The 245,314-nt window shown below is 44.7% G+C and overlaps 27 protein-coding genes and 3 long non-coding RNA genes across 44 annotated transcripts; 20 read left to right on the forward strand and 10 right to left on the reverse strand.

The window, feature by feature from the left end:
* Positions 1 to 6,014: 6,014 nt before the first annotated feature.
* On the reverse strand, positions 6,015 to 6,587 carry LOC119132604. Its single transcript, XR_005099916.1, has 2 exons — positions 6,496 to 6,587; positions 6,015 to 6,261 (listed from the first exon to the last, which is right to left on the reverse strand). It is a non-coding gene; the product is annotated as an uncharacterized LOC119132604 (long non-coding RNA).
* On the forward strand, positions 6,256 to 7,722 carry LOC119132603 (alpha-(1,3)-fucosyltransferase 4-like). Its single transcript, XM_037268015.1, has 2 exons — positions 6,256 to 7,540; positions 7,572 to 7,722. Exon 1 carries the CDS (start codon positions 6,357 to 6,359, stop codon positions 7,446 to 7,448), a length of 1,092 nt encoding a protein of 363 aa, XP_037123910.1. The 5' UTR covers positions 6,256 to 6,356; the 3' UTR covers positions 7,449 to 7,540; positions 7,572 to 7,722.
* Positions 7,723 to 10,632: 2,910 nt separating this feature from the next.
* On the reverse strand, positions 10,633 to 22,399 carry LOC119132602 (collagen alpha-1(XXVI) chain-like). The gene is made up of 14 exons (XM_037268014.1): positions 22,009 to 22,399; positions 21,483 to 21,605; positions 21,295 to 21,398; positions 15,663 to 15,724; positions 15,482 to 15,584; positions 15,136 to 15,228; positions 14,932 to 15,066; positions 12,547 to 12,615; positions 12,429 to 12,481; positions 12,295 to 12,357; positions 11,926 to 11,961; positions 11,804 to 11,848; positions 11,650 to 11,734; positions 10,633 to 10,989 (listed from the first exon to the last, which is right to left on the reverse strand). The coding sequence occupies exons 1-14, from the start codon at positions 22,188 to 22,190 to the stop codon at positions 10,847 to 10,849; spliced, it is 1,296 nt and encodes a 431-aa protein (XP_037123909.1). The 5' UTR covers positions 22,191 to 22,399; the 3' UTR covers positions 10,633 to 10,846.
* A 776-nt stretch (positions 22,400 to 23,175) lies between these two features.
* On the forward strand, positions 23,176 to 24,749 carry srprb (SRP receptor subunit beta). The gene is made up of 7 exons (XM_037268078.1): positions 23,176 to 23,403; positions 23,542 to 23,636; positions 23,739 to 23,816; positions 23,918 to 24,000; positions 24,189 to 24,325; positions 24,396 to 24,450; positions 24,523 to 24,749. The coding sequence occupies exons 1-7, from the start codon at positions 23,247 to 23,249 to the stop codon at positions 24,731 to 24,733; spliced, it is 816 nt and encodes a 271-aa protein (XP_037123973.1). The 5' UTR covers positions 23,176 to 23,246; the 3' UTR covers positions 24,734 to 24,749.
* Positions 24,750 to 25,005: 256 nt separating this feature from the next.
* Positions 25,006 to 27,014, reverse strand: wdr53 (WD repeat domain 53). Its single transcript, XM_037268077.1, has 3 exons — positions 26,822 to 27,014; positions 26,042 to 26,531; positions 25,006 to 25,922 (listed from the first exon to the last, which is right to left on the reverse strand). The coding sequence occupies exons 2-3, from the start codon at positions 26,528 to 26,530 to the stop codon at positions 25,326 to 25,328; spliced, it is 1,086 nt and encodes a 361-aa protein (XP_037123972.1). The 5' UTR covers position 26,531; positions 26,822 to 27,014; the 3' UTR covers positions 25,006 to 25,325.
* Positions 27,015 to 27,518: 504 nt separating this feature from the next.
* neu4 (sialidase 4) lies at positions 27,519 to 29,745 on the forward strand. Its single transcript, XM_037267895.1, has 4 exons — positions 27,519 to 27,797; positions 27,909 to 28,123; positions 28,188 to 28,443; positions 28,823 to 29,745. Exons 1-4 carry the CDS (start codon positions 27,770 to 27,772, stop codon positions 29,698 to 29,700), a joined length of 1,377 nt encoding a protein of 458 aa, XP_037123790.1. The 5' UTR covers positions 27,519 to 27,769; the 3' UTR covers positions 29,701 to 29,745.
* Positions 29,746 to 30,270: 525 nt separating this feature from the next.
* Positions 30,271 to 33,784, forward strand: lxn (latexin). Of its 2 annotated transcripts, none has more exons than XM_037267896.1 (7): positions 30,271 to 30,444; positions 32,506 to 32,685; positions 32,754 to 32,816; positions 32,985 to 33,162; positions 33,251 to 33,387; positions 33,468 to 33,530; positions 33,603 to 33,770. In XM_037267896.1, the coding sequence occupies exons 1-7, from the start codon at positions 30,340 to 30,342 to the stop codon at positions 33,714 to 33,716; spliced, it is 840 nt and encodes a 279-aa protein (XP_037123791.1). In that variant the 5' UTR covers positions 30,271 to 30,339; the 3' UTR covers positions 33,717 to 33,770. The 2 variants fall into 2 exon arrangements, with proteins under 2 accessions (XP_037123791.1, XP_037123792.1); XM_037267897.1 differs by having other exon boundaries at positions 30,272 to 30,439; positions 32,504 to 32,685; positions 33,603 to 33,784.
* Positions 30,816 to 37,484, reverse strand: gfm1 (G elongation factor, mitochondrial 1). The gene is made up of 18 exons (XM_037267894.1): positions 37,311 to 37,484; positions 37,070 to 37,222; positions 36,855 to 36,987; positions 35,831 to 36,035; positions 35,651 to 35,767; positions 35,406 to 35,556; positions 35,141 to 35,295; positions 34,976 to 35,060; positions 34,759 to 34,896; positions 34,389 to 34,490; positions 34,262 to 34,318; positions 34,050 to 34,187; positions 33,833 to 33,915; positions 31,990 to 32,152; positions 31,783 to 31,927; positions 31,549 to 31,709; positions 31,411 to 31,464; positions 30,816 to 31,102 (listed from the first exon to the last, which is right to left on the reverse strand). Exons 1-18 carry the CDS (start codon positions 37,383 to 37,385, stop codon positions 30,974 to 30,976), a joined length of 2,244 nt encoding a protein of 747 aa, XP_037123789.1. The 5' UTR covers positions 37,386 to 37,484; the 3' UTR covers positions 30,816 to 30,973.
* Positions 37,485 to 37,842: 358 nt separating this feature from the next.
* itpkcb (inositol-trisphosphate 3-kinase Cb) lies at positions 37,843 to 49,443 on the forward strand. Its single transcript, XM_037267113.1, has 9 exons — positions 37,843 to 38,170; positions 41,848 to 41,920; positions 42,030 to 43,142; positions 47,529 to 47,628; positions 47,705 to 47,918; positions 48,131 to 48,335; positions 48,418 to 48,519; positions 48,716 to 48,787; positions 48,923 to 49,443. The coding sequence occupies exons 3-9, from the start codon at positions 42,075 to 42,077 to the stop codon at positions 49,130 to 49,132; spliced, it is 1,971 nt and encodes a 656-aa protein (XP_037123008.1). The 5' UTR covers positions 37,843 to 38,170; positions 41,848 to 41,920; positions 42,030 to 42,074; the 3' UTR covers positions 49,133 to 49,443.
* Positions 49,444 to 49,715: 272 nt separating this feature from the next.
* c13h19orf54 (chromosome 13 C19orf54 homolog) lies at positions 49,716 to 52,318 on the reverse strand. 2 transcript variants are annotated; one of them, XM_037267115.1, is made up of 7 exons: positions 52,236 to 52,318; positions 51,688 to 51,873; positions 51,481 to 51,516; positions 51,156 to 51,274; positions 50,840 to 50,969; positions 50,612 to 50,682; positions 49,716 to 50,551 (listed from the first exon to the last, which is right to left on the reverse strand). In XM_037267115.1, the coding sequence occupies exons 2-7, from the start codon at positions 51,858 to 51,860 to the stop codon at positions 50,199 to 50,201; spliced, it is 882 nt and encodes a 293-aa protein (XP_037123010.1). In that variant the 5' UTR covers positions 51,861 to 51,873; positions 52,236 to 52,318; the 3' UTR covers positions 49,716 to 50,198. The 2 variants fall into 2 exon arrangements, with proteins under 2 accessions (XP_037123010.1, XP_037123009.1); XM_037267114.1 differs by having other exon boundaries at positions 51,448 to 51,516.
* A 296-nt stretch (positions 52,319 to 52,614) lies between these two features.
* On the forward strand, positions 52,615 to 54,430 carry snrpa (small nuclear ribonucleoprotein polypeptide A). Its single transcript, XM_037267117.1, has 7 exons — positions 52,615 to 52,668; positions 52,938 to 53,012; positions 53,188 to 53,360; positions 53,451 to 53,603; positions 53,683 to 53,835; positions 53,923 to 54,011; positions 54,085 to 54,430. The coding sequence occupies exons 2-7, from the start codon at positions 52,940 to 52,942 to the stop codon at positions 54,242 to 54,244; spliced, it is 801 nt and encodes a 266-aa protein (XP_037123012.1). The 5' UTR covers positions 52,615 to 52,668; positions 52,938 to 52,939; the 3' UTR covers positions 54,245 to 54,430.
* A 506-nt stretch (positions 54,431 to 54,936) lies between these two features.
* LOC119132134 lies at positions 54,937 to 57,460 on the forward strand. The gene is made up of 3 exons (XR_005099793.1): positions 54,937 to 55,387; positions 56,544 to 56,798; positions 57,045 to 57,460. It is a non-coding gene; the product is annotated as an uncharacterized LOC119132134 (long non-coding RNA).
* A 36-nt stretch (positions 57,461 to 57,496) lies between these two features.
* On the forward strand, positions 57,497 to 77,072 carry LOC119132130 (protein jagged-1b). Its single transcript, XM_037267112.1, has 14 exons — positions 57,497 to 58,403; positions 61,892 to 62,203; positions 67,993 to 68,050; positions 69,432 to 69,680; positions 70,222 to 70,282; positions 70,581 to 70,711; positions 71,262 to 71,381; positions 71,838 to 71,951; positions 73,061 to 73,174; positions 74,866 to 74,979; positions 75,091 to 75,137; positions 75,208 to 75,384; positions 75,533 to 75,683; positions 75,755 to 77,072. Exons 1-14 carry the CDS (start codon positions 58,284 to 58,286, stop codon positions 76,210 to 76,212), a joined length of 2,226 nt encoding a protein of 741 aa, XP_037123007.1. The 5' UTR covers positions 57,497 to 58,283; the 3' UTR covers positions 76,213 to 77,072.
* Positions 77,073 to 78,005: 933 nt separating this feature from the next.
* Positions 78,006 to 85,735, forward strand: LOC119132527 (CLK4-associating serine/arginine rich protein). 3 transcript variants are annotated; one of them, XM_037267883.1, is made up of 21 exons: positions 78,006 to 78,103; positions 78,709 to 78,848; positions 79,028 to 79,125; positions 79,264 to 79,365; positions 79,523 to 79,602; positions 79,750 to 79,834; positions 79,915 to 80,051; positions 80,182 to 80,278; positions 80,825 to 80,903; positions 80,980 to 81,053; positions 81,296 to 81,337; positions 81,418 to 81,615; positions 82,212 to 82,481; positions 82,539 to 82,718; positions 83,201 to 83,240; positions 84,136 to 84,196; positions 84,268 to 84,326; positions 84,409 to 84,455; positions 84,548 to 84,636; positions 84,830 to 84,854; positions 85,245 to 85,735. In XM_037267883.1, the coding sequence occupies exons 2-21, from the start codon at positions 78,750 to 78,752 to the stop codon at positions 85,309 to 85,311; spliced, it is 1,929 nt and encodes a 642-aa protein (XP_037123778.1). In that variant the 5' UTR covers positions 78,006 to 78,103; positions 78,709 to 78,749; the 3' UTR covers positions 85,312 to 85,735. The 3 variants fall into 3 exon arrangements, 2 of the variants coding, with proteins under 2 accessions (XP_037123778.1, XP_037123779.1); XM_037267884.1 differs by lacking the exons at positions 84,830 to 84,854; positions 85,245 to 85,735 and adding an exon at positions 84,732 to 84,783 and having other exon boundaries at positions 84,548 to 84,691; XR_005099894.1 differs by lacking the exons at positions 84,830 to 84,854; positions 85,245 to 85,735 and having other exon boundaries at positions 83,201 to 83,244; positions 84,548 to 84,565.
* A 569-nt stretch (positions 85,736 to 86,304) lies between these two features.
* On the forward strand, positions 86,305 to 95,480 carry znf296 (zinc finger protein 296). Of its 2 annotated transcripts, XM_037267120.1 has the most exons (4): positions 86,305 to 86,576; positions 89,147 to 89,533; positions 92,554 to 93,254; positions 93,330 to 95,480. In XM_037267120.1, exons 1-4 carry the CDS (start codon positions 86,525 to 86,527, stop codon positions 94,134 to 94,136), a joined length of 1,947 nt encoding a protein of 648 aa, XP_037123015.1. In that variant the 5' UTR covers positions 86,305 to 86,524; the 3' UTR covers positions 94,137 to 95,480. The 2 variants fall into 2 exon arrangements, with proteins under 2 accessions (XP_037123015.1, XP_037123014.1); XM_037267119.1 differs by having other exon boundaries at positions 92,554 to 95,480.
* Positions 95,481 to 101,327: 5,847 nt separating this feature from the next.
* On the forward strand, positions 101,328 to 108,620 carry capn12 (calpain 12). Its single transcript, XM_037267118.1, has 22 exons — positions 101,328 to 101,654; positions 101,939 to 102,008; positions 102,349 to 102,467; positions 103,422 to 103,555; positions 103,628 to 103,799; positions 103,886 to 103,969; positions 104,087 to 104,172; positions 104,321 to 104,398; positions 104,481 to 104,668; positions 104,763 to 105,007; positions 105,081 to 105,092; positions 105,172 to 105,251; positions 105,348 to 105,470; positions 105,635 to 105,671; positions 105,734 to 105,805; positions 105,899 to 105,944; positions 106,175 to 106,236; positions 106,798 to 106,866; positions 107,045 to 107,123; positions 107,200 to 107,316; positions 107,513 to 107,565; positions 107,648 to 108,620. The coding sequence occupies exons 1-22, from the start codon at positions 101,457 to 101,459 to the stop codon at positions 107,672 to 107,674; spliced, it is 2,151 nt and encodes a 716-aa protein (XP_037123013.1). The 5' UTR covers positions 101,328 to 101,456; the 3' UTR covers positions 107,675 to 108,620.
* Positions 108,621 to 114,675: 6,055 nt separating this feature from the next.
* Positions 114,676 to 121,401, forward strand: fosb (FBJ murine osteosarcoma viral oncogene homolog B). 3 transcript variants are annotated; one of them, XM_037267882.1, is made up of 6 exons: positions 114,681 to 115,261; positions 115,419 to 115,576; positions 116,366 to 116,749; positions 116,926 to 117,033; positions 117,113 to 117,448; positions 117,606 to 121,401. In XM_037267882.1, exons 1-6 carry the CDS (start codon positions 115,198 to 115,200, stop codon positions 117,669 to 117,671), a joined length of 1,116 nt encoding a protein of 371 aa, XP_037123777.1. In that variant the 5' UTR covers positions 114,681 to 115,197; the 3' UTR covers positions 117,672 to 121,401. The 3 variants fall into 3 exon arrangements, with proteins under 3 accessions (XP_037123776.1, XP_037123775.1, XP_037123777.1); XM_037267881.1 differs by having other exon boundaries at positions 114,676 to 115,261; positions 116,366 to 116,719; positions 117,113 to 121,401; XM_037267880.1 differs by having other exon boundaries at positions 114,678 to 115,261; positions 117,113 to 121,401.
* Positions 121,402 to 121,618: 217 nt separating this feature from the next.
* Positions 121,619 to 125,461, forward strand: c13h19orf47 (chromosome 13 C19orf47 homolog). Of its 3 annotated transcripts, none has more exons than XM_037268110.1 (8): positions 121,619 to 121,677; positions 122,368 to 122,455; positions 122,578 to 122,692; positions 122,886 to 122,967; positions 123,067 to 123,192; positions 123,266 to 123,415; positions 123,743 to 123,816; positions 123,955 to 125,461. In XM_037268110.1, the coding sequence occupies exons 1-8, from the start codon at positions 121,659 to 121,661 to the stop codon at positions 124,498 to 124,500; spliced, it is 1,200 nt and encodes a 399-aa protein (XP_037124005.1). In that variant the 5' UTR covers positions 121,619 to 121,658; the 3' UTR covers positions 124,501 to 125,461. The 3 variants fall into 3 exon arrangements, with proteins under 3 accessions (XP_037124005.1, XP_037124007.1, XP_037124006.1); XM_037268112.1 differs by having other exon boundaries at positions 123,266 to 123,340; XM_037268111.1 differs by having other exon boundaries at positions 123,070 to 123,192.
* Positions 125,462 to 126,380: 919 nt separating this feature from the next.
* On the forward strand, positions 126,381 to 137,422 carry ttc9b (tetratricopeptide repeat domain 9B). The gene is made up of 3 exons (XM_037267463.1): positions 126,381 to 127,104; positions 135,012 to 135,194; positions 135,264 to 137,422. The coding sequence occupies exons 1-3, from the start codon at positions 126,630 to 126,632 to the stop codon at positions 135,356 to 135,358; spliced, it is 753 nt and encodes a 250-aa protein (XP_037123358.1). The 5' UTR covers positions 126,381 to 126,629; the 3' UTR covers positions 135,359 to 137,422.
* Positions 137,423 to 138,045: 623 nt separating this feature from the next.
* Positions 138,046 to 148,115, forward strand: LOC119132313. Its single transcript, XR_005099841.1, has 2 exons — positions 138,046 to 138,779; positions 146,642 to 148,115. It is a non-coding gene; the product is annotated as an uncharacterized LOC119132313 (long non-coding RNA).
* On the reverse strand, positions 140,539 to 154,814 carry map3k10 (mitogen-activated protein kinase kinase kinase 10). Its single transcript, XM_037267462.1, has 11 exons — positions 152,503 to 154,814; positions 144,387 to 144,567; positions 144,171 to 144,319; positions 143,446 to 143,621; positions 143,133 to 143,379; positions 142,926 to 143,048; positions 142,684 to 142,822; positions 142,483 to 142,595; positions 142,106 to 142,413; positions 141,193 to 141,721; positions 140,539 to 141,122 (listed from the first exon to the last, which is right to left on the reverse strand). The coding sequence occupies exons 1-11, from the start codon at positions 153,365 to 153,367 to the stop codon at positions 140,740 to 140,742; spliced, it is 3,213 nt and encodes a 1,070-aa protein (XP_037123357.1). The 5' UTR covers positions 153,368 to 154,814; the 3' UTR covers positions 140,539 to 140,739.
* A 935-nt stretch (positions 154,815 to 155,749) lies between these two features.
* Positions 155,750 to 187,469, forward strand: sipa1l3 (signal-induced proliferation-associated 1 like 3). Of its 2 annotated transcripts, none has more exons than XM_037266955.1 (23): positions 155,750 to 155,888; positions 174,023 to 174,677; positions 174,840 to 175,797; positions 177,274 to 177,404; positions 178,697 to 178,885; positions 178,948 to 179,122; positions 179,211 to 179,314; positions 180,430 to 180,587; positions 180,659 to 181,241; positions 181,723 to 181,821; positions 181,909 to 182,084; positions 183,663 to 183,920; positions 184,035 to 184,218; positions 184,389 to 184,515; positions 184,705 to 184,832; positions 184,902 to 185,338; positions 185,408 to 185,638; positions 185,793 to 185,955; positions 186,083 to 186,257; positions 186,328 to 186,477; positions 186,539 to 186,680; positions 186,756 to 186,837; positions 186,969 to 187,469. In XM_037266955.1, the coding sequence occupies exons 2-23, from the start codon at positions 174,213 to 174,215 to the stop codon at positions 187,155 to 187,157; spliced, it is 5,304 nt and encodes a 1,767-aa protein (XP_037122850.1). In that variant the 5' UTR covers positions 155,750 to 155,888; positions 174,023 to 174,212; the 3' UTR covers positions 187,158 to 187,469. The 2 variants fall into 2 exon arrangements, with proteins under 2 accessions (XP_037122850.1, XP_037122851.1); XM_037266956.1 differs by having other exon boundaries at positions 155,751 to 155,888; positions 186,554 to 186,680.
* Positions 187,470 to 189,279: 1,810 nt separating this feature from the next.
* rrm1 (ribonucleotide reductase M1 polypeptide) lies at positions 189,280 to 192,933 on the reverse strand. Its single transcript, XM_037266957.1, has 4 exons — positions 192,828 to 192,933; positions 189,951 to 191,932; positions 189,676 to 189,864; positions 189,280 to 189,600 (listed from the first exon to the last, which is right to left on the reverse strand). Exons 1-4 carry the CDS (start codon positions 192,844 to 192,846, stop codon positions 189,391 to 189,393), a joined length of 2,400 nt encoding a protein of 799 aa, XP_037122852.1. The 5' UTR covers positions 192,847 to 192,933; the 3' UTR covers positions 189,280 to 189,390.
* Positions 192,934 to 193,596: 663 nt separating this feature from the next.
* On the forward strand, positions 193,597 to 198,099 carry qpctla (glutaminyl-peptide cyclotransferase-like a). Its single transcript, XM_037268566.1, has 7 exons — positions 193,597 to 194,110; positions 194,682 to 194,828; positions 194,945 to 195,238; positions 195,510 to 195,671; positions 196,104 to 196,203; positions 196,285 to 196,401; positions 196,584 to 198,099. Exons 1-7 carry the CDS (start codon positions 193,937 to 193,939, stop codon positions 196,727 to 196,729), a joined length of 1,140 nt encoding a protein of 379 aa, XP_037124461.1. The 5' UTR covers positions 193,597 to 193,936; the 3' UTR covers positions 196,730 to 198,099.
* Positions 198,100 to 198,174: 75 nt separating this feature from the next.
* six5 (SIX homeobox 5) lies at positions 198,175 to 204,763 on the reverse strand. Its single transcript, XM_037268560.1, has 3 exons — positions 204,018 to 204,763; positions 201,597 to 203,023; positions 198,175 to 201,434 (listed from the first exon to the last, which is right to left on the reverse strand). Exons 1-3 carry the CDS (start codon positions 204,695 to 204,697, stop codon positions 200,755 to 200,757), a joined length of 2,787 nt encoding a protein of 928 aa, XP_037124455.1. The 5' UTR covers positions 204,698 to 204,763; the 3' UTR covers positions 198,175 to 200,754.
* Positions 204,764 to 205,405: 642 nt separating this feature from the next.
* Positions 205,406 to 207,874, forward strand: tbcb (tubulin folding cofactor B). 2 transcript variants are annotated; one of them, XM_037268567.1, is made up of 7 exons: positions 205,406 to 205,579; positions 205,971 to 206,107; positions 206,212 to 206,355; positions 206,451 to 206,547; positions 206,655 to 206,846; positions 206,947 to 207,019; positions 207,101 to 207,874. In XM_037268567.1, the coding sequence occupies exons 2-7, from the start codon at positions 205,988 to 205,990 to the stop codon at positions 207,213 to 207,215; spliced, it is 741 nt and encodes a 246-aa protein (XP_037124462.1). In that variant the 5' UTR covers positions 205,406 to 205,579; positions 205,971 to 205,987; the 3' UTR covers positions 207,216 to 207,874. The 2 variants fall into 2 exon arrangements, with proteins under 2 accessions (XP_037124462.1, XP_037124463.1); XM_037268568.1 differs by having other exon boundaries at positions 205,406 to 205,568.
* A 47-nt stretch (positions 207,875 to 207,921) lies between these two features.
* On the forward strand, positions 207,922 to 214,465 carry clptm1 (CLPTM1 regulator of GABA type A receptor forward trafficking). The gene is made up of 14 exons (XM_037268562.1): positions 207,922 to 208,047; positions 209,992 to 210,143; positions 210,242 to 210,365; positions 210,479 to 210,637; positions 210,734 to 210,851; positions 210,928 to 211,013; positions 211,281 to 211,401; positions 211,482 to 211,726; positions 212,143 to 212,236; positions 212,318 to 212,508; positions 212,595 to 212,690; positions 212,767 to 212,902; positions 213,007 to 213,174; positions 213,305 to 214,465. The coding sequence occupies exons 1-14, from the start codon at positions 207,997 to 207,999 to the stop codon at positions 213,481 to 213,483; spliced, it is 1,920 nt and encodes a 639-aa protein (XP_037124457.1). The 5' UTR covers positions 207,922 to 207,996; the 3' UTR covers positions 213,484 to 214,465.
* Positions 214,466 to 214,655: 190 nt separating this feature from the next.
* On the forward strand, positions 214,656 to 226,858 carry relb (v-rel avian reticuloendotheliosis viral oncogene homolog B). Of its 3 annotated transcripts, none has more exons than XM_037268564.1 (11): positions 214,656 to 215,105; positions 215,293 to 215,313; positions 215,680 to 215,849; positions 223,685 to 224,014; positions 224,171 to 224,337; positions 224,434 to 224,525; positions 224,606 to 224,737; positions 224,861 to 224,965; positions 225,029 to 225,244; positions 225,381 to 225,442; positions 225,659 to 226,858. In XM_037268564.1, exons 1-11 carry the CDS (start codon positions 215,081 to 215,083, stop codon positions 226,064 to 226,066), a joined length of 1,728 nt encoding a protein of 575 aa, XP_037124459.1. In that variant the 5' UTR covers positions 214,656 to 215,080; the 3' UTR covers positions 226,067 to 226,858. The 3 variants fall into 3 exon arrangements, with proteins under 3 accessions (XP_037124459.1, XP_037124458.1, XP_037124460.1); XM_037268563.1 differs by having other exon boundaries at positions 214,661 to 215,105; positions 225,381 to 225,452; positions 225,660 to 226,858; XM_037268565.1 differs by lacking the exons at positions 214,656 to 215,105; positions 215,293 to 215,313; positions 215,680 to 215,849 and adding an exon at positions 222,671 to 223,467 and having other exon boundaries at positions 225,381 to 225,452; positions 225,660 to 226,858.
* Positions 226,859 to 230,726: 3,868 nt separating this feature from the next.
* Positions 230,727 to 232,440, reverse strand: mrpl28 (mitochondrial ribosomal protein L28). 2 transcript variants are annotated; one of them, XM_037268274.1, is made up of 6 exons: positions 232,322 to 232,440; positions 231,659 to 231,950; positions 231,434 to 231,586; positions 231,210 to 231,344; positions 231,048 to 231,134; positions 230,727 to 230,968 (listed from the first exon to the last, which is right to left on the reverse strand). In XM_037268274.1, exons 2-6 carry the CDS (start codon positions 231,941 to 231,943, stop codon positions 230,873 to 230,875), a joined length of 756 nt encoding a protein of 251 aa, XP_037124169.1. In that variant the 5' UTR covers positions 231,944 to 231,950; positions 232,322 to 232,440; the 3' UTR covers positions 230,727 to 230,872. The 2 variants fall into 2 exon arrangements, with proteins under 2 accessions (XP_037124169.1, XP_037124168.1); XM_037268273.1 differs by having other exon boundaries at positions 231,048 to 231,137.
* A 2,800-nt stretch (positions 232,441 to 235,240) lies between these two features.
* Positions 235,241 to 240,715, reverse strand: LOC119132768 (gastrula zinc finger protein XlCGF57.1-like). The gene is made up of 2 exons (XM_037268248.1): positions 240,650 to 240,715; positions 235,241 to 235,976 (listed from the first exon to the last, which is right to left on the reverse strand). Exon 2 carries the CDS (start codon positions 235,949 to 235,951, stop codon positions 235,241 to 235,243), a length of 711 nt encoding a protein of 236 aa, XP_037124143.1. The 5' UTR covers positions 235,952 to 235,976; positions 240,650 to 240,715.
* Positions 240,716 to 245,314: the final 4,599 nt, after the last annotated feature.

Genomic DNA, 245,314 nt, shown 5'->3' on the forward strand with positions numbered 1-245,314 from the left:
TAGGTGGATTGATATACAAATATATGAAATGATGTGGAATGATAATGGTGAGCAATGTGGTATTTCCAGAAGGTTGAAAATTGTTCCCACAGTAAATTGAATGAGCTGAACATTTTTCAGTGGGAATGATAAGAATTTGTTTTGTTGAATTGTTTTTTTATTTTTTGTTTCAAATTAAAAAAAAAAAGGTGCAATTGTGCTAGAATTTTGGAATGGGAGAACCAATAGACTGCACAACGTGAATCTTTGTAATATATTAAAGTTTGATGTGGGAGTAGAAGCACAATAAAAAAATGAGGAAAATAAAATATAATAATGTTAATCGGTTCACAATAACATGTGTGAATGCTCCCAGCGTTTTCACAATAAATCAAAAATAGCTACTTGAAAGCCAATGAGCTGTTTGGAAAAGTGCCAGTACGTATTTTCTGCTTTTGTTTTGTTCTGCTTTTAGGATAGAAGGACAAAGAGATAGACACAAACTGTTTATTGCCACTCTCGACTGAAGGTTACTGTCAAGCATAACATAAAACAAAGACAATTACACATGTATTTATATAAGTGACCGCATACCTGAATGTTAACATATAATGGCAAACTATAGGCACGCAGGCTAACAATTAGCATCTAAGAACAGATCTCTGAACACTAATGGTGCAGCAACACATGTAGATAGAGTACAAGTGTGTTTCTTCAGAGGTGGCCAAAACGCACAAAACAGTATTATTTTATTTATATTCATTTCAACATGGAAAGAAGATTTTAGACTCTCAGGTTTCTCGTGTGGTCCAGAAATGAAGTTAATTCATATCTCAAGCTATCGTTGCATTTGTAGTCGGGCCTCCCAAATCATAAAACAAAAAACATAGACAGATATGTAGATAAGTGTGAAGCGTATAATTGACAGTGCTATAAAAATGATACAGTGATATACAACCAATACATACAGACTGGAAAACCGCTGATATGCATTTTATCAAGCCAAATCCCCTCCGGCCCTCTATATTTTCCTTCATCTCATTTTCTGGATAATACTTGCTAGAGGGGTTGAAAAAGTCCTTAAATTATAGCCTAAATGTCACAAAGTTGGCCTCTACGGATTCTGTTTCTCGCTTAGCAACTTCCCATTCCATTCCTATCCTAGCAAGATGACCCGTGACTAAATACTTGGAGGAAAGAATTTTAAAAATGCCAAGAAATGGTGCTTGGATGCAACCTTTAACCTACCTTTAACACAGGAAACTCCTGGGCAAGGAGATATATGTTGCCCGTAATTCTTTACGACAGCGACAGGCCACCGTCCAACTTTAAAACAACATTCGCGACGTGCGTACACAAACCTTAGATCATTTTTCAAATTCATTCAACCTTAATAAAAACTGCTCAAATGACATTTGCAAAGCAAATATTGCCCGGTGACATTACAAGTCCCATCTGCAGGGAGGGCGTGTGTGTTTTTACGTCGCTGCTGTCAAACTGACCTTGCGCTCTGCAGTTGACCCCCGGCTGCTTCCGAGGGAGGCATCGCTCCTGCCGACCGCGCCTTTGCCGTGTGGTAGAATTTTTAATTACGGGCTATGTATGCACACTCGCGTGCAAAGGGGCCTCATTGTACCTTGAAAACAATTTTTTTCCTTGGGGGGGCTAATTTTATTTTTTTTGAGGCCTGCAAATACTCTGGCAGTCCATTTCTGGTCCACGCACCGTAGGTTGCACATATAGCGAGCCTATAGCTGCTTATCATTGCAACATCTCTACTATTCTTTTTTTTGTGTTTTTCCTGGTGTGTCAAGGGTGCCGTGAGGTCTGTTTGGGTGATTTTTTTTTTTTTTTTTTGTAAGCCACACACTGCTCACAGTCTTGCTATCGGCTCCATCTGCAACAAAAATATACTGCTTGAGATTTATTTTTGTTTCCCTAACAGCGATTGTGCTTCACTCGCCCCCCCGTTAAAAATAACAGACGGAATGTGGCATAGATAATGCCCCTCTTTCACAGCACCTTTTTGGGGTTTATGCCCTCTTCCGTATGAATGGCGCTCATTGCTCCTATACTCTGAAGCAGCCCAAAATAACATTGGGTTATTTTATACATCATTTGAAAATGTCATTTAGCTTCATTTTCTTCCCTCCTTGACCTATCATTAGGTTAGCTATTAACAGCATGTAAAAAGAGCAACCCTTTAAAAAGAGCCACCAAAATTAGAATTAAAGGTACAAGCAGTGATGAAGGAGCTCTCGCACCCGATTTCTTTCATGGCAAATTCTCAAAATGACCACTTTGACATCATGCTGTATAATTTGACAATTTTTATAAGCTTCTTTTCAAGGTGTTCACTCCCAAAATGGTTTCTTCAAACCAAAATGGCAGACTTCTTGTTTATTTTTAAGCATGGATCCTTGAGACCTTTTCCGTGCGTCCTCATCCACCCAATTCTGTGCTGAATGGTGAAACGAGTGCCCCCCTAATTTTCCAGGGATTTTGTTTTTCATGGAATTTGCCTTCAAAATGGCTGCTTGAAACCAAAATGGCAGACTTCCTGTTCTATTTTTAGAACGTTTGAGTCTTTTCCGTGTGTCCTGTTACATGTAAACCCAATTTGGAGTTGATTAGTTGGCTATTATTTTCCCAAACTTTCCAGGGCTTCATTAGTTGAGTTTTTGTGTTGTCTTGTGAGAAGCTTTCAGGCATGTTGAGCCCACCAAAAAAAATATTGACAATAATTACTAGCAAGTAGCATGGATACCGTATCTTTGTAGTTATTTGACATAAGTGAGCTTCGCACTATTGGCAAGCAGAGTCGTTGAAGTCCTCAATGTTTTGTGCAAACTGATGAACATCCACATGGTTGCACGGACCTGCATGACTTATGATGCGGCCTATCATTAAGTCAAACCTGAAATACAGGTCAGGCTTAATCCACACAAGTGTATTGCCTATCTTCGATGTGAATGTGTGCTTTTGTCATTTTGTTCCAGTTGGTTTTTATCCTAAATAAATATTTTAAAAAAAAGAGCCTTGGACTAAAAACATCAAGTTAATTCATAAAACAGAATCTATGATCATCGGTAAGCTCGAATAGAACTTGAAGGACGAGTTGCCACAAGGTGTAGCCATTTTAGATGATCATCATGGTCACTGCGGCCTCCACCCACATTCCAAAAACATCTCGCTGACACCACAAAGAAAGAGCAGAGCTGAAAATTCAAGCCTTAACTTTGGATTTGTGAGGCAGATGTGCAAGTCACTCCAGCGCCGTGCGGAGTATGGCGACTACCATTTTGATCTCACTGCACTCGTTTGCTTTGATGCGAGGGGGGGGGGGGGGCGTGCTCTCGTGTCGGAACACGTCTGGCTCCGAGTTATCAATCCAACTACAAATTATTTTGAAGCCACAACAAACACGTCTGGCACTGACACCAGCCAAGGAAGGCAAAGCCAGCAAGAACGTTTTGATGGCAAACATTTCACTCCATTTTGATGTGCTTCCTGTTTGTTTTGCTTTACTGGTTACCTGTGACACGTTTTTGACTTCAAATGCCCACAGCTAAAGGTAAAAGATTGATTTAATTTCACACTATTTGTTCACAAGCCTTGCTTGAATTGTTCAAGCAAGTAAAAAGTCCATTTTACAAAAATTTAATGTTGGAATATCAGCCATAATGTTGCTGCCACTGTCTGTCTTGCTAGCTTTGACGCTTTTCTCTTCTTCTTCCCTTTTGCTGGTGCCTGCGAGGTGCTTTTAGCGAGGCCGCGTTAGAGACGGATGTGTGGCCCTCAGGGGCCCGCGGGCTGAGCGCAACACTGATCACGCCAGACAGGCCGGCACGGCTGCGTAAGATCATCAGCGCCCGGCGGTGCAGTGAATCGCCGCGGTGGCACTTTCACACAACCCCTGACCTCCGGTGTGACCTGCGGGGTCATGGCTAAGGTCGTGGGTCAGCGAGGGGCCCGTGCGACCCCCCCCCCCCCCTCCCTGGCTCTACCGTTACTCGCTCATCTTCAACTCTTTCTCTGTCGCTCACACTCCCACACCAGGCGGGACCAATTGAGACATCCTGTCCCCCGAGAACACGAAAAGAGAAAATCAATAGGGAAGATGAGTGATGACCTGGGGGTCCCGTCGTAAAAGACTACCGCGCTCTCCGTGGACTACAATTCACTTTTACACTGCTGGTAAAAGCCATCACCTTACCTTGCCTTTTTTTTGGTCTCACCATAGTACTGGTACATAACCATCGGCCTGTGGCCTGGTACCAGTCTGCAGGCCATGTAGTAAATACTTCCAAATTGGATGCCTCGATTCCTCCATTGGACAATTTTCCTCACCGATTGGGAAAAGAGAATAGTAATTGGGCAACTGACACTCACTTCTCGAGCCCCCGCTGTGTTGAAAGCGGCTGTTAGGTGGTCTCAGTTTATCGTGTTATGATATAGTTCACAAAACAGGAAGTGGCCGTGGACACTGCGAGCGAGCTTTCAAACGTCGAGAACATACACGAGCGTGTTGCCGGCCCGAACTTGACTCACTGCGCGTTTCCTGCAACAAAGGCAGACTGGGGGGAAAAAAAACCGCACAACGCCATCGCACGTCACTCCCAAACCACGCCAACCTCGCCTGGTTCTGCGGCGAGACGTACATGTGTTAATAATACTGGGAGCAGACTGTTGTTGTTTCTCGCCAGGCCCCAAATAAACCCCCTCTAGGCAGAACATCAGATGAAGAATCAGCTGAAAATAGAACGGTTCCGCTGGAAAGGAGGGGGGGGGGGTGATAAATAATGCAAAAAGAATACAAAACCTCTTACGGGGTTCGCTGATCTCACACACAGCAGACATGCAGAGACACGCACAGTTGCGTTTTTTTTTTTTTTTTTTACCCCACAGTGAGGAATAGTGAATGGATGTCACAGGAAGGAGGAGGACCCAGTGGAGTAACACATGCTCTTCGCTTCATCTCCTCCCACTGCTCCATGTTTTACGTTTCCATCCGGGATTCATGACAAACTCTTAAAGGGGAGGGAACAGAGGGACTTGAGGAGGGGGTGATGTCCAAAGACACACACAGCGTGCTTTTTCCTGCCAGATTGGAGCCTACCAAACACAGATGTTTTGGTATTTTCACACCATCAGCACAACAACCTCACCCAGGCAACATGTGGAACTACTTTTTCCTTTTAATTCCCAACCAAGGCTTTTTGTTTGGATTTGATTTTCCACGCTGAATAAAAGATCCAACATTTCAAAGTGTGGTGGCAAAACAGGCCTAATTCAAAGCGCTGAATATTTATTTATTGGCAAAATGAATAATGCATGCACCCCCTGCAATAACAGCCGACAGTGTCACTTCACTGAAAAGCCGTACCAGGTTCCTCATTGGGGTCAACACATAGAAATCCAACCTCAGCTTTGTGTATGGAGACACCTAGTGGTATATTTACTGTACTGCTCAAGAACAAGCCATTCGTGAGAAGATTATTATTGTTATAAGGTTATTTATCATTGCTTTATGTAAAAAGTTTAAAACTATATACACTTTTCTTGATCATTTCAAATGGTATATTTTAATAATAACTCAAAAATATAATCCATAACATCACCAACATACGTGAATTAAAAATGACAAACATTTATCACAATAAATGAATCGAAATTCTCTACCTGATTTTCCTCAACTATTGGCAACGTGATAAAAAATGGACCACCTGACCCGTTTTGGGAATCATTGCTTTTAAAGAACAAATTAATATTTAAACAAGATGTTCCATTATGTGTTAAACCGTCAAATCCACAAACTGAAGTCAAACAAAGCCGCCGTAAGATTATAAAATGTGGTACATATAACTATATATATATATATAACTATATATATATATATATATATAAATAAAACAATATAACTATATATATATATATATATATATATATATAGTTATATATATATATATATATATATATATATATATATATATAGTTATATATATATATATATATATATATATATATATATAGTTATATATATATAAAAGAAGCAGTCATGTAAAAGTAATTTGTCTTAACCTTATTGCATAATCTCAACGGTACAATGAAAGTGCACCTTATAACGGTGTCATAAAAATGACTCATTTCCTAAGGTACCGGAGACGGGTCACTTTTGAATTGCCTGGGAGGCCGTGTGGACGTCACAGAAGCTCCATTGACAGGCAACGGGAACCCGCCAGCACTCTGCCACGTCAAAGTTTCGGCGTTCCGATTGGACCACTGGGAGCAGGATTAACACTTTTTAAGGCTTAAGGCTGCCTGAAGACAATTACAGGGTGAAGTGCGCTTGTGTCGAGGGTGAAGGGAGGTTACTTATGGGACTTTGGGCTCGACGGACCCGCGCATGCTCCAAGAGGCGTCCCGGTTCGTCCAAATGTGACAGCCAGTTCTTTCATGCGGGCCTAGTGGCTGCCACATTCCTCATCCTCCTGGGACTTTCTTTGCTCTACTTACCAGAGCCGCTCGCGCTTGAGCCGGCCACGGCTGCTCTCGAGGTGACGCTCTTGATTTGGACTCATCCATTCGGGCGGAAGCGTCCACTTCCGGATTGTTTGGCGCGTTACGGCGTCGACGGCTGCGTGTTGACGGACGACCCTCGCGAGTACGCGCGCGCTGACGGCGTGCTCGTGCACCATCGCGACATCGTCGGAGGAAACGCGGAGCTGCCACCGGAAGTGGGCCGGCCGTCGGGGCAGAAGTGGATATGGCTCAACTACGAGTCTCCCTCACACACTCCAGCCCTGCGGCGCCTGGAGGGGCGCTTCAACCTCACCATGAGCTACCGCACTGACTCTGACATTTTCCTCCCGTACGGCTACCTGGTCCTCAAGCACGGCAGCGGGCAGCTCCTCTCGGAACCTTCCAGAACTTCTCGTCCTGGTTTTGTAGCATGGGTGGTGAGCAACTGGGTGGATTCGCAGGCCCGCGTGGCCTTCTACTACCAGCTCAGCCAGTACATCCAGGTGGACGTATTCGGCCGAGCTGGACGCAGCATTCCGGAAGGGTCCGGAAGCGTGGTGCAGCTTGTAAAGCACTATCATTTTTACTTAGCCCTGGAGAACTCGCAACACACGGACTACATCACAGAGAAACTGTGGAACGCCGTGCTGGCCGGGGCCGTGCCGGTGGTCCTGGGTCCCGCCCGGAAGAACTACGAGCGTTTCCTGCCACCGGAGGCCTTCATCCACGTGGACGACTTCCCCTCGGTTAAAGCGCTGGCCCGGTACTTAGTGGAGCTTAGGCGAGACCCGGCACGGCTGCAAGGGCACCTGCGTTGGAGGACAGGCTACGGACTGCGCCAGCCCACCTTCTGGGGAGAACACTACTGCACCGCCTGCAGTGTGCTAAGGAAGAACTTAGGTCACACTCAGGTGGTCCATGACTTGACTGGATGGTTCGAGTCCTGAAGCGAAAGAAAAACGACAAGCAACTTTAGCCAAATGTGGCGAGAACATAACACAACTTCATAAACCTCATCAGATGCAACATGCATACAAGCGTAATTATTTTTATTGTCATCATATACTGTAGTCTGGCCTCTCTCACAATCCTTTCATCTGTGCTTTTTGCCCATACGTCTCGCGACCCCCCCACCCGGCCCTCCCCCACAACCACCAATCAGCCCCCCCTCCCCCTTCTTCTTGTTTTTCCTGTCTACTGAACAGAGACATGTTGATATGAGGCCCCGCCTGGTCGCCCGGCCACAAGGGAGCAAGTCTCTGGTGCCTTTTGATCAGCTGCAAGATCAGACATGTCACCCTCACTCACCCCCTCCCCCCCCCCGCCGCCATGTATACTCCAGTGACTGATCATGCAGTATAATGGGCAGCCGCGGACGACCCCCGAAAGATGCACGCCCACGCTCGTTCTCTACGTAAAGCCGATTGAAGCGGGCTGTTGTTTATACCTCCGCTGGCACACTGCCGTGGCTTGTTTGCTGGACGCCAGAGACGGCGAGCGCGTGTGACTGTGTGCCATTTCCCCTTTCTTGCCCTTTTTTGTTGCCTTTGACAGTAAGATGGATGATCGCAATCACACAGGAGCTATCAGCGAGACAGAGTGGAAGGTCCACAGGCCGGCGAGACACAGTCATGGGAAACCAGCCGTCAGATTACTGGCCGGCCGGCCGGCGTGCCGTTGTTCGTATGCATTGGCCTTGCTTGCTTTTTCTTCTGCGTATGTGGACATGGAACATTTCGGATACGGTTGCAACATTCGTATCGCAGATTATCTTTCCCCATTGAAATGAATAGAAAGGCCATGAATGCGTTCCAACCTTCCCCTACTCTACATTTCTTCAAACGCAATTAAATAGAATGTAAAGAAATAAACAGGTTGTGCATTATCATTAATCATGATTTAAAATATCGATTATTTAAAGGGTTATAATACCGCAACTTTCCATGCTATTTGTTAGCCTGTCTATGGTGTTTTGCATACCGTGTTAGCATGAAGCTGGCAGAGGGCAAACTTAATAAATACTGTTGACGATGGATTGACGTATAATTCTCATAAATTGATGTTTCGTTTGACAGTTAACGACACGTGTGTGCGAGGCGAAGGCTAGACTCATTTATGTGGGAGTTCTCCGTAAGCGTAGCGCTAGTCAATATGTCTAGCGATGTGACGCAAAGTTCTTTCATCCACCGGGCCCACTTTTCACTTCCCAGCCAGCCGGCGGATGTTTTTAGGAGAAACATCTGTTGCTGTACAAATGAGATTAGTGGGTCTCCAGCCTGGGGGGGCGGGGGGGGGGGGCATATGAACAGCAGTTAGTCAAAAGGGGGTGAGAATAAAAAAAAAGGGGGGGGTGAAAGGAAGCATGGTTTTAAATCTACTGAAATAGCTTGAGAATCTAAGTATTCATCACAGCACACCATCACCCTCTTTAACAGTCCCCCCCCCATCCCTTGAAATCTCATATTGATAAATGCAATTTTTCACCTTGTTGCTAGGCAACGACTCACCTCAGCCCCCGGAAAGTTGTCAGCCGCTGACACGAGGTAATATTTAATCCTCCAAGAGAAGGAGAAGAGAAATTGAAATGGACTGTAGTTTAGCAACAGAGGTGATGTGTGTGCGTGCTGTTTATGCTTTTGTTTGCATACACACACACACACACACACACACATACACACACACACACACACACACACACACACACACACACACACACACACACACACACACACAGTCCTACCTGCTGGGGTCTGTGCACCAATGTGAAGAAAGCCACAAAAGCAAAGCTTCTGAATCAAAGATGCTGAGATGAATCTTGTCTGGGTCACTTTATAGCAAAATGGAAGGGATACTGAACGTCCAGGGTTTGTTGATATGTGCATGGCGTTGTTCATTTTACGTTCATTGCGCAGCTAAAGTCAGCGAGTGATTGCGTAACTCCGTAAATAATAACTACTCAGGTGAATGAATTAAAAAAAAATATGTACGTCCCTCGGTTTCAGACTATGTTGGGCTTGGTGGAGGTGCAGGCCTGCAAGCTGTTGCGGGTCCACAAATGCAGAGAGACAGCCAGTCATACCTGATCCACTCTCTGCCTCTCTGTATTGAACCGCTTTGAACTGCTCCATCTGGTTCTGCTCAAGGGTACCGTCGACAGCGGGCTTCCTTTGCGCCTTACGACTCGCTTTTTTCTGATGGCGTCTATTTGAGGGAGGAGGGCGTTTATTTATTTTTTTGTGATCATTACAGATAAACATATTCTGAGAGTAAAATTAAACATGAAAGAAAATGTAACGATGGAGCCGGACAGTTAGATTTTTTTTTTTTTACTTTGTGTAAAGATTTAAAAAGGAAAATGACAGTCGATTTTGGGTACAGGATACATGATATATATAAAAAAGGACATTTTATTTAGTTAAATTCATTCACTGAGATTTAATGTGTATTATTGTGCAGCAATGTTGTGAGTGTACCTAAACTTTTGGTAAGGTCAATTAGCTCAGCCAGATGTGCATTTTTTTTTTTTTCAACCATTTTATGCACTGTAATTCTACATCCACTAAATATTCTTTTTGTCTTTGGAATGGTGTATGTAGTATATATTCACAAGACTGAGTATGGATTGAGAAAGATTGCAAATTATTTCGGACATTTTTGTCACAATGTAAAAAAAAAAATTGAATTTCACTTTCCAGTCTTTTGCTACTTTCATGTATTGTACGAGGGACTTAATGTAGTGATACGGCCAGTCTCTGAGGCGTTTACAAAGATGTAATCCTGTCACGTTGTGGGAGAGGAAAAGGGAAAAAAACCAAAAAACTTTCCAGATGTGCACGCTCCAGATGTACGCTCTAAAAAGCAAAGTATCATTTTAAGCAGACGCTGCTGGCAGCCTGTCACGTCTTAACAAGGCAGAGAGGAGCGTTAAAATATATATATATATATATGTTTGACAGGCCGGTACGGGATGAATGGCAAGGATGCTGCGAGTGAATGTTCGACACTAAACTCCGTTTTTTTTGGGCTCCGGCTCTCAGGAAAGCGTCGCTATCGCAGCCTGGGGAGCTTTGCCAGCCAAACTGATGTGTTTACTAGGCCGTCTTTTATCTGTGGAAAGAAAGAAGCCAAGACCCTCATAAGACTTTATGGGCTTATATTTCACTGTCTGATACCATGTAAGCGCTGCTACTACACATTTGCAGACTGAAATCCTGCTGCAGCCGCGCCAAAAAAGGAACTATGAAGTATCATATCGAACTCACTCAGATGCTTACGGCGATAAAAAGGCAATAAAAGTGCAAGAGAAAAAAAATAAAATGAAACGTCCAGCTAAAAATATACACTCTTAAACGGGAGATGGTTGTTGTATCCCCGCCGGTGTAGGTTTGGGTTTGGGTTTGGGTTTGGGAGCATGGCGGCGTTTGGTTTTTCTCAGTGTCAAGGACAGTGGGTCCATAACGACGTCATAGCCGGATCCCTCGGGGATTCCTACGTGGGGACAAGGACGTGTCAGTCACATTGGAATGCACAAAGGCGTTAATATTATGACAAACACATTCAAAACAAAAAATTTAAATCCCCACAGTTAAAAGTTTCAATAAGAAATACATAGTAAAATAATTACAAAATAATTAATAAAAAAAAGCAATTAAATAATGAAAATATTAAATTAATAACGTACAATTTGACAGTTTCGTCATATATAAACTCCCTGGTGGTGTGTCACGGAATTAAATGTTTGAGAACCAAAAATACGAGCCCATACCGAAATAAATCTGCGGGGCGACCTGAAGGGGGCGCTGTGTACAGGAGCTGCCCAAACACATTGCAACATCAACACTGTGTCATGTTGATTAACTCCGACCTAAAGCGTCTGAATGCGTCATTACATTAAGTTTAAGGGTGTGTACAATGATGCAATTACCATACATAAATGAATTTTTATGTATCTCCAACCCCACACAGATTTGCTTCAAAATACAACAACTATTTTCAAATCATTAAATCATTTGGGGATTTTGTTTTCATGTATTTTAATAGCCGCGTGTTTATTATTTAATACAGCAACCACCAGATCTTTTTTGTTTTTTGTTTGCTAAACGAAGGCAAATAAAACGCAAGTTGTCGAGTTCTTAGCTTCTATCTCACCATGAATGCCGATCATGTGCTCCAGGATCAGGACCCTCTCGGCCAGGATCTTCAAAGCCTCCCTGAGTTGCGGTATCGCGTCCGGCTTGAATTCAAAATGTCACCATTAAAAGGGAAGCGGGTTAAGTGTCAAACAAGTGTACCGACTCCTCACATCTTTGAAGCTTTCACCCGGCTCGCCTTTGAGCCCCGGTTGTCCCTGAGAAAGAAAAAGGCAATCATCGTGTCAAGTCTTTATTACTTCTGCTTCGTAGAACGCAACATGTGTATACTCACAGCTAGGCCCGGATCGCCTGATTCACCTGGAGGCCCCTGAAGGAGGAATAAAGAAAACCAGAGCACATATTTTAGCACCCTTGTTCCCATGAACTCGTCCTGGTCTTCAGCGGACCTCCGGTCTTAAATCATTGCACTGGGATCAGCTTTAAAGGCGGAGGCCCGCTGGAGAGGGGCGCGTAGTGGCCTTGGACAAAGAGAGCCGGGCGGATTAGTCACGGACTGGAGCGAGGCTTTGAAGAAAAGCCGCTTCACCTTTCGGATCATATGACATCACGGGACACGTACGGGGAAATAGGATCCAATCAATTTGTTCAGCTGCACAAATCATCCGAAAACAAATATTTTGTATGAATGGATCAGTCTCACCCTTTGGCCCGGATCGCCTCTCGGTCCAGGAATTCCAGGCTGGCCCGGGTCGCCGTCCTTGCCCTGGTGTAAAACACAAGGACGCACATTAATGATGATTTCCTGATTCATTGATTGAAGTGAAAGGTGCTCACGTTCTGTCCCGGTAAGCCCGGAATCCCCGAACCGCCCCTCGGTCCTAAAGGACCTGCACACAATCATTGGTGTGGACGTATGAATACAAAAGGTATAGGAATGGATGAACGTTTATACCTTGAGATCCAGGTGGGCCGGGTGGACCAGGTGGACCCGGGGGGCCATTTAGACGGATGTACTCTCCGTCTGGACAATTGCAAAAAAATCAGAAAAGTTGGTCAAAGCGCAAACTGGCCACCTTCAAAACAAATTGGCCGACTTTCTACAGATGAATCTGTTTGTGTGTTTCCTTGTCGTTTTAGGACTTGCATGGCAGGTCTACTTGCCAGGTGTCTCACGTTGCGTCCCGTGAGAAGCGAATAATCCCGTCGTCTCGACTATACAATTATGTCGTGCAACCAACTGCGCGGATGAGTGACAAAAAAAAGAACATTCTCAACACGCCAATAGTTTCCTTTCCCACCCCGCCCAAGCGTAGGCTGTTTTATTAACATTTATTTTTGCACATGACTAATTATTGAAAAACAAATCTGTCAGGAGGAAAAGGAAAACAAGACTTTTGACAGATGCCAGCCAAAGTTTGGTCAAGTGTTTATTATTTTATATTATGATCATTTGTGGGTTGTATGTTTTTAGCTTTTTCCAATGAGGCTTTTTTTTTTCTTTGGACAACTACACAGCATCAAAAGCTCTCTGTGGGGTTGTGGAGGGCCCACGGGCAGCAGGGTCTCCACCCCAGTGTTGGAAGCCAAAACTTGAATTAAGATAACAGAAGATTGGAGATCATAAGCGTCACGATTGAGGTTAGATTATTCCCACTGTGTCCATGACCGACAGCAACAGCAGGACCATCCGAGCCAGGGCTCATTAAACGCCATATTAGGCACTCGCTGTGTTTTCATAGAAAACACGCGAGATTTGGAAGCGGCGCCTTGTTCTCAACATGCAAGAAATCTGAAAGAAAAACTTAAAACACACTTCCTCTTCACTTAAGCATATGTTCAGCTTGCCCCGAGTCGAGGCTGTGTTGTTACATGTCTCGAGTCCACGGAGGGGGAAAAAAAAAAGAAGCAGATTTTCCTCTGGAAGTCATTTTCTTATGTTCCACTCGGCTCCAACCTGGTAGCCTCGCCAAGAAAGTTAACATGAGTGGCAGACCATCTCCTCCCTCGCTGGCCGTTGGCCACGGCGTGTTCCCCCGAAACGCACACAGTTGTGCTGACAGCTAACAAATTAGGGCCGATTTACAGCCGCTTGATTCCCCCCCCGAAGCTAACATGGTCCAGCAGACCCAAATCTGCATTGTTCCAGACCCGCAGACCGACACTTGTGGGGCCTTGAGAGGCAGACACAGCTTAATCAGAGCAAGCTGAGCACACATGGATGTCTGCTGCCTCCTAGCGGTGAGAATCGCAATCCAACTCTTTTGGATGACCAATTTTCAATGCTTGTAAATCTTTTGACAGTAAGTACCACCTAAATAAAAAATGAGTCTTGCAAGTACAACATTAACAGTGGCGTAGTAGGTCAAAGTGTTCGGCAAATGTTTTATTCTGAAACAAATTCGATTGGCGCGTTGTCTTTTTTTGTGTGCGTACAATAATAAAGAGTAATTGCACACCCACTACAGTAGGTGGCAGTGGCGCTCATTAAATTTTTGTCAGGCAAATTGATGCTTCTAAAATATTTTCTGAAAGACTTAAAACAAGTTATTTTTTGTTGTAAGTTGATCTATATAACCTTTTTGTTTGTTTGTTAGTAAGGATATAATGTAATAGGTGTACTTATGACAATTTTATAGACAAATCTTATTATGTATAGTTGCAGCTGAGAGTTGGGGAAGGGCGCAAAATGTTTTCTTCTTTCTAGGACTGTGTGACCGAAAAAAAATATTGAAAAGCACAGCTCTAAAGTCATACAACAGCACATTTTGTAATCCCCCCCCGCTGGCTCTTAAGTGGAAAACCCCCAAAGAAAGGGGGACCTGTGATATCTATCAGGGTAAATGTGATGATAACCATCTGAGAATTGGAAATGAAATTTACAGCGACGCAGTAATGCCGTAGACAGTCTGTCCTTGCTGCTCAGTATAAAATGGCCGTCAGAATAATTAACAGAAAAACATGTCAAATCGCCATCGCACTATTAAGGAGGAAAAAAAAAAATATCTCAATATTATTTCTCTTTCTTGTGATTTTATACTTGGCCTTCAGCCTCCATTGTTTTTGGTGGTCTGTTGTAAAGTGTGGCACAGCTACGTCAGCAAAGCACACGGGAACAATTAAACTCAATGAGCACCAGCGCTCGTCTAGTAAAACCGTGCTTCGCGAAATGCGTAAGACACATTGCTCGTTTAAGTCCTTAAAGAAACTGCTGCTCGAGTCGTTTTCCACCTGTAAACTCTTTTCCATTCATACGCTCTTTCCCCCCCCCCCCCCCCCCCCCCTCAGAGTATGAATGAAGAGCAGGAAAGGTTGAGCATTGTAAGTGTGACCTCCTCACCTTGATCATCCACTTGGAACACATCCCCCCTCACGTGCACGAGAGAAGTCCTGGAAGGAGGAGCTGGAGGGCCAGGTGGGCCAGGTGGGCCGGGGAGACCCCCTTCACCAGGATCACCTTTGCCCCCTTTTAGGCCTGACCACAAACACTTAATAAGTTAAACAGATGATCCTCCTTCCGCCAAACAATGTAAAAATGTCTTACCGATGACTCCGGGAAGGCCTGTTCTTCCTGGTGAACCCCGAGGTCCGGCCGGGCCCGGTGGTCCGGCGGGCCCCGGCTCGCAATCACATTTAGCTGTTTAACGGATATATCGGTTTATAGTATGTCGGGTTGCCATAATATCTGCAGTATCTATAAAATATCACTAGGTGGCAGTAGTGCTGTCAAAAGTTTGATATTATTTCCTATGAAAATAATTTTCTTTTCTTTTTCTTTTTTTTTTACGGATTGCATTTGCTTCATAATTTATCAGCGAAATTCTTCAACTGTCCAGACCTAGTTAATGTATATTTTTTTAAAGTAATATTTAAAGGCAGTATTTACACACCTGGAGGAGTCGGTAACGGTGCATCCACCTCGTTGTCAGCCGATCCCTGTGTTGGCCTGACGACAGCCGGTGATGGCAATCGGATTCCTTCTAAGATCTTGAGCTATCACGAAATAAGCAGCAGAAGAAGAGAAGATAAATTTCGCTCACAAACTCCATGAGCATTTAGCCGGCCCCTTACCTGTGACTCGATGCTGTTGATTCTGACGCTCATGTCTGTGAATGTGGTGCAGTTCATGCACTCTGCAGACAGGAAAAAGAAGGAATTGGTGGATTGAACAATTTGACATTTATTCACATTTCATACTCCGGCAGCAGCAGCAGCAGCATTGGGAAGACCGGCCAAGACATACAAGAACACCGCTCGTCGTCATCGGCTCATACTCGAGAGCTTGTTAGGAATCCCTCCAAAAAAAAAAAATCACGTCGCTCACTCGCAGGATAAATATTATTTCACGACATTTTTCTTTAACACAATAAATGAAGCCCAGCGTGCACACCTGCTTGTCTCCCAATTTGGCGTATTTTCAGTCTGCCCGAAAAAAAACTGTGGAGCGGAATACAAACCCACACACTCACAGATATTTTTGCATGGCAAACAAAAACATATTTAAAGGCACAGTTCAAACAAATGAGGTGGTCTTTCCTGGCAGAGGCCTCAGGAATAAGTGTGGTGATGTTTCATCTCATTTCAACATAAATGGGTGTTAGTGGGTTTGAGTCATCATGAATACATATAATAAATACAATAAGGGAAGAGCTTCGGATATACAGTGCTTGACATTAACGACGTTAAAATAGAACAATTAAGACACATTAAAGTATTAGTGTTACTTATTTTAAGTTAGGATTTTAAATGTTTACCAGCCTATTAGCAAACTAGAATAAATTGTAAGCCCACAGAAGATGTGACCAAGCACATATTCCCCCCAAAAAATTAAGAAGGAAAAAACAATTTCCAAAATATATATATATATATATATATATATATTTTTTTTTTCAATTAAATAGGAGCTTTTCTCTGTTTTTTGCGGAAAATGTGGTCAGACTTATTTCCCCCCAAAAGATAAAAATAAAAAAACGCATATAGGAGCTATTTCCCAAAAAATATATATATATACTACACTATATTTTTTCAATAGGAGCTTTTTTCTGGTCTTTGCCTCAAGTGTGGAATGTCAGCTGTCAGTCCCGAAGAGGTTGACCCACCCGCGTTGTGGTCATAGCAGAACAAGCCAGAACGGGAAACAACTGGCGCTCATAAATAACGCGACAACAAAAATGACCCCAGCGGCTGTGCTCTGGCGAAATCGGCATCTCCGACCGCAGGGTGCAGGATGCTAACAGCGGCTGCTGAGGTTTCTGCGTCGCTGAAATAGGACGCCGTGTACCCCAGCGTCTATGCACGTTAATCCGGTCCTGTGGTGTGCTAGATGTTCATGGGTGTGGTTTCTCAAAGCTTCATTTGGACATCTTGAATCTCCCCTTTGGAACACGGCCACCAGCGGAAGTGACAATCAACCGCTCGCATTCCAAAGGATGCGTCAATCTAAACACTGAAAATTGGTTTGTTGTGACTGGCCGCGGAGAGGCGAGACTCAGAAAGTCGGCGAGGTCTTGGCGGGCACATTGAGATGCTAAAACCGATCAAAATGTGATCATTCTTCAAGAATATATTCTGACTACATGTGCTGCACCACCGTTTGTGTTCAAATAGCTACATGTTGCTTAAATTGAATATATGCAACTGGTGGAAGGTTTTTCTTTTGTTTAGCTTGAGACAGTAAACATCTTTCGTCTCAAGTATTTTATATGCATCTCGTTATTCGGCTGCCTTAGTGTGAAAATACGCTCTGATGAAGCAATAATAGAGTTCTGGCTAAAAGGCACAGGTGGATAAACTATATATGTATAAAAAATAAAAAAGGCTGCTGGCTGTTCTATGTCAAATTCAGCCGAGTTATCTATCAAAAGAGAAACAAGCGTCGCAGTACAGTATGATTGATTTCCGCTCTCCGGGCCTCTTAAGAGCCTTTCTTCAACGCTAATGGGCTAACTTGTCTTGTTCAGAGTCGAGAATCAGCCGGCCGTATGTTATTACACCAGAAAAACATACACAGCAGCAAACCATGAAAAAAAAAAAAACGGTTTTCCAATGGGATTTCCATTTCTGAGGTTGGAATTCAACTATGTCGGGTTAGAAAACCAAAGTTCCCTTGTGTTCACGCTGATGTTTACAATGAGACGGCAGCTATAGGGGTCTCGCTTGGATCCATAATTACACGGAAGACAGCGCTATTTTTCTTGGGCTGTACTCAAAGTCATGGGATATGAATTCCAATTGGGTCGTGTTGAGTGAGAAGCCAAATAAACAAAAACAAACAAAAAATATGGAGGGAAACATTGGTCTCGACATAGAATCATAAGTCAGATCAATGGAAGACTGATTTACTGTCGTAAATATTTCACAAAGTATACCACAGCTCAAATGTTGAGGCTTCAATATTTTCTCCATCAGTCCTGAATATAGATCCGAGGAACCCGCAGACAACTTCCAAGAAAAAAAAGCCACATTGGTCTCAACCGCCGAGTGGTCAACTTTTGCTTGGCATCAAAAACAGCTGGCATAAACACACACACACACATGGAAGCAAAAAAAAAAAACAACACACCTACACACATCCTGACAGACAGACAGACCAACACAAATCACGCTTTTTGGTCCCACACCCATTTTGGCCACAGAGTTGAAAGCGCCATGATACCACTTGACAGCTCACAACTTCACAAACATTTTTACGCTAGACGTGATGCAATGAGCAATTAACCGCGATGCCAATCGTCTCATCACCCGGGCACCGAGCCTTGGACCGCGGGCGGGATGGGCCCCGACGATACAACTCGTCATCTTTGAATGACACAATCTTGCGTTGGTTCCGCAGGGGAGCAACAGCCATGACACAACGGAATGAAAGATGATTGCGGTTCGATTGATGTTTTTTTTACGGCCGGGGACATAAGAGTGAAGAATGGCACAATTTGATGTCGTAAAGGAACATTATGAGCAAAAGCAAACATTGTCTGGTTTCAACGGCACAACAACCAGCTGGGTTTGGGCCGCTCTGTTTTTTTTTGGGTCAATCCCGTACAGCGAGAAACCGCAAAAACCACAGTTAAGGTTTCCGAAACTTTCAACAGCACCCACCCCCCTCTTTTTGTTTTGAGGGACACGTAAATTATGCTGGCTCCCACGGTCACAACTGACAATTCAGGTTTCTAGTTCCTGTGGAAAGCTCCGGCAGTAAAATGCATCTCTAGTCCGTGTGGGTTTCATTGATGTTAAGTTTAAAAAAATAAATAAAAAAAAATCTCCAAAGGGGGTTGTAACCAGCAAACAATTCCCTCACATATAAACAGGCGAAGTTCCCAGCCTGTTTTGACTACAAAAAAAAAATACATTTTACGGACACATATGGCTCTTATCAAACTCTCAACCGTTTCCAAGAACTTAACCAGCTTAACTCGAGTGGACGCAGACGGAAGGAGGAAGAAAAAGGAAAGGCGTCATTAGGACCCGATGAGAAGTTGTTGAAAGGAATGGAAAACACACAAGGAGCAGGGAGAGGAACATCATCCATCAGGCACATGAGAGCGTGAACAGCTGAGCGTTAGCAGGTCAAAGGTCAACGTCTGACCCATTTGCGAGCAAACATCGCTCGTCTTATCGAAGTTGCGGGCTACGGAAGCATGCGTCTGTTTTATCGCTTTATGCACGGAATACGTTGAAGGGAACATCTAAGACACATCCCCTCCTATCTCGGGGTTCATCATGAAACATTGGGGTTCAATGACAAGAAAGAGGGGTCAAGTATTGTTGAAGAGTCTTAAAATTGGAACGAAAAGAAGGGTTGGAGGTGAAGATGAGTGCAATGTCAAAATGAATTATTCGCTTCTTCAACATTGCTTTTCTTTTATCTGTTTTGTTTGAACAGCACAGACATTGGAATTGGAGGGGGGGGGGTAAAAGTCAACCCACAAATATGAAGCCTTTGGAGATAATAGCAGTAAAAGGCAGGACCATTAAGTCGAATTTATAAAAGGGCAGTCAATGTTGCTAACTTACCAAATTAATCGCTCTATTTTTTTTTTTTAGACTCAGGAAAAAAGACCCTTGGGAATTTTCAGATATTTTCCATATGACTGTATTTTGCCTACGTCGCTTTGCCTCACCTGTACAAATTCTACATTAGAAAAGAAAAAAAATACTCCCAAGGTGAGCCATGCGGTTTGAATTGTTCAACCATTTCCAGGAGGGCTCTCTGAAGTGGAGCCAAAATCCCATCAAAGCAGAACCAGAGACGATGAGGTCATCTTCATCGGCCGAGACTATCGCTCCGATTAAACCGGGAACTCAATGCGGCCATTTTTTCTACTTCCAGAATCAATCTCCTGATATACCATAGTGACCCTTTGAAATAAAATGTCTGTGACATTTTATTAGCTGATTAGGAAGCACTGTTCTGCTTTCTGGCCTCACTCCCGTCTGCATCACAAAAACCTTGCGTGGATTTTTTTTATTTTTATAGCCACCGTATGTTCCACATGCCTGTTGTCACGCTTAATTATTCCAAGCGAGGCCTTATTTCCATTTTGTAGCAGCTGGGGCCACTGCGCCATACCTTCATGTGTATGTCCGCTCTACTGTCAATGACATCAGCCTTTTTTTTTTTTTTTAGAGGTGTAATTAACAAAATCCAGCGTAGTGTGCCAGCCGTCCAGATGGCGATGATTTGCCCTGCACTCGACGGCAATTACAAGTACGTAAATCAGTTTAGTCCAGCCTTAAACAAACAGACATAATACTTCTTCACACTTTGAGAGCCGCTTTGGTCTCCAGTGAACCATAATCGCTGGCATTAGAAAAAGCGTCAGTATAACCATGTGTTAATCGTTGGGTGAAATAATATCCAGCCCAACTTAAATAATCCTTTCCAACGGCTTTTGTAGTAAAGTCTCGCTAGATTCCATTAGCTAATGTGCGCTTTCTGTTGGTTAGCCAAAAACGTACTTTCCAAGTGCAATAATGCTAATTATGTTAAATTTGAGTTTGCGAGGTCAAGATAACAACTCGGGGCAGGCCGTGCCAGCGCTTTGAGAGCACAATTATGCAACGAGGCTAAAATGGGCCACTCAAGCGGTGCAACGGCGAAGCCCTACGTCATGTCAAGAATTCTTTTGAGACATTTGGGGTGTATCTTAATCGCAAACATTGAGCATGAATTTGCTCGAACTTTGCGGGTATTTGATTTCAAGTGGAATCGTGCCTGTATATACGCACGCACTTCTGCGGAAACCACCAAGACTGTTCCAGACTTTCTTTACGCCAAAGTGGGTGCACCGTTTGTGGTCTGTGGTATCTGAGAGCAGCAGTGGGCGTCATTAAAGTGTCCTACCGCAACTCTTTTTACACATCTGCTGGTTATTCCACTGTTTTTCATTTATTCGTTCAATTGACTCCAACAATACCAGTGTTTAACGGAGCGGTATATTGTATGTATATGGAGTAAGGGTCGAATTTTTTTTTTGGTATATTTATGTTCCTAAATGTAACAGACTTGATTAAAGCCAGCAGTCATATGAAGGGACCAGTAGCACAATTAGCCAGGTACTCGCTAGGAAGCATTAATTGAAGCACAGGAAACTGCCTAGTGCTAAAAAAGCCTCGAGACACTTTTAAACACAATGTGTTCTTCCTGCAATGTATTTTTTATTTTTTTTTTAAGATGGAGGAACAAAAATAAGACTCGTCTCACCTTCCAGACAATCCTTGCCAAAATACCCGGGGCAGCACCTCCACTCTAATGCAGTCACCTGCTTGTAGGAAACCATGAAAGATGGTCTGAGGATAGTCCTGTAACTGATGAAAAAAAACAACTTAGTTACAAAGACATGCCTAAAATGTGTCCAAGAAAAAAGAAGAGGAAACATTTTATTGTATTACCTGAGAACTTTGGAACAAGTTGTAGGCCAGCGGCAGGTTTGAAGCACCCTCTGCACGGTGGGTTGGGTCCCATTGTGCACCTGACAGGACACCGTCTTGGAAACAGTATACTGACACCAGTTCCTAAGACATAGAGGATTTGGGGAAATATTCTATTTAGTATGCAGTTTGAAATAGGGGAGTATGTGAACTGGCGTGGCCATGTGACAGAAGTGACATGATCAAAAATACAATTTGCAAAACAGAATTATCAATCGCCCCATTCACTGCCTGCAATTAGCAGTTCACCTCACCTAGCTTTTTTAAAAAAAAGTATCCGCACTGGCCCTGTGGCACACCAAATATTGCAGTATGGCATCACGACCACCCATCGCAGTGCATTCTGGGAATTGTAGTCATTATATGGTATTTGCGCTTTACTTAGAGGACAATGTTTCAAAAATAATAATAAAATGCAGCAGAATTATAACGAGGGTAAACAAGATGACTAAAATAAGAGCATGACGAGATGTGCAGGTATGCTCACCTGGGTTGGGATCCGCTACCAGGCGGTTCAATAGGGGCACTCAGCCCTTTTATCTGTACGACGCGCGGCCGCTGCACGGTGATGCCCGGGAGCCGATAAACAAAACCCGTTCCCAGCGATACCCCGAATAAACACGTCCATGTGCAAAAAGTATACAAAAGCACCGAAGTCATTTTGGTCATTTTCGAAAGTGTATCCCTGACGTGAATGCTGCGGATGACGAGACGTCCTCGCGAATTAAAAAGTCATCTTCAGCGCGGTGGTCGTGCAGTTAGTTCCCCGGCTTGAAACAAAAGTGCTGCTGTCACACAGGCTCTTCCTATATACTGTGGTACAATGCGGCTTTCTGACGTGTGACACATTGTGCGGAGTCAAATATCCACCGCGCGTAAAAGGCGCATTGGATGCGAGTCAAGGGCTGAACCCATAGTGCGTAAAAGCCATTACTAATCTATAATCTGTCTATAATTACAGGAACCTCATTAGGAATAAACGTGGGAAACAAAACCACTGGTTGTCATTTCCGAGACTTATGTGACACAAAGGGGCACCCATTTCTTCCCTATAAACATAAAGTTGGATTAATTCATTTGAAAAAACGCCCATTAGACGTCTAATTACGGGAACGTCGATAGAAATGAACGAGGGAACCAAAACCACTTCATGTCATTTTAGGGAATGATGCGACACAAAATTCCTCGAATAAAGATGCATTGATTAATTCTTTATAAACCACCCAGTGCGTAAAAGCCACTACTAAGTAACCGCCTAATTACAGGAACTTCATTCAAATGAACGTAACCTAAACCACTTCTTGTCATTCGGTAACTAATGTGACACAAAAACACCACTTTTGCCTTTATTCATTTATAAACCTAAATTAATTTGGGTCCGTAAATCCTTTACAAAGTCATGGTCTAATTACAGGAAGCCATTAGGAAGGAAGGTGGGAAGCAAAGGCGCTTGACATTCCCGTGACACAAACGGCACCCATTTCACGCCTGCAACCCTCAAAATATGCACCAATCACTTAATTTGAGTAAACTACACCACGTTACATAAAGAGTTACCAATTATCATAGAGTAACATCCCATTTTAGCGCAATAGAATCTCCTAAGGATGTGAGTGTTGGGACGCAGCGACACCATCAGGTTGCATGGCGTCAGTACAAGCCTTTCCCCCAAGAAGTAGACGTGTCCCACGTTGTGAGTTGCACATTTAACTAGCACATTGATCGATGGAGGCGGACATTACCGGCAACATGGACGAAAACACGGACTTGGGGATCTCGCTGGACCCTTACATTGAGTCCGTGCGTCAGCAACTGGAAGACCTGGACCCACTTTTCCTCATCGGGGTTCTCGTCGCTTTGGCGGTTGTGATCATCACTTGTGGTGCGTTAGCATCAGTGCTGTTAGCATGCTAACGTTAGGAAGCTAACGGCTAAACGTTCTCACTCGCTTAAATCTGCTCTTCGAGTGTTCTCGTCAACTTGACAAACACGTTAACTACTTTGTTGTTTGCTCTTGCAGTTTTCCTGAAATACTTTTTGACCAGTAAAACCGTCCAGAGTGCGGTGCTGCTCGTCGGGCTGTGCGACGCGGGCAAGACGCTTCTCTTTAGTCGAGTGAGTGCAGCTTGTCATCATTATCATCACCCGTTCAATACTTCAAGCTGGCGCACAATCCGGCTTTTATAACATTATTTTTTTTAAATGTTTTGTTTTCAGCTGCTCTCCGGGAAGTTCAAACGGACTCAGACTTCCATAACAGACAACAGTGCTCCTTATAAAGTGAAAAACGACAGGGTAGGTTTTTGCGATGCACGATGTTGGAAAACGTGCAAATGTTGAATATTGCAACGTCAAAATTATTGCGAAATATACATGTTACCCCTCCCTTAATTCAGAAGACCATCTGGACTCTGATAGACCTGCCAGGTCATGAAAGTCTGCGTCCACAATACTTGGAGAAGTTCAAGTCGGCAGCCAGGTAATGTATTATCCATTAATTCACAATTTGAAATAGTTCTTAGGGGTGTCACATCATAATTACATTTTCTGTCAAATGTACAGAAGATCAAGAATTACAACACCTAATATTTAGAAGAATATTCCTAAAGCAGACTGAATAGTGAAAGCTCAATTTAACCATCTCCACATGTTCCCTCATCTCTCCAGAGCTATTGTGTTCGTGGTGGACAGCGCCATCTTCCAGAAGGAAGTGAGAGATGTAGCAGAGTTCCTGTACGTGCTTTTGACGGACCCCGTGCTCTGCTGCACCGCCCCCGCACTGCTGGTGGTGTGCAACAAGCAAGGTGCAAACCACACTCATCCGATTCGCAACATCTCCACCTGCCAACTGTAATGCAACATTTTCCTTTCCAGATATCACCATGGCAAAATCAGCTAAACTGATTCAGCAGCAACTGGAAAAGGAATTGTGAGTAGTTAATGAGTAAAGACCCAATTATTTGCAGAGAAGATGTTTTCCAAAGTATTTGTCGTGTCGTAGGACCACACTGCGGGTGACTCGCTCGGCGGCCCTCAGCGCCCAGGACGGCTCGGCGGGCGGAAGCGTGTACCTGGGAAAGAAAGGCAAGGACTTTGACTTTAACCAGGTACCCATGAAGGTGGAATTCCTGGAGTGCAGCGCTCGTGGTGCCAAAGGAGAAGACTGTGATGCTGACATCCAGGCCTTGGAGGGCAGCCTCGCTAAGCTGTAACAAAAATAAATAAAAAGACCTCGCTGGCAGCCACACGAAAGGCAACAATTTCACAACACTTGAAAGGGTGATCACTCACTCTAATTAGCAAGAATTATCGAATGACAGTTTACTTGTTTTAAAGGGCAAATGTAATAGGGAACATCATGGTTTAACACAAACCCCAAATATTGGCTCGTTTATTTCAAACACAGTTTTTGGACAGTGTAAAGAAATTTTGGTTGAATGTGCTGTCATTTATTTCGTCATGGACAGGAAGCTTTGTGCCTTTTTTTTAAAATTCTGTCAAATGTTTCTGCTTTCGAGCCTTTTGATTGAATGTGTGGTGTTGTTGTGAAGATTGCATTTGTAATGACAGATCATAATTTATTCCTGCAAAAACAAAAATACAATTTGCTTGTTGTACAAAATGGCAATAGTCTTCTTGGCTTCATTTGATTCCCACTTTGTGAGTCACTTAGACACGCTACCGCCGAACGAGTCATACACATTGGTTCCATAATTTAGAAAAATGTGACATTTCAGTCTGGTGGTGATGTAGTAAATTTGTTTTAGTGGAGGGTTGGGACACACTAATAGAAATTGGCGTAATCTAGGCCTCAGCCAGAGGATAGACAGTCAAACTGGAGCTCTGATCTGCCACAAGCAGACTGGCCGTTCCTTTGAGCAAAGCAGGACACAACCAGTTCACTTTATCCCCATGATCGACGTTCACTTTCGGTCCAGACGTCTCCGCCTCATCTTTCTCACGGGCCTCCTCTCCTTTCCTCTTCACCTTGCTTTTGCCTTTCCTTTGCCTTTCCTTGACTTTAGCTTTCCCCTCCGGAGTCACCACGGGGTGTTTGCTGACATCCCACAGAGACACACGACCATCATTGCCGCCCGTGGCAAGCCAGTACGGGTGGGAGAGGAACGGGATGAAATGAGCTTGGGAGGCGCCCTGGCAGTGGGCCTTGAGCGCCCCCTGCTGCTCCAATTTGGAGCCGCCACCCACACGCATCAAGTGCACCCGCCCGTCCTCTGCGGCGCAAGCGACGATGTTTCCGCAGCTGGACACGGAGACGCAGTGGGCTAGCGGAGGGTTAAAAAGCTGACCGGGACGCTGCTGGTGGTCGTCTTCCTCCTCCGCAACATCCTGGAGGTTGAGGGTCCAAATGGGCCGTGTCTTCTGTAGACCCCACAGCATCACCTAAACGGCAAAGATTCAGCATCTTTTATGAACGATATGGACGATTAGATTTTACCATCACAATAAATACATTTTTGAAATCCTTCTGGCAGTGTAACGGCAAAAATCCCGTAACTGACCTGCATGTCCAGTCCAGCAGACAGCAGGTTGTTGGGCCTGTGAGGCCTGAACGCCACCGAGGAGCAGATGTTGGTGTGTCTGCGAAGCGTCCGACACACTTTCCCCCCGGGAAGCTCCAGTATCCGCACCGCCCCCGAGTCATCAGCAAGCGCCAAAGTCGAACCGCTCTCGTTCAACGCTAACGCGTTTATCTCCTCTTCCCCGACTCCGACAAACTCCTCCACGGGGCCATTCGGGTTCCTCGGATCGAGCGTGCTCACCGTGTCACCGTGTGAAATGTAAAGCAGGCTTGGTGCTGCGGGAGAAAATGCCAAACTGGTGCAGTCCTCCTTGCCCGGGAGGTTGAGGCAACCAACGATACGTCCTTCTTGGCTCCAAACGGCGACCTCCCCGCTTTCTGAACCTGAGGCGACAAGTCCCTCGGGGCCCGGCGACGCGCACACGCACAAAATGGCCGTGGAGTGGCCCTCACGCCACAGCTTGGCCATACTGAAAAAAGGAAGAAAAAAAGAATTGTTATAGGTATGGACAAACTCCAGTAAAGTTTGCTATTCGTAAAAACTGAGTGAGTAATTAATGCCCAACTACATTTACGTATTTACAACAAACACTTTAATATCATTTCCACCACATCTTACAGTACCACTTTAAAACAAATGGCTCATTTGTACATAAGCAACGAGTTGTTTTTTTCGTAGTGTAAAACGTTATATACTAACCCCCCCCCCCCCCCCCCCCCCACACACACACACACAGACATTTAGCCATCTTGTACTTACGTATAAAACAACAGCTTAAAAGATGCTCTCACAAGGATTCAAAGACATCCAGCCAAAATTATTACATCGCACCTCAAAGCATTTGTTTTAAGTGGCAGTAAGTCTTAAATTAATGAAGAATAAAAGGATAAAACAACGTGGACTTCCAACTGTCTAACTAGCAAATAGGGCTATGCACCGTCGCATGTTGATGACGTCATAGTCACGTTTGTTGTCAAGCGACTAAAGAAAAGTCCGATTTTTACATGAAGTTTTTGGAGCAAATCTGGAATTAAAAATACATGCAATTAGTAAAAATTATTACTTTGATAATTACTTTATACGTTTTTCACTTTGCACCAAACAATCAGACAGAAAAGCTAAAACAGCTCTGCCAAAATAAAATAAAAATAAAAAGTTAATATTAATGTAGGTATGTGGCGGACCTCATACGTAAATCCAGCAACGTTCCTCCAAATATTGTTTTGATGTATGGGTAATCTAAAAATGAAATAGCAACAGCTGGGTATATGAAATAAAAACCACATATTACATAGAACATTTGACAAAGTAGTGCAATTTTCTTTCTATAACAAATACAGCAGAAAAAACCCTCAAAATGAAAATACCTGAACCATTTTATATTTGTAAAATAATGTTTGTATTCAGTCTGATTGTTTGCAAAGATCATTTTTGACACAGGTCTATTGCTTTCATAAGATTGTGCAAGTAATGTAGTATACCCCCCCCCCCCCCATTTTTAACCAGCATTCCCTCAAAACAACCACATGAGCTTTCATCTCCACAATGGCCACTCTTTGCTGATCCATCCAAAGCTGCAGACCTGATGAGTGTGGTCCATTTCTAGGTCAGTGAAAAGCCTACTAAGCTGGTGAGTTGAATAGGCCATAGTTAGGGGAGGGCTCCCTGTTACCCCAAAAAATACCCTAAACAACATCACAGCCGCAGATGCCTCACGACAAAACAGCAGCTCACAGTAGGTATTTGTTTTAATCATGGAAGCAGTTGTAGGACCTAAACTAATGACATCAAAATAAGATCTGTGTCCAAATCTCAGTCATGAAGGAACATCTCTTTTAAATTTCAGCTAGCTCAAGCACGATGAGGGTGCCTCATTTCCCAGCAAGGTCAGTCCTTTTCCGCAAGGAGCCCAACGACTTGACCTACCGAGTGCCGGCGTTGCTCTACCTGCCCCGGTGCAGCTCCTTCCTGGCCTTCTGCGAGGAGAGGCTCAGCCCGTCTGACAGCCAGGCTCACCTGCTGGTCATGAGGAGAGGGACTTTCTACAGGAACTATGTTGAGGTGAGAGCTGTTCATCAAAAACACAAGACGAGGTTAAATCGGAAATCCTCCTCTTGCTTTCCAGTGGGAAGACATGAATGTTCTGGGAACGGCGTACTTGCCGGGCCACCGCTCCATGAACCCGTGCCCGGTGTACGACGACTTCACAGGCACTCTCTTCCTGTTTTTTATCGCCATTCTGGGCCACACCACCGAATCCTTCCAGCTAACCACTGGGATGAATTTGACTCGCCTCTGCTACGTCTCCAGTACGGACAATGGCGTCACGTGGAGTCCGGTCACTGACCTCACGCAGCAGGTCATAGGGGACACCCTCAAAGGTCTGGCACCTATTGTTTTTGTCTTTCGGTTTCTTACATTCTGATTTTTTCGAACTCAAAATAGATGTTCAATGGACACTTCAATAAGACCACTATTCATTTTTAATTTAGTCCTTGTAAAGGGCATTTATATAATAGTTTGGCCCTTATAATGTTGCGACTTTGTAATCCTCTCTTAAGTGCTTTGCTGCCATCTTGTGGCACCTATATGCAATTACAACCCCCTTTGGACATGAAGGAGGGATTATTATTCGCAGCAGGTTTAATGAATGAAAAACACTCCGAAAAAAATTCATGAATAACAACAAAACTCAGAAGGCTTTTAAGACGTATATTTTTTGTTTCTAGAACGATAATTGCAGTAAAAATGTTCTTCTAGAATGGGCCACCTTTGCGCTCGGCCCAGGCCACGGCATCCAGCTCAAGTCCGGCCGTCTCCTCATCCCCGCCTACGCCTACCACATCGAGTGCAGGCAGTGCTTCGGAAAGCTGTGCCAGACGTCCCCGCGCTCTTTCTGCTTCCACAGTGACACCCACGGGCGAACGTGGCGTTTCGGGGAGACCATTCCGGGCCCGGAGAGCGTGGAGTGCCAGGTGGTGTCGGTGGACAAGGAAGACGGGAGCAACTTCTTGTACTGCAACGCGCGCAGCCGGCTGGGCTTCAGGGTGCAGGCCGTCAGTCTGGACGACGGGGCCACTTTTCAGGAGGGCCAGTTGGTGCAGCGTTTGGTGGAACCTCGGAACGGTTGTCACGGTAGCGTGGTGGGCTTTCCGGCTCCACTGCATGATCTCTGCTCTTTTGGGGTCACCCAGTCCTATCCGACCGTCCCAAACCAGGACAGAACATCCTCTCCAGATTTCCTCACCCCGACATGGGTGGTGTACTCTCACCCAACATGGACCAGCGCCCGCAAGGACCTTGGCGTCTTCTTGAGTCTTTACCCACGAGACCCGGACAACTGGCGCGGGCCCTGGGTGATCTACAAGGGTCTGTGCGCCTACTCCGACCTGGCGTACGTGGAGCTGCCGTCCTCCCCCGGCTCCCCACCCGCCATTGCCTTCGCCTGCTTGTGGGAGTGCGGCGCCGAGACGGCTTACGACGAGATATGCTTTTGCATCTTCACCCTCCACGAGCTCATCGATAACCTCACGCCGGGCGATGATGAACAACAAAGTCATGAAGTCAACATAAGTGGATGTGACGCTCTACAAGTAAAGAAGAGAAGGAAGCTTTGGGATTTTTGTGTGCTGTCTTAAATTGATTTTATGTACCTTGTCCAGTATTTAAATTGTTATGATGGTGACAAACAAATAAAACATTTTCTTTCCACCATTTTCCATCCAGAATTTTGTTGATCCATATAAAAAGCAAGAGGAAACACCAAAAGAGAATTCCTGGGAACTTAATAATCAAAACAAAAAAATTAAGTAGAAACTATCCTTCCTGGAATTGTGCACACTCAAGCCTATCAACAGACATTCCATTTGAGTGCACTTCCCCGTTGGCTGACCTCTAAATGTCTAAATATTGCAAAGTCAGCTTATTATTCAAATAGAGTTCAAGTGTGTGTGCATCCTCCTTGTTTATATCAAGCCCGTGTTAGCTCGAGATGTTTTTTCCTGCGCCCTCGTCAACTTGAACTTTGTGTACTCGCCATCGTGTAGTGACGGCGTTAAATTCACAGTGAAGGACAAAACCTGATAAACTAGAGACATGTTGGGTTTGGAGAAAGTACAACAACAAGCAGATTGTGCAAGTGTAGGAATCTGGATATCCCCCTCCCTCCCCCTGCGTGACACTTGCCCTTCCCACCTCCTCGGTTACAAAACAGCGCTCTCGACAGGAGGTGCCGTTTGCCGACATTCTTAGTTCTCGTCCAGCATCTGCAGCACGACATGATTTTGTGGGTCCTCTTAGTTGCAGTCGGACTCAGCGGGGGCATAGGCGGAAGCCCCGCTGTGACCGTCCCCATTGATGTCGCATCAGAGAATTCAAAGAAGGTGAGAGGAATGCCGCCATGCTTAATTATCATAAGGATCAATGTAGTATTTAATGAAAATAACAACAAAAAACAACATGTTCAGTGTTTACATAATTTGTTGCAGTCATGACATTAAAGTCATTCTGTACATAGTACAAAAACAAAGTCAAGACATTAAAAATATTCAGCTTTTTTTTTTTTCTCTTCTTAACCCTTCATTTAAATATTTAATATCATACAGTTGTCTAAGTTTATATACCCTGGCAGGATTTATGAACTATTGCCATTTTGGGGAAATGTATTTTACCTTTGATTTCTTTCAAGAATGACCCCTACATATTCTCACAGGGTATGTAAACACATGAGCACAACTATATACGTAACATAATATCGTAGCTCTCCTACAAATGTGATTCCTAAAAGGAAAAAAGTTTTGTGGGTGGTCGCCTCTTAAGGTTTTTCCGCAATGCAGGGAGAGTGATGTAAAACATAACTAAAAGGTTGGAGTCCACATAATTGAATTTAAAAAACTCTACCGTGATGAGAAATCAGCTCTTCCACTTCTTCTTAGTAGGTAACTGGCCCGTAGCCTCCAAGTACTTGTGGATGAGTTCTTCTTGCGTGCTTGGGAGACACGGCTGATATCTGCTGTAGTCCATGGTGTACTCGCCCTTTCCCTGATAGCGACAACAGAGACATTGTGTTAACAAAAATCTGGATCCTTTTAAAGGTCAGGGATTCCTTAATGCTTGTAAATTTGGTTTGCCTGAAAAAAAAAACCTAACCCTAACCCTCCATGTCACCTAGCTGCTCTGTTGACTGGCCACCAGGGGGCAGCATAGTACAGACAAACGTTTCCTGACACAACTCGTCAGTGCGTCTCTTAAGTCTGCATCACTCAATTCAAATAATAGAATTGATTTATTATCGTAATTGTGAAAATGTACCAGACAAAGAGTAATTTAGACAAGACAAATTTTCTTACTTCGGTGCAAGAGCGTAGCTCTGTAGCGTAGCCAAACATGTCGTTAAGTGGAATCTGCCAAAAGGGAAACGCAAACAGTTCAATCCAATAACACGAGAATGAGAAGCGTTCCCGTGCTATGCCACAAGCTCGACTCACATCGGCGTACAGCGTGAAGTATCCATCGGATCCATCCTGGCCCGTAATGATGCCGTGGCGACGGTTCACGCCGGCGATAACCACGCCCTGAAACTCCTGAGGCGCCACGATTTCCGCCGACATGATGGGCTCCAAGATGGTGGTGTTGGCCTTCTCCATAGCTGTGGAGAACCACATGGGTGCGACAAACGTGATGCTGGCTACCGTTGGGATGGAATTGAAATTGAACTTCACCTTGCTTGAGAGCGCCCTCTCCTGCGCGGATGAAGGAGATTTCGTTGGAGTCCACCATGTGATGTGCTCCGTCCTCCAAGACGAATTGCACACCGGAGATCTTGTGGCCACTCAGGGGTCCCTTCTCGCAGGCCTCCCTGAACCCCTGCAAAATGACGTTGGGGGTAAGACGACAAGACTGGCGAAGCGAGAGAAGCTAGCACAAACCTTTTCGACAGCCGGCACCAGCTGCTTTGGAACGTTGGTTCCTACAGTTTGGTCTTCAAACTCCAGCTTGGTGTAATGTTCCGGCTCAAGAGGTTCAAGGACGCCGATGACTTTTCCGTACTGACCAGAACCTCCCGTCTGCTTCTTGTGAGTGAAGTCGAACCTACAGAGAGAGTCAATAGGATTGACTTTTTATATTCAAGCAAAACAAGAGCTCTGTCTCTTTAAAAGAGGGCGGTTTTCTAGCCAAACGGGAAGTAAGAGGCAAGTCTTCCACTTTCATGACAACCGCACGAGACTGAACAAGAACAGAAGACTCAGGCGAGAAGCGTATTTAAAATAACGACTTTTTACTTTGTTCGAGATTCTTACTGGCTAATTTGCTTGTGTTGAAGTTCACGGCCTCCATTTTTTTTTTTTAGCAGATCCACCTTATCTAAACAAACTAGCCCTGCCCCGGTTACACCTGCAGTACACAAAGTCCAAGTTCGTTTCTCCTCTACTTTCTCGGTACAGCCAATTGTGGTGGTTGATGTCGAGGAGGAAATCGAGGTGGTGATGGAGACCGGAGAGCTAAATCCGAGTCACTATCCTGCTCAGAGGGCAGCCAAGGTGGTCCAGCATTATCTGAATACCCAACACGGCTCACCATACAAAGTCTTTGGACAAGGGAAGGTCTTCAAGGCTTTTGCGGAGGTAAGTTAAATCGATAGTCACATGTATGTGTGTGTCTTTCGCCTAAAGTGATGTATTTTTCCATTTAGGATGTGCCTGGCTCTGGGAGAAAGTACCAGCTGGAGCTCTCCGTGGAGGAAATAGTTCATAAAGTAAGCCATGTTCACATTTAACACTTGAAACAACATGTGGTGCCTGAGAATGTTATTACCCGATAACATTAGGGGGCGCTGTTTCGCAGATGTATTGTGTAATGGTTGTGTTTTCTAATGTAAAAAAAAAAAAAGAGAAATCTACTTTTTGACTTCTCCGTTCTGCAGCAAATCAAAATAAAAACCTCGGCAGAGGTGATCTTCCCTCGAGAGCAGAGCCACCCTCCACTGCAAGTGCGCGTTTCATCAAACGATGACTTCTTGAAAATCAACACCAGCGTTCAAGAGGAGGCCTTTTACCAGCAACACAAAACGAATCAAAGCCTATTTGCGCAAAACCTACCTGGTATGTGAAGCCACTAAAACCCATGGCAGGAAAAAAATAAAAACATTTGTTTGTAATATATTAAACTTATTTTTCATCATTTTCTCAGACAGTTATGGTCACATTGAGCCGGAGCACGTGCCTATCTGGCACCTCGGCATTGTAGTGTCCAGCTTCGTCATGCTCAACCAATCCACTGAAGACACTTTGTACAACATGGCTCAAGTAGCCAACGTCACGCAGATGGTGAGCCGTTCTCTTTCGGACAAAAGAGGTGTCTAAAAATGCGCTGCTTTGCCTGACTAATCTTATTCGTTCGATTGCAGGCAAGTGACGAAGACCTGCTGGAGTTTGAATATGACGTACTGTTGCATGAAATGGTGTCACAGGTAAGGATAGCACGCTGTTTTGGTTAGCAACAGAGTCCGAATGGAATATTTCACGTTTTGCTGTTATGACAGGAGATCATTGCGTGGAAGGTGCTGGCCACGTGGTCTCCACCAGAGGGAGTTAAAATACTGAAGATGGAGAAGAGAGACTACGTTGTAAACAACCTAAAAACGACACTGTTGTAAATGGAACATGAGGCTGCTAAGCCACATGAACAAAACAGTATATTAAAAAAAAAAGTCATTTACACAGACTTTGTTGACTCCTTATTTGGGTGTGAGTGTTGGGGCTCAGCACTTACGGTACGGCGCTCGTGATGGTCTCTCTGAAGGCCACTTTGGGTTTCCCCATCACACAGGGGCAGTTGTACTCTCTCTCCATCCTCTGGAAGGAGAATTCAAGACTTCAAATACTTTCCTCCTCCCACACATGCCCTTGCACACCCTTTTGTCAGCCTCGGAATAAAGTAGTGCTTTGGCACCATCTTGTCTTATGTCCAGGTAAATACTGAACTGTACCTGGGAGTAAATCTCTAAGTGCAGCTCGCCCATCCCCGAAATGATGGTTTCTTTGCTCTCCGTGTCGAAATGAACCCGGAAGGTGGGATCTTCCCGGGTGAAGCGGTTGATGCCTTTGGAGAATTTATCCAGGTCGTTCTGCTCCGAAAAAGACAAAGGTGAGGTAAGAGACGATTCCTCACAGGGTGGTGACTCGAATGTGTTCAACTGACCTTGTTGGTTGGCTTGATGGACATGGAAATGACAGCATCTGGGACGTGAATAGATTCCTGTAGACGAGAAGGTGACGAGGTGGGTCTGGAACGTTCCCCTGGGGTTCTCCGGATCGACAACACTCACCATAGAGAAGTTATCGCTAGTTCTGGATGTGAACGTGTCTCCGCTCGCGCAGTCGATGCCAAACAGGGCACAGATATCGCCCGCGTAGACCTCGTCTACATCCTGGAGAAGAATAAAAAAAATATTTGTTGCATTAGCTATGCTACAATGAGCATATACTCGGTAAATATTCAATAATATTTTCAGTTTCTGATTCATTTGGACACTTGTTTGAGCTCGACATTTGTTATTCCATGTTCTCTCCAAGTTCGTTTTGTTAGCCTGTCTATGGCGTTTTGCATGGAGTGTTAGCATTAAGCTAGCAGACTTTCATAACGTGTGTCATTGTTTTTGTTTGTAGCGACGCACGCTAATAACGAACGGCTCTCACCTCCATCTGGTCGGCGTGCAAGCGCACCAGCCTCTGTACGCGCACCCTCTTGCTGGTGCGCGTGTTGTAGATGTACTCGCCCTTCTTCAGGCAACCCTGGTACACCCGCATGTACGTCAGCTGCCCAAAGCGACCTGCCTGCTCGCGGACAGAAAAGCAATATTGTCAAGAGAGACAATACACGGTGAGCGTAGGGAAGCTGAAGTTAAGCGCTCACCTCCAGTTTGAACGCCAGACTGACAAAAGGATGTGACGAGTCTCTTGTCGGGTCCATTTGGATCTTTGACGTCTCGCTTGACTCTCTGCAATGTCAAAAATACAAAAGTAGAGTGAGAAAATATGCATCAATGGCTGCCTGCCTCACAGATGCGTCCTCGCTTACTCATCGTTGGAGATGGCGTAGTTTTGGACCTCGGTGGGGTTGGGCAGATAATCGAGTACGGCGTCCAGCAGGGGCTGAACGCCTTTGTTCTTCAACGCCGTGCCCACTAAAACTGGCGTGAAGAGACGCTGCACTGTGGCCCTGCGTAGGGCAGCCTGGAATGTTTACCATGCTAGCATTAGCAGGGGTTAGGCTAACCCTAAAACTATTTCACAATGACTACTTTTGAATGGATTTCACATTTTACGTAGCAGACATTACCAACCTTCAGGTCGTCATTCGTCGGAACCTTTTCCTCCAGGAACATCTCTCCTAAGACTTCATCGGCGTCGGCGACGCATTCCACCAGCTCCTGCCTGCGGTCCGCAGCCTCGGCGCGGTACTCTGCTGGGATGTCATCGTAACGCGTGACTTGACTGCAATTACGGAGAACATAAAAATCATTTTGATCTCATCATCTTGTTCGATGGCAGACATTCCATTTCTTGCAGATAATGAAGCATCTTTTACCCGAAGGGTCCTTCAAAATAAATGCTTCTCTCCTCGACGAGGTCAATGATGCCTTTGACGTTGCCCTCCAGGCCCATGGGGATGTTCACAAAGGCGGCATTGTGGTTCAGTTTGCTCCTAGAGATGATTCCAAAATGTTACAAGTTCCATTCCAAGTCTGAGTGTTGTGACATAAGTCACCTTAGCTGCTGCAGGGCTCTGCCAGGGTTGGCGCCCATGCGGTCCAGCTTGTTGATGAAAGTGAGGAAGGGCACGCCGTAACGCTTCATCTGCCGGTTCACCGTCATGGTCTGACACTGGACTCCGCCCACGGCGCACAAGACTAACACAGCACCGTCGAGCACACGCAAAGCTCGTTCCACTTCGATGGTGAAGTCCACGTGACCTGGATGACAAATTATTGACTTGTAAGGGACATTTGGAGATAATTGTGTTTTTTGTGAATTGTTAACATATAGTTTGTGTCGTATGAGGTATAGGCTGCACAATATATCGAAATCACGATATTGGTCCGTGCAATACGAATATCACATGGACATGCAATAAGTTTCTTATGGAATTGTACGCTTTTATCTGAACATTATTTAGGTTAATTCCTAGGGGTGTAACGATTCATCGATACACATCGATTCATCGATATAATGCTCTACGATTTGTTGGCATCGATGCTAAACGTAAACATCGATCTATATCGCCCGTTTTTGACCTCGGATATTAGACGCGACTTTATTTTGAAATCCAGTTCATTGTTGCTTGCTTCCTCTTTCCGGGAGCAGTGCGCGGCGTGTTGTGTTGTGAGCAGAGCAGGCACGTGAAAGGGGAGCCGACAACTACGCGGCTCCTGGGCTGGTGCTATGGCTAGTGTCTGTCCAAGAAGACGAGGAAATTCGCTCCCCTTTGGGCTTCAAGTCATTCGTTTGGAAGCACTTTGTAATTTCCTAAATAAAGAGTTTGCAGTACCTTGTTGATTTTGCGTATGAATTGTTATAAATCAGGATATTGTTCTATATCGATCGTAGAACACTGATGTATCGTGAATGAATCACAGCAGGCTTTAAGATATCGGCAAATATCGTATCGTGTGTCTTTGTATCGATATGATATCGTATCGTGACAAAACCCGCGATTTACACCCCTATTAATAACAACTAACCAGCTAATTGCTATTTGCTAATAGCTTGCTTATTTTGCCGAGCTTGTGTACCTGGTGTGTCAATAATGTTAATGTTGTGGTTCTTCCACATAGTATAGGTTGCTGCTGACTGGATGGTGATGCCCCTCTGCCTCTCAAGTTCCATGGAGTCCATGGTGGCCCCAACGCCATCTTTCCCCTTCACCTAACGCAGAGCAAAGACACGGAGAATACCTTCATCGTAACTTAACTCAAATTGCAATGAGTTTAACGTATGTGTTGCAAACCTCGTGGATCTCCGCTATTCTCCCCGTGTAGTACAGCACGCGTTCGGTAAGGGTGGTCTTCCCCGAGTCGATGTGCGCGGAGATGCCAATGTTACGGATTCTCTCGTTGGGGACGACGCCGGACGAGCATGACCGACAGCTGTTGATGAGTACCTGGGGCAATGACACAGGGGACATCAAACCCTTCCATGATGGAATTTGTCCACTTGGCTAGCGCCAAGTCGTTCCGCTAATGTGTTACCTTCTTGAGAGTTACGCCTCCCGGAGCGAGTGCGTGCCTTTTTGTCAAACACACGGCCGTTTGAAGAAGTCTCATCGTGGCAAGATGATCGTTTTCTTGCCTTTGCTCAACTCCTCGAGCCAAGCAAGCAACCCGGTGAATGTCACGCCGGTTGTGAAACGAGACTTCCGTGTTCTACGGAAAGCGAGATGTACCAAAGGTACAAAAAGGCAAATGAAAAATCGTCGTTTACGTTATATTTTAACATAGTTATACCGGTAATAATAAAATGTTATGATTATGAACTAAAATAAATATATATTGTGTCAATAAGTTGCTCCTTGTCTGTGAAGTATAATACAATTGTATCATTTAAAAAAAAAAAAAAGCTAAATTGTACTATATTCAACTCAGTCGTGAGTAATAACTTACATTTAGTGTTGAAAAGTATTTTTATTACACGTTTTTAACGTAGCTTGCACATTTTAATGTACAAACAACACGTGAGCGTTCATAAAGCAACGCACTTTAAATCACGTGACCAGAAATGTAACCCTTTTGCTTGTTTTGACATTTAGTTGCCGCGTTTAACTTTCAAAGTATCTCAAAACGTCCCGTAATTTCGTAGTTTACACGTTAAGGTTATTTTTTTGTATGTTTTACTTTTTGTATTAGACCAAGCAAACTTGAACTTAGGCAATTTTAACCACAAAAAGTGAATTAGTGTGTTAACATAGAACAGGCGTTTCCTCTTTGGCATAAACCGCATCCTGACAATCGAGGACAAAAGACGTGCGCGCTGCAACTTCTTACACATGTTTCAGAAAAGCCATCGTGCGACTTTTTAAAGCTGCATCTCGCACGCGAGAAAAACATCTCAGGTAAGTGTCGTCTTTTAATTTTCTCATCCACGCGTTGTTCTTTGGGTTGCTTGTTGTGCGTCAAAGTATTTTGGATTGTCATGAAAGTTGGATACTGTGTGATTTAAAACATCAAAATTGTTCAAATATTTACATACAGGTGCACCTTCATATATTGCAATATTGTTGAGAAATGCATTTCTTTCTGTAGTTTGATTCCAAAAGTGAAACATTCAGCACGACGGAAAATACTTTACTGAAGGGCAAGTCCAACCCTAATTGCTTGAATACTTTCAATTCTTTATGTACAGTACTGAGAATGACTTGTCGACCTTATTTTTCGACATGAATTACAAATTGACAAGAATTAAGTCCTAATATAATGAACAAGTTGCAAAATTGTAAATAAGTGCAGTTGGATAATTTGACCTAAATAGCACTTCTCCAAGAGATGACGCACACTGTGCTTCACATAGTGAGTCATAAACATTTTACAGTTTATACAAGACGACAAATCAAAACCATCAAGTTCAACTGGAATCCCTACCTAAACAAATGTGTTTTCAACTTCTATGAGCTGAAATAGAAGTGGATTCCACAATTGGGGAACGCCTCCATCACCTTTCCAATGTTGTTTGAGGGACTCTCAGTAATATGCAAATTAATAAATAACACTGCAACATTTTAAAAAAAGTGTTTTACACCAAAATGTCACAGTTAGTAGATGAGAGAAAGAAACTTACGAGTTTGAAGTGAGTGAACATGACATCACTGACATTCGCTATCCAGTAAATATATATTGGCTATATTATATATCAAATATTTATTTCTTCAAGTGCCAACATAATGACCAACATTAATATGCGCTAGCATAGTTGGCCTAAGTGTTCATGAAAAACAAGACAGGGATTTTATTCCTAGAAAGTGTCTTTAATATTATTGTACTTCACTGTAATATTATGCACGGTTTGAACTTAAGTATAGGAAAATAAAAATGTAGTCATGATCTTAATAGATAAATGCAACTGAACTGAACTGTACTTGGGCATTGTTTTTTTTCCCCCAGACTGTGATAGCATCTTTCTCTAGATGATGATAAGGCCTCACATTTTTCCCTCCCCAAAACTGTCCAGGCATGAACCGTCACACTCTATTTATATATCTAAAAAATATATCCTTCAAAACTCCAATTTCCTCTAAAGTTTGCGTAACTTGACTGAGTGACTGTGCACCATTTAGGACCCATCCCTCTCCATTAGCCAACTCATCATGAGTCGTTTTTGCGGAGTATATTCGATCTCGATGTCCTAAGAATGAGCACAGTCGGCTATATATGTTTCATTCTCAGTGAGCTGTTGTTTCCATTGTTATCGTTCCTGTCTTGCTTCCGCTGTGAGAACATTCCTTCCTGAGTGCAGAGCGATTGCTGCATCATAGTGAACAACAGAGAAGCGAGCCCATGAATCCTAGAAGTCTTCCGGAATGGCTTTCAAAATGACCCAGTGCAGCTTCCATACATTCAAGATTCAAGAGTTTTTATTCGCCATGTTTGAGCGTGCCAAACAAGGAATTTGACTTCGGTAAAACACACCCTCTGTTCAACATATAGGTGACTAACAACACTCAGGACATGTGAATAATGGCAAAAACAGTGTAGACAAATTCAAAAGGTGTGAAGAGCAGGATGTTATTGCACAGTAATGCCTCTGAGACTCTATGAGTGGTGTGAGTTCATCAGAGCAACAGCCTGGGGGAAGAAGCTGTCTCGGTGTCTGCTGGTTTTGGCGTACCGAGCTCTATAACGCCGTCCGGAGGGGAGTAGTTCAAACAGACTGCAACCTGGGTGAGAAGGGTCTGTAGAGATGTTCCTTGCACGTTTCCTGGTCCTGGACAGGTACAAGTCTTGGATAGATGGGAGGTTAATTCCAATGATCTTTTCTGCAGTCCTGATTGTCCATTGCAGTCTGTGCTTGTCTTGTTTGGAGGCTGATCCAAACCAGACAGTGATGGAGGTGCAGAGGACAGACTGGATGATGGCAGTGTAGAAGGTCTTCAGAAGCTCTCGCGGCAGGTTGAACTTCTTGAGCTGTCTCAGGAAGTACAGCCTCTGCTGGGCCTTCTTCCGGACAGAGTCTATGTGGCCGGTCCATTTCAGGTCCCGAGAGATTGTGGTTCCCAGGAACTTGAAGGTGTCTGTGGAGAGAATAGTATTACTGCGGATAGTGAGGGGCAAAAGTGGTGAAGGGTCTCGCCTGAAATCCACTGTCATCTCCACGGTCTTGAGCGGGTTCAGCTCCAGATGGTTTTGGTTGCACCAGTGGACCAGCCGCTCCACCTCCTGTCTGTACGCAGTCTCATCACCTTCCTGGATCAGTCCGATGAGAGTGGTGTCGTCTGCATACTTCAGGAGCTTCACAGGAGAGTCATCTGAGGAGAAATCATTGGTGTAGAGAGAGAAGAGCAGTGGGGAGAGGACGCACCCCTGAGGGGCTCCAGTATTGGTGGTCCGGGTGTCAGATGTGATGCCCCCCAGCCTCACACGCTGTCTCCTGTATGCGGACACGTAAACGTGTTGAGTTCAAGCTGTGCTGTATCGCTTCCTATTTTTATTCCGTCGTCATAAGGAATAGTAGTAGGAAAAGGCTTTCATTTTTTTTCCTCATTCTTGTATGGCCTTAAGACTTTGTGATACTTTTACACCCTGTAGGTGTGTCAGTTCATTTTCAATTCTTGCCCTAATTAACTTGACTATCGGTGCCATTGAATTTAGTAACTGTCATTGTATTCTCTCATCAAACTGACAAACAGTTGTTTATCCAGTTCCCTTTGAAGGAGGAATGTGTTTGCTCACCAATTATTGCTGCTCCAGAAGTCCTTTGTGACTTGCAGACATGCATATCAAGCGTGATTCACGTATTTTCTTTCATCTGGCGTCATGTAAACCAAAAGTACTGTAATTAGTTTGTGATTTCTATTTTTCTAAATATTCCTTAGCGAGTTGTAGTGGTTGGATTTGAAAATGCAATCTGGCGTTAACTGCAGAGCGGGGGTACATCGTGGACTGGTCCATAACAAGACACATAAAGACATGCATTAGCCTTTAATGAACGAGAATAACTATAGGGAATGAGTTGAAAATCTTGACATGCTGTGCCACTCCAGTCCCGTAGGGGGCAGTAATGGTCATTATAAAAATCACTCAAAACAGCAACCGCACTTCTTATTTGCCTTAATATTTTTTTGTGACTTTAGAGCTGTATTTTGGGTTATTCAATTGTGCTACCTTTCAGTACAGCCCCAAAGTGCACAAAGTTGTTTTATATTTATTTTTTATCATTTTTCAAAGGCTCTCTGTAGTGTTGTGTGAAAGATCACTGCCCATCTACAGTACTGCACTTTAGTTTGTAAACCATTTTAGTTTAACATTTACGTTTTTCTATATTTAAGTGCATTATTTAGTTTGTAAACCATGTTCGTTTAACACTTACGTTTTCCTATATTTAAGTGCATTATTAATGTTCAAATACAATAATAGTAAATGTATTTTTAAGGAATCTGATACTGGGTGTGCCTGAATTTTGATAAACACATGAGACCATCTTATTCAAACTTAGTCGTGAATGATGATGCTTGGAAAAGTTACATGTTTTTTAAGGTGGTATTCAGTTTTCTTTTTTTTTTTATGCTCGTCATTGCAGTGAACAAGAGTCTCCGTGCGCAGATGCAAACTGTCTACTTAAGCAAGACGACTGAAGCAAAGGAAGGAACAATGTAAGATTTTCCAGCACCGGACAGTATGACTAATGATTCGGTGTGTATGCTTTTAAGAGTCACGCTGAATTAGTTTTTTTTTTTTTTTAAACATAATCATACTTAACAGCCAAAGGGCGTGTCTCTGGAGTTGTTCACTTGTACGGCGAATGAGATGGGCCAAACTCGCTCCGTTCCCTCACATTCAACCGCCGCCACCACGACCACCCCAGACAGCGCAGCATGGAAAGCAAGCGAGGCGGCCCGACGTCCCGACACTCGTAGACCAAATATCAGGAAAAAGCGTCATACTCTCCGGATAAACGGGAATCCGATGAAAAGACAAGCGTTGTCGTGCTTGGGAAGGCGAAAGCGAGACTCCAGCCCGACGCAACCGGAGCCAAGCTGCGGAAACAAAGCGGTGGAGCCAGCCGCCCGTCAAGAACGTCGAGAGGGAAAGTTAGCCAGGGACGAGGCCGTATCGGCGGTCGAGGAGCAGCGAATCCCCGCCGCTGGCTTGTTGGAGGCGCCGACGCCTACCCGAGATGTGAGCGCGGAGACGGCGCTTGTTTCAACCGAGAAGCCACTCGCGAGGAGGCGGAGCGCTGAAGTCAGTGCTTCGGACTGCGTCGAGACGAGCGCCGCGCAGGAGGACAATGCCTCGGACCCCCCTGCGGGGGCCATGGAGTATCAGCCACGGGGGGAAAATAGCCATGATCGTGTAATGGCACCATTGGGAGAGTTGTGCCCCGATGAGTCGGACTCTAAGCGGACTTTAACAAGCTCACAGTCTGGCGATTGTGATAATCAAGTGGCCGATTCGACTACAGTGACCAAAAGTGATTTAATTATCATCCCCTGTCCGCTCGATGACACAGATTGTGACTCTGAAAAGCCCCCCCGGACTCTTTCTTATCGCGGCCCCATACCGAAACTCATCATCACCCGGGACCCCAGTCCGACTCGATCCGAGGAGTCGTCAACTCGGCTGAGCCTCCGCACCGAGCTCAGCGCCGGGTGGGGCTCGGAGCTACACCCAGACGACGAGTCTCCGTGCTCGGACAGCGGCTGCGGGGGGTCCCCGGCACTGATGCGCTCTCCCAGGAAGCTGTCCAACTCATCTTCTCTCGGCCTGTCGTCCGCTTCGTCTTTTGAGGAATCCGAGGACGACTACACGGGCAGCGACATCGAGGCCAGTTTGTCCCCGACTATGACCCTCAGCAGCCCGGAGGATGGCCCGTCGGTGAGTGCCGTCTCAGCTTTTACAATGTTGGTTTCTGCTAGTGTAAAGTCGATTATTTTCTTTCTGATATATTTGTATTGCACGTTTTCCTTTCATTGAAATTATGGTGTAGCACGGTGGGGTAGTGGTTTGTATATCTGACTCACAACTCTGAGGATTTGGGTTTAAATGTCTGCTCAAGTTTTATCTTTAAAGAGACAAAATAGTCAAGAAGTGTGGATTTTATAGACTGAATGAACAAGCAATAGCTCAAGTTTGAAGCCTGCACTCTGCAGTACAGTGTTCTGATTCAAACTGAATCAATAGGCCTGCTTAATTCAATTTGAACTGAAGATGAAGAAGGACTCTTATCGTCCAGATCTTCCCATGACCAAGATGGCATAACTACTTCCATACACGTTTAACTCGTTTTGTCACTCACTTTGTCAAATCAGCTCTGTTGTTGTGTTTCACTTTTGTTTTTCAAAGCGACCACAAAGTGCTGTTCACCTACGCAAAAGCATCAGTTGCTCGTTCAAAAGAAGGAAGATACCGACCCTTCTTGTGTATTTTTCTCCTGAGTTTGGATTAAGTAGAAATTCTTGCAATGACATTTCACTGTAAAAAAAAAAAAAAAAGGGCACAGAAACTAGATTCCTCGATAAGAGGCGGCTGTCCAATGAATCCACCTTGTTTGAAGGACTTAACTCTTGTCCGCCCTTCCTGCAATTAAGAAGCTATTCATAATCATGCCATTTACCATTAATAATCAACATTACTTCGGAACTGTCCACCCTTGTGTGGAATTTTACTTTCCTCTTTTGCAGACAGAAAGCGAAACAAGTATGAGTGTCAGTACGAGGTTCAAATGAGCCTCATTCACCGTCAGGCAGCGGGGTCAGCCAAAACAGTTTTAATCACTTGCAAAACTTTTAATCGCACCTAAACGCGGGTTTCTTTAAGAGCTTGCAGATTTACTGTCTCGGCTTTCCTTCGAGGAATGGTTACTTTGCCAGGTCGTTGCGTGTTTACGTACTTGCGGGTTGGTTTGCTTTTCATAGTCGACCATAAAGATTCAAGATTCAAGATTCAAGAGTATTTATTCGCCATGTTTGAGCGTGCCAAACAAGGAATTTGACTTCGGTAAAGCGACGACCGACGAGCCCATGCATCGATGATGTCATCGACGTCTTTATTAAGCCAACATTTTCAACAACTAATAATGATTTGACAATGAATCAAAATGACATGGGAAAAAAATCGATTTCAGTTTTAAATAACGTCTCCACTCGGTATATATTTGTCCACGTTCTTATGCATTTGGTTTAGCAACACTCGGTGGCTGCAGCCAAAGAGTGGACGCTGTCATTTACTGGCGATTTCATCCATACACAGGAAATGAGCAACCTGAGCACACTTGAGCTGTTGTAACAAACAGGATGACGTGTTCTCGTAAGTTTCTGATAAGAGCCTGGGCTCTCATAGGCACATTGTGTCCATCAATTTAAAAAAAATAAAAAATAAAGTGTCAAACTAGTTGGTAAGATTGAGAGAACTTTCTCACACAAGCAGACCGTCGACGTGATGCTGCGTCGTGCTCTGAGTTGAGCGCGTGTGTCATGGAAAATTGAATTGAAGGCAAAGCCGGTTGCTAGGCAACGTACTTGCCATATATGGTACTTTTTTTTTTCTCCCCTTGACACAAGAATGTTGCGTGTCGGCGCTAAATGTAAGCTGAGATAAGATGACAAAACACTGAAACGTAAAATGTGTACATTTGCAACGCTTCCCTTTTTTTTTTATACTTTACAGTCACACTTGGTTTCTGTGGTTATGCAAACTCAGCATTCCCACTATTGAAGTAAATAAATAAAGAGCGAGAGGGAACAAAGCTGACATCTACTTTGTGTCAGTGACAGGAAACACCCCTGTCTGGAGCGGTAAACATACTCCATCACTATGACATGTTCCAATCGTGGCCGTAACTCCAAATCTCGTGGTTTTGAAGATGATGAAATGTTCCTAATGTAATCTGATTCAAATCCTCCCACGAGTTAAACTCCGAGTACTGAGTAAACTTCTCTAAAACGCCGGCGGCAGGAACGAGTGGAAACTCGGGTGTCAGGCAAGTGTTATTTTCTATCCAATTAAATTGATTATACTCGAAAGTTTTTTTTTTTTTTTTTGCCTGCAACACGCTCTGTGTCGCGGTCAGGGTTTTATTTGTAATTTTTTGGGGGTAAATTGTTCGTGATTATTTTATTCAATAGTTTAATATTGTTATATTCTAAAAAATGACTCGGCCGATTGTTTTAAAAACAGACTCACGCCGCAAAACTGCCATAAACACGTGTGAAGCGTCGTAAAACACCTCGGACAATGTGGGGCAACGGGATGTGGTTTGGATTTAAAACACTTTGCGTGCTGTGCAAACGGTTACCAAGCGCGCACAGCGTGCCGCCGCTTTCTCCGGTGACAGTCGTCTGACAGGTTCCGCGTACGAGCACATCTTTCCATCACCGGAGGGTGCGTTACATTCACGTCTGTCAACCTCCGCTCACCGGAGACTCAGCCTTTGCACGCTTTACACACCGCTGTGGAATTTGCCACAGTGGGAGGGAATGGTGGTTCGCTTTTCATCATGTGACTGCGTGGGGGGGCTCAGCATGGGAAGGGGAATTATGGGACAAAAGAAGACAGGCGAGGTCGAGTTGTAAAATGAAACAAAGCGGGCTTGGTCCACATCAGGTAAAAGGACAATGATAGGATGTCAAAACGGCACCGGGAGCGTTTGGAATTCCTCGCGGAGAACCCGCGGGAGGCTCCGTGTGACGATTTGTCAGGAGGATTATGAAGCAAGCAACGCAAGTCCGCACAAGTTGACTGGGAGAACAAAAAAAAAAAAAGATTCCAAGACGAGAACAAGCCACACTGACGGTGAAGGCAAGCTAGCTGCCTTTTTGTTTTTGTTTTGATCGTGCTTACTTCCAACACATCTCTCCATCTACTATAATTGAGGCAATTGTACTTTTCTGTCCAAATACTGGAAGCTACTTTTCAAAACATGCCTCACAGTCAAATGGTTATGGCTTGGAGTCTCAGCTTGCATGTTCTCCCTGTGCTTTTGTGCTTCTGGTTCATCCCATATTCTAAAAACATGCAACTTGGCTTAATTGTCAATTCCAATGACGCCTGTGTCGTAGAACAAAACAAAGAGCAACTATCGACATAGCCACATCATGTGATGTTTTTTTTCCACCCCATCTCGAGTAGAGGGCCTCAATTGTTCTGTAGATCAAGTGTGTGTGTGTTGGAAATATCAGTCACTCTGACACAGCATTCTCACATGAACCACATTGTGTGTGAGGACACTTGTCATGAGGACATTTCCTTTTCTTGTCTTTCTCACTATCGAGAGAGAAATGCAATCAATTTGACCTGACTGAAAATCCCAATTAGAAACAAGGGCGACTTAAGCCTTTTCACTCGCCGCTCGGTCAGAGTCAAAAGTTCAAGAGGAAATCAGCCTTTTCAGCAAAACATTCCGCAAGACGTTTGACGCGCGCATGTCTCATCATCGCCCGTGACGTACTTTGTCGAGGTTAATACGAGGAGGCGTGTCCGCGGGTGACTCCCGAGTCACTCGTCACCGGCGGCCCGATCTTCCTCCACAATCGAACAGCTGGTTGTTTTGGACATTTCACGACCCACGATGGCTCGGCTCTGTCAATATCTGCTATAAAAAGTCTGCACACCCCTTGTTCAAATTCAATTTGTAATGTAAAAAAAATTTTTTTTTCCAATGACGTCACTGGAGATTCAATGGCGTTTCCAAAAGCCTTCGTTAGTGTGAGCTTTCAATTATTCCAACTTTTGAGTGACACAAGCGCTTGGAGTCAAATCCAGCCTGTTTTTCAGGTGAGCAAAGGGCCGCTGTTTCCGCTCGCTGACGATATTCGCTTTTATGATGACCGAATTTCCACACAGCAGCTGTGGAAAGAATACGTGCGAGGAGAGCGCAGATATTGCCGGCATGTAAACACAACGGTCATAGGAGGAGCCGAGTGTCACGGCTGGAATTTGAAAAGATTTCAAACGTTTTAAGCTCATGCACGCTATTTGATTTATTTATCACAGGCACGCAGACACACACACACACGCGTGTGTAATCTATTGCTTGCGTCACAGCCCCGAGCGAACACTGTCCTTGCTACGCAGATAAAACAAACAGTTCCAGACAGTCGGACTCTGTTTTTACGACACTTTAGTCAATGTTTCATGAACGGGCTTTGTCAGAACACCTTAAAGGGGGAGGATCCGACCAATGTCTACAAAGGCGTGTTCACGTTTATTTTTGTCCACCGAGGGTTTCCTCTCGACAATGACACCCTTCTTTTTGTATTCCAGAATAAGTCGTGGCATAAGTTGAAGACAATGGTGCACTGGTCTCCCTTCGTGGTGTCCTACAAGAAGCGCTACCCGTGGGTGCAGCTCGCCGGCCACGCGGGTACGTAGCGATCGGACGGCGAGCTCCATCGGCCTCCCGACACCACGCTCTTCAACCCCTCTTTGTTTCCGTTTAGGTAACTTCCGGCCGGGCGAGAACGGTCGTCTGCTAAAGCGCTACTGCGAGTGCGAGCAGCAGTGTCTCCAGAAGCTGATGAAGGACACTCTGCAGCCGTACGTGCCCGGTTATTACGGCGTGGTGCAGCGCGACGAGCAGGACTACAACCTGATGGACGATCTGGTGGCTGATTTTGAATCGCCGTCCATCATGGACTGTAAAATGGGCAGCAGGTGAGAAGAAAACACTTCACTTACGCAGACTTTGAAAGGTTAGTGGATTTGTTATCAGCGTCGCTATGGACAAAGGCACCGTCGAACCTCAACGTTCTTGCCATAGTTAAAATTCGAAAAGAAATGGAGATTAAACCGTACAGGGAAAGTTTCACTTGAAACGGAACAAAAGCTTTCATTCATGTGAAACTATTTTTCCCGTTATTATTAAGGACCTATTTGGAGGAGGAGCTAATGAAAGCCAGAGAGCGACCCCGCTTACGCAAGGATATGTACGAGAAGATGGTGGCCGTGGACCCCGGGGCCCCCACCGAAGAGGAGAGGGCCCAGCAGGGCGTGCTCAAGCCCAGATACATGCAGTGGAGGGAGACGCTCAGCTCCACCGCCACGCTCGGCTTCCGCATCGAGGGTATCAAGGTCAGTCGGCACAACTCTCAACTGATTTGTAAATACGGGGGGCGTTTTGAGCTGGAAAAAAAATCAATCTGCTCTTCTGCAGAAATCTGACGGCACCTGCAACTCCAATTTTAAGACCACCAAACTCAAAGAGGAAGTGATGCGGGCCCTGGAGGACTTTGTTGACGGAAACACTCAGACCTTGGTGGGTTTCCACTCACTGTTGCCTTCAAAGAGAGAGACTATAAATTATTTTCATAATCGATTAAACTTCAATTAATTGAATTTCAAAAAAAAAAATTTTATTTTCATCCTGTATTCAAAAACGCTCCGATAATAATAATAAAAAATATACACGTATATTATTAATATTATAATATTTGATCTTTGCTTTCATTTAGAAGCTCTACCTGCAATGCTTGGAGGAGCTGCGGTCAGTCTTGGAGCAGTCGCATTTCTTCAAGACCCATGAGGTAAAAAACTCACACTCACTAAAATCCAAAACAGACCTCTCAGCTGAGTTTTGGTGATATTTCACCCCAAGTTTTTTTTTTTTTTTGGGTGAAAGTACAATTAAATGAATAATTTGTCCATCTGTGATTTTGCAGGTGGTGGGCAGCTCTCTACTGTTTGTACACGACGCCTCGGGGAAGGCCCGCGTGTGGATGATCGATTTTGGCAAGACGGTACCGCTGCCCGCACACAGAACCTTGGACCACCGGACCCCCTGGGTGGAAGGCAACCAGGAGGACGGCTACATGTGGGGGCTGGACAACCTCATAGATATCTTCACCTCCATGCTGCCGCAGGGATCCTGAGCCGCTCAAGACTTGTCCATAACAAAACTGGAACAAGTGGACAATGCGGACTCGTTCCACCGTAAGCAAGATAGGACTTGTTCTTCGTCGTCGGAACATCGCAGCCTTCCTGGGAGGTTATTTTGCCTCCTTTTGGGGTTTGCAAACAAACACTCAGCAACACTAAAACGCTGGTTATTCAACCACGTCAACGCCAAGTGTAAATATAAATGTATTTAAATTTTTTTTTTCTTTTTTCTGGGCTTTATGTAACCCGCTTACCTTTTGTACAAATTCTGTGCCTAGCTTTTTAAAAGAAGACATTCTTGCTATTTTTCTTCGACAAACACGAGTCGCCCCCTCCCTTCATGGATCTACAAGCGGCGACCATTTTTGTTTTGGAACTCGCTGCACTATGCATCCTCGAGAAAGCCATCGATCAAAACGAACCGTGCCTCTTTTTAAGATGGGAAGCAGCATTGCGGTTGGGCTCTTCAAAATTGATCCGCTTTCTACTTTTACAGCGACGTGGGAGCCATACAAAAAAAAATTCAAAGAACATTTAAAACTGGAACAATCTTGAGTTAAGTGATCACGTTTCTGATTTTTTTTTTTTTTTAACCATCTTGCATCCCGATCTGCAAACCGAACTGGAAAACAGCAATAACTAATAATTGTGCATAATTAGAAAATATTGACATGCCATAGTAAATGACTTTGACTGTGTTGATCACACACAGGAAATCAGTCATCTCTGAAAAGTCAACATCGACTTGTTTACAGAGTGTGTTCTACTACTTCTTCCATGCAAGCATACCAGCTAACAGATTAATTTTTTTTTTGCCCCCTTCTCCTAACTGGGTGCTTTCGGATTGGGAGGAAACGAAATATTTGTATTCTATAAGCACAAGTGTATTTTTAAGTGGAGAAAGTGCAACAACAGGTTACATTTGATATGGAATCTTCTTTGCTTCTTTGCCATGAAGGCAACAGATTGCAATAAAACTGGAAATAAGACTTTTTTTTTAAATTTAATTGTTTTTGACTGTTTTCGCGACTCACTTAAGTGCTGTCATAACACAAACTGTCACTGTGTGCGTGCGTCCCCATCAAGTTGTCTCCTTTTATGCAGTAAAAGAGCCTCGCCGGCTAACCCGCCTTCAACTCCGCCCATGGGAAGCACATAATGTGTCCCGTTGTTGCGTGTCTGCGGGGCCATTTCCATGAGCTGCTTGTTGCTACGTGCAATGCTGTCCAAACTCCACAGCTGGTAGCGCAGACTTTTCCCCTGCTTGGCTAAGACGTAGACCTCTCTAATATGTGAGCTGTCCAAAGACGAGGAGAAGCCAGAGTGTCCACGCAGGTGAATCCACGGCAGAGTCGAGTCAGGCTGGGTTGGCTCTGTGCTCACGTAACCCTGGTCCATACCCAGGAGAACACCTGCGACGATAGGGCAGGTCAACTATATGGCGATTTAATAATTTGGCGTTCGTGTCTTACCTGAAGCCACGGCCCAGTGCGCCCTGTGGCCTTCACGCTCGCAAGGCTCATGGTTGAAGTCGTCATCGTATCTGGACGTCCAGTGTCAAGGTCTTATTGATCAGCTAGCTAGAGTGAGGATCCAGAGACACTTGAGAAACTCTCATAAGAACTAATCAAAAAGTAAGTCGAGATCCGGGTCACCCTACGACCTTAATTAGCTCTATAGAGGGAGGGGGGGACGGATACGGGAAGAGAACAGGCTGTCTGCTCCACAAGTGTGCGACAATCCTGGTGGCGTTGTCGCGTACCAAACCACCCGACAGCGCCTCAGCCTTGCAGCCGCACACCTCCTCAGCCAGCAACGCCATGTTCCGAACTGACACAGAAAGGAGATGCAAAAAGTATTTACCGTACGATCATATTTCAGAATGACGTTTTGAGTGGCATGACTGTCATGTGTAATAGTGTTTCAGGAGTGTGCTTGACAGCATGTATGTGTGAGAGTCACACCAGTGATATGGCGCCCTGCCAAACACACCTTCACTCCCTTCCTTTTTGTTACCTGAGAACATTTCCCCGTGTGCTGTGAAGCCTCGCTTGAGCGCAGTCCCAAACAAGGTGTGCATGTCAACAGGCGGCCCCAGCAGGTGAGCAGCCATCCACAAGGCCACCAGGCCGCACCTGTAAGTCAAACAGAAAAAAACACAATTGGCATTGCCGTCACACCCTGGTAAACACAGTACAGTATGCTCAATAATGACATCAATGTGAAAGTATTTTCAAATAGCATTCCATAAAAGCCCTATCAGTCAAAAGAAAAGCATGACAGGACTTGATAAGCATTCCGCACTTACTGTGGGCCATCTTGGATAAGCGAAGGCACGTACTTGTTTACCAGAGTCCAGTGGAGATTTCTGCTGAAACTGGAACGTACGACAAAATGAACTCAACTTTCGATTCAGTGACTTTAAGCAAGAAAATACATTTATAGTTTTGTTTTCTTGCAAAATGATAATTTTCTGGTTGTGTATGCTTCTGATGCCTTGAGCAGATGTCATAAGAATAGAACAACTTTTATTATTGTTGTCGGTCACCTGCTCGCCCTCTGACTGATGAGTAGGAGAGGCTCCGTGTAGTCTCCTTCCACCGGGCTTCTGCTGACTGCTATCGTCTGATAAAACTTCTTTTTGCTTCTTGAATCATGGAGTGCTGCAGGAGGGGGTGGCGGAGGAGGTGGAGGAAAAGAGGGCAGGGGACACTCCGACATTTTCCCAGAAGACCTGTCGAGGATGATTATATTGTGACAGAAGTAAAAAAAACACTTCTTATAAGTGAGACAAAACACAAGTGATCAAAGCAACAAAGACAATATGATGCAAAAGCAAAACAAAACATAAAATATACTTATAATAATATGTTCCTAACTGTAGGTCCACCACAATATTGCATTTTTATGTGCTGCACTGTAGTATACAAAAATATCATACCCAACTTGCTGCAACAAATACCACAGCTAAGCAGGTTTTTACGACGTGCTAACTGCTAACTAGCCGTATTAATAATATGTTAACGAACAAGACCTACAAACATAATTCGCATTGTTCTGTTGCACGTATTGATTATTAATTTTGATTAAACTCACTTTCGGAGTAGCCTAGCTGGCTAGAGAAGCCCGGCCGGTGTTTACTACCATATTTGGCAACTTACAACATTCTTCTTCGTGTATTCAGTGGGTTGGATTGTCAAAAATGCACTTTGTCACCCCCTGTAGGAAATCAGTATATTAGTATTAAGCGATTTTATTATTTCCAGAACACTGGCGTTTCTACGAACGCATTTTAAACAATATGAAGCAACTACTATATCAAGTTGATGTTCGCTATTCAAAACTGCCAGGCGAGTGTTTGTTTAAAAAACTGTAGAGTGTAAACCAGAAATTGTGTCTGATGGTGGCAGTAATGCGCCTTAAAGCTGTTTGCCAAAACAGCAACCGAAGAAGAACTGTTCGGGTTTTTGTTTTTTTTTTATCGCGAGAATTAAGCATTAGCTTCATCCGCGTTTCGTTCAACGATCGAGGTACGTATTGTTTCACTATATTTTCATGTATGAATCAATTATTTCATTGCAGGCCTAATTGATCCGGTTTTGTGTTTTATATCTATAATGTAGTTTGGACGTTTCTGAGCAACAGACTAGGTCTTTGACTCAACAATGCAGCTTTAGCATTTTGGCTAAGCCCCACGTCGTTCGAATGAATGGCGGCTGAAAATTCAAACTGTTCATCTCTTAAAAGCAGTGTTATGTCCTTTTTCGGAAAGTTAATTCCACTTCTTTTGGAACTTCCAGATGGCCACGACGGAGGTTCGGCTCAATCATACGATCTACATCAACAACTTGAACGAGAAAATCAAGAAAGATGGTGAGGACCGCCGACAACCAAAGTCATTCATTATTTGAAAAAACACACAAAACTTACATTCTTTGATATTGGAAGATGTAGTAAAATAACACCTCATGGTATCCATCATTATCCAGGCTTTGTGTGATTATAATACGGCACATTTTCCAGTATCTATTCTGTTTTCTCTCCCCAGAGTTGAAGAAGTCTCTCTACGCCATCTTCTCACAGTTTGGCCAAATTCTGGACATCTTGGTCGCACGTACTTTTAAAATGAAGGGTCAAGCCTTTGTCATCTTTAAAGAGGTCAACAGTGCCTCCAATGCGCTCCGATCCATGCAGGGATTTCCCTTCTATGACAAACCCATGGTATGTCATTGGTAGCATTTTGTTTTCTTCATATAACACGCCTCCATAAAAAGACCTGACGATAGTCTTATGGATCATCTCTTTCCGCAGCGCATTCAGTATGCCAATTCGGATTCAGACATCATTGCCAAAATGAAAGGCACTTACGTGGAGCGCGATCGTAAAAAGGAGAAGAAGAAGCCTCCGAAACCCGAGTCGAGCGGGAACAAGAAAGCGGCCGCCCTGGCTGCTGCGGGCATGACTGTAAGACACAACTGCATTCATGACCTAAAATATTTTTTTATAGTTTACTGAAATAATTGGCCAACCTGGCTCTCTGCAGGGTCAGATGAACCAGGGGGGCCGCATGATTCACATGCCAGGGCAGCCGCCCTACATGCCCCCGCCCGGCATGATGCCCCCGCCAGGGATGGCACCAGGCCAGATGCCCCCTGGTGGCATGGGTCAGATGATGCCGGGACAGATGCACCAGCAGGTACTGTCATCTTCTAAGGACCTTTTATTGCTCAAGTTGTCGCCATTGAGCTGAGCATTTCTATCTTTTTTTTTTTTTTTTTCCCAGATTTCGGAGAATCCTCCCAATCACATTCTTTTCCTCACCAATTTGCCCGAGGAGACCAACGAGCTTATGCTGTCTATGCTCTTCAACCAGTCAGTAAAAATTCATTTTGTCTCGCACTTTTGTATTTATTGGCATTTTAAACACAGAGCGTTTCCGCCGCAGATTTCCGGGCTTCAAGGAAGTGCGTCTGGTCCCCGGCCGGCACGACATCGCCTTTGTGGAGTTTGACAACGAAGTGCAGGCCGGCGCGGCACGAGAAGCTCTGCAAGGCTTCAAGATCACGCAGAGCAACGCCATGAAGATTTCTTTCGCCAAGAAATAACGTTGTCGACTCCTCGCACAGGTGTGTTTGCAGCAGTTAAATGGGATGTATTTTTTTCGTGTTCATTTTATGATTGCAAGCATTGCACCCAGTGTCTGGGCTGTCAGACATCACACCTGGAGCTTGTATTGTTTTTATTGGTTTTTATTTTTTTTTACAATAAAAAAAAAAATCTCAGTAAATGTACCACCTCATGACTGATCATTGAGTATTTAGCCCAGCAGATGGCGCTGTTGCTGCAGTTATTGCGTTAAGTGTGACCGAAGGCAACCTCCCATTGAAGGTAGGCAAGTAATACTCATAAGTTCATGAATGAGTCACATTCATTGCAAGGAATAGTGATGTCACCACACATTCTTCACAATATGGTGAATATTTACCAAAATCCGGTTGATAAAAACAGCTTTCTTGGCACGACATTTCACCTCCAATAAATTAGGTAAAGAAACCTGGGGTCGATCAGAGGGCCATGGGCACTTTTAGGTGAATATGTAATTGACTCAATCTCTTAATGATGTTTAACAGCCACTTGTGCTCACAATGGTGGGCCCAATTAGTAAATGCCCAATTCTTGTTTGCCCACCGTATCCTCTCTGGTCTTGGCTTATTGTGTTCTGTAATTATGTGCTGAGTGGATTCAATGTGAGTTTGGCTTAATTTGGACTCGCTAAGTGTCTAGTGTAAGTACACAGTCACAGGGAGCCCCCCCCCCCCCTGTTGTGGACTTAAACTGTGCCCTGAGTTATTGTCTTTAGGTCACCTCGACTGTGTTTGCACAAATGCGCATTCTTCCGTCACTTTCCCAAGCCTTTCCACACTCCCTTATTTTGCCTTGAGAAAGCGTTGACCTTCGCCACCAGGGCGCCACATGTGTGTGTCTGTGTGTGTTTCATGCTCCTGGCAAAATGCCTAGCGCCTTCCTACTCACCAGCACAGTGTTCTTACAGTTGCAGGAGCTGAAAAGACGACTTATCTGTCGGCTCGCATGTGTGGGAGGGTGTTGACGTCACTCGGCAGTCGAATAAAAAGAGAGCGCGAGAGATCTCCCCGAAGACCGACCCGCGACATTTTCCAGACTGTATCTTTGTCGATCTGCTTCCTTTCCGATAGGTTTGTCTGTTCTATTTGGAGACTCTTGCTTGCGTATGGCACCGTTTTGTGATGTCGATGTCACACTCGCATGGAATGTGTGTTGATTCATTCAATCAAGAGATTGGGAAGCTTGAAGTAACTCACCATGCGATAGTATCACCATACCGGATAGTTTCTTCATACTGTATAGCAATTCCAATCCTAATAGTCATAAATCAGGGGTTCTCAACCTGTGGATGGGGACCCAAGAGTGGACCGATTCATTTTGGGTGGGTCGGGTAAAAATTCACTAGTTTTAAGTAATTTTGCTCTTGTCATTTACATTATCTTTCAGAAAATAATAGTTTGTGTCAGGTCTACAGGTCCATAACATCAACAGTCTTAACATGGCCACTTCGTAGCTTGCTTTAGTAATATTTATTTTTGACTCACAGTCCCGTGTGAAGAATCGCTGTTGTGTTGCCAGTTCAGCTTGGAGCTGCTTCACTTTATCAGCGCGGTCACTCCGTTAGCTGGTCGTTTGTGTTCGCATGTTTAGTCTGATAGTGAGATAGTGTCTCTTTAAGACTTAAAGAGACACTATCAGATTCACTAGTTTTAAGTTTTAATAATAACAGACAACTTTGCATTACTTATAACTCCCGTTTAAAATGTTCATGAGGCAAAAGTAATTTTAAACTCATGTAAATTTAAGGTATTTCATACAGTTTGTTCAATGTTATCTGACTCTTCAGATATGAATGAAAGGCAGAATTTGTGTTTTTAGAGTGGTTCACATCTGCCTGAGTGACTCATATTTGGTTATTTTGTCATTTGAAAAATAAAGACAATTGTGACAATGAAATTTGTTTTATAACAGTGTGTATTTGCATGACATTTTTGTAGTTAAAAAATGTCCGAAAAAACGATTGGCCCCCGGGCCCCTTCACTTAATCAAATCTGGCCCTCCTTGCAAAAGGTTTGGACACCCCTGCTGTATAGCAATTCCAATCCTAATACAGTCACAAATTAGGGGTTCTCAACCTGTGGATCGGGACCCAAAAGTGGACCGATTTATTTTGGGTAGGTCGGGTAAAACAAATTTGACTTTTGAGAGTTTGAGGTTGAGACCTGCATTCATTTGTAAGGGGGATAGAGGAGATGTATACCTTGAGCATTTAATTTTCCCCCCAAGCTCTTGTTTAGTCATTTTTATTAACTTCCACAGGTGAGCTATAGAGAGCTATGGAGCACAGACTTGGTCCTATCATGTCGTTTCCTCTCTCGCCTTGGTTAAGAATTCATCTCGGACACCAAGGTCACGGCCCCTGCCATGCAAATGGAGGCCCCCCCGTTTCCTCAAGGGTCCCCTCTGTTCTGCAGTTGGTGGGGGGGCTCAACGGCGAGCGCCGGGGGCCGCGGAAACGCCAGCGGTTGTCAGGGAAGTTCTTGAGCAAGAAGACCACCATCGGCGATAAAGAAAGTACATTGTGTGGACACGTGTGGAAAACATGCCATGTGCATGAGCGCAATACCCTGAAAATATTTTTCCTGCTGCCATCTCAAGAAAAAAAGGGATTGATTCTTCTGCTTGTCACTATATGTCACACACATAGATAGATGAACATTGTCATTTTTTTGGGGGACATTTCATTTTTAAGATAAATGTGCGATTAAATTCAGTCAAGATCATCATGGTTTCGCTAGATATTATTTTTTTTTTAAAGAGTTGCCTCTGAAGATAAAAAGTAGTGATCGAGGAATGGATGAGAGAACGATGGGCACAGCCGTATCAATATCCGTAATAGTCCCACGGTGTCACCACCTCTGCCCCGAGCTTCTCCAATGCTCATTACAAGCATGAAAATGGCAAGCATGAAGCAGCAGCCATTGGAAAGAGCGAGACAAAGCCAGTTAGTAACATACTTCATGGATGATGATGAGACTTCATCTAACAATAGCAGCTTGTAACCATGGTAACTAGCATGTCATTATGAACAAGTTAAAATACGGAGCCCAAAGTGATGCAGCTCACCTTGAAATGCGATAGAAAATTGATACAGTTGAATATTGTAATTGATTTGGCTTGAGACACTAAAATGCAATGATCGAACTGTTTTATCATTCAAATGAAATTAGAAAGGGGGTGGGGGAGAGACAACACATGGGGCCCCTGAGGTCCAGCCGGTGTAATCCTGCTGCTAATTGGCCCACAGCAGAGCTTTTGACAAATAAGAGCATTGCGTAAAAGAAAAAAAGATTTTACGCGTGGATAATGTGGAGCGGTGCGCCTAAGTGACGCGTCATGAAGCAAAGTTTGAGAGCAAAAAGAGAAAGTGGGGCTTTTGTCAGCGGTGGAAATCTTCCGGACCGGCGCTGAAAGACGGATAGTCGCTGCTTCAGGACACACCCTCCGAGCGTTCTTTCTCTCTCTCTCTCTCTCTCTCTTTCTCTCTCCCTCATTGTTTGCCACATTGACTCGCCGCTAGGCTTCCTATGCGCTTGACAAATGACCAGCCGGCGCTTTTTTGCATGAGCGCACAAAGGGCAAAAAAACCCAACAACTTTACACCAATAAGAAAAAAAAAATGGGCTAGAATCGGAAGATGTTCGATTGCTTCGGGGCTTGATTGATTTGCCTTGAAGAGAGACGGAGAGTGACCTAATTGGGATGAGAGTTCAAGTCCAGCGCGAGCCACCAGATTGGACCTTTAAAGCCGCTTAAAAGAGGAAGAAGAACCATCGCCACGCTCCGGTGTTTCTTTTTTTTTTTTTTTTTTTTTTTAGGGTGGTGGTGGTGCGTTTGCGGACGCTCACCGGCTTTCCAGAGGGACGCAGGTGTATGCACGGCGGGTGCAAATCAAAGCAGGGATGAAGTAAGTGGCCACGAGAAGGGGGTGTGAAAGATTCGGTTCGGAATCGGAGGAAGAGTGGAGGGGAGGTGGGCATCGCCGCCTCCGACACCGGCATGGAAGGCACAAGTCGGCCGGAGCTCAGAAGAGTCACCGGGAAGCCCGCCGCGCACGCGGAGAGCCTCCACCTGGCGCGGGTTGTGATCTTCCTCGTCGCGCTCGTCATGCAACCACAGGTAAGCCGCCGATTAGGTGCTATTTCCAGCAACACTTCAAGCACACCGCCCGTCTTTGAACACACTTTGCCCCCCCACAGTTTCACATTTGCACGTTATTGGCGCTTTTTGTCATGCGTATTGTGCTGGCGGTTCTCCTGCCCACCTGTTGTTCTGACTCAGGGAACCGAACTAATCCTGGTTTTACTACATGCATGGATGAAAACACCATGGGAATTGCTTTCTAGCGTTATACTGCACTATTTAAATCATCATTTTTTTTACGGCTCTCAAAGAATGGACTTGGACTATGTATGTGGATTATCATTGCGCAATGTTTAGTATAAGCAGCCATTTGAAATTCCAGAACATCAAGTGAGAAAAAAAACCGGTTACCTTATAAGTAGGCTTATAGAAGTTTGCAGTTACCTAACCAAGGCATCATTAATATTTCACCGCAGTCGTTTTACCAGATCAACAAAAGCGAGCCTTAAATGACAATGTCAAAATAATGAAGTGGCCGATGAGCTCATAGCCCTGCGGCTGCTTGACGCATCTTCTATTGTTAATACTAACACTCCTCCTTTGGTGTGTGTTACTCAAATGCATGTGTTGCTTTCTAGAGAGATTTATGAAAGAAAAAAAAAAAAGGTGCTGTTTGGAACAATGAGTGCTGAGTTTATACTGTGCAGCTGTCAAGGACCTCCTGATGCCTAGTTGTGATGTGAGGAAGCTGCTCCATGTATGCATGTGGATGTGTGTGTGAAGCCTCAAGGCCACTGCCAAGAACACTCTGGAGTGTGTCAATGCCGAATATTCCGGCATTTCTCTATGCTTCATCGCTGAGCAACAACGCGCTCCAATCGCTGCATTCTCTCAGTTGATGGGCGGACTGAGGGCCTTTTTATTTCTAATTATATGACCCTAATGCACCTGACAATATAGCAACAGAAGGTACGGTACATTTTAGACCACCTAAAAATAGGTCTAAGTTGTGGCGCAAGTCACAATTTTTTGGTGGATTTAATTGGAGCGCAGGCAGAGAGATTCTGTGCTTCGCTGATATGTGATGGTCTCATTGTATTTCATTCAGAAATATTACAACTACCGTAATTTTCCATGTATAATACGCACCCTAAAAATGGCATGTCGATGCTGGAAAAAAGCCTGTACCCATGTATAATACGCACCCAAATTTTGACTCCTACTTAAGTCCGTAAACGTAAAATTATTTCAGAAAAAAGATCATCTTTGGGAACAACCAGATGTTATTCTGCCGGTCAGTATCACTGCGCATGCGCTAGCAAACTCGATAGCAAAGAAATATGTGAGACTCTCAACGGGATCACCAATATTTGAGTGATGTTCCAGTTATTTATTATCTTTCTGTGTGTTCACAATTGTCATGGTGATCTTTCTGGTGATTTCTTAACTCGGCTGGATGTATCTTTTTTGTTGCCGTTGATTTCTCCGACTGCCCAGAAAGGCACCACCGCGATCAGTTAGGTTAAAATGAAAAGAGAGGAAAGTGACGTGCGGATGCGCGATTGACAACAAACAAGAAGAAAGGTGATTTCAAGTTTTATTTCGAGGGAGATTTTCTTCTTCAAAAAAAAAAAAAATTTGTACCCATGTATAATGCGCACCCCAGATTTTAGGACAATAAATTAGTTAAATTTTGCGCATTATACATGGAAAAAGACGGTACATGCATTGAACTCTGAAGAACTAATTCATGGAATGCATTATATCTATCGACCAGGCCCAAAGTGTTGCTTTATTATAATTGCGGACCTTTATGACTGAAGCGGTTCACAATGCTAACTTTCATGCAGCTGGCGTAAGAACAAAGTTCCACTTGAATGGCCTCCCAGTCGGGATAGGCCGATCTGCCACTTGGGAGACCAACACGCGAGTGTGGGTGGTTACAAGGAGTGGAGTCCCCTTTGACCTCCGAGTCCTATTCTTCAACATCTGGAAGAGATCCGAACTGGTTTGACTGGGTCAAACAGATGCTGTGCTATGACTGGTGGCTTTTGAATTTGTGTATTTATTTGCATGTTTTGGTTTTGAATGCTGTACTTTGGATAGCAATGTGACGGTTGCTCTTAGCCTCCAGTTCTTCGCAACCCCGAACGGAACACGCAGGATAGAAAACGAACAAGTGGATTGGCGCTCCTGCAGAGACGACACGGCCCGGCATGTCTCTCTGCTCCGATTGAGCGCTGACATGCCGGAATGCCGCTAATGACTCGGACACGGACGGGAGGGTTGGAAGAAAAGGAGGATGCAGAGTGATGAGCGCCACTGTATCGCCGCAAGCCTTTTGATGGAGATGAAATGGGGCAGGAGTGAGGTGATGTGGCTCTGCTCAGCTTCATAATTGGACTTTAAAAGGAAAACCGCAAACGCGTTTGGTCTGGCCGCCTTACAATTCTAAAGACAAAATGAAAGAGTTTGAGGACATTGTCGGCAACGCCATTGTCACTCCCCTCCCAGTAGACAGCACACACACGAACGACCCTGCTGCTCTGAAATTCTCAGGGGGTCTTATTAAGTCTCGCCTGTGTGTGTGTCTGTGTGTGTCCGTGTGTGTCCTCCACCCATCTCAAGCTGGCAGAAAAGAAGAATGGTGAGGTGACAGTGGTGAAAGCTGAAGAAAGAGAAATGTCAGAAGCCCGTTCCCATGTTGAGAAATAAGGAGGCAGCCTCCCTTAACAGAAGAGTAAAAACTCTGAAGGGTGCGGAGAAGAAAAGGAAATATCATCGCAGGATTATGTTGAACGGCAGCCATTGCTGATGTTGTCGTTAATTCAACTTATGTTATTCCCTGGCTTTATGCTGATAGAATTTTTTTTTTTAGTTTGGTCATGTGACGTTCGTAGTCCCTTAGGCACTGCGGTGTCATTTTCAGTTGACAGCAAGTGATAAAATGGCCGCCACCTGAGATGGATAAAAAAAATAAATAAAGGGCGTATTTTAGTACTTAATATTCCACAAACACATTATTAATCAGAATACAGTTTTTTAACTTACTGTAAATACAATTTTTGACAATCACAACAGTGATGCTAGTCTTGTTAGCCAATCTGAAGCATTTCACATTGCGTTTTAGCATTAAGCTAGCATACTGATTCAGATACTTTCAGGATGATTTTACTTGAAATAAAATATTGGTTTGATCGTCAACAATACATTGGTAGACATACGATTGTATTTTATTTGATATCAACTCAATTCCCGTTTACTGCAAATATCCACTTTTATGAAATTGGTGTCACTTTCAGAACAGAATCTTTTCAATTGTAGCTAGCAGTCACTCATTTAAAATGATGGCTCTCTAGAAACACATTATTAATTCATTTTCTTGTCATATGCTGACAGTTCGAAGACCAGGCCTCTTTGTAATTATTGTTATACATCGGAACCTTCAAAGCAGAATGACACCAAAGTGGTTGGGCCTCATTAAGATGTCGAATAAAGGCGCTTTCTGTCTGTGTTGTTGTCAGGCGGTGCGCACAGTCGGGATGTTCGAGCTCCAGATCCGCCACTACCAGAACCCCAACGGACTCCTTCTGAACGGAAACTGCTGCGACATCCCGGTCGGCGGCGAACAACGCTGCTCATCCCGAGACCAGTGCGACACTTTTTTCCAAGCATGCCTCAAGGAGTACCAAGCCCGAGTGGCCCCGACCGGAGCCTGCACCTTCGGCTCGGGCAGCACGGGGATCCTTGGAGGAAATTCCCAATCGCTCCACCGCCGTGGAGGAGATGATGGGACTAATGGACTCATTGTCATTCCCTTCAAATACGCCTGGCCAGTAAGTACAAGGGGCAGAGCTTGGTTATCTATGGGGGGTTACCACGGTAACGGGCCGAAGCTTCAAGCACAACAATACACTCAAACAAGGCTGGCTGGAATAACAATGACCCTCAGAGACAGAGTTCAGATTCCTTTTCTTTCCCTCCCTGCCAAGCGGGGCCGGGCGACAAAGGCTTTATCACTCGATCTGCTCGGGGGAAATTCCCTTTTAAACCGAGCCACCACGCTGCTCAGGTCCATCGCGCTTAATTGACTCACAATGGGAATCGTTTTGTACTCGAAACATCCCGCCTTGTAAAACATCAGTCCGTGTTGGAAATATTTACAATGTCGATTAATCAATGAATGAATCGATTTGGGGATGGACTGCACGCACAAGTTCTCACTGAGTTAAAAGTTGAGGTACCACTCGGTGTAGAATCGACCCGTCCAACTGCTGACTTTTAGGTTTCGTGTTCATCTAAGCAGAGTAATGAATCTTCCATTAGCAGCTCAGTAGTTGGAACCAGGAAATGTATTGATTCTAGCTTTTAATCAAAACACACCCAGGCAGGCCCAAAAAAAGAGTCCCCAATATTGCACTCGATCCATCTTTGCATTCACTCAGCGTCGTAACTTTTTCTCCTTTGAATCACATCCGTCCGATTAGCCGATTGATTATCCTCGTTAGCGTGCGTTGATTGCATTGTGCATCACGCCTGTGAGATCGGTTAGATGTGACACAACGTGGAAGTGGCCGGGTGGGTTTGTCGGGCCGGGAATGTGACCCCCCCCCTCCGCCGGGGTGTGTAAGCTCATTGTGAGGAAAGGTGAGCTCCCTCATTCCTCTTCATGAGAAACGTAATTGTCGCTTTGTATTTGGATCTTATTAGCGCTTTGTAGTTTTGATTTCCTCTTGGTAGCGACATCCTTTTTGCAATTTGCACATCTCCTGTTTATGCTTTGTAATTAGCGACTTATTAGGTAATCACTTTGTTTTTAAAACTACTCCCAGCATTGCTGTTGCAGTCCAATTTGTGAGATAATTTGCCGCCATGATACTGAGTACTTGTGCTAATATTTGTCAATGACCAATAATGTGACCTAGCAAGATGGAAGCCCCGCGTGGGCTTGTCATGGTGCGTCGTCGCTGTGATCATGTGAAGCCAACCAAGACAAACCAGAAGAGAGGCGCTTTCTTTCCCTCTGCCGAGTCTCTCTTTCACTCTTTTGTGCTCTAATTGACTCTCCCACGCTGCCTCGCCGCATACCTGCGTGTACGCTGATACCCTGGCGTGCACACACACTCCTGTTTGCCCCCCCCACGGACGCGCCCTACCTGAGAGCTCATGAAACGATTGTTCACATCAGTCGAGAGGAGACTGAGAAAGTTAATTCCCTCGAGGAGTTGTGTGCTGAAGAGATAACTGAACTAACTGTCACCCAATCATCTCAAGGGAAAACTTTCTAAATGATTTAATTAGTGTGCAAATTGGATTTTGTCGCCAATGAAAGAAGACAAAGGAGGTCGCGGTGAAATCAACCGCTACCTCTGTCGGTGTCACAGAAGTAATATCTTACACAGGTGTAATTACAGACCATGTTTTCCTTTCACCGCCAACTGATCGACTTCTCGCGAAATCTTCCCGGCTGTTCGTATGGCTTCAACCCCGTCGTGATGTTGAGCTACTTTATTATTGTTGTCCCTTCGGATTTAGACGGAGTTGGAATCGGTCTGTTTGCTCGCTTGCGGGGCGGATGGTTGACCGCCAGTATTTCGGATCTCATGTCGGCTCTAATTTAGAATTGGTGCACTGTAAAATAAATAGATAAGTGAATAAATAGATAAATGAATAAATAGATAAATAAATATATTGGTATAAATAAATATATTTGTATAAATAAATATATTTGTATACATAAATATGTATAAATACATGATTAAATGTATTTTATAAATGACTACCGTAATTTTCGGACTATAAGTCGCGGTTTTTTTTCATAGTTTGGGTGGGGGGGCGACTTATACTCAGGAGCGACTTATATACATATATATGTTTTTTTTTCACTTTTTTGGGCATTTTATGGCTGGTGCGACTTATACTCCGGTGCGACTTATAGTCCGAAAATTACGGTACATTTGATAAATACATATTTTTAAATAAATAAATACATATATTTGTATAAATAAATATATTTGTATAAATAAATAAATATATATATAAATACATTATTAAATATATTTTATAAATGACTACATTTGATAAATGCATATTTTTAAATAAATAAATAAATAAATAAATAAATAAATAAATAAATAAGCAACTGGGAATAGCGGCACATAAATGTCACCTTTTACAGGCACTGTGATTTGTACCCTGGGACAAGACAACCCCCACCCCTCCCACACAGTTTTTCAGACAGCCCCCCTCCCAGTCTATCCTCACTAATGCTCCCTCCTAAAAGTGCCTGAGTGGATGTGAAGCTACTAGACTAGACAAGGTAATTTCCTGCGGAAGTTTCCAGGGAGAAGTGGCAAGGGGGGGGGGGACTTTTGGCGAGACATGGGCGGGACATTTGTTTGGGGGGGGCTGATCAGGATGGGAAGTGAGAGGAGGGGAAGGGTGGAGAAGGATGCCCTGCAGAGGGGATGTGAAGATGAGGGAGGCACACAGGTGTTTCTGGGTGGGATCCACTGGACTATGTCACAATAGCATTGGAACCCTAAAATTGCAATTAGAGGGGCGGGGGTCACATGGAACGGGTGTGTTTGTTTTGCTCACCTGAAGGGGCCGGAATGTCAGCCTCCACTTGATGATACTCCGATTAATATTTTAGAAAGCATCAGCCGTGAAGCCATGTCTCTCTTTCAAGAGCAAAAAGTCACAAAGAGAAGACATTGATTTTCTTTTCTCTTTGCTCCTGTAAGCAAAAAATCCATCAACGCGACAACAATCGTGTCCTGCGGGAGTGAGCTTTTGTGTTTTTTATGTCCTTTATGGTGACGCTCTCGGTGGCCTGATAGGTTTGTGGTTTATTTTAGTTCAATGGAGTGGAAATCGATTCGGTGCTCAGCTTTTTGAGACAAACGTGCCGGATGGAGATACAAAAAAGAAAAAATGGAAAACAATTGTGTGCATGGCAGATAACCGTGACCACCCTTCATACGCAGCCCTTCAATCACACTCTGTATGTCAAATCTGACTTTATGCTGTCAGAATAATAATGGCCGTTCCACTAATTTGCCGTGGCGGCGAAGCGTGTGCCGTCCGATCCGACGCGGGCAAGGACGCTGTCATGACAACAGTCTGTGTGTGCGTTTGCATATGCGTGAGCTCGTAATTGCCTTGGACCTCCCTCCTCACGTTCCGAGTGAGAGTTGGCAGGTGCATGAAAACACAGCTGCATATTTTCCCGCTCACGAGAAAGTTGCGCGTCTTCTACACGGTGTGCACGCTCGCATGTTTAATTGTCAATTAGCCTCCTTCTTTAGCGTGCTAATGTGCTAAACTTCAATGATGTTGAGGCCTATACTTGATGCTACCATTTTTTTTCCCCCCTCTTGCAGTAATTCAAAGCCACTGGAGCCTTAAATCTAATCAACCGCTGCTTAAATGAATCCATAATACAGAAACACGCCCGTGGCTCATTGTTTTGTCATAGCTTGGAAATAATTTGCAGTTGTTGTCACATGTTACAATATTTAAATCGAACTTCCTAATTCTCATCAATTCAATACAATCACATCTATTGTGGCCGTTTTGAGCTACCAAATATGCTTCCCCGTATATTATAATTTGTCCGCCATTTTGTCATGTCCAAATGATTGTTCTTGCACCAATTCTTCCAAATATAGCGATAATATTTTCGGTTCATATCAGCAGTACCTGCGATAATGCAGTTAGAGCGCTCCATCGATGGTCTCTATTGTTGCATGATTTATTTCTTGCTGTCAAATTGTCTGATTGTGTGTGTGTGTGTTGCATGCAGTGGACATGCGTTGTGAAGGGAAATTCCTCTCTCAGGGTTGGGAGTTCTTCCTGTGGCAGAGCTGTGTTTGTACAGCCTGGCTTTGTCGGGATATCCTACCCGGCCCATGTCTGAGCCGCATGCAGGGGGGGGGAGAGGGGGATGCTTTAATGCTGGGAAGAGTTAGTAGTAAAGCAGTAGATGTCAGGTTTATGAGGAGCCTTCTCAGATCTTCATTAAATGTGAATTTGGCCTGTCGTCAATAAAGGCTTCAATGTGAGACGTCTGCGCCGGGCGCCGTAATCCGTCTTTTGGCTTTAGCGCAGCCTCGGGGGGAAAAGTTAACTTCTAATTGTCTATTTGATTTGAAAATCCCTCATGTGTCTAGCCTCGATGATCTTAGACTCTCTGAGAAGACTCTGATCTGCATAGGAGACATGGCGAGAAAGTTCAAATCCAGGTTCTGTGTGGACCGACTGCCATGTCACATCACCGGTTGGGATTCCAGCGGATTTTGTTGACAGTTGTGTTGCCCGCTTTGTGCTCCACGTTGTTGTTTTTGAACATTTGATTCTTCTCTCCCTCGTTAATGCCCCAATGACGTCGTACGGCGGTGGCCCGCTTGTGTGTTTTTTGTAAAGGCGCTCAGGAAGCGCTCGCTAACCTTTTCTATTCTCTTATCAGCGCTCGTCGGGACTCATAGTTAGCGTGACCTCTGCGGAGGTTCCAAACTTAGTAAAAAAAAAACTTCCCCAGACGCGCCTTTCCTGGAGAAATGACATCATCGTAATTCCCATTTTTACTCTCTTTTGAAAAATTCTTCGCCGCATATTCTCGACATGCTTTGTCCACATTTCTCAATCAATTCAACTTTCCATACATTCCAATACTTCAAAACATGGCTGCTATTTATTTCAATCGATTTAGTGTCTTCATTGAATGAAATGACATAATGACATCATTTTTCAAGACCGCCCTTCGGCTATTTATTCATGATATTCCACCGTGTGGCTCTCCCAGCTTTAAATTGAAAAGAATGAATTTTAATGGCCACTGTGTCAGTGAGCTTTCTGCTCTCTGTTGCCCTTAACGAACTGCTACCCTGCGCATCTCATTAGCACCGTGCCTTCCAATCTTTGCGTGCCCGCATGTTCGTGGGCGCTTTATCTGATCGACTGTCTTTTCACTCTCTAATCTTTCCACTCTCTGATAAGTGTTTGTTTCCCTCCCTTTGACCTTTTTTGTTCTCCTCATTCATCACGTATCGCAACAGGTGATTCAATCTAGTGCGGCGCCGTACAACAGAACAGTCTGTGCCCTAAATATATTTTTTTAAATTTCATATTCCTATAAAAAAATATATATAAATAACATGAGCTGTTAGATTTGTTGTTGTTTAAACCCAGCAAGGTCTCCCGCAGCAATTTTCACCTCCCCCGGCCGCCCATTTCGCACCTTCCCATATCTCCTTCACCTCCATCCAATCTTCTCTCCTCCTCACAATAACGACGAGACCATACCGAAGCGCTGTGGGCGACGACAACCGCGGAATAATAACAAATGTTGGGTTTGAGGCTTTTGCGATATGCTCGCCTTGTGTGTGGCATGAATGTATTCATCAGAAAAGAGCGTGTGGCCTCTCTTATCTCTAATGGGTGATAAACCCTCCGAGCTCCATGTCACCAATACGAGGTGGGCCGCTATCTCCAAATACGGCGATGAATTTATGAAATTTGACTTGGAATGCTTTGTGTGAGTCTAAATGGGATTAACCAAGAAACCCAGCAAGCACAGTTTGGAAATGCTCAAATGTAAATTTGTGTGTTTTCTCTCTTACAGAAGTCATTCTCTTTGGTTTTGGAGGCTCAGGATGATGACAACAACACATCACAAGCAGGTGCAGTACAATTTGTTTTACTGTGTTTATTTATTTACGCACGTAGGGATGAGAGCGGCATCACACTGATTTTCAGATCATTTGAGTCCATGCCAAAGCGGATAAAATGAGACAATTTGGGCAAACATGACAGGCTGTGATTGTGAGATCTCATTGTCACAACAAATAGCCCAATTTGGACTAAGAAATTATGACATATACACAAGCCATAATGTGACAATTTGTTGTCATCATTTGCAGTTGAAGTTAGTGGTAGTTATTTATTTTCGGGCCACAGGGAACAACTTTGGTGCCTGTTGTGGAAAAAAAAATCTGAGGTCTATGCAGCTCTTGTAGTAGATCTCATTACGTTGTGGCCAGTGTTTATACCCACCACTGTAATGAGGTGCATGTGTGCTTGGGAAAAATGTGCCTCTATTTTTTATTTTTTTGTCTCTCTTGTCTCTGATCACACAAGGTTAGGAGGGCTCGCTTTTCATTTCCTGCTCATCTGCCTTGTTGTTTCTCCTCCTAATCGAGAAAAGCTGCATGACAGTCAACATGAGCTCCATATATAGTATATATATAATAAATAAAAATATACATATATATTATAAATAATATACATATTTATAATATAAATATATATAAATGTATTTATTTATTAATCTATATTTTATACTTATATATATATAAATATATAATCATAAATATATCTATATATTTTTTTCCCTGTCATATATATATATGCATTTTTTGCACTCCTGTCATGCCTCGACTTTCATCCCACCATCCTCCTCCTCTTCCTCATGGTGCCGGTGGATGATCCCAAAAAGATAGGGGAGATAATGAGCGGTAGCTCTACGCTTCCTTCACCGTCTTCTCCTTGTCATTATCGTCCAGCTCCATCTCGGCTCCTGACAGCTCCCGACTCTGCCACTGAAGCTATTCTGCCATCTCGCAGCCGACCTAACACGGGGCGGGGCGGGGCGGGGCGGTCCTGCCTCGCTTGCAGGACCGCCGTTTAATCAAAGCGGATTACTGAATGTACCCCTTCCAACTGCCCTTTACAGTACCTAGTGAAAAGGCATTAAGCAGTACCTAGAGGACGCAATGACTTTGAATAAGATAGCACCAGTGTTATTATTCAAGGTCTATTTAAATTGGGTTCAACTTTTCCATCACTTGCGATTTAATAAGCAGCTCAAAGTCAAGTGGACAATGTCAGAACAAGGTGCACTGGACTTTATTACAGTCAACTGCTAGTTAGCTAGAGTTGCTTTATAGCCTCATCATTTTTACTTTGAATTGAGTTAGGACACTGTCAATTGATTTTGAATGTTAAAAAAAGATGTGCTCAAAGATTAAAGAGTTTTTTTTTCTTCTTCTACTGCTCCCTCAGATCAGCTGATTGAGCGTGTTCTTCTCTCCTCCATGTTGAATCCCGGAGAGCAGTGGCAGGCGTACCGCCACCACGGCCGCTCCTTCAGCCTGGAGTACCGCCTGCGCTTTCGCTGCGTCTCCAACTACTACGGGCCCTTCTGCAATAAGTTCTGCCGCGCCCGCGACGACTTTTTCGGCCACTTCAACTGCGACCCCAACGGCTCCAAGGTCTGCATGGAAGGCTGGACGGGAGCCGAGTGCAAAGAAGGTCAGGTGCTACGCCACTCTACTGAAGATTGTTTGAAAAGATAAATAAAAATAAACTTCCCTAAACTAACACATGCCAGCAGGCGGTCAAAATCGGGTTCCCCCCTCATAAAACAACTCCCGATAGCACATTTGGATTTGAATGGTTCATTCTCCACCTGTGCATGTGACTCCACAGCTGGATATGAACTCTGTGACCACCAAGCATTTGCTTCTGTGGTCCAAACGAAATGCAGGAAACACAAATGGAAACCGTGAAAAAAACCGTTTTAGGACATCCTGCAGCCATTAGCACCCCCGCCCTCGCCTCGCCTCGCCTCATCACGCTTCCTTCTCAGCAGGTTGCTGATTGGAGGAAGTTTCAAAAATTAGCTCGGGTGACTTAATTGTGATGAATTGGAAGGGCGGGGGGGGGGGGGGTGTCTTTGTTTTACTGCCCCCTGGTGGCCAAGGTGCAAATACCAGAGTGAGCAGCACAATGTCCATTGAACTGAAGCAAAAAAATGGCTTTTTTTTTAATTTATGATTGTATTTTTTTGCAGCCGTGTGCAGGCAAGGATGTCACCAGGCCCACGGCTCTTGCACCGAACCTGGGCAATGCACGTGAGTGTCTCACATTGTGTGTGATATTCACCCACAACATGAAATCCAACACAAGAGCTTCATTTAAATTCTCTTTTTGACTTGATGTCACTATTTCGGATGAAATTAGATGCAGGTCAGTGTCATGCTGTAACCAGTGAGCATCGTAATGAACCTTGTTTTGCATTTATTGTGGTTTTTCATCGCTATCGTGCTTGGTCGACGAGGAATTTGTTTCCCTTCGGCCGAGAAGCGTCTCATTATGCGGAATGTACCGAGAGAATATAAACATGTTTTTCTTCTGCCGTCTTCTCCTTAGCTGTCACTACGGCTGGACGGGGTCTCTGTGTGACCAGTGTGTGACGTTCCCCGGTTGCGTGTACGGCAGCTGCACTGAACCCTGGCAGTGTGTGTGCGACGTCAACTGGGGAGGTCTGCTGTGTGATAAAGGTACACGCGTTGGATGGATGGATGGATGGATGGATGGATGGATGGATGGATGGATGGATGGATGGATTCAAACCTTACCCATCGATGAACAACGATGTTCTCTCAAGCGTTTCTCTTCTCGATGAGATAACCTCCCCCCCTACTAAGAAGTTTCACCTCGCTCTCCCTTTCCCAGCTCACTTTTTTTACAAAGATGATCCCAGGAGACGCGGTGTGGGAGGGGGAATTCGGGACCCCGGCCCCTCTGCCCGTGGGACGTTCCATTGTGCAGAGGGAAAGGCGATAGCCTTGGGTACGGCCATTGTGAGCCTGTAACTGTAGGCGGGGTCCTTACGCAGGTGAAGACAAAAGTGATGGAGATCACTGAGCAAATGTGTGTGCGTGTAGTTATTTGCACTGTGGGTAATGCATTTCTCTTTCTGGAAAGAATTGAAGGCACTTTACAGCGTGGGTAACATCTAAGGTTTCTAAGCAGGTTAATGATATTAATATAACATGGGCTACATTGTGCGACCTAAATGAAACAAACCATTGTGTGTGTGTGTCTCAGACCTGAACTACTGCGGGACTCACCAACCTTGCATGAACGGCGGCACCTGCACCAACACGGAGCCCGACGAGTACCAGTGCGAGTGCCAGGAAGGTTTCAGTGGGCGCAACTGTGACATTGGTAGGTGAAAAAGTTCATTCATGGTACAATTCTGAGTGAGGTTGTAGCTGCAGGTTAAAGAACTGTTCATAATCTTTTGTTGCCTTGCCTAAAACTGAAAGCATAATGCTGGCTGGCACCACCATGTTCTTTTGGTGATGTTTGCCCTAAACACCTATTTTGGAATTGCCAAATGAACCAAAACATTCACCCTGAATAAATTAAATTAAATTAAATTAAATTAAATTAAATTAAATTAAATTAAATTAAATTAATAATAATAAAACTAAATAAATAAATAAAATCACCCTGCTGACGCTGGTGCTTAGATGCCTGCACAGTATCTAATGAAGTACCCTGTGAGTATATAACAATTTACAACACTCCTTGGTCTAATCTGCCAGTTTATATACAACTTCCCCCCGAGGGACTAATAAAGGCCTTGTTCGTTGTCTGCTTCCTCTTTCCTCCCGCCAGTTGAACACGCGTGCGTGTCGTCGCCATGTGTGAACGGCGCCACCTGCGTGGAGGACTCCACGGGCTTCAGCTGCGTCTGCGCCCAAGGTTGGACCGGGCAGACCTGCGCAAACGGTAAATGGCTATGATAATACACGCTAACACATTAGCATATATATATATACAGTATATATATATATAATTTTTATTTAGAACAAAGATGCTTTCCTCCACTTTCCCTTCACACCTCATAAACTTCATGTCTGTGCCGTGAAGCGAGAATAAAGGTCAAGGATGTTTTGGTGGAGTAACAAGCAAGCTGTCACGGCTTGATCACGCGTGGGTATGTGCGTCATATAAACGAGCGCGTGCATGCGAGTGTGTCGCTGAACTGCAGACGAGATTGGGCCGTTTGGGTTATTGTACGTCAGAGCTGAGACTGTAAACAAGCTACGTTCTACATGCCTGATGTTCCTCGCCATCAGGATTTGCCGGCGTGTATACACAACAAGATGTATTTTTTTATTGTTATTATTATGAGAGGAGTGAGACAAGCAGACGAACAAAGAGGGCGTTTAGTTTTGCTTTTGTTTGTTGTTTGAGTTACTCCAAAGCAGCTTAGACGTGGGTTATATTTACGAACAAAATTAATTAAATTCCTTGTTTGTTTGGAATTGGCTGTTTGTTTGTCCGAGTAGTGTCTGGCCTTTTTTTATGCAGAGTTGCGTTTAGGTTCGTGGAAAGTACTAGTTGCTGGGTTATAGAATGAAAATAAAAGGTTAGGAGGGGTACAGGAAGGCCTTTATAGTAAAAAAAAGCTTAGTGTGTTGAAGTTGGCACTTTCTTTGTAATGACCATTACTGCCATCTACAGGACTGGAGTGGAATCCTTCATGAAACGAGACAGACATTCGAGTTTTTCAATATTTTCTTTGTTAATTCCCGTTTGAGATAAGTGGAAGAAGACCTTTTAACCCCTGTCACATTTCCCATCTTCTTCCCCCATTTACTTCAACACACTCCCTCCTCCTCTGACTGTGGAGGATGAGAAAATGGTGCGCCACCAATGATTGCATTTATCACTGTTTGCACAGAAACCACAGCAGCGGAAAATATTTAAAGCCCCTGAAGCGTCGGCATAGCAGTGCTGCATGGTTCCTAATCATAGATCCACATGCTACGCACACTCAATATGTCCACGATGCACACATTCGCCGACGGTTCACGGACATTTTCTTGTTGCAGCGCTGAGGCAGTGCGACCGAAGTCCTTGTGGACCAGGTGCAACTTGCCAAGAGACTGCGGGAGGTTACCGATGCCTCTGCCCGCCGGGATGGAGTGGCAGAACCTGCCAGCTAGGTCAGTGGGTCAATATTAAATCCCTTTGCAGGCAAGTAGCCATCTTTGCAATGCGGTCAGAATTCTTCTTACTGGGGCAGTCAAACTATAATGTATATATGTATATAAATATATATATTTTATTATTATTTATATTTATTTATTTATATTTTCCTCTCGCGCTTAAAAATCTGCATTCATTAATAAATCAAAACAAAGAAAAAAAGTTCTTTTTAATGATTAGTTTGGGCTCATTACTGTATCCAGAAAAATCACAAACGTAAAATATGCGAACCGTGAAAGTTCATCACAGCTATAATTACGTTGGGCAAGTTGTGATGACCTTTAGATGAACTCGCGCTTGATGTGAGAACAACTCATTACCGAGCCTCGGGGCCTCCTCGCGTTCATTTCAACACGGAGCAACCGTCTCCGATTCCTTCATTTATCGTTGCTAATTACGCGTTAGATGAGACCTGCGCCGCCGCAAACAGCCAGTAAAACAGCATTTCAACCAGGGCTACGTGATCAAATCTTCCCCTTTGAGGTGAGCTGTTCATCTTGAAGCGCAAACATCATCGAGCCTTCTGGGCTGCATTCTCACACAATGTTGCGTTCATTTACACTGACAAGCATGTTCCTCCGGGCCTTTGTGTGTTGGATGTTTCTCAGGGAGAACACACACATTGAATCCACTCACGAGCAGCCCGGGGATTGGAACATAACAATTTTTCACGGTTATGGACCCTCCTCCTCAACTGTGTTAAAGTGATCCATAACTCTGACATTTGATAATCCCCCGTAGCATTACACACTTTGTAATACACACACGTTGCTTTCAAAGTCAAGTGATAAATGACCTGAGCTCATTCTGTAGGTGGACCAGTGGTGTTTTTATGAGAGAAGAACTCATTGGGGCACTTATCAGTGAGAAAGTGGACTGGAGTGCTTTTCACACTGCACATGTTTTCGCTGCATTTTGGACATAGAATTTAGCACTTGTTGCTAAGCTACTTAACAGGAAGTAGCCTGGTGTCATTTTTTTTTTTACTACCGTAATTTTCGGACTATAAGTCGCGGTTTTTTTCATAGTTTGGGTGGGGGGGCGACTTATACTCAGGAGCGACTTATATACATATATATGATTTTTTTCACTTTTTTGGGCATTTTATGGCTGGTGCGACTTATACTCCGGTGCGACTTATAGTCCGAAAATTACGGTAGTTTATACCAGAGTCAGAGTCAGCTTTATTGTCAATTCCTTCATGCTAAGACACACAAAGAAACCGAAATGTCGTGTCGTTTATCGCGTAATACGTGAATTAATGTAATAAAAAATAATTGTCTTTGCTTGTAATGCAGAGGAGGAAACTTGTGATGTAAGCGAGGAATATGTGGCTACTTTGCTATATTTTATTTTAAGCTAACCTTTTATTATGCTAAATGCCACTTTTGTTCAACCCGGTATATTCAATTTAGTTCATCTCTGTGCCTTCTTTATCACGTCAGAGTGCGTCATCTGTTCTATGTCACAAAGATTGGGACACTTTCCTCGTCGTCTTTTGTACAATCCAGCCAATTTGTTGTCAATCCGAAAACAAATGACTCTGTCGCCATCACAGCAGCGATTGAAAATTGATTGAATAATGTTCCATTTGCCCGCACGCGGTATCATAATGCATGACAACAGATTGAATCTTTTCTCCCTTTAGACGCCGATGAGTGTGAAATGAAAATATGCGTCCATGCCCGCTTTTGCCGCAATCTGATTGGTGGATACCTGTGTGACTGTCTTCCTGGATGGATGGGGTCAAAATGTGACATCAGTGAGTCTGACATTTATCCACTTCACAGCAACAAGCCTACATTTTCTTTCCTGTAAATCATTTGTAAATAAATCTGCGTTCATATGACTATTTTTTTTCCAAATGTATTAGGGAACAGCAGCTGCCAGAGCGTGTGCCTCAATGGCGGACATTGCGAGGTGAGTTTGTACATTTCTTGGAATAATTGCATTTATGTCGGCAAACTGAACTGTAAAACAACTCGTGTAGGACCAGATGTCAGGATCCAGATGTTTGTGCCCGCCTGGCTTCTCTGGAAAACACTGCCAAATTCGCCTTGGTCCTTGTGATAGCGCCCCCTGTCTGCATGGAGGTCAATGCACGGAGAAGGATGAACGCACTGTCGCCTGTGACTGCCCTTTTGGGTATTCTGGAATCTTCTGTGAGGTAAGTTGAGCTTTACTTTTATTCTTAAAGGATTCGAATGATCTCGTGCTGTCATTTTTTTCTTTTTCTTCAGTATGGCTGTAACAACAAATGTAAATGTGCATTTTTTTTTTTCCCTGTCATTGTTACCATCATACCTTTATTTCAGATTGCGCTGGACGTGTGCAACCCCAACCCCTGCTCGCAGGGGATGCCCTGTCACAACATCGATGGCAGGTACATGTGTGGCTGTCCTGAGGGTTACCATGGAAACGAGTGCCTCACCCTCAAAAGCCCTTGTTTTGGCTCTCAATGTCCAGGTAAGATGGAAGAGAAATTCACAAAATGTTTTCTGTAATGCACGATTCCTATTTTTTGTCGCCCCCTACAGGTGCCATGTCAGACACACAAGGTGGCATCAGCTTTTATATGATCCTGTTGGGCGTTTTAGCATTGGTGCTAGTGTGCGGCTGCACCGCGTGTGCCTTGGTCCTGTCGCATTTGCAGCACAAGCGGAAAAAGCAGCAAGCCGTCCCGCCGGAGGAGGACACCGTCAACAACCAGAGGGAGTACGTCAACCTCATCCGAAATTTGGACCACTTGGTCCCCCCGCCCCTCCCGCCTCCCGCCGTGCCTCTGGTCCAGTCGCCGCCCGGCGCGACCGCCGCCGCCGTTAGCCCGCACTGCTACGAGGAAATCGAGCTGACTCTCCCTCCCTCCCCGGCCCCCTCGCACTCGTCGTCCCCTGCGCTGAAGCAGGCCCACGTCCCAAAACTGGATATTTCCAACCGGGAGCGGGAGAAGCTAAACCGCTTCCACTGCACAGAAAACCACGAGCTCCAAGTGTGACCCTTGAACTTTGAGGCTTATTTTATTCTGCATACTTTGCACTCTCTCGCTCACAGGGTCCACATTTCTTGTTTGGCCTATCATGTCGCTCTTCAGATGACCTAAAGTTCCAGGAACTTTTAGTACTTGGTAGTTCCGGTGCTATGACAGACTTGGTTTGAAGAAGAAGATTGGCGACTGTTTATGGAGATGTTATCAACAGTATGTGGTGTGTTGTATTGGTCACCGTGAGTCTGATTTGCCATCGTAAATATTGAACAGATTTATCAAAGAAAACCGCTTTGAACACATCCCGAAAAAAAAAAAAACACAGAATTGGGCTTTTGATGATTTTAATTGTAAAAGGAAAAATGCTCAAGTTCACCACGATTATTATATTGGTCAGTATATGAGATGAAAAAGACTAAATGTTTTGGTGGAAATGCGCCATAGTGACCTCTGAGTGCCTGAAACTGTCACAATAATTCAGGCCAAAATCGAAGCGGGCCATCGAATGAATGGATGATTATTTAAAGTCCAACTGGATGAATGTGAGATTATTTAAAGTAGCCAGCGCACACGTTTTCTTCTATTTACAAGAAGGAAGCTTCATTTCCAACACTCAATTCCTGGACTCAAAACGTTTGCGCGTGAAAGACTGTACAATATACAAAAGTCGTGCTTTAAGGCCTCACAAATTATTTTTTAAAAGCATACACTGTTGCCTGTGTTGTTTCTGTGACGCTACCTTTTTTTCATTCTGCCTGTAAGATAGTTTGTACATAACTATATTGTAAATATTGATGCCTCCGTGGTTCAGTCTGAGAGTATCACTCTTGTTGTTTTACTGGCGTTCTGTAATAAAAGTGCATTTAACAGTTTGGATTTGTTGGAGCGTCAACTTGAAATATTTCATTCACTTTTGCCTTATTCAAGTTGACTGAGCAACATCGGGGTGGTACCTGAGCACCCTCTATTGACCAGCCTTGACTGGCTGTGAAAAAATAGATGAGATAGAAAACTGCTAATGCTTTTTTTACTGACAGTTGGATGACACTAGTCCAAAAAAAATCTTGAATTTTTTTTTTTCATCAGAGATGCAAGTCAGATTCAGAATCTGCTTTTGTTTTCTCTCTCGCAGATAGTTTTTTTTTTTTTTTTCTGAAACAGCATAGCTGTAAATGACAACACATGGTAAAACCCGGATTGCTCAAGGTCAAACCTGAAAACAAAACAAAAAATGAAACTAAAGCTGACATTTACTTGTCTTCCTTTGGCTGTTAAGTTGATGAGCACTAAAAGCATAAACTCAGTGACAGTGTGTGAAAGGAAAGGCCATTTGTGACAACAGGGATGCAGAAAAGACAGTTAATGGCCAAGTGGATGTGACAAACGTGAACTTTGGCCCGTGCAAACAGCAGCCGGCCGGTAAGGCTTCCTGTAACCGCCCTGCTCACGAGGAAATGGAGGAAACAGAGTGCACGCTGTACACCTGCTGTGTGCCCCAGGATGTCATATATGACAACACGTATGCATGCAGGAGAGAAGCTTCAACTTTCAAGTCATAAAATGCAACTTCAAATTCAAGTCACTTATTTATCCTTAAAAATGAAAACCACGGTGTTTTGAAATCAAATTCAATAAAAATGATCATTTTGAAAACAAATGGTTGTTTTCTCTTTAAAGTGGTGTTGAAGTTTTTTTTTGTCTTTAGTTTTTTACATTCATTCAGGCAGAATCATTATAACGTGAACATATATGCAGTAACGCTCCCGTCCAGCAGGGGGTCTATTGCCTCCCCCCGTCGTTAAATACAACGAAGTAAAAAGACAGCGCGGAAGAAGGCGTGTACAGTGGCCTCTCTGGCTCAGCGAATTATAACCCAGTTTTCTAGTTGTTGCCCGTAAAACAGGTAAGGCCTTCCTATTTTAAAAGTCATTCATTTATGTTTATGTAGCATTTCGTTTCGCCTGTACAGTTATTTTCTTGTGTGCTGTGGTGCAGTTAGCCTTGAATAGCTAAGCTAAGCTAAACTAGCTTTTCAGTGAAGAGGCCCCTGCGACTTTACGCACTGTCGGTCAAATCGCTGCGGCTCCTGACAAACTCCTGTGTGCATTCTAAAACATTTTTTCCTTTTCTATTTGTCTCAAAATGCGATAAATAATAATGCGAGACTAAGGTGAGCATTTAAATACTGCAGTTTAGCTACGATCAGATTCCACATACAGTATATTCAAATATGCGTGTCCATTCTTGTACAAGAAGTAAAAGTGACTATTTACTAGATTACAGACGAAAATTACAATCAACTCTAAATAACCCTACCTGACATTTATTTGCAAACTTGAGCACAATATTGACAGGTTTAATGGGGAAAGGTAATTCCATTAGCTTCTTATTTATGACCCCCCCCCTACTCCCCTTCTTCCTTTTGCTGGTGCATAATGCAAATGACAGGCATTCCCAACAACAAAACAAATCTAGTAACTCTCTGTGCTTTTCCTTCCCCCACGGCAGCAACCGTGCCACGCCGCGCCCCCACCCCCAGCGGCGCCGTCATGTGGCAGGAGGCCCGCAAGCACGAGCGCAAGCTCCGTGGCATGATGGTCGACTACAAGCGACGTGGCGAGCGCCGCCGGGAATACTACGAGAAGATCGTAAGTTGTCTTGCAGACAATGTTCACAACTCTAATCGTAAGCGACAATATCGCTTTGCTTGCGTGATGAAGAACGCTGCGTTGACCTGGGATGACTCGTTTAGCTTTGTAAGAGTTTAAACCTTGGGAGCAAAGTTGGCGCACACTTTCCACATCTGCTCGTTTTTGTCTCCTTTTAGAAAAAGGATCCGGCCCAGTTCCTTCAGGTTCATGGACGAGCCTACAAGATCCACCTGGATCCTGCTGTGGCTCTGGCTGCAGAATCTCCCATCAACATGTAAGAAGGCAAAAAAAAACAACACATAAGTGATCTTAAAAAGTGGCACAATCTGTTAAACAAAAATATTATTTTCATAGCTGGTGAGATTTGCAGCACTAACCCTAAAGCTGGACTTTTTTTTTTTTTGTCTTAAAGGATGCCATGGCAAGGTGACGCCAGTAACATGATTGATCGTTTTGACGTCCGAGCTCATCTCGACTACGTCCCCACCTACACACCTCCGCTCATCACCACACCGTCAGTTTTTCCTCATTCGTGTTAAACTTTTTTTTTTTCCCTTGGCGACACCGACGTGAATATTTGTATTTTTTTAACTGCATGAGTCCTACACATGAACTATTTCAGTTCTCTTTGCACGCACATTGATTGTGTTTTATCACTTCCATCTTTGCAGAAGCGCAGAGCAGGAGATGGAGGAGAGGAAATGCAATTACGAGCGCTACCGAGGCTTGGTGCAGAACGACTTTGCCAACAGTCAGTCACATATTCTCTGACATCCGGCACAGTAGCAAATGATAGTTGTCTCGTTGCATCAAGCTCCTGATGACGAGTTTTAATATTTCAGTAACATCCACTTTGGAGGCTGCAATGTTGTGCTTAAACTCCGGTGTCCTCCCGCAGTCTCTGAGGAGCAGTGTTTGTACCAGATTTATGTGGACGAACTCTATGGTGGCCTACAGAAGCCAAACGAGGATGAGAAGAAAAAGTATGTTCGTTCGATAGCCTTTTTCTTACCCTATTGCGTGTCTGCACTTGTTTCTGACATTGTCCATTTTCGGGAGGCAGGCTGGCGGAGAAAAAAGTTGCCATTGGTTACACATACGAGGACAGCACTGTGACAGAACCGGACCCCGCCTCGGACAAAGATGAAGACAATTCGGAGAACAGTGAATCGGAAGAAGACGAGGTCATCCCAGATATTGGTGAGCTGTAACATAAACGTAGATTCAGTCGTTCCTTTTTATGTGATGATACTTTTGGCTCCTGGGTAAATAGACCTGTCGAGGAGCTTTGGAATGAACTGAATTGTCGTGTGCATTTGCGTTTGGGCAGATGTGGAGGTCGACATTGACGAGCTGAACCACGAGCAGGAGCTGGATCTCAACAAAGCGGCCACTCCCTATGGAATGGCTGAAGGAGACTTTGTCAGGTACCCAAAAAACAAATCTATTCCTCCTTTAGAGTGTCTCAGCTCACTCGTGCATAGCTGTTCTGTATTTCCCATTAATGGCAGCAGAGGGCGCTGTTATCCACCATTTAAGCAGAGGTTTTCTTCCTGTTGGTTGTTTATGTAAGTTATCAGTTATGTAGGACACCCGTGAGGCATTTGTGACAATGCAGCGCAGTCAAAATGTGAATATTTTGTAGACTTGGATTCAATACAAACTATCAATGACCTTTTTTTACCTGTTAAATATATTTTGTGTCAAGCCATATGGCCATAATCCCACGCTAAACTTATTTTCTTATATTTAAGACATCACAAAGTAACCGCCGACAATTTGCCCGCATCAGCACCGACTCGTTTTCGCACTCCGCCATGTTAATGGTAACGATGGAATATTTTTCTGGTCCGACGCGGCTCGAGGCATTCGGTGGGGTTTGTCGTTGCGTGTTTATTTTTGAGCAGCCGTGAAAATGTCATTAAAAAGCTGTTTGGCTTGATTTAAATGTGCGTCTTAATTGTGCCCGTCAGGATGTTGAGGAAGGACAAAGAGGAGGTGGAGGCCATCAAGCATGCCAAAGCACTGGAGGCGGAGAAAGCCATGTACTCTGTAAGGACAAATCGCTTTTTCTGAAGATGTGCGTGCGCATGTTTTCGACTTTATGCGACATGTTTGCTAATCTAAGGGCCGCCGTTCTCGCCGACAAAGAAGAGAGTTCAGAGAGAAAAGACTGAAAGGACGACAAATCAGCCCGCCAAGGTAAATCCGTGAGCTATGCAAAATGGAACGAGTTCATTTTGGACAGTTCTTTTTTTCTTTTATATCGTCTGTTTTTCTTTTATTATAGTCTATTATTTATTTTTTGGGGTCATTAAAGAGAAACAGTATTTTGATTCTTCTACAAGTCACAGCAACAATGTTTGAATTATATTTAAAAAGCATTACATAAAAACACAGCAAGCCAGCATGTGTAAATTTATTTCTTCTTGCGCTGTCTTCAGCTATGCCAGAAGAGACAGTCCAACGTATGATCCTTACAAACGGTAAGCTCGCCCTTCCGTGTTTTTTTTTTTTACTTGTTTTCTCAACTTGATTGTCACAATGATTTCTTTGGATTTTTCAGGCCAGACTCAGAATCCAGCTCTGAGTCACGCTCACGCTCCCGGACCCCCGGTCCGGAGAAGATAACCTTCATCACCAGCTTTGGAGGCAGCGACGACGAGGCTGCGGCGGCGGCAGCGGCGGCGGCAGCCGTGGCGCAAGTCGCCGTCTCCCACAGCTCCTTCGTGCAGCACCCCGCAGGTCATAGCAGGGCCTCCCGGTCGGTAACTTTCCCTCCTCCTGGCTTTTTATCGGTTAGTCTGTTGACATGATCACTGGCAAGGGGTGATTCCTCTTATTTGGTGCTATTGTTTTTGTAAGTTTATTGGAGGTGAGGTTCATTCATCTTCAAAGACATTGCTATACATGTCGTGCCAAGAGATTAAGGCGATGTTTTTTCACCGCTGCGGGTATTTTTAGAAAGGTATATTTTCCTAGCTTTGTCCACAGGGAAACACATTTGTTGCCTTTCATATCCATTTAGTCCGCTAATATGCGATCTTGGGCCTTTTGTTCATAATGTACGCTATGCACGTTCAAATGCTGATGATGGAGTCTTTATTTAAGCCGACATTTGCATATGGCCCAAAGACGCAAACATACAGAAAAATGTTTTTTGTGATTTGATGCGTGTCTGTGTGAACATGGCCTGAGCGATTTGACTTGTCAAAAGCTGCATGTCAGACTACAAGCAATAAATCACTTCGGTCAATCAGCGGAAACGCGTCGTCAATTGTCAAATCCAGCAGTGGGAAACAATTAGGCCAGGCGCTGGATCGTTGTCGTTACAAAAACTTTGCGTCTGTTTTTCTTCAGGAGACGAAGATCCTCATCCAGTCGTTCCCCTTCATACTCCTCCTCCGCTTCTTCATCGCGCTCCTCCTCTTCGTCCTCCCGTTCACGCCACCGATCACGGAGAAGGGATGACCGGCGCTCTCGGACCAACTCCCGCTTGAGACGACATTCTCGGTCGCACTCGCGTGACCGGGGAGGGTCCCGGAGGAGGCGCGAGCGGACTCGCTCCAGATCGCGACCCAGAGAACGCTCTCGGGAGAGGAGACAATATTCTTCGAGGAGACGGACAAGGTAAAGGTCATTCATTTTGGAACTATGCGGCCTGCGACCTAACTTTTGGCTTTTCAGATCCCGCTCCAGCTCACGGCAAGGGGGTTCCTCTCGGCGAAGCGGCCGCACCGGTTACCGGCGGGGCGAGAGCAGCAGCGGCAGTCCCTCGCCGTCCCCCGGCCGCCCCAACCACAGCCCCTCCCCAGACAACAGAGGACCCCCTGTTTCTGCTAACACCGTTACCGACAAACTCAGAAAGTAAGTCCACGTCGTCTTCCTCTTTGCTCTTGAATTCCATTCCTATGACCGCGAGGTAACTGAACGTCATCTATCACGAATGCGGTAGTCGAGTCGTAGTGAGAGCGCAAACATAAAACAATCAAATGGAAAATAGTGAGTCCGCCCGGTGTTAACCTCGTGTACCATCTTGTGCCATGTGACGACGTATTCTTACATTACTCGGTGACCACCAAAATGTTATGTAGCCTCTAGCGATGCGACATGATATCCGGATTAAAAAAAAAAAAAAAATTGTACCCATGTATAATGCGCACCCCAGATTTTAGGACAATAAATTAGTTAGTTTGCGCATTATACATGGCAAAAAACGGTAATTTAATATAGACTATGAAAACATCTTTATTTTGTCTACTTGGTCGAAATTGCAAACCGTCGCGCGTTCCCGTCGGACGTCCGCCGTTTGCCCTAACTTGTCCACGCTTCCTTTGTCGTCCCTGCAGGCCTGAAACAAGCGGTGGTAAAAAGACGGGAGCTGCCAAAGTCAGTAAGAATTTGATGTGGCCGAGCTTTCTCGCTAAAGCCTACTACACCTCCCTCATCCCTGACAGGCTGACACGGCCGCCGCGGGTCCACCACCCCTTGAAAATAATCTCACTTGTGTTTTTAACCGTATACACATGCCTCCATCTTACAAGGGTTGGCAAAAAAGTGGACTGGACTCCATGACCGTAGTTTGCATTTTGTTGTTAATATTGACTTTTTTTAAGATTTGGATGGATGGTTTCTTTCCTGCTCAAACACAAGTGATGATGTCTGTGATGGGTGTGGGCAAAACGTCTGGGCTTGTTTCAACAAATGAACATATTTCAATGTCCTGTGAGATCATGGAGAGAGATAGTGGTTGACTGTCAATCATTGTGGACATTTTTTTTTTTTTATGTGAGCTGTCCTCGTCCTCCTTTCTGCTGCTGCTTGTTCATGTTTTCCTGGCAAAGGATCATCGTAGTTTTGCATACACGCCAGGCCTCTCTCTCTTAGTCAAGAATTGCGCTCGCCCTCCCGCGTTTGACTCGCCTGCGGTGTTGTGACCTGCCGTTTTTCTTGCCTGGCCAGGTTTGAACAGCCCACTGCTGGGTGTGTCGGCGGCAAAGCGCCACTGGCTCTTTAGTGAACTCGCTGGACCTGAACTTGCTCTTGCTTCACGTAGCGTCCCTCGACTACTCCCTCGGCTGTCCTCGCGCATTAATGTCTCACTCCCCCCCCCCTCCTTTTTTTTTTTTTGTCTATTCCTAATTTGCCGGACACGTGCGGCAAAAGGTTCCAAAAATCATAAAGCACTTCTTGCTTCACCTGTTGCCCACTTTGACTCCTCCAAAGTTGAAATTGTGTTGACGGCGCTGTTGTCAAGTTGCTAATACAACCGTGTTGCCCACAGTCCAAGCTGACGCCACAGGAGAAGCTCAAGCTCCGCATGCAGAAGGCCCTCAACAGGCAGTGTGAGTACACCAACAAGCTGAAGCTGTCTTTTTCGAAGTGATATTTGCTCAATGGTTCCCCCTTCCTGCAGCCAAGGCGGATAAGAAAGCGGCTCAGGTGAAAATCCAGCAACAGGAGCACAGACGACAGGTGCGTGTTTCTTATGCGTCAACAAAAAAAAAAAAAGTCCCGTCCGCCATTTCCTCACATTGCCCCGTGATTGTCCCAACAGGAGCGAGAGGGAGAACTACGAGCCATGGCACGCAAGATACGCATGAAGTAAGGCCGTGCGTGTGTGTGTATACACGTAGGTGGACCGTTTGGTATTTGAGTGTGTTGCAATGGTCTGACCTCGAGGCTTCTGTGTTTAGGGAGCGTGAGCGGCGCGAGAAAGAGTGGGACGAATGGGAGCGACAATACGGACGCCAGAGCAGCAACTCGCCCTCTCCTTCCAAACATGGTAAGGCTGCGAGGGTCAGCAGCCTCGCCGCAGCAAACATTTACCAGACTCGGACAATAGAGCCGCTTTCTTAAAAAAAAAAAGTTCTCGTAACTAGATCGGCCCAACTGTGAGCAGATGTTTAAAAAGTGATGGAAGTAGCATTTGGTTCTTTTGAGTTCTGATGGCGCCGCTGTGTGCTCTTGTCCCTTAGGTCGGGATTCCAGCTCATCCAGAAGGTATGTGAGGATTCCTCTTCACATCTTTGTCCTGGTCACCATTATTTATGCCTTATTAATAGTCCTCTCTTAACTTGAATCCATTTTATTTATAGAGCACTTAAAAAAAACATCTGAGACCAAAACAGAGCTTTAATGAATCATAACATTTCAATAATACTAAATAATGAAATACTATTTTGTTTTTTTTGGGAGGGGGGGGCTAAAAAAACAAAACTAGTTGGTGACTTAGAAACACTCCTGCAGCATCTCGAGACCAAATTAGGGCTGAAACAGTTTACAGAATAACTCCATGAGAGAGAAGAACAATAATAAATTCAACTTTGATGTCCAAAGTACTGATTGATTTCTGTAAAAAAAATGTTTCTTCCCCTCTCCTTGTATTCTTAGGAGATATCGGTCCCACTCACGCTCACGTTCCCGCTCCCGTTCCAAAAGTCCGTACAGCAGATACTGACCTGAAATATTGGAGGATCTCCTTGAACAATAAAGCAGAACATAAGCCAGGGTCACTCATGTTGACGCAAACACCTCAAACATGTATGTATGTAATATGTTGTAACACGGGTTTATGTCTGAATTATGACCTTGTGGCTTTTACACCACATTTCTCATATTTGGTTGGAAAATATGTTGCAGGTTATTAAACTGGTTTGCATTTCTTCTTAAAGCCCTGCCTGCTCCTCAACACTCATATTTCAGAGCGACTCAAACACACATTGAGCGCCTTTGACGTCTTCCTCCCTGAATATTTTGGATGTCATTTCTGTTCCAAATCACGCCGATTACATCAAATGTCTCACTCGCTCTTTTTTTTTTAATAAAAGCGATAATCCCTGCTCTGTCATGTCCCAATAAAAGTGTTCATGAAACAAAATAAAGATTTATTTTGGTATTTATTGTCTCTCAAAGTTGCATAGACTTATCTCATTTTTGGTGGGAGGCGTCACGTACAAATGAAAGCATCTTTCCCTTAAAAAAAAAATCCTCCAAAGCTTTCTGTATATAAATCTGTCTTTGTAACTCAATTTTTTTCAATCATTGATGTCAAGTCAGCTGCAATTTTATTCTGTAATGCTGGTATTTTGCTGCTTCAAAATATGAACGCCATTATTTTAGTGCTGTGCCGAAAAGCAGAAGTGAATAGTCTCGTGGGGGGGGACACCTGTGGAACTGAAAAGTGGTTTCTCTGGAAAATAAAACCAAACGCCCCCCCCCCCCCCATCAGGTTTTTAAACTTATTAAAATCCTGCCTCGGTTTACTAATTCATTTTGTATTTCAACGAGCATTTACTGGACATGTGACATTACGTCGCGTCGTAAACCGAGGAGCCACTTTCAAGCGAGACACGTGTTTGTCCTGTGGGGTCGTAGGTTGGTGGCGGTGTGGGCGTGGTTTGCTGGCCCCGGCCACGCCCCCTTGTTGCCCTCCGCTCGCCGGCTGCGTGAAGGAAAAGGAAGACGCGTGAACTTGAACGCAGCCTTGTCAGTCCAGTCCACGCAGGGGAGGAGACGGCGAGCAAGCACACGCAGGCCAGTCCATCTTATCACACAGCGAGCACCTGGACCGAACCGGCTTGTGTTTTTCCTCCCTTTTTTCTCAGTGTTTGCTTGATATTGTAGTTTTTTTTGTGTGTGTGTGAGGGGGGTAGCGCGGAGGCATCGACGCGATGTCCAGACGCAAACTTGGTAGCAGACCGCAGCACCTGAGTGCAATTCACGGTAAGAACGAACGAAGCATGGAAATGGGTCTGTGGGACTGGCAAGTGTGGCCGGCCTCGTTTGCTTGTCGTGATGGAGTGCTTCGTGAAATGTAACTATGTATGTATGATGCGTTTCGTCCGTGACACTTTGTTGACATCACATAAGGAACCGCGAATGCTTGTACTGTTTCGAGTCAATATTTCAACACGACGTTCTCCACTTTTTTAAAACTAACAGTAAAAAATCCTGATAAGTTTTGGCTACTTATTTTGGCTAAAAAAAACCACATTTTTTCATTCAAATATATTTTATCTGGCTTGTTTGTATTTCAAAACAACCAGAAAATGTATGTGTTTTTAAAGTAAACCTTTTTTTATTTTCTTTTTTCAAAAGTAACCACGACACAGTGCGTGCGTAGGTTGTATGACCACAGTCCTTCGTTGACTTGCGTGCGCGCGTGCGCGTTCCCGCGTCCGCGTGTGTGTGGCCGCGCCTTGCAAGTCTGCACAAACAGCCGCAGCTCAGAAACAGGAAAGGTGACATTTTTGAGGAACAACTGGCGAGATGCGGCCCCACACTGTACTGTCTGTACCTGTCCTGATTCTATTCTATTACAGTGCAGGCAACAAGGTGTGCCGGTGTCCGGTGTTGAGCAACAGGCCAATTTCCTTCGTAGAAAAGGCCGCTTAGGCCCATACTAACGTCATAATATATACCACATGGACATTTGAGACTTAAATATATATATATTTTAATGTGCTTGAGTTGCAAGCCGGTCTAAATGAAGCCACGGAGCACTACATTGAGCTAACTATATATTTTTTAATTGTAAAAAAAGGACATTACTATGACTAAACTCTTAGTGGCAGCCATTGGTAGACGTCCATAAAACTCAAAATTCAAATGTGAGATCGCACTACAAAATGCCCCAAAAAAAAAAAAAATTACTTAGCCCACTGTAGTTTTGAATGCACTTTTGGACTGTATGTCCTCCAACTGATATTTACCTTTTATTAACCCTTTTTGTTTTTAAGAATTAATGTTTGTCTGACTGCTTCTTCGTGGCACTCTTTTGGCCTGGTTTCAAAGTTCTTGCTTCTCGCTCTAACCACATGTGTCAGGTATGAGGTCACATGTCACATTTGTGAGCTTCAAACACACACACACACACACATAGGCCTGGCCGCTCTTATCTTACTCCTTCGGTCATTTTTTTCTCCCCCTTTTATTGCATTCCGTTTCCTGTTGAGAAACGCTCTGCGGTTTGAGTCTAGGGGTGTGAATACAGTGGATTTTAAAAGTCTACACATCCCTTTTCAAATGCCATATTTTGTAATACTAAAAAATGTACAACTCGTACAACTCGATTGGGAGGGGAAATAACTCAATCTTTCCAAGAGAGGAAACAAAACAATAAACAACTGAGATGTTTGCAAAAGTGAGCACACCCCCCTGTAACTGGGGATGTGGCTCCGTTCAGAATCAACCAATCAGGTTGCTACCTCCGAGAACGTCAGAACTTCATATCAGGTTCATCAGAGACAGGTGCGTGAAGTTTGGATGTGATTGGTCATTTCTGAACACTTTTTTTTTCAGTTGAGTTGCGCAGGCGATGCCCTCATTAATGTTGAAAAAAAGTTCTGAATAGATTTACCTCATTTTTTATATCATTCAAACTCCATGGGGTGTGTCGACTTTTTATACCCACTGTCTAACTTGAAATCACACTTGTGGGCTGAAAATATTTTCAGGGGACTTTCTCTGAGGTTTTATTTGTTTTTTTTTTTTAACATCAAAGGTACAAATGCTCATTACAGCCACAAAAAAAAGCAGATTTTTCAAAAAGCTTCTCCACCGTTGCACTGGAGGATGTCATACGTCATTTGAGGTGAATGAGGTGATGCCCCCCCCCCCCCCTCCCGTGTCTGTGGGTTTTGTGAGCGAGCCGATCAGTTCTGGGTCACTTGAAGGAAGTGGTCAGTGGCCTGTGAGCAGTTTGACCTCATTGTGACGCTCCTTTTGACTGACACAAGCACTTGCAATCAGCCGCAATGCTTTAACGTCTGATACCTGCCACCGGCTTCTTTTTCCTTATACTTGTTTCACTGACGTATTTAAAATCTACCGTGACATCAGTTTTGAATGCTACTGTAATCATGGGATAAATATGTTTATTTTTGACTCAGCCCTGACCAATTAGGATTATTTTTAGCCCGATTCTAATAGTTGGCAGAATAAAATTCAGATTTTGCAGGTGTATTGTTGTGTCCAGTTAGCGTGCATAAAATCTTTTTCAATATAATAAACAATCAATTAAATAAAACCATTTACTTAAAATATTCTAATACTTTTAAAATGTCATTTCATATCCCTCTACTTCTTTTCAGGTTTAATAAAATATATCTCACATATATGAACATTTTACATCTTAAATATAAAATATGTATTTGCACATTCAATTACTATCTTAAAATATCTTATTTCAATCTATGTACTTACAATTAATGGCTTAATATATTCTGACATTAAAATATAGAAAAAAATGTTTATTTATAAGAACTTTATGAATGTATTTCCGTGTTTCTTAGAATCTCCTGACACAGCGGACGGAGGTGCCCTCCTGCCACAGGACCACCTCCCGACCCCGCACATCCTGACACCCGACGGTGGCGGCGACCTCTTGACCTGCGGCCAGTGCAGCCGGGCCTTCCCCCTGGCGCACATCCTGGCCTTCATCCAGCACAAGCAGGGCGGCTGTCTTCCCCGAAACCAAGTTTTGGATGCCCGCGCTGCGCCCCGCTCGCCTGCCCACCGAGCCCTGCAGCATCATTGCGCCTCCAACGGGACCCTAACGGCTGCCGTCGCAGCGCTGGGGCAGGGCTTCATCGAGCTCAGGAGGGAGGAGGCGGAGGCCAGGGAGCGAGCCTGGGGGACGGAGCTTGGGTTGAAGGTGAAGGTGGAGCCCGGCAAAGCAGGTGAGGACTTTTAAGAAAGGAAAAAGGCAGGTTGCTAATTAGCCAGGCTGTTTTTTCTTTTTCTTCATTTGTTTACACCCCCAACCCCCTTCCTCACCCCTCCGTATGAGTCCAGCTCATTAGCTAGCCGTTGCCATTAGCAGGCCTTGGTGAGTTAGTGATGCAAAAGCTAATCGCGCAGAAAGCAGTGGCGTCAGGAGGTTTTCTCGGGGTCCCCCAGGAGGCCTCCTGCCACTACACCGAGCACCTGAGCTCTAGAGCTCCGTGCCCCCCCACCCCCTTCCCATACTCTCCACCAATCCCCTGCCTGCTTGTCTCGGAGGTGACCAGGTAAACATGTTCTGATTCCCGAGGTAATACAACACATGCTGTCACGCTCGGAACATAAAAGACGCTCGTATGTAGGGAGGAGAAAAATAATCACATTGCAATTTTTTTTCCCCCTCAAAAATCAACCAATGCCCGTAATCACTTTGAAGTGATGATGCCAAAATCCTGCGTGTTGTTTTTTTTGTGGAAGTTTTTGCATTTGTTGTTTTACCGGTCTGATTGGAAAGAACAACGATATGAATCTCAAGCAGGTTTGAGAATTGGTTTCCGAGCTAAGCCTAATTAAAGGGACATTTATTCAAAGAAGTTGTTCCGCAGTACTGTAATTAGAACGTCTGTTGATGGATAGAATGAAGCAGGCCAGCGCCTTGAGGAAGGAATGACAATGTTGGGCATTTTCGGAAAATGATGGTTTCTCTCGGGCAACAAACGGACGCGGCATCTCGAAGCAGGTACACGAGCAGCCCTCGCGCACATGTCGAAACCTCCGATGTCGTGTGCACACACACGTTAGCAGTTCCTTCCTTTGTGCAACGTTTGGGGAGGGGGGAGGGGGGTCATCTGCCTGCACCATTTCCGTCCATCGACAAAACTCAAATTGAAGTTGAACTGTCTTTTATATTAGCGTAAGCCGGTCGCTTAATATTAAAATATTCATGTACAGTTTTATTGCTTGTTTGTAAAAAAAAATAAAATAATAATAATCTTATATTAATTTGCAGTCGCAATTTTTTTTTTTTTAATCGTTTAAGGAAAAAAAAAGAAAAGCTCTTTGCCAAGAAATGATCTCATCAGTACAACAATAACACCTCCATAATAATTGACGGCCATTTTTGGGCCTGCGAGTTTTTGTTTTGGAAAGCGTTTGGTGGCGAGCTGTTTTGAGTGAAAGCGAGAGAGCGGTTATCCCGCAAGCAGACACGGCCCTCCTTTTCTTTTTTCTGACGCGCACGTGTGTGTGGTGGTGGGGTTAGAGTGGAGATGGATTACTGAAGAGCCTTGTGCATCTGTCTCGTTCCTTTTTATTTATTCTCCTTGTTTGTTTTGTTTTTTTTATTCATCTCCACCGCCACCCTCCTCCTCCTGCGTCTTCAGCACACTTTTCCTTCTCCCCTCTTTCAATTTCTCGCCTCCCCTCTCCGTCTCGACCTCCCCGGGGAGAAGAGATTCTGCCTGCTGCTCGTTAGTGCTCCCAGCCAATCTGCATTTTTAATTAGTAGTTATTGCTTCTGCTTAATATTCAAGTGCTACCCCGGGCCAAATGGGAATCCTTACACACGAGGAAAAAAAAAACGAGAGAGAAAGTGGAGGGGAAAAGAGAGAGAGCGGCTGGGTATTGTGTTTCACTGCGGGACCGCAAGACAAAAGCCACCATGGAGCCCCCCCCCCCTCACTGCTGCCCCCTCAGGGATAGATTTGGGGGCGGAGGGCTTGGAGGATGGGTCTCAAGTACAATCCAAAGGGGTGACATATTTTCACGGTGTCCTCCCCTCCCTTGCACTACTTTATAATCTTTTTATCTCATTTTCTTTTTTATCTCCCGAGCCCTGACCTACCTATCTCTCTTTTCCTGCTCTCACCCTATTTTTTCTTTCTTTTTCATCCCAACTTTTGCTGGCTCTCTTCCTCAGGCTAGGTTAAAGGACATGAACAGGCAGAAAAGAGGAGAGGAAGAAATAGGGGAAACAGTTGCTCTCTTTTTTCATCTCTCGCCTCCTCCCCTCCAGTAAAATACAGACGGATTTGACTTGAGGAAACATGAAAGAGGCTTATAGCAGTCGGCTTTGAACCGCTCGGAAAGAAAGAAAAAGGGAAAAATAGAACACTTTCTCCCTCCCCTCCGCAATTTGGAGATCGTCTCTCCAGTGTTGATTAATGCAGAAAAAGGCCTCATTTGTCAAGCGGGCTGAGTCAGTGGCTCATTTGCATAAGGCATTCGTTTTCCACGTTCTGCTAATTAGCAATTTGCAGCTTAATTGGAAAGTGGCTTCTCGCTTAGGAGACAAAGCTATCCGACGTATAAAAATATCCGCGAGATGTAACCCCGCCGACGCGCCTCCGCGCTGGAAAAACGCCGCTCTACCTCGGCGGCCTCTCGTTGACGTCGAGGGCGGATGCGCTCGTCGTGTGTCGTTTTGCTGACACGCCATTTGGGATCAGAACCAAGTAGCGCCATCCTCTCCATTTTATGATAGATACCGTAATTTTCGGACTATAAGTCGCACCGGAGTATAAGTCGCACCAGCCATAAAATGCCCAAAAAAGTGAAAAAAACCCATATATATATGTATATAAATCGCTCCTGAGTATAAGTCGCCCCCCCACCCAAACTATGAAAAAAAACCGCGACTTATAGTCCGAAAATTACGGTAACTACATTTCCCATCATCCCCTAAAAATAACCCCCCATTGTGGTGAAATGTTTTTGCTCACTGTTAGCTTGTGATCGATGTTTTCCATTGATGTTAGCATGAAGCTAACCTGATTATTTTAATTGCTTGGCTCATTTGCATGAGACAGGACCGCCCCCTCAAAGACTCATTTCATCCGGGCTCGATCCTTTGGGTATTTTGACAAAAGTGTGTCTCCGATATGTTGAGACACCTGGGAACTTTTTTCTTGCCCCAGGTCAATCGGGATCGGCTCCACCGTGACCCTTGTCCTTACGACCGCTCTGTTTTGTTTTCCAGGGTCCGAGGAGCCGTCCTACTTCACCTGCCAGCAGTGCGAGGGTGTGTTACCCTCCGCCTGGGCCCTGCTGCAGCACGCCCAGCACGCGCACTCCCTCAGCATTTACCAGGAGGAGGAGGACGACGAGGACATCCGAGCCAGTCTGAAGGAGAACAAACCCGCGGCGGCCACGCTGGACCCTCGCCACCTCAGTCAAGCCCTCGCCTCCGCCTTCCAGCCCACCCTGCGCCTGGCTCGCCCCCGCCAGACTCCCGCCGCCGTGCCCCCCAACAACCTGCAGGCTCTGAACTTCTCCGAGCTGCTGCGGGGTCTTGCTGAGGGCACCAACAACATTAGCAACAACAACAACCCTTCTGTCAGCTCGCCGGGAGGCCTGGCGTTGTCCCCGTCCTCCTCCCCGCCGGCGGCGTCCCCCTTCCCTCAAACGGGAGTCCTCCAAGCCGACTTCCACTGCGAGCTGTGCGACCGCAGTTTTCAGACGCCGCGCGCCCTCTCCGCCCACCGCCGGACTCACGCGTGCCAGAGGCCGTACCACTGCGGCGTGTGCGGCCAGGCCTTCGCCCAGAGCGGGCATCTGGCTCGCCACATCAGGAGCCACCACCGGCAGGCAGCGGGGAGCGGCTATGAATCAGCGGATGCGTTGGCGATGGAGACCACCAGGGGAAGGTTCCAAATGCAGGCGGGGAAGGCCACCATGGACGTGAGAGCGCAGGGTCCCTCTGAGTCGGACCTGACGGTGCCCAAGCTCCCCGCCGTGATGCTCCTCCCCTCGCAGGTCAGACCCTCAGACAGAGAGCTGCTGAGACTCTACCAGAGCCAGAGAGACGGCGGCGAGGAGGAGGCCGAGGCGCAGGGGGACCCCCGGCGCGCCTCACCTTGCGCCAGCCCCTCCGAGGGCTCCCTGGAAAGCGGCGAGACCGGCGGCAGCGGCGAGAGCGGCATAGCCAGCGGCAACTGCACGCCCAAGCGGCCCGAGATGAGCGAGCGGCCCGAGATCATTGACTTCAGCTCGGCTAAAGTCAGCGAGGCGGTGCAGGAGTGGCAACGGGAGAACGAGCGGAGGAGCACCGGCGGAGGGAGCGCCGGCGCCCCGTCCGTCCCGGCCGTCAAGAAGAAGAAGGACGAGGCCTGCGAGTACTGCGGAAAGCAGTTTCGCAACAGCAGCAACCTGACGGTGCACCGCCGCAGCCACACGGGCGAGCGGCCGTACCGCTGCGGCCTGTGTAGCTACGCCTGCGCCCAGAGCTCCAAGCTCACGCGGCACATGAAGACGCACGGTGCCCAAGGAGCCAAAGCGCCTTTCCTGTGCCAACTTTGCGCCGTGCCTTTCACGGTCTACGCCACCCTGGAGAAGCACCTGAAGAAGGTGCACGGCCTCAGTCACGCCAGCGTGGGCGCCTACGCCCAGGCCAGCGCCGCGGACACGTTGGCCGCCATGAAGGCCGAAGAGGCGCCGGAGGTCGTGAAGATGGAGGAGGAGGAAGCCAGTCTGGATCAGGTAGCCAATACGGACAGGGAAGAACATCGCCAGGAGGAGAGCACGGGAAGTCCAGCTCCCGTGGCTTTGACTCCAGCTCCCTGAGTGCCTGCCCAGCAAACTCAACGTGACTGAACAGGCCCCTACCATCAAAAAGGAACCCACACAAAACTGGAGTAGAAAAGTAGCAGAACCGAAGCAATTGTATGCAAAAAGAAAAAAAGAAAAGCTCCGGGCTGAGAAAGTGCCTCTTTGTGTGACCTCAGAACAAAACGGTGACATTCAACAGGGACATTTGCAGAGCTGCAGAACAGGAAGTGAGCTACCACAGTCCACGCCAACACAGGAAACCAAGTTGCAGGTGATGCAAAGGCGCCATTTTATCGCTCTTCCGTGTGACCCACCGGACAGGCGACCATCACATCATCCAGATGAATGAATGAATGACGCGAACATATCCACGGATATGTGTGCAGATTTTCTTTTAAAGACTCAGCAAATAACTTCTGCTGTCTGCAGTGCGTCCTTGCTGGTCTCAAACGTCGCGTTTACTGCCCTCCCGGCGAGGTTGCGCTCCTGACTTCTTGCGACAAATTCGAATAGACCTTCTGGTGTGAGCTTTTTTTTTTTTCAGGATTACTTTCTATGCAGCAAAACTGAAATTCTTTTCCCCCTGTTTAGTACCTTTCTGTCCTCGTCGTTTACATTTATCAAATGCCCAGCTGTTAGGAGCCTGTGCATGTTTTGCAGCTGTTATTATTTCCTGGTTCTGAGTGTTTGTGTGTTTTAAAATAATTTGTAATTTATGAACGTTGCACCTTGGTGCTTGTGGAAGTGAGAGTGGAGAAGGGCACTTGAATGAGCGAGCACTTGTTTTTCACTATGTGTGTGGGTGTGCGTGCAACGACTTGAATTGTGTCCCACGCGTCCTTTTGGATCATTGTGTCGAGAAGAACTCAAGCAAACCTTGTCTGCATACACGTGCGACTGAGCGTGTGTGAGAAACTGCGTGTGCAAGAGATAGTGTGGGAGTGTGCGTGCGTGAAAGGAAACTGCGTGGTTCGTGTGTGACTGAATGAGTGGGCTAAGAAACTCTCCGAGAGAGTGCGCGAGTGTCAGAGAATTGAGACAAACTGCGTGAGAGCGTGAAAGTTTGTGCGCGTGCGCGTTAGCGTGTACCTGTGACAGTCAGAATTGCGCATGCGCGCATTTGTGACCACTGTGTATCCATTATCAGGGACAGCAAAACAAACTGTGTGTAAAAGCAGTGTAACTGTTCAGGGATCATATTTTGTACATAGATTGACAATCTTGCTGTTTTTTTGTTCTTCTTAACTGCCTGTCGCTGTTACATGCCTCCCCAAACGTCTCCTGCTGATTGTCTCCCTTTAGACTCAGTACTTGCTTGTCCGACACTGTTTTGAAACCTCAATAAAAAGCTGAGGTGTATTTTTGCATTGTGAGGTCTATTCTTATCTCGCTTGTGTTTTAGTTATTTACACGAGAAGTGGTCCACTATTTTACACTAGGTGCAAGCGATCCCGTCGAGCATCTTCGGTCAATCCAACTGAACCAGGAAGTCGTCTGATAAATGTCCCCCCCCCACACACACAATGGTACAGTCCTATCAATTTCCGCTTATCCTACGTGAACAAGCAATTAATGTGGTCGCCTAGAAAACTTTGTTTCTTAATTGTTTGAAGAATTTATTTTGGATGTTTACTATTTCAGGTACTATACAACTATTTTCCTACCACTGGATCCAATATGGTACGTTAAAGCCTTTTGAAGTCATCGTTTTGTCAACCAGGAATTAGCCTGCTAGCAAATGGTTAAATACGGCTCTCCATTTTTTTTTTTTTTTTTGTTCAGTTATGTTTTAACTTCTATAGGAATATTTTTTTCTAGATTTGTATTTTAGTAACAGTGAAACCTCACTGATAAAAACATTGCAGTCCCATCGTTTTATCCTCTGCGAACCAGGAAGTAGTCTGATCCCTAAAAATGCGAAACATAAATTGTGTTTTTAACTTCTGTTTGAACAAATTAATTGTTTGTTTTTTTCCTATTTGAATCACTATATAGCTATTTTCCAGAAACCAAAAATGTTACATCCAAGCCCTTTTAAAGTCACGCTTGTAAACCTGAAAGTAGAACGCTACCCTACCGAGGCATAAACAAAGACAAAATCGGCCCCTCCACAAAATCTCTTTTTCTGCTCTTGTTGACTGTCTTTGTTCTACTCAGCGTCGTTCTCGGTTACATTTTTTTTTTCTTTTTTGGGCTTGCAGTTTGGGACTTGCAAGAAAGCTTTTGAAAGTATTTTTAAAGCGCCTGCTCTCGCCGTAGTGTTTTCTCAGTCAGCGCGGGCTGTTTTCCTTGGAGGAACCCAGTCAACGCCGACTTATTAATTTTTAATGCAAGCGTTTGGGTTAGGGACCCTCGCTCCTTGTTTACATCCTTGTGATGTTCCTGCCTTTGTGTCGAGACGTTGTCATGCATTTTTAGTGGCCTGTGTGTGTGCGCGTGCGTGTGTGTGTGTCCTCCTGCAGGTAGCGAGATGGCTGCTGCTGATGGGATACGGGCGGCTCAAAATTCTCAGGATGGAAAATTGAGGAGGGGGGGGGGGGGGTGCCAGGGCAGTTTGGTTATTGTTTGCGGGCATGTTGGGAGGCAGATCAGGGTGAATGGGGAGTGTCAAGGGGTTGGGATAATTGCTGACTCTATTTTAAGGACATAAAAACCTCTGCACCAGCATCTCGGGCCCAAACCCCACCCGGCCCCTCCTCCTGATGAAAATGAAGTTCTATGATCCCTCTAGCTCATTAACAGCAGGTCTTTTAATGAGCTTTCAACAAGGTGGGGGGCTGGGCATATGAGGACGAGCAGGATTGAGGTTGGGAGGGGGGGGGGGGGGGGTTATTGCACCAGATGTACACACGCCCACTCGTACCAATTACCATTGTGTTATGGAGAATAAAGTGGAAATGAAGACAGAGGCCTCTGACTTCCATGAGTCAGTTTTTCCGTTTTTGCTCCACAGAGACAGAAAATAAGGAGGAGTGGCGACGTCCAGGTGACAGGTAACATCCTCCACGTCTCCCTCCGGTAAACTCTGCCCTCCCTGCCCCGGAGGCGCCGCCATTTGGCACTTGCACCAGCCCAATTATGTAAGGTAAGGCGATACGGGCGAAAACCTGCAGCCTGTTCGGCCTGATATGTTTTCCAGTAAAATGCCCTAACTGCCCTTTGTCTTTCTTCGCAGCACACACCTCTCTGCAATCGCCGGCCAATCACGAGGCGAAGGCGAAAGGTGTGTTTTCTGACCAGTTGCCTGACTTCAACTCAAGTGAGGTGAACTTTGACTTCTTAGAGCCACACACACACCCAGTACGATAATCATACCACATATTTCGACAGCCTTTAAAATGCGCGGTCGAACCGGGAGGTTGGAGGTAGCATTTTGTTGCATAATGTTTTTATTATTATAATTTTCTTTTTTTTTAACAATCCAAAGTTGGTTCACAATGATGCAACTTTGTGGTTCGGTTAAAATTTTAAAACCAGCTGTTTTAAGGAAGGGATCTTGTAGATAAATAAGGCAACGTGAATATCCATGAAAGAACCTTCTCAGTGTGAAACAGTGCGCTATTATACAGCCCTCAGCAAAAAAAGAAAAAAAAATGATGTAATCGTACCTCCTGGAGGATGATCATTTAAATGTGGAATTTTGGAGAGAAAAACAATTTCAAATACCACCCTTCTGGCCTTAAGAAAAAAAGCATAAAAGAAAAATCATTTAGTCTGTTTTTTTTTTTTCAAGAAGAGGAAAAAGATGGAAACCACTCAGCTCTGCACATTAGAAAATGCTGAGTTGTCCTTGTTACTTGCTTGGTCGCTGTAGATTTTGAGCAGATTGGGTTAGTTTTACCGCTAATGACCCGTGTCCCTTTTAGGCCAGGCCCTTAAATATTTCACTGAATTTTTATTATTTCTGAAACGGCAATATTAAGAGTATGTTGAAAACAATATGGAGTCATGAACAACAAAACAAAAACACGCCAACAGTTTTTTATGGCATCGGCAAGCGACGTGATCAGCTTGAAAAATGATGTCATGACCTAACATTCTTTCAATTGGTGGAATTAATATTAGCTACTTTGTGCTAAATAAAGATGAAATGAATACAGTTTGTTGACCTTACAGTAGCACACAACATGCGCTGGTGTCTTGTGGCCTCTTAAAATGGCACCACAAACACCCCATGCAAAACAAAAATGGGAGCTAGAGGCAAGCCTTGGGGTACTCCACCATTCATAATTTCAGCTGCAAATCCAAGATAGCAATGACATGTGAAAAGTGGTCACAAAGAAGCACTGTTTGACTCACAATGCACTATTCAAAGGCACAGTGTCATGCAGTAGCACCCATAAAGCCGTCAAGTACGCTAACCTGTCCAGCGCTGAAAAGTGAAGTGATCACAGCTGCCTCATGGCAAGTCAGTCACACACACACACACACACATGTGCACTTTTCTGGCACGAGTGGTGGAGCTCTGTAATTCCGATTAAATTTAAGATGATTAGCGGTAAAACTTGCACAACAAAGGGAATGCGTGAGCTGTATGTTTACTTTCCTGCGGGCCTGGCTCGTGGCCATAAGAGGCTCTCACTTATGCATGAGGAGATTGTGCTTTATCATAGAAAAAGCCAATTAACTGGGAGTTTTAATTACTTTTCTCTTGCACTGTGTGGAGTCTCCAATCATCTCTGCAGGCCCCTTGTTCTGTTTACCCACCGCACATTAAAGTTAAGAGTGGCGGTGGCGTAAGGGGGGGGGGGGGGGGGGGGGGTCAGAGTGATATCATCAACGCAAGAGAAAGGATGCGTTGGGGAGCCATCGGACCGACCGCAGGAATCTCTCGCAGCTCTTTATGTTCTCCCTGTTGCACCCCCCGGGTGACCGCAGAGTGAAACCTGAACGCTGGAATTACACCCGCTTGCCCTCACCTTCTCAGTGAGAGTGAGGTGAGAAACGACACGGGCAGCCATTCATCAATGCCGAGCGCTTCTTCAACACAAGCGGGGGGGGGGGGAGGTTGTTATGGCGGGGGTTAAATATCACCAGTTTGGCCTGTTACGAGTTGGAGGGGAGATTTCAAGGCTGATTTGACGGATATCCTAAAGTGAATGATTGTGTCCATTACTATCTCAGTTTTTTTGCTAGTTGTTTTCTCTAAATGTACAGTTATGAAAATTTACTTCTCGTCAAATTAGGCAAAAATGTAAAAAAAACCAGGTTCTGACCACCCCTTTAATACACACACACACACACACACAAAACAGTTTGACGCGAAGAATACCAGCACAGACACACATTACTGGCTCGTTGGAATTAGCATTTATTTTGTAACTTGTATATATGGTGAGAGATTCAGACAAACAACGCAGACTCGACAACATTTTGCAAAGTAAAGTCGGAGTACTTTGTCCTCCTCGATAACTCACATGGCTGCACCTGGTGACCCACCTTGACACTTGCGCTCACACAGACACTCCTTTACATTCAGGTCAGTCATTTTTTTTTTTTTACATGCCCTACCCAGACCGGAAGAAAAATGCCAGAAAACTGGATCCGAAAATACGCCCCGGGCAGGCCAATACCTCCCCCCGCCCCTACACTCGCACGCTCACCTACGTGAACGGTCATATACACACACACACACACGTAGAGGTCAGAGGTTTGTCCCAGATAACGTGCACCATGAGGTCAGAAGGTGGTAGTTTGATCCTGTGACGAGAGAGCATATTTTTCATGCGTTGCATTCTGTTCCACATACGTTGGCTGTCGTGTCTACAAAACAGCAGCCAGATGCCCCGCCCCCTGCCGACCTTGGCAGACCTCTAAAAGGTTCAACTATTTGTTTGTTTACATTTATTTGTGTGTAGCATGATTATGATGTCACGGATTGGTGTCACAAAAGATATAAATCCTAATTTCCGCTGCTAGCACACTTTCCTAGCGCCACCTCACTGACTCCTGGAAAGATTCCTCTTGGGCAGGAACTGTCAGATGCTCGGCGCATTTTAACTAGGCACAAAAATTTGCCACTATATTCCAGTCATTTTTCCTGGGTGTGACCGAAGCTAATTAGCGTCTCTTGAACTATTTGGGCTGATACGCCCGTGAGTGATGCGGCATAAAACGGGCCGGGACAAAGCCGGTTAACCAGCGCTGAGAGCGAGCGGGGCCCGAAGGCTCCTGGTGTCGGGGTCGTGGGATCAGAGCGGGTCACGGAGGTGTGGGAGTGTCTGCTCAGCCCTCTGACCTTTGTCACCGAAGCCTTCCTATAATCGGGGGGCCTCAAAGAGCATACGGACACAATGGAGAGCCCGTGAATGGATTTAAATGGTGACCATTAGGCGGATCCGTGTCGCTATTCTTCTTGTTTGTTTCGTCCCGGTCAGTCTCACGTTTGCGGTGTAATCAGGCGTGTGATGGAGAGACAGCGCAGCGGGGCCACGGGCTCTCGGAGATGGATATCCAACTCGAGATCATGAATAGCATCCATATAAGGGGGGAGGAGGGCAAAGGTGATGGTAATTGGACGTCCACTTCAAACTGGATGAAGAGCAAGCGTTTTATAGTGAGGCCTTTCTGATTTGTTCGGACAAAACTAGTGATGACATCGTCCGGCAACTAGATAATGAGTGAAGTTTGGCAACAAGTTATCTGCATTTTCTTTCTATTCTTGAAAGGAGATCCCAGTAACAATATCTTTGTGCCATAAGCGATGGTTGTCTATCTGACCATAACATTAGGAACACCTGAACCTGTTGTCTTATGTGCTTGTAGTGGGAGGTCCGAATTGAGCTTGTTTATTCAAAGGTTCGATATTTACATACTTGTCTCATTCATGGTTTTACCACCGCCATCATTGACAGCAAGGTTCATGGTAAGTGTAGTTGGACAATACTCCCATCTAGTGGCTGGTAGTGGAAACGGACAGCCTGCTTTCCTAATCTCAAAATACAATTCACAAAAGAAAAAGAGAAAAAACCAATACTGCAAATGTTACAGAAATTGTAAATAAGGATTTAAAAAAAAAAAAAAAAAGGCAAAGAAAGTTTGTCAGTTCAGGTACTAGAATTTTTTGAGTTGATGTCAACTTTTGAGTATACATTTGTTTCAGGCTAAAATGACGAGAATAAATGAAAGAGGCTCCTGGCACCGTGTCATCACCGACTCCAGCTCTCCATCGCCCCCCGGCAATCCGCATACCTTCCCGGGCTGGGGCAGCAGTGAGGAGGTGCTGCATGCTTCCTCTATTTTTTTTTTTCTTCTTCCCCTTCTCTTTCCGGGTGTGCGCTGTGTGTTTTCAAAACTCTCAGCTGATTCCAGCGCTTGTCCACTTAACTGACAGCCATGGACAGCATGGAGGCGCCGTTAGGTTCTTTCAAGAACCCCATCAAGTTTAAAGATCAGGACTTTAACAGTCTCTCAGAGAAGTGCCTCAAGTCTGGCGAGATGTTCTCTGATCAGAGCTTTTCGGCCGAGCAGAAGTCCATCAGCATGCCAGAGGATGACGACCCCAAAAAGGCCATCAAGTGGAAGAGACCCAAGGTAGGCCAGGCACATTTGTATTTATTATATTATATTATATTATATGATATATTATTAACAAAACACTTTTTGGTATGTATATTCTAATTGTCTGCTGACAGAGAATGTTAATAAATGAGAGTGTCAATCAAAAATGAGCATTTTGGTCTCTCGAGGTGTATTTCTTCCATGCAGCTGTACCTAAAGAATTGTCCTCGGAGTCTAAATGTTGCGCAATGTTCTTTATTGAGTCATTCAGCGACTTTGTTTGTTCACGCTGTCCTCTTTTCGGTCCCTCCCTGAAGGACATCAGTGGGAATGCTGTCTTTGTGGAGGGCACCATCGGCACCACTGACATCTGTCAAGGTCAGCTAGGTGAGTATTTTACGAATGATCTAAACGTCCTTGTTAAGGAAAATACCTTCTGGAAGATGAAACCCTAGCGTGAGGGGCCCTGCATTCCCACTTTTTTTTTTTTTTTTTTACACCGCACCACCAAAAGTAAAAGCTTTCATGTAGACCGAAAAACAACGTGGACCAGATGTTTTCTCTTGGCGTGTAATGTGACTTTATGACATATTTTGGTTTTGTAACCACGGATTGACAATAACAGGAAGTGCGCGCCATGGAGATGCCAGTTATTTGCAATAATTTCCTGTTGCACTACAATAACACGGTTTGGCTGATGGACACATTTTCTGCCTTGTGTCCCCAGGTAACTGCTGGCTGCTGGCAGCGCTTTCCTGTCTCACCATGCACCCCAAACTCTTTGTCAAGGTGGTACCGCCCAACCAAAGCCTGTCCAAGTCTTATGCCGGTATCTTTCATTTCAGGGTGAGTGGTACAGTAAGTGGATAATGCTCATCTGAAGATAATCTGTCTGTTTTCAGGAATGGCTATAAAACATTAAGAGGATTTGGGGGAAAGAAATCAATGAATAAAATATTATTTATAAAATATTGATTAGTTTGATAATCGATTACTTGTCGATTCATTTTTGCAGCTGCTTTATTCTGACAAATATCTTTTTTAATTATATGATGAAAAATACAGTATTTGCATACTACAAATGCATATTAATTGCAGCTGACGCTTATGTGCCTCCTTCACACTCTTATAATCTGTAGCCACTATAGGTATGAATTACTTTGGATTAAAAAAAAAAAAAAGGACTGGTAATGCTCGACGATGAGGCACATTCCTATCAAAGATTGTTGAAGAATTTAGTGGTACTAGCTGTTTGGTGGTGTGTTTTTCCCCGGAGGGCAGAGGCCTTTCTAACGAGAACGCGACATGACTTAACTTGCAGGACGGAGGGACTGTAAATTCATTTTGCGCTGTCATGGTGAGTTCAGAGCAGGCTGGGCGTGCAGGTAGTGAATAGCCACTGACAACACACACACACACACAGCTGCAGGCCTGTCAAGAACACACCCTGCGTCACAAGCACTTAGTGCCTTTGGAAGTGCTGCATTTAAAAAATAAAAAAAAAACGAGAACTGTGCGTTTCATCACTTAACTCCCTACCAGCCCATTTTTCCACTGTCAGATTTGTGAAATTTAACAATACAATGAGACTAAATATAAATGCTGATGTCTGTTGGTGTGTATTCGGTCTGATGTCTTTTCACTCCACTTCCTGCGTGATTCATCCTAAATCACTGGTGTCAAACTCAAGGCCCGGGGACCAGATCCGGCCCTCCACGTCCACTTTTATGTGGCCCACGAAGACAAATTGTCCGTCGACTTCATGTGGCTTTACCAAAATTGTCATCGTGTCCCGTCTAGTTCTGGCAGTATGGCGAGTGGGTGGAGGTGGTCGTGGATGACAGGCTGCCAGTGCGAGAAGGCCGTCTCCTCTTCAGCTACTCTCACACCCGCAACGAGTACTGGAGCGCCCTGGTGGAGAAGGCCTACGCCAAGTCGGTGTCATCGTTCATCAGCTTTGACGTGGCCCCGCCCCCTTCCATTATCTGATTCTCGCTCGCTGGCAGGTTGATGGGATCGTACGGATGTCTAAGGGGCGGCAATATTTCGGAGGGGATGGAGGATTTCACGGGAGGCATCGCGTACTCTCTGCCCGTCTCCTCGCACACGCCTCGCGTCTTCTGGAGGTTGCTGACGGCCGCCCTCGCCCGAGGCAGTTTGCTCAGCTGCTTTATTCAGGTACATGGGAGATGTCGGGACATGCAAGTTTACATGCCAATGGATTTATTTATTTATTTTTTATTTTTATTTTTTTCTCTCCACAGGCCAACAGCTACAAGGAAGTTAGTAAAGTAAACGCGGATGGGCTGATAAAGGGCCACGCCTACGCCATCACTGACACCGACCAGGAAAGTATCACAAGATGTCAACGCATGCAACCTGACCTCTAATAATAGCATCACATGATCAAATCAGATCATTTCATCATCTCAATCATCCTCAATGTTGATTTTTCATGTTTTCAGGTCAAGCATGAGGCAGATGAGGTTTTGCTTCTTAAGCTGAGGAATCCATGGGGCTTTGTTGAGTACCGTGGACCTTGGAGTGACAAGTGAGGGCATGTTTGTGTTTGAGCAAGTAATCGTATTCAAATTGACATTGCAGTATTTTCGATTGGATCATGTTTTCAAAACCTTTCAGCGTATTTTTACATGTTCTCTGACTACATATTGAGCTTCTCTCCTTGTGTGCGGCTGCAGAAGCAAAGAATGGCATGACATATCCAGAGAGGAGAAAGAGAGGCTCGAAATGAAACGTAGGGAAGATGGCGAGTTCTGGTGAGCATGAGAAACCGATCGAAACCGAACTCAAGACTAGAATAGCCTCATCCTCTCTTACTGTATTTTTTATCTGCACTAGGATGAGCGCTGATGATTTTTGCAAGAAGTTTGACTTTGCGGAGCTCTGCAGTATCAATCCTGACAACCTTGTGGAGGGAAAAATAGTGGAGCCCATTAGCTCCTCCTCCGGGTCTAAATGGACCATCAACGAGCATGAAGGATTTTGGCTGAAAGGGAGCTCGGCCGGCGGAAGCCGAAAATACAACCGTATGTGCTCTATCAAAAGTGTTGCGCATTTTGGTACATTGACGCTTTGAGATTGTCGGTCTACATGAGTTGCTTCACCGATGCCTGCTTCCAGGCTCCTTTTGGAAGAACCCTCAGTTTGAGCTGATTCTCACGGAGCAGGATCAGCCGGATGAGGATGACGAGGAGGATGAGGAAGACTGCGACGAAGAGGAGGAGAGCGGGCCGAACAATGGCATGAAGACAGAGAAGCAGAAGATAAAAGCCAAGAAGTGCACGGTGCTGGTGGAAATCCTGCAGAAAAACCGCAGGCGCAAGAATCAAGTCCACTTCCTCTATATGGGCTTCCACATCTACAAGGTCCTCATTCACATCCTTTTTACATCCGACTTTCACTGTGGGAACTCACAATTTATTTATTTATTTATTTCAGGTTCCCTCTGAGGTTGGTTGGAGAAGATTTTTTCTTTTTTTTTTTTTTTTTTGCTGAGATGTAATTGAATTAGATGTATCATTCCATACAGCTTTACGGTATGTGTCTGGACCGCAACTTCTTCTTGAAAAATCGTCCAGTTGGTCGTTCTGGGAAATACAGGGCTCAAAGGTAAAATGGTTACACGTTGGAATGTGTTGACCTCCAGTATGTGGAACATTTATTGAACCGTCTTGAATATTTACAGCATCTGCCAATGTCTTGCAGGGCTGTGTGGAGGAAAATGCACCTGGAGCCCGGTCACTACGTCCTCGTGGCGTCCACCTATCGACCCAACCAGCCCGGAGAGTTCTTTGTCCGCATCTTCTCCAAAACCGCCAACAGTTTGGGGTGACATAGCGAACGCTAAAAGTTGGACGATGGAAATTCCATCCAAAAATTGTGACTTAAGATTTTAGAGATTCAGTTGCCTCAGTTTAATATTTGGGGATTTCCAGGACTTGGATGATTCCACAAAGATATTATTGACTCTGTTTTTGTGTGTTACATTTCAGAACTCAGGATTTTACATGCACCTCAAGCTATCTCCCGGTGAGAACATTTTTAACTTCGAATGACCCGTCCGCAACAAATTCATAGTTTCTTTTAAACAGGCGATGGCTGCCCCTCTTACACCAGAGGATAAAATGAGAGTTCTGAGGACTTTTGATGAAGAGGCTGGACCAGTAAGTATCGATTAGATGGTGATCATAAATGTTCCCTAATATGTCATATCGCAAAATATCCCATCATAATAATAATACGTTTTTGTCATTTAGGATGACAGGCTGAGCCCCAGGGAGCTGAAGACACTTTTCAACTCAGGTGACCTTTTGGTTTTTGCCACCAGCTGTTTCACCCTCAGTCGCCACTAGGTGGAGACAAAATCGCAACGTTCAAATGTCTCAGAAAGTCACAGAGGTCACCAGTCTAGACGGAAGCTCATCACTTCCTACCCGATGGCGTAACCCAAGCTTATTTCAGAGTCGTAACTGTGGCCAGACTTGCCCTCACCTCACTAATAATTTTTTTCCCCCTTTTCCTGTCCTCGTCAGTCCTGGACAAAGATTACCACCTGCCGTTGGAGACGTGCAGGCAGCTTATTTTTGGAGAGGACGTATCCTTTTCACCCAGTGATGCCATTATATCCTGGCCTCATCCAAATTACTTTCACAGTTTCCGTTTTGGCCCCAAACTCCACCAAAGTGCCCTTCATGGTGGCTCACACACACGCACACACGCTCCAGGAAAAGTTCTTTGTCTGCATACTATTAATAACCGCAATGGTCACACAAAAGCACCCGTTCACGGCTAGGTGAGGACACGCACGTTCCCCCTGGCAACCGTCTCGCTTCTCTGTGATGGAGGGAAGCTAAGATGCAGGAAGTGGCTTCATACAATGCCATTGTGCTCCAAATTGTATCACCTGCAATCACCTCTTGGGTCTTCTCTTTCTTCTTGAAGCTTTTGAAGCATTCATGTAACACCATTATCATCCTCCCCGCCACACATCAGCAGCACTTAACCTCAGCAAGGTGAGCAGGTAACTTTGTGCACCTTGGACAAGTTGGGCTGGTCGCCAGCAGATATTTCGGGATAAACGACTCATACGGTCATCATTTTTGCCCTTAATTGTCCTCCTTTCTTCTGTTGAGATGGTCTTAACTGTGCTTATAAGACTAAAGGAAGAGCCAGTTTGAACCGTCAGCAAACAGAAGCTTTGCTGTCAGAGCTACGCCATTTGCAGGTAACAATTTCATTGTTGATAAAGAAAAGATATTTCTGAATTACTGTTCGGAAAAAGAAAAAAAAGAAAAATCCCTTTTGGAAGTACGCAACTAATCCCGTTTAATCTAATAATAAATGTAATAAATACAAGGCAAGCAAAGTCTTTATTATTGTTTTTTTTTTCGTTTTTTTTATAGACCATCTTTTTCCAATTTGATGAGGACTCTTCCGGCACCATGAGTCCTTTTGAACTCTCTGCAGCTCTGCAAGCCATGGGTATGCATACACTGACACACACACACACTTGTATACAGTACGTACAGCTGCACGTCTTCTCTCTGCCCTGTGTCAGGGATGAAGTGCGACGATAAAGTAGTCCAGCTGCTGTATGAGCGCTTCGCATCCGGAGAGCTTCACCTGCCCTTCCACGACTTTGTCGCCGGCATCACCCGCCTGCGCAAACTTTTTGGTAACACATTTTTTATTTCTATCAAATGAGAAAAAAGACTCAATTTGACAAACAAGAATGTGCTGTTGTCAGCATACCTTAAATTAGTATGACTGAACAGTCAATAAGTCATCAGTGATATTTTCCAAAGGCTTCATGGGTTTGGACGTCTCTGTGTGTTTTCGAAGAATTCATTTCCTCATTTTCCTTTCCTCAGCATTGTATGAATCAGAGAACAACCGCGAGGTGAAAGACAGAGGCATCAATGCTGTGAGTATCAGTTGCGTGTCTCCTCCAACAAAGTCAACCTCGGTGTGATCTCATTCTCTGTGGGACTGTTTGTCCATCACAGTGGCTCATTCGCTTTCTGCTGGTGTGACGAGCGTCTCCGTGTGGATCCGGCAGAGCGTCATTGAGTTGACACACTGACACTATCACATCCACGCAAGTGTTTTTCCAGTCATTTCTATGCACTGAACGTCAAGAAAATTTCCAGTATGTCTTAAAAGTCTCATGTTTGCCCCTACACTGGTTATAAAAAGTCTACACACCCCTGTTTTGCTCAAGAAATGAGACCAAGATCATAATTTCGCAACCTTTTTCACCATGATTGAAACTAATAATCCGAGAAATATTTTAGACAAGGAAAGTAAAAGGTAACAACTGTGATCATGTGTTTGCAAAAGTGTGCACACCCTGGGGATGTGGCTGTGTTCAGCACAGCCACATCGCCACTTAGGAGAGGGTGTGCACACTTATGCAACTACACTACATCAGTTGTTTATTTATTTTCCCCTCTATTGGATTATGCAGTATAGACCACACACAAGGCGGGAAACATTTTGAAATGATAATCATGGTCTAATTTGTTTATTTCACAGAAACTTGGCATTTGGACAAGGGGGTGTGTTGTCGACTTTTTATCCCCAACGTAGCTATAATCACACATCTTATCGTAGCAAGCACCACCGCGACCCCGACAGTTTGCTCATCAGGTTCTCAAGAGCATAGCTTGGCTGATATCTATAAACTCACCAACTGACTGACACACACGCACAAACTGAGCACTGTTTGTCTCGGTGCGAACGTGAGGGTGATGTCTCAGCAACGTTCCACGCTATTCTTATCACACTGACGCCACATACAGCGTCAACACACCCTCACTCCCTCCATCATCCCTCATTACATCCCGTCACCCCACCAGCGCCGGCATCAGCCTGTTCTCTCTAGTGTCTGAGTCGCACAATTTGCATCCTCCACCCTTTTAAACACTTAATGTCCTCTCTACATGTGCTGCTATTAATAAATCCTTTGCTGCTCTCACATGACCTTGTCTTCATTATGAGGTCAGTGGCAGTGAGGAGGAAAAGAAATATAAAAATTCCAGCTTGAAATTCCCATTCAAAAAAAATACGTAAATAGAAATTTTAAAACTGAAATATTATGAGTTGTAATATCAGTATAAAAAGATCTAGAGCGTAACAAAAACAATAAGTGTCTTTAATAGCTGACCAGTCTCACCACGTGGCTGAGGAAAAAATGTAAAAGTTAAGAACTTTATCTTGATCTTTTTTTTAATTACAAAAACCTGGTATTTGAACAGGGGTGTGTAGACTTTACCTATCCAGCGTAGCTCCCTCACGTCACACAAAAGTACGAGAGTCCCTCCTGTTGTTGAGTCTTTTCATCCCCCCACCTGCTTCCTTACCCGCCTTCCATTCAAAGCTGTCCCGTGGGACGCCATGATGCTTTGACAGTGAGCTTGGCGTCTGTTCTCGAAGGTACGGCCGGTATTCTTGTGCCACAGAGGCGGAGGCCGCCGCCGCAAGAATAGCCCTTGTAGAATTGTAGTGTATAGTGTGGGGGTGGCATCTGGGGAGCGCTGCTGATGGTTGCTGGAAAGTGTGAGAGCGATGCCATTGTAAAGACAGGGGGCGGTTGGTGCTATTGCGTAAGACGGCTTCTTGTCTGCAAATTTAGACTGAGCTTGCTCACGCATAAATTTGATGAGCAGAGCCATCGTCACAGCTCGGGTATTTAAAGGTACCACGGTGGGTACGTATGGAATATGACATTGACATCACAATAGGATTTTTGGTGGTTGTTTCTTCCACCCAATGCGTTTTAATTATTCGTGAATTTCAAGGTACCTCTGTGCTATTGTAAACCTTTGTAAATAAGCTTTTGTATAATTACGCACGTTTCCCGTGTCCCCAAATGCGTCAATTTACGCAGATGGGGCAGATATGATATCATCAGACATTGAGTAAATATCAAACTGCTGGCGTCAGCCGCGCTTGCTCGCTCAACGCCCCGCAGCAGCGGCGAGCTTGAAATTCACTCGCCGACTTCATTAACACATCAAGCTCAACTTGTTTGCGTGTGCGCAAGTGTGCTTCCAAACCTCCTGTAGGCCAATGACAACCTGTTTTGGGAGACACTTTCAAAGCAACAGTTCCCACTGAGACCTATTATATTTGGAATATTTTGTTGTTTGTCATCATCTTCGTGTTACATTTATTAACGGTCCAGGCATCATTTTATTATCAGTTTGAGATGATTACTTTTTAGAGTAAAAGACCACCAGTCAAAAGTTTAGACACTCTAACTTATATGAAGTTTGAGGCTGTTTCCAAACCATACAATATTGGTAGTCAATAATGTCAAATTGATTATGATTATGATTATTGATTAACTAACTGCCATGTCAATAATAGTATCGTAACAGTCCTCATTGTTACAAGCTAAGATAGCATCAAAATGAATCCAACCCAAACATATTGTAGTTTTGCACAAAGTAAAAGTCCAACTGTGCTGCTTTTTGTCAACATTAAAAATAAAAGAGACTAAAATTACATAATGCATGAGTGAAAACAATCCATCAGGGTGGCGCGCAGGTGTAAATAATGAAGGCTACAGATGGCCGGATTATATTTAGCACACATCTACGTAGCTATGGGGGCTTCCAGTGAGTGCTTGCCCGCTGTCACGAGCTGCACTCATGACAGTCGTGTTTTTATTTTCCCCCCCAAACGTGCCAGGTCTGAATGTCAGCTGTCAAAGACGTGTCATAGGGGAAAATAGATTTTGGTTTCTTCGATGGCTGTGAGTCCGTGACCCGAAATTGGTGTCCAGCTCTGATCTCATTCCCTCCCTCTCTTTTGGGCTTGAGGCCAGACGCTTAAAAGTAGGCTAGAATTGACGCGCTGCTTGTGTCTGACTCATGAGGGCTGCGGAACATTGAAACCCACTGAATGCATTTTGACTTGAGGCGTTTGACTCCCATGCACGGACAGCGCATGGTAACGCAGAGCCGAGCCGTTCACTGCGCCTCACTGCTGACGATCAGAGCGAGGAAGAAGAACCCACACTGATTGTTTTGAAGCTCTATTGTGCCTGTAACTGAGAAGCTAGCGCCAACTTTTCAAGTGCTTTGTGATAGAGCCAACTAGGTAATTACTAAGTAGCTGTAATTAAAATGATTTTACATGACTTAAATAATTAGACTGAGTTCAGAACAGCGTGGTAATAAAAAAAAGTTTGAGTTACATAATAGAATAATTAGAAGATATGTATGAAATCAATTATTGTTCTTCTTTCTAATTGATTCCATTTTTCTAGTAGTTTGCAGTAGAAAATCGGTTGGTTTCAACCCAGTGACGTATTTTCGGCCGAAATATGCAAAAAAACGAGCTTTTTTGTGAAAAGATAAGTTTTATGCATAACGGTGACTATTTTACAAATAGTAGTAATTAGACTTTTTTCAACCCAAACAATTCTGATAAAGGCTGATAAATCTTTACTTTGTATTTTCCACAAAAATGGGGGCATGGTTAAAAATGTGTAAAAGATTGAAATCAAATTTGAAAAAAAAAAAAACAGATACCATACTGATATAGTTAAAATGTGCATTATAGGAATAAAACGTTTGCCTCATATTGAATCAACACCTAGGCCTACTACTCTACTGTAATACAGTGCCTCTTACTCAATGCTTCACAAAAAAGTGGCCTGCCAGTCTTTTATCTTATTCCTCTCTGAGAACAATAAAGCACACCGAGATGAACTGAAAGCTATCCAAGCGAATCAATCAGTAGACATCTAATACTCTACCAGGCAAACAAAAATGGTCTCATGCCCAAAGCTATGACGCATTCACATTTTGATGTTCCAACCACGCTATGCCTCGTCGTAAATCTTCTCATTTTTAAGCATAGCTCCGCTTTAGGGTGACGCCATATAAACACCAGCAGGTTCACCTCAACAGTGCACGAAGAGCAGGGTGCCTTAACGGGGAACGGGAAAAACCGGAAAGTCCAATAAGCCTGCGTGATACAAACGGCTTCTTTGCACACACGCCGCCGCCGCCAAAGCAGGCCATGGGAATGTTCTTATGTTAGTCAGTGTGGATCTGTTGGCGGTTTAACTGTTCTTACTGAGTGATCCTGGACCATCTGTGGGAATCTGAAAGGCCTGAGCATGTGGGCCTTGGAAAATAGACGCAAAAGGAAAATGCCTCTATTAAGCGAGCGATACATATAGATGTATAGATCAATGGATGTTCTAGATAGCTTGTTATTTTTTTCCCCTGAAAGGGAAATACGACGATTCGTGTTACATGAACCCAATGACTTTTCCCTCTGCAAATAATTATGTCTTATATTTATGATTCCTCAACAGTGGAAGATTTTACGCGGCCGAACCAGCCCTCCCTTGACAATTACTCGTATATGAACAGTCGCGTATGTACTGAACCTTTTGAACGTACGTAAACGGAAATAAAGCCGAACTGGAGAATGTCGGCTATTACACAAGCGGCGTGTTCTTGTGAATTTATAGCTTCGATAAATCATGTCGCAATGGCACATTTAATGAAAGGCTGACTTCAAAGTTCAGCTTTCTTGTAAACAGTCTTCTTCATGCTAAGATCATAACCGCAGTGAGTGCAGCTAATGAAAAACGCTGAGTGAACACAGCAGTGTGAGAGGGAAAAAAATAGGAGGGAATGGGACATTTTGGTTGGATGAAGAGCACGGGACGATCATATTTCTTTTGCAGAGGTGGGGAGGGGATGCCTTGAGGGGTTATGTAATATTGTTCGAGCCAGAATGGGTGTAAACAAAACCACTGTGAAGTGGGACAGGCCTAGCCGTTGCATGGCAACGCATATTTTGGGCAGGGAAAGCAGACAAACAGGGCCGAGCCTTCCAATGGCAAGCCATGGGGTTGGCCTTGTGAGCGTGGCGCAGGCTAGTAACTTCCCGAAAGTATGCTAAGAGACAGGGAAGCAAGAAAAACAAAAGCAGGGGAGGGAGGGAGGGAGGGGGAATTAAGACAACACTGCTGGGTCTGTTTGAACCTGGCCTGGCCTGGCTTGGCCTGCCTGGAGTCTAGACTACCACCACTTGCAAACAAACAACAAAAACACTCGTGGCTTACACTCTGGGGAGAATAGACCTTGTCAAACTATTATTAATTCAGCAATAAAAATGCTTTCAATACACGACTGCGTGTCATATTGATGTTATACTTCCCTTTTTATACAAAATGCACAACTGTCTGTCTATCTGACAGTGACGTTGTATTTTTATTTTCGTTGTTTTAGCTGCGCTTGACTGTAAATACAGTTGAGTGGAGTAGCTTGCTAGTAGCCTCGAGCTAGGTTAGCTCTGCCTGTTAGCCACCTAGCTAGGCGCGTGTCTGCATAACTACAGCAAGGAAATTATTACAGTAACACAAACTACAACTGCGCAACGTTCCGGTTAAGGAGGGGGGAAAAAATAAAAGCGCAGTCCATGACTATTAAGTCGGTCTTAACAAAAATATTCGATGTGCTCAGCATCTGACGGGAGAACTCGGAAGTGGCGTCCGTTGCCAGCTCGTTGCTATAGAAACCGTTTGCTGGGCAGCACAACACGCAAGGCGGTGACAACAGCGGTGTTGCCATGGAGACAGGACGCTGCACATACGCACGCACACACACCGCGGCACATGTTTCTCCTAATTGAACCTACTAATAGCGACTATTTTGGATAGTTTGTGTAAACATTTAGCGTGTCTGTTGGTTATATAGAGCTCTTTTCTCTCGCCATTTGGGTGCCTAACGAGGTGATTCATAAGTAGTCACTCTGGTACCCTCTGCTCAGACGGGGTTCAATCACGTCCTCCGTTGTTCTCTGACGTTCGACCGGTGACTACCCTCCCTCTCTTGTTCACACATACACGCACACGCCTGCTAAAGTACTTAGTTTGACATCACTTGTTCTTTTTTTTTTTAATTCCCATTCATGAGTTATGCCACCTCCAATTCCCCGGATGAAGCCCCAACCCACACTTCCCACCCCTGATGCATTTCCACTGTTTGTCCGCATGTAGGCCACCATCTGAATCACTTTTGTGATTTACTCTGTGACAGGATCTGATTTCCGTCATTGCTGCCCACTGGCCAAGTCAAAATTAGCATACACTGTTTGTTCATGTGTGTGTCACAGGAAGAAAACGAATGATCAACATTATTCATATTTTCTGCTTTATTTCTCTAGATACCAAACACATTTTGAAGCATTTTTTTTCTCATTATTTTTGCATCAACTTCCACAGAATGGGAGTGAATATTTTTTTAGCTTTAGAGGTAATGTAAAAATATTGCTCTGTTGAACTCAACTTTATCGAGCACATTAAAAATAACAAACACAGCTGAAACATACATACAAACGACATACATAAGAAATGAAAAATGAAAAAAAAAATTACCTAACTCAACAAACTTGAATTAAAAAAAAAAAAAAAAATAGATTCGGTGTGTCATTTTCCCCGTGGGCCCTGTTCGCTCTGTGGTTAATCTGTTTTTAATCCCTAAGAAGGCGTGAACCTCATTTGTGAAAAACTGTTTTTATTTCACTACATTGGCTTGGAGCCATCCAGGTTAACGGAATACGTCAATGAAACTATCTCCCTTTGAGAAGGGTGCAAGCTCCCAGGATTGCCATGGGTGTGCCCTTAGTATGACTACAAAAAGGATTTCAGTGACAGACAAAAGTACACAAGGAAGCCATTTGCAAAAGTTAGTCACGCATGTCATTAAAAATACTATTTGGACTACATTAAAAGCTAATTAAGAATCATGAAACTGTCATCTTTGTCAGGGATAAACATTTATCATTATCAAAAGCGTTTTTTGGGTCAGGCCATCTATGGTACCAAAAAGGTGACCTTGCTAAACTGTCAGCAGAATAACATTTCACAAAACACTGTACTTCGTATATACAGTGCATTTTCCCTTTAAAAGTACTTTAATACTTAAACTGAAATATCACTAGTATTGTTCGACTATAATCAAATAACAATCAATGTAACAACTGTATTTTTTTTTTGTGTTGCTGACCTAGTATCGTCCCCCAAATACAAGAATCTTTCCGCGCTTGTAACTCTTCAAATCTATAAGTTTCCTCTCCAAAATAGTCAGACGATGAAAAATACCCCCTTTGCGTTGGAAATTGTTCCAAAAAAAATAATAATAAAGGAATAGCGTCTATTATTATTCGCCGGCGAGGTAAGCTTTGGCTCATTCCAGTGCGAGAGGGAATCCCTCGACGTCACCAAGGATACCAAACACAACAGCGGTGCACAAATATGGGCATCTACGTAGCGGAACCCCGAGGCGGGACTTAAATGCCTCAGTTGTAGGCTACTCAAGGAGGATTCATTCAGAAGACAAAATCTGCTTGTTTCTACCGTAATTCCGCCGCGCATTCGCCGGGTCGTGCCACCAATCGGACTTTATGGATCTATCGAGCTTCGGATTGACGAAGTAGCTTGAACGCGGGGAAAGGAAGGAGAACACTTATTCGAAGCAATTTTCCCCGGCTTGCTGGTCGCGGGGAAGTGGATTAAAGCTTCTTCATGCAACTTTTTTGGAAAGACACCAGGAGCGCCTCACCGGGAAACACCAACAAGACAAGTAACGGTGAGTTTTACAGTTTATACGACAATCACTCATATGCGAGTTTTTATTTGAATGGCCGGGGGGGCGGCGTTTATTCCATCCACAAACGGTGTCAACACAATTGCTTATGTATATATTATTCAACACATAGAAGACAATTTTACGAAATAATTTGCAGGTGCCAAACTCCCTCTCGGCCCCCGCGGGGAGATGTACCAAGGGTTCCCCGGCGACCCCGATACCGGATCCCGTGGTAGCTCCTCCCCGTCCATAGAGTCGCAATACCTCTCCTCCGTGGACTCCTTCGGCAGCCCGCCGACCACCAGTGCTCCGCAGGTAAATCGGAATAACCCCACTAAAAATGTTTTCTTACTGTATATGTGCAAGGAGCTACCCGGAAATAGCTCGATCGCTACTTAGCGTCGCTTTCCAACCACATTGTTTAAATGTATTATTTGGTTGGGGCGTTAGTAATTATATATAAATATGTCTCCCAGTATGTATACGGTCAAAAAAAAAATCTCTACCGGCTCCAGGCTCGGAAAGCGTGCTCGATTCTCGGTGCCGGTGACACACAGCTGCAAGCTTCATACGTCACTGTCGAAGCCCCGCCCCTCTCCGCAGATCCTCCACTCGTGCTCGTTCGCTCTCTCTCTCTCGATCTCTGGGTCTCTCTCTCATAGTCAGTGACGTAAATGGTGGTTCTATTTTGGAACGCTACGTCGCGTTGTCAAGGGGAACACCGGCCGGGGGTGTGACGGGGGTGGAGGAAGGAGGAGGAGGGATTTGGGGGGGACGAGAGAAAATACGCCATTGGTCGGCGCTGCTGTGACTTCTCCTCGCCTTTGTGAATATTAATTCATAAAGTCAGCCATGTTGTAGTCGAGCAAAACAAATCAGCAACAAATAGGGAAAAATTGAGGCTTCTGTCAAAGTTAAAAAAAAAAATCATTGAGTAAAAAAAAAAACTACGTTTTGAAATTTGCGCATGATATATGCAGCACTTTGTCCATCTTAAAATGTCGCTTTGCATGTATTCATATTATAATATACTCTATATACACATCAAATTGAATTTTATTTTTACTGCATAAGTGATGCATCTGTCCATGTGTCCTGCTCCAGGAGTGTGTGTCAACCGCAACCGGCTTGAGCATTGTGGGTAGCGGGCCAGGATCCAGCAGCGGCGGGGAGATGCCCGGCTCATTCGTGCCGACCGTCACTGCCATCACCACCAGTCAGGACCTGCAGTGGATGATTCAGCCCACCCTCGTCTCCTCCCAGGCCTCGGGTCAAAGCGGCACCACCGACACCTCCACCATAACCCGGCCCGTGTCGCTGGTTGACCCCTATGACATGCCGGGCCCTAGTTACTCCTCCGGGTCTGCGTTCACTCCACCGAGTTTGGAAACCCCCGGCCCAGCACCGGGCCCCATCCGCCAATCCAGAACCCGTAGCCGCCGCACTCGAGAAGAGTCTGTGAGTGACGACGGAGATGTTGGTGTGTTAGTAAGTGTGTGCGCTTGGACGGCTTGTTTGTTGGGACTCACATTTGATAAAAACATTTAGAATTTTGCTTACACCTGTTGGTAAATAATAGTATATGATCTATCAGTGGAGACAATACCGAATGGCTACTTCTAAGTCAAAACAGCACATTTGAACACTTCTTCTCTTCGCCCTAGCTCACTCCCGAGGAGGAGGAGAAGCGACGTGTCCGACGGGAGAGGAACAAACTGGCCGCCGCCAAGTGCAGAAACCGGCGACGGGAGCTCACGGACAGGCTGCAGTCGGTAAGCTCGGCCCGCGCTGCAAACGTGACGAACGCTCAGTTTCCTTTCTCATCCTTCGTTCATCTCTTCGCCCACACAGGAGACGGACGTCCTGGAGGAGGAGAAGGCCGAGCTCGAGGCGGAGATCTCGGAGCTACAGAAGGAGAAGGAGCGGCTGGAGTTTGTCCTGGTGGCCCACCAGCCCAACTGCAAGATCATGTACCAGGAGCAGCCTCAGCCCAGCTCGTCGCAGCTCCCCGTCCAGACCTTACAAGCCCCCTCCTCCATTGTGAGCTTGGCTGGGAAGGAAGACTCTTTCTATCTGCCTCCTGCCTACTCAGGCCACGCAGCCTCCACTCAGTCACAGATTCCGCCTCAGCATCAGCAGCAGCAGCAGCAACAAGTCCAGCAGCCTCAGCCAGGAATGATACAGGAGGTAGAGTTTTCTCGTTCTTTCTATGGCCCCAGCGGGGCAACGGCGCCTGGCGGGCCATGCTTCATGATCGGCGACGGTGGTGGCGGTAACCATGACGATGCGGGCATTGCCAGCCAAAGCACTTCATACACATCTTCATTTGTGTTCACCTACCCAGAGGGAGCCTGCGGGGTCAGTGCCAACCATCGGAACAGCAGTAGCGAGCAGTCGTCCGATTCCTTGAACTCGCCTTCCCTGCTGGCGCTCTGACTGACCGACCAAACTAGCGCATACCTTTAACGCTCGCCGAGTAGGGGCCGACTGACGCCCGTTGAGTTAAAGAACAAAATTAACGTGGAGAGAGACAAATTGCAAACGTCAATCTGATTGCGCAAAACTAAACTCGGTCTTCAGCGAGCTACCACAAACTGCACCGATGCCCCCTCCCCACCTTGTTCCCTCTGATGGTCTCTCATCTTCTCCTCCATCCTTCCCCTCCACCCTCCTCTTTTGCCCCAGTGCCCAGAGGAGAGACACTTACCGCTAACCCTTCATCCGCTCGACCCTCGCTCAGCTTCCTCATGCTCGGAAGTCGGCCATCGCCGCGTTGTTATGATTCCAGCGTCTCTGTTTCTCCTCTTCTGTCTCTTGTGTTTCTCCCCATCGCTCTTCTTGAAGCCCTCCACGCCCGAGAGCCCGAAGACCCCCTCCAGTCCCTGGGATCCTGAGTGAATGGCCCGATCCCCAACCTAGTACTCGCACACACCTTAACCGGTCCGTGTCGACCCGGACCGGGATTCTGCAGCGTGTTCTAAACACTGGGAGCTGCCATTGGACATTTGATGCAAACAAAAAAAAAAAAAAAGATGAGCCACTTGTCGACACGATGAAGACAAGGCACGTTGGGTGGCTCTGCTTTTGTTGTTGTGAGCCAAATGCAAATGAAAAAAAAAAAGACGTAAAAAAAAAAGAGTAAAACATTTGTCTGTGTAGATTCTTAGTCATCCGGGTCGTGGTAATCCGGAAGGGCTGAATCGAGGCAACTGGACTTGTCTTGTTTTGGGGAATAATTTGGTGAACTCAAAAAATCAAGGCAAGAAAAAAAAATAAAAATAAATGATGCTGGAATTCTACCCAATTTTGCTCGTGTGAAAATTGTCTTTCACACAACGTCCCCGAAATTAAACATAGAAGTAAAAACAACTCAGCAAATTGTTTTAATGTAATATTGTTGCTATAATGGTCAATAATCTAAATTTGAAAGTTATTCCCACTATTATGTTTTGCTTTTTCCAACCCTAAAAATTCAGAACTGAAGAAACTTTTGCATTGAATGTCAACCAAAAGTCCAGTTGCCTCAATTTGAATTTTGCGGATCAAGTCAAAGATCTGCGTAAAGAGTTACCATGGCTTTGTACTTTTGTTTCCCGCCTGTTTGCCTTGACCGGGAGATGCCGACAACCTCTAAACACGGGGCGTGCACACAAGTGCACCTGGCCTGTTTATTTCTTTCTTGAGTGAGGTTGTCGTGATGCCTGACCGGGAAACTAAAAGAGGAAAGCATCCGGGCTAACGTTGAGGCGCCCGCATCCTTTCTTGCCTGTGAATTTGTGCCATTTGTTTTTTCCTTGTATGTTCCAGTGACACTTGTTACATATTTTAATGTCTTTTTTTTATTTTTTTTATGTATTTGACTGTTCTGCTTTTACTTGTACGCCAGCCCACCTCCAACTCGGTTATTGTTGTAAGTATATTTCCCCCCCCCCTTTATATGATTGTGTTTTCATGTGGCATCTTTGGAGGTATGCTGTGCACTTAAAGGTTATTTGTGTGTTGAAAGTTTAAAAAAAAAAAATCTTGTTTAAGTCTATATGCCTATATGTATAAAGATAAATATATATATATGAGTGTACGTGCTATGATTGTCGAATATGAATGTGTTGCAGCTCTAAAGGGGATATTTTTGTCAATGAAGAAATTTGAAAGATGTTACTGAGATTTAGTTTTGAAATGAATATTTTTGTAAGAGAATGAAAAAAAATATATATATGATAGGTTTAAAAAAAAAAAAAAAAAAAAAATGGCCCTGTCCCTTAACATGAAGCACGATGTCACTGCCTCTCGCCATGTGTATTTATGTTTTACAAAACAGTATCAAGCACTATCCAAGACAAAGTCAATGTATGTACGTTACGAGGTTGTGATGACGTTTGTCTGATTTTTCTGTGAGGTCTGACCCAAAGCTACTGACGCCTTCACTTTATCTTCAAAAATCCAAATAAAAAAAATGACAGTACATACTGAAGTCCCTGTTAGATTTACAAAAAAATAATTCAATTTTTTCCCCCTTACTATAATCAAATACCATTCAGTAATGAACAGAAATGTCTATTTGAAGGACAAACAATCGTTTCCAGGAGTGGCTTTATTTTTTTAATATAAAGAAGTTACATCTAAAATAACGACAATTTGATTGTATAGTTTTCTTGGTGCTCAGAGAATGGGTGGACCTCACTTTTTGATCAGCTGATTCCGAACTATATGGAGATGCCTTTTTCATTTTTTTCTCTTCTCCAAAATGCAAATGTGATGCGAATATGTTCTCATGTGTCAGAATCAGCATAAAACATATTCACGAGTTCTCATGTACATATTTTTTCCTTCTTTGTGGTGCTACTTTTACAATCATGATTGATAGAAAAAAAAAAAAAAGGCAGTTTCATGTTGTATGGCACCACAGTTTACATCAGCTCCAGATTTCCTTGATGGCGATAAAATAGTGAATTCCAAGCAGGTGAATCATTGGAAGCATCTCAACCACCCAGTCATTCCATTGTGATAATCAACTTTGATTAAGAATATTCAATGCAACATTGAATGTGTTGATGACATCAGCGATTTCCTTGCACTTAACACGCATCCATTATTTTTGTTTCCTTCCAATGGATCCGATAGCATCAACTAAACAAGAGTTGCTCCTATTTTTCTATGCTGAGGTGAATGTCGCAATGTATTTGTATTATTCTGTACAAGTCACATATCCATCCACGCATAGCTGTGTTTTCTTGGTATATGAAATGCAATACTTGTGATGCTCTTGGATGAACATAATGTAGCAAATGTTAGTCAGGGATGATGAACTGACTGCTACTATATATCCAGATTTATTGCTACAAAAACTTGGTTCAAATATTTCCACAAACTACCGCATTTAATTTCTATGGAGAAATGTTCTTAAGAGTTGGTTTTCCGTCATTTATTTTCATTCCTTTTTTGGTTGCACATTCATTTGTATCAATTTGTCATCATGACATTGTACTCGCATTATTTCTTGCTGTAAACTTTATCATTGTCACATCACATAACGATATACTGTCAACATTGAGATTGTCAACAGTGAAAGAGCCAAAGATATATTGTTGGATATGTGACAATAACTTCTCTTATTGTACTTATATTTACAGTTACATATTGACATCAGGGTGCTATGATATTATTCTCTGCATATATAAGTCAGATAATTTTGACATATATATATACTTTATTTTTCTAATCTTAATATCAAGCTTATTATGCTTGAAGGGGACCAAAATATGTGACAATTCTAGTCAGCTTCTGCTGTCTAATCTAATAAAAAAGTCGAATAAAAAAAAATGTCAATAATAATCATAATAATGTCCACACAGAACTATCTCGGATCCTTATTGGATGAATTTTCCTCAAGATTGATAAAGTATCAACCTGAGTTTGATGTTGTCTTCAACCAAATACAGTTAACTTGTAAAGGAATTACAGTATATCATTGAGATGCATGTCTCTCACTTTTAAATGAGGGTTATCATACACTTTTTTGCCTTTGTGTATTTACCAATTATTGAAAAATTGTAACAAACTGAAAGCACAGGTGAATTTGGAAAATGTCAACTGAAATTTTAATCAAAAATGACCTATTAATAAAACAAATCTTGATCTTTTTTCTTTTTCTACTGTTTTTTGTGGCTTTTTTGTGTACGAAGCGGCATGTGATCTAATGATATTGGTTTTGGTTGGAATTTCTAATATTATTATTATTATTATTATTATTATTATTATTATTATTATATTCGATTGACGATTATGTGTGTGCGTGCGCCCTCTAGTGCTCGTCGCAGAAACTTCATTCAGACGAGATATTAATACAAGTGGAAGTGACGTCAGTGGGTCAGTGACGTCACCTCACATTTGAGTAAACATGGCGTCCGTGACAACAGGTGAGAGACCGAAAAGGCCCGGCTTGAAAGGCTTCTCCTTCAACACCGAATTTTACCGAGTTTCCTCCATACTGGGCTACGTCATCGTATTAACAAAGGAGCAAAATATTGGACCTTTTCCGTCGCGTTCGTGTCGTCAATGGTCGTAGCCGACATTTTATTCGCGAGAATAGTCGCTTTTTAGCTAATCATGCTAACGCGATGCTTCATGGTGGCTTCTTGCGGTTGGCGCTTGAATGGATCACATTCACGGACTGGTGAAATGCCCACATCATCAGCCTCAGTTGCATTTTGTCTGTATTTTGCAAAAGCGTCGCGTTAACCTTCAGAAAATCAACTTTGAATGAAGTGACATGTTCAATGAAATCTGGTGTTGCATTCAACGCCTCGTTTGTTCGTGTTGATGACTTTCAACGAGGACGGCCGGCCACATTGTGCCGGACAGTTCGGATGAGCCATTGTTGTGGCAGCTGCCGCGATCACTTTGCACTAGCTATGAGTTGGAGTGCTTATAAATAACCTCCAGCTGCTTGTGGTCAGCACGTGTTACACTTCACTTGTCTCCTCCTGGCCTGCTTTTCAAATCCACTTGTCTGACCATGTCGATTAAAACTGAGCAATGGCTCAGTCAGTTAGCAACATCAACTAGCTTATTGAGCAACTTGCTAACACTGTTTTTCTCCTCTTAAGCCACTTCCGAGTGGATCCAGTTTTTCAAGGATGCTGGCATCCCAGCCGGCCTGGCCGTCACCTATGCAGTCTCCTTTGTGGACAACAGGTAAACGCTCCATAGAGCCAACTGGCTGTAACGAAGCAATTAAAAACTGATCAAAAAATAATAATAATCCAGTTAATGTGCTTGAATTTTTTTATTATTATTATTATTCTGTGTTGCTGCAGAATTCAAAAGAACATGCTGATGGACCTGAGCAAGGACATCATGATGGACCTCGGCATCACGGTTATCGGTGACATCATTGCCATTCTCAAACACGCCAAACTCGTCCATAGGCAGGTCCGAGCCCACTAATATATACAATTTTGATATAGAACACAACTGCGGCTGTGCAGTGAAAAAGTGGCATTATTAATGTGCCTAAGAGTTAGCTCTAGAATTCTTGCTCCGAATTGTGGTGGGTGTTGTTGACCGTCGGGGGGAAATGGACGTATTTAATTTGGAGTATGTAAACAGCAATTTCCCCTTTCAGGACATGTGCAAAATGGCCACAGAAGCCATTTCCTCAGGACAGACCAGCGTCAAAGCAGAACTCAGAAGAACTGCCAACACTCGTGAGTACTAATCCGCCTTGGCGATCATACTATTTTGATTGATATATATCATAATTGCTGTGCTGTTAGCTAATGCTAATGTTTTCCGCCATCCCTCAGCAGCCACTCGCATGATAGCCAACGCCTTGAGCCATGACTCTCCTCCCACCACTCCAGTCCGTCGCCCCGACAACCGCCTTTCTGTCACTGTGTCCAACGTGCAAGCAAGCAAGAGTGGCAAAGCAGGTAAAGCACAACCTGCTCCATATGGTACCCCCCCCCCAATTCGTCTGACCACCACCTTTCCTTCTTTTGACAGCTGTCAGTCAGCCAGAAGACGACGGCACCGGGTTGTCAGCCGCGAAGCGCCGGCGTGTGACATCAGAGATGGAAGGCAAGTACATCATCAACATGCCCAAAGGCACCACGCCACGTACACGCCGCATCCTGGCCCAGCAGGGCAAGAAAGGTAGGCCTGAACCAGTGGGCCGCGTGACGCCTTGCCTCGCCTCGTGACTCCTGACACGACTAATCGACTAATCACCCCTAAAAGTTGTCGACCACCAATCAAGGCTTGGTAGAATACGCTTTATGCTTCTCTTTCATTAACATTTCACACGACAATAACTTACTTGCCTGCACTAGAATCTAGAAGTCTAAAAAGTATGAGCAATTAGACACAACATCGCATTCTGTGTTCTTTTTTGGGATGACTAAACGTTTTTTCGATTTGTTTGTCGACTTGCCACCGATTCAGCAAAACACCGTCAGATTTTCTGTGTTTGTGTCACAAAAGGTTTGAAGCGCACGTCTGTCTTTGCAAGACTTGGTGCCGAGTCAAAGGCGGACCCGGCGGCCAGTGCTAACAAGGTGAGCGCTGTCAGTCCAGTTCCTTAGATAGCTGCACGATGTCCAAATCGATTCCTGGAGCTATAGAAGGAGTTGTCAATAGCCGAGAGATGTGAATGTGTGAGAAAGACTTTCTTACCACGCTCCTTGTGTTGTCAGCCCACCGGCGTCTTCAGCCGTCTGGACCAAGCAGACGAAGTGGGGGCGGAGCCGAGGTCGGGAAAGTTGAAGGCCACCAAGCAGGAGGAGGACAGCGACGGAGAAGGATCCGTCCTCCAGTACGCCGGCGTCCTCAAAAAGCTGCTTCCCCCTCCGAGGATGGAGCCCGTCAAAAAGGCAGCACCCACCACACTGCGGCGTCTGGGCGGCAAATTCAAACGACCGCCGCCCAGCGCGCCCGCCCCTTCGTCCTCCTCCAACGGCGTCCCCCCGGCTAAAATCAGCGTGCTTCAGAGACTGGGTAAGCTCCAGCGCGCCGTCGTCCCTTCGTCTGCAACGTCCCAGCCGGCTGCCGACACGCAGGACAACAGAGTGACGAGCACTCGACCCAGGGCCAAGCTGAAAGTCAACGCGGTGCGCTGCAAAGTCAGCAGCAGCACCGGAGCAGGAGCCATAACGGGAGCCGGAGCGGTGGACTGCGCCGGCGCCCAGATGGACTTCCAGGCTGTCAGTGTTTTCAAGAGGCTGGGCAGTAAAAACAAGTAACACACATATCCCAAATGTTGTACAACAAGGACTGCAAATTGATTTCAAGGAAAAAACAAAAATCAAGGTTTGTATTTTTCTTGTACGGACACAAAATCCACTTTGTAATGTTTTTATTTTTAACTTTGGTGCCATGGGAGAGATACTTTTTCCCAATGATCTCACCCCCAAACCCCTTTGTTAACTGCTTGGACAAAAACTTTCCAACTACGTTTGCTGTTTTTGTTTTTAAGTGTTCACGCATTCAAAAATATTAAGGCATGAGCATGGCATGGACTGAACTGCTAGTGTAATTAATAGTTTTTAAAAATTCACCCATGAAGGATGGCTGCTACTGCTGCTGCCCAAATATCCCATCACAGCACATATCATAACAATTTACAAAAGAGTTAAGCAACTTCCCCCCTTTAGTTTTGTGCAGTAATGAGATTATCGAGTGATTTGCATGTTGGTCAAGTCATAGGAAAACATTTGAGCCTGTCGTCCCCCTTAACATGAGCCCCTGCACCAAGTAGGAATGATTCTGATACCTCCTGAAGTTCCTGGTGGACTTTCTTACCATGATAGACTTCCTACCTGAAAGGCAGCGTGAGTTGAGTCTTTAAAAAAAAAAAAAATTGATGTGAGTAGACTTGATTTCACATTGCTATGTGTTATGCTACATCTTTGTCTATGTTGGCGAAATTAAAATATCAATCAAATACCAAAACAGCCTGGTTCCGCCCTTCGTGGTGGCATTTCCTGGTCGGACTGTGAGTCCAGTAGATGTACGCACGCCATCAAATGGTGTTAGAACACCTATCTGTCTTTTTAAACTTCACACTTGAACTTTGTTACCACTATAAATATTTAAAGTGTTTTTTAAACTTTTATTGTCTTCATGCACTAAGAGGAAATGTTTCAAAGGAAGAAAACAAAGATGCACTTCGTGAAAACAATTAAAACGAAGGGTCCAAATATATTTGCTGTCTTTTACTTATTATTTCTACCAGTCAGGGATGTCAAGTCAGTTCATCAGATTTATAAGACACAAATGGTTTTGTCTCATTGGCCTATGCCAAAATGTATCATTTATCCACACTCTCCAAATGTTTTACATTCATCTTCGTGAATGGTTTTGATTGCATATTTGTGGAACAAAGGAAACACCATTTTGCAGACATTCGTGCAGACTACACGGTGGCCTGCCTTCAGGTTAAACCTTACGTCATCCCCCCCCCAAAAAAAATAGTTGTACGATAGACGTCATGGCCACTAGAGCTCGCACTCTCCCTCTGCAAGCCTCCCTTGCGGTCGTTGAAATCTCAGCGATGAAGTCATCAGCACTTGTGAACTGCAGTGAAACCTCAGTTCACCTTCAGAGCTTGTGTATTATGGAGAGAAATTGAATGCGAGAGAGGGTGGCTGTGAACAAGACGTTCTTTAAGCAAACAAATAACCATTGTGACCATTGCATATTATTATTTAATAAGGAAAAAGCAACATAAGTATATCTATACTCCCCCCCCCGCCCCTTTTCGTGAGTCGTGGGCCGCAGTCACGCCTCACGACTCGTTGTGATGACCCAATCTGTTGCGGTACTAAACTGCAAATCTACTATTTTGCTGTCCCCCATAAATAAATTCATTCTTTTGTTCCAGTCATTATTAAATTATGCTAATGAATGATGGTCAATAAAAATGTTTCACATTTTTAAAAGTTTGACAAATAATTGGTTAGATTCGAAAATTACGAATAACAAAATGTGAAGATTTTAATCGCAACTGCTGTATTTTTAAAACGACAGTTATCCGCATGCGCAGTGTGAATTTGCACTGTTCAATGTGGTTTTGGTTCCGTCTAAGGACTCCGTTTCCCAGCATGCTTTGCGGCAGAGGCGGTCGCGTGCCTGTGGTGCTGAAACTGCTCGTGCTTCCTTCAGTTGTTGCTACGACACATCCCCGCGAGCATCACTGCGCTCGCTCGCTCGCTCAACCGAGCCAGCTTTGTTCGGCCAATTTCGACAATGTCACCGCCGCTCGCCGTCGCTTTTGGTTCTAAATAACCTTTTGACATTCGTACAACTTCTGTAACGCGGTTCATTTTCTCGAGGCACGACGTAGACGAGAAGTATCCGAACCGCATCCTTTATGCACAGCACGCTGCTCCAGTCCTCCGAGCACCATGGTCCGCTCCAGCCCCGCTCACTAGGCAGCATGGAAGCCAAGCAACACCCAATAAAGAGCCTTAAAAGCTATCCGGAGACCGGCGGCCGGAGTCTGGCAGCTGCTGCCGGTGGCGGAGGAGGCGGCGGAGGAGGAGAAGGAGGAGGGGGCGGCGGGTGTCGTGTCGGCGTCTCAGCCGAAAGTGAGATGGAGACGAAGATCCAAAAAGCTGTCGACTTCAAGGCGGAGGGCCACCGCTGCTACAAGGAGAAGAAATTCCGCGAGGCGATCGGCAAGTACCACCGAGCGCTACTGCAGCTCAAAGGGGTGCACGTCGCCGACGGGACGACCGGCGGTTCCGAGGTCAACCTGCTGACTCAACAAGCCGCCGCCAAGCTCACAGAGGAGCAGCGGAGAGCTGTGGAGAGCACCGAGATCGAGTGCTACGACAGCCTTACAGGTCAGTCACTACCCGGCACGAGCGCACCCTCACCCGGTCACACTCAGGAGGACTCCGTTGTGGTTCATTGGGTTCACGTTCGAGATATATATTTCCCCCCCCAGTGAAATACTCTATACAGCGGAGGCGTCGCCTATCATTTAGGGGCAAATTGGACAAACCTCAACATCCACATACGATGCAAAAATATTGAATTAAATTGATGTTTGTCAGTGCGAATTGAAGAGAATTATATTCCCCGAGTTAGACAAAGTCCTTAATACCCTTCTTGAGCAGTAAATCATGTCAACAATTTCATATTTATTGATAACAATGGCTCTTGTCGTTATAGATTATGTGCAATCAGGGTCACCATTAAAGCAATCAAATCGTCTTGATTTAAAAAAAAAAAAAAAAATCGTTATTAGCCTCTTCCCATATGAAGTTTGCAAAATAAGTAGAATGAGAAGGCAGGTGAGCTCTTGAAACGATCATGATAGATGAATAATTGCTTTAAGAAATCAGTTCATCTGTTTTTATGCGACGTTTGGTCCTTAATGATTCCTCATTTACTACAAATCTATCTATAGGCTGCCTGCCAGCAGCAAATGAATTGATTATAAGCATAAATCTTTCAGTATATTCCTTGTCAAGTATTGAATTTCATGTATTACTGAGGCAGGGTCACCATGATGGTGTGTTATAATATTTCACACGAGGCTTCTATGGTGACGGCGCATCAAGTGGATGATGTAAGGTTGCATGTCAGGGGCAAGACTGCGTAATTGGAATAAGGTTAAAGGAGGTACACACCAAAAGAGCAACATGACATTTTTTTACTCTGACTCGAATCATGAAAAAAAAATCTGTTGCTGTAAGAGCCTTATTGGAAAAAGGCAGAGGTGTTAGGAAGCCGGTGCACTTAGCATCTGTTACGACAACAACAACATTGCTTCGACTGATACCTCAGCGGTTTTTTTTGTTGCCATTTATTGTCTCATGTGCACATCAATTATTCATTGATATAATCGTACAGAATAGTGCTAACACACAAGTACCTAGTAAATAATAGAATAGCAAATATTTGATCAGAACAGAATCGTGGGACTCTATCAGTGTTGCACAGATTGAGACAGACCATTGTTACATGAAAAAGTAAAACATGGTAATCGGCTATTTATTTAACATCTTATGTTAGTAAGGACATTAAAGATGCCACAAGAGCCCTGGATAATAGGAAAGTAGTAATCCAATGAAGTATGTTGAAGTGATACATCTCGATTGAGATAATACCATCTTTGTATGTTGGGGGAGGAGCTAAGTTTAACCTGGGTTGTTACTCGCCTGTTTTCTATTTTCGTGGCAGGGTTCATAACAATATCGGAGTTAACTGTATTCTAAAAAAAAAAAAAAAAAACATGAAGACCCTAACAATGCTCATGCAATACAGTATGACTATTGTGCAGGTGTTCCTAATAAAGTGTCCAGCATCTAGAACATGTGAGTGGCATGTCTATTTTAGATGATGCATTAGGATGATATAGTGAAGGTCGGCAGCCTCTGCATAGTGGCCGCGCCGTTTATCAAAGACCGACTGACCGGCGTGGCGTGGCGTGGCGTGGCGTGGCGGGGAGGTGATTTAAAGAGATTAGGAAAACAGGAATAAGGAAGTAGGGAAAGAGGATTGGTCAGCACGGCAGGAGAGGAAAAGAGGAAGAGAAGGGGTAGAGGAAGAGGGGGAGGGGAGTGGCACATGCAGTCAACAGGGGGCCATATTTGCCATGGCAACCAGCACTGTGCCTTTTTCCTCCGGTTGTCGTAATACTGCTCGCAGCCTGCTTTCATAGCATCCTTTTCTCCTATGAATAAATGGCGCATTTCTTTGAGAGGGGCCAAATGAGCAATCGTTTGATTGATTCACTTTTATTTGTTAACTAGAATTTTTTATGGGGTGGGACAAGACGACACGATAACGGAAATATTTGAGAAAAACAAAACAAAAGTAAATAAAGAATTAAAAGTCATATGATTAGTTCATTTACAGAGGGAAAAAAGAATTGTATCTGTCTACGTATGCTGCACCACCATTTGTGTTGCATTGTAATTCTAACACTGCCGCATGCTATTCATTAGCCTCTTTATGGCATTTCCCATTATGTATTAGCATGAAGCTATTGGACTTTAATACAATACAGTACATCTTAATTTATATAGCGCTTTGACAACGGTGCAAAGTTATGTGGTTGTTTTAAAGACAACCAAAAATATTGATGTTCTTTCACAGTAGTGCTGCAATAAAAGCCGTTGTAGTGAAATATACTTCCATCATCATAAATTTAACAAAGCGGAGGCTCAAAGAAGGGAGACGATGAAGCCACTGTTGTGAGAATTTGCAAGTCAGATTTTTCCTCAATCCCTGCTCACTCTGATGTCGACCTCAAAAAGTTCCTTTGTTCCTCCTGACCAACATGAGTCATGAGCCGAGTCGCAGCTTTGCGGACGACCCTGACTCATGACTGGATTCGTTTATATGCTAACACAAACCACCTTAAAAAAAAAAAAAAGCAGATGATGATCATTTGGCTGTAAAATCAGCTTACCCGTGATGCTAATTAAGAAATAGAAATAAATAAAAAAATTAAAAAAATCAATAGAAAATGGATTGGTTTTTATTACGGTCGATGTCAGCGTGGATGTTTTTTTTGCCGATAATGCCACTTAATGCCGGGAAATTATTCCGAATCCATATCAAACAATTTCCTCGACAACATTCCTCCGCTTTTAATTGAGTTAACATCTTCTCTACACGCTTCCATAGCATCAGCTGTTATCTTAATTTAGCTTTTAGATCCTTCAAGGCATTTTTTACAGAACCTTCCACATCTGATTGAACAGCTTGTCGTCAACATCTGTTTGGACCGCAGCTTCCTTCATAGAGACGAGAAAGCTACAATAATCGGCATTCTCGCTAACCTCGAGGAGTGGCCCGAGCATAACGTTACAGCAAGCAGCGGGTTGCTCGCCGGTACAGTCCGTTGCATGCTTGCAGCAGCTGAACACATCACAAAAGTCCTCCCTTTCATCTCCCGCCAACTCCCTCGACATGAGATAACGCATGACGAAGAAGAGGAGAGAGAGCAAAGGAAGATGAAATGGAGGCAGGCAACGCTGGAAAGGTTGCTCCATGCTTTAGGGAGGGGGGGGGGGGGGGGGGCGGAGGAATTTTAGGTGCCATTCAAGGGCAAGAGGAAAGGGGGGGGTGGTGTTTGGTGTCCCTCCATGTGCATAAAACAGGATGGCGAGCTCGTTGTATGCCAGCCAGGGCTGCAGATGGCTCGGTCATGGCTCCCTCCACTGTACTCACTGTACGACGCTCTCTCTCGTCTATTCGTATTCACTCCGCGGATTAGGAGGCCGACATTCGGAGGAGGCTGACGGGGAGGCACAGGGTCTAAAATAAGACACGGCCAGTGAAACTGGACAGATCTCTTAAATATGATGGGATTATCCCCAGAGGCAGGGGAGGATAAACGGGATTGGGACAAATCAAGATGGAAGACGCTCCGTTGACCAGAACGGAAGAGTCGTCTAGAAAGAAATATTATCATTCCCGAACTGAGCCAAGATATTTTGTCAACTGCAAGAGCAGCGAAACTCGAGTTGCCACACAGAGCAAAAGTCAAAAAGTCTGCATGGTGTCCACCAAATGACATTTGACGAGCAGTCAGGCGAAGAGCAGCAACAAAACAGATGTTCCTTCAAGCGGACGACCTCAATAAAAGGCTTTTTGATGCTTTATTAAACCACGCTTAAATGCTCTGCTTTTACTCTCAATACAAGTAAAGTGACACGAAGCAGAAAATAGCGCATATGTAAGCAAGACAACAGTGGCCTGTTCTTCATCCTCTTTAGCACAGCATTAACCCCACCCCAAAACTATTACCGACAATAGCGGCCAGCATTAGCGGAATCATCCGTGATGTAGCTTCCTCATTGGTATAAATATTTAAGCAGATGAGAATCAAATCCTGAGTCAGCAACTATTTCGAGAGTGGCGGACAATGACGAAGGGTGCAAACTGACTCCAATGATTTATCGGATTATTTTTGGCCATCGCAATAAGCACGGTGGCTAATTAGCATCATGTCACAGATGTGAGATGGAGGGATGGATTGCAGCTCACTAACTCCGATTTAGTCCGATTTGTTCTTTGTGCACATATAAAAAAAAAAAAATCTTTTTAGCTCTTTAGAGCTCAGCTCATGTAAATCCTAGCTTACTTGATTCAAGGAAATAGTGAGATGATGAGCACTTTTTACCCCAGCGGAATCACAACATAATTCCTTTCAAACATTCAATCAAACCTAATTCTTCCTGTGCCTTATTTCTCTTTCTGTGACAGCAGAATTAGAAAATCAAGGCGCAAAGGTGGCAAGCGGACAATTCCGAGTGTCGTCGCAGCAAACCAGACGTCATGATAAAGCCGGCCTTCTGATTTCATGATAACGAGCAGCGTGGCTTGGAGGGCCGGAGCTATTCTTAGCAAGGGGGGGCGGCCAGGAGAGGCCGTTTGCTCTGTCCGAGCGCTCTGACGTCAAATTAAATCATGTCCTGTCCAAATAAAACAGAGTATTTTGTTGAGGATCGGGCTCTTTCAAGCAAGATTGTGTGACATTTGAAAGAGAAAACAATCGGGCTAACATCGTGGATGCTGTTATTGGTTGTTTTTAGGCCAGTTGAAAATATTTTTATTCTGTGTGTGTGTGGAGATTTTGATTAAAAATGTATGAGAGTTTGCGTTTTTGATTTTTGGTCTTGTAAATCTCGATATCTATTGTGATAGTAAATTTTAGAGCCACTAAAGTTCCACTTCCTGGTTCCACTGTACTTGTAAAAATCAAACCGCTGATGGCGTGAAATTTGCATCCTGGGAGGGGCAAATTCAGCATGCAGGGGTCAGTGATGAATGTGTGAGGAAATGAGAAATGCTCCGCAGCAGCATCTTCCTGCAGAACTAATTACGAGGTGATAGACAGCCAACTAATCAGCCGGGTCGAGGAGTGAGCCGGATTGCGAAACGGGTCCGGTGAGGAAATGAGTCTAAACGAAGCTGAGAACTAATCTGGCGTGAGAGGTAGTGTTTTCCGTTTCCGTTAATGGATTTAGTTCCCTCATTGCTTCAATCTCTCTCCTGTGTGTCGAGCGTCTTTCTTTTTCCATTGCTCCCAGACTTACCTTAATGAAAATAAGTCTCGGTAAAAACTCGACATGACGCCGCAGGCAAAGCTGCGGGGTTCCGTCACTATCAAAATGCACATTTAGAGGAACCCCCCCCCCCCTTCCTGCGTTTTGTGTCATCTCATGCACCGAACAGCCAACTTTATTGTCCATTCATACAGTCGTCTCCTCTTTCTCCATTTTCAGTAGCTGGACAATTATTGGTCGGCGCCAGGCAGCGTTGCAGCATCCCATTAAACATCGGCTCGCTCTTCCGTCGCCTCGCTCACATCAGGTTCCTCATTAAGACAAATCTCCCCCTGCCTCACCCGCCACGCTCGCTCTCCTCTTGCGCGGCTTCACATGTCATTAGTCGTCCTTTTTCCGTCGCAAACGTTGCCGTAAAATGCTGCTTTTCCAATTAAGGCAAAGCCGAAGCGTATCTGATGCAATTCGTCGTTCTTTCGGCAGAAATGGCCTCGCTCGCAGAGGCCGAAAGGGTCGTCGCCTCGTCTGCCGCCAGGATTTATGACACATTTCATTGCCAAGCGTTGCTTCGTAACGACGGCTGTAAACATCAATTATTGATCCGCTGCTGTATTAGTGAATCCGCTAACGTGAACGTGCACAAGGCCAAGTCGAGTGTAACCTTAAAGGAGACGTATGATGAGAATTCAACATGCAGTGGTCCAAAACTGCGAAAATGTCTTTGCTGGCATGATAAAGGTTGCCAACTCTCGGCTACCTGCATGCATTATTGCACGTAAGAAAAAAGCCGACAGTTTTTCCGAGTATCGTGCTGGGGCTAGTTTCAGGGATGTTGCTCTGCTCTTTTTAATGGAGCGTGTGTGTGTGTGTGTGTGTGTGTGTGTCCATGCCCCACCTGCTCCGAGTGCCCCGTCATAATCACACCCATAATGCATTTGAGCACACTAGCCTTCCTCTGGCATGCCATCCATCTGCCTAATGGGCCAATAGGGCGCGGCAGTCCGGTTATCATTTCAACATGCAGGAATTTTTTGAGGGCGCGCTGTGGACTTTTTAACTCTTAAATTTGTCCTGCCGTGTATCCTGTAGTCCCGTTTTGGTCAGACTTTGACCATGGCCTGCCTCGGGGGGTCTGCGCCAGCTCTCTGTCGGCCATTAGGCGCGGCTGTAACAGAATCCCTCTGAAAGCTGTGCTCATGTCCGCTAATGACGTACATGATGGGCGGACAGTTCTGAAAAGGGCAAACAAAACAATACGCAAACTTAGTGAACGGCAAGCAACGTCGACCACCAAACACTCTGATTGCTATTGACTCGGTCCGTTCCCTCATGTCCGCGCTGAATTATTCAGTGTTGTGCACTTGCATTGTTGACAGTGTGAGCTGCTCGAACGGGGATCCCTGACTCTGAAAATCAGTTTCAACATGACAACAGTTGTTGCTTTTATTTACCTACGTCCAGTGCCGACTTTTTCGATCGATGGGTTTAATTCCCTCCTTTTTGAAATGCATGTTTGCAGTTGAGATTGCTTTACCATTCTGAATATCTAAATGATGCAATGATTTTTGTGGAACTTTTGTGTTATGCAAAAGAACCAAGTAGTGAACTTAATGGAATCATTCACTTGTATTTAACTTTATAAAAAGCTTTCAAGTGATGGAAAAATGATAGAGGGCCTGACGGAGCTCCATAATGACTTTTCCTCACTTGATAGAGCATTTGGTCACTCACCTTGTCTTATATTGGCTTTTTGTACAAACACACTGTCTCTCTCTCTCTCTTGCTCTCTCCTGCTCTCTCTTACACTGACGAGGGATGACATGTCGGGAGGCAATAACGGGCTTTTAACACACTGCTCCTCCTCACCCCTCCTCACCTCGTAGTGAGTCTCACCTCATCTGATGGTTCCGAGCCCCCCCCCCCCCCACCGCCCCTTACTGCATCCCTGCGCCTCGCCATCGCACGCCCCCCTTCCGTCTCCCACTCCCTGACTCAAACTGCCTTCCGGCTAATAGTCCCTGACTCATGAGCTGTCTGTGTGTCAAGGGCAGACGGAGAGGAGAGAAGAGAGGCAGGATGAGACCAGGGTTAAAAAAGAGCTGTGACACGAGGACGAGGGAGTGCAAATGGAAGGGAGCTATTTTGACATTTCCTAAAGATTAGGACAGAGAGCGATGGGTGGAGGGGGAGACGGACGGCAATAACGAGGGGGAGGCTGAAAGCAGAAACCGCAATTGCTTGCGATCAGCGCAGGAGCGGCGTGTGAGCGATAAGATATCTGAGCCATCGGCGGTCGTTTCAAACCTTCTGTGGACTGAAAGCTGTGTGTGTGTGTGTGTGTGTGTGTGTGTAACTTTACTAATGAAGTTATTTCGGGCATTAGCTGATGTGAAAGCTGCAGTCAATTGCTGCTACATTTGTTGGATCGAAGACCTCGAGGAAAAACAAGCCTTGCTGACTCTGTACAAAAGGAAAAGTCTGAAAAGTTACTGCCTGAAGCGTGACCAAATCAGAATGTTCTTCCATTGGAAATTGAAGACAAAAGGTGTTGCTCCGACTCATTATTATGGTCTATTTATAGTCACCTGACTGCCACCCTGGAGTGGTTCTATATAAAACTGCTAGCCAAATGGATTCTTTAGCCTATCATTATCAACTGACCTTTTCCCGCAAGTGCTAGCCCTAACATTGCCTTTTTTTTTGTCCTCCCCGCCCGTTTTCAGCATGTTTGTTGCAGTCTGAGCTGGTTAACTACGAGCGAGTGAAGGAGTACTGTCTGAAGGTACTGAGCCACCAGAGGGACCACTTTAAGGCCATGTACCGCGCCGGCATTGCCTTCTACCACCTGGGGGACTACGAATGTGCCCTGCGTTACCTGCGGGATGCCAAGAATCGCGAGCCTGCAGGTGACATTTATTTCTATTCCATTATTCATTGATTTATAAATCACGCTGATCGGGCTCCTTCTCTCCCAGATACCAACGTGCTGCGCTACATCCAGCTGACAGAGATGAAGATAAGCAAGAGCGGCCAGCGGGAACGAGAGCTCGGCAAAGAGACGCAAGGCTGATCTGACCCCTCCCTCTTTGGAATCCTGCACCGACCCCCCCCCCCCTCCACCCTCTCCATATTCGCCATACTCTCATGGGCAACAGTTGTAGGAGATGATCTGAACTTCCTGTTTTTCCAACTCCTTCTTGGCTGTTTGTCCCTCAGGTGCTGTGGCTTTTTTTTCTCTTGACAAAAAAACAAAACAAAGAAAACTGCTGTATTATAACAACCCCGCCCCCCCCCCCCCCCCCCCCCGAAAAAAAGAAATAGTGAATAATGGACATTTGCGTTGTTTAGTGGGTGTTCTCAAAAACCATTTTGTTTCCTCTGCCTTTTCTATCCGGGTCGTGTGTGTGTGTGTGTGTGTGTGTGTGTGTGTGTGGAGGCCTTTTGGAGGGTCGTGTTTGGCTCTTTGAGAGGGGCGTGTGACATATCAAGACCATCGTCCGATTTGATTGTACGTGCGACCCACCGAGAGGGCTCTCTTAAGCCCTTTGACCACACTTTCTTGGACTTTTTTTTAAAATTTTTTTAATTAAGGGCTAATTTGAGTGTGTGTAATCTGTTTTTGATGTCCATCTAAACCAGGGGTGGGCAAAGCGTTTATGATCTGGCCCACCGTTGCAGTCCTGTTCCATTAATTTAGATGTTTTTATCCATAGGCGGATTTATTTATATTTTATTTATTTTTTTAATTCATGTTTGGGCCCGACCAATTGATCGGCAGGCGGATTTAATGGTCAATTATTGGCTCGTTCAAAATTGGGATAATTCACAGCAATTTTTTTTTTTTTTTGCAATTGCTTGTTCTGCCTGTAATTCATATATTTATTGTTGTGTTAAGGACCAAAAAACATTTTTTTATTATTATTATTATTATTATTAATTATCTATTACTTTTTTTTAATGAATCAGACAATCATTCGGTTATCTGACTTTTATTCTGCCAATAATCGGCTGACCAAAATCTATCTTGGTCAGGGCCTAATTTATTGATCTCATTTAATTATTGGTTCATTGTTTCAGTGTAAATAATAATACTGTATAGAAATATTAGTCCCATACAGTTGCGGACAGGGACATGGACAGGGACCCCCCTCCCATATCTATGGTTACCTTTTTAAAATTTATAGCACTAAATAACTGGTAAATTATTTATTAAAATAAATATTTTATTTAAGCACAAATATTTGCCCACCCCTGATCCAAAGACTGTAGTTGTCCATAGCCTCGCTTTCAGGTTTGCTTATGTTAAGATTTGTTGTCCAAAAAAAAAGAAATGGCCGCCCCCAAAGCCTAACCCCGAACCCCGTCACCTACAGGGTCGTTGTTGCGACTGTTCAGGTCAATCTCCACCAAAACAAGTTTGCATTATCCCAAACATGCACAATTCAGTTCAGCCGAACATTTGTTGAAAAATGTCTTTTATGGCACAAAAAAAGTTGGAGACTGCTGTGCTGTGTTTAGAAAATATCAATGATGTCATCGATGAATCAATTCCAACTCGACTTTCATCTCATTAAAAAAAAAAAACAACTTTAGCGTTCAACCCCTCACACGCAAACCGATTTTTAGCATCTTGTGTGTTTACTGCTTTTATAGTACGTGGTGGGGGTTGTACAGACTAGTTGACATGTTTCAAGCTTGACGGCGACTAGCTGCTAGTTTCTAATCCCGTTTTTTGAACCAAATTGAGTTTTCTTGTCTTATATTTCTAGATGCGCAGATTTGCTAAGTGTACGAGAAGAGGGAAAAGTCAAGCTTGAGCAGGGTTTTGAACCACCCTGTACGACTAAAGTAGATGAAGATCGGGGAATTCTTCCACCGCGCACAAAGAGGTTCGGAATTATTTGCAGACGTTGCACAATCCCACCAAGCGGAACTTGCTGCTATGGTGGGCCCAGAACAAGGACAGGTTGTGCAAGCGCTACTTGACTGCAGAAAGCACACCGAGTGAGAATATTATTTTTTCTTCCTGGCTTTCACCTAGTCCCTGTTAATTAATGTCTTCTAACATGTATGTCCAGTGTAAATTCGATGTATAAACTGTCACTTGTCAATGAATATAGATTATTGCAAAGCATTCCTTCCTCCTGTGATTTTTTTTTGTCATCATGATAGTCAGCGTCGACTCAACTTTTATCAATCGTGTTAAACCGCTTCAGGAGAGAAAATGAGGACTTTCAGACATCCAAAACAAGCGAGGAAAGAATTTATTTCTGGCTAATAGACACCTAAGTGTGTCACCGTGTCACACGATGCTACCAGGAGATTGCCGTGATGCACTGGAGGGCCGAGCGAAGCAAGAAGTGGGTCATCAGATGCCTACTTTAAAACAATGCCAGCGTTCTTTGAAAGGATGCAAGCCTTGAGGCCAGCGTTAATGCTGCCGTGTCTTTTGTGGCCCCAAAGGAGACAGAACAACAAACAATCGCGTCGTCATGACCGCCTTGCTCGACATGACTGTCTCCCGTGGCGCTCCCGTGCCACGACGACGCTGTTTGGGTACGTTTTTGTTTGTCCTCAGGTTTCCTGGGATGTTCTCCTGCAACCAGAGTTTGAGCTTGACGGTCTCGTGCTTGGCTTTGACTTGAAGCCGATGGTATGCTTTTATTCTAAATAAAATAACATATAATTAAATATTTATAATAAAATGAAATAAAAAAACAACAACAAAGTTGATAGGGTTTCAAATTAAGCTTTCAAAGTTGGTTGGGTTTCAAAAGAGGGTTATGGTTTCAAAGTAGGGTTCTAAATAAGGGTTAAGGTTTCAAAGTAGGGTTTCAAATCAGGGTTAGGATTGCAATTTAAGACTTCGATCTTGGGTTGGGTTTCAAACTACGATTAAGGTTTCAAAGTACGGTGTCAAATTAGTGTGAGTGCTTTAAAGTAGGGTTGGCGTGTGTGTTTGTGTGTTTGTGTGTTGCCCCTTCCGTCTTTCTCTCCATCCATTGCACAATCATCCCTCTTCTCTTTGTACCCTTTTCTTTTCATTGTAGTCCAGTTTAATAACGTCACCATGGCAGTGAGACGGTTGCTAGGCAACTGGCCGGCGTCTAGAAGGACGTTTGATTGGTCGTCGCTGTATGAGCCATGTTTTGCGTTGATGTAATTTACCTCCATGCCACTAGAGGTCTCTCATGCATTTTCATGCGTGGTACGAGGAAGAATATTAAAACCAGCGGTCAACTTGAACACGGTATGGGACTTGTCAAATGCCTGGAAACTACCAGAACTCTCCGTCACCTTATTTTCGTACATCTTAACTCCCTTATCAGCCACAGAAATGGACTATATAGGGTTTATAAACGGCTTCATTTGGATTCATTGTGGATTATTGTTCGTGGCGTTCGTTTGGCAGTTCCAGGTGTGAGGAGAGCAAACGTTTGGGGTTGCTTAAAACCGGAGCGGCATCAGCTACACACAAATGCTGGATTGAGGTATGTTTTTTGTGTTTTTTTTTCGAATGGCCGTTGTTTATTGGTGTGCACACATTCACAAAATTCAATGGTAAGACTCACGTGCGTCTAAAAAAAAATTCGTTTTGCTCGCCGAGATTAGTGGAACACTGCGAACGCCGGTGCATCTAAAATTAATTTTAATCGGTTGATACGAACTGTCTCGGGTGATTGTTAATCTTTCTTCTTCTTTTTGTGTTTGCGGGCTTCATTGCCAAGACAATTTACCTTTTTGAAGAGGCAGAACGCCAACTTAAAGTGACAGAACTTGGTGAAAGTGCAGATGTAAAATATAAGACTGAAAAAAAACGTGTGGTTAAATTAACACTAAAGGCATTGCTGGAAAAAATAAGCACGCTACAAAAACAAATAGTCTCAATATGGCAAACTGAATAACATAAAATAACCTATTGTGAAATTGATGGGTTCAAAGTAGGATCAGGGTGCTATTTTAGGGTTTAAAGCCATTGTTAAGGTCGTTTCTAGACTGAACCTCCACAAAGCGCTTCGTTGAGGTGTAGATTGCAAAACATGACATCATAGCACACACTGCTGCCACCTAGACGACATTATGTGGTACTGCACTTTATATAACAAGTCATGCAAACATTAGGTACAACAGATCCATTTATGAATGACACTGAATCATCATTCTTACTACCTTTTATTCATCTCACAACCAAGCATTCATTACATGACACTTTTGAGTTCTCATTTTTCACACCTGCCTTCATGTTGTATTCACAAAGATGTACAGGGGGAAAAAAAAGCATTGTAACAATAATTATTTCCGATAATAACAATTAATTTAATCATAATAAATACTCATGAGCACAAGGAGGTCACACCCACGCACGCACGCACACACACACACATACACACTTACTCACTTATTTGCACAGTAGTGTAACAAGTCCAAAGTGATTTGTCAGCTGCAAGTGGCCCACAAACAAGACTCCTAAAGTGCCACTGGGACTGAGACAGTACTGAGGGGGATACCGAGGGCGGGTTGGATGCGTGTCGTGGGGGTTTAAAGCGGACTTGTGAGGTTAACGTTGCATGTTGTCTTTGTTTAAAAGTCATGATGAATCCATGCTGAGGCGGTGGATAGAGGAAAAGGTTAAGCCATGCCACCAAAGCCAGCTCAAGACTCATTTTGACAAAATGGAGAAGGATGGTGGATGTAAATGGTCAAAAAGGCAGCGTGTTTGAATATAGTCGTTGAAGTTGTACATATACAAAAGTCAATTTAAGAGGTGTGTTTTTTAAAGAGGAAAATTAGGGGAAAATGAAATAAGTTCAATTGTTCATGTGGACATGATCTCATTTTAGCTATTCATTTTTATCATGAAATTATTTTTTAATTAGATTTTTCTCATGGTTAATACAGACCCCTAATAATATTTGGATGTTTTGATTGTAAAATTTAGACTCCTTCCACTCTTAATATTCCAACTTTACTCCTGTAAAATGCTATTTTTCCCCCCCCCTAGTAATATTATTATGCAATTTTCTCTCTTGTAACCTTCCAATAAGTACTGAATAAGCTTCAGAACTCCAAAATCATTAGATTTGGACGAAAACTAAAATTTAAGTAAAAATATTAGGTGTGCTTAAAATGACAAATCAGCCCACTCTTATTCTGAGTGGCTCAATGTTGTCGAGCTTTGTTGACCTCCAATAGTAGAGTGAACTGGCTTTTCACAACTTTGCATGACATGAGGGGAAGCAATTTTTTTGGTTCATGATACAACAAGTCTACTGGTGGGAATGTTGAAAGCAGGTGAGTTCACCTGTTGACGGAATGAATGGATTTTTGAGGCGTTTCTGTGGTGGTCGGGTTTGTCGGGAGAATCTGGGTGGGCGCTCTTCGTACCTTAGTAGAAGGAATGGTTTCCAGTAAGTGTCATCGTTGCTGGATTGCCGTGCAGAAAGCGGGCTGCTATGTGTACTGTTGCCCGCAAAGGGCAGCGGGCTGAATCTTCCCGCACAGAGGTACCGTGTGGTCCAAACTTTGCCCCTCCACGTCCGTGTCCATCAAGTTGGGCCGCGTGGCGCCGTTGTCGCCGTCCCCCGATCCCGGGGGTTCCACGCAGCCGGCGTTGAAGTTTCCGGACAGCGAGCCCAGCTTCCACGGGTCGCCCCGTGCCCGGGCCGGAGCTGGCCGGGGACGGCCGGCGAACTCCAGTGTTTTGGGTCGCTCCAGGGGGCTGATGAGACAGAGGGGAGCCGGAACGGGGGGAGCGGGGGCCTTTCGACGCTGGGGCTGAGGGAAGATGGCCGAGGGGTCCGGCAGGCGAGGGACGTCCAGGGAGTCCAGCGCACCTGCGACGTCCGACGGGATACAGTATATTAATTGAAAGAAAAAGAAAAAAAAGTGAAGTGAGTTAGTTACCTTTGGATACTCTGATGACGGGTTCCCCCGCCAGAGGGGGCATGGGCATGCTTCCATCAGACGGCGTCCTGCGGTGGACAAAAGTCTGCGCCCGTGGTCGTATGGCTCCGTCAGACGGCGTACGTCTGTGTCCCCTATTGAACGCCATGGCGGCCGACACGTGGGTGGGCGTGAGCGACTGGTTGGGCTCCTTCTTGAAACTCTCTGTCCGCAAGTCCAACAGCGGGTTGAGGGAGGGGCCCGTCGGGGGCGGGGCTTGCATTCTGCCCGGCGTCAACGGGTAGTCGTCCGCGTCGGAAGGTAGGAGGGACTTGGTGGAGTTGCAGTCGGACAGCGAGGACAAGGAGAGCAGCGTGACGGACGGGGAAGGGTCCAGGGAGGGCAACGTGGAATCGTGATGGCGGGAGAGGGACAAGGAGAGGTTTCTGCTGGGGGGCGACGTGCTGCGACGGAAACGTCCCGTGCGCTGGAAAAGACTTTCCTTCTTCTTCCTCTGCTCCTCTTTTATGTCCTGCTCGTCCTGGAGCACCTAACGAGGACGACGACACGGCTTTGTCACTTTCGAAATAGTTGTCGCTCATAATGCTCCCGTACAAGCGCGTACAAGACAATCAAAAATGTATAGAAAAAGTCTACACACCCCTACTCAATTGACAGATTTGAGTGATATTTAAAAATACACCAAGATAAGTCATTTCAAAACTTTTTCACCATTATTGTGACCTGTGTAACCTGTACAATGTAAAGGAGAAAAAAAAAAGTTAAAAATGAACTGAAGTCATGCGGTTGCATAAGTGTGCACACCTCGTTACAACTGTGGCTGTTTTTTTAAGGTCAGGAAAAACTGGCATTTGAAAAAGGGGTGTGTAGACTTTTTATATCCATTTTATGTGTGCAGTTTATGTAGCCTTACCTGCAGTCTGCCCAGCTGCATCAGGTCTTGGCCCAAGCCCACCGAGGCCAGCAGCGAGGCACAACCCAACAGCAGCATGTCGCTCTTCTTCCTCTGGCCGCAACGTCTTAGAGAGTCCTGGTGGCTCAGCGCCGCCGCCATTCCCACGGAACCCTGAGTGGAGCTGGCGCCTGACGAGCCCACCGTAGCGGTTGCCGTGCCGGACCCCGGGGTGCTCCACAAAGACCCCGAGTCGTCTGCAGCCCCGTTGCTGCTGGTCTCGGAGGGCTGCAGGGAGCCCGGCGACTCCTCCGACTCGCAGCACTCCTCTGGGGGACAAAATGGAGGATGGGCAGGTTGATTGAGAGCATTTTGGTTTAAACTCAAACACGACTCACCCATCTCACTGAGACTGGAGAAGCCCACCGTCATGGGTGCGTGCTTGGGGGACTTTCCCAGGTTCGGGGCACTGGATGACCACACTTTGCCACCCTCGCTCAGCGATTTCAGTCTGAGGAATGGATGGATAGATGCAAAAAATAAATAGCGATATCAATTGTTCCATTTCAAGATACTGGCCAAGGCTTAAGTCCGCTTACTTGTCCTCGCCCCCGACCCTCTCCCTCTGATGGGTCGAGCTGGGCCCCCACGTTCGTCCTTTCTTCTTGCCGGCCGCCATATCTTCCTTCTTGCACACTGTGCTGCGGCCCCACGTCTTGCTGCCGTCGCTTGGCGTCACTGTCAAACATTTCAACAGCCACCATCATTTACAAAATGTGCAAAGGAGGAGGTCAAACTAGTTGAGGTGGCACTGCTCCATATGATATCAGTAGAGTCTCACGTCGTATGGCTCGAAGGCGAGGAATAACGCCCGGGCTGGCGGGAGGTGTGGTGATTTCGCTGCCCTGCATCTTCCTCTTGTCCACGCTGGGCGACGCCTGCACCGTGATCTTGTGCTCGAAGCCTTTAGGCACATTGACATACATTATATCAGAAATAGATCCGAAACATAGTTGTCTGACTGGGTGCAATACTTGTTTGCACTCACCAGAGGGCAGGCTGATGCTGTTGCCGTCTCTGCTCAGCTTGAGCAGCCTGCTCTTCTTGAAGTGTCCCTTCCTCTTTTTCACGCTGGGCTTCTCCTGGTACATTTGGTGGATGATGATGTTGAGCTCACGCTCCACGATGTCGATCTCGCGCTCGGCCAGCTCCTGCTCTCGCCTCCTCAGCTGCTCCTCCTGCTCTCGTTGCTCCTCGGCCGCCCGGGCCAGCGCCTCCTCCCAAGACCTCAGCTCCTGGGGAGAGACGTGAATGATTTTTTTTTTTCTTCTCCACACCCCTTCCTGCCTTCAGGCACCTACCTTCTCTTTGGCCCGCAGCTCGTCAAACATCTGCTGGATCTCCAGCCTCCAGTCTTCCTGCAAGGAGTGGAAGGACTCCAGGGGCATTTGGAACATGGCCGACTGCTCGATGGCCAGCAGCCGCCGGTGGATGCTGGTGAAGGAGGGCCTGCTGTGGGGGATCGGGCTCCAGCACTCTGGGGGACAAAACAAGCAATCTCCGGTTACAACAACAACCCAAAACATACCAGCAACCTCTGAATGGCTCAAAACAAAAACTTTATTATTATTTTTCTACTGGTGAGTGTAGAAGCGGGACAAAAAAAAAAACGATAGTTTGTATTCCAGGAATGAGGTGAAGTGGAAGAGCGTGGACATATGGCGTCCATTCCGAGCCAAACGCAGTTGATAGAAGGGCACACGACACGACTGTCATCACACCTTCACGTTGCTGCTGCTGCTGCTATCAGTCCAACGCCTCACTGAAGTCACACTGACCCACTGAACGTGACATTAAAGGATGAGCATGGATGAGATTAAGATAAGGATGAAAAAAGATTTAGTAGCTTGACGCTTTGAGTAAAGCCCTTTCTGTTTTTTGGAGACATGCAACATGGCTTGAAGCAATCCGTTGAGATGATTGTGCACGCTCGAACCGCTTTTGGCCAGACAGCAGCAATATTGATTTAATTGAATGTATCTTCAACCCATTAAATCAGCTATAGTGGTGAGGTGGTCCAGCTTACCTGCTAGGAGCTGAGCGAAAGGTTCGGGGCACGTGGAAGGGACGGGAAGTGTTAGCTTGTTCATGGCCACGCCGTAAGCTACGGCTAGCGCGTCTATTTCTCTGTAGGGAACCTCGCCGGTGAGCAGCTCCCACAGCAGCACCCCAAAACTGTGACACACACACACACAGAGCTTGAATGTGACGCACAAAGAGGAAGAAGGAGTGCAGCACCTACCTCCAAACATCGCTGCTCTTGGAGAAGAGGGAGAGCTTGATGACTTCGGGCGCCATCCAGGCGTACGTGCCCGCCGCGCTCATCTTGGTGGTCTGGTGCCACTCTCGCGCCAGGCCGAAGTCGGTGATCTTCAGGGTCTTCACGCTCAGGTCGTCACGCTCCATCGGCTCCAGAATGAGGACTGAAAAACGCACAAGACACTTAAAATATGACACAAATAACTCAAATATGCTGACTCACTATTTTTCCTTTTTTTTACTGTGACGCTCATTTAAAAAATACACAATGGAATAATTGTCCAACGCTGATGCTATTCATTAGCCCGTTTATGGTGTTTTGCATTGTTTGTTAGCATTAAGCTAAATAGATTCTGAATGTATAGCTGTGGTTGTACAAAAAATATGCGACAAATAATTAATTGCGTGCCAAAAAAACAGCTGTTTTTTCAAAGCACCACTGTATTACAGTTATTTAAAATATTTAATTAAAACAACAGCAACAAATCTATTATTGTTTTTGTACTTTCCAAAAAATTGCTGACACTGCACAGTCACCACAGCAGCACTCATGTGTTTGCATTCTGCAGCTCTTCCCCTCATCCCTCCCCGCCGCATACTGTACGGACTTCCTCCTTTATTTCCGCGTGCGAGCCGGCTATGGAAATATTTGGAGTGTACACACTTTGCAAGTACTGGGAGGCAGGTGGAGTCTGACTTCTCACTCTCACTCTTATCTGCAGGCTTATGCAAAGGGTGGCGGAGCCTCTCAGGCACAAACACACACAAATAGCCGCGTTTTTGTTGACATGCACATAACCCTCGTCAATACACACAGCAAAAGCCTTTACCTGTAAAAGGTGTGCCTCTCTGTCCACAAACTCTCGGAGGAACCTGTTCCACTTTTTCCACAGTCAATCCATTGGCCGATTGCGACTCATGAAAAGTTAGGCCGCATGACAAATAAATGGATGACATTGTGCATTTGACTGATACTTTCAAAGTGTCATTCGTTTTAGCACTTGTATTCAATTTTGTACAGTGTGGAGATGAAAACTATTCCATTAATGGCTTTTAAAAAAAAATATATATATATATATGTTTGAGAGGGACTGATACAAAAACAAACTGTCAAAATAATTTCGCAATGTCATAATTCATCGTCATCGTCTGTCATAATTAAAAACACGTAAACCCATCAGCTTTCCTTTAGCTTCTTGAAAATTCTGTTAAGCGCTAAAATTTCTAAGAATCTTATATAAATAATTGGAATTTTTCTGTCACTTAAAGTTTGCAGTGTCATTGTTTGCTCAACTAAAAGGATTCAGTCTTCATGCAGTTTATGTGCGTGTGAAAGAAAGACGTGTCAAACCACTTTACGTGTTGTTTTGGCTCAAGTGCTGTGTTATCAATTTGTTGTTATGGTAATAAGGGCGGAGGTCACGCTTGCTAAATGTCACTACAAGAAAACAAAACAAAAGCAATCATCTAAAATTACACATGCAGTAAAATGTTTTATTAAATTACTGTATACATTGACAAAAAAATATGATATGATAATAAATTAAAATAAATATATAAAAATATGATAAACCGTTTGTGCAACTTGTGCTGTGCGCGCTTTGGCCACCAGGTGGCAGCAACACATGCATACGTATATACAGCACACAAAGAAGACAACCGCTCAGTAAGCTGCAACAATTGTTTACTGTCAGCTGAATTGCTGTTTGGGAATGCATCACTGTGATTTCCTTTAGCATTAGACACTTGACATTAGAATTAAAAAATGGAACGCCAAGATGATTTCACCGAGCTATGAAGCCGAAAAGATCCAATACAGCATAATATTCTGGTAGCCGAGTGTAGATAAATATTTTCGTCCCACCACATGAACATTTTTAACCAGGAACGTAAGCAAATAGTTATATTTAGCAGTATGGTTGCCATGGTGCCAAGTCAGCGACTCAACAAGTTTGTGTATCACCTCCCACTGCCACCTCCAACACTTTGCTCCATTTGACCACATTCCACTCCAATAACATCTCTTTTGACATGCTGAAGTCAAATGTGTTACAATGCAACCGGAAGCATCTAAACATGGCCAATAGTGCCTAAAATTGTTTTATTCTGTTTTTATATTTCTATATTTGTTTGATGGAAAATCAAGTGGCCAAGAACAATTTTTTTGGGGGGTTGGCTGGAACGAATGAATGGCATTTCATTGGGTAAATCTTTATCATCTGCCTTCCCTCCCTCTAGTCTGCAAGAAGACAAGGAAGCAAAAGTGTTGGTGTCTTGATGGTGGCGATGAAGAGGCCGGCTGGAGAAAACAAGGCCAAGGAAGGCGGGCGAGATATTGCAGCTGCGAAACTGGGGCAGAAAAAAAGGTAAGAAAGAAATGGACGTTTGGGCAGAGACGCGACATGCACGAGCAGGAAGGAGGATAGAAGGATGGGATGAAAAGATGCGGAGGTAAAGAGGACAAATGACTGGAGGCAGAGCTTTTGTCCCTCTGCTGGCAGCACATCGTGTCTTTGTGTCTCAATGACTCCCGCTACTTTTATGCTCCTGCCTTTTTTCAATTAGAGTTCAAGCCCACTCACGCATCAAGCAAGAAATATGCCCTTGATAAGAATATCAAATAAATAATAATACAATAAATTAATATAACTTATCATTTAAAATGGCAATGTTAATGAGCAAAAAACATTTATTTTTTTAGCACGTATTGTATATTTTGTTATTTTCTTTCTTGTGTTGTTATTGGGCTGTTCTCATAATTCCCGCTGCACCCAGAGCGACACGGCCGAATGCAGACTTCAGAAATGGAGCATGGCAAAACAAATAGTCAGCATCTCCACCAATGGGCTGCAATAGGAAAACATTGACCCTGTCATAGCTTTTGAGGCTCCACATACAATTTATTGTTTAACATGGCCCAGTTGATTCTAACCCCCAACCTTGAATGTGCAACATTCACGCAGTATTGTCATGACATCTTGTACTACTTCCAGTTAAAGCCTTTACGAGCATCTTGCGGGTCTCTTCCCATACAGCGAGTGTTACTGATACTCCAGTTTGGCTGGACCAGCACCAGGCGCCGAGGCTCGGCTCCAAAGCGCCGTCGCCGTAGCACACTCTTACCCTGCAGTCATTCACTTTGTCTGCACACAAACGCAGCTGCCAAGTTTGTGTGACATGACCGCCCACCTCTTTTGGGAAACTTGGAGCTTTTAAATGCAGAGGCTTCTTCTTGGCTCTTGGAGTGATGGAGTGTGTGGTATGGGAGTGGGGGGGGAGGGGGACGTCACTTTGAATTGAATCCGTTTAGCTTAAGCTACTCTCAATACAGAGTATGACAGATTGAGCCAGTGAGAACTTGAGTTGAGCCATTTTTGTCAGTTTTGAGTGCATGAATAAGGGATGGGCAACTGGTGGCCCCTGGCCGACATGCGGGCCCGACCGCACTCTGAGTAGCCCCTTGATCGTTTTTAATAAACAAAAGAAAACATGTTCTTTACATTTTCTTTTTGATTTGATTTTACTTGTATTTTATTTACTCTTTTTTTTTTTTTTGCTCAAAAAGGTTTTCAAACACTAGTTTACGCTGACTGATATTTGACGTTAACCTCTTAAATTGAAGATGGATGAAAATGTCATTGCCATTTACTGACATAAAACCCTCAAATATGATTGCAGTAATAAAACTTTCAATGATTCTCCTATAAAAAAAGATTGAGCCCACTCTCAGTAGCTCAATTGCTATCCAAGTGCCCCCATGCGTGTGGCTAAAGTCTCAGTGGGCCAGCGGGATGCCCGGCACCCGCTCCGTTTGGCCTGAGTCGACACTCGCCGTGCCAGGCTGCTGGCAAACAACAACAATGACCTTCTAATAGAAGAGTAAACATACTAATAGGCCAGGAGGTACAACAGAGGGGGAAACTCGGAGTCTTCACCGAGGCAATCTAGCAGTACCACTCATGTCCTTTTAAAATGTCAGGAATTGTCTGAGCTAGGATTCGGATTATTATGTATTTCGACTAGTGAGTGTCGGAGACGATTGGATATAAATTTGGCCAAGTTTCGCTTTTTCTATTACAATGTTTTTAATATGGTGAGCAAGGCCCTCGTATTAATATGCACATTGGCGTGCCAAAAATGGAGCATGAGAATGTGTGTCAGAAATCTTGCAGGTCCACAGGGAGTCTGGTCTGCAATGCAGTAAGTAGAGTGAAAGAGGCGGCGGGGGGGTTGTTGGTTGATTGGTTGGTTGGTTCCAATCAACTTATTGACCAGTGGGGAAAATAGTCGCAGTTGTTGTGTGCGCACGCAATTGTGTATTGTGTTGGGATCGTGTGCACTTGAGGCTAATGACTGGTGTCAGTGTCAGTGTGACTACAAGGCGATTGAAACATCTGTTCAAAGCCTGCTTGTGTTCACACAGCAACAAACAGGACAAAGTGCAAGCACATCATTTCTGAAACTCTGATATGAGGCCAACGTGGCACCAATACTAATGCAGCAATTTTCGGGAAACATGCAAAATGCTCAATCTGATTATTTATTTATTTATATAGATATATTTTTATTCCCTTATTGCAGCATTAAGAACCCTTGACAAAAATTGACTGCTTCATTTTCTTATTCTTCATGTTAGGTCCATGACAATGATCAATTGACAAACTAAGCATGCTTCATCCTCCTTTTTTTTTTTTCTTCCTTCTATACAATTCCTTACCATGCTATGTGTCCCTCATTATGGCCTGTGGCATGTTTCACAATGTTACCCTACACAAAAGTCAAACTGGTGTTATACATGTCCCCATAGCTGCATTCATCCATCCATCCATCCTTCCATCCATCTCTTCAATCCCATTCGAGCCTCCAGGGGTTTTCAACATTCCTGCTTTGCTCCTTGCTTGCTTGCCTGCATCCATGCCTCCACTCTCTCATTCCCTGCCTCAAGTTGCCCGTGGCTGCTCCTTCCTCCTCCTCCTCCTCCTCCCCTGCAGTGACTTCTCTGCCACTGTGAGCCATGCTCTCTTTCTGTCTTGGGCTGCTGCGGTGTGAGAATGGGGTCATTGTTGCTCTCTGGCGATGTGTACATGTGTTTGTGCTGTATGTGTGTGTGTGTGTGTGGTATGGAGAGTGTGGGCTCCAGCGCCAGCGTGTCCTGCTGCCCGACCTCCATGCACACACAAGGCCACATATTCAATGCACTGTACTGGATAAGAGCAGAGAATACACAGAGTGTTTTCTAATTGTTCCGTAATCCACGAGGACAGTGATACGATGTTAACGGTATCTTATTCCCGAAAAACTGCTCGCCCTTCACACTCGTCTAACTTAGTCACCATGTCACCGTCCAGCACTCTCGGAGGGATTAGCCGGCCACCCCTCTAATCCTTTTCCTCAACAGTCCCGTTTTTCTTTATTCTCACAGCCACGTTGCATTATAAAGGCTAATATCTCGCCTCGCTAATCTGATTAGCAGCTAATAAAACACTTACTGGAACTGTTGCTACCCATGTTAAGCACTATTAATCGAAAAACAGAAGCGGGCGTTTGTGTTTTTGCTCCCGATGAAACGAGACTAAAAGAGAGAGTTGACGAGCCTGCCTGGGGACATGAGGGCTCCCTCTATTCAGATGAGTGTTGACTATGTAAACACGGCTCCCATTTGAAGCGGTAAGAACAGCATGTAATGTCAGCCTCGCTCACGCGTCCGGCCTCATGCGAGCGAGCGTGCATACACGCACTTTTGAAACAATTGGTAGAACAAGTGTTGCTCCATCATAACAGCTTTTTTAATGGTCCGTGCAATTATTAGGTAACATTTGATGAGTATCGTAAAAGCAATATGACGATACGGGTGGGGCACACAAAAACAGACATGAATTGGACATTTTGATGAATATTTCAAGTTCATCCAGCCACTTGACCTTGATTTGAGCTAACATTCCAATCGACTCTTAAAAGGAGGAAACATTATAGGACAGCTAAGAGGCGAATGATTGAGTGTTTTTGAAGGCAGTGAATGTTGCAGGGTTTGTTCAAGGTCGCAAATGTTTGTCAATAATTTTAGTCATTTTTTTCGGTGATGTCCCAGATGCATCCTTCAAATTTTAACATTCTTAATTAAAGGAACATTTCATAGTATGATGAAGCTCTCTGACATGATGAGTAAACTGTATTAGTGTGTAGCAATGACAAGATGGCCACTTTATGCAATCTAGTGGGACCGGTGCCCTACGTGGTTAAGAAACCTGAGGCTGATGCGGGAGCAGGGCGACAGGTAAACCATGACCACGAGGCCAACGAGTGGCCCGCTCACAAACGTGATGTGACATCACTCGAAAAGAGGTCATGGTAATCAGATTATCCCCCGGCCAGACGATACAAAAGTACACTGGCGTGACTTGTAAACTACAAGCGGATCATTTTAGAGTCAATCTTACTTGTGAGCCAAAAATAAAACTCCGTTGTGAAAAAAACAAAACAGTTTTGGCTTTTGATGACTTCTTTCAAGAAGCCTGGAAGAAGGACCAAGGAAAGTTTGAGGAGAGACTCTGGGGACGCTCACCCGTGCCAAGTGGTGGATGGTTTGAAGAGGACACCTGAGAGCGCTGCACCCGCACAATGAGCTGAGGTGTAACCCAAAACGGAGATGAACCACTGTTTACCCCCCTGCTCTCCCCTTCTCTTGTTCTTTCCCGTCACTCGCATCACTCACGCTTTATAACCTCCTTGCATGCGCTCCATGGACCCCAGAACACTTAAGCTTCACAGTACACATATTTATGTATTAATTGTATTCATTTTAATAATTTTTATTTTATTCTTTTTATTGATTTAAAATATATTAAATTATTATATTATATTAGGATCCTGAACTCTCTCCCCCCTTCTGCGTAGCGTCCTGTCCTTTTGCGCTCTATTCTGACTGTCTGCTGTATGCACACTTGCTCCATTTTTGCTCCTCTTATTTATTATGTTATTTGTTTATTTATTATTTATTCATCACTCTTATTTATTCATTGTTTGTGCCTTCTTGTTTTTATTTTTTTGTGTTGTTTACTTGTATGTATATTGTGTACTATGTCTTGTCACCGTGGGATAGTGGGAACGTCATTTCGATTTCTTTGCGTGTCTTGCCATGTGAAGAAATTGACAATAAAGCAGACTTTGACTTAACAGATTTTCCACGGCGGGGTATTAAGAGCGGGTTCGAGACTTGACTAAAACAGAGCAGCATTTTGGTTATTTACAAGGAGACAATAGCCTAAATTAGGGCATTGACATTTAACGGAGCGGCCGATAGAGGCTAGAAGCTGCATGACTCAGTGGCACGTCATGTATAATCGTATCCCATGGTCACATTTGGTCACATTTATCGTTATCGGAGCCACCTATGGGAAAGTAAAGACATTTCGATGATCTTTCCTGCAGATCAGCAATGTAATTGTTTACACTACTCTTTAAGCGTCTCGCCCTTTTAAAAAAAAGATCCCTCCTGCACTCTCCTCTCCATCCCCCACCATCAAGCACGTCAGAGGAAATCAACGCACGCCGCCGTCCACATCTCCCATGCGCTTCCACACGTTGACGCTTTTTGTGCCATTTGTGCGATGCGCTAACAACTGCGTCTTTAAAACAGCAAGTAGCACAAAGGACCAAAAATAGCACAGTGAGTTGCAGAGCAGAATTGCTCTCCTTGCGTACGGACGGGGAGGAGAAGGAGCAAGAGGAGGAGCAGATGGGTGATGGCGGGAGAACTTGGCCAAAGGAGACCAATTTGACAGAATTTAGACTTCCCGGCATTTACGCGATATGACATGATGCAATATTAATTGTGTCGTAATATCAAGGTCAGCGAGTGCATAATGGATCGTGTGTTTCAGTGTAGTTCCTCGGGGTCAATATGCGTCTGTGCCGCTGTTGTGACCACAGAGTGAACATTAAGACGGCAAACACGTCACTAGGACAGGAAATCAATACAGCCAGATTGGTTGTATTGTTGAAGATGGAAATGCAAATTGCTCTTCCTATTGCTCCCTCCCATTTCCCGACTCTTTAAAGTTCTTCAAAGTCATTAAGAATACAAAGAGATGGGTACTCACTATTACTGGACTTGAGGTCTCTGTGGATGATGGGTACAAACGCCTGGTTGTGAAGGTAGTCCATCCCCGTCGCAATTTGCACAGCCCAGTTCACCAGCACCCTCGGGGGCACCTTCTTTCCAGCCAAGGCTCGGTTGAGGGCCCCGCCTCTGGCGTATTCCATGACCAAGCACAGATTGGGCTCCCGCAAGCAGACCCCGCGCAGGGCGATGATGTTAGGGTGCCGGAGCATCCAGAAGAGTCTGGCCTCCTGGCGGACGCTCTCCGCTGTCACGCTGATGTCTTCATCTGGGTCTTGCCTGGCAGCCTTGACCGCAACTTCGTCCCCTTGCCAAATCCCTTTGTAGACCTTCCCAAAACCACCCGCTCCGATAACCTCCTCCAGGAGCAGTTCGGAAAAGTCCACCTCCAAAGGGCACTCGCCCACATCCACTGTGAGCTGCTGGTAGTTTGGAGCGTCCCCCTTTGTCACATAGTTACTGGGAAAGATACCCACCTTATCCTGGATCTTACCCGTCCACCAACCCTCATCGCCGGAAACTTTAGAGTCTTTGGAGAGAACTTCCAAGAGGTCCCCGCGCCTCAGGGTCAACTCCTCGTCTGCCGTGGCCTCGTAATCAAACACCGCCGTCCAGTAAGGGTTGAGCGCCGTGCAGTCGCGGTGAGACTCCGGGGAGCCGAAGGATGAGTTCCAGCTACTGCCGTTCTCCACTTGCATGACCGGGGCAGGGCACATGAGGGGTGGCGGGGTCATGGAGGATGCCGTGGAAGGGATGAGACACGGGGGAGGTGGGGAGCAGCAGCCCCCACAGCTGCTGCAGGAGAGGGGGGCCGCCATGTTGCTCACTCTGCCGTACGGGTTCATGGACACTCTGTCAACTCGGGCACAGTACACACCGCAGGCCCATCAACGAGGCGTCCGAGACCACCAGTAGCGGGCGGGAGTCAGCGGATTAAGGAACCGGGAGTGCCGTGCCCCCATTCCCGCATCTTGATGAAACAGATAACCTTTCCGCTCGTGGTTGTGCAACAAGCGCGTATTCCCAGAAGGGTCAGGTCATTCAGGTACAATGGACGTGAGGTCAAACTCCAAAAGCATGAGAGTATCCCCGCTTCCCGATGGACATTGAATGGTGTAAAAACTGCACGTGTGCACCGTGTTGGCTTCTTAAGGCATATCCCGTATCCTTTTTAAAACACTGGCTTGCCACTTCTTACATTACAATGATCTTTAATACGCTAAGTGTTCATGTAGATCGACATTAGAAGACAAATAGGGCTCCATGCTGTTTTCCATGAATTGTGAGAATCCACTGTCACTGGAATATGCTTGCGGGGGGACTCACTGTGGTTAGACTACCAGTAAAAATGACAGACCCTGACAGAGCCGAGTGCAATCCTCCGAGTGGGGGTCCTCATTATCCAGTGTAGATGCTCCTCCCCCGTCAGCCATCTCCATGAACATGGGCTTGCGCGGCATGGGTGGCTGAATGGATGGATCTCTATTCTGTGCCCTACATCCCAAAAGTCCGGTCCGGACTAAATCCTGCTGCTCAAACGAACCCCGGACAGACTCCATCAATCGGGGGTCCGATCATATTAATTAATTCAATCCGTAGCCGGAAAGCAGGTCAGTGTGAACACCACAAACCCAGGAATGATGGCGAATGGACGTCTCATTTTTGTGTTAGCTTATCCATCAGTGAAGGAGAAGGAGTCTGTAAATGTCTGGGGGGGGGGGGGGGGGGGGGATTTCTTAAAGATAGACAGACACTACCACAGGATGAAGAAATAATTGATCAGCATCAACCATAAGATGCACCATAAATGAAGGCCACGTTCCATCATATAATAGTGATTTAGGCCACATCCGAATAGTTCACGATGATAAATATTCACCGTAACCCGACCTGCACCGTGGGCATAGCAACATCCATCGACTTGTTATGGGCGTGAGGCTGCATCCACACAAGCCTGCGTGAAGTCCCTTGTCTTGCCAATCATCCAGATGTCCAAAAAAGCTCCATCGGTATTTCGACACATCGAGCTGTCAAAAACACCGGGCGAATCACTCCGCGTCTGAACAAATCCACCCCGGCTGACGTGCACTTGGCTCAGGGCACAATTGTCCGGCCTGTCGCTGACCCACGGAGCAAAGAGCTGTCGGGGGGGCCAGTTTGTGTGCATATATCCCATGAAGAGTGGAGAGTATCCGGGAAGACACAGCGCGGTGGAGGACGCCTTTGGTCTGTTGGAACCGGAGCGACACACTGAGCGGCCGCCGCCGCCGCTGGTGGTGGTGGCGATGACGTCCCGTTGCACTCTGGGTAATGTAGTCTCAAAGCCTCTGTCGCTGACCTACATCAATGTGGCAGCTCATGAATCATTAACGTGGGCGCAATACCATAATAACGGATTATTGACAATTACCTCGGCAGTTTGCTTTCATTGTACAAACAGAACGTCTCGATATTGCAATTTTAATAGCATAATGCACGAATCAAAGCCCGGTGATTTATTTTAAAGACGTATGAATGTCAAAGATTCTAAGATACATGACCTATACGTATAGTGCCACGTCGGCCATTAGTTGAAAATGGATGGATGCATATTGCAATCTTCACTTTAGCATAACGAAAGCTAATCATCTTATTTATACACAGTGTTAGACCAACAGTATTAACTGAGTAATTTACGCTGTATTTAATATTTTTGCACAACACTGACATCTGCTGTCTATAGAGTGTAGTACAATCACACGCATGTCTATGACGCACTAATATTGTGGGAAAGTAAAACCGAAATGTGAAAAATTGAAGAAAAAGACGGCGTATGTATTTTTTTTAATGTATTGAGTTGTTGACCAATATGGTGCTGATGTAAAAATGTTTTTCAAACGCTACGGTGTATCAATAGAATTGCCTAAGGGTACAGAAACGCTTGGCCGGGCGCTCTGCCTTGCAACCAGAGGGTGCCGCTGTTGACCCACGATAGGACATTAGAAATAAGCGATCAATTAGCGTGATTAATTCATCGAGCGTTTCCTTCATGTCAATCGTAAATATGAAATACACCCTGTTACTCTTACGCTGAAAATCACCGATGATGCACAAAATGTAACATTTCCACTACCTATTTTCCAGACTGCTATTTACTGTCCACTTTGCGTCGCAAGCCCATTAGTGCTGCCCCCTGGCCGTGAGCTGAGTCTGCGCATGCGCGATGTCGTCGAGCACGGCTCCGCGGTCCGCCGTGGTTTCGGTTGAGCATTCTTGGCAACGTCTCGCTCAGGGAACAGCAACTGGAGGCTGCTTGTTTTTTTCTTACCGTGACTGGAGACTAATTTTAATGCCGCTCGAGTCGCTCTTCGCCGCAATTTCATCAAGGTAGGACCTCTTTTTATGGCTCTTTCTAACAGTTTCAAGTGGTCCGACTGTGTTCTTTTTAAGCGGCGAAAAAGAAGTGGCGAGTGAGCGAGCTAGGCAAACATTGAACTCGGGGAAGCTGCCCGAAGCAGCCAACTTTCAGCCAAATACTACTCGTTGCGTCTTTACCACGTTTCGACTCCACTGGGAAAAACGCTTCGCGAGCGACTCTTCACGCCCAATCACTCAACCCTTAACCATTGACTTAAGATAAGAGCCTATGGTTTACGCCGGCTACTTTTATTAACTGCCCTCAGAGAGCCACTCTGGTCCTCATTCTGCGCATGCTCAGTGCGCTATGCAGATTTCCTAGTTGTAGTTCTCACCACCTGAGTTCATCACAGTCAGGTTTCAAGCGTGCACGGCAAAACTAGACAATAAGAGCTTTGTTGTTGTGTTGGGGGGGTCGGCGATCCCCCCTCCCCAAACACGAACGAGCGCTGCATGTTGATTAGTAGGTTGTGCAGGAATCGGAAGTTGCCTGTGGCAGGCGGCGTGGGAAAGGTTGTGCATATTCGTGCTCGCACTTGTGTTGATGTGGTCGATTCAAACCCGACCCGGTTTACCTGGATAGATTTCGTGCAACATGTTTAGAATTGAAGGATTGCTCATGCTGTGGCGTGTTTGGACTTGTGCGGTTGCCTAAAGACCTGTGTGCTTATGTGTACAGATGAGAATTTGGCAAGTTATTATATACTCTCGAGTATTATGGTGGTGGCAGGGTTGTAAACAATCTAGCTTCTGAGGTGTGCATTTCCATTAAAAGCAAAAAAAAAAGTGAATACAGGTATCATTCTGAGTAGGGTCATCAGCATTTGACAGTTTCAACTTTGCAGCTTTTGCATATATCTCATTCCCATGCCTGTGGTTTGGAAAATGGGGTTTTCTATACCTGATTCAGACGTACTAGCCACTACCTGGCCGTTCTGCCTCAACCTTCAGTTGTCTTTTAAGTGGTTATTGAAAATATGATCATGTAAGACACGTGCAGTTACACGAGGGCAGCAACAACTTTGTGGTTGGAACATCAGACGATGATGGTGCTAATGATATGCTAGCGCAGGAAGAATCTCGTAAAATGTTCTTGCTGTGAAAATGCTGTTTTACTTCTTGCAATGGAAGGAAAATCTATATATGTAAAATGTTGTTTTGCAGGCAACGTTTGAAGTATCATTTGAAGTGTATCAACTGTCTTCCAAATAATTTTGCTCAAACTCTCAAATTTGGTCAATTTCAGAAGTTCCACTGTTGTTGTTTAACTTAAAACTACAAGTGGCTTTGTTTTAGGTGGTGACCCAGTTCTCGCAGTTATTCTGTGGATGGTAACAGGACCCAAAGAGGCTAAATACGATTCATTTATAATTAATCCCTAAATGTCAGTTACACCTGAGCTTTTGCTTGTTCAGACAGGCCCAAATCTCTTCATTGGTTTCTTGAAAGCTGCAATCAAAGAGAGCAGTCATCTATTCTACCAAATCAAAAGGATATCAGCAACTTGCACTCGTACACAAACAAAGCGTCTTGTCATCAGGAGAATGGAATCCGAGCCACCCACGTTGCACCTGTAAACGTGACGTGAATCACTGGACATGTATGGTTGGCTGGAGGTGACTCATCCACTTTTGACTTTGTTCTGCTCTTGACACAAGCAGTTCTGTCGTAACCATTCTGCGAGTGAGCAATCTCACCATAGGGATGCCTTGTGAGATTTTTCAAGACAGCATGTTGGCACGAGGGGCCACGTTGAATGCACCGACTTTTTGGCAGACTTCAAAACTGTTTTTGTCCTCGTCTTTGCACATCTTGGGAATGGGTGACTTGGGTTATTACGGTGAATTAGGCCACACACGTCAAACGCACACTAATTAGCATCCATCACAATTATTACTGAATTTTCCGCGCACACAGTGAGGAAGACACCTTAGGCCTCCGATGCCATCTGGACCGTGTCATTGCAAACTGACAGCTGCATCAATGTGGGAGCGGTTTGTTGTGTGTGTGTGTGTCTGGGTGTGTGAGACCACTACTGTAGATATAATTAACTCAAAGACATTTTTGGAACAGTAGATTTACCAATTTATTAGATGCAGGCTAAAGCTGACATCATCTTGTTCTTTTGGCACAAACTAGTTCAACCACTCTCATAAACGTAAATCAAAAAGATAAATCAATTGTGTGCCTTGATGACCAATAAAATTGTACTCAGTACAGTAAAATTACCGTGCAACTTCTTTTTGGGGTCCAATAGTTTGAAAGGTTAAATTTGTTCTGGAATATGAATGCGGAATATGAATTAAGCAGTAAAATCGACCTGTTTAAATCCATGCAATCAAGTGATGGGCGCAAGCTGAGCTGTGATTGGTTGTTGCTTGAGCAGGCACTGTGATGTCATTTCCAGCCAATAGCAAGTGGCAAAAATGGCTGCCACCTGAGATGGACAGAAACTGGTGCATTTTGCTGCAAATTCATCGTCTACAAACGCAATACTAATAACGACATAGGACAGTATTAACCATTTTTTGACGTTCCCTTTAAGTGCGCTAATCGATTCCATGCTACATTAGCTAAACACCTGTCATTTACATTCATATCCTTTCTAGAGATTTATAGAGACCTTGATTTGATTGGCAACCAATCGGAGCCAATCGCCACGCTGTTGCGAGCCGTTCTTACACGCATAACGAGGCCCTACGTTGATTTAAAATGTAAGCTGTGAAATATGCTGCAGCGCCATCACTCTAATGTGAACAGGTTGTGCCATTAGACTCGAGCGCGCGTTGTACAGTTGACGGTGAAATAGCTCTGGGCCATTATCAGTATTGCCGCAGCCTGTCATCACTCCCTCTGATGTATTTGTCCCTGGTGAGGGGGTCCCGTCCATAAGTCAGCGTGTCAACAGCCACGTGATTTACGCAAAGTGACGTCCGGCCGCAGCTATAAAGCGTCGGCCAATTCATCAATCCAGCGCTTTCAGATGGCAACGGATTGAAAATGCCCTCAAGGTGTCATTTGGTAATCTGTGTGGAGGAGGACTGAGAATATCACGCAATGACCTCAACGGGCCCTTTTTCTACATTAGCGATAATGGAAAGGCCGCTCGCCCGCCCGCTCGCTCACCGCGGATGTGAAAGTGAAATGCCTCTACCAGACGTTGCAAAAATCCCAGACTGCATCCTCCTTTCCTTTTCGACTCCCCCGTGCCGGCCGGTCGTGTTCGACCGGGGTAAATATAGCCTGTTGCTTCTCGCCAGAGGATAAACACAGATGTCGAGGCGGCGTTTCTTGCCACAGGTCGGCCCCCGCGTCCTCCCACTGGTCAGCTCCGGCCGCAGAAGCAGAGCCGTCCATCCGTAAGTCCGCAAAGACACTTCAAATAAGCTCATTTATTGACACAAGGCTCCCGTTTTTACAATATTACGACAAGATGGTGCCGAAGGAACATTTCCACTGGCGGCATAATTGTAACGCTTGTCAATTCCTTCACGCTTTCATATCACTATGGCTTTATACACACTTGCCTCTGTCATGCGGGCAATAGTGACGTCAAAGGCTCCAGAGATCTTCGATGATAAAAGCCGCAATTGTTCGTTCGTTCGACAAGGATGATGATGTCTTGTTCTGGAAGCTTCCAAAGCGTTAATATGAATTGTCACCATTTACTGCTGTGTGATGCCTTTATATTTATTTGGGAGCTGACCCCAGCCTTGACCAAAATGGCCGACGGCTAACAGGTGGTTTATGTATGCGTGCGAGAGAGTGCCTTGTCATGTCGCAGACTCGACGCCATGCCAAAATAGTCTTGGAAGGAGGAAATCCTGGATGGATGACATCTTATTTGGCCTTCATCTGTTTTAATGGAGAGAACAGGAGTGGATTTGGCCAGACACACCCGTACATCATTTCATCCATAGTGCATCTGAAGATCATTTGCAATGTATTTTAATTGCAGTATCATTGCAGAGTAATAAACTAGCGGCAACATTAATATTATTTGAGAATAATTGTCAATTTTTGTCTATGTGAAGCCCTTTGAGACTATACAAATTGACTTGACTTGACTTGAATATCATAACAGCTGGCTCTAAAAATGTCACGCCTTAGGTAATAACCAAAAATGGTTTGTTTTTGTGGTTGACTTGTTTGGACAAAACTAAGGCTGCATTTGTTCTCCAAATTACTGAAATAATTCGATTCCCCCCCTAAAACATTTGTGACAATATCTGCCTCGAAGCTTCTCAGGGTTTTTTTTCCACCCCAATAATGCTCCAAAATATCTCAAACGTGTGATATCGTTTATTGATGCAAAATAATTTTTTATTTGAATACTCAAATTATTCTTTATTTGAATACTCAATTAATGATCATGTCATAGGTCAGTTACTTCTAAAAAAAACAAATATATATATATATATAGTTAATTATGCTGGCCAGTTGCTAGTATAAATTCCCCCCCCCCCATCTTGAGCACATTTTTGTTTCCCGCCGCGAAGCAATAATGACCCCTTACTTTATAGTCCCCTCGTGTGAAATAGCATCAGCGTTGTATTTCTCTTCAGCTGGAGGTCAGGCTGCTGTTGGACAGGAAGTGTGCGTGCGATGCGATGTGAATCACAGGCATCAAGGAGAGCAGAGCTGCATCCTTCAGATTGAAGAGATTACTCACAGCCAGGATGTGAGTAAAACACAAAACAATCTCTTTTGGTCTCTAGTGTGATAATGCTCTCAAATTCCTTCCCAAAATGTTGGCTGGGGCATCATTCTGCCAGTCAGTCCCATTTGTTTGCCTTTTTTTGGGGTTTTTTTCTCTGCCTCGCTGCAAAACCTTTTATGATGCAACATGAAAAATAGTTTTCCCTTTTATTAGCTCCGCCTCTTTTGCCACTCACATCACGAGTCATGATTTCCGACCGTTGAGCCCCCATTGTCTTGTCTCGCTCATTTAATGCAGCATGCGGTCATGCCACAAATGCCTCGTGTTGAACTTTTTTTTCTTTTTAAGTTACTGGATAAGAAATTGAATTCTCTCCGCCCCCGCCCCCCTATTTCCAAAATCAGATTTCATGCAGCCGATCCACACAAGCGCCATTGATGTGCTAAAAGAGTCAATTATGTTCATGTGAAGCCTCGCTACCATGGATATCTTCATTTCAGATCCACAAAATTCCAAAAGCAAGACCACACGGAGATAACAGAAACGTATTTTGGTCACGGAAACTCCAAACAATTTGACAATTGTCAATGTTGTCGCCACGATTGACCTTGGCATAATTAGACGCTGCCGATTAGCCGTTTTGCCACTTTTTTTGCGGCGGGCGCCGACCAGACTCGAGCTGTCTTCGAATGTGACTTCATTCCCAGCAAAGGGGGAAGAAGAAGGAAGTGACACCATTTTGGGTGTATCTCCACGCAACATTAGGCTTCGCTATCATCGTGGGAGAAAAGCTAACAATTTAAAGACAAGAAGGTGGACACTGACTCAAAAGCATAAATTCAAGCCAAGTCATGTGATACCTTCTCCCCCCTTTTGTGTGTGCTCGCCCGTGAACTCCGCAACCGAGTTGTGATTAGATAACCGTCTGTTTGTGTGTGTGTTTGGTAAAGCGCCACACGAGAAACGGCAAGAACGAGACGAAAGAAGCGGCATACAAAAAGCAGATGAAGCGGCGCCATAGAAAAAGGCTCCGTTAATGTGATTCAATCCTCAGCTAGTGCGAGGTGAGATCCTCAGCGGGGGTATCGAGTGTGTGAGCAGTGTGTGTGAACCCGCAGGTTGGAATACACTCGCTATTGTGCGATTATGTCTCCGGAGATGTTTTTGTATCGCCGAGTGGATTTCCTTTTTTTTTTTTGCAACCATTCATGAAAAGGCAAAAGAGGGCAAAACTGTTTTGTTCGCGCATGCTAGCAGGTGACTAGCGTGTTTGCAGAAGGTCACCCGCTATTAGCTCAGCGCCACAACCTTGTCGCAAACTTTTCCCGTCTAATTCCGACAGCTGGAAACCAGCAGTCTGTGTTTTTTTTTGGTGTGTTTGGGTTCTGCTTGGCTCATTCCGTCTTGTTTCCACGATTGGTACCCCCTTTTTTTTCTTTAAAGACTATCGCAGGTCATCAAACGTTTCCCGTCTACGCCTGGAGAACAAGTAGGCCAGTGTCTGCCTTCCAGAGCGAGTGTGGGCGTACGTAGATGCATGGCTGCGGAACCACACCCTGGACACGCTCTTAAGCAAACACCCAAAGAATGAGAACGGACCTCTGGCTTGTCGTGACAGCGCCGTGCGACCGGCCGGGCCTGCGAGAGAGAGTTGAGTGAACATGACGGAGCTCCAGCTGCTCAGAGTGGGGAGCCATTTTTTTTTTTTTACTCTGCTGTTATTACTGGCCAAATTCTTCTTTGGAGATGCCTTTCCAAATGCCTGAGATAGTTTTAAAGGGCTGAGATCTTTCTCAGGGTGTACAACTCCCTCTCACCTCCTCTGTGATTGATTTGCCGACTTTGCAACCAACGAGCGGACATAAATTACATCAAGCTGCATTAGAACCATATGTTGGGCCAAAGTTGACCTCTGCATTTTGATGCCTATATATAAAACATTATCATCACCGGTGCTATTTGCTGTGGTGTATTTCACTTTCTCTCTCCTGCCTGCTTTGTTTCTCTTTTTCTCCCAGTGTCAGTTTGTACAGTGGCGTCTGCATCTCCGTTTCAGCTCCGTCTCAATGGACCCACTGTACCGTGTTTGCTCTTACTCGCTGGCAAACAGCTCCTCTTTTCTCAGGGGCCCTGGCCGGCACCGTGCTGGATCAGAGCCCTGAATGCAGGACTACTACAGTTTCAGACGTGTGTGTCGACTGTGCCTCCGTCCGTGTTGACTCCACACACATGTAAAGCTCACATGCCATTACAAATAGTGATCTCGCTATGTGCCTCTGTTGTTAGTAAGGTTCCCCCACAGGCTCTTTTAAGTCATCAATGCACTTCAGTTTTCATTTTTTTAAAAACATATTGAATTGGGTTTATTTCACGTCAAACTGGCATACTGTACCTAAACGTTTTTTTTTAATAGAGTAAAGAACAGACTGTGTGTCACGCCACCTCCCGTTCCTTTAATCCAGATCTGCTGAGTCATGACCTGAAAAATGAATGCCACGTTGTCTCGTTGGTATCGTTCTTATGCCGACATGTGAAAATATATCCGCTTAAAGCCTCCGCTCGCTGGAATACATCCCACTGGGTTGATGCAGAGCTTTCTGCAGACTAGAGGGAAGATTTGTTTTGGAGGCGTTAGCAAAACTAGCTAGCTAACCGCACGAGGCAGTTGTGCCAGATAGCTGCTGATGCGAACGAATGCACTCAATTTCTTATAGCGGGGCAGGAGGCGATTCACGCTGGCCTCCAAAGTGAATCACGTGGTGCCATTTTAGCCACGGCCCTTAAAAACGAAGCGCTAAATAGTTCTGTCTTTGGCTTAGCTTTAAACGTATAGAAGTGGTTCAGAAAATAGGATAGACGTATCATTTTATTAGGGCTCTTGAGAGGGAAAAACATGAAAAGGTCTAAACCGAGACAAGGATCCTTAGTCACATGTCAGAGGAGGTGTGCAAGAAAAGACAGCAGAGCCTTATAGAAAAGAAAAAAAAAAGACGCAACCCGAGGGCAAAGAACACTCGGCCAGTGATTCACCGTGCTCCGAATGTCCTTCCAAATTAAGTTATACTCCTTTTTTTATTTAATATAATCCTCCGATCTGTCCAAGCTTTCCGCGGGACACGTAAATGTTCCTCTTGGCTGGTGTTGCCAGACCTAGGTAGGGCGTGAGGAAGGCGATTATTAGTCTTTGGGTGTGCTTTAACCCACTTAGCACACCATCTCAAGGACTCCTGCCAAAACGGTGAGATTAGTGCCTTTAATCCTCCTCTCCGAGTGAGCTGATAGGTCGCATCTCGCAGCTGCTCCGCCCGTCTTAGCGTCCGGAAACGCTCAAGTGTCACACGGTGTAAAATAACTTCAGCGGGACGTTTTTGTGACGCAAGTGTGGATATGCGCATCTTTCAGTGAGTCGAGAGATGCGCGTCAACTCGAGGCAATTTCCTGCTCTCACAAAAGTCCCTCCCGCTGCTGTTTGAAGTGAGTGTTTACTCCCCCCCCCCCTCCCTCCTTTTAAAATTCTGCTCTGCTGGGCTTTTGACCCCAGGCTCCTAACTGCAGTCTACTCAAAACTCAGGCGAGTTCATCCTCTGCCAGAGTCACACGCCTTTGTTCCCTAAATTATTCCGAGCCCCCCCCTCCCTTAATAAAACTGGCTCACGCAGCCACGTTCTTTGCATTCTTGATGTGGTCCCCACATGGACGGGGATGGCTTGAAAAAATGTCGACCGCACCATCTTTCCAACAGGCCTTCGAGTGGAAGTTGTTAAGGGTAATGCGGGTGTCAACTGCAATGCGCCCAGGCGGGATTTAGAGCCCAAACACATGGTGTGTGTGTGTGTGGGTTTTTTGTTTTTTTTAAAAGAGGAAATCTGCAAGTAAAACAAGTGATTATCTGCCTAAATTAAAGGACTCTACATTAAGCTTTGGTCTGCCTAAGAGATAGCAGCAGGCCGTACTAAGGCTTGAAAAACGAACCATTTTTTTCTCGTGTATGTTGTGATGAAAGTCAAGTTGGGGTCAATTAATCAATGACGTCATGATTCATTTTTATGTCAGTTTGGCTGTGACGACCGTGTTTAGGAGATTGTAATTTGAAAGCATCTCGCAAAAGTGTAAACATTTCAAACAAACACTGCCTAAAATGGCTGTATGCAAAAAAAAAAAACATTCAGTCCACCCAAAAAAAGATTCTGAAGTGTCTCTTGTGTTTAAGTGAAGAAAATGATCCCTCATAAAAAAAAAAATCCCCTCTAGAACCTTCTAACGCCCATTTCAAACCGTCTAAACAAGTGCACCTGCTTCTTTTGTTGAAACAATCCCAAATTGCACTTTGTTGATTCTGTAAGTGATAACAGAGTTGCACCTAATTATTGCTCCAGGGTTATCGTCATCATTTTGAACCACACGCTAACAGTTAGCCTCGTCTCTGTAAATTGGCTCTCAAATTGCTAACGGGGGTTAGCTCCATGTGGTTTGAAGCCACTTCCATTTCCTGCTAATCAGTTTCCTTCTCAAGAACATGTAAGCGAGAGGGCGTGATAAAGACCCCTGGCTTCACTTGTCTCTCAGCGGGTGCAACTGTCGGGATTTGCACCTATTGTGTATCCCTGTGTGAAGCTTGTGTGTGTTGGGGCGGGGGTTGCTTGAGCAGCAGCCCTGTCATTGTAGGTTTATGTCTGGACTCCCCCTCCTACCTCCCCCATGACAAAGCATACTCATGGCAGAAATGGGGTCAGCCACTCTTGTCTCCATTGCTGTCTCGTCCTTCTCTCAGATTTGTCCATCTCTCCCCACGTTTTTTCTGATCTGGTATCAATTATTCACTTCAGTATTATCTCCAATATTTGGAATATATTAAACGTGTTGACTTTTTGCAACGATGGCATATAATAGTGTTTGTTTATACACACCACATGGCAGGTTTCCTTGTTTACACAAGGAAGGCCGTTGGAAAAGGGGGGGATACAAAACCGTCCCATTCGAACTGTTGTCAGAAACGGGCCGATTGTTGGACAGGAAGGTCTGGTCATAAATACGCCGTGTATTGCCGACAACAAAAAGAAACTCCACAAGCATTATTAATCTTTGAACTCATTCACCAAATTGCCCTGGAATTCAACATTTTTTGACTGATCTTCCTAGTCACGTTTCATTTTCTGCAAGCTATTGACACTCGTAGCAAGTTCATCCGTCTCTGAAAAGTTGAAACTTGTGATTTATGTTCCTGCCATCTTCAGTCTGTTGCTTGTCCTCGAGTAAAATCCCCTTTCTTATCTTTTGACTTGAATGAACCCGCACCTGCTCCTTGTGTTAGCACCTGAACCTAGCACGCCCTCCTACACCCTCCCATTCAAAACACAACAAAAAGTAGCTCCAGCTCGTTTGAACTAGTTCAGCCGTGTTAGCTGGAGAACAAACTCAAAAGGAACAACAACATACCGTGCAGTTTATATAAACGTGCGTTTGTACACACCTCAACGTACACGGTTGCTTGTCGTGACACACGCCCAGCAAACAGCTTGCACACACAGGGAGATCTGCAATTCCCCGCGTGTGTTTATTTGGACTTCCTGTCCGTCTGTCTTGGAACCATGTCTCTCGGCACCCGTTGCGTGTGTTTACGTTGACCAACATGCTCAGTCAAACCATCTGAAATTGGGTCTCGTCCTTTTGTGACGTCTGCAGTGACTCACAACAACAGTGGAACTAGCTCGCCTGGTTTGCTCGTCCGTCGCCCTTCCTGCGGCGCGCTGCAACCGAGCAGTATTTCCCGTTTTGCCAGGAGCCCGCTAACAGCACAATGTCTCAATACACTAAGGTCCAAACCGCTTGCTACCATTGGGTGCAAGGCCTTTATTGAATTGTACTGTTAGTCAGTCCACGGATTGTTGCACACGCTCCAAGTGACCCCACCAGGCGCTCGGTATTCATAATTGTTGACGCATCAGTCCGAGTAGGTGGATAAAACGAGGACAACGGTGTCACTTGTCATTAATCAACCGAGTCAAACACAACTAATGGCGACTAGCGGTGGTGCCCACGGCACAACTCTGCTCTAGTCTCTTTTTTTTCTTCTAATCTCTCACTCATGACGGCAACATAATTATGTCAGTAAAAAGCACAAGTCGATTAGTCAGCTGCATTCATCGTTATTAAGCCAATTCAATTTCTCGTGTTGGTCAAAATGATGATTTTTCTGCTTTTGTCAGGATTTAATCGAATGTAAAGTTGTTGTCTTGCAAAAAGAAATGTTTTCTAAATTTGACACAGCAAAGAGAAGACTGAGGCTTGAAATTATGAATGAAAAAAATATATTTGTGTTTATTAAACTTTCCAGTGGCTGGACTATTTTATTTCCCACGGCAAGAATGAGGCAATCTCAAGTAGCTCGCTCACCGCATGTCGCAATTGCAAATAATTGCTGACACAGACATTTTTCTCGTATAATTGGGAAGTGGGCGATGCTTTAGCCATGTCCCAAAAATATCAAGAAAACTAAAACAAAGGATGACATGAACGTTTATCAATTTCATGCTCGCTTGCTAGGCTTTGAGAAAAGAAAAAAAAAGACTGATTTGATAGTTTGGAGTGTCTTGGCTATTGCTGGAGCGGATTCTTAGCCTTAAATTCCCTTTTTTGACTCCTCTTGTTGCCTTGCGCTGATTAAATCATCTGATCCAGAATGAAGGATTGTGCTTTAGGAATTTTTGATTAAGACTTGGCCCTAGCTCGACCTCCTCCTGATCCGGTCCCTAGAAGTACTGAGATGCTAGTCCAAAGCTCGGACATGAGTCTGAGAGCGGGAGAAGGGGGGGCTGCTCAAGTGAGAGCTTACATCTGCTAAATCCATTGAATTCTACTCTATATCCAATTGGTTTGGATCGCCCCGGATCAAAATAATACAGCGTGATTAATTTTCTTTATTGGTCATTTTTTGTCAAGGCTGTAATTTGTGGGCGTTCTATTTATCACTTAGGGTCAACAAACAATTACGAACATCTGTCACGGGAACCCCCGTAAAGCGCCACAAATTACAACCGCCAAGCGGACCGTAAACATAAAGGATGGCCTCAGTCAAGATGATTTCATCTTTCTGGTTTATTATGTATTTCGTGTTACTTGTTAACATGGCAAGTCGCTATTCAAACATCACATGAGAATCACGACTTGACCTCAAGGTGCTTTCGAGTGCGCAGAAACGAAGAGCGGCTTTTAGTAGATTTGGTCGTTAGCACGTCTTCCTCAGCCTCCCCCCCCGTTTAACGTCTTCACTCCCCCCCCTCCCCCGTGGCCTCCGCTTCCTGGGGCCTCGTCATCGGTTAGCCTCATTAGTCTGTCACTGCTCTTACTCGGTTACAGGAAGAACCTTGAAACAACTCGCAGCACCTCACACGGACATTTCCGCTGTAAAAATGAAGAAAAAAAATTTGGATCGCCTGAGGTCGAACGCAATTTGTTCTGAGAGAAAAATAAGAATGAATTTTGAAAACGTTCTTTCCACCTAGTCATGTGATATGTTTACCTGTGAAATCAACACTGCCGCTCTAATTCCTGTAAAAGGAATTATGCTTATCCTGCAAAGATTGCACTCTGATTACACAAATATAACAGATTACAGCTCGCGGCTTTTTTTTTTTTTTTTTAACGATTATCTCGGAACATTGACGTTTGCCGTCAGGCGTTAATACTCTTTGATGGCTCTGGAAAAAAACCAAACCCAAACCAGTTTTTCCAACTTCTACCAATGATTCCATACTTGTTGATCCTCCAAACCTGACAGACTGAAAATGACAGATGCGTTTCAAGTCGTGGCAACGCTGTCACGAACTTATCTGGGAATGCTCGTCATTTTGAATGGGGAGCAAATTTAACATCATGCCCAATTATGAATGCACAACTCAATGTCAAGGTAGCAGGAAGCTTTTTCTCAATGGCTCGAGTCCAACCCCCCCTTCCCCGATAGCGAGCTAGCTTCCCCTGAGACGTCTGCATGAGAGCTACAACAGCTGTGATGGTGCACCCGTCAATACCGCCGCTACGTGGAAACATATCTAGTCCCACCGCACACCCACGGGGGCCACAAGCTGGGGGGGGGGGTCGCAACGCGGCTCCTTTATTGTCTGCCCTCCTGCATGAGTTTGCATTGTCAGCAGTCAGATGTTTATCTTTCTTCTTATGATTAGAGTCTTTTGTTTTGTTCACGCCATCTTAGCTAAGCCGTTGGCTAAGCTCCTTTTCTGGTGATGCGTTGAGCTTTGTCTTGCAGCATATCGATAAAACTTCACAAAATAAGATCTTTAATTGGTGGGAGCAGGGAGAGTCTTGCTTTGTGGTTAAATCCATTTTATTAATGCTCTTGGGCAAGAAAGTTTGTGGAATAGGAAAAAAAAAATGGTGTTTTTCAATAAAAGCAACAATTGGACAGAAAGAGGAAGCTGATTGTTTGTCAGCGCTTAGGAATGCATCTGACATTTCTTTCAAGACAGGATGCGCTTCTGACTTCCAGAAACCCGGCGACAGGCACGCAGTAACTCCCTGACAAATTCGAGATGGTAATCGCGCTGTGTTCCGTCAGACACCTGACGCCAAGAGACTCGCTTTGATGGCCCGAGAGAGACAGAGGGAGGCGTGTCTCTGATATTTAGAAAACAGCAGTGTTGCATGTAGTTACATGTATGTACTAAAGCTCTAATGTCACCATTTTTAGCCTCTTTGAAACAAATATAATACACTTAAAAAAAGTTTCTAAACTGAGCGATTAAATGACTACCCCAATAATAGTAATTTTTTGCCCAAATAATGAATGCCTGTGAGTATTCTTAATTTATCTGTCTACATGTGTTGCTGCACCATATTTGTTCAGATAGCGAATACATGAATAAAGTACTTCGTCGATTCACAAAGTCTGTAGAGCGGGCGGATGGACAGCCTGCTTCGACACTGATTGGATAATTATTAGGGAGGGGCAAAGAGTGAGCTCCAGACATAGCCAGGTCCCTCCATGCTAATCCCCCCCCGTACTTACTCTGTCAACAGGTCCACGTTGTGCAGATGTAAATCTCAAAGCCGTCTGCCGAGCGTGGCATATGGCCGCCTAATTCACTGTAACGTGCGAGACAACCATCTATAGCAGGGGTCTCCAAACTACGGTCAGTTTTTATTGGCCCGCGGGCCGCAGTCCCATTTGCCCCCCCCCCCCCCTGAGCTATAGAAATGCCAGGAATTTGCACAATTGGATGGTGTTATAAGTAGCAGATGCTTGCTTGATGAGCACCCCGGCCGGCCGTGAGCTTTTCCCACTTCTTTCAGCTCATTTCGACACGCCTCGGCGGTTCGGCGGCACGTGGCCGCGAGGAGCGCGGCCTGACCGGCGTGCTCACGACCCGAGTTCCAAAGTGGATTTTGCCGCAGTCTGCTGCATTGCGAGGCGGCCACCTTAATGTGCATCACAGTAGTGCGTCTTATTATTTATCACGCTCAGGTTGTGTGCCCCCGTTGCACGCGGCCCGCCGCCCACACCGCACGGCCCCTCCGCACCTACCCGTTTCTATGGCGACCGCTAACGGCATAATGATCCTACAGCGACAAGCAGCCCTCTCTGAGTGGTTTTGGTGAAAGGAGCAGTGTGGATTGTGGGTGATTTCATCAATGCATTCTCCTCTCATCATCCCCCACGACCACAGTAGCTTTCAGTATTTCAGAAATTTGGAGTTGGTCCAAATTATTTTGTGACCTCCATTTAGTTTGGCAGGCATGGATTCACCTTTTGGATGCTGTTTGGTGACCAGATAAAAACAACATTTTGAACAATTCACTTTACATTTTAGGTAGGCCAGGGCTGCAACTATTGAATATTTTTAGAATCGATTATTCTGCTGCAATGCGTCTTTGAATCGATATTTTTATTGTCTGGTAACGCAAGAAGTCATCGGCATATTTAGATTCCCATTTGTCTGGTTTTTTATTTTTGCCAAGTCAATCTTATTTATAACGCGCCAAATCACAAAGGTTTTCTCAAGGCAGGTTTTGTGGGAGAACAATGAGCACCATCACCAACAATGACACTTCCATGATGACAACCACACCGTCATTATGACTATGTTAATAATGACACATTCCGACCCCCCCGTATTGTTGAACTTGGGATGAGCCAGCCAGACCAGTTCCATTTCTCCCGCGCAGTTATCCTTATTTCGACTGACGTTTGACGTTGAATGTTCTGCCGTAATAAAAAAAAAAAAGCCGGGCAAGACTTTCTCCACTTCTCCCTTTTTTAGAAGCGTGACGTCTACTTTGTTGCAAGTCATCTTTGCAAACTGGCTGTTCCCCTCAAATGACACTCGCCTCTCTTTCCACCCTAATTTCATTTTAATGAAGCTCGTCTCCGCGGGGAGCTGAGCCACGTGCGAGCCTTCGTCATCAGCCTCATTTTCCATTTAAAGAGCAGGCTGCGATGACAATGGCGGCGGCGGCGGAGAGCAGGAAAAGGCATCTTGAAAGTCTCGGGATTGTGAATGGCGCAGCCCCCTCCCCTTCTCCATTGGGGGTTCCCTCCCCCTTTACACGTGCTACTACAGCATAACAAGCAAACGCCGTGGCTTTATTTTTTTTCTTCCCAAGGCGTAAAATCAATATGCTTTTATCCTTCACACAAGGAACACACTTAAGTGTTGTTAGCCTCATCGAATTCAGAACCAGGCGCTCTCTCTATCCAATTAATCCTCTGAAATATGTATGCAGTAGAGATTACTTCGTTCTGACGGTATGGGAGTTTATTTCAATCTTTTTGTACAAATGTTTTTTTTTGACATAGTGTATAAAGTGCTGAAGGTTTTATTTTGATACCACAGCATACCAAGAAACGCTTCCGCAAGGCGATGATTCACGATTAGGTCATCCATGGTTTCATTGGTATGCTGTGAGGCTTCACCAAGTGTGTCCTTGGTGAAGGGATTGCGTGCACTTGGAATATAATTATGGCTGTTTAGGCCTCCATTTTTCTTTTCTATGCGAAAGCTGATTATAAACGGTGTTGTTTTTGCTCTTTACGTCACACCACTGAAATAATCCTAAACTTTGGAGCTACTTCTGTATCCTTCTTTTCCCGCAGCAATCTGATTTAAAAATGCCTTTTTGTGTGCCTCAGCTGTTTTTTGACAGCAACGCTCACACAATCACTGACCCCCTTAGCTTCCTCTCCCATCAGCTAAAGATACTGCCGTTAAGCATGCTGCGCTAGGTTAAGCGAGCCCCAATTGATCTGTATTGATTGGAAGTGTATTTGTCCGACACTGATGGGCCTCCCCCTCGGGATATTATGTCTGCCGATTCCCACTACCCCCGTCTCTCTATTGTGTGTCCTACTTGTATTCCTGACGTCCTCCCCCTTCTGTTCTTTGACCCCACCTCACATGCTGCACAATCCCTTTTCAATACTGTAGAATGATCGTCAAACGAGGAGTATGTGTGTGAGAGTCGTACGGTCTACAAAATTGAGACGCTTCAACTTTCACAGCTCGTCAGTACAGCACTAATATTGTTCATTCTATTCACTATAAACAATAGCGTTAGCTTCAAGCTATGTTGTCATTTTAAATAGAGAAAGCGTGCTGCTTTCTTTTGTTTGCTTTGACATTAAACTTCCAGCCTGCTCTACCAGAAGCTAAATTGGCATCAATGTTTGATGCACAGTCGCCGGCCGGGGCAGCCGTATTGTCATTTGTCATATAATCTCCTCCTGTCAAATCACCTGTGCCGCCATCTGTTTTTCAAACCAGTTGCTGGATCTTGCCATTGTCATTTAATCCGCTATTGGTTTCATTTTTTCCATCATTGTTATTATTATTTATCTAAGTATTATTAATATTATTATTAAAGTAATTTTTTTTAAGCAATTCAGCACTGAAATTAGAGTATATCAATTTTCAACCTCACCTACTGTGACCCAGACTAAATGATTCATTGATTATTTTATGGACGTGATCACACTGACGTCATATAACAGTGGCGACCTTGTAGAGACGCACAATAAGGCTTCAGACGTCACTCTCAGAGGATTGTGTACAATTTCATTTAATTGAGCGTGTGACAGTGACTGACAGTCAGGTGCACTCCTCTCCCATGAGCCGTCTGCTTCATCCATCCCATGACAGAGGTCATTGGTAAAGATCAGACCACGCTGGCCCCCTCCGTCCGTCCGTCCGTCCGTCTCGCTTTCCGAGGCACATAATGAAGCCATTCTGAGGCGCCTGCAGCTGCGTCAGGATAATCTGGGATTGAGCCTGATACTGGATCACAGGACTGCTCTCTGGATGAGCATGAAAGCGTGATCAGAGTGGTGGGGCGCCTTTTTTTTTTTTTCTTCCTTTACCATAGGCAAAATGTGTCAGAACTTGTGTTCACAGTGCACATATGTGTTCATATGAGGAAAGCAGTCATGGGACCAGAAGCGACTTTGCTGTCGCCTCATAAAGTGCATTTGTTATTTCAGAGTGCATCAAAGCTGGTAAAACACAAAAGCTTCAAATGGAGGTCGAGGAAGCATACGATCATCACGCCAGTGGATTTGATGGACTTTGCTGTTAAATAAACAAACCCAAACAGTTAAGTAGACCTTTTGTTGATATTTGGGTTTTTTTTGGACCCAGTTGTAAATGTAGCAACGGCTACGTCCAAAAGTCAAAGTCTGCTTTATTGTCAATTTCTTCACATGCCAAGACACAAAGAAATCGAAATGACGTTCCCACTATCCCACGGTGACAAGACATAGTACACAACAAGTAAACAACACAAAAAATAAAAACAAGAAGGCACAAACAATGAATAAATAAGAGTGATGAATAAATAATAAATAAACAAATAACATAATAAATAAGAGGAGCATAAATGGAGCAAGTGTGCATACAGCACATGTGAACTCTGCTCTGAGGACACACGAATCTGGAAGTAGCTAAACCAATCAACAAGAGGACACGCACTTCTCTCGCCTCAGTCTTAACACCTCTCGATTTTCACATACAGATGCTTAGTCACGACGACGTGCCGCGCTACGATTTTGGGATGCTCTCGATGTGGATTTGTGGTTCTGATATGAGCCGAGCGGTGCGGTGGAGCTGTGGGAGACCGCCGTGCCCGTAGGGTACAGTGTGTGTGTGTGTGTGTGTGTGTGTGTGTGTGTGTGCGTGCACTTGAGTGCACAGTGTGAGTGATAATAACATCCCTTGTCAGCTTCCAGGAGCTTAGTCTCAACGGAAGAAATCCTCCGTCATATCGATGCACCTTAATATGCTGTCTGTCTTTCGCTCGCCGTCGCACAGCTTAACATTTTTTTTTTTTTTTTTTTTTTAAATCGAATTGGTGCTCCGTTTTCCACTCGATTGAATTTAGGTCCCATGTTTGTGTTGTGAGTTAAACTTGTGAATGCTCATGATTGTTTTTCTCTTCTCAGATTTTAATTGGACTTCTAGCAATCGAAGGAGGAGGTCCATGATGGATCAGTGAAGTGAGTTCTGTAGAAGAACAGGGATGTTTTTGGGTGTGGTGCCCCTTCCTCTCTGTTTTTTGCATCCTTCCTGACATGGGATGCCAGCCCCCTACCCACCTGGCCTCCATCTTGCCCTGAGCTCCCTGAGGGCACCATGAACAGCTACAGAGACAGGGGGGTGACCTGCACCTCCTCGGACCTTCTGGACGGGGTAGGCGAAGGCGGGGTGCTTCAGCACCCGCCGTATCGCCACCCCCCCAATGGCCACCTGGTCCAAACGGACGCGACGCTGCAGCCCCGCGTCTCGGTACCCAAAATGGGGGTCCGCGCTCGGATCGCCGAGTGGCCCCCGCGTCGGGCCCAGTCCAGAGAGTCGCTGTTTGAAAACGGCCAAATGAGCAACCACCACAACGGCGACGACTGCTCGGCGCTGTCTTCGGACGTCGGGTTGGTACGAGGCGGAGTGGCCCGGTTGCCGCGGCGCTGGTCCAAAGATGTTGAGTTCCGAGGCGGAGCGTTCGCGGCTGAGCGAGGTACACCTTTGAACCTCCGCGCCTTCCCCCCGCTGAGGCAACGCTCCAACAGTGAGGTGACGCTGAGTGAACAAGATGAGAACGAGGTGGGACGGTTTTTTGATTTTTTTTTTTTCTTTGCCCCCCTTGGGGGGGAAAAAAAAGAAATGACAGGCACCATACAAAGTTTTGATTTTTTTTTTGGGAGAATTACCTACCAAAGAAAAAAAATGGATGGATATCTTAAACTCTTTTCTGTTTCGTTCCAGGCGGAGGTCCGTGGCACGGGAGCGATGGTCACCTTGTTCAGAGAGTACGGCAGCAGCTCCTCCATCGACGTCCAGGGCATCCCCGAGCAGAGCTTTTTCGACATGCTCACCCAGTTCCACCAGGAGAGGCCCGACCAGCGCAGCTCGGCGCCGTCGCGTCTCAGAGAACTTCTGCGCACGGCCGACTCCCAACCGGCCGGCGCTCCCTCGCCCGCTTCCACGCTCAACGGGGACGAGCGAAGGAAGGACGGAGGTGAGCGGGTGAGGAAGAAAAGCGGCGGCACGGAATCGTCACTGGGGACCTCGTCCTTGTTCAAGAAGCTTCGGAGCGCCAGCAGGGTGGAGCTGGACAGCGGCAAGGGAGAAACGAGCGAAGACGCTGGACGGGGTTCATCTGATGCCCCTTACAAGGCGTGGGTGTGCCCAAAGAGCTTTGTCCATTACGATGCACAGAGTATCCTGTTTGACCTCCACGAGGCGGCAGCTCAACGGGACCTTGTGACCCAGCGGAGGAACACGGCCACTGGGGCATCTGCCGCCTCCGTGTCTCTTTCCGCGCCCAGGTCCTTGCCTCTGAGCGGTACCGAACCCGTGTACGCCAGCATTGAGGACTTAACTATGGGCCTGGACACAAGCACACCTTCCACGGTCTCGGACCCCACGGACGTTCCTCCCGGGGCCAACGGCTCGAGCTCGCTGCTCCTCAGCTGCCCGCACTTCCTTAACGAGATAGGCGGCCACGGGGAACGTAACATAAGCTTCCTCAGCTCATCGGCCGAGCGGGGAGAAGGACGAGGAGATGGAGTGAGGGGTTGGTTGAGGAGGAGTAACGCCAGCATCTCCGTGGTGGAGATGCCCATTGAACTGCAGGTCACGAGGCTGGAGAGGCTTAAAGAGTACAGCATAGAGCACGTTGACCTCGGGGCTAGGTACTACAGGGACTATTTCCACGGGAAAGGTAAGCGATGCATTTTGAAGGACCGCAATGATGAAATATTCCAAATCATTTTTGGATGTACTTGTGAAATTTGACAGTGTTAGTGCGGTTTTGTTCCGCCAGTGTTTCCCCAATTGACAGCCGCACCAGCTCATGGTGTGACAGTTAATATCCAGCTGGGCCTGAGAACTCACAAAGTGAGCCAAGCTGGCAGATATCCCAGAGTTTTGTTTTTTTTCTTTTTTTTTCATGATTACATGTCAATCCACCACCACCAGACTGTTGGCTAACTAAGCTTTTAACAGCACCATTACAGTGACAACCTCGAAACGCTAGTCGTTGATCAGCGTAAGAATTATTGGCTCTCCCGAAAAGCAGACATCATTTGAAAGATGAATATTTAACTCCATATAATGTGCCTTGAGATATGAGCAACCTGATTTATAAAATACAATTTTTCCAATGTTTGCTTTGAAATGCAAGCCAGCATTGTATAGTGGCAGTGAATTCAACTCACGTAAGCAGCAGCAGTTGGCTAGATAGTAAACAAACTCTTCAGAGACGAGGCTTCAAGCTGTTTAATTCCTCTTCTAGTTTATTGTCAAACTCAACATAAAACAGATTACACCTTGTATACTTAAAACAGGCCCAAGTCTGTTTGGTCTCATGCTCACAAAGAATCCAAACACCATGAATGAGCATCTGTTGTAACCGTTTCAGCGATGAATAGGAACACAAAAGGCGTCGCAGCACATGTAGACAGATGATAACGGGCGTTTTTCTGAGAGGTCAAAATTATATCATTTATTTCGATCAAATTTTGTCATTATTTGCCGATTTCGTAAAGTACTGTATAATAGAGGGCTACCTTTGCATCCCCAAGGCAGACATCATCTGGCAGCATCCTAATTAGTGGCAGATGCTATATGTGTATGCGTGGTAAGCGAGACACCCCCCGAGGCCGCGCGACCGCATAAAGGTTATGGTTCCCAAAATATGTTCCTCCTCTGACTCAGCTGTCCCGCGTTATGCCTGCGCGCCATCCGTGCGTGCATGTCATGGCGACCCATCCCAAAAAAATCTGACATCTCACCGCAAGACGCGGATGGCACGGAAGCTAAGCAGATACGACGCGTACGCCATGACTTCACCATCCCTCTTGTCTGTCAGTCAGAGTTGTGCAGGAACACTTGTCAAGTATGATTCCTACCCAAGCGTCGCTCGTTGGACTCCCACTCCGCCTGTGGTGTCGGCATTAGCGGGGCTTAGCTCGGGAGCTTCAGAGTAGGCGCGTGCAAGATGCCCTGTGAAATGCGGGGATAACTTGGTGGAACACGCCACAGAATGTTAATTGGCAGCATGTTTATCCGTTTTCTGGCTTTACAAGACTTATTTATTCCCCTCATAGTGCGGCTTTTTGTTAATTGCATCAGAAAATGTTACATTTCTCCTTGTAATCCTTTTAACACACCCCAAAACCTCTCCGTTCTCCACCAGAACACTTCAACTATTTTGGTACCGACGAAAAGCTGGGCCCGGTGGCCGTGAGCATCCGCAGGGAGAAACTAGACGACACCAAAGACCTGAAAGACCAATACCAGTACCGGCTGATCGTGAGAACCAGCGAGGTACGTGCGTTCGTTCGATCCGGACGATGGCCGTAAATCGTAATGCTAACTTTCTTCCCAGTACTTAAAAATAAAAATGATTACAGCGCAAATTTGATACGCGGATCACCCCAATTACATATTTTGTGATCCCGGTGCTTTTTTCCCCCCCGAACCACCTGTCGGACTTTGTCACAGTCAAGGCCCCAAAGGGCGCACTGTCCGTTGTGTTGTCTTTAGCTGGATTACATGGCTGCCTGGCCTCATCACCTTAGCTGCGCCACAACAATGGAGCCGCTATGCCGTCTAAGTACACAGAGCTGCAGCGGTTGGTTGCTAAGCCAGGCCGTTCCCACACACACACACACACAACACCCGAGATAGATTGCAGACTTTATTCTTTCTGACTCGAGGCGCAGCTGCTCTGAAACATCCATCCGCTTTTAGTCCCCCCATTAAATTCACGGCGCTGACGCAGCAAGGTGGGCAGACTTCCTCACCCCCCCCCCATCTTCAAACGTTCATACAGTACGTGCATCCCTCTGAGCGAAGTTCCAGAAAGCCACAGGAAGCCAACCCGCAGTCGTTTTTTTTTTTTTTTCAAGAACGTGTTTGCTTTTGCATGCGTCGAGGTGCAGCAACTCTGAAATCCATCTTCGCTTTTTGTTTTTTTCCCATTGGCTTAATGTGTTGAAGCAGGTCAATTTTGCCCGTGGGGGAGCAATCCGCAACTGAGTGGAATAGTAATTCACAATACAAATGGACATTAAGAAACACACACGCACTCTCTGTGGTCACGCTGCAAAATGTGTGTGCGACCGAGAGGAAAAATGTTGCTTCTGGCCCGCCGGCCTATGAGCAGTTGTCAGGCCATCCGTCATCCGATGGGACTTGCTTCAAGCTCCCAGGCTACTAATCATCTGTCCTTTTAGCTCCTCGGGCCTTGAGCTGCAGCTGCTCGTAAAAAAAATAAAAATAAATAAAAATCGCGGAGGATCAATATGGCAATCCCCGTCTCATAACATCTTATTATACTATTGCCTTCGCATGTTCACAGTCAAGATGGCCGCCACGGTAATCCATCAAAATGAAAGCCAATCGTTGATTGCGCCATTATAGTATGGAAATATAGTGGGAATGGCCATAAATAATTGATCAGGAAGAATTATATGTCCATTTTGTGGACTTAAAAGAGTCGTATTATGCAGTGATTTCATATTTAAACCTAAATGGGGTTTTTTTTTTAAGTAAAAAAAAACAACAACAGAAAACCGAACAATGCAAAGTTAAGTGGCGTCATTTCCTGCACACAGCTGGTAACGCTGCGAGGATCCATCTTGGAGGACGGGGTGCCGTCAACGGGGAGACACGGCACGGTGCGCGGCCTTCCCCTCAAGGAGGTCTTGGAGCAGGTGGTTCCCGAACTCAGCGTCTCCTGTTTGAGGCTTGCGGTGGGCACGCCGAAAGTCACGGAGCAGCTCCTTAAACTGGACGAGCAAGGGGTTAGCACACACAAATATTATGCGTTTGTTTTGCTCGCTCACCATCCGTGTGTCTTCACTAGTTAAGTCAGAAGCACAAGGTGGGTGTTCTGCTGTGCCGTGCCGGCCAGAGCACCGAGGAGGAGATGTACAACAACGAGGAGGCGTCGCCCGCCTTCTCTGCCTTCCTGGAGCTGTTGGGCGAGCAGGTGCTCCTCAAAGGTTTCAGCAAATACGCCGCGCAGCTCGACACAAAGAGTGAGTAGACATTCCTCGCAATGACATTTCCTCCTCCAGTGCCTTCCACTCAATAACAAAACGTGGCACTGCTTCCTTGTTACTGCAGCTGACTCAACAGGCACCCACTCCTTGTACACCACCTACCAGGGCTACGAAGTCATGTTCCACATATCCACCATGCTGCCGTACATGCCCAACAACCCACAGCAGGTAAGAAGAAGAGTGTGCCAGCATCATGATCAAATGGACGTCAAGTTGCCTTTCCTCCTTGTATGATACGCGTTTATTCTTTAACGTTTCCATCTTGGCCCGATTTTATTGACATCAATCATTCGCACGTCAGGCTCACTTGTTTTTAAGAATAGACGACGATCGTCCATCTGGGCTGAACAGCTTTATGGAGACGTGATTTGTTGCCCTACTTCATAGCTACCAAAAGGGACATCAGTATAAGCTGTGCTTTGATGACTTCCTCTATATTTACATATTTGTTTATGGCTAACAAGAATTTCAAGTTTGAAATATGTGAGCTATTAAAGTCAGTCACGGGATGGTGGTAAAATTTATAAATGGATTTGTCTGTCAACAGAGTAAATAATTAACCACAAAGTCATCCATTCACGCAGACATTTTATATACAAGTGTCCAAGTTACTGTTTTAGGGCTGGACTTTGATTTATTCATACACTCCAACTTAAGTTCCCTTCCTTGAATAAAAGGCCCAATACCGTCATCCAGCGGCTTCCTCTGTGCAGTAACATATTCACGTCTTTTTATTCAAACCGCTAGGTGGCGGCATATCACATGTTAAAATGATCAGCAGCGGCAGAAGAGACGTTGCAAATTTGAAACAGTGGAGGGACAATTGGAAAGATGACGATCATAGTTTTATATTTTCTGAATATATAAATGACAAAAAAAAAGATTAGATCATATAAATGAAAACAATCTGAATGTTATCACTGAAACACAATTATATAAAAATATGTAATAATGGCGATAGTGGGGGGGAAAAAAATATACTGGCGCATGTGTATTCGTAGCCAAACTGTTACATAATTGCTACTTTAACACTTCCATCAACAGATGAGCAGGGGATTGGAAAGCAGACACAGTCTGGACGCCGTGCCACACACACACACAAAGCGAGACACTAATAGTCTACACACAAAGTGCAAAAACAGATTACATAAAGAGTCTGTTATGATGTTGGGACCGACCGTCGCCTTGTCAGACTTGTTTCCTCCCGCAGAAATTTGTCATGTAAATTGAGCTACGTTTTTGTGCCATGTTTTTTTAATTTCCTTTTTTTTTTCCATCCTTAGCTTCTTCGAAAGAGACACATCGGGAACGACATCGTCACCATCATCTTTCAGGAGCCCGGAGCTTTGCCGTTCACCCCTCAGAATATCCGCTCGCACTTCCAGCACGTTTTTCTCATCGTCCGTGTGCACAATCCTTGTTCGGAAAACACCTGCTACAGGTATACCATTTTTTTCTTTTGCTAATGTTTGAGGGCATGATATTCAAATCTCCACCTTGTCCTCACTCAAGTGTTGCCGTGACAAGAATGAAGGACGTGCCGCCTTTTGGCCCAGCCATCCCAAGCAGCGTCACCTTCCGTGACCCGGACACTTTTCGGAACTTCCTGCTCGCCAAAATCATCAACGCGGAAAATGCGGCGCACAAGTCCGAGAAGTTCCACACCATGGCGACGCGGACGAGGCAGGAATACCTGCGCGACCTGGCGGAGAACTACATCAGCAGCACCCCTTTGGACTCGGCCGGCAAACTCAACAACCTCATCTCCCTGGCGTCCAAGAAACGCGAGCGCTCGAAAGCGCGGGACGCTGCCGAGCTGGGGGCCGCCGGGGCCGTCGCTTGGAGGGTCCTGGCGCAGGACTTTAGCGGCGGCGGCGCTGAGCTCCGCTGCGCCTTGGGCTTTTCCGCCGAATACATCCTCCTGGTGGACTGCTCCACCAAAGAAGTGGTGTTCAACTGCTTCTGCGCCGACGTGATCGGCTGGACGGCCGAGCGCTTGGCTTTGAAGATCTTCTACGGCAGAGGCGACCACATCGCCGTGCGGGTGCTGGAGGGATGCGCGCAAGACATCAGGGAAATGGTGCAGAGGTTGAAGGTGAGGAATATTCCTGGAGTGGTTCTTCACTTTTGTCAGTCCCACCGAATTGATTATTAACGCTAATAAGCCTTTGATCATATAAGCCAGATTGAAGGTAGTAAGTTAATATAGAATGAATAATTAATGAACACAAATCCAATAATGATACAAAAAGGTTGGATTTAATAACACTCAGTGTGAGCGCGTCGCTCGGGACTCCGATGAGGAGGCCATTTCCATATTACGATAATCCCTTGTGACATTTGACGAATTAAATGGCCAGAAAAGGAGATTTCCTGGAGTTCTAATCCTACAGAGAAAGAAAATGTTGGGGGGGGGGAAATAAACAGAACAAGTTAATCTTTGCAGAAGTAGCAAATGCATGATGACGCTTCGGCTGATCAAGGTCACTGAGAGTCTCTTGACAAAGCGGCAAAATATCAAGTAGCACTCAAAAATCCTCTTTTGAAAACATGCTTGCTTGCTGTCTTCTTTTCAGTCACTGACTGTGGGATGCGAGACGGTGGACATGACGCTGAGGAGAAACGGACTTGGCCAACTGGGCTTCCACGTGCGCTTGGACGGCACCGTGGCCGAGGTACGGCGCGCTTCCGCGTTGGCCTGTCGGCAATCGGCACGTGCTTTTTGATCCAACCCCGAGGTGGTGGCGTGTCTCGTCGTGCAGGTGGAGGAGTACGGCTTTGCCTGGCAGGCGGGCCTGAGGCAGGGCAGCCGCCTGGTGGAGATCTGCAAAGTCGCGGCGGTGACGCTGACTCACGAGCAGATGATCGACCTGCTCAGGACGTCGGTCACCGTCAAAGTGGTTATCATCCCCCCGTACGAGGAAGGCGGCCCGCGGAGGTGCGTCAAGTGCAACACTGGCGTTTTCTTCCACAGCCATCTATGAGAGATAGATGCCAAAGCCCATCTTGACACAAAAGCACGGCTGGGCTGGTGGGCAGGATTTTGTGTGGGAGGGTGCGAAACGGCTTGCGCGAGCATGTCTGGGTTTGTGGAACACGCTTGAATTGCGGTCGCAGCGTTTAATTACACCATCTTTCAACTCTTCAACACGCACACACACATTTTGTGGCAACGGTACAGCTTGTAATTAAGACTCTTGCATTTCCTCTCGCTTTGGCGCTTTGTGCCAGCCAAGCCGATTGCGTGAGATTAAGGACTCCAATCCACAGGAGGGAGGGGTAAAAAGGCGAGTCAAAATAAATAATGAAAGCGAGTGGAAGCGATTAATTAAAATGCTTTGCGGGGGGAAGAAGAGGGAGGGATTGGGAGGCGGCGCCGGCGAGAGGAGCACAACGTGTCGCAACAGCGCCGAGCGAGCGAAAGGGAGTGGGCGGAATGGAGACAGAGAGAAGAGCGAGAGTTGCCTCCGCTCGGCTTCGGAGAGCGGCGGATACGGCAGAGGAGAAGGTGTGATAGATGGCGATAGCGCTTTTAACCCTGCGCCGCCGTGCATGTTGGGGGAGCGCCAGCCGTGTGGGAAGAGAACGTCCGCCGCGCATGCTTCGGGTACGTACCACTCGGACAAAGCAGCATCACGGTGTAGCTAGCTTGATGTCTTTTCTTTTGATATTATACCATGCATGGCGTTTTTATTGTATTTTATTTGCAGGATGTATATTAGAAGGCTTACTTGGTTTAAGATGAAAGCACAACTGATGTGTATCAAATGGAATTTAAACGTGTCATTTTTAGAATAGTTTGGATCATCTCTGCAGAGACTCAACGTAGCTTATGTGGTCAGGACAGAACAAAGATGCTGAAAAGCTTGTTTGTCAGGTTGACAGTCCATTTATTCTCGACATTCCCTCAGATAAATAATAATTTCATCATTTTCACCCCGCTCGCTTCTTGGCGTGAATTAGTTTGGAGGTCGCTCAACTTTGCATGGCTAAGGCGATGTTGTTCTTCAGAATGCAAACTAGTTCAAACTGAATCAACAGCGCCTCTGCTGTTTCAGATGGGTATTGCACTCCGTTTTTATTTTTTTTATTTAATGCTTTTCAGCTTTTTCACAGTCGAGAAGTTTGGCCTTCAAATGTCAGCTCAGCCTTTCATGCGTAGAGTTTACGTTCTCGCTGCTTGGCTTTTCTTCAGGGAGCCCTTCCACTTTTCAAAAACAATCTCCTGCTCAGCATATACTGTCGATCAAGGCCAAGTGTGAAGAGCTCTTTGATTTGATTGGACGGCATTTTACACACACACAGTACTCGACCTCCGTCCCTCAGTAGGCGAGATGGAGTCCTGTTGTGCCAATAATCAGTTTGCTCTCCTCTCATTCTGCTCCTGTCCGTGTCAGGGGAGCTCATTAGTATCCGCCATGATCAGCTGTGAGTTTTCCGACGCGGCGCGGCTCTTTCAAGAAAGGATTTGAGCGGAATGTTTATCAACCACTCGCTTTGTTTGCGACTCTTTCAGGGGCTGCACGGAGGAATATGAGATGAAGACAATGGAGCAGAAGCCCGAAGCTGAGCCTTTGGCGGCGGGCTACCGAGCCTCCCCTCGCTCGGGTTGGCGCTGGGACAGCCCGCCTGTTCCTCAGGGGCTACTCGGCACCACCAACCCGCAACGATGGGCCCCCATGGGCCCCCCACTAGCGCCTCCGCCACTGCGTTCCTCCCACAAGGCTTTGATGCCCGTTCCCTACAGGGAACCTCAGCACTTCAACTCCAAGAGGTGAGAGAGAAGTCATCAACCAACCCCCTAAAAATTCACATTTTATTTTTAAAAATGATTTTCATTTTGCTTTTATTATACATTCATATTTGTTTACTTTTTTTGTCTGCTCAGACCGGTCAGCTACCCAGAGAACCACTACAGCATCTCATCACCTGCAGGAGGTGATCGATTACTCCCATACAGAAACCCCTCAGCCAGCTTCTCGTCGCCCTCCTCGGGCCTGGTGGGCCTCCCCACCATGGGGCCACCCGGAATCTCACCGGGGCCCTTTGTGCGCTACAAACCTTCACCGGATACTAGGTGAGTGGGTGTCATCTCTTAGAGATGATGTCATAAGTCAGTCAAACCAACTCTCGTGCACAGAGATGGAAATATGTATGCTACAGGTTTTATGCAATTGAGATGCAAAATAGGAAGCGAATACAAGTTGAAATCATTTCCGAAATGCGTTGGCAATGTTTGTGCAGATATGGAACAGGACAGCGTGCCCTGCTGCCCTTCGAGCCCCACTTTGGCATGGACATCATGTCCAGCGGAGACTCGTCGTCCGGCTTCACCAGTCAGGAGAGCACCATGGATCGCTGCAAAACCGGTACGTTATTCCCCAGAGTGCGGCCGACCTCCATTTTGAATGCCCAACAAATTGTTTACATCAATGGTGGATCAATTGTGTGATCTAGTCAAAGAGGAACAGTCTGATTGCCTCAACATCCAGATATTTGTTTTTGGTAGGTTTTTATTTATTTATTTGAATTATGGTGTTTCTCACTTTTGCATGTAGAACCCATCTGGCATGTTCCAGTGGTAGCGTCCAGGGTGCAGGCTGTTGCTGGTGGTGGAGGAGGAGGGGGCCAGAGGAGACTCAGACCGGACGTCCAAGGGAAAGACTCCCCAAACAGACACTCAAAGGTTGGAGTCACTAATCGAAAGGGTCACCGTGTCACCTTCCGTCCTTAACTACTCGTTTGCCTGCCGCAGGGTGAGACCCAGTACTCCAGCCCCTCCAGCAGCAACACGCTGTCCAGTAACGCCTCCAGCAGCCACAGCGACGAGCGCTGGTTCGACGGAGGAGCGGCGGGCGACAGAGGAAACGGGGGGTTCCCCAGCGACCCCGCCGAGCCCGATCCGGATCACCTTAACAAGGGCGGATCCAACGACAGCGGCATCGACGCGCCGGCCTACTACAACAATCACAACAGTCGCCAGGTTTCGGGCGGTCAATCCCATAAGCCTTCGCACGGGTCCAGCCCGTACAACCAGGAGCTGTCCATGAGAAGGAGTGGCGGCGGGGGGGACGCCAAGAAACGAGAATCATCAACCGACATTTCGGCCACTGCCCGTCAGAACAAAGGGTATCGCACCCGGACGTTCCCTCCTAAATCCAGTGCTGAAAAAATGGACACTTTCAAACCAAGGTAATAAAACATGTCACTGTGGACGATCATAAACAAATTGATATATTTTGGGACATTTTCGTGTTCCAGAGCCTACACACCTCAGGGTTACACCACTCCCACGGCGGACAAAGCACGCCCCGTCCGCGCCTCGACCACCACACCCACGTCGGCGCACCTGAGCTCCACCCCTCTTTCTAGCTCCGCCCCCAAAGCCTTTTACGGAAAGAGCAGACAGAGCACCTTGCAGCCCGAAGACGGCAGCCCGTCACCTTCTAACGCAAACACCTCGTCCGGCTCTGACAGCGGCAACAGCAAAATGTACCTTGGTCATCCTCTTACATGACTTTTATATCTTCTGTCGTGTCAAATGACATAAGTCACTCTGTTGTATTCCAAGTCAAGCAAAAAATGGGCAAATTGTTCAAATTTGAGATAAGACAAAAACCATGCTGCTTGTGTTGATGTCTTTCAGTCAGGTGGACGTGAACTCGAAGAATGTGTTTGGACAACCGCGACTGCGAGCGTCTCTGAGAGACTTGCGCTCTCCGCGACGGACGTACAAGAGCACCATCGAGGACGATCTGAAGAAACTGATCATCATGGACAACCCGGGAGAGTCTCCGCAGCGGGATCCGGTAAGGACCAAAGTCACATGTGCACAAAAAACAAGCTTCATTATTATTCTACCGAAAGAACGGAGGAGATTGTTCCTATTAGAATCGGTTTCACCTGTCACTATTGTGACGTTGTTCTCTGCTGCAGTCTCCCAGGCGCACGCTGCAGCGCACCTTTTCCGACGAGTCTTTGTGCAGCGGTCGCAGGGACGCCAGCTTTGCCAACTCGGAAAACCACTCGGCCCCCGCGGACATGCTCTTCACGTGCACGCTGCCCGTACGCAAGCACTCTGCCTCCTCCAATCACTCGCAGACCAAGAAGGGTGAGTCGCACTGGTTTATGGGCGACATGCCCGTTTTTTTTTTTTTGCACTCATAAGCGTTTCCCCGCAGTGCCGCTGTCTGCGTCGGAATTGTCCCTTACTGAGGTGAAAGACAAAGTCCCCCCGCTGAGGAGGCTGGATCCCGGTCTCATGCCCCTGCCTGACACGGCCTGCGGACTAGAGTGGTCCAGCCTGGTCAATGCTGCCAAAGTCTATGAAGGTGAACACTTCATCTAACTTCTTGCCACTCGTGGACAACTGGCAACTTTTTGTCCAATCAGGTTTTCTACTTCCAGCACAAAGAGCCGTGTCGCTCTTCTCGCTGACCGAGACACGTGGAGAAGGCGTGGACATGAGGCCTGCCAGCAGTCCTGTGCAGTTTCCCACTACTCAGACGCCACGGACCACGCCCACCTTAAGCGGGTACCTTACTCTTCACACATTCATCTCGCACACGCTTCTCTTGTTGAGCGTTAAAGTGCACTCCCACCCCTACAGCGACGAGGCGCCCAACGATTTGTCAGGGCGTCTGTACCATCTGGAGGTGATGTTGAAACAGCTCAACAATGACCTGGAAAAAGTGAGTGAATGACACTTGAGTCTTTTGGTTTATTTGAGGGTTGTTGACTCACCAAAGCGCATACCAAAAAACACTTCAGGCTAATTCAATCCGTCAAGCCAGTATCATATTCTACACGTGTGTTATCTCAGGAAAAGCACGACAAGGTTGCGCTCATGGCCGAGATGGCCAACCTGCGCGAGAACAACATGCGGCTGCAGGAGGAGAGCGTAACAGCCGGCGAGCAGCTGCGCAAGTTCAACCGACTCTTCGACCACCTGGGCGAGGGCGGGCGCGATGCACACCCCGCCGTGCACCAGGTGCCGCCCAAAAGGGAGTGAACGCGACCGGAGTGAACTGCCTTAAAACTGGAAACATCCCCCCCCCCCACCCACCCAATCCTCCCTCTGAGCCGCTTATTTTTCTAGGTCTTGGATGTTTGGTTCCTATGTTCAAGGAAACCGTTTGAATCACCTAGAGAGGCCTAAATACTGTTCCTGCAATCCAATCAGGCAAAAACAGCGTGACAGACTACATCTCCCACAATGCACTTGAAGTCCCGGAAGCTCGACACATTCTTAAGTACCTGTTTGACCTGTTTATATAATCTGTATTGTACTGATATTGTTGTTGGAATAATTATTGTTGGAATACAAGAGTGTGCGCGTGAATGGTGTGCGCGTGTTTATACGACGACAACTGGGTGATGAACAAACTAGTTTACGGAAAACTCGTGGCCCCTCATCGTTTACAATGAGGACTTTTAGTACCGGAGATATTTGTAACGCATACAGTTCTCGGAGGCGGAGGTAGTGAGGGTGTTTCAAAGGAAACACTGAGCTGCACCTCCAACATTCACCAAATCTTTTTGCGCTCATTTACTTGTGTTTTCTATAGCTTTTAGCACTAATTATCTATTTTAAGCATTGAGCTAACACATAGCCACGAAGCTAATTGGGCAGCTTTGAGTGTTTTTCATGGCTTGCACGTGAACTAGCTACCTGGCTAATTAGCATATTTCACTCATGTCTTAACGTTCTTTTATCGCTGAGCTAAGTAATGTTTTCTGCGGCTTTTCCGGCTAACTAACTAGCTAATCGATATTTCTTGCTAATGTCATAATTCATTTCATCATTAAGCTTACACGTCACAAGCCACACTTGGTGAATTACAGCATTTTAGCTTTGAGCGTAAATTAGCATTTCCCACCAATGTCTTCTCCATGTTTTATCAGAGATAAGTGGGTGACTGTTAGCATTTGCGATGGCTTTGCGCACTAATTAGCTTGCTAATTAGCATTTCCTACAATGCAATCATTTTAATCATTGCGGCAAGCATAACTACATTAACAACGCCACAAGCCATATGGGTGACAGTTCCCCCCTCCCATCAACCCCTCTTAACAATAAGCTAAACTAAGCTAGGCTACTAAAAACAATGTGTTCTTTCTCTTACTCTATCCCAAAAAGTATATATATTTTCTTTCCAGAATTTCAAGCTATTTCTATACTCGTCTTTGTAAAAACAAAAATGGCAAATTGTGCTTCTATTATCATTTACTGTACACTTGGGAGACAAAATGCCCCCGTTGCGTCTGTGAAAACTCCTATTTATATACTGTTGATCTATTTTTCATACAAAAAGACAGTTTTGTGCTTTTCGGCCGCCGGTACTTTTTGATAACTCCGATAACACTGTTTGCGATGACTGGAACTGTTTGAATACTTGGCCCAGGTTCCTTATGATACTGGACCTAAAGGCTACACCACCACAGGTACTGTTTGAGGAAAAAAAAAATAGCATCTAGCTCTTTATTTGCCATTCTGGCTTTCCCTTTAAGGCTTCTTTCTTCTGGTAGGAAATGAGTGAAGTTGAATATGACGTTTGTGGAATGGTTTGATGGTGACTGAGGACAGGCACATGTAAATGGAACATATCAAGGGCGGGCAACCTCATCCAAACTGCCATGCAATTTTAAAAAGCTCTGAAAAACCCAAGTCCATTTAAACCACACGCTCTCTGTGAACAAGTCTGGATTTCCCAACCCTGCAGATGAAAAATCACATTAATTCCTCCGAGGTGTCTACATCTTGTTTTTCTCATGTAAAAAAGGGTTTTTCTAAATATAATTGCTTCTTTCTTTTTTCTTTTATGTATGATGAAGCTATTTATAGCCTACGGTGATCCATGTTGAACAAATCAGTAATGGTAATGTACAATTTTCCTTTCTATATGTTTTGATAATTTATTTTTTGGTTGTAATGCATACAACAGTGAGGATGTGAGGAGCAGGTACTGTTATTATTGGCTCTGGGTTGTAACAAGTGTACATTTAAAATGTAAATTATGTCTTCATTTTATAAAAAAATAAAATTAATTCTCAAGTTTTTGTATGCTTTTACCTTGTTCCGTAATAGACCTCAGGTAAATCTCCAGATCGCAAGAAGCATGGTAACCACTTAGTGTTAAAGATATGTGAAGGTTTTTATTGAATGAATATTAACACTTAAGAACAAAATTGCTGCTGTTCAACAGGACAATTGGAGTTAAATGCGAGTGGAATGGTGGAAGCCTTCAAGAGCCGCACATGAGGCACTCGTCTCTGTTCTCCAGAGAGCACACCATGGCGGCCGTGTTCCGCTCCTTGACGTCTTCCTCTGGAATTTTTTCTGCGGTGCCGTTGGTCAGGGCGGAAGTCTCCTTCAGTTTCTCCTTGTCCAGCGTGAACTGGATGGGGTTGGCGGCTGGCTTGGTCCGCAGGTAGTACATGCCTGTCTTCAGTCCCTGGGAGCAGATGGATGATGACAATTTAAAGTACACGCTAAGAAAGCTTTTGTTATGTGTAAATTTGACACGTACCTGCTTCCAACCGTAGAAGTGCATGCTGGTCAGTTTGCCGTAATTGGGCTCTGCGATGTGGATGTTGAGCGATTGGCTCTGGTCGATGTAGGCCCCTCGGTCGGCGGCCATCTTGAGCACCGTCTTCTGGGAGATCTCCCACACGGTTTTGTACAGCTGCTTCAGGTCATCGGGGATCTCAGCAATTTCCTGGAGAGAAGAAAAAAAGACTAGGATTAGGAATACAGTAACCCTCCTGCTATACTGTCGATTTTTCTGTTCTGAAGATATTTAACCTGTATGGAGCCGTTGTTAGCAATCAGCTGGTTCTTCATGTCCTCACCCCACAAACCCCTGTCAGTGAGATCCTTGAGCAGGTGCGGGTTGACGCACTGGAACTCGCCGGAGAGCACCCTACGCGTGTAGATATTGCTGGTGTACGCCTCGATGGACTCGTTGTTACCGAGGATCTGCGCGGTGGAGGCGGTGGGCATGGGTGCTAGCAGCAGGCTGTTCCTCACGCCGTGCTTGGCGATCTTCTCCTTGAGCAGCGCCCAGTCCCACAGTGGTGTGGGTGTCCGCTGCCACATGTCATACTGGAGGATCCCCTTGCTGACGGGCGAGCCTGGGTACGTCTTGTAGGCGCCGTGCTCGGCGGCCAGCTCGCAGCTGGCCTCCAGCGCTGCGTAGTAAAGTGTCTCGAAGATCTGGATGTTGAGCAGCTGCGCCTCGGGGCTCTCGAAGGGATACCGCATGAGGATGAAGGCGTCGGCCAGCCCTTGGACGCCGATGCCGATGGGCCGGTGACGCATGTTGGACCGTTCCGCCTCAGGCACCGGGTAGTAGTTGATATCAATGATTCTGTTGAGATTCTTGACGATGACTTTGGTGACGGCCGCCAGCTTCTTGAAGTCGTACGTGCGCTCGGGCGTGACGTACATGTTGAGCGCCACGGAGGCCAGGTTGCACACGGCCACCTCATCGTGGCTGGTGTACTCCACGATCTCTGTGCACAGGTTGCTGCACTTGATGGTGCCCAGGTTCTGCTGGTTGCTCTTGCGGTTGCACGAATCCTTGTAGAGCATGTAGGGCGTGCCCGTCTCCGTCTGCGACTCGATGATGGCGTACCACACCTGCTGGGCCTTCACCACCCGCTTGACCCGGCCCTCCTTCTCGTAGCGCGTGTAGAGCTCCTCGAAGTCTTCGCCCCAGCACTCGTCCAGGCCGGGGCACTCATTGGGGCACATGAGCGACCAGTCCTGGTTGCTCTCCACCCTCTTCATGAAAAGATCCGGGATCCACAGGGCGTAGAAGAGGTCTCGGGCGCGGCGTTCCTCCTTGCCAGTGTTCTTCTTCAGCTCCAGGAAGTCGAAGACGTCAAAATGCCACGGCTCCAGGTACATGGCAAAAGCACCGGGCCGCTTGTTGCCGCCCTGGTCCACGTAGCGCGCCGTGTTGTTGTAGACGCGCAGCATGGGCACCAGGCCGTTGGAGTTGCCGTTGGTACCGGCAATGTAGCTGCCGGTGGAGCGGATGCAGCTGACCGCCACGCCAATGCCGCCTGCCGACTTGGAGATGAGGGCACAATGCTTGAGAGTGTCGTAGATGCCCTCGATGCTGTCGTCTTTCATGGCCAGCAAGAAACAGCTGGACAACTGCGGCCTGTTGGTGCCGGCATTGAAGAGCGTGGGTGAGGCGTGAGTGAACCACCTTTCTGACAGCAGGTTGTACGTCTCGATGGCCGCGTCCACGCGCTGGCCGTGAATGCCCACCGCGACCCGCATCAGCATGTGCTGCGGGCGCTCCGCCACCTTGCCGTTGATCTTGAGCAGGTACGAGCGCTCCAGGGTCTTGAAGCCGAAGAAATTGTAAGAGAAGTCGCGGTCGTAGATGATTGCTGAGTTGAGGCGATCTTTGTGCTCCATCACCACATCCAGCGTCTCCTTGGAGATCATGGGTGAGTGGCGGCGGTTGAGCGGGTTGACATAGTTGAAAAGGTCCTCCATGACTTCACTGAACACCTTTTTGGTCTCCTTGTGCAGGTTGGAGACGGCGATGCGGGCCGCCAGGATGGCGTAGTCAGGGTGCTTGGTGGTAAGCGTGGCGGCGATCTCGGCCGCAAGCGTGTCCAACTCCACCGTGGTCACGCCGCTGTACAGGCCCTGGATCACTTTCATGGTGATCTGGGCCGGGTCCACAAAGTCCGAGTTGAGGCCATAGCAAAGCTTCTGGATGCGCGAGGTGATTTTGTCAAACATGACACGCTCTTGGCGGCCATCTGGAACACAACACCGATGCCATTACAACTCCCATCTTTGCAAAGGCTCAACGACAGCTTCTTGTAAATACTGTAAAACAGCTCAGTGGGCTAGTGGTAGAGTGTCCGCCCTGAGACTGGAAGGTTGTGGGTTCAAACCCCGGCCGGGTCATACCGAAGACTATAAAAATGGGACCCATTGCCTCCCTGCTTGGCACTCAGCATTAAGGGTTGGAATTGGGGGGTTAGATCCCCAACTGATTCCCGAGCGCGGCACCGCTGCTGCTCCCCTCTCCCCCAGGGGTGGATCCAAATCACACGGGGATGGGTTCAATGCAGAGGACAAATTTCACCACACCCAGATGTGTGTGTGACGATCATTGGGACTTTTTAACTTTTAATTCTGTCCACTTTATTGCTACCACAGGGTACACAAAGTTTGTAGTCAAAATTGTTCACACAAGTAAATTTGAGGTCAGAGTTTGAGGTTAAAGAATTACATTTAAAGTAGGCATAAAAAGTTGAACGTAAAGGTGATCAAGTATTAGCCCGTGCGCGCTTGCGCGTTCGTACGTTAACACCCTGGCGCCAACTATGACAAAGGACCCTCGAGAAAATCAGCCAAGAACAAGAAGGAAAAGACACATTGCATCCACTCCTGAGCGGTAGTGTTGTTAAAACGTCATTTGAACCAAACACGCTTGCTTTGCTTCAATGAATCCACCTAGAAAGTCCAAGTTTGCTGTTGTGTGCCGCCAACTAACTGCGCGTCGTACAGGCTCGACTTTGCCCGTGTGAGACAAATCAGCTCGCTTGCAAAAGGTATAATGACACAAATTGTTTGACTTTCGTCTTGCAACAGTGACCATATGGAAGACAAAACGGAAGAGACGAGGATCTGACGGTTGCCACTCACCTCTCTTAATCACATGCATCTTTGGCAACGAGTTGTCCTGTCTACACCGACAAAATGGTCTTTCGCCCGCCGAGTGCTGTTCGAACGCAAACAACAGCGCGGGAGCGTGGTTCCGTACTACGTAGTACGTACGTAAGACGGAAGAGGATTAGGGCCAGTGAAGAAATAAAACCGAGGGGTGACAGGATTCTGACTTTTTTTTCTCAGAATTCTGACTTTATTCTCAGAATTCTGACTTTAAAACATTCGCAGATTTTCGCCCGGCCTGTATTTAAGGAGGCGGGCGGTCCTCCGTCCTTGGATGGATAACATTCGCAGATTTTCGCCCGACCTGTAAAGTCAGAATTCTGAGAATAAAGTCAGAATTCTGACTTAAAGTCAGAAAGTGGGAATTCTGACTTTAAAGTCAGAATTCTGAGAAAAAAGTCAGAATCCTGTCACCCCTCGTTTTTCTTTCTTCACTGGCCCTAATCCTCTTCAGTTCCGTCTACCTCCCACTAACGTTATATTCGTAGAGAACCCATCGGCAACGGGAAAGCTCGGGCTCGTTCAAAAACAGAACAGCGATACGACACGTAAAATTTTTTTAAAGATATAAAACCGATATTAGTCCGAATGAAACTGAAAGGAAAAGGCTCATTTGTGTTCTGAAACTGAAAGGAAAAGGCTCATTTGTGTTCAGTCGTGTAATTAAGTCAAATGGGTGATTTGCACTCATTAACCAGATGGTGGCGGTAAGGATTCAAAAACGTTGTTTGCTAACTGCTATTATTAAAAGAAGAACGTCACAAAGCCAACAAAAACCCGGAAGTGAAAATACTTACAAAATCCACGCTAACCACGAAACATGTTGTATGTTATCTATTAGTTGTGGATTATTTGGTAAGCGTTAATGATGTTGTGCGACGATAATGTGTAATTGCCTTTAAAAAACATGTTAGAACAAGTTACGTCAACGTAAACTTAAGCGCTTGGAAGATGTAAAGCTTGTTTCTACGACTTGTCATCAAGTCCCGCCTCCTGTAGTTACTTGCCTCCTCACGTGCTCCATGTACGGACACGTAGTGATTTGATTTGGAACCCGCTGACTGGATCTCTGCACCGCTCTCATGTCCAAGTCCTCCAGGCGGCACATGCCCAGCCCGCGGCAGGGCACCGACCGTGACCAGCGGACAAGGCTGTGTCTCCTCGGTTTGTTCGTGGTCGCGCTGGCGCTCCTGTTTTACCTGACCAACATCCCCTTTGCGGACCGCGGGCGGGTTGCAGATCTGTACAAAGATAAGGTAAAACAAATGACATCTCATGGTACACATTTAGATGAACATTGGAATTGTCTCAAGTCATTCAAAAAATAATAATAATAATAATGGAGTGCTGACTGAAGTTATTCCAACTATTCAACAGTATTTGTCTTTAATCTCTTTACATTGTGCGGTCATAAAGAGACCAAGACGACCTATTAGAAACAGTAAGTACCATAGAAAAAAAGCTTTTTTTTTTAAATCAAAATGTTACAAATAGACAGGAAGAGTCACTTATAAGCCATGGAAATAAATACTCCTGGATTTTATGTATCAAAACACCTGTTCAACTGGTTAGAGAAGAACATTCTGTGCCCATGTATGGAAACAGCTGGTGCATTTAAAAGTTTCGAAAATATCCAATTCATTTCACTTTTAGAAGTTACAGTGCATTTTTGGTTCATCTTGAAGTTTACCCAAAAGCCCAAACATTTTTTTACTGTTGTCTCCTCATGAGTGAAATTGTCACAGTAGCAATATATCTCTCGCTACATGCAGAAATGAAACATTGTTGAATTTTCAAAGGTTCACTCATATTTTGTCGCCTTTCCAGTGGTACCACAAACACACCCAGTACAATGCAGCACAAATCCAGCAACTGGTATCTCAAATACAACTAAATCGCATATGGGAGAAACACCTGAGGCCTATCCTGATCGAAAGGCTCCCCGGGACGCAAGGCAGCAGGATGGTGCAGCAGGTAAATCTCAGTGGATTTATTTTTGTGCATCATGGCTTTGATTTTTGCAGTCTTTGATATATAGTGAAATTGATTCAAGTGTGATATAAAGTCATCAAATGCTCCTCCTACCGCAGCACATCATATCCACGCTGTCCTCGCTGTCTGCCGACTGGGACTTAGAATTGGATCGCTTTCTGTCTGTCACGCCAAAAGGCCAGGTTACATTCACAAACGTCATGGCTACTCTTGACCCCATGGCCCCTCGCAAGCTGCTGCTGACGTGCCATTACGACTCCAAGGCACTGCCTCGGGACAGCCAGTTCCCACACAGGGTGTTCCTCGGGGCAAGTGACTCGGCGGTGCCCTGCGCTATGATCCTGGAGCTGGCTACCGCACTGGATAACAAGCTAAGGGCTTACAAAAGACAGGTGAGTGGAAGGCTCACATACATTTATGGTTGTACCTCTTTTTTTTTTTTTTTCTTTTTTCCAGCTGGCTTTGTTGTTTCAATCACACAAAAGTCTTTATGATGTAGTAAAGCATACATTTGTTTACAGTACGTATAACAGGGGAGGAGCAATTGTCAAAGCAAATTATTTTTGCATCCCTTCAATACAAATGAAAATGAACCTACTTTGAAGAAATGACCTTTATTTCAATATAACCGTCTCATGCTCTTCTTTTGTTGTCTATTCACAGAGGCCTCAAGTCACTCTGCAGCTGGTATTTTTTGACGGGGAAGAGTCGTTTGAGAAATGGACCACGACCGATTCACTGTACGGCTCCCGTCACCTGGCTGAGCGCATGGCTTCCACGCCATACCCTGCAGGCTCCTTGCATACCACCCTGCTAAACACTGTGGTGAGGAATACAGTGGCGCTATGTTGCAGTTTATCTTACTGCAGCTTTTAATGAAGAGCTGGGATGTATTTGTTTGGATTATACTGCCACCGGGTGGCCAGGACAGGCACATCAGAATTAGCAACACAAGTTTTTGTCCATTGAATTGAAGCAAAATAATATGGGAAAAAACTTTATATATATATATTTTTTTTTTATTAAATGTTGATAAAGTGCTTCGTTCTTCTTTATTGGATATTTTTATGGGGCAATGCTAATTGCAGTATTTGGCAGGAAAAAAAATATATATATTTTTTTTCTAAACAGTAAAATAACTTAACTGTACAACAGAGCAAAAAATGCAATATTTTTGTCTAGGTTTTTTTTTATCGTCTTTTTTTATGTGAAAAAAACAAAACAAGTTACTGTATCAACCTTCGATTGACTTTCCAGGACCTCTTGCTGCTGCTCGACCTTCTGGGTCCTCCCAATCCAATGATTGTGAACCACTTTGAAAACACGGCACGCTGGTTTGACCGCTTGATAGCCGCAGGTACATGCACCAGGGGGGTTCACAACAAATAGAAGCAAATCGAATGTATGCTAACGCCCTTCATCGGCTTCTCGTTGACAGAGAAGCGCCTCCACCGTCAAGGTTTGCTGGCGGCGCACCCCCTGGAGCAGACCTACTTCAGGAAGGACGTGGTGGTTGGAAAAATTGAGGATGATCATATTCCCTTCCTCCGTAGAGGTGAATGATGCACATGACTTTACAAAACACGAACTAAAATATTGCTACTAAAATGCTCGATGCAGGTTTGATAAGACTGCATAGAAGATACAATTTTGCCCACGGTCAACAATATGAACCTTTGTGCCAGCGAGCCTTATTTTGGACTTGATGTTCCACGTTTCCCTGTCCATCACCTCCAGGCGTGCCTGTCCTCCATCTCATCGCCACGCCCTTCCCGGACGTCTGGCACACAATGGACGACACCGAGGAGAACATCCATCGTCCCACCGTGGAGAATCTGACCAAGGTCATCGCTGTGTTCCTGGCTGAATATTTGGGCTTATGAAGGCCACTTCTCATCAACTCTGAAGGAAATTGAAGGACTGGAGTGAGAAAATGTCACTGTCAAGTGGACACCAGCTGAAGAGCTGTCACCGCTGTGTCCTCGGTCAAGTATTTTTTTCTACTGCATACATGTTAGCAGATCTGAACAATTGTTAATTGCTTTTATTTCTCTGAACTCGGCCTTTCTCCTTACTCCCATAAATCTTAAATGCACAAATGAGACTTTTTTGAGGTCAATGTCAAAACACTGAAATGCAGTACAAAAAAAAAAAGATGGAATGTTTTACCCGCAAGAAATTGTGAAAATCTTCCAATTTGTCACTTTTAATCTGTATCAAACCAGATTTTTCCAGCAGGATTACTGCCACAGTTATTTATTGACCATAAAACAGGCACACTATTTCTTGACTTGTCACGTTCTTGAGCCATAGTTTCTTAACGTATTCATTGATGGTGACTGCAATACATGATTAAGCATGGGCCAATTACCGGTTTGACAAGTCAAGGTTTCACGAACCACGGATACTGGCTGTCACTGGTAATGAGCTCTCTTAGGATTTTGCTGCTTGCAGGGTTGAGTAGTTAATTGCCAACATTTTTTTTTTTCTCCTTCCGAGCAGTTACACACGGAGGTAGGGAGCAATACAATGGTAAAAAAAAAACATCTTTTTTACTCAAATATTTCTCAAAAAAAGGTCATTTTAGACAAATAATTTTAATACCGTGATATCATTTTTGCTCATTGTTAAAACCTAATATTGGACCATGCCTAAACATGATGTATTTCAGTAAGCGGAGGGACCAAGTTTCTAATTTGGGTCATAGCTGAAAGAGTTTGGGGACCAAGGGTTCCTCAGTGTGACCCAAAAGTCACTACATGTTTCCTTTTTTGTTTCAGGTATCATTCAGATCACAAATGTGAGGCCATCAGCATTTAACGGCTCAAGCTTTGCACTTTTTGTAAGCACACCACCCTCGCCAATTGACATTGGAGCAGCGTTGCAAAATCACTGACATTTTTCTGTGATCGACGGCAAAGGTATTCATGTTTTTTTTTTTTTAAACTAGATCCACTACAACTGCCATTGCTGAAAACACCAAAGTTGTAGAGCAACTGCTTTTGAGCGTTGGAAAACATCTTGCCAGACAGCAATACAGAATATGCAAAGCCTGAGCGGTCAAATGTTAACGGTAGATGAAATGAAAGAGAAATGCAGAGTAACTTTTGGCTCATCCTGCACAACCTGCTTCACACAGTACAATATGTACTATGTGTTTGAGCCTTCATGGAGTGTGTTGCATGAAGTGATATTTAGAAATAAACTTAATCTGTAAATTTACTGGAGGTGTTTATAAGTGTCCAAACAAAAACAAAAAAATCCGGGTTAAATGCACAGTTAAAACTAAAGACTTTGAATGGGGAAAATCAAGCGATTACACTAGAAGTCATATAAATGTACTTTATTACATCGGCGTGTAATATAAAAAATAGAATGCATTTAATACAAAAGAGGAGAAAACAAAACAAGTGATCCCTTTTCAAACACTATCAAATAGTCAATACATTATCTTTGGTGAATGCTGGAGTTCTTTGTGTGTGTGTGTGTGTGTGTGTGTCCGGTAGGAAAGCTAAAACTCCCAAACATACAATTGTGCATTTGCCCAAACAGGCTTGTTGTATTGATGTGATTTTAGTTAGAGATGGCTCATGCACCAGACAAAACATATTTGACATACAAATTCATATTTCCCTTTATCCCTCTGTTATTTAAATGCTTAATACAAATGATCTGTCCATCTGTGGCGACCGCTTAAAACATTTATTTGAACAACTGATGAAAATGAATGTCATTTTCTTTTTTCTTCAAATAAAACGCGAAACACCAATGGACAAGATGAGTTTTGGTTTAAATGTACAAACAAAACAGACTTGTATAGAAAGTCTACACACCCCTGCTCAAATGCCCGTTTTTCATCATTAACATTTTAACACTATTAACGTGGCCTGTTTTCATCGACAATAATAATAATAATCTGTGGGTGTTGGGGAAATCATAGAACATCAGAAATTTGTGGTTAATCCAATTTAACAAGAATGTGAATGCGATCGGTTATTTCTAAACACAGCCACAACCTGTTAAGAGGGTGTGCACACTTTTACAACCACATCCCAGTTATTTTTATTTACCCCTTTTTGAAAAGATTTTTAAAAATGGTCGTGTTGTGTAGGTCACATTGAATTTCAGAATGAATCACAAAAAACACATTTGAACAGGGGTGTGTAGACCTTTTATGGCCATTGTATGTTGCCACAAAAATGGCCATAATGTAACGACAAAGACTTTAAAAAGTGTGTGTGTACCATTAATGGCCAAAATGTTTCACCGCTGACAGTGGAAGGTCCACAAGACCATTTCAGACTTGAATTATGGAATTTTTTCCACAATTTTAAGGTCTTGTGTCCAAATACTGTTGTAGCAACGGCGTAAACATTGTATGAATGCAATGTGCAAAATATACAAAAACACATCAACGTATTTTTTTAACCGGAAAATGAAAACCACACAGACGACTATTCCAACGCGAGTCTCGTTCGGTTGCAGACATCTAAAAACATTTGATTCAAAACGTATAAGCTTTAATATAAGGCACTTTTTGTTGTGTTTTAGTGTCACGCAGCATCAGGATGTCAAGTTGAGAAAGGTAAAGCTTTCGTTGCGCTCCTACGTTTTTACCAACTTGAGACACTTTAGTGTCCTAGAAGTATAAAAATTGCATAGTTGATGTTAAAAAAAGGGCAGTCGTGTTATTCAAGTGGTAAATACAGCTCATAAAATACAACTGGATGTCCCTGGAAGCTTTACAAACGTACATATTGTGTCACATAAAAATCTGGACTCCTTGGTAGTACATTATAAACAATAAAAACAAAAATAAGCATTTTTGGATAAGTCAGCCAACACCCAACTATTTCAAGACCTGTGCCCTTCCCAGATGGTCTGCTGAATAGTTGACTGTGTTCCCTCCAAAACTATGACCGACGACTGCACTGCCAACAAAAAGCCACCACACACATCCACAGTGCAAGTGTAGCGAAACATTTGAACCAGCTGCAAGAACAAATGCGGTCGTACTCATTCCTTGCACAACGGCCATTAATTCAATCTGGATGCAGTTTGGTTTAACAGAGCTATTCAAAGTGTGAGATGCCAAAAAACTCCGGAAGGCGCAGCAGCTTGAGAAATCTAAAAAATGTATATAAAGTATTTGGAAATCTCTTATTTGCTTCTTTTTTTTTTGCGTTCTTAAAATGGACAAGAATATTCCAGAAAATATGACCCAGAAAAGCTGCCTAACAAGGTTGAGACGGACAATCATTGAGGTATCAATCTGCTAAATTTTCAAATGTCAGTTTGAGAAATTATTTTCCTTGAAATTGCAAGACGTCCTTGCAAATATTTGATTTGTTAAAATGATACAGAAGTGAATGTAAACTAGAATCCCGTGTTACATTACGTACAAAATATCCTGTAGGTTGTTTGTTTTGTGGCCTAAGGAAGCCGCATGCGAACCTAGTGTCGGTTGACGTACTTGTGGTGCATTACCAGTACCTCACACTTTGAAAAGCACCACTACTCTTGAAACTCTACAATTTTCTATCAATAGTAGGATGTCGATTTTGGTGTAGCTGGTGTTGGATTGCTTTCAAGCTCACTCGCAGACTGTAGGCGCATACAAGTGTGAATGATTGTCTTTAGGTGCCCAGTCAGTGATTGGTGGTCAATCCAGGGTGTGGTCTTTAGCTCAAAGTCATCTGGGACACACTCCGACTTTCTAGAAAAGGCTAAGCGGTAGAAAACTGATGGATGGATGGATGTCCCATGTTGTCCATTAAAGCTGAGGTGCCAGCTGAGGCTGCGATGGTTGTACAAGAGTGAACAGGTCAAGATAAACTAGCAAGGCACCATTTGATTGTTTTTTCGGTGGTGTGATCGTTTTTTTTCCAGACGTGGTCGGTAAACATGTCTACAAGCCCAGATCATCATCCACAGGGACCGACTGAAGCTGAGTCAGAATCTTGGTCTCCCCGTCCATCTCTTCGGTATGCCCTAGTGGGGAGCTGGTGTCCTGCTCCGGAGACGTGCTCCCCAGAAGCAGCGCCTCCCCACCCGGTAGACCCAACAGAGCTGGATCAACAGCTAGGTCCCCCTTCCCTCGTCCATCAAAGAGAGTCAGACCGGCTGAGGCAGAAAGAGGTAGCGGGCTCCAGGCCGGCTGGGACAACTGCATGTTAGTCGTCACCCCCCCTCCGTACATGGGACTGAGGGTAAGCATGCTCTCCGGCGAGAGAGCATTTGGCGTGGTAGGGGCGACTGATGGGTCTAGCGTGGTCGAAGAGGAAACTGTGGACGTCTGGGTGGCTGCACTTCCACTCTCTGTGGTGTAGTACGGGGTGGGCGGATTGAGGAAGTTCAGAGGAGACGTTGCGAGGATGTTGGTGGGCTGATCGGGGGTGCTTGAAAGCTGGGACGTTACAGGGATGTTTGATGCTGTTAGACCAAGGTTCATACCATTGGCTGGAAGGGGGGAAGGGTCAGGAACTGGTTTCAAAGGCAAACTAGTAAGTTGAAAGCCAGCCGGGATGGTCAGAATCAGCTTCCCTTGCTGGACACTCAAGTAAGGGCTTCCACTCAGAAGAAGGTTACCTACCACAGAGGCACATAATAGAGAGGGTTAGCATTAGCATTATTATGTGCAGACATGGTGTAGAGAGATAAAATGATGTTGCCACAGGACTAAGTGAATTTACAATGATGTACGACAATAAATGAAGAACATGTTTTCAGCAGACAATTGACAAAGGTCACCTTGAGGTGCAGAAGGTAGCTGAATGATCCCAGAATTGAGCAGATGCATACCAGGATTCACGTTGGTTGGTGGGCCCACACTCTGAATCGGTCTCAGTTGGTTTAGCCTGAGAGGAGTTTGATTGATTCCACCATGCGCTGAAGCCAGGATCTGCATAGGCACTCCGGCTGAGGGCATGGACAGAGAGGGACTGGCAGGAACCACCTGGGGGAACGAGATGGTGGAAGATGTCTGGATGGATGAGACCGGCACCAGCTGGGGGACGGATAGGGGGACTAACTTGGCTGGTGCAGTGGATTTTGCCTGCGGTACTGGAACCACTTGTGTTGGGGAGGAGATAGAAATGACCTGTGGCGACTGGAGCTTCGTGGGGGAGGAGTTGATGGTTTGGGCCCCAAGTTGCCGGGTCACTTGTGGGAGAGGAGTACTAGGTACCTGTGAGATTGACACGATGGTTGTGGAACCATCAGCTAAGGGTGTAGAAGCATCCAGCTGCCTGGTCATTGTGGGAAAGCCTTGGAAGTTGATTGCTGGTGACGTGAGAGAGGAAACTGGGACTAGCTGAGGACGTTGGGGCATCTGTGCTATGGAGGAGTGCTGAACCAACTGGGATACCGGTATACCCTGAATGGAAGGCACAACCTGGGGCAAGGAGAACACCTGAGGGGTTGAGTTACTGGAGTTGACCAGTGAGCTCGAAGGGTTTATCTGAGAGGCTGAACTGGCAAAGACGATATATTCTCCTTGCTGACTTGAGAGGGGCAAGGCAGAGCTAGTGATGGGCAAGGCCTCCTGGCACTGGGGGGTTTGTGCAAGAACCAGCGAAGGAAGGCTGGTTGGCGGTGAAGGTGACGAAGAGGAGCAAGCTGGCTCACTACTTTCTTGTTTTATCATGTCTTCTGGCACGGCGATAAAATCCATCGCACTACTTTGACTCTTGGATTGCGCGGGAAGAGTGATGACTGATGTTGGGTTGGAGACCGGTGAAGCGTGACTGTTAAGGACAACTGCTGGAAGACTGTTTGCTTTGGTGACTAGGGGCAAAACCTGCTGATCTACCAAGGACACCGCTTGCTGCGGACCGTCTGGTTTGGCTAGAACCTGAGCCCCGTTTACTATCAAAGGGGAGCTGGCTACTTGACTCAGGGTGACTTTCTGGCCATCTCCCAAGCTCAGCCCGTTGATGATGACACCAGCGCCGGTACCGGAGATGAGGGAATTTCCATTGAACAGTATCGGTTGGGAAGCTGTGAGGAAGCCGCCAGAGCCGTTGACGATCAGCTGACCTGCCGAGGTGCAGTTGACCGCTGAGAGCGAGATGACTGAGGCCTTGGCGGCGGCGCCGGCGGCGGGCTCCTCCGCTTTGTCTGGGGTTTCATCCATAGCGCTTGCCTCATCCTCACTGCTGTGGTTTCCATCAGACTCACTGAAACACCAAAGCGATGAAGAATGTACTTTTAGTGAGACAGAAATATGAATGAAAACAGATCTGTGCAAGTGCAGCAAGCAGACCTCACAGCTCAGAGGTAAGCCATCACTAAGACTTCTTGGCTTTTGATTTTGGGAAAGTACGTATCTTCCAGACCACCACAAAAACCTTCAATGATAAGATAAGGTTGGTCTTATCTGTTCCCTCTTTTACATGGTGTAATGCTTTGTGTTTTCTTCCAACAGACCTTGGAATAATAATTGTTGGCGCTAGGGTGGTTCTGGATGGTGAAAATTGAATTAAGCAGTAAAATTCACTTGTTTTGATCCATCTCGGGGGCTGCCATTTTCCCTTGCTGTCGAGTGAAAATAACATCGCAGTGCCCACGGTTTCTGCTTGTGAATGCCAACTGACCAACCCTTAACATAAACACAATATTAATCAGAATTCTGTGTTTACACTAGTGGAGGCACATAGAAAATATTTTCAATTATTTTTTTTACTCGACTTCCCCTTTGAGAATTGTGTTTTGAAATAGTATCCAAATAAAATAATATGTAGAAGTGATTTTTGCAGCACTGTATTGTATTTTCTTTGTTTTAAAATAGTGATCAAGTACAAAGAAATACGTGGAAGTGATTTTTGCAGCACTGTATTGTATTTTCTTTGTTTTTAAATAGTATTCAAGTAAAAACAATTTTTTTAAAAATAGTATTCAAGTAAAAAAACAAAAATTGTGTTGTATTTTCCCACATCCCCGTTGCTATTGCCATCTGCCGTGTGTGCGCCAGTCAGGGCAGAATGTGATTTTTCAGGACGCTTGAAGCTTCTCACATTTCATAACAAAGCATCACGCTCTGCTGTCACCTCGAACGTGCGTGGATAGATAGATCGACTGAAGTCGGACACGCTTTGTTTACATACACAACCAAACGGAGGTCAACACAAGGGACGTCGAACAATATGGATTCGTGTACATGCGTGTTCTTACCTCTTGCAGTGCGTCCCAGGCGGGGTTCTGTCCCTCTGCCGCCGGTTCTTGAACCAGTTGCTGACCTGCGTCAGGGACAACCCGGTGACTTTGGCCAGGTTCTTCTTCTCGTCCGGAGTGGGATACCTGTTGCTTTTGTAGCACTCCTTCAGGGCGTTGCGAGACTTCTCCTTGAAGCAGTAGACCGTCTCTTCGCCGTCCCAGATGGTCTTTGGCAGTGGAAACTTTTTCCTGAGTCGGTACTTGTCCACGGCGCCTAGGCTGCGGCCGCGGGACCTCTCTGCCTCCTTGTAGCGGGCTCTCAGGTAGAGGTCCTGCAGGAAGACGTGGTTGGACGGCTGGAAGTCGTGGCTCTCCAGCAACGCGTATAGCTCCTTAAAGTGTTCCCTGTGGAACGCCACCAGAGCCTGGGCCTTGAGCAGGGTCTCGTTGCCACGTAGCAGCTCGGACGAGGGATGGATGGTAGAGAGGAATCTCCACAGGCGATCCACATTGCCCGCCTGCAGGAGGGCCTCGCACAGACACGAAACCTGCTCCGTGGAAAAACTCACCGCGGAGAGCTGGAAAGTTTGAAGCAAGCGTTCGGCCACTTGGTCCGCGTCTTTCTCGTCCTCCGCGGCGGTGGGCTCCTCTGCGCTATTGTCGGATTGTTCTGTGGACTCCAGAGACAAGGAAGCCATTTTTTACTTGAACTTTTTTTTCCCCTTCCTCCTCCTCCGCCTGCTCGCTCCTCTCTCCTGCACTAGTGGAGCCGAACGTGACAACCAGGCAAGGACGCGCCCCTTTTCGCCCCTCAGCGAGCACAACAAAAGTTAGTAAATCAAATTGTAAATCATTTATCCATACCGTTTTTTTTATTTATTCACTAAAATCCCGTTTAAAAAAAATGTGTTCGCGTGTTCCTGTTTTGTGTGCGCGTGTGCTGTTTTTGCATAAAAACTTTGCATCCACTTCGCTTTTCATTTGGCCATTTTATTCCGTTTTTTCCGCCCCAAAGTGATTATTTTCGTATTGAGACATGAATTGCTTCAATTTCTTTGAGTTTTGTTTTACCCCTGTCCAAAGATTGCCCCTTTGTTATCTATTTAACGTGGTCTTAACTAATGTTCTGTGCATGTTGTCAAAATACGTATGTAGTTGTAGAATTATTTAACTGGTCAGAAGTAAAACTATTTATACGGTGGGTTTGAGTTTAGTAATACTGAACAATTTTGCAGAGCGCCATCGTGTGACATTTGCAATAATTACATTTCCCTGATTGGTTATCAATATGTCAACTGGCGCTTTTACCTTCCACTTCCGCCACACTTGAAACCCAATTGGTCCAACTGTTCGTACTCTGATGTGATTGGATGACTGAATCTATAAGGGCGGGGACATAATGACGGAAGCCGGAATTGTCATCACCAACAGCGAGCAGAGCACCAGCACCACTTGACGACAGGAGCTGACACATTGTTTGGGAAAACAACAACGTGACTTATAGATTCATCAATTCTGATCTACTTTACAACGCTCTACTTTACAACGCAACCGCGGTCTCAATCAAAAGTAACATATTTGTAAGGAACTCTCAATAAAGTTAAACCGTTCATTTTGAGTTTCTTTGTTGCCGATGTTAGCCACCCCAGCAGCTAATGCGTCCTGTGGCTAGGTGCTGTTTGCTATTAGATGTAACCGATAACAAAATGTGAAATAATGAGTAGCACTAAGTCGACTACGGTCGTATTTGTTAAACTGTAACGTTTGTAGGAAAAAATTAGACGTATATAGTGTTAAAATGCTGCCCAGGAGAAGTAGGCGTTGTCTTCCTTTTTACTCCATTGCGTTAAATGGAGACAGTCAATGGTGATCAAAATGTACTGGTAGTTATGTTTGATTTGCTATTAAGTCTTGTATTAGTTAACCATTGTGTCTAGATTGATGAATTCCTCATTCTATATTTTTAAACAGCATCGGTGTCGGAGAAGATGGATGGTTCAGTAAAGGTTATTACCAATCCCACTGTCAATGTGCGCCTTACGACCACCATATCCTCCTTTGAGGTGAACCGAAGGTTTGATCGAGGCATCACCATCGCAGAACTCAAGGTAAGCCAATTTCTATGAATGTGCATCAAATGATCTGTCATCTAAAAACTTCCTCAACTGGGTGTAGAGATGCTCATTATTTATTTGATATATCTACGCATAAGGGCAAACTGGAGATGGTGGTGGGTGCCCTTGCCTCCAGCATGGACCTGGAGTTGTTCAGCACGTCGGACCAATTGTTGCAGAAGATGGACAACGACAACGCTTTACTGGGCTCTTATCCTGTGGATGACAACTGCAGAATACATGTACGGGGGCTGTGCTTTGGTTCCAGTGATGATTAAGAGAAAGTGAAAACTGGGTAGAGTGAGCGTTTATTTCTGTAACTGCTTTTCCTCTTCAGGTTATTGATCGAAGTGGGGGCCAGTTGGGAGAGTTTAGCGATGTCACCCAAGTGGAGAAATTTGCTCTGTCAGACGATGCTTATGAACAGAGAGCAGGTAAGTAAGCTTAAAAACACATGTCTATCGCCTCTTTTCAAACAATCACCAGAATGAGTACATCAGAGCCATAACAGATTATCAAGGGTTTGTTCTCTCCGCTTTAGAGTCGGCACGATCCTTCATGAAGAAGCAGTCCCTCGGCCGTTACAATGAGGAGGAGGCGGCCAAGAAGAAAGCTGAGAGCATCGCAAAGGAGAAGGAACAGAAGGCGGCGGCTGAAGCCATTTCTGTGGGCAGCCGATGCCAAGTCCAAGTCCCTGGGCAGCCCACAAAGCTTGGCACGGTCATGTTTGTTGGTAAGGCCGAGCGTATATGTGAAGACCTGGAGTGTTTGTGTTCTGATTTTTGCCCCCTCTTGACCAAGGAAGTCATACACCTGATTATCTTTTGTCACAGGCACCACTGATTTCAAGCCAGGCTATTGGGTGGGTGTCAAGTACGACGAGCCGTTGGGGAAGCACGATGGCAGGTGGGAGCGCCGTTCCACACACATTTAACACGCCGGATTTTTTTTTTTTGGCTCGTTTCTAATTGTCTTCTTTCGTCACAGTTGCAATGGGAAGCGCTACTTCGAGTGTGAGAAGAACTACGGGGTGTTCGTGAAGCCACTGAATGTGATGGTGGGAGACTTTCCAGAGGAGGATTATGGTTTAGATGAGATGTAGAACTGCGAGGTGTCAGAGATGATGGAAGGACGTTGGCAAGAACCCGTTTTCTCGGCTTGGCTTTTCCAATAGGCATGAACCGCAAATAGTTGACATTGAATTAACAGGTTTTTGTTTTAGCTTGAAATTTCCCATATTCTTGCCAATGCAGTAGAAATAGAAAAGGCCTATTTGGTTGCACATGATTTTTTTTTTTTAAATTACTCCCTTGTGTATATCCGACGTACCTGTTAAATCGCATCATTTCAAAAAATATCCCATCTTTCTTATCCCTTGCTTCATGCCAGCGTGTATGAAATATGTATTCTGTATTCATACTATGTGTGTGTACCACAGGAAGATATTTGCTTCCAAACAATTTGTTTGTGTTAAGCAATCAACATCAAGCCTCCATGTAGATACATTAAGTATTTCCTCTTATTTTTATATTAATGAATTCCTCTCATTGAAAATGTTTGCACTATCAACGTGTGTTGTGTTTTTATTGAAATCCTGCAATGGAAATCTGAAATTTAACTGAATAATAGGCAAGAAGTAGTGATAGGGTGCTAGAAAGCATTACATAAAAAAAAAAGAACACATTTATGATGTAAGCCAAAACAGTCTTGTATGCACAAATATGGTCAAAGCAAATAAAAAAAGACGTCAGAAATACGTAACATGCACTGTCATTTTTTTTATATATTTCTTTGGCCTCGCCCACCACGCCGGTGGCGATTCTCTCGCGAGATTTCCCCGCGACGTAGCAGCGTGCTTGTGTGCGCGACAGAGACAAGGGAAGATGGCGACGCAGGAGAGCCAAGCGACTATAGCAGCCGTCAGCAATGGCGAGGTAAAATCAGCCACCCCGCCTTGACATATGCGTTCCGTTTCTCCTTTTCACTGACAGGAGGACCGCTTTTCCGTAACAATGTCGAGTGTCACGCCGCTGCCGTTTAAAGCGGCCGGGTGACATTTGTCAGAGCCGGTTGCTTTCGAAACGCGCCCCCCCTCCATTACCCCCCCTCCTTCCTCCGGTGCTCTTGCTGACAAATTCACGCTGTTGGCGTGCAAGACGAGTGATCCCAATGGACAGATTCTGCCTGGAAGGGCTACTAAGCTCATTGCTAACTATCTCCCCGGTGTCAGCTAGCTACCACAAGGCCTCGGACTAGGGAACCATTCAGCCTCGGGACAGTCCGCATACGTCACCATATCAAAGCATCGTTCACTTATCAAAGCATCGTTCACTTATCAAAGCATCGTTCACATGTTACAAATGGGCTAACTCCTTATTTGTCATTGTGGTCGTCCTGTGATTTGGGCGTTTTGAAAAATACTGATTTTGGACATCATCTGCTTTTTAGGTTGGATCTCAGTCAGTTTCAACTAGATTGCCTAAAGGAAATTAAACTGGAAAAAGTAGCGCAGTAGTGGTCTAAATCGACACAAACATCAAATTTGGGTTTAGCAATTTAAAAAAAAAACGTTGGCTATGTCCCTCCTAATATTGCGATTGGAATTTAATATGAAATTAATTTTTCAAGGTCCTCTTCCCAAGTACAATTAATGTTGTTACTATAGACGGTTATTAGTGGCTTAAATAAAACTGAATATTTTTAAAGGACGTCTTGGTGAAAGCAGCTTTGGCACAATGTCAATCATGGTGAACTGGGTTAATATCCACGTTTAGAATGAAAGATCCGCTAGCTAGTTATGACTAGCGTTGCCCTGACTGTAAGGACCATTTCTGCTAATTAAATTAAAAAACGAGTCAGCCTAAAGGCAAAACTCGCGTCTGGTCTATTCTGCCCTCAAATTAATTCTTGGATTCTCCCTGCTGATACAACATGAACAGAACAAATTAGAGCACTCAATTCTGACAGTTTTTAATTTTGTTTGATTCAACTGACTACTTAATAATGTGTTTTGTACTAAATCGGTTTCAAACATTCGCTGTTAGTTTGAGGATGTGTGTCATCTCGCCATGTTGTAATCAATTAAACCCGTGTTTCCCTTGAGTTTAACCATGCCGGAATAGGAAAAAATCCTTTCATGAAGTGGATTTAAACATTACAAGAGCGCCACTTCTCAACAAGCGGTTAATTTATAATCCTTGTACACCTTTTGGAAATGTATTGTCTTGATTGAACTCCCATAGATAACCACTGTGTGCGCGCACGCTTGTTCTGAAGCCTGCTAGCGATATGTCTCATTCATGCCTCGGGTGTAAAACAAAATCCCTTTCGCGCCACTTCAGGGCCGTAAAATGTTGCGCATGAAGAATGGGTGACTTATTTCCTTCCATACCTCAAAGCACTCTCCAATCAGGCTTATCATTTACTTGTTGCACCTAACCGCCATGTCATGTCTCCACTGGCGAGAAGCAAACTCTTTTGTCTCCCATGTGTTGAAAACAAAGGGGAAGATTAAATGTTGAGATAGCCAACGGGTCCCATGACTTTGCTTGTGCTTGTCTATTGTGTCGTTTGAATAGAAAAGTGGCCTTGTTTGTGTTGGTGGACAGTTCCGTTTTGTTTGACAGCACTGAAGGGTGGAATGTGTCGTTTAACAGACAAACTTTGAGATTTTTATTGAATGATTACATCATTGTTTATTGTATAGCCCATAGGAGTGTAAAAGACAATTTGGTATTGGTGACATATTATTAGGCATGGGCCGACATTAGATTCTAACAGTATGGAGGCTTAGGAAAATGCACATTAATCAGAGCAAAAAGGGTGTTTGTTTTTTTTAATCCGTGCGGAACTGCTCACCCCCTTTTTTTGTGACGCAGGTTAGCAGTAATGGAAGTGCTGCGACAACGGACGGCCAGATTGTGCAGACGACCGAAAATGCACTGGACCCCCAGCAGCAGCAACAGCAGCAGCAGCAACAACAACAACAAGCACCTAATGCCTGGCAGGTCATTAAAGGAGTGCTCTTCAGGTGCATACCATTTTTTTTGTTTTGTAATTTATAAGTATTGCATTCCTATTGATGGACGAGAATTTTCTCACTGCTGCTGTTAAATTATGTACTTGTAGAATTTTTATCATCTGGGCCATCAGTAGCTGGTTCCGTCGAGGGCCGTCCACTCCAGACCCCAACGCAGCGGCTGGAGCACCCAGAGTACCCAGCAGGAACCTTTTCACTAAGGACACCCTCATGGTATTATTAATAATAATTTATAACATTTCATTTTAGATCCCCTAGTCACTTGCATTTGAGCAGCAAAAAGTCAAACCCCCTGTGCATCTCTTCTTTTCTCGTCATGCCTGCAGGACCTGTATGTTTACATCTCTCAAGACGAGGTGTTCACCGACTTCAACAACACCGATTCTCTCTTCTGGTTCCACCGCGACCTCGTCTACGGAGACTGGTCCATGGGGGACGATGGGGACGGCTGCTATGAGCACTCTAAGGAGATGGCTATCCCCGAGGTGAGACCGTCGGAGGTGGGATCAGGTGGAATGGTGTTTACAGTGGAAATTAGCAGACACCATGTGGCATTTGATGAACTCTGCGTCGACTTGTAGGCGGTGCAGCAGAACGGCTCCCTCTATATTCACATCTATTTCACGAAGAGTGGACTGCACCCGGACCCAAAGCGCAAAGGGCAGTATCGCAGACTGGCGACTGTTCATGCCTCGCGAAGTACGTCATCCATTTTTAGACACGCAATTTCTGTGATTGCGTTGTCGTGGTTTACGGAATTGTTTTGGTTTTTCAGTGCTAAACAAATTCAAGCGGAGGAAGTTCATGAAGACCAAGAATCTACTCACAGGGGAGACGGAAGCAGATCCAGAGATGATCAAGGTGAGTCTGCGGTTTACGACAAAGCTTCCGTTCTTAGTCCAGTTCAAAATATTAAGTACGGTTTTATCCCAACATGCTCTGCAAACTTAATAAGCAAATACAATGAAGTCAGTTTGAAGGTGCAAATCTTGAGTCGACCGGGCTATTTAATTATCAAGGTGGTTTAAAGTAGATGGCAGCGATGTAAACGCTCACTCGAGAGTAAAGCCAAAGCACTTCAATTAACGCCAGCATTCTTGACACGTACGCAATTTCATCTCCTCTCAGCGGGCAGAGAGCCACGGTCCAGTGGAAATCATCTCTCACTGGCACCCCAACCTCACCATCAACATGGTGGATGACCACACGGCTTGGGTAAAAGGCTCCGTCCCACCCCCGCTGGACCAGCGTAAGTTCCTCCACTGAAACACGAGAAAGATTTGACGTCCGAGCTATATCACGACATTCCTCTTCTACTTCTTCCACCAGATGTAAAATTTGATGCGGTGAGCGGCGACTACTACCCGATAGTGTACTTCAATGACTACTGGAACCTTCAGAAGGACTACTACCCCATCAATGATACCTTGAGCACACTGCCACTACGCCTCAACTACTGCCCGCTGTCCTTATGGCGCTGGCAGCTCTACGCTGCCCAGAACGCTCGCTCGCTGTGGAACTTCCTGCCTGAGGATACCTACGAGCAGTCTGATGAGGATCAGGACTCTGTCAAGGTTGGGCGGACAATAAAAAAAAAAAAAAAAAAATCTCATTTCAAAATATTTGCTGTGTTTTCTCTGGTTTTCAACTTAACGACATTTGGATACGAAGAAAGCACCGGCGGAGTTAGAGGGGGGGGCCGCGGGGGCACTGAAATATTCTTGAAATATGCCGCCAGATAATTGATAATTTTTTTCCAGGAATTGTTTTCCACATTTTCCCCCTGTTCCGTCATCTGTAACATATGTTGAATTTTTAATAATATTTTGCGGACTCCCTGAAATTTCCATTACACTACCATATGAAAATTTATTATTTTTATTTAATTTATGATAAAACTGTTTGTGTAAACAGTATATAATGTACTCAATTTATTTCCATTTCTTATTTTAATTTTTTTTTTTTTTTTTTTTAATAATTTTTTTCAAAGGTGGCCCTACTGGAAACCAACCCCTACCTCCTCGGACTCACTATCGTGGTCTCCATCGTGCATAGCATCTTCGAGTTTCTGGCCTTTAAGAACGGTAAGCTTACAACAACCATTCTCTCTGTACGTATGTTTTGACGCTTCCCTCACGCTTTTCCTCCACTCTTTCCTTCCCAAGACATCCAATTCTGGAACAGCAGACAGTCATTGGAAGGCCTCTCTGTGCGCTCCATCATTTTCGGAGTGTTCCAGTCGCTGGTGGTGCTCCTCTACATTCTCGACAACGAGACCAACTTTGTGGTGCAGGTCAGCGTCTTCATCGGCCTGCTTATCGACCTCTGGAAAATCACCAAGGTCATGGATGTCAAAGTAAGTCAACTCACACTCATTTTTTCTTTTTCTTTTTAATGAATGCAGCCGTTTTCTATATCAATGTTTGTTTTCTTTTTCCATAGTTGGACAGAGAGAATAAAATCGCAGGATTATTCCCGAGACTCGTGTTCAAAGACAAGTCCACATATGTGCAGTCTTCAACCAAAATCTACGACGACGTGAGTGGAGACGACTTTTCTTTTTGCGGATGTTATGTGGTTGATTGTGACCCGGTTCTTCTGGTTCTGCACTCAGATGGCCTTCAAGTACTTGTCATGGCTGCTTTACCCTCTGTTTGGCTGCTACGCCATCTACAGCTTATTGTATGTGGAGCACAAAGGCTGGTACTCATGGGTACTAAGCATGCTCTACGGCTTCTTGCTAACCTTTGGTAAGTAAGCTAACGGTGTCGATTTGAGCTTTGCTTTGACGGCCATGGGCATGTATGAAATTAGAAATGAGTCAAATAACACATCTCCCTCTCCGTGTATTTAGGCTTCATCACAATGACGCCGCAGCTATTCATCAACTACAAAATGAAATCAGTGGCCCACCTCCCGTGGAGGATGCTCACGTACAAGGCGCTGAATACATTCATCGATGACTTATTTGCCTTTGTCATCAAGATGCCCATGATGTACAGGATAGGATGCCTCAGAGACGGTACATCTCTTCAATTTCACTCTCTGCTTCGAAGAAGCGAGCGTGCACTGCTTGTGAGGGGGAAAAGAAAATTGGTGATCCGCAGGTCACTACTTAAGAAAATGCAGTAACGTGTTTGTCCTTTTTGCAGACGTGGTCTTCTTCGTCTACCTGTATCAGCGCTGGATATATCGAGTGGACCCCAACAGGGTCAACGAGTACGGCACCAGCGGAGTGGACCAACCGCAGCAGAATAACGCAGCAGCAGCAGGTGATGCCCAGGCGGCAGCCATCACAGACAAACCAGACAAGGAGAAAAAGAACGAATAAGCAAGACATCGACGCCTTCCCCACACGTTCGGCCTCCCTGGCTTTCGGGGCAAAGAGGACTTGTGAAAATTAGGCAGATGGGGTCGGCTGTCAAGGACAAAAGAGAAAGGAAAAAAAAAATGCAGTTCAACTGTACTCTCCGATTCCTGTATGGATCCACAGAGAATCATCTTCATTGTAGACTTGGTAAATTTTAATTTTTCTTCCCCACCCGCTCGTTTTACAGTTCATGTGAAGTAAAACAAAACGTGATGTATTCTGTTTGATTTTGGGAGGGTACAGTGTCTTGGAAATGAAGATGGCGGAGTTTGAGTTTAGACATTTTTTGTATACATGGAAGAAAGAAGCCTAGTGAAGCATTTCTTCTTTGTGTAAATCCCATGTGAATCTAATTTTCATTCCACGTGAGAATTGAATTGTTGGAGGAAAACTGGAAAATCACCTTGGGATGATGCCAATGGGACATCGACAAGACCGTGACTACGACCTTTAATTTTAAACAAATTGTTCATGTTCTAAACTGGAACAGAAAAAAAAGCAGCCTTGTTGGTATTAATATAAATATAAATATTGTCAATGAGTTTTCTTTTTCCTTCATCGACTCATTCTTTTACGTCCGTCCTCAACGTGTACAGAATTCCAGCTTGTTAATGAGTGCCAATGTCCAAAGTGTCTAGCAATATTTAATTTACAAATCGAACTCTGGTAACACTTCTCTTGCTGGGTGTTTCATGTTAACACTCCAAAGCAGTTCACATGCACGCACAATTGCTGTCCCTTGTTTTCATTGTGAGGGCTGTGGATCTCTAGCAAAACAAGCTGCCATGCTGCTACATAATGAATTTTGAGTATTCATGTTTATAGTAAAACAAGTGTGACTGAAAATATCTAGGCAAAGACCTTTATTTTCTCAACTCGCTGTTCCAAATACGAAAAAAAACAATTGGACCAAGTTGTACTTTCACTTTTATTTTTAAGCGCTGTTAACACTAAATCACCTGCAGATGTCGCTTCATAACCACGATGGTGGCATTTTTGTGTAGTGAAGTATACAAATAAAAACCCCTAATCAAATATGAATTAAATAATCTGTGACAACGTATCAACATTTTATAAACTATTTTAAAGCGCCGCACGAGAGTCGCGGAAAGATGACGTCATACGCCGAAACGTGCTGTAAAAGTAAAGGTCGAGAGAAAAAGTCTTTAAAATATTAATTCACCCTTTAATGACGTTCGATGTTGTCGACTTTGAAACGTTTTACTATATTCATCGTTGGTTTCTGGCTCAGCGCCGTCGATTTGGGTACCGTACTGTATTTTGGCAGGGAATAGTTGGACGATGAGCGAGCCAAGTGACGTTTGGGGATTTCCAGTGCAGCTAGCAACCAATCGGCGGAAGGAGCGCTGCTGCGGAAACGCAAACGCCGAAAGTGCTGCAAACGCCACTCTTCGTCGCCGTCATCGCTGTGGCACCCCTCACATGGCTTCGGGGGCGTTTGGAGCCCCCTGAACACCTTTTGACTCGCGTCACGGAACGGACGACCTTTATTGAGAATAAAACGCCCCATAGCGACTGTTTTGATGTACTTGGAGACATGGACGTTTTTCGCTGCGCCCCCGGTAGGTGTTCTCTAAATTTTGTCCATGTGTGTCAAAGTGTGTATTGATGGCCGGGCGATGACATCATTGGCATACAATGTACTTTTTCCCCCTCTTTATGCGACTCCCCCGTTTGTCAACTGTCGAACACGTTTAGGCTGTTATTGTCTTTTCTCTTGTTCATCGATTCTTTGTTTTTGTCCTGCAGAGAGAGGACTGTCCGATTTTGGTGAGTACAAGACTGCATCTGCTCTGTTGTGGTTTGTCTGAAGGCTTGAGTGCAGGTTGACCTGATACTGAAGATAACTTGTCATTTTTAATCATTACCCCTAAGCGACACTTAAAACAAATTTGAACAGAAAGTTAACGGGAATCCAAACATGTTAAGCCCACACTACTCTAAATACTTTCTTCTGATTATTATTGTTTGTGGATTATGAAATACAAAAAATTATTTTAAAAAAATTGCTTAGTTCATATTTTGCAAGCATGACGTCACTGATGTTTTGGTGTGTGAACTGTTATACTACTTAGTGAGGTCAGCCATCTTGTGGCGCCCCTCCTTCCACATGCTAATGACTCTCTTATGCGTCAGACCTCATCCAGGAGATCATTACAGAGGACCACACAGGCATATCCCTCCCCAGACCGCCGCCACCTCCTGCCGAGCTGCACGGCCAGAACCACAGGATGCACCGGCTTTGCTCTGCCTCCTCCCCGCCACCTTCTCAGCCGGTGCTGGTGGCGAGAGGCACCGCGTGTCAGGTAAATTTCAATTGTTGTTTGTTCGAAGCTAGTTTCAAGAAGCCAATCACTTTCTTCCCAACATTCCATTATTTGATCAAAATGGCATATTTTTGGCTTTCATCTTCAAGAATGAATGATGGATATTGTTGAAAAGTGGATCGAATATATTTTCAGACTGTGTGGCATGACTGTACGCATTCATGTTGAATTCGTGCAATAGTGCCACTGGGGGGGGGGGTTGAGCAAAGAAAAGGCCTTTTCATCCCAGTCCAGAGAATAAGGAGGTGATTAATAGGGGTGTAAATCGCAGGTTTTGTAACGATACGATATCATATCGATACAAAGAATCACGATACAATATTTGCCGATATCTGAAAGCCTGCTGTGAATCGTTACACCCCTAGTTTCAAACTACTTTTAGGGTTTCTAAGAATAGGGTTTCTAACTAGGCTTTCAAAACTAGGGTTAGGGTTTCCGACCAGGGTTTCCAAGGAGTTTTGCCATTGCTAATTAGGGTTTCAAACTAGGGTTAGGGTTTCCGACTAGGGTTTTAAACCAAGGTTAGGGTTACAAACTAGGTTTTAAAGCTAGGCTTAAGGTTTCCAACGAGGCTTTCAAACTACTTTTAGGGTTTCTAAGATTAGGGTTTCTAACTAGACTTTCAAAACTAGGGCTAGGGTTTTCGACTAGGGTTTCCAAAATTAGGGTTAGGATTAGGGTTGGGGTTAGGGTTTCTAACTAGGCTTTCAAAACTAGGGTTAGGGTTAGAGTTAGAGTTAGAGTTAGAGTTAGAGTTAGAGTTAGGGTTAGGGTTAGAGTTAGAGTTAGAGTTAGAGTTAGAGTTAGGGTTAGGGTTAGGGTTAGGGTTAGGGTTAGGGTTAGGGTTAGAGTTAGGGTTAGGGTTACTAACTAGGCTTTCAAAACTAGAGTTAGGGTTAGGGTTAGGGTTTCTAACTAGGCTTTCAAAACTAGGGTTAGGGTTTCCGACTAGGGTTTCCAAGGAGTTTTGCCATCGCTAATTAGGGTTTCAAACCAGGCTCAGGGTTTCCGACTAGGGTTTTAAACCAAGGTTAGGGTTTCAAACTAGGTTTTAAAGCTAGGGTTAGGGTTTCCAACGAGGGTTTCAAACTACTTTTAGAGTTTCTAAGATTAGGGTTTCTAACTAGGCTTTCAAAACGAGGGTTAGGGTTTCCGACCAGGGTTTCCAAGGAGTTTTGCCATTGCTATTTTGGGTTTCAAACTAGGGTTAGGGTTTCCGACTAGGGTTTTAAACAAAGGTTAGGGTTATAAACTTGATTTTAATGCTAGGGTTAGGGTTTCCAACGAGGGTTTCAAACTACTTTTATGGTTTCTAAGATCAGGGTTTCTAACTAGGCTTTCAAAACTAGGGTTAGGGTTTCCGACCAGGGTTTCCAAGGAGTTTTGCCATCGCTAATTCAAGTTTCAAACAAGGGGTAGGGTTTCCGACTAGGGTTTTAAACCAAGCTTAGGGTTACAAACTAGGTTTTAAAGCTAAGGTTAGGGTTTCCAACGAGGGTTTCAAACTACTTTTAGGGTTTCTAAGATTAGGGTTTCTAACTAGGCTTTCAAAACTAGGGTTAGGGTTTTCGACTAGGGTTTCCAAAGTTAGGGTTAGGGTTGGGGTTAGGGTTTCTAACTAGGCTTTCAAAACTAGGGTTAGAGTTAGAGTTAGAGTTAGAGTTAGGGTTAGGGTTAGGGTTAGGGTTAGGGTTAGAGTTAGAGTTAGAGTTAGAGTTAGGGTTAGGGTTAGGGTTACTAACTAGGCTTTCAAAACTAGAGTTAGGGTTAGGGTTAGGGTTTCTAACTAGGCTTTCAAAACTAGGGTTAGGGTTTCCGACTAGGGTTTCCAAGGAGTTTTGCCATCGCTAATTAGGGTTTCAAACCAGGCTCAGGGTTTCCGACTAGGGTTTTAAACCAAGGTTAGGGTTTCAAACTAGGTTTTAAAGCTAGGGTTAGGGTTTCCAACGAGGGTTTCAAACTACTTTTAGAGTTTCTAAGATTAGGGTTTCTAACTAGGCTTTCAAAACGAGGGTTAGGGTTTCCGACCAGGGTTTCCAAGGAGTTTTGCCATTGCTATTTTGGGTTTCAAACTAGGGTTAGGGTTTCCGACTAGGGTTTTAAACAAAGGTTAGGGTTACAAACTTGATTTTAATGCTAGGGTTAGGGTTTCCAACGAGGGTTTCAAACTACTTTTATGGTTTCTAAGATCAGGGTTTCTAACTAGGCTTTCAAAACTAGGGTTAGGGTTTCCGACCAGGGTTTCCAAGGAGTTTTGCCATCGCTAATTCAAGTTTCAAACAAGGGGTAGGGTTTCCGACTAGGGTTTTAAACCAAGTTTAGGGTTACAAACTAGGTTTTAAAGCTAAGGTTAGGGTTTCCAACGAGGGTTTCAAACTACTTTTAGGGTTTCTAAGATTAGGGTTTCTAACTAGGCTTTCAAAACTAGGGTTAGGGTTTTCGACTAGGGTTTCCAAAGTTAGGGTTAGGGTTAGGGTTGGGGTTAGGGTTTCTAACTAGGCTTTCAAAACTAGGGTTAGGGTTAGAGTTAGAGTTAGGATTAGGGTTAGGGTTAGGGTTAGGGTTAGGGTTAGGGTTACTAACTAGGCTTTCAAAACTAGAGTTAGGGTTAGGGTTAGGGTTTCTAACTAGGCTTTCAAAACTAGGGTTAGGGTTTCCGACTAGGGTTTCCAAGGAGTTTTGCCATCGCTAATTAGGGTTTCAAACCAGGCTCAGGGTTTCCGACTAGGGTTTTAAACCAAGGTTAGGGTTTCAAACTAGGTTTTAAAGCTAGGGTTAGGGTTTCCAACGAGGGTTTCAAACTACTTTTAGAGTTTCTAAGATTAGGGTTTCTAACTAGGCTTTCAAAACGAGGGCTAGGGTTTCCGACCAGGGTTTCCAAGGAGTTTTGCCATTGCTATTTTGGGTTTCAAACTAGGGTTAGGGTTTCCGACTAGGGTTTTAAACAAAGGTTAGGGTTACAAACTTGATTTTAATGCTAGGGTTAGGGTTTCCAACGAGGGTTTCAAACTACTTTTATGGTTTCTAAGATCAGGGTTTCTAACTAGGCTTTCAAAACTAGGGTTAGGGTTTCCGACCAGGGTTTCCAAGGAGTTTTGCCATCGCTAATTAAAGTTTCAAACAAGGGGTAGGGTTTCCGACTAGGGTTTTAAACCAAGCTTAGGGTTACAAACTAGGTTTTAAAGCTAAGGTTAGGGTTTCCAACGAGGGTTTCAAACTACTTTTAGGGTTTCTAAGATTAGGGTTTCTAACTAGGCTTTCAAAACTAGGGTTAGGGTTTTCGACTAGGGTTTCCAAAGTTAGGGTTAGGGTTAGGGTTGGGGTTAGGGTTTCTAACTAGGCTTTCAAAACTAGGGTTAGGGTTAGGGTTAGGATTAGGATTAGGGTTAGGGTTAGGGTTAGGGTTAGGGTTAGGGTTAGGGTTAGAGTTAGAGTTAGGGTTAGGGTTACTAACTAGGCTTTCAAAACTAGAGTTAGGGTTAGGGTTAGGGTTTCTAACTAGGCTTTCAAAACTAGGGTTAGGGTTTCCGACTAGGGTTTCCAAGGAGTTTTGCCATCGCTAATTAGGGTTTCAAACCAGGCTCAGGGTTTCCGACGAGGGTTTTAAACCAAGGTTAGGGTTTCAAACTAGGTTTTAAAGCTAGGGTTAGGGTTTCCAACGAGGGTTTCAAACTACTTTTAGAGTTTCTAAGATTAGGGTTTCTAACTAGGCTTTCAAAACGAGGGTTAGGGTTTCCGACCAGGGTTGCCAAGGAGTTTTGCCATTGCTATTTTGGGTTTCAAACTAGGGTTAGGGTTTCCGACTAGGGTTTTAAACAAAGGTTAGGGTTACAAACTTGATTTTAATGCTAGGGTTAGGGTTTCCAACGAGGGTTTCAAACTACTTTTATGGTTTCTAAGATCAGGGTTTCTAACTAGGCTTTCAAAACTAGGGTTAGGGTTTCCGACCAGGGTTTCCAAGGAGTTTTGCCATCGCTAATTCAAGTTTCAAACAAGGGGTAGGGTTTCCGACTAGGGTTTTAAACCAAGTTTAGGGTTACAAACTAGGTTTTAAAGCTAAGGTTAGGGTTTCCAACGAGGGTTTCAAACTACTTTTAGGGTTTCTAAGATTAGGGTTTCTAACTAGGCTTTCAAAACTAGGGTTAGGGTTTTCGACTAGGGTTTCCAAAGTTAGGGTTAGGGTTAGGGTTGGGGTTAGGGTTTCTAACTAGGCTTTCAAAACTAGGGTTAGGGTTAGAGTTAGAGTTAGAGTTAGGATTAGGGTTAGGGTTAGGGTTAGGGTTAGGGTTAGGGTTAGGGTTAGAGTTAGGGTTAGGGTTAGGGTTACTAACTAGGCTTTCAAAACTAGAGTTAGGGTTAGGGTTAGGGTTTCTAACTAGGCTTTCAAAACTAGGGTTAGGGTTTCCGACTAGGGTTTCCAAGGAGTTTTGCCATCGCTAATTAGGGTTTCAAACCAGGCTCAGGGTTTCCGACTAGGGTTTTAAACCAAGGTTAGGGTTTCAAACTAGGTTTTAAAGCTAGGGTTAGGGTTTCCAACGAGGGTTTCAAACTACTTTTAGAGTTTCTAAGATTAGGGTTTCTAACTAGGCTTTCAAAACGAGGGCTAGGGTTTCCGACCAGGGTTTCCAAGGAGTTTTGCCATTGCTATTTTGGGTTTCAAACTAGGGTTAGGGTTTCCGACTAGGGTTTTAAACAAAGGTTAGGGTTACAAACTTGATTTTAATGCTAGGGTTAGGGTTTCCAACGAGGGTTTCAAACTACTTTTATGGTTTCTAAGATCAGGGTTTCTAACTAGGCTTTCAAAACTAGGGTTAGGGTTTCCGACCAGGGTTTCCAAGGAGTTTTGCCATCGCTAATTAAAGTTTCAAACAAGGGGTAGGGTTTCCGACTAGGGTTTTAAACCAAACTTAGGGTTACAAACTAGGTTTTAAAGCTAAGGTTAGGGTTTCCAACGAGGGTTTCAAACTACTTTTAGGGTTTCTAAGATTAGGGTTTCTAACTAGGCTTTCAAAACTAGGGTTAGGGTTTTCGACTAGGGTTTCCAAAGTTAGGGTTAGGGTTGGGGTTAGGGTTTCTAACTAGGCTTTCAAAACTAGGGTTAGGGTTAGGGTTAGGGTTAGGGTTAGAGTTAGAGTTAGGATTAGGGTTAGGGTTAGGGTTAGGGTTAGGGTTAGAGTTAGAGTTAGGGTTAGGGTTACTAACTAGGCTTTCAAAACTAGAGTTAGGGTTAGGGTTAGGGTTTCTAACTAGGCTTTCAAAACTAGGGTTAGGGTTTCCGACTAGGGTTTCCAAGGAGTTTTGCCATCGCTAATTAGGGTTTCAAACCAGGCTCAGGGTTTCCGACGAGGGTTTTAAACCAAGGTTAGGGTTTCAAACTAGGTTTTAAAGCTAGGGTTAGGGTTTCCAACGAGGGTTTCAAACTACTTTTAGAGTTTCTAAGATTAGGGTTTCTAACTAGGCTTTCAAAACGAGGGTTAGGGTTTCCGACCAGGGTTGCCAAGGAGTTTTGCCATTGCTATTTTGGGTTTCAAACTAGGGTTAGGGTTTCCGACTAGGGTTTTAAACAAAGGTTAGGGTTACAAACTTGATTTTAATGCTAGGGTTAGGGTTTCCAACGAGGGTTTCAAACTACTTTTAGGGTTTCTAAGATCAGGGTTTCTAACTAGGCTTTCAAAACTAGGGTTAGGGTTTCCGACCAGGGTTTCCAAGGAGTTTTGCCATCGCTAATTAAAGTTTCAAACAAGGGGTAGGGTTTCCGACTAGGGTTTTAAACCAAGCTTAGGGTTACAAACTAGGTTTTAAAGCTAAGGTTAGGGTTTCCAACGAGGGTTTCAAACTACTTTTAGGGTTTCTAAGATTAGGGTTTCTAACTAGGCTTTCAAAACTAGGGTTAGAGTTTCCGACCAGGGTTTCCAAGGAGTTTTGCCATTGCTAATTAGGGTTTCAAGCTAGGGTTAGGGTTTCCGACTAGGGTTTTAAATCAAGGTTAGGGTTACAAACTAGGGGTGTAAATCGCGGGTTTTGTAACGATACGATATCATATCGATACAAAGAATCACGATACGATATTTGCCGATATCTTAAAGCCTGCTGTGATTCATTCACGATACATCACGATATAGTGCTCTACGATCGATATAGAACAATATCCTGATTTATAACAATTCATACGCAAAATCAACAAGGTACTGCAAACTCTTTATTTAGGAAATTACAAAGTGCTTCCAAACGAATGACTTGAAGCCCAAAGGGGAGCGAATTTCCTCGTCTTCTTGGACACTAGCCATAGCACCAGCCTAGGAGCCGCGTAGTTGTCGGCTCCCCTTTCACGTGCCTGCTCTGCTCACAACACAACACGCCGCGCACTGCTCCCGGAAAGAGGAAGCAAGCAACAATGAACTGGATTTCAAAATAAAGTCGCGTCTAATGTCCGAGGTCAAAAACGGGCGATATAGATCGATATTTACGTTTAGCATCGATGCCAACAAATCGTAGAGCATTATATCGATTAATCGATGTGTATCGATGAATCGTTACACCCCTAGTGATTAATGGCTGCAATGGTTTTGGTTTGACCGTTTTGGTCAAAGATGAGTCTTTATGTCACATCACATTAAATGCTTTGGCTTCATGGCTTTCACTATTATCTGGTGCATGAAGTGAAGGTGATCCAAGTAAACATGGAGGTCATGATTTTAGAAAGCTATATTGTCATACACAGAGATTAGAATTTAATGTTCAAATGTTTCTTGTATTTAGCCAAAGTGTAATGATAAAAATGGTCTCCAAAGTCGAGCAGAATCCTCGAATGGATTGTGTTCGATCTTTGAAGTTCCTATTTGACTTTGAGCCAAGCCCAATAATCCAAGTGGTTCCCAACTATTATGCCTTGCCACACTGGCATGCAGTGACAGATCATCAAGGTTGCCGTGGGAATGAATCCAATTTGACACAATGTGTCTGATCATTGTGATTCATTTCTTGAAACTATACGATCTTTATTCATTCGTGGCGTAAAGTGACAGACAGAAAAAAAAAAAAAAATTGTGAGTAAATTGAGACAAGTTATGCCTTTTGTCACCTATGAATTTTTTGTGTGTGTAAAATTGGTGCTGAGAAATGCTTTAAGAACCTCGCAGGAATATCCCTGTAACAACGCTTTGCTAACTTGGCAGAAGTCATGTGATTTCTCATGGGCGATTCCACAGTACCAAGCAGTCAGGCAGGTCTTACTGTAAACCACGCGGCTCAGCCAACATGGCTTTTACGTCACAGCCAAAGAAACTCCATGGAAGGAATTGCGAAGCCGAGCTGTAACTTGACTCCTACTTTCGTTTTGCCCGTCCTCTACTGGCCAAAACCCTCCCCGATGGGGTGAAAGGTCACATTCTTGGCCGGGAGCCGCTCTTCCATTGGTCGTTGACTGTGAGCTGACTTCCTATTTCCTTTGGGCTGGTGCCGCTCAGCTCTTTTATTTTTGCGTTTGTCGAATGCTTTACGCCAGCAACGAGAGCATGTTACCTCAGGCAAGATGATGGCACGTTGAGCGGCTGGGTCTCCTTTACTGTCTGCTGCTGCTTCTCTTTGTTCCCTAGAGGTTGGCTCGCTTGAATATTTACCGCATGATGTCATATTAAGCGATCCGGTCCGTGGCTCACTTGTTTTTAGGTGCGTTCGATATCGTCTGGGTAATGGAAACTTGCTAACTATGCAAAAAAAAAAAAAAAAAATACGACTTTTTCATGCTACTGAGCTTGTGGGTTTCCCTCATCACCGTCAGCATTACAGACAGTTTTGTTTTTGTTTTCTTTTAGTCAAGCTGCAGCTTCACCCCACCTCTCCAGCAGCTCTGCTCGCCCCGGGACATGTCTCAATGCCCGCCTCCCCATCCTCAAGCCGGCTCCTCCCGCCACGGTCGCGGCCACCCGCGCCCGCTAACCTCCAAGCCCTTCAACGCCGCCGCCGCTAAGAGCCGGTCCGGGGTGGAGATGCTGGAGCGCAGTCTGGAGAAGCCCAAGCTGGGGGTGGTGGAGCAACCCAAAGAGCGAGGCATGAGGTTTCGCTATGAGTGCGAAGGCCGCTCGGCCGGCAGCATCCTGGGCGCGTCCGGCAGTGAAAGCAACAAGACTCAGCCTGCCATCGAGGTATGGAGGATGTCACGGGTAATTTCATTCGGATGACAAATTGGGATTTTAGTCCTTTTAAACACACCTTGTGTCAACATGTTTGAGAAAATGGAGCCGGAAGTTTAAAAAAAAAAAAAAAAAAGGCCCCATCCAATATGTATGACTTTTTTTTAGATTCAAGGTTCCATCGAGCACTTGAAGAAGGTCACGGTCACGGTTTCCCTGGTGACCAAAGACCCCCCACACCGGCCGCACCCCCACTGCCTGGTCGGAAAAGACTGCCCGAAGGGATCGGGCATCTGCGTGGTGACGTTGAATCCTCACAGCAACCGGCGCCACAGGTGCGGCTTTTCATCTCCAGACGTGTTGTCCTTGTTCCACCACGTGGGGCGTGTACGGTTTTTCATGCTTGTTGGTCGTTGGCTGTGATTTGACAGCTTCGCCAACCTGGGCATCCAGTGTGTGAGGAGGAAAGAACTTGACGTCTCATTGCAAAAAAGAAGAAGCCAGAATATTGACCCATTTTTAAGTAAGACACACACACATGCACGCCTCTTTGTGTGTGTGTATGATGGTATGTCATAATCATTGATGTATTTGTTCCCTTAGCTGGTCACTCCAAGGGCATCGAGGACATGGACATGAACGCCGTGCGTTTGTGTTTCCAGTGTGAGCTGGAGTGGGAGGACGGCACGATGGACAGTCTCAGTCCCGTGGTGTCCAACCCCGTCTATGACAAAAGTAGGCAATGCACACACAATTGAAATCTTTTTAAGTGTTGTTTACTATAACAATCTTGGTTGTTTTAATTCTATTTTTTCGCATCGCATCTGATGGCTGGCCGGATTTGCTTTTCCCTGTCAGAGGCCACCACGACATCCCAGTTAAAAATCAGCCAGCTGAACCAGTACACGGGACCCTGCACTGGCAAGACGGAGATCTACATGCTGTGTGACAAAGTGCAGAAAGGTACGGTACATGTCATCCGCTCGCCCGAAAATAAGCTCCGCCGACCGTTTTTTCTGCATGCAGATGATGTCGAGATCATCTTCCGGCGCGGCTCTTGGAAAGCAAACGGCGAGTTCGCCCAGACGGACGTCCACCGGCAGATCGCCATCGTGTTCAAAACGCCACCCTACCAGGACCAGGACATCGCGGAGGAAGTGGACGTCTGCGTCACCCTGCGCCGGCTGTCCGACCAAATGGAGAGCGAGCCGGTCACCTTCACGTACCTGCCATATAATCCAGGTCTTAAGGCCGTGCAACACGTGCAAACCTAACTGCAAGCATCTTAACATATTGCTTTTGTTATTGTAACACAGAAATAACCATTTAAGCTGTGCAACACCTTGATGAGTGTTTTTGTGACCTTTTCCACTGTCAGATCCATATGAGGTGAAGCGCAAGAGAAAGATCAAGTCAGACATGAACTTCCAAGACAAAGCCAACGTCACAGGTGTGTATCACGGTATCCTTGTGACCTTTTGACCCCGGGTTTCACAATTTAGCAGCATGCAATTTTTGTAGGAACAAAAAGTATACTTTTATGTCACACTTCAAATCTCAATTGGATTGTAAAAAAAAAAAAACAACATAATTACTATTTGTTTTTAAAACGGTTCAGCCCTACTGTGTACCAATCACTTATCGTTTCTACTGGCAGCCGAGTGCGCAGCGGCACCGGAACAGACCTTCCACTTCGCTCACGCCATGTCATCACCGTGCTCAGCCCAGGCGGGGCCCGGACCTTCGGGGGAGATGTGCTACCCTGAGCCCCTGGATGCCAACATGGACAGTAAAGATATGGCCCTCCTCAACCAGCTGATGGAGATGCCCGCCCTTGTGGACTTGTTTTCAGACTTACCCACCGTCTCAGCCATGCCTGAGACTAGTCAGGCCCCCTTTCCCAACATGGACCCCAACCAGAACTTCGGCCTGTACACGCAGGACTTCTCTCATTACGCCGACTTGCAGTTCAACATGCTGGTCAATGGGAACTGGGAAATGCAGACCGAGCCACCGGCCAGCCCGTCCAACGTGGTGCAGGTGAAGACCGAAGACGACCTATGAGGGCATGAAACTCCGGGTAATAGTCTGCACCGCAACCGTCACTTAAACATCTTTCCATTTTGTTTCAGCTAACATCATATAACATTAACTTCCTGTAGTTAAGTAGTAAATTAAGTAGTGCTAGTCAATCATAAGGACTTGTTTATGCAGGGGCTGTTCTTGTGTATCAAAGTAAAAATAATTATGAACGTCTCAGTAGCCACAAAATGTACTCAAATACAAGTACTGCTATTTTTTTTTAGAAATTGTTTTGAATACACTTTTCTTTGTTTACACATGAAACAGTACAATTGGCTCACCTAAAAAATATTCCATAGCCATTTTTCCTGTTGTAGTTATTACTACGTTTCATGCAGGTTTGTCCTTTTGAAGATTGATAAAGGGAAAAGTATATGAAATGTAGTCTCGATTTAATCTCAAATGTGTCTTTTTTTTCTCCCTCACACAAAAGCTGACACGATGTAAAGCATTGATTTATTACTTAAACTGCTCGCAAATTCATTCTGAAGGCCTTGCTGGTCATGGCTTTAGTGAAAGGGAGCCGCTCAGCATTGCCAAATACTTGAGTGTATATGTGTATAGTATTTGTTTATTTTATAAATTGTCATGTGCCTAAGTTTAGACTGAAAAATTCTGAACTGTTTTCTTGTCATTATTGAGTCATGGGATATTTCAAGTTTCACTCTCAAAAGGAACTGGCGTGTTTGCCAGCGCACTTAAACAAACCTGTCGAACATTCCAATGTAAATAAACACTGCGATGACGGGAAAAGTAAAACATGACAAAAATCAACTCTTTATCGTAAGTGTCATCATTGGAAACCATTGCACTTTACAATTCTCAAGAATTAGACGTGTACATGTTACAGTGAATTGTGCAAGTTCTTGTTTTGTCTTTCCAAGTAGCTGCTGCTGGTGCTACTACCTGCTTTGTGAGGACTTATTCGGTTCCTCTCTCACTTTAGGGATGACAATTTGCTCATACTGGTGCAGAACGATGGACAAAGTGTGACACATAAAGTGATAAAAAAAAAAAAAAAAAAAGGCCGTTGAAAATGAGAACCAAATGCAAAAGTCGTTAGACGTGTTTATATGATAAACGCAGGTGCACGTCGGTGTGTATATTTATAGTGGCCACATTTTTTTCGGCGAGCTAGGTTTTCAACACCCACGGGAGTCCCCACATTATTTACAGGAAATCCCCGTAACACGAGTTGCTCTTACCAACTCAAACACTGATGATGAGCGCCATTTAGGTGACGTTTGTACAAATTAGTGTTGGCTCGTGAGTGAACGATTCGTCAAAAGAACGAAGCTTTTCAGTGAACGTGAGTGAACGGATGGCTCCCTGAAGTTATTCGTTCTTTTTTCAGTTCATAGGACTTCAACCAACACGCAATGACGTACCAACGTTACGGTAATGCGCATTAGTGTTGGTTCGTGAGTGAACGATTCTTCAAAAGAACACATATTTTCAGTGAACGAGAGTTCCAAAAGTGATTCGTTCTTTTTACCAGTTCATATGACTTCAACCAGTAGGTGTCGGTAATGCTCATTGAAGCTGGTGCCACATCGCCGTCAAACAAAACGAAGAAGAAAATGACGTCACTTCCCGTTCACGAACGAGTCGTGGATTGCATTTCCCGTTCACCAAACTGAACGTTTCTGTGAGTGAACGAGTCAGTGAGTGAGTGATTTGCATTTCCAGTTCATCGCGAGAACTGACCAGTGAGGGAACGAATCGTGACTTTCCCGTTCGCGAACGAGTCAATGGGTCAACTGCCTTCCTTCCCCCCGTGCATCAACGGATCAGTCAGTGAACGTGTTGCGGCTCCTTGCGTGAACAATTCAGTGAATGAAACACCACTTCTTTTGTGCTCATTTTCTCCAAGCTAACGGCTAACTGTATTGCATGAAGGGATGCGCCGTTATGCAACAACGGGGAGATTATGCTTCTCTTTGGGTCATCTTGATTTTATAACACTTACAGTAGTTTTAAAATAACGTGTATGCATATACACGCCTAAATATTGTTATCCAATATATCTATTGCAATTTCACATTAGATTGCTGGTTTGAGATTTACTTTTATTATTATTGTTATTATTATTTTAATAAACATTTGTTAAAACTTGTCTGGTGTTTTATTCCTTGTTTTTATATTCGCCAATTAAAACATAAAAATCAGACATTTGGTTAACTGCTTAATATGACAATATGTATGTGTTTTACGTTGTTATATGAGTTGGTGTCCCCCAAAATAACAAATGTCGGCACAACAGATTTTTTTTTCAACCTTTTATTCAAACACAAACACATTCCGTATAATAACACCATCAACTACAATCTAACAAATACAAATTAAAACAATGTCGGCATAACTGTGTCGGCTGGCATAGCAGCAACGTGTCACTCACTCGTGAATCTTCGCGAACGAACCTGAAAATGGCGGCGTACCTAATAGAGTGTCCGAGTGACGTCACAGATCGAACAGCCAATCAGAAAGTGGGGGTGAGGGTGGGTGTATCACTTTTCACTAATAAAGTGGCCTGTTATTAGGTACACTTGAAAATGGCGGTGTACCTAATGGAGTGTCCGAGTGACGTCACAGATCAACCAGCCAATCAGAAAGTGGGGGTGAGGGCGGGTGTGGCACTTTTCACTTTCATTTAAGCTTTGACCATGATTTTTCCCTAATGAAGTGGCCTGTTATTAGGTACACTTGAAAATGGCGGTGTACCTAATGGAGTGTCCATGTGATTCCCTCGTTAAGTGCACCTGCGTGAAAAGTTTTAGCTCCTGCAGAACGTGAAAGAAGCTAAAACTTTTCACGCAGCTGCACTTAACGAGGGTAACTTGGCAAACGTATTGGAACTCGGCCCCGAGGACTAGAGCTTGACACCTGTCACCTTTGACCATGATATCTGCTTAATAAAGTGGCCGGTTATTAGGTACACTTGAAAATGGCGGTGTACCTAATGGACTGTCCGTGTGATTCCCTCATTAAGTGCACCTGCGTGAAAAGTTTTAGGTCCTGCGGAACGTGAAAGGGGCTAAAACTTTTCACGCAGGTGCGCTTAACGAGGGTCACTTGGAAAACATGTTGGAACGCGGCCCAGAGGACTAGAGGTTGACACCTGTGACCTTTGACCGTGATATTTCCCTAATAAAGTGGCCTGTTATTAGGTACACTTGAAAATGGCGGTGTACCTAATGGAGTGTCTATATGATTCCCTCGTTAAGTGCACCTGCGTGAAAAGTTTTAGCTCCTGCGGAACGTGAAAGAGGCTAAAACTTTTCACGCAGGTGTGTTTAACGAGGGTCACTTGGAAAACATATTGGAACGCGGCCCCGAGGACTAGAACTTGACACCTGTGACCTTTGACCATGATAGTTCCCTAATAAAGTGGCCTGTTATTAGGTACACTTGAAAATGGCGGTGTACCTAATGGAGTGTCCGTGTGATTCCCTCGTTAAGTGCACCTGCGTGAAAAGTTTTAGCTCCTGCGGAACGTGAAAGGGGCTAAAACTTTTCACGCAGGTGCGCTTAACGAGGGTCACTTGGAAAACATGTTGGAACGCGGCCCAGAGGACTAGAGGTTGACACCTGTGACCTTTGACTGTGATATTTCCCTAATAAAGTGGCCTGTTATTAGGTACACTTGAGAATGGCGGTGTACCTAATGGAGTGTCCATGTGATTTCCTCGTTAAGTGCACCTGCGTGAAAAGTTTTAGCTCCTGCGGAACGTGAAAGGGGCTAAAACTTTTCACGCAGGTGCGCTTAACGAGGGTCACTTGGAAAACATGTTGGAACGCGGCCCAGAGGACTAGAGGTTGACACCTGTGACCTTTGACCAGGATATTTCCCTAATAAAGTGGCCTGTTATTAGGTACACTTGAAAATGGCGGTGTACCTAATGGAGTGTCCATGTGATTTCCTCGTTAAGTGCACCTGCGGGAAAAGTTTTAGCTCCTGCAGAACGTGAAAGGAGCTAAAACTTTTCACGCAGGTGTGTTTAACGAGGGTCACTTGGAAAACATATTGGAACGCGGCCCGAGGACTAGAGCTTGATACCTGTGACCTTTGACCATGATATTTCCCTAATAAAGTGGCCTGTTATTAGGTACACTTGAAAATGGCGGTGTTAATGGAGTATCCAAGTGACGTCACAGATCAAACAGCCAATCAGGAAGTGGCCTGTTATTAGGTACACCTCATGGACACTTCAATAGGTACACTACACGATGTAAAACAAATAAATGAATAAATAAGAAAGTGTAGCAAACGATTTGGTGAACGATTCTTTTGAACAAATCTTTTGAGTGAACTGATTCTAAATATTTTTTAATTTAATTTTTTTTTTACACAGAAACCCTTGCTATGTATGGTAATAAAAAAAAAAAAGGCATGGTCATTTTTCTTTCAAAAAAGCCTTACATGGTTGTTTAAAAAAAAAAAAGCCTTACTATACATGGTTATTTTTTAAAGAAAAAAAAAAAGCCTTACTATACATGTTTTTTTGGTTTTTTTTAGAAAAAAAAAAACCTTATGTACATGGTCATTTTTCTTACAAAAAAAGCCTTACGGTAGATGGTAAAACTTTTTACAAAAAAATCTTACTATACATTATCATGAGCACTCATACACACCAAACAAAAGTGGAGTTTTCAAACATTTTATTCTCACTGTTAAAACATACATTTGTTGTATTTACACCAGCGTTGATCTTTCTTCCAACAATAAAAGAAAGCAGAAGTGAGATGAGTTGTAGTTCATGTTTCCTGCATGCCTTTTTAAGGTGTTCTTCACTTGTTTTCCATGAGATGCGGCTCAGACAGTTTTTGCATGCGCAGCTCCTCTATCAGCTTTTCTGTACACACTTTGAAGAGCGGCTCAGGATCCTGGCGGACACACAAGCACATTCCATCAAACGCATGTCCAGTAACTAAATTGTTCACTTTGAAAATGTCACAGTGTTACCTTGTGCTCCAGCTGCCTCTGCTTCTCCACAGCTTCTTCAAGAGTCAGACCCATCCACTCGGCCTCCTCCTCTGGTATCTCAAACTGCTGCTTAGCATGGCGACAAAACACGAATATATATCATTTCTCGGACTTTCACTTTTGTGCAGCCAGAGCTCTTACCTTATATTTGTTGTACACCTTTTCTCTGGTTATTGGGTCATCTGGATACAACTGAGTGTCTTTGCGAGCCAGCCTCAGTAACATGGCCCTTTTCAGGTCCATGCCCAGTTTAGAGTTCAGATCTTCCTTGGGCGTCTAACAAAAACAGCAGACAAATGCTGAAATCATGCTGTCCACTAGGGGGAGCTAACGGCCTTCAAAAGGAGTTCAGATCTTCAGCTTACTTTGAGGATGTACAAGTCAAATCCAAAAGCGGCGTCGATGAGGTCCAGGGTGCGCGGTGTGACCGTGATGGTGAATTTGTGGTCCAAGATCTCGCTGTAAAGTTCTCTCTTCAAAAGCTGCGGCTTCCACATTTTCCGCAGACGAGTGGACATCTACGCAGAGGATGAAGTTAATTCAATTCAAAAGAAATAAAATACATTGAAAACATCCTGGCACACACTCACTTTATCGTTGTGGGCATATTTGAAGCCCGTTATCCAGCCCTCACCACCCCATAGGCCCTTCTGCGACTCGGGAGGGTAGTAGATGGGGATTGGGTTGTCTTGCACTCGTTCTTTCTGCCCTGTTTTGGGGTTGAGTCGGTACTGGACCCCCAGGGGCTTCCAGTGGACCGGTGTGGGCTCCTTCGGCTCCAGAGACTTCAGGTAATGCTTGGGAAGCCGGGCATAGATGCCCTGTTTCAGTTTGAGGGCGTCCCAAATTTTAGGAGGGTACTTATGCAGAGGCATACTGGATCTTAAAGACATAAGGAGAGAGAGTTCATAGTTAGATTTACATTTTAAGTTTCACTAGGTTACATTTAATCTTTAAGTGATGTTATTTTTAAACAATTAGGACACTGTGTGCAGGACATTTAAAATCATTATTGAATGCAATTGTTCTTTATCTAAATGTGAGCATAGTTTCAGAAATATTGTTACAGTTTAATGTTACAAGTGTAATTTGTAAAATGTAATGGAAATCATGCAAGGAGTTTGAACATGCACGATTACACACTACACGTAACTAGCATGTTAAACGTACCGCTGGGCGACAAGATTATTGATCAATTCATTAATCAAACACTATTTTATATGGTCAAGGAAACTATTAAGCATGAGTCTTACCAAGCGAAATTATAAAAATGTTAAATCCACAGAGACAAACGTGAAGCATGCAAGGACATCGTCGAGCCTTGTCTTATTTCCGCATTGCTCGACCACATGACAATAACAAGGCTTATAATTGGCTGAAGGAAATATTGATGTTGCTGGTGATTGGCTAACATTTACAAGGTTTATCATTGGGGATGTTCACTGACAGAGGGGCGATAAAATTGTAGTTCCGGGAAAACCGGACGCAACACTGAAATACCAACTACAACCTTTAGCAAAAATAAATTAAATCAACTCTGTTTATTTGTAAAAGTATTTTTGCACAGAATAAATCAAAAGTGGCACAGATATTGTCTTGTATTATATCCATGTTACCTTCTATATAAACATCCTCATTACATTTAATAACTTGTAATACAAAATGTCCCCTTGGGTTACATGTAGAACGAATTATAGCGCCATTAAATATGTGCTGGAGAGTGACGACCCCTGCTGAGTGTTCCGTGCCATGAATAACCATAGATACCCCGTTGAGATTTGCAGAAATTATTCTCATTTACAGTTGAATGTGACTCTTGAATATAAACAAGATCTCATTTGAATTGTTTTGCAAAAAGCTGATTTTTGTTTTGGTCACTCACACCGTCATATGTAGGAATCGAACTCACGGTGTCGGCACACAAAACAGGCACAGTTACGCCATCAGCGACTCCCCGCAGAACTGCAATACCAACTACAACCGTTAGCAAAAATGTTAAAGTATTTTTGCCAAGAATAAATCGAAAGTGGCAGAGATATTGCCTTGTTTTGTATTATATGCATAAACGTTACCTTCTGTATAAACATCCTCATTACATTTAATAACTTGTAATACAAAATGTCCCCATGGGTCGGTCACACGCAGAACGAATTAAAGCTCCATTAAATGTGTTCTGGAGAGTGACGACCCCTGCTGAGTGTTCCGTGCCATGAATAAACCCATTGAGATTTCCAGAAATTATTGTCATTTATATTTAACTTGTACTCTTGTATAAAAAACAAGGTCCGATTTGAATTGTTTTGCAAAAAGAAATATAGCCTTACGTTTCAAAGTATGACGTAAACCCCTAGCATTAAGAGATAGAAAGAAAAGAGGAGACAGAGTGAAGAAAGTAAAGAGTACAACAAGTAAAACAAAGAAATTCAGTATGTTTATTTGTAAAAGTAAGTATTTTTGCACAGAATAAATCGAAGGTGGCATAATTTTAAGACTTTTCTGGTACAAAAATAAAAGTGACTATCAACTATAGTTGATAGTCACTTTTATACAAATATATTTCGTTTCTACCGCTAATAGTGGCACTCGTCTTTGTCCTTGTCTGTTATTTATCCTTTCTAAAATGGGGCACTTGTATTCTGGCATTCTTGTACGCTGCTGTGACAAGTAAATTTCCCCGCTGTGGGATAAATAAAGTTCTATCATCATCATCATCAAATGACAAAAGTCTTAATTTGGATCCTATAATTTAAAAATACCGTTTTTTTCCGTGTATAATGCGCAAAATTTAACTAATTTATTGTCCTAAAATCTGGGGTGCGCATTATACATGGGTACAAATTTTTTTAAATTTTTTTTTTAAGAAAATCATGGTACAACAAAACCAACAACAGGACTGACCGACAATAGTGTGTTTGTACTGTGCTCTGGTCATTTCGTCAAAGAAGGGATAATAGTCCTCTTCTCTTCTTGACTGACAATGAATGTGATAGTTTAATACAATCAGCAAATAACAAAATGCGTATTACAGGTAATATTTTATTTCACAACACTTTGCCTTGTTCCTTTCGTCTCTGCTGTTCACTTCAAACACGCTCCATACGAACACAATGCTCTCGTATCAGACACTTGCTCGATCACCTGCTCGTTTGCTGTCACAATGTACCCTACACAAATCCGAAACATTTGTTGCGGCTCCGAGTCACGACGAGGGGCAAGTTTTGGTTTCCAAGGGTGTTTTTATTCCTCTTCAACGTCTCTCCCATACAGAGCCGCCTTTTTCACATGTCCGCACGTCACTTTCCTCTCTTTTCATCTGATCGCGGTGGTGCCTTTATGGGCAGTCGGAGAAATCAACGCCAACAAAAGAAAATACATCCAGCCTAGTTAAGACCATACCAAAGACTATAAAAATGGGACCCATTGCCTCCCTGCGTGTGTGACGATCATTGGGACTTAAAAAAAAAAAAAAAATTGGGTGCGTATTATACATGGGTACAGGCTTTTTTCCAGCATCAACATGCCATTTTTAGGGTGCGTATTATACATGGGGGCGCATTATACACGGTAAAAAACGGTAATTTCGTACAAATACAATTAGGTTGAGACTTCAATACTCTGAAGTAAACAACTCTTTAATGATATGTCTTAATACATCTCAAGTACATTTTAACGTGTTATTAGCAAGGCAAAGTAACAAAACAAAAAAACTGTTGAAGAAAAGTGGGGGATATCCAACACTATTTCATTTTATTGATCCACATGAACATGAAAAGCTGAAAAATCCTGAACAGACACTAATAAGAACCAAGCAACTTGCTCTGAATATGAACACACAACTAAAAACAAAATAAACTTCAAGTATCTACTATCATCCCGAGGCCGGTTAACTTTATTTTCAAATTCATTGGTAAAACTAAAATGAACTTCTCACTGTCGTAAAGGAAAGGAGTTCAGCATCTCAATCAAAAGGTGCATAGTAGAATAGAACTATCATTGATGCATAAACTCATAAAGTCTGCTCAAATTCATGGATTGTTGCTCATCTCCCAAAACACTCAGAATTCTCAATCGACTCTTTGGCAACTGACTGAGCAAGCAACAGGTTTCTCTCCAGTGTGGGCTCCTGTGCCTGATTAAGCTTACCCTGAGAGACTGTTTGGCCGAACTGAGCATTAAAAAGGTTTCTCGCCAGTGTGGATTCTTGTGTGCGTGTTTAAACTTCCCCTCCGAGACAATTTTTGGCCACAAATTGAGCTTGATAAAGGTTTCTCACCAGTGTGGATTCTTGTGTGCCTATTTAAACTTACCCTATGAGAGAATTTTTGGCCACAAACTGAGCATGAAAAAGGTTTCTCGCCAGTGTGGATTCTTGTGTGCTTTTTTAAACTTCCCCTCTCAGAGAATTTTTGGCCACAAACTGAGCATGAAAAAGGTTTCTCGCCAGTGTGGATTCTTGTGTGCATTGTTAAATGTCCCCTCTGAGAGAACATTTGGCCACAAACTGAGCATGAAAAAGGTTTCTCGCCAGTGTGGATTCTTGTGTGCATATTTAAATGCCCCCCCGTGTGGAATTTTTGGCCACAAACTGAGCATGAAAAAGGTTTCTCGCCAGTGTGGATTCTTGTGTGCACATTTAAACCTCCCCGCTGAGAGAACGTTTGGCCACAAACTGAGCATGAAAAAGGTTTCTCACCAGTGTGGATTCTTGTGTGCATATTTAAACTTACCCTATGAGAGAACTTTTGCCCACAAACTGAGCATGAAAAAGGTTTCTCGCCAGTGTGGATTCTTGTATGAATTTTTAAAGACCCACTCAGAGAGAATTTCTGACCACAAACTGAGCATGAAAAAGGTTTCTCGCCAGTGTGGATTCTTGTGTGCATTGTTAAATTTCCACTCTGAGAGAATCTTTGGCCACAAACTGAGCATGAAAAAGGTTTCTCGCCAGTGTGGATTCTTGTGTGCATTGTTAAATGTCCCCTCTGAGAGAACATTTGGCCACAAACTGAGCATGAAAAGGGTTTCTCGCCAGTGTGGATTCTTGTGTGCATATTTAAATGCCCCCCCGTGTGGAATTTTTGGCCACAAACTGAGCATGAAAAAGGTTTCTCGCCAGTGTGGATTCTTGTGTGCATTGTTAAATGTCCCCTCTGAGAGAACATTTGGCCACAAACTGAGCATGAAAAAGGTTTCTCACCCGTGTGGATTCTTGCGTGCATATTTAAACTTCCCCTCTGAGAGAACTTTTGGCCACAAACTGAGCATGAAAAAGGTTTCTCGCCAGTGTGGATTCTTGTGTGCATTGTTAAAGATCCACTCTGAGAGAATCTTTGGCCACAAACTGAGCATGAAAAAGGTTTCTCGTCAGTGTGGATTCTTGTGTGCTTTTTTAAACTTCCCCTCTCAGAGAATTTTTGGCCACAAACTGAGCATGAAAAAGGTTTCTCGCCAGTGTGGATTCTTGTGTGCATTGTTAAAGATCCACTCTGAGAGAATCTTTGGCCACAAACTGAGCATGAAAAAGGTTTCTCACCAGTGTGGATTCTTGCGTGCATATTTAAACTTCCCTTCCAAGAGAACTTTTGCCCACAAACTGAGCATGAAAAAGGTTTCTCGCCAGTGTGGATTCTTGTGTGCTTTTTTAAACTTCCCCTCTCAGAGAATTTTTGGCCACAAACTGAGCATGAAAAAGGTTTCTCGCCAGCGTGGATTCTTGTGTGCATATTTAAACTTCCCCTCAGAGAGAATTTCTGGCCACAAACGGAGCATGAAAAAGGTTTCTCGCCAGTGTGGATTCTTGTGTGCATTGTTAAATGTCCCCTCTGAGAGAACATTTGGCCACAAACTGAGCATGAAAAAGGTTTCTCGCCAGTGTCATCATCATCATCAGCATCAGGAACATGTGACAACACGTCATCACTATCTGATGGTGGAGCTGCTCGTGATGCCCCACAGTGGTCTCCATCACTTTCTCTGGTCATATGTGGACTTGAGCTGCAGCTTGGAGGCTCCGCCCCTTTGCTCACCTCATGTTGAGCCTCATCTAAACGCTTCACAAGTACACCAGTCAATGGCATCTCGCAGGTATCTTCCTCCTCCTTTTTGATGTCGCAGGAGTCCTCTCCGTCCTCTTTCTGACAAGGCCGCTCCGGCTCTTCCTCCTCTTTTATAGTGCAAAGAAACTTCTGCTCCATTTGTTCATTGAAGTGGTGGACCTCTTTGCCCACATCTTCCTCTTTAATGCGAGTGCGGTCTGGCTCCTCCTGCTTAGGACGAATAGCTTCACTGATGTCTGCAAAACAGGACAAACATATATTAACAATGAAAGTTACAGTTGAAGAGAAACTGGCAAAAAAAACGATACAGGGGCTTTTTCAATCGGCATATCACACATGATTTCGATAGAATTCATAATAGAAACTAGACGTGTACTAACCTGCTCTGCGCAACACAACATAAGGCTGCAGCCAAAGATGTTCCGGTCGTCGATGACTGCGGTCCATTTCCTTCACGTACTTTGCTGTGGTCCTTGCAAACATTTTCCCACTGTGATCACAAAACTGGTTCAACGATATTTGGCTTACAAAAGTGTCTTTTGGACAGCGGCAAGCGAGCTATTTGTTGAAGTAATTGACAGGCGCAAATCATGGTCAGGTTAGACAAACTTATATCATTTTTCATGTTCATATGTGTGTAAATCTTCTTATTTCATATAGAATCGATCTTTATTGTCATTGTCACATGTACAACGACATTTATATAAACATGACTGCTCAATCAGCACACAGAGCTGCGTAACCTTCCAATACAGACAGATAGATACCAAATGGTCAGGTGACCACACCAAGTAGTCAGAAATGTGCCTTATAAGGACATCCTTTTGCTTTCCCGCCTTTTCCGGACAGTACAAAACCTGGAAGGTGGGGGTTGTTGTTTGGTCTGCTGGATTGCCACGTGTACTGACCGCCATCATACAAATCAAGATCTTGCCAATAAAGATAACTCCACATCTTTGTTTTTCATTCTCAACGACGGACATCTCAAACAACACGCAATAGGCGTCAACTTCGACTTGTTTTGTTTACAACGTGAACTTAAAGCGACCCAATACACACACAACCGCATTTCATGTAGATCGGACCTGTTTTAGCAAACGTGATTACGCGTTATCATCTGGTAGATTACGCGTTATCATCTGGTAGAGTGCATGATTCAAGAATTTTATTGCCCATGTTCGAGCCTGCCTGCAACCATCACTGCTAATCCTCGACTTTGACTATTTCCACAGTACAGTATTACTCTTGGTCCGGGCAAGAACCAGCATGTGATGATGGCTCATTTGAGATCCAACATTCGTCGAGGATAATCAAGCTAAACAGCATAAAGTTAGCACTGTGCTAGCTACCACGCTAATGAAAGCGACCCGCACTTCTGTACAGCAACCAAGCAGACTACAAATAACGTTGAATATGATCACTTAGTCGCAACTTACCTCTTTCGTCGTTGCGGTTGTCGTGTAGCTAATGTTACTGATCCACCACATACGTTGCGTGTTTATCGGATGCAGCCGAATGGAAGGCGACGCGCTTCTGTTTGAGGATTTCAACCACGCGCGGTTTTGTTGTAGTCGCTTTACTTCCTGTTACGTATTGATGATGTCATTTGAGTGAGGTCCCGGACGCCCTCTAGCGGAAGACACTGGGACGTTTGTATGTTGTTGACCAGCAAAGTTGGAGGCGAATTGCACTCACGTAATTGGCTGTATTTTGCAAATATACGGCCCAATCATACCTGCAAACCGACCAGGTGACAAGCAAAGATTGTCCACTCTGATTGGTTAGATGATTTGTAAATTGTTACCCTGAATGCAACAGTTTTAGGAGAATGTTTTTATTGCACTGCCGTTGCCAAGAAAAGCTAAAGAGAAGCAAATGCACGATATTGGCAAAAGTACGTTCTTCAAAAATGATTTTAATGTCTTCAAAATAATTCAAATGATCTAGCACAGTTAAATATCAAAGTATTAAATGTTCGAAATGTCCCCCTTCAACATTGCAACGTCACACAAACTTAAGAGCTGAACTCTGTAGTTATACTATCAAGTCAGGGTTGGTTGGGTTTTAAGGTTGGGTCTGAAACCAGGAAGGAGGTGGTTAGGGTCTGTAGTTTGGGTTGTGGTTTTATGAAAGGGTTGATGTTTCAAATGAGGGTTTCAAGAGTATTGTAGATGTAATAGTAATAAATTAGATTCATATAACGCCCCTGCTCCTTTAAAATGCACCTTTTGGTAAATATATTTCGTTTCTACCGCTAATAGTGGCACTTGTCTTTGTCCTTGTCTGTTATTTATCCTTTTTAAAATGTGGCACTTGTATTCTTGCATTCTTGTATGCTGCTGTGACAAGTACATTTCCCCGCTGTGGGATAAATAAAGTTCTATCATCATCATCATCATCAACTGACAGAAGATTAATAGTCTTAATTAGGATCCTATAATTTAAAAATAATTTCATACAAATACAATTAGGTTGAGACGTCAATACTGTGAGATAAACAACTCTTTAATGAAATGTCTTAATACATCTCAAGTACATTTTAACATGTTATTAGTAAGGTAAAGTAACAAAAAAACTGTTGAAGAAAAATGGGGGATATCCAACACTATTTCATTTTATTGATACACATCATCATCATCATCGGTTTAAAGTCCGCTTTCCAGGCATGAACATGAAAAGCTGAGCAAAACAAAATCCTGAACCAACACTAATAAGAACCAAGCAACTTGCCCTAAATATGAACACACAACTAAAAACAAAATAAACTTCAAGTATCATGAAAAATACAAAATTATTATCATCCCGAGGCCGGTTAACTTTATTTTCAAATTCATAGGTAAAACTAAAATGAATTGAACTTCTCACTGTCGTAAAGGAAAGGAGTTCAGCATCTCAATCAAAAGGTGCATACTAGAATAGAACGATCATTGATGCATAAACTCATAAAGTCTGCTCAAATAGAAGGTGAGAACTTCATGGATCAGTGCCCATCTCTCCAAAACACTCAGAATTCTTAATAGAGACTCTTTGGCAACTGACTGAGCAGGCAACAGGTTTCTCTCCAGTGTGGGCTCCTGCGTGCCTGATTAAGTTTACCCTAAGAGACTGTTTGGCCGAACTGAGCATTAAAAAGGTTTCTCGCCAATGTGGATTCTTGTATGCCTGTTTAAGTTATGCTTATGACTGAATTTTTGGCCACAAACTGAGCACAAAAAAGGTTTCTCGCCAGTGTGGATTCTTGTATGACTGTTTAAGTTTCCCTTTATAGAGAATTTTTGGCCACAAACTGGGCATGAAAAAGGTTTCTCGCCAGTGTGGGTTAACGTGTGCGAATTTAAATTGGCCCTCCGAGTGAACTTTTGGCCACAAACTGAGCATGAGAAAGGTTTCTCACCGGTGTGGATTCTTGTGTGCGTATTTAAATTTACCCTATGAGAGAGTTTCTGGCCACAAACTGAGCATGAAAAAGGTTTCTCGCCAGTGTGGGTTAATGTGTGCATTGTTAAATGTCCCCTCTGAGAGAACTTTTGGCCACAAACTGAGCATGAAAAAGGTTTCTCACCAGTGTGGATTCTTGTGTGCCTATTTAAACTTACCCTATGAGAGAATTTTTGGCCACAAACTGAGCATGAAAATGGTTTCTCACCAGTGTGGATTCTTGTGTGCATATTTAAATGTGCCCTCCGGGAGAACTTTTGCCCACAAACTGAGCATGAAAAAGGTTTCTCGCCAGTGTGGATTCTTGTGTGCCTATTTAAAAGCCCCCTCGTGAGGAATCTTTGGCCACAAACTGAGCATGAGAAAGGTTTCTCACCAGTGTGGATTCTTGTGTGCCTATTTAAACTTACCCTATGACAGAATTTCTGGCCACAAACTGAGCATGAAAAAGGTTTCTCGCCAGTGTGGATTCTTGTGTGCGTATTTAAACTTCCCCTCCGAGAGAATTTTTGGCCACAAACTGAGCATGAAAAGGGTTTCTCGCCAGTGTGGGTTAATGTGTGCGAATTTAAATTGCCACTCTCAGAGAATTTTTGGCCACAAACTGAGCATGAAAAAGGTCTCTCGCCAGTGTGGATTCTTGTGTGCTTTTTTAAACTTCCCCTCTCAGAGAATTTTTGGCCACAAACTGAGCATGAAAAAGGTTTCTCGCCAGTGTGGCTTAATGTGTGCGTATTTAAATGTTCCCTCCGAGAGAATTTTTGGCCACAAACTGAGCATGAAAAAGGTTTCTCACCAGTGTGGATTCTTGTGTGCTTCTTTAAAGATCCCCTCTGAGAGAACATTTGGCCACAAACTGAGCATGAAAAAGGTTTCTCGCCAGTGTCATCATCATCATCATCATCAGCAGCAGGAACATGTGACAACACGTCATCACTATCTGATGGTGGAGCTGCTCGTGATGCCCCACAGTGGTCTCCATCACCTTCTCTGGTCATATGTGGACTTGAGCTGCAGCTTGGAGGCTCCGCCCCTTTGCTCACCTCATGTTGAGCCTCATCTAAACGCTTCACAAGTACACCAGTCAATGGCATCTCGCAGGTATCTTCCTCCTCCTTTTTGATGTCGCAGGAGTCCTCTCTGTCCTCTTTCTGACAAGGCCGCTCCGGCTCTTCCTCCTCTTTTTTAGTGCAAAGAAACTTCTGCTCCATTTGTTCATTGAAGTGGTGGACCTCTTCGCCCACATCTTCCTCTTTAATGCGAGTGCGGTCTGGCTCCTCCTGCTTAGGACGAATAGCTTTACTGATGTCTGCAAAACAGGACAAACACATATTAACAATGAAAGTTACAGTTGAAGAGAAACTGGCAAAAAAAAACGATACAGGGGCTTTTTCAATCAGCATATCACACATGATTTCGATAGAATTCATAATAGAAACTAGACGTGTACTAACCTGCTCTGCGCAACACAACATAAGGCTGCAGCCAAAGATGTTCCGGTCGTCGATGACTGCGGTCCATTTCCTTCACGTACTTTGCTGTGGTCCTTGCAAACATTTTCCCACTGTGATCACAAAACTGGTTCAACGATATTTGGCTAACAAAAGTGTCTTTTGGACAGCGGCAAGCGAGCTATTTGTTGAAGTAATTGACAGGCGCAAATCATGGTCAGGTTAGACAAACTTTTATCATTTTTCATGTTCATATGTGTGTAGATCTTCTTATTTCATATAGAATCGATCTTTATTGTCATTGTCACATGTACAACGACATTTATATAAACATGACTGCTCAATCAGCACACGGAGCTGTGTAACCTTCCAATACAGACAGATAGATACCAAATGGTCAGGTGACCACACCAAGTAGAAATGTGCCTTATAAGGACATCCTTTTGCTTTCCCGCCTTTTCCGGACAGTACAAAACCTTCTTACCTGGAAGGTGGGGGTTGCTGTTTGGTCTGCTGGATTGCCACGTGTACTGACCGCCATTAAACAACCCAATAAATCTTTGTTTTTCTTTCTCAACGACGGACATCTCAAACAACACGCAATAGTCGTCAACTTCGACTTGTTTTGTTTACAACGTGAACTTAAAGCGACCCAATACACACACAACCGCATTTCATGTAGCTCGGACCTGTTTTAGCAAACGTGATTACGCGTTATCATCTGGTAGATTACGCGTTATCATCTGGGAGAGTGCATGATTCAAGAATTTTATTGGCCATGTTTGAGCGTGCCAAATTTGACTTCGGTACGAAGGCATTGAGATTGAAAATCGGGAGCATGCCTGCCCGCAACCATCACTGCTAATCCTTGACTTTGAGTATTTCCACAATACAGTATTACTCTTGGTCCAGGCAAGAACCAGCATGTGATGATGGCTCATTTGAGATCCAACATTCGTCGAGGATAATCAAGCTAAATAGCATAAAGTTAGCACTGTGCTAGCTACCACGCTAATGAAAGCGGCCCGCACTTCTGTACAGCAACCAAGCAGTACTACAAATAACGTTGCATATGATCACTTAGGTCCATCGTCGCAACTTACCTCTTTCGTCGTTGCGGTTGTCGTGTAGCTAATGTTACTGATCCACCACATACGTTGCGTGTTTATCGGATGCAGCCGAATGGAAGGCGACGCGCTTCTGTTTGAGGATTTCAACCACGCGCGGTTTTGTTGTAGTCGCTTTACTTCCTGTTACGTAATGATGATGTCATTTGAGTGAGGTCCCGGACGCCCTCTAGCGGAAGACACTGGCACGTTTTTATGTTGTTGACCAGCAAAGTTGGAGGCGAATTGCACTCACGTAATTGGCTGTATTTTGCAAATATACGGCCCAATCATACCTGCAAACCGACCAGGTGACAAGCAAAGATTGTCCACTCTGATTGGTTAGATGATTTGTAAATTGTTACCCTGAATGCAACAGTTTTAGAATAATGTTTTTATTGCACTGCCGTTGTCAAGAAAAGCTCAAGAGAAGCAAATGCACGATATTGGCAAAAGTACGTTCTTCAAAAATGATTTTAATGTCTTCAAAATAATTCAAATGATCTTGCACAGTTAAATATTAAAGTATTAAATGTTCGAAATGTCCCCCTTCAACATTGCAACGTCACACAAACTTAAGAGCTGAACTCTGTAGTTATACTATCAAGTCAGGGTTGGTTGGGTTTTAAGGTTGGGTCTGAACAATGTTCCCTCTAATTTTTCATGTATCTGGGCATACACACAAGCTCCCTGAGCAAACTGAGGACTACGGTGAGCAACATCAGATATGCACGCTTTATTTCTAAATAAGTAATTTGGTCCACTTAAAAAAAGACAAAAATCTGAAAAATGGGATGTGTAGATGTTATACAGTATGTGAGAGTCCTGCTTTGGCCATGGGAAGAGTCCTGCTTTGGCCATGGGAAGAGTCCTGCTTTGGCCTGGCTGAGGGTCCTGTTCTGGAAGATATGAGACATATACACCTTTCAGACATAACATTTTGCTCACATTAAAACATTCACATTTTGCACAATGACTTGTGTTGCAGCTTGTGATACAGTGCAAATTCCTGTAACACTGTCTGTAAAATATCTAATTACACCGTTTTTCTTGGCATTTCTACTACCCATAAATGATCTAATAGTAACAACATTTAATGATTAATATCCATAAAGACAAAATCTTAATGACCGTCACTAGAATATGCACAAATCTGACTTAAATCTGACCTTATTTTTCACATCTGTCATTCTCACTTCTCCAATGGTTGTACACTTTGTCCAGGTTGATGGCTTCGTCTGCTTCTTGCTTTGACTTTATGCGCATCAGCTGGTCCAAATGTGTCACTTCAAGACGATTTCTGGATTTTGTTTTGATATGATTCATTAAACTAAATCCTCTTTCACAGTCGGCATTGGAAGCTTGAAATGTAGCACAAATATCCACAAGCTGTGAGATCTCCTTTAGCTCCTCACATCTAAGTAGACCTTTCTCACTTGAAAAAGAAAAAATCTCACCCAATTTCACCGCTTTTTCTTCAATTTGCACATACTCCGACAGCCATTCCATCTTAAAAGAACTGCATTTCTTTCGTATCGTATCATTGGCTGGACACCTGTAACTCACTGAGTGAGAAACAAAAAACACAATATTATTGGGCGAACTAATTAGATTAGGTCTAATATTAATATAATATTATAATTGATATAATATACAATAATATATTATGATCTAATATTAATTAATACGTTATGTTGATGTTGTTTATGCGCTGGATAGATTTTCTTGTGCGCTGAGAATGTGCGGGCAGTGCGCGATTGCGCACGCGCGCAGTTTAGAGGGAACATTGGGTCTGAAACCAGGAAGGAGGTGGTTAGGGTTTGTAGTTTGGGTTGTGGTTTTATGAAAGGGCTGATGAGGGTTTCAAGAGGATTGTAGACGTAATAGTAATAAATTAGATTCATATAACGCCCCTGCTCCATTAAAATGCACCTTTTGGTAAATATATTTCGTTTCTACCGCTAATAGTGGCACTTGTCTTTGTCTGTTATTTATCCTTTTTATAATGTGGCACTTGTATTCTTGCATTCTTGTACGCTGCTGTGACAAGTAAATTTCCCCGCTGTGGGATAAATAAAGTTATATCATCATCATCATCAACTGACAGAAGATTAATAGTCTTAATTAGGATCCTATAATTGAAAAATAATTTCATACAAATACAATTAGTCAAAGTCAAAGTCAAAGTCAGCTTT

The sequence above is a fragment of the Syngnathus acus genome, chromosome 13 (genome assembly GCF_901709675.1).
Source record: "Syngnathus acus chromosome 13, fSynAcu1.2, whole genome shotgun sequence".
Taxonomy (NCBI): Eukaryota; Metazoa; Chordata; class Actinopteri; order Syngnathiformes; family Syngnathidae; genus Syngnathus; species Syngnathus acus.

Excerpts from the sequence above, each read along its gene's own strand:
- mrpl28 (XM_037268273.1), bottom strand. The coding sequence starts at position 231,943 with ATGCCTCTGCATAAGTACCCTCCTAAAATTTGGGACGCCCTCAAACTG. Across the intron at positions 231,345-231,433 it reads TTGACTTGTACATCCTCAAA|ACGCCCAAGGAAGATCTGAA; the intron begins GTAAGCTGAAGA and ends TGTTTTTGTTAG. Across the intron at positions 231,138-231,209 it reads AGGTGTACAACAAATATAAG|CAGCAGTTTGAGATACCAGA; the intron begins GTAAGAGCTCTG and ends CGCCATGCTAAG.
- tbcb (XM_037268567.1), top strand. The coding sequence starts at position 205,988 with ATGGATGGTTCAGTAAAGGTTATTACCAATCCCACTGTCAATGTGCGC. Across the intron at positions 206,108-206,211 it reads TCACCATCGCAGAACTCAAG|GGCAAACTGGAGATGGTGGT; the intron begins GTAAGCCAATTT and ends TCTACGCATAAG. Across the intron at positions 206,356-206,450 it reads ATGACAACTGCAGAATACAT|GTTATTGATCGAAGTGGGGG; the intron begins GTACGGGGGCTG and ends TTTCCTCTTCAG.
- LOC119132768 (XM_037268248.1), bottom strand. The coding sequence starts at position 235,951 with ATGCACACAAGAATCCACACTGGCGAGAAACCTTTTTCATGCTCAGTT.
- wdr53 (XM_037268077.1), bottom strand. The coding sequence starts at position 26,530 with ATGGCCAAGCTGTGGCGTGAGGGCCACTCCACGGCCATTTTGTGCGTG. Across the intron at positions 25,923-26,041 it reads CTGCTGGACTGGACATGCAG|GTGATGCTGTGGGGTCTACA; the intron begins GTCAGTTACGGG and ends TTTGCCGTTTAG.
- LOC119132603 (XM_037268015.1), top strand. The coding sequence starts at position 6,357 with ATGGGACTTTGGGCTCGACGGACCCGCGCATGCTCCAAGAGGCGTCCC.
- map3k10 (XM_037267462.1), bottom strand. The coding sequence starts at position 153,367 with ATGAACCCGTACGGCAGAGTGAGCAACATGGCGGCCCCCCTCTCCTGC. Across the intron at positions 144,568-152,502 it reads AGACCTCAAGTCCAGTAATA|TCCTCATTCTGGAGCCGATG; the intron begins GTGAGTACCCAT and ends TGCGTTTTTCAG. Across the intron at positions 143,380-143,445 it reads AGCTGCGGGCCAAAGAGAAG|GAGCTGAGGTCTTGGGAGGA; the intron begins GTAGGTGCCTGA and ends GTCTCTCCCCAG.
- znf296 (XM_037267119.1), top strand. The coding sequence starts at position 86,525 with ATGTCCAGACGCAAACTTGGTAGCAGACCGCAGCACCTGAGTGCAATT. Across the intron at positions 86,577-89,146 it reads GCACCTGAGTGCAATTCACG|AATCTCCTGACACAGCGGAC; the intron begins GTAAGAACGAAC and ends CGTGTTTCTTAG. Across the intron at positions 89,534-92,553 it reads GGTGGAGCCCGGCAAAGCAG|GGTCCGAGGAGCCGTCCTAC; the intron begins GTGAGGACTTTT and ends TTTGTTTTCCAG.
- qpctla (XM_037268566.1), top strand. The coding sequence starts at position 193,937 with ATGTCCAAGTCCTCCAGGCGGCACATGCCCAGCCCGCGGCAGGGCACC. Across the intron at positions 194,829-194,944 it reads GCAGCAGGATGGTGCAGCAG|CACATCATATCCACGCTGTC; the intron begins GTAAATCTCAGT and ends CTCCTACCGCAG. Across the intron at positions 196,402-196,583 it reads TATTCCCTTCCTCCGTAGAG|GCGTGCCTGTCCTCCATCTC; the intron begins GTGAATGATGCA and ends CATCACCTCCAG.
- LOC119132527 (XM_037267883.1), top strand. The coding sequence starts at position 78,750 with ATGTGGCAGGAGGCCCGCAAGCACGAGCGCAAGCTCCGTGGCATGATG. Across the intron at positions 80,052-80,181 it reads CGAGGTCATCCCAGATATTG|ATGTGGAGGTCGACATTGAC; the intron begins GTGAGCTGTAAC and ends GCGTTTGGGCAG. Across the intron at positions 84,197-84,267 it reads GAAGGCCCTCAACAGGCAGT|CCAAGGCGGATAAGAAAGCG; the intron begins GTGAGTACACCA and ends CCCTTCCTGCAG.
- lxn (XM_037267896.1), top strand. The coding sequence starts at position 30,340 with ATGATTTTGTGGGTCCTCTTAGTTGCAGTCGGACTCAGCGGGGGCATA. Across the intron at positions 33,388-33,467 it reads TAGCCAACGTCACGCAGATG|GCAAGTGACGAAGACCTGCT; the intron begins GTGAGCCGTTCT and ends GTTCGATTGCAG. Across the intron at positions 33,531-33,602 it reads TGCATGAAATGGTGTCACAG|GAGATCATTGCGTGGAAGGT; the intron begins GTAAGGATAGCA and ends CTGTTATGACAG.
- itpkcb (XM_037267113.1), top strand. The coding sequence starts at position 42,075 with ATGGGCCAAACTCGCTCCGTTCCCTCACATTCAACCGCCGCCACCACG. Across the intron at positions 43,143-47,528 it reads GCCCGGAGGATGGCCCGTCG|AATAAGTCGTGGCATAAGTT; the intron begins GTGAGTGCCGTC and ends TTTGTATTCCAG. Across the intron at positions 48,336-48,417 it reads TCCGCATCGAGGGTATCAAG|AAATCTGACGGCACCTGCAA; the intron begins GTCAGTCGGCAC and ends GCTCTTCTGCAG.
- LOC119132130 (XM_037267112.1), top strand. The coding sequence starts at position 58,284 with ATGGAAGGCACAAGTCGGCCGGAGCTCAGAAGAGTCACCGGGAAGCCC. Across the intron at positions 73,175-74,865 it reads TGGCAGAACCTGCCAGCTAG|ACGCCGATGAGTGTGAAATG; the intron begins GTCAGTGGGTCA and ends TTCTCCCTTTAG. Across the intron at positions 75,385-75,532 it reads ATTCTGGAATCTTCTGTGAG|ATTGCGCTGGACGTGTGCAA; the intron begins GTAAGTTGAGCT and ends CCTTTATTTCAG.
- rrm1 (XM_037266957.1), bottom strand. Across the intron at positions 189,865-189,950 it reads CTAACAACGGCTCCATACAG|GAAATTGCTGAGATCCCCGA; the intron begins GTTAAATATCTT and ends TCTTCTCTCCAG. Across the intron at positions 189,601-189,675 it reads ACTTCTACGGTTGGAAGCAG|GGACTGAAGACAGGCATGTA; the intron begins GTACGTGTCAAA and ends ATCTGCTCCCAG.
- clptm1 (XM_037268562.1), top strand. The coding sequence starts at position 207,997 with ATGGCGACGCAGGAGAGCCAAGCGACTATAGCAGCCGTCAGCAATGGC. Across the intron at positions 210,144-210,241 it reads ATTAAAGGAGTGCTCTTCAG|AATTTTTATCATCTGGGCCA; the intron begins GTGCATACCATT and ends ATGTACTTGTAG. Across the intron at positions 212,903-213,006 it reads CGGCTTCTTGCTAACCTTTG|GCTTCATCACAATGACGCCG; the intron begins GTAAGTAAGCTA and ends CCGTGTATTTAG.
- fosb (XM_037267880.1), top strand. The coding sequence starts at position 115,198 with ATGCAACTTTTTTGGAAAGACACCAGGAGCGCCTCACCGGGAAACACC. Across the intron at positions 115,577-116,365 it reads CGACCACCAGTGCTCCGCAG|GAGTGTGTGTCAACCGCAAC; the intron begins GTAAATCGGAAT and ends GTCCTGCTCCAG. Across the intron at positions 117,034-117,112 it reads TCACGGACAGGCTGCAGTCG|GAGACGGACGTCCTGGAGGA; the intron begins GTAAGCTCGGCC and ends TCGCCCACACAG.
- sipa1l3 (XM_037266955.1), top strand. The coding sequence starts at position 174,213 with ATGAACAGCTACAGAGACAGGGGGGTGACCTGCACCTCCTCGGACCTT. Across the intron at positions 184,516-184,704 it reads CATGGATCGCTGCAAAACCG|AACCCATCTGGCATGTTCCA; the intron begins GTACGTTATTCC and ends TTTTGCATGTAG. Across the intron at positions 184,833-184,901 it reads CCCCAAACAGACACTCAAAG|GGTGAGACCCAGTACTCCAG; the intron begins GTTGGAGTCACT and ends TGCCTGCCGCAG.
- relb (XM_037268563.1), top strand. The coding sequence starts at position 215,081 with ATGGACGTTTTTCGCTGCGCCCCCG. Across the intron at positions 224,526-224,605 it reads GAATATTGACCCATTTTTAA|CTGGTCACTCCAAGGGCATC; the intron begins GTAAGACACACA and ends TTGTTCCCTTAG. Across the intron at positions 224,966-225,028 it reads GTGTGACAAAGTGCAGAAAG|ATGATGTCGAGATCATCTTC; the intron begins GTACGGTACATG and ends TTCTGCATGCAG.
- capn12 (XM_037267118.1), top strand. The coding sequence starts at position 101,457 with ATGGACAGCATGGAGGCGCCGTTAGGTTCTTTCAAGAACCCCATCAAG. Across the intron at positions 104,399-104,480 it reads AGGGAAGATGGCGAGTTCTG|GATGAGCGCTGATGATTTTT; the intron begins GTGAGCATGAGA and ends TATCTGCACTAG. Across the intron at positions 105,945-106,174 it reads GAAGACACTTTTCAACTCAG|TCCTGGACAAAGATTACCAC; the intron begins GTGACCTTTTGG and ends TGTCCTCGTCAG.
- snrpa (XM_037267117.1), top strand. The coding sequence starts at position 52,940 with ATGGCCACGACGGAGGTTCGGCTCAATCATACGATCTACATCAACAAC. Across the intron at positions 53,013-53,187 it reads CGAGAAAATCAAGAAAGATG|AGTTGAAGAAGTCTCTCTAC; the intron begins GTGAGGACCGCC and ends TTCTCTCCCCAG. Across the intron at positions 54,012-54,084 it reads CTGTCTATGCTCTTCAACCA|ATTTCCGGGCTTCAAGGAAG; the intron begins GTCAGTAAAAAT and ends TTTCCGCCGCAG.
- ttc9b (XM_037267463.1), top strand. The coding sequence starts at position 126,630 with ATGCACAGCACGCTGCTCCAGTCCTCCGAGCACCATGGTCCGCTCCAG. Across the intron at positions 127,105-135,011 it reads GTGCTACGACAGCCTTACAG|CATGTTTGTTGCAGTCTGAG; the intron begins GTCAGTCACTAC and ends GCCCGTTTTCAG. Across the intron at positions 135,195-135,263 it reads CAAGAATCGCGAGCCTGCAG|ATACCAACGTGCTGCGCTAC; the intron begins GTGACATTTATT and ends CTTCTCTCCCAG.
- c13h19orf54 (XM_037267114.1), bottom strand. The coding sequence starts at position 51,860 with ATGTCGGAGTGTCCCCTGCCCTCTTTTCCTCCACCTCCTCCGCCACCC. Across the intron at positions 51,517-51,687 it reads ATCAGTCAGAGGGCGAGCAG|TTTCAGCAGAAATCTCCACT; the intron begins GTGACCGACAAC and ends CGTACGTTCCAG. Across the intron at positions 51,275-51,447 it reads CTTATCCAAGATGGCCCACA|GTGCGGCCTGGTGGCCTTGT; the intron begins GTAAGTGCGGAA and ends TTTGACTTACAG.
- LOC119132602 (XM_037268014.1), bottom strand. The coding sequence starts at position 22,190 with ATGACCAAAATGACTTCGGTGCTTTTGTATACTTTTTGCACATGGACG. Across the intron at positions 15,229-15,481 it reads ACCGTTACCGACTCCTCCAG|CTAAATGTGATTGCGAGCCG; the intron begins GTGTGTAAATAC and ends TCCGTTAAACAG. Across the intron at positions 12,616-14,931 it reads GTTCCAAGTGGATGATCAAG|ACGGAGAGTACATCCGTCTA; the intron begins GTGAGGAGGTCA and ends GCAATTGTCCAG.
- six5 (XM_037268560.1), bottom strand. The coding sequence starts at position 204,697 with ATGGCTTCCTTGTCTCTGGAGTCCACAGAACAATCCGACAATAGCGCA. Across the intron at positions 203,024-204,017 it reads CCTGGGACGCACTGCAAGAG|TGAGTCTGATGGAAACCACA; the intron begins GTAAGAACACGC and ends TTGGTGTTTCAG. Across the intron at positions 201,435-201,596 it reads GCTACCTTCTGCACCTCAAG|GTAACCTTCTTCTGAGTGGA; the intron begins GTGACCTTTGTC and ends CCTCTGTGGTAG.
- srprb (XM_037268078.1), top strand. The coding sequence starts at position 23,247 with ATGGAGGCGGACATTACCGGCAACATGGACGAAAACACGGACTTGGGG. Across the intron at positions 24,001-24,188 it reads AAGTTCAAGTCGGCAGCCAG|AGCTATTGTGTTCGTGGTGG; the intron begins GTAATGTATTAT and ends TCATCTCTCCAG. Across the intron at positions 24,451-24,522 it reads CAGCAACTGGAAAAGGAATT|GACCACACTGCGGGTGACTC; the intron begins GTGAGTAGTTAA and ends GTCGTGTCGTAG.
- gfm1 (XM_037267894.1), bottom strand. The coding sequence starts at position 37,385 with ATGAGACTTCTTCAAACGGCCGTGTGTTTGACAAAAAGGCACGCACTC. Across the intron at positions 37,223-37,310 it reads GAGGCGTAACTCTCAAGAAG|GTACTCATCAACAGCTGTCG; the intron begins GTAACACATTAG and ends TCATTGCCCCAG. Across the intron at positions 36,988-37,069 it reads GAATAGCGGAGATCCACGAG|GTGAAGGGGAAAGATGGCGT; the intron begins GTTTGCAACACA and ends GCTCTGCGTTAG.
- c13h19orf47 (XM_037268110.1), top strand. Across the intron at positions 122,693-122,885 it reads CCAAACTCGTCCATAGGCAG|GACATGTGCAAAATGGCCAC; the intron begins GTCCGAGCCCAC and ends TTCCCCTTTCAG. Across the intron at positions 123,416-123,742 it reads GGCCCAGCAGGGCAAGAAAG|GTTTGAAGCGCACGTCTGTC; the intron begins GTAGGCCTGAAC and ends GTGTCACAAAAG.
- neu4 (XM_037267895.1), top strand. The coding sequence starts at position 27,770 with ATGCCTCACGACAAAACAGCAGCTCACA. Across the intron at positions 27,798-27,908 it reads CGACAAAACAGCAGCTCACA|CTAGCTCAAGCACGATGAGG; the intron begins GTAGGTATTTGT and ends TTTAAATTTCAG. Across the intron at positions 28,124-28,187 it reads TCTACAGGAACTATGTTGAG|TGGGAAGACATGAATGTTCT; the intron begins GTGAGAGCTGTT and ends CTTGCTTTCCAG.